Here is a 288,358-nt window from a genome sequence, read left to right as displayed (position 1 = left end):
AATCTAAAATAATAATTTCAGTACAGTATTCAAAATAATCTGTACGATTTGTGAGCGTACAGTATTAAAACCTCACCAGGTATTGTCTAAATTTTAACTCTCTTCAGGAGGTAATAAATAGAAAAATATATTTTTTTGAAAAAAAAATACGGAGAAAAATGTTGTAAGGATTCTTTATTGTATACAATAAATCACGAGGGCCAATTAATGGCTATAAAGCTAGTAGTAGATATTTATGCGAGTGTTTACAGACTAGTTTATGTTCAGTAAAGCGGAAATATATTAATTACCTTCTCAGATACAGAATGTAAACATTTTGCTAACAAATATTATCTTCTGGATTATTTTGTTATGTTCTAAACTTTAAAATATTTGGTAACAGTGATATGTAAGAGAGTACAGTTAAATACAATTTGTGGGGCAGGAAGGGTATATCGAAAATATTTACTATAGTAATTAGTACGGGATGAGAAAAAAACTTTAAAAATAACTTAATTTTTGCTTAGCTAATATAAGTTTGGCAAGAGCCTGCCATGTAATGACTTGAAATATTTAAATATAAATTTTGTGTTAAATTTTGTGTTATTTCAGGAGGAGCCGCCAGCCATCACTGGACCGACATATCTGGACCTTGCGAATGGATACGAAAACCAGTTACCAAGTCCATGCAACTCACAGCATAGCAGTTTTGAGGAACAAGCAACTGTACCTTTGACTCCAAATCAAAATATCAGTTTTAACTCCCGGGAAAATGTAAGCTTGAGTGTTTTAATAAGGTTGAAATCTACAGAACTAAAAAATTAAATTTGCGCATTTATGTTGTTTTCAATTTGTTTTAATTAAGTTCTTACTGTATATATTAAATTTAGTAGATACTATTGTCAATTATTTGAATTGACCGTCTCTTCTAGTATATTAGGCCGCACTTATTATTTCGTAAGTTTTCTAATATTTATTGACAGGTTTGCTTTGTGGGAACGGAATAATTTTTTCCAGGATTTCAGCTTTTGCAATAGTACAATTTACCAAGTTGATTAATGTTTCTACATATATAAGTAGTTTTGGAACAAATGTAAAGGCTACGTTGACATGCGATCATTTGCAAACTATGGAACATAAAAATACTGTACTTACTGGAAAACGTAATGTTAATTTAACGCGTAAAATCTGGACAGTGTTTGGTACAAATATAACATTTACGAATTTAATGGTGCGAAATATCTGTAAGTCACTTTCTTAACCAAAAATACTATATTCTCGCAAATTTGTTGCTATTGTAAAAACACTTTTTCATACGTTAATGGTTAATACATTTTGATGAGTTGTAAACAAATTTTTGTTTCAGACTTCACTCTATAAACTCCTTAACGAATCTGCCGATGGTAAAGTTTTACTAAACTCATTTGGAGAGAGTGGTTTGCTTGATAGTGCATCCCGCTGCAAGCTCTGCAACCTCATAATTCGGCATGAACTGAAGGACGACCCTTCCATCTTGATACCTGCAAAACGCATGACGAAGTGGGCTCATGAGATAAGTGTTGTGTTTGAGAAAGAGCATTTCACGACGTATTACATTCCATACATTACTTACAGTCCTGGGGTCAAGAGGCTAGCTTCAGGAAAATTGCAAGACTGCTACCACAATCGCAAACGTGATTACAGAAAAGCAGGCCTCATCAATGCAGCCAAACGCAGCCATGAATCATCACCATCCGTAACTGCTCCACATTCGCTGCGCATTGAAGACACTTTCCAAAATTTGCAAGGTAATTATTAATATTTTTACTTTCGATAAATTACTGCTAATTCAACTTATATTAACTAACTACACATAAAAATATATCATAAATAAAACCAATACTGGTATAGAATTGATAATTTTATTTCTTAGCACATAGGTTCACTCTATAATTATTACTTGGCAAGGGACTTTATATACTATATTCAAGGTATAGTGGATTAAGCGTTTGTGAATAAGCGTAAATCTTGATCCGCCAAATCACGTGTTAACATCTTTATATGTCATTATGAGGTTTTGTGTCCAGTTGGCAAGTTTTATTTACATTGGATATTTTGACAAAACGCACGAAGAAAATTGTTGTACGGCAGTGTTACTAAGTCGAGAAATAAATATTAACTACGAGGAAGGTATGCAGGTCCCCACGCACTACATAAAAATACTAGAGTGTAATTATTAATTTGTAGGTGTACAGTTGTAAATAAGCTTAATGCAGTTTATTTTAGCTGGTCTCTGCTTGTGCTCTAGTTAACACAAATTTATCGTAATAAAATAAACGCATATAGGGAATAAATATTTGTCTATCCTTGCTAAGCGCTTTCGGCGATCCTGCAGAGTTGTGTTGCTGCATTCGGACAAGACTATAAATACAAGTATGTGCTCTGCTGTGTACTGTGGTTGTAGGTAATTTTGTTATTTCCGACCACGGCGGCAACATTTTCACAGTTGAACAAAAAAGTGAATGGCATGACGATTGCAATCTTTCAAAAGCGTGTTCAACATAATTATGTTGAGGCTAGTTGGCCTACTCCTTATTAATATTGTACGTTACGGTATTTGCTCTCGTAAAACTGACGGGAAAGATCACAATAATTGGTTAGCAAGAAATAAAATGCTTTACTATACCTATTTAAACTTTAATCATTATTTGATAAAACAGAAGTACATAATACATTTTATTGTAACGTGAGCCAAACGGTGTTAACACTAACGCCATCACTTGAAAGATAATAGCACAGCAAAAATATACGTAGCAAAAAAAAGTAGTTGGGTAAAAAACTTTGCGGCACTCTAAAAGTATTATGTGAGGCACAGTTTGCCTTGTGTATAGTTTGATGATGGCTGTGGCTGGTAAATTCTGTGAGGCGTAGTATTAAATTCTGTATTGGTTAATCCCCGATGGCAGTCAGCCGAAAAGGTAAATTTCGCAGTACGGCCTACCAATATAAAAAAACTTTCTGAAAATTCCAGAAGTTTCATTAACTATGTAAAATCTTATGAATATTTCTATAAAATACACTGTAACAATATATTGGAAATTAATTGTTGCCTCAACAATATGTGTGGGGTATAAATCCAATCCAGCAATAAATTAGACATTCATATTTGCCTCTATTATAAATTCTGAAATTTTTTCGAAATATTCGCCGCCAGTTTTTTTAAAACAACAAACCCGATCCAGCCCATTTTTGAAAAAGAGTGAAATATGTACCCAAAGAGTGTGTAGGTATACCAAATTTCAAAACATTCAGGAAGCTGCTAATTGGTGTACTGAGATTCACCTCTGCTGGACTTGCTTAGGAGTATCGGAAAACGTGATAGTTTGTTAAGTCTCATGAAGAAAGAAAACAACAATAAATAACATATGGACATTGCATAAAACTTTTTTATTTGAGACGCCTAACATAATAAAATAATTTAACTGAAATTTTCGATTTTCAGTCTCGCCGAAATTGAATTCAATCTAAGTCCAGTGTTCTTTCTGTTAATATTTCCTACATAAAAAATTAATAGAGCAAGGAACTAAATTTTTTTTTCAAAATATTAGATTTATGTGATGCATAAAAAAGGACAGGTATCATGTTTTCTAAGTCTCAAGTTAAATATAGTTCCCCAACCTATATGTACTTAATATGATACTTTTATAAAGGGCTTGATTTATAAAAATATATCCTGAAATTAATTACATTAGAATAGATAGAAATATTTTTTCAAAAATATGTTTAATACATTAAACCATAATTTTTTTTTGGAAATAATTTCTGCCCATAATAAGTGTATACTTGCATAGACACTCAGAATGGAATGTTCTCTTAACCTTTATTTATCCTAAATTGAGCCTAATAGAGCGCGTCTTATTATTTACGGCTTATTTGATTGATATGATGTAGGCCTATGTTGGTTCTCACGAATAATTCAGAGGACAGAAAATTTGTGTTGTGCTATTATTGTGATCCACCAAAGTTTCATGTTATTCTTTGCTGACTAGTATTGATAAGTTGAATGCAATTGATTTATAATAAAATAGTTACGCAATTCCAATTCCATGCAGACATTTTTTGGAGTGCTGTACTTGCTGATCTTTCTGCTTTATCGAGGCGTAGAAAATTCATTTAAATGACTTGAAAATGTGGAATTGTGGTCCATTCTGAAGAACCCCTAAGCCACTTCGTCCTTTCGCTCAATATGACGTGATTTCGTGACTTAAAAAATGTAGATCAATGAAAAGACGGTGGAGGGGGGTGGACATTGAAGCCACTGTGTAATATAATATAAATATATTTTAAATAAATATAAAATTCTAAGTATCGTCAATCTATAGTACCTCTCTAAAGACATTTTATTACTCAAATAATATGTGAAACCATTAGACCTACTAATGTCTCAGTGGCCATTTAATTTATTTTAATTTCAGTACTTCGACTATAGTTAATAGGGGAGCGAACTCAACTTCTTGGTTTTCATGTACAAATCTGACTGATTTTGTAAACAAGGACTTGCAAATATTTTTATAACAGATGTTTTTTAGTCTACATTTAGCAGGCATATAATAACCGTTATGAATAAAATTTGTCTTGTTGGTTAAAACATTTGTGCATAATAAAACAGATTAGTGATTTTCTTGTATTTACCATGTTTAGAAAACAGCGTTATTACTGATTGAATATTTTCTTATAAGTAATGAGTTGATGAAACTTAAAGAAATATTCTATAATGATATAATTTTCAGTTACGCCTTTAAATGTGCTAAAATCACATAAACAGGTTTTGACAAGCAGAATTACTCGACTAGAATTCGTGGACAAAACGCACTTAGCCAAATTTAATCATCTTTTCCTTCAAAGTATCAATATCAGGTATTTCTTGTACTATGAAGTCAGTGATTGAGAACATGGTGTCTGTCAAAGAGAATAACTAACTTTTTTTCATCAGACTCTTATCAGTTGTTATCCATCTAGTCTGTTCTGTGGGTATAGAAGAAACAGTGTTCAGATGTTTAAATTGATTGGATTTTAAATAGTTTCAGCTACTATTATGTGAGTAGTATGGCGAGTCAAATCAGTGTGTTCCAATTTTGATTCCACCGTTATACTAAACTATTCTTTTGAGTAAGTTTTTAACGACATGTCTTACTTTCTTCTAGGCAGCCCGGATTATTTCGCAAAAAAAAACCTATATCGACACTATATTATGTGGAAAACAGAATTTTAATTACAGTTTAATACATTTTATTTATGAACCAGTAGTATGAGTGATAGCATGAAAATAAAATTCTATCTCTGTTATGCATTACTTTATATTCATTGCCTACCGGAAGGTTTATTACTAGACAATTATACATTATATATATGAAATTATGGGCAGGAATTAATCAAAAGACTGATTTCAAAGTGTTGTGTTTAGTGAAAATGGATGGTTTTCCATCACACAAAAAAAAACTTGCCTGTAAATAATTTTCTTTAATTTGATTTAAAACAATATTTCTAGCAAGAGAGTATGATTAATATATAGGTAAGTCTGAATATTTATCAAAGAATATAACTACTTTTAACTGTTTAATTATAGCCTATATGCCTACAGAAACCTCTAAAATAAATTTTATTCAAAAATTCCCGCCGTGTGTATATTCTAACTCAACATTATTCAAGAACCGTGTTACCGAAAAATGCAGGCAGCTGACGAGTTCAACCACAGAAAGGCAAGGACTAATTACCTACTTTCACGAATGTGTTTCATACCTGCTAGCGACGCGACGTTTGGCAACGTGGCAGCCCACCCCCCTACCCATCACGGGACTTTGGACCGGGAATGCCCAAGTGTAATAGAAAGAGAGGTCCCACGCAGGACAAAGACAGAGATATGAGCGACACCCTGCTACCTGAACAGAACTACTAGCGCAAACATGCGGAAGTCGCCAACAGTAGAGCGAACCCCGCACTGTTAAGTTCAAACTAACTCTTTTAGAAAACTGAAATAAAAATTCAATAATGGAAAAACTGGTTTATAACATCCTTAATATTATTTAACATGACTAACTCAGAAAATAAAGTTCATAAATAAAAATAATATTCGTGATTTGCTCGAGAAATTTACTCAGTGATGTAAATATTTAATCAACTGAATTCACACTTAATACTTGAAGAGTAGGTACGATAATTTATACAGCAGCTACAAATTGCGCCGGCCTAGAGCAGAGCTCTGAATCTCATACCAATGGGTTGATGTAGGATATAATTGATCTCCCGAAAACTAATGTTTAGCTTGAAAATTTGTCAACATAAATATCAAATAATACGTTACACACACAGTACAGTTTAAACATCCTTATTATTTGTCGTCGGAAACGGAAGAATTGGGAGAGTTTATGAGAAATGTAAGTGGCGTCACCACTCATCTGTAGTAATGAAGTTTGGCGAAGCACATACTCATTCAAAACAAATGTTATGCCGGAAGTAAGGGACTCTTCTTGTGCATTCCCTACTTTCATGTCTAGCAACCTTCAAAACAATGGCTTTTATAAATATCCTAAAGTTAGGATGAGGCCGCTTATCGTCGGCCATAATACGGCTCGGAAAATTCACGTACCGATGTCATTTGAACCTTCCATCATTCTCTCTCCTTTCTCCTTCTCGGCTAAGAGAAAAACGTAAAAATGAAAACCTACTGCAATAGTTTGGAGATAAAGAGATTATAATAATAAAAATTCAATTCAATAATTAGCAATATTGACACCAAGATTACAATTAACAAATAAGTTGGTAAAGATAAAGTAGCCTATAATTTAAACGAATAAAATGGATGGGGTGCTTTCAGTATTTAACTGACATAAAGAAAAGAAGAAAATGACGTCATAAAATACCATGAAGTAATACAAGAACATTAAATGACCATAAATATTGTCGTTTAAATAACAACAACAAAATAACAAGAGCATTACTTCTAAATTCAAATATTAAACAAAATATTGAAATCTGTACTCGTTACAGCACAGATCTTTATTTCAGTTTTTACTGTTTCAGTACTTGTTGTAAGAACGACCTTCGTCCTTATGAAAACACGGTTTTACTTTATACACATTATTTGCCAATTATTTTCAAAATATTACATTCCTTGCATGACATTTAGCAATGTTGGGAATCATGAATGATGTGATGAAAAGTTTAGCATTTTTGTAGTGCTTCCTTGGAAATGTGCTCTTATAAGATAATTGCGATTGATATACAATTGGACAAGAGTGTTGTGAATTATAGAAAGCACGTGCAGAATTTAAATTGATAAATAGGTTTTTTTTTAATAATGCATTTACATCATCTGCCAATAAAAATTATATTTTCAGTTGGTAAATATAAGTATATAAGATAAGATAAGTAGCAGTAAAAGTTAAATGTTCCTCGTAATTATGTATGTTTTAAACAAATAACTATAATGACTTTTTTTTCAGCTGGCAGTGCTTTCGCAGACCAAGTACAGGACAGTTTGACATGGCTGTTCAATTCATCGGATCCTTGGGAGTCAGTAGTAAGACACTGGGAACAGACTGCACCTGTGCGCCTAAAGGAATTGTTACAGAACATGTCTGAAGCAACAGTTGCATCTTACATAAATAAATATCCGGCCCTGAAGAAACCTATGGGATACATACTTGTAAGTGTCGTTTGTTATGTTAATCTAACATATTTATAATTAAGAATTTAAGAGGGTGGGAAAAAAAATGTTAACCATTGTTTACAAATTGACAATTTAGAGCCCAGGTTATTGAATAAAATTTTTTTTAACAAAAAACCAAAACCTACGTCAAACATATGCTCTTAGAAAAAAACGCAAATAAATTAATTCAATTTAGTAATTAATATAATTTTATTGTTAATTTTGGAGTCGGTGTCAGCCAACAAACATGTAACGTAGTATTGTATGTATAACATCTAATTTATTTAAATTTTATGCTGACTGCAACTAAGCATTATTTTATCAACAGAAAGACAGCTGCCCTGCGGCACTGAACAGCCGGGGTGGGAGGGTAGAAACTTGAGGGCAGACACGTGAGGGAAGACGTCGTTGACAGCTAGCTATGTCCAATATCATAATTTTCGATGCACTTGTATCCTGTAATTTTCCTTTAACTATATTAGAATGGGGTTTTGTGATGCTTAGAATCACCCTGAGGTATTTAGATTTGTACTACATGAAACATGTTTTTATCTGTCAAATAGATTTTCGAAGTGTCGCTTTTGTATTCAGGTTTAATGTGTAGCTTTATAGGCAGTTTTATTCATTTGTAAATATGTTTAGTTAGGTATTCCTACATTATTAAATTAATTTAACTGTAAATATATTTTGTCAAAGATTGGCTGCCATCGACTCCAAAAATAACAATACTGTTTCATTATTAAGTAAAGTAAAATAAAAAAGTAATGTTATTTTTCACTTTTAAGTGCATTTCTTACAAGAGTAGAATTTTTAACTCGGTTTTGTTTTTTGTTAAAAATATTTTATTTCTTGCTTTTTAGTGAATCTTACATTCCGTATGTAACTGGTTTATCGAAGACGAATAGGGGAAGACATACTAAACACGCTGTCTCTAAATCGTTCTGACCGCCCTTCATTCCAGGCACTGCTCCATATCAAACCCATGTTGCCCTTACTGGTTCTCAAGTGCTAAGCTGTTAAGATCAGTTCAAATAACGTGATTGTCCCGTCGCTATCTTCCAACTACAGCTAATATTTGTGCACACAATATCACAGTGATTGCTTTCGAAAGGTATTACACGGGATACGAAACGCGAAACCCCTCACCGTGCAGGCTTATATAGGCCCTAACATTCACCAATGTTTCAGGGCAGTTCGTGACAATTCTTTCGTGTATACAGGCCCATGACCAAAAAGCTTTATCTATGAACACGCTGGCAAAAATTAACGAATTTTTAGTTAATTCTCCACATTGATGCTCATTTTACTGGAGCCTGTAAAATGTTACTGTACTGCTTTTTACATCCTTAAATTTAGAATCTCTATAATACAGAATTTGATTTTCATAAATTTGTGTATGCTTCTTTCCTATCAATAAATCATCTCGATATCTCAACAGGTTTAAGAGATACGAATTATTAATTGGAAGGTCATTTCTTTTTAACGGTCTTCAAGGTCGAATCTAAAAAATTCTAAAATCACTTTTCAGATATTGATCTCGATATGTCAACTCGTTAAGGAGATACAGGAGGATTAATTGGAAAGAAAATTAACTTTGCAGCATAGTGAGTTATTAGGGATAGTTTGAAAACTCATTTCACATTTTTTAATGCCCTTATTTTTCGAATTTCATAACATCTGTTCTAACTGGGTGTCTACAGGTTAAGGGGAAGCTGCCCTCGAAATGTAATGGTTCTAGGTCCAGCGGTTTGGCTGTGCGTAGTTCTGCGAGTGGATCACTTTAATTTGTTTCCGCCTAATAATAAAATTGTGCACACATGGAAACTTTAGGCTAACAGTATTGACGTGAATATAAACATAATCTTCATATATGAATTTTTTTTTTCAGCTCCAGAAGGATTTCGAGGTTTTGTATCCAAGTGCTGTGGATAAGCTGTACGAAACCTTGCCCATTTACAAAGGAAAGATCCTTGATCTTTTGCAAAAGAAACTTAAAATCACAAAAGAAATCTCTACAAAGAACTTTTTGAAAGAAACACTCAAAGCGGCACACGTAAGTGAAGAGGCGTCAAACATTGCTGCCTTTCTTGCCCTACCATTTCTGTTGTCAACCGTAACCAACAGGCCGAAGAAGGTGAAAACAACATGGCGGCCATCAAAACTTGAAGTAAGGGATGGATTTATCACTCATGTGAAGAGCGAGGCGGAACTTCAAGAAACAATCACAAGGCGGAAAGATAAGGTGTCTAGGCTTGGAGTCACATTCCAACCTTTAGTCGTGATAGTAGGGCCTACTGTGCACGAAATAAGTAGCTTCTACGTTGTAATCGATACAGTTTATTTCAAACTGCACGGCATATTGGCTGCTGTCGATTGTTGTTTTAAGTCATTTCAAGCTCTTTGCGCTCTCTACCCAGTTGAATCCTCTGTTGTCTGGCATTTCATTCAGAAAGCATTTTACAATATCACGACCTCGTGGGATCACAGATTTAGCAGTGTCAGTGCCCTTATGTCTGACATAGGTATAAATCATCAGATCTAATAAGCTTCGTCAAATTAAATTGGTGAAAAAAATATCTGGATTCTCTTGTAATTTGTAAAATCATAATTAATATTTTTACAAACAGTTGCAATACAGAATTTTATTGTCTTGCTTTACAGCCTATTGCTAGCTACATTTCCGTATTGGGCCCATTGTAAATTTGACGTTTATATCTTTCATAACGTAACGATTGATATTCGCTTATATTACTTCATCATGCCTACATGTTTTCTATGTAAAGGTCAGTTTCCTGTTGTAAAAACAATGCTTAAGCATATGGAATTAGTACACAACTTGAAGAGTTTGGATCATTATCGTTGTATTGAAAATGGTTGTGATAGGTCCTTCCACTTATTGAACTCATATCGTAAACACTTATTGAGACATTCAAACTTCAAGAAGAAAAGGGTGGAACCTACTAACAAAAAGTCAGGATTATTTTTTTTAAACGAAAGCATTACTTCAGACACCACACCTGGTACATACTCCACTTCAACTGGTGTAGCGCACAATAGCAACGATCCCTCATCCAACAGTGTGACACCTAGTACATCTTTTGTGTGTAATGAAACACCTATTGTCAGTACAATTGCTGTGCCTCACACTTGTAACAAATCATCTTCTGAAAGTGTAACAGCCTCGTTACAAAAATGTACTGCTTCATTTTTAGCCTCTTTGCATGCAAACCCGTTTATACATAGAAATGTAGTCCAGTTTGTGGTGGAGGGCATGGATATATTTTTGAATGAAAGTCTAGCAGTTTGTGTTCAGAATAAGGCTGAACAATTGGTTGTAAATGGGCAGTTATCTGAGGAATCAACAAGTGCTTTGATGACTGAATTGATTTCCATGGTTCAGACACATTTAAAAGATTTCATGACTGAATATAAAAGACTGAAGTATTATGCTGCTCAAGGTACATATATCTCACCACTTGAAATTGTTATAGGAGAAAGGCTTGACAGTGTAAGGAAAAATAATGTCATGAATCTTGTGCCTACCACATGCACCGAACAATTCATTCAGTTGAGGTTTGTACTGCAGAAATTTTTCTCATTGAAGGATGTTCTCGCCGAAACGTTGAGTAATGTGACTTCTCTATTACATGGAGAAAAAGGTGTTCTCCAAAACTTCATCCAAGGTTCTACTTGGAGAGCGAAATTGCAGGAGCATGCAAATCACACTGTTCTTCCTTTGTGTCTCTTTTATGATGATTTTGAAGTAGGCAACCCATTGGGCAGTCATTCAGGAATACACAAACTGGGGGCAGTCTATGTTTCCGTTCCTTGTATCCCACCAGACCGTGTTTCGGCACTGCAAAAAATCTTCCTCGCTCTTATTTTCCATTCAGCAGACAGAGTCAAGTTTGGCAATGCAGTTGTTTTCAAACCACTCATTGAAGAGTTAATATTTCTAAAAGAAACAGGGGTGACTATTGACGTACCTGGGTTCAAAGGTAATTTGAGGTTTGACCTAGGCATTATAATAGGTGACAACCTAGGTATACACTCCATTACTGGATTCGTGGAGAGTTTTTCAGCCAATTACGCATGCCGAATATGTAAAGGAAATAAGGAATTTCTTAAGACGCAGTGCCTTGAAAATCCTTCACTTCTTAGGTCGAAAGATCAATATGAATATGATTTGTTGTCTTCAAATTGTTGTGAAAATGGAATTAAAGAACGCTGTGTGTGGCTTGACATTCATGGATTTAGTCTGTTTGATCAGGTGGGCGTGGACATAATGCATGATATACTTGAGGGATGTGCGAAATATGTAATGAGCTTTTTGATTTGTTATTACATCAAGGATTTACAGGCTTTCTCACTTCAGATTTTGAATGATAGAATATTAGGTTTCGACTATGGTCCAGATAGTGGCAGTAAGCCTTGTACTTTATCGTGGGACCACTTGAATCGTTCTTCTCCAAATATCCGACTCTCTGCTTCAGAAATGCTAACTTTGGTTAGGTATTTTGGTGTCCTAATCGGAGATTTCATTCCAAGAGGAGAACCAGTATGGATCTTGTACATTCGCATGAGACAAGTCCTTGATATTTTACTATCCCCAGTTCTGCTTCTTAATAACTGTAAGCAGCTACAAGTTCTAGTTTCTGAGTTTAATGAGCTTTACATGAAATACAGTGGCGAAGACTTGAAGCCAAAGTTTCATTTCTTAACACATTATCATTCAATGATTGAAAAATTTGGCCCAGTTGTTCATTTGTGGTCAATGCTCTATGAAGCCAAGCATAGAGTTCTAAAAATAGCAGCACGTTCATCAACCAACAGGCGAAATGTTTGCAAATCTCTTGCAGTGAAACATCAACTTCAGTTGAATAACATTTTCCAGAAAGGTCAGTTAACAAGTACTGTAGAAATAGGCCCCTCAAGAAAACTGAATTCTTTGGCGGCCAATAAAATTAAAGCGAAATGTAATATTTCAGGAAGTAAGGATTTAAAGAAAATTTTATGGGTAAAAGTCAAAGGTGTAGTCTACAGGGCCAAAGACACAGTTACTGTCAGTATTTTAGACGGTGAGTTCCCAGAGTTTGGACGTATAAAGAGAATTTTTTTAAGTGAAAAAAATATTATATTTGAATGTATGGTGCATTCAACGATTTCGTTTGACCAACACTTATTTTGCTATGAAGTGAAACTGACTGATAAAATGAAGTATTTTACTTACGATTCACTAGTGTCACCTATAAAAAATTCCTTTAATATCAATTCTATAGGGCAGTACCTTGTAATTGTTCGCAGACCTCTTTAACAGTACTCTGCAAACCCGGTATAAGCATTGGAATTATAGTTTCCTGAAGATGTAGACGTTTCAAGGTTTTGAACAATTTGCATGTTTGTTAAACGTAAATTTAAATGATTTAAGATTTACCTAGACTGCTGTGTCAGATAATGTTTTGTCTGAGAGTTAATAAGCAGTTTTGTAAATGTATTTAAGGAATTCAGTAGAAGCATTACCTTGCAAACAGGGTGTGAGTTTTTTTTTGCTGTTTTATTGTAATGGTTTTTATGCTTCAAAGTTTGCTTCTATGCAACATAATTCTATGTAGTTAAAAAAACAATTGTTTACAGTACTTTATTTGATAAACACTTGGTATGTTGTTAAAAGAATACCGTATCTCAGAACACTAACATTATCATCGTTTTCTAATTACAGAATATGTCTCAAGTTGATTTGTTACTGAAAATTAAATTTCTCTATGTAGTTTGTTTACTTTACATTTTTTAATCTTTGTTACAAGTGAAGTAATTTTTTCCTTTTGTATGTTGTGATTTTTTATAAATATTGGACTAATGTAATAAACATTCCACCTGTTTTGTTAGTACTTGCAACATTTGGTTTGAATGGATAACTATAAACATTTGCCAACAATATCGTATCAAGTTGGAGACATCTTCAAAAAACTTTTTTTGTACGTACTACAGTATCACATTCTCTTGAATAAGGAAAATTTTTGAGAAAATTTGTGGATTACATTTTTGTCAAAATCATCTTTTACAATGTTGAAAACAGTGCACGAAATTTGAAAGAGAAATTTTTATTTAGAATAAAATTTATTAACTTTAGTTGTAATGATTTTATTATTCCTTATCTGGTGCATGTTTGTCAGCAAAAAATCAAAAGACTCTTTTCCATGACGTGTAATTACGTAGTGTGTGTAGTTTTTGTCTGCATATTAACTGTTAAATGTAGAAAGGCGATATGTACATTTAAGGAAAAGTAGGTAATAAGTTAAACTGTTGCTATGGCTGTTGAAGTTTTCGAGAGTATGTCGCGAAAAGTATGAACGTAGATTGGTGAAATTTGTGTTATACAACAGCGAATCCCATGCTGCAACTTAGCCGCATAGGTTCTATGCATCTGTATTTGCACGTTTTTATTTTAATTTTAAATGTAATACAAATTATATTTAAGTTACCTTTTATTTCGGTGGTCATTCACATTTTTATTCTCACTTGAGTTATAACATATAAAAAGTTGTTTTTACTCTGTTAATGAAGAAGAGCATTCTAACACTTTCAAACATTGCAATGGATTAAGTGACAAGCTGTGTAACATAGAGGATTCAAAATTATCTTCCTAGCAAACTTTTTTAATATATATGTGAAACATTCGTTTCAAGGTTTTGAACAGTTTGCATGTTTGTTAAACGTATTTTTAAATGCTGTTAAAGTTTACCTAGACTGCTGTTTCAGATAATGTTCTGACTGAGAGTTAATAAGCAGTTTTGTAAATGAATTTAAGGATATCAGTAGAAGCATTACCTTGCAAACAGGGTGCGAGTTTTTTTTTTTTTTGCTGTTTTATTGGAATGGTTTTTATGCTTCAAAGTTTGCTTCTATGCAACATAATTCTCTGTAGTTAAAAAACAATTGTTTACAGTACTTTATTTGATAAACACTTAGTATGTTGTTAAAAGAATAACTCAAAACACTAACATTATCATCGTTTTCTAATTACAGAATATGTCTCAAGTTGATTTGTTACTGAAAATTAAATTTTTCTATTTAGTTTACTTTACATTCTTTAATCTTTGTTACAAGTAATTTTTCCATTTGTATGTTGTGATTTTTTATAAATATTGGACTAATGTAATAAACATTCCACTTGTTTTGTGAGTACTTGCAACATTTGGTTTGTTTTGTGAGTACTTGCAACATTTGGTTTGAATGGATAACTATAAACATTTGCCAACAACATTGTGTACATACTACAGTATCACATTCTCTTGAATAAGGAAAATTTTTGAGATAATTTGTGGATTACATTTTTGTCAAAATCATGTTTTACAATGTTGAAAACAATGCAAGAAATTTGAAAGAGAAATTTTTATTTAGAATAAAATTTATTAACTTTAGTTGTTGGTTGTAATGATTTTTTATTATTCCTATCTGGTGCATGTTTGTCAGCAAAAATTCAAAAGACTCTTTTCCGTGACGTGTAATTACGTAGTGTGTGTAGTTTTTGTCTGCATATTAACTGTTAAATGTAGAAAGGCGATATGTACAGTTAAGGAAAAGTAGGTAATAAGTTAAACTGTTGCTATGGCTTTTGAAGTTTTCGAGAGTATGTCGCGAAAAGTATGAACGTAGATTGGCGAAATTTGTGTTATACAACAGCGAATCCATGCTGCAACTTAGCCGCATAGGTTCTATGCATCTGTATTTGCACGTTTTTATTTTAATTTTAAATGTAATACAAATTATATGAGTTACCTTTTTTTCGGTGGTCATCCATATTTTTATTCCCACTTGAGTTATAAAATATAACAAGTTGTTTGCACTCTGTTAATGAAGAAGAGCATTCTAACACTTTCAAACATTGCAATGGGTTAAGAGTGACAAGCTGTGTAACATAGATGATTCAAAATTATTTTCCTAGCAAACTTTCGCGGAAAATTATTTATTCTTAATATGTATGTGAATCATTCGTTATTATTTCTAGTAGAACAAGAAAATTATATAAAACGTAATATTTTATGTATATTTAAAAATTAATTACGAAATTATTTTTTGCCTATCAAGATATTCATTTGAATAATATTGAAAATGTGAATTTCTTGTAGTTTGTATAATTGCTCTGAAAATCAAATTTAATGTCCACAGAATAATTCAAAGCCCGGCTTTTTTTGCATTAAAAACCGTTTCCAGAATATTTTTTGTATTTTAAATTTCAGAAGTCCATGTTATTTTTCAAGTAATTAACATAGTTCTAAAAGGGCATCAACATAAGTACATACAACTGTTTTAAATACATAGTTTGTTCAGTACCATTTTATGTTTGGGTAATAGAACTTTCGTAGCCTGTGCAATATAATATATGGTAAACAAAAAATTGTTTCCACATACAATTACTGGTGCCAGAAATATAGCTTTATAATCTTAACGATCTGTTCTGTTACCCCTACTAAGTTGAAGGATGCGCAAAGCGGTTATATGTAGTGTTCGAAACAATTTGTCTTGTTATTTTTACTTAACCATATGGTAGCGCCGAAATATAGTTTAGTAATCATATAAATCTATTGTGATTCTTTTATTAATTTGTAGGGTAGAATATTCAATAACACACAATGTTTGAACATTTCATTCTTTATTCATCGCCATCTTATTTGATGACTTCATATATATAATGATAGCTCTTGTATTGTCTTAAGTTTCTAATATTAACCATTATGATAACTCGAAAAATTAAATAAATCGTTTTTTATAATTCATCTGTGCAAAATCAAGAATGCTCTTAGTCGCCTCGGGTGTAATGAGCCAAAATGGTGTTGCGGGAGCCACCATAATGCCAAAAAAGAGGTATAGGGGAATGTTTCTAACACCACAAAGCGTTACTATTACGGTACAGATAACAGTACGTCCAAGGTACAATAAAAACTAAATTTCATTGCATGGAGCTATCAAACTGCTGAGAAATAGAAACATAACAAATAAAATAATTGAGGCCCCCATACATATAGGTGACGCAAAAAAATTATAAAATCTTATTTCACGACCCTACAATTTGGAGGCAACACGAGGGATTGTTAGGATTACTAAACTGTATTGCTGGTGCAACCATACAGTTCAGTGAATGAAACTGAACAGATTGTTATAAATACAGTATAGTATTGCTGGTAACACCTTACAACCTAGTAGAGGTAACAGAACAGATTGTTAGGATTACTAAACTGTATTGCTGGCGCCACCATACAGTTCAGTGAAGAAAACAGATCAGATTGTTATGATTACAGTATAGTATTGCTGGGAGCACCCTACAATCTAGTAGAGGTAACAGAACAGATTTTTAGGATTACCAAACTTTATTGCTGGTGCCACCCTAAAGTTCAGTGAAGAAAACAGAACAGATTATTATGAGTACAGTATAGTATTGCTGGGAGCATCCTACAATCTAGTAGAGGTAACAGAACAGATTGTTAGGATTACTAAACTGTATTGCTGGTGCCACCATACAGTTCAGTGAAGAAAACAGAACAGATTATTATGAGTACAGTATGGTATTGCTGGGAGCACCCTACAATCTAGTAGAGGTAACAGAACAGATTGTTAGGATTACTAAACTGTATTGCTGGCGCCACCATACAGTTCAGTGAAGAAAACAGAACAGATTGTTATAAGTACAGTATAGTATTGCTGGGAGCACCCTACAATCTAGTAGAGGTAACAGAACAGATTGTTAGGATTACTAAACTGTATTGCTGGTGCCACCAAATAGTTCGGTAAAGACAACAGACCATATTGTTATGTACACTAAAAGGTAATGCTGGGAGCACCTTACAACCTAGTAGAGGTAACAAAACAGACTGTAGGGAATACCATACTCGTTTGTGATAGTAACAGTCCATTATGTAAAATGTAATGACGTCACTGATTTGTGACGAATTCGCCCCTTACAAACATGTAGGATAGACACAACTGAACAAATGGTTGTCCCTATTTTAACAGTCTATATGGTAATGGCAACAGAAATTTTGGTTCCCACAACAGTATTTTTCTTTCAGTGTAAGCGCATAGGCGACTACAACCCCGACACAAATCGTAAACTAAAACGTCCAAAAATGGCAACTAAATAAAAATTTCAATAGCCACAGAAACTCCGTGCTCCTCTTACACATTGTAGCGCGGTTCGTGCTTTTATATTTTATTACTACCATTAATTAATCTATTCTCTATTCGTAAAAATCAATTAATCGCACCTCAACTTCACTGTCTGCCTTAGCGCCACCTACATCATAATTTAATCGTAATTATCGTGAATATCATCCATCTTTCGGCAAACTCTATAATCGCCACTTGGCAATACCTACAGTCTTCCAAATTTTTATAGCCACCAACGGGGCAGGGTATGTTTTACTCTGCCTCCCCCTCCTTCCCTGGTAGGCAGGACAGGAGGGGGAAACCAAAGGGTAATGGAAGGGGGACTGAACCTGTGGCACTCAGTCCTTCTCTCCGCACTGTTAGCTAGGAATCAGCAAATCACAAGTACCAATGACGAGGGGGGAGGGGAGGGGCTATCTCTCTCATTCCTCCCATCTTATTATGACGACCATCTGGGAGGACAAGAGCCCCGCAAAGGGCTTGTACCTCCCCCGCGCTGAGGGGCTGCGCCCCAGTGATGACATGCGGCGGTCACCTCTAGCTCGTGGACATATGACTGGCAGTCGACCCGGGGAAGGTTGTTAATTCCTTAAGGGTCATCTCGAGCCTAGCCTGTTAAGGTCAGCGGCGAGCCAGTCATTCAGCGAATAGGGACACATTTTAATATTTTACTGCACACAACACAGGAGTTTCAGTGGAGTTCCGTCACTCCGACGACCAGGCCTCGGGGCCAGCCCTTGAGGGGGTAGGGGTCATGCCCGAGCAGGACATGCCCACCATTTCCATTCCGTAAAATTTACCACCCGGCGCAGCCCTAGTTCAATACAACGGCGGCAGTTTCCAGGTCACTGTGCCTGAACAGACCGTTCAAACTGATTCCTCTCAGGACATAACGAACATGGAAACCATTGACCAGACAACCATACAGACTGAACAGCCGCCTACCGGAACAGTTACCGTTTCACAAGCAGCATACTCCACAACATACTTGGAATGGCTGCGCAGTATGGAGCGCAAGAAAAACGAACTTGAACAGAGAGAGGAGGAAAGAGGAGAGAACGAATGGAAAGAACGACAGAGACAGAGGAAAGTTCCGCTCGCAGCCAGGACTCGTACCATCGCGGTTTCGAACCGATTCGCGGCGCTAGCTGAGAGCGCCGGCTCCCCGCCCGCGGCAGGGACCACCCACACACTTATCGCTGACGCCGCAGACGCCGCGTCAGCACCACTTATCGCGCCCACCCAGGGCGCGCACAGACACGGCGAGACGACCGCCTCTCCCAGCATGCCGCGCGCCAACAAATCAAGAAAGCATTCACTGAGGCTTATTATTCCAGATCAAAGTCTTTACAACCAGCTCGTGGCACACAGAGCCTACTGAGATACAATCGCCCGTGTAAGGAACAAGACTTGAACCCCTTTGTAGCACCCTAACACAGACCATGCCAGATCTTAGCAACAAGCACGCTTTCGATGTTACTGAAGTGATTTACACTTGGGCTCTTCAGGCATCCCACACGCCTCACTCCTTCAGCTCCTGATTACACAAAAAAATACACATTGTTTCAGAAGTACATATTTATTAGCACAGTTAGTTACACTATATATATATATATATATATATATATATATATATATATATATATATATATATATATATATATAAAATGTGATAGTTAAAAGGCTCTGCTTTGCAAATGGCTGGCATGATGACCAAACCACTATTGCCAGAAAAGTGATGGGAGAAAGAGAGCAGCGACACATCTGCATTTAAGAGGTTAAAACATATGTTTTAAAATATTAAAAACATCTGTTCTCTATGCTAATTTACATATTGTTTTCTTTTAAATTTTCTGTTGGTAATAAAAAAATCCTTCAATATGAGCAGAGCAAACTTCCATCTACCAGTAATGTGTTCATTGCTTATCGCTTGTGCGTTGCACCACTCTAGGGGAGCACACACGGATTCCTGTCACCTAACCACTGTTACAACAAAAGTAACAACAATAAATATATACAACAGGGATTCAAATCTAAACCCTTCATAATGCAAGTCTAGTGTCTTACTATTGCACCTCTATGCTCCATCGTGGGGTGTGAAAAAGAAATAAAGGGAGACATGGTGCACTCTAGGTATTAAGTACAGGTAAGGTTTTGAGTCCATAGTTCTGTACCAGTTTTGATCAAAAAATAATTATCATGCAGAGGTTTTGGGATCAAAAGCATGACCTTTATCACAAAATGTGTCTAGTCTTGTTGTTGTCTCTGTAAATGTTATAAAAATGTTGTTTATTGTTAGTAATGTTGTTTATGTGTGTATTTTGGTGGAGGTATCATCTCTTGATGTAATGTCATTATATACCTATTCTTTATTGTATTGTGCCTATTTCAAAGGCTTAATGCTGTTAATAGGCATGGCAAAATGTAATAAAAAAAATTTGTTACAATTTTTCTGGAATCACAATAATGAGTACACAGCGCAAAGTAGGCTATATGATGCAACAAAATATTTTGTTATTATCAGCTTGCTATTTTTACCAGAGCGAGAAACAAAAATCAACAACTTTTTTTTTTAAATTATACATGCACTACACACACAAAATCAATTTTTTTTACAAGATAAGTTTAAATAACATAATTAACTTTAAAATAACAGATAAAATTCTATAGGTAGACAGGTGTGGCCTTCACTTACACTCTTGGAAGAAATATGAGAAAATTTGGAAAGTGCAAAAGTAAAAAGGTGGAAATTTAAACTTTAAAAGAGAGAGAACGGTAATATTCTTACGTTAGGGATTTTCTGTAAATATAATAATAAAATTGCGAAAATGATTTTTTGGAACATTAAATGAGTTTCTCTACTTACCCTGACAAAAGCTTTTCTAAATTAATACTGGTTTCTGAGAAATTACTGTTTACAGGTTGGTATGGGTAGCTTATGCAGCGACACGGCCACCGCAATTTCACTTTAGTGTAGCAACTTAATAAACGTTTTACACCAGTTCATTATGATGCACATAATATAAGAATTAGAGAATTGTTGAGCTAAAATTAAATTCCTTCAAAAAATATTGACATTGATTAGGTTAAGTTATATATAAATACTGTGAAATTATGTGTACAGTTGGTTAGGTCAGAATAACTACATCTTAAATTGTTAAATCCAAACTAATCATTAAAATTATTTTCCAGTATGTATTTTAATGTAGCTATACTAACATAATCAACCATTCTCACAATATCACAAATTTGTAATATTTACACCTAAAATGCACAAACGTGGTCTCAGAATGGACTGATGTGAAGAATGTTACATTTGCTCATACAGTTTTCCTAAACACACACACAGCCCCACCAGGAAAGCCAAAAATGGAGGTGGCCACGTCAATGCATAGCTATTGCAATGTAAGCTGTAAACAGTGATTTCTCAGAAACCAATAAGAATTTATCAACATTGTTTTCAGAGTCAAACAAAGAACACCTGTAGTACTGAAAAAAAAATCATTATTTTATTTACAGAGAAGATGCGACGTATGAATATTACCGAGCTAACCAAAATGTTTAGTCCTTTTACTTTTTTTTTTTAAAGAAAAGCATGTAGCTTCACACATTTGCAGTAGGTATAATAAAAAAAACTGTAACGATTTTTCAGTCTATTATTTGTTTTAATACCATGAACTTCATAACCACTTTTCTTCTTAATAAATGAATATACCTATATTGAAGGTTAGTTTTGGGAAATTATTTTCAAGGTTGTAAGAACTCATTTTAATGAATCCTACAGTAAAACCGACTTTCATAGGCTTCACATTCATAAAAGCCACACTTACACATTAAAACAAATGGTAACTTTTACTACCTTACTGTAATGTAACAATCTTTAAAACGTTAGTCCAATGTGACTGCATGAAAATATCAACATATTTATATTTCTCTCTTCACCTAGTAAACCAAATTTTATGCATTTTTATAACTACTTGTTATTAAAAAAACAATATTTTTATCTATGCTACAAACATATGGCAATTATTACCTTAACTTGCAAACCAATTGCTACAAACTGACATTCCACGTTCTCGTCCATTTGCAACCAAGGAGTCTGGCGGACGAAGAAACAAAAACGGGGGAAAAAAACATTTAAACATATATTTTCTTGAAGAACTAATATTATAAGTGAAAAATGGTTCTTAAACTTTATTTTTGTGAAAACCACATACACGATAAAATTACGTATAAATTAATTAAAAACTTGCCAGTATATGCACTCCTTGCCATTTTTAATCTGTTTAATGCCATCTTGACTTATCATCATTTTCCGTAGATTTGGAAAACTGCGAAAATTATCACATTACCTAAACCTGGAAAACCTCCTACAATTCCTGCCAACAGAAGGCCAATTTCTCTCCTTAGTTCCATTAGTAAACTATTCGAGAAATTACTACTATCAAGACTACAAACCCATTCTGTAGTACAAAATATTATCCCAGACACACAATTTGGCTTTCGCTCAGCACATTCAACTGTTCACGCACTCACAAAATTCACTACAGAAACCATGGCTGCCATGCAGAAAAAAGAATTCACAATAGCAGTATTCCTAGATGTCGCAAAAGCATTCGACAAAGTCTGGATACCTGGTCTGATACAAAAATTAATATCTTTCAACTTTCCTGACTGCTACATCAAACTACTAACCAGCTATTTCCAGGATAGAAAATTCTATGTTACAATTGACAAAGGCCATTCTTCCACTCGATCCATCACAGCTGAAGTACCTCAAGGCTCTGCCATTTCTCCTTTCCTTTACAATATTTAAACTGCTGACATCCCAATTACTCATTCAAACATCCAAATGTATGCGGACGACACCGTTATCTTTACCCACGATAAAAGTTTACCGTATGCAATCCTACGCACACAACTTCAATTAAACGATCTTGAAAAATGGTTCAATAAATGGAAAATTAAAACTAATCCCGCAAAATCACAGGCTTTAAATTTTACCACCCGCCGGCTTAATCCACCACGTAATATAACTCAAAATACGAAATAATTCCCTACTCAGAAACTGCCACATACTTAGGATTAACTATCGACAGAGAGCTCAGATGGAATACACATATAAATAAACTCAGGGGGTCGGCAATGGGAAAACCAAGCCAACTCTACCCACTACTTAAAAGCAGTAACTTACCCCGACACCTAAAAATACTAATTTATATTTCTACTGTCCGCTCAGCCTTCATGTACGGCAACGAAGTCTGGGGTAATGTGTCCACCTATCACATAAATATTCTCCAAGTCATTCAAAATAAGTACCTCCGCATAATTGGAAACGCCCCTCCCAGGACAAGGACAGTAGAACTTCATGAACGACTAAAAATTCCCTTAATCAAAAACTACCTTGTTTTTTGAAAAAACAATAAATTTTTCCATAAACTTCCACTTCATAACAACCCGGTTATTAAACGCATAGGTGATTATAACCCAGACATAAATAGACGTCTAAACGCCCTAAAATGGCCACAGATATACATTAATTAAGCAAAAATAAGTACAGACGCGGCCACTCTCGCACCGCGTGTCTCTTTGCGCCACAGCTCTCAAGTAAATTCTATTCTCGGTCCCAGACTGTCAAGAAAATTCCCGGCCAGAGCCGGCCCAGCCAATCAGACCGGAGCACCGACTCCGCTCCCGCACAGCTAGATTTATTCATACAAAATTCAAACTTAAACATAAATTCAAGACTACAAAACACATCAAGGCAGAAAACAAATAATATTCCAAATAATTACTAAATGTATTAAATTCTTAATTCAACCATCCCCATCATGATCAGGCTGTGTATTGGCTAGAGCCAATAACCAAACCTAACAACTCGAAGCACCGCCTTCGTTTACTCAAGACAGAATTAATGCAGCCGTGCTTCTACGGCCGATTAACGAAACTTAAGGCACTTCATGCACCCATTTTTGGCTTAACTGTAGTAAAATTAAGACTTTTCTGAACATACAGACCCACTATTTTCCAAATTTTATTACCAAGACAGGGAATGAGGCAGGTGGGGGACGCCTGCCTACACTCTCTCCCTTAGTGAGCGGGGAGGGGGGTAAATCAAAAGGGTACCAAGGAGGGGAGTGGCAACACTCCTCTCCTTCGAGAGGACGGCTGGGTTTGTGCTGCGCAAACACTGAAAGACCACTGAAAGACGAGAGGTGGAGCGGGTTTACCCTCTCTAACCTCACGCACTTGTATGACGACCAAAAGGGAGGACAAGAGCCCCTTAAAAGGCTTGTACCTCCCCCGCGCTGAGGGGCTTTGCCCCAGTGATGAAAAGCGGCGGCCACACACACCAGAGATTCAACGCGACCTCGGAGCTGTTCGGATCGTCGGAGTGCGGCCCTGCCTACTTCTTCGCTTCGCACCGCTTCGCTAGCTCGTGGACACAAGGGTGGCAGCCGACCTGCGAGTTAACTTTTGAAAACTCGACAGGTCATCTCGAGACTAGCCCGCTTGGGTCAGCGGCGAGCCCCCTCACAGCGATTAGGGATTCATTTTTGTTAGACCACACACTCTTAAAGCATCAGACAGACATTCCAGGAACCTCCCCCCCCCCTCGCCATGCGGCCGGCTGGGGAAGGGGCCAGTGGCATGCAGGAGCAGGAAATCCCGGCCCTGTCAATCCCGGACAACCTTCCGCCTGGCGCAGCCCTAATTTCATACGAGGGAGGTACCTTTCAGGTACAGGTACCTGACCACACAGTTTTAGACACCGAACCCCCCCAGGAACCCACGAACATGGACACGACCAACTCTGTTTCCCCTACCGACTCCGCACCTGTCATGGTCCCCGCGAGCGACATGGCAAAGTTCAGGGCCTGGCTGCATGCCCAGGAAAAGGAAAAGAACGCGATGGAGCAGCGAGAGGAGAAGCAGGAACGCGCAGCAGAATGGACCACACAGAGAAAACGGCAGCGGACAACAGCCCCAGCAGTCAGGCCACCTGAAATAACGGTTTCAAATCGCTTCGCCACGCTCACAGAGGCAGACGCTTCCCAACCCGCGGCAGGGCCCTCCAGCGCCCCCTCTCCGCCCGCTCCCGCTCCGGCCAATCAGGGCGCAGCCGCCCCCTCCACCCGCACCAAGCGTGCCACAGGTCCGCGCAAACACGCGCTCAGGCTGGTCATTACAGACCAGTGATGCCAACTTGGGGGTTTTCCCCCCAAATTTAGGGGAAAACAAGATGTCCAGGGTTTTTTTTAGGGGGTACATTTATTTAGGGGTATTTTTTAGGGGGTACTTTAATCAAGAATTTTTTTCTCTGCAAACACATTTTTTGCTCAATTATCATCGGTTGCCTTGAAAATATGTTTAAACTAATGCCGTACTTCGTGTCTTGTACTAAGCAAGATGTAGGTAGCGCTGGTGGCTGAATTTACCAATAAAAACTTACTGCTCAAGTCAAGAGAACATTTTTTTTTTACTCTCACCACGCTTTTGCTATTCACTGTTTGACTTCACGTTGACAAGTTGAGGTTGTGTCTTGTGTCCGTTTATCTATTTGCGAATTCTATTGAGGTGCAAAGTATGTCATTTAAGTTTTTCTGTGGTCTAAAGAAATAACAAAAAATATGAATAATAATTAATTATTCGTGTTCGAATCTTTTTCAGAATAACAAAAGAAAAGAACAAAAAATATCAACAAAAATATACAAAATGTTGGGAGACCGATCCCGAGCTTCAAGGTTAGTAAACATGTATTCCTTTTATCAAAATTTAATTCGTAAATATGTGAAATTGTAGATATTGAGTGTTGTTTTTCAAAATTATTATTCTCTATTTGGGCAAAAAATAAAAAAATGTAAACACGTATAATTTATATTCAAAGTAAAAATGGAAAAGTGTCAAATTTGTTCCTTCTGACCGTATCATCAAATCATTTAACGTCAATATGTACGATTTCAAAAATATCAGCAACAGCAAAACGCAGCGCGATATCCAGGCCGATGCCTTCGACGAAATATTAGAAGCTTATCCCAATGACATTTAATAATTTTGTGTTAGAAGGAAAAAAGGAGACATTGAAGCAATTCGTTTTTTATTTTAATTCTGTCTCGTTTAATTTGATTAACATATATCAATCATTGATTAACATATATAAATATGTAAAATGTACTCACATAAATACAACAGCTTTTTTTTACTACTTCAACGTATCTTTAATTCATATTTGAAATTACCTCTCAAACCAAGTGTACAACAAAAACTTAGTGGTTTTTGATCGACATTTAGGGGTATTTGAAGTTGGTCCTAGGGGGAACATTTTGTAGGAGTTAGCATCACTGTTACAGACCAGTCCCTGTACAGCCAGCTTATCGCTCGCCCCAGGGGCCGCGCAGATTTCTCTCATGCGCGAGGGCCTGCAGATTGCGTGCGAGCACATACAAGCATACCAATCACTTAAGCAGTACCTAGATTCAGTGCCCATACCATACTACACTTTCTGCACATCCTCTGAGTTACCTCAGAAAGTTGTTGTCCGCATGCCGCGCGCCACACCAATAGACTCAATCGGGGAAGACCTGGAGGCACGTGGGTACACCATCTTGGCTGTATACCAGTTTCAGAAGAAATGCGCGGACCCTGCCGATCCCATCAACACCTGGGAGGAGCCACTACCACTCTTTAGGGTCACGGCCGCTAAAAACTACACCCTCCCTCACCACACCTCACTCACCACAATCAACATGACTCGTGTTGAAGTGACGCTCTACCGAAAACGTGTCGGGGACGTTGCGCAGTGTCAGAACTGCTGGAGGTACCAGCACACTCGCAACTTCTGCCATCATCCACCCCCCCACTCCCAAACTCCTACTGCAACTCCAAGCTCCCTCGGCGACTGTGCTGGCATCCAATCCGCCATGTCCGACCTCCGGGACCTCATGAACTTCCTGCGTGATGCCAACTTCGCCGCCTTCATGGCACACATGAAGCCCTACATGCTCCTTGCCAACACAGCCACCGATCCTTCAATGAAAACCCTCCTGCTGGTGCAGGCCCTGACAACTTTCACCGGGGCCGTTTAATGGTAACACACCCTCCTGCCCCGAACCCAGGTACCCTCTCCATCCTTTACTGGAATGCCAATGGTATAATTACACAACTATACGAACTTGAGAGAGTTCTAGAGGAGTACGGAGTGGAAGTAGCCTTAATTAATGAAACATTTTTAAAACCTACAAAACGATGCAATATTAAAAATTACATAACTTACCGCACAGATAGAGTGTCTTTCGTAGGGGGAACTTTAATTCTAGTCCACAACCGACTTCAACACCACATAAATAAAACTTCAGTAACCAGCCACATAGAAAATACGTCAATAAATGTTCGCACAAATACCGGCCACATAACTTTAGTCGCAGCCTACAGCCCGCCAAATAAACCTCTGCTAAATGAAGATCTCAACGAAATAATAAACCAACCGCACCCATTCCTTATAGCTGGAGATCTGAATGCCAAACACAAACAGTGGAACAGTAAAATCAATAATCGCAAAGGAGCAGTATTAAGCGACCACTCACTGAAAAATAAATACTTAGTCTGCGCACCGTTCACTCCCACTCACTTCCCCGGGGCCGTCAGCCATCAACCTGGCGTGAAAGATATAATACTAACATTCCTAATATAAATATTAACCTAACAGCCCTGCCGGAACTAGATTCAGACCACTTGCCTGTACACTGCGTCCTAGAAACAAATGCTCTTAAACACCCAAATCCAGTACTTTGCAGAACCCCGGTCATCAACTGGGACAATTTTAAAATAGAAATAGAGGAAATATTCGAAAATAATAATCTAGTAATAACATCCAAAGAACAAATCGACCCCGCGGCAGAAATAATTCAAAACACATTTTTAAACACTGTTAAAAAACACACCACGTTTTTAAATAGCCGCGAATTTCTAAAGCATGCATTTCCGGATGCCGACCTTTTACTAATTGACAAAAGACAAGCCCGTCATAAATATCAAAAGTTTCGAACACTTGAAAATAAAAATAAATATTACGCACTTAAAAGTCAACTAAAACACAAGCTCCAACAACTAAAAATACATAACTGGGAAAACTTTGTAGCGGAACTCTCAGACCATATGAACAAATTTTGGAAAATAGCTAAACTATTAAGAAACACCACTAAAAACACAAACTCCAACCCAGTTCAATCCCCGACGGGTGCACTTCTTTACGATCCAATAGACAAGTCTAATGCAATAGCTGATTGCTACGAACAACAGTTTACACCAAATAATGACATAGGGGATCCGATTTTTACACAGGAGCTCTTAGAAAATGTAAATAATTTTAATCAAACTCCTTCCACTTCCATTCTCGATCCAATCACTTTCCCAGAACTAATCAGCACTATCAAACACGTAAAACAAAACAAAGCCCCGGGAGAAGATAAAATTACATACCAACTAATCAAAAATCTGCCATTTAATGCATTATGCGCAATAACAGACCTTTTCAATGCTATACTCTCGTATCAGCACTTCCCCAGCTCCTGGAAAACAGCCAAAATCATCACACTACCAAAACCAGGCAAAAATCCGAAACTACCAGAAAACAGACGTCCAATTTCACTGCTCAGCTCAAGTAAAATTTTTGAAAAACTTCTTTTAACCAGACTCCAAACACATGCGGCTGTACACAAAATAATCCCGGACACGCAATTTGGTTTTCGCTCAGCTCACTCCACAGTTCACGCCCTTACGAAATTTACTACTGAAACCATGGCTGCCATGCAGAAAAGAGAATTCACCATTGCTGTATTTCTGGATGTCGCAAAAGCCTTTGACAAAGTCTGGATCCCGGGGCTTCTACAAAAACTATAATTTTTCAATTTCCCGGACTGCTATATTCACTTATTATACAGTTACCTTCAAGACCGAAAATTTTATGTAACAATTGACAAAGGCCAGTCTTCCATCCGGCCAATCACAGCAGGTGCACCGCAGGGCTCGGCAATCTCGCCATTCCTGTACAACATGTACACGGCAGACATCCCAGTCACTCACTCCACCATCCAAATGTATGCCGATGACACAATAATATTCACTCACGACCCGAGCCTTCCCTATGCTGTTCTCCGCACTCATAGATCACAAACTTAGATGGACTAATCACATACACAAAGTGCGGGGGGCAGCAATGGCCAAACTTTCCCAACTATACCCTCTCCTAAAGAGCACTAAACTCCCACGACACCTAAAACTACTCCTCTACGTTTCTATTGTCCGGTCCACGTTTATGTACGGAAATGAAGTCTGGGGAAATGTTACAAACTATCAAAAACAAATACTGCAAGTAATTCAAAACAAATTTCTTAGAATAATCAGCGATGCGCCCCCACTCACACGGACAATAGACTTACACAGCCAACTTAAAATTCCTCTCATAAAAGATTACTTACACTTCCATAATAATAAATTCTATAAGAAACTCGCACTTCATGCTAACCCAGAAATTAAATGCATAGGCGATTACAACCCCGACATAAATCACATTTTAAAACGCCCCAAAATGACACCTAAATAAACAGCATAGCCACAAAAACTCTGTGCTCTTACATATTGTAGCGCGGATCATATAATTAATTCTAAAATTCAATAATTAATTCACTAATATTACCTACCGTTAAATTCAACTTAATTACGTAATGCAGCTTCACTGTCAGCCCTTGGCACCACCTACATCATAAATTTAGAAGTAAATTCGTGAATCTCACCAAACTATCGGCAAAAATTAATACATGCCAATAGGCCAGACCTACAGTTTTCAAAATTATAATAGCCACCAACGGGGCAGGGGATGTTTTTACTCTGCCTCCCCCTCCTTCCCCGGTAGGCAGGATAGGAGGGGGAAACCAAAGGGAATGGAAGGGGGACTGAAATTGTGGCTCTCAGTCCTCCTCTCCACACATTCAGCTGGGAATCAGCACGCACAATTACTAAAAACGAGGGGGGAGGGGAGGGGCTATCCCTCTCAATCCCTCCATCCGATAATGACGACCACTTGGGAGGACAAGAACCCTGACAGGCTTGTACCTCCCCCGCGCTGAGGGGCTGCGCCCCAGTGATGAACAACCGGCAACACCACACACACCCAATCTTTACCACACACTGGTTGGAGTAGGACGTCCTACTCTTAGCCTAGCCTGGTTTCCTACATAGGGAGATCAGGTCATTGGCCAGTGTGAAGATGTTAGGTCGGGTAGGAAGGCTGCGATAGTGCGGACTATAACTGCGACGCGCGACTCCGCGGACAGGGCTACCACGGTGGTAGCAAAGCAGGATGCCAACCCACTGCGATGGGAGGAGAGGAGGAGGAGCGAATGGACTGTGGCGCGGCCGTGAAACGTACCCACGAAGGCAGCGAGCCGGAAAGCAGCAATGCTAAGAAACTTTCAGGGGCGCAGGACCCCAACACACACGACTTCAGTGGCGAAAGCGAGGACGACGAGGGCTTCACCATTCAGAAGCGCCGAGTCCGCAAACCGAACGATGCAGGTGCGAAAATCGAACAACTTCAAGGGCACGAAGCCCCGCGATACAAGCGAGTCCCGTTTGTCATCAAAAATCCACAAGTAATCGGCAGTATCGGTCCTGTGTTCGCGCATCTCGGTATTAAAAACCGTTTAACATTATCAAAGAAGCACGAGGTCAAAGTCACGTTTGACACTAAGGCCGATGAGGACAAAGGCGTAGCTTGGCTCAGAGCCAATAACATCCCTCACCACACCTACTTCCAGCCCAGCGAGCGCGGAGAGAAGGTAGTGATAAAAAATTTGAGTCGATTCACTCCAGTGGAGACAATCAAATCAGAACTTCGGGCCTTAGAATTCGAAGTTACATTCATCAAGCAATTAAGCTTTAAATTCACCGACAGAAACACGGGTCACGAATCATACGAACCTTCATCATCATTCATCGTCATTCATTGTCACCGTCGCCCCGAGTGCGCAGGACATTTATGCGATCAAAACTTTGTACTACACGAGTGGTATCAAAGTAGAAAAGTACAGAAATCGTCCGGAAGACATCCCACTCTGTAGGCGATGTGGTGACTTTGGCCACACAACAGGGAATTGTAGACAGGTCCGCGGGTCCGCATCCTCGCGACGAGTGCACAGTCCCCGAGGAGGCGCCAAAGGTGTGCACAAACTGCAACGCAACAGGGCATACCGCGGCCAGGAAACAGTTCCCAGACTACTTGAAACGCGTAGAGGCTAGGAAACAAATTTTAGCCGAGCAGGCCGCGCAGAAAGCAGCCCGTGTTGCGCCGCGAGCGCCCGCGCCAGAGGCGACACTCGAGCACTTCCCCCCCCCCCCCCCCGACCAAGCGACGTACCGCACAGGTGGCCGGGCAGGTAGATGCACGCGCTGATGACGTCACGTCTGCCGGGGCGCAGGGCAGCCAACCTACCAGACAGGTAGCTGGTGCGCACACCGAGGCGACCTTCGCTTCCACTGTCGCTGGGCCCAGTGCACAGCGCCGCACTGCCACGGAAATCGTTCAGGCGCGAGTAGAAAAGAGTGCACAACGAACAGCAGCACAAACAGGCGCGAGTAGAAAAGAGTGCACAACGAACAGCAGCACAAACAGAAGCGAACGAAACCAGTACCTTGACAGGCCTTGGGGAACTCGCAGAAATTCTCCGCCTATGCGACTACTGGAACCTTGTTCAGGCCCTGTAGCCTTATTACACTCGCATCCGCGCCGCGCAGACAACAAAACAGCGTCAGACCATTTTGCTGGAGGCCCTTGCGAAAGTGCTTCAGTAAATGGCTGTAGACATGGGGAGAACACTGCAAATCCTTAATTTTAATGCAAATGGCGTTCGTGCAAAATCCTACGAGATAGAACAATGTCTTTTCGAATACAGGATAGATGTGGCATTAACTACTTTCGGCCCAGCGGGGCTCTAATTATAACTCAGCGACAACTCGACCACAGGCCCAAGTTCCTTATATCTTCCAAATCTTTCCTTCCCCCACCTCCTCCACTAGTCCTTGCTAGTTGTTTTCCCCAAATCTCTTTTAAAAATAAATCTACAGTCATCATCGCAGTGTTAACGAACAATTCAGGCAATACACTAATTTTCCCTGCATGTCATGATCAAACAAAGGTTAACAACACTACATAAGATTCGTGATTACAGTAGCAATAGCAATGATAAACCTTTAAAATCATGCAGATGCAAAATACTGAACAATTCATGAATACAATAATTCGCTAGATTCATGCAAGAGCGATATCAAGAGCAATTAATACTGCCCACACACGTCGGAGACGGCGTACTACCTGCTACCCTATTATTTTCATGTTACCTCGTTCAAACCTGAAATAAGAAGAACGTCAAACAGTCGTTGCAACTACCAGGGAGACCAAACGCTCGAGCGCATGCGCAGAGAGAAGACTGGAGTAGGGGAAAAGGAGGGGAGGCAGCTCAGACCACCAGGGAGGGGACAATAAGGAGAGGAGGAAGGAGGGAAGATTCTTGTTTGTCGACGTCACTCAAATGTCTTCTTGCTGCCGGCACAATGCCATCAATTCTGGAGTCCAGGCCGCTGTGCCAATGCGGAAAAGAAAACCAGTAGATCCTGTAGAACTGCCCGAGCACATCACACAGCTCATAGCTCAGAAAAACAGAGCCCGCCGCCACTGGCAGCGTAACAGGCACTGTCAGGCCTCCTAAAGGACAGTAAACAGTCTACAGAAGGAGATAACCCATGAAATCTCTCCACAGAGCCACAACCTTGGATGCTCGCATAAAAGAGCTGGCCACGGCAGACAATTCACTATGGAAAACATCAAAGATCCTCATGAGAAAACCCGCCCCCCATCACCCCACTTGAATGTGCGGATGGCTCCACAGCCTTCACACCACAGGAAAAAGTGTGATGCCATTGCTCTCAGCCTCAGCGAAGCATTCAGGCCCAACGAGGCGCGCATCCCACAGGAAGAGGTGACATCCACAGAGAGGCGTGCAGCCATCATCTGTGCAGCCGCCATCACTTCACCACCCCCCCCCCCCCCCCACAATAAACGGACCTGGAAGTGAGAAAAATCGTTGCTAAAATGAAACCGAACAAAGCCATAGGGGCTGATGGGATCCACAATATTGTCCTCCGCCATCTACAAGCCCCAGCCCTGTCAGCTGTCACAAATTGTATAAATGGAATTCTACGAACAGAAACATGGTCAACTGCATGGAAAGATGCCAAGGTAATTGTATTACCGAAACCTGGTAAGAATCCAAAAGATCCAAAGAGTTATCGCCAGATCAGCCTCCTCAGCACACTCTCTAAAGTGGCTGAGGGAGTTATACAAGCGCGGCTGCGAACCCACACGGATGCCAACTCAGTTCTCCCGGACTTCCAATTCGGTTTTCGTGCCAGCCACTCCACGACTCACCAACTGGTTAGAATAACAGAGCATATAACCAAAAGTTTCGAGTGAAAACACTACACAGCTGCAGCTTTCTTAGATATTGAGAAGGCCTTTGATCGGGTGTGGCACCAGGGTCTTCTCTGCAAGATGCACACCATCAAGCTGCCCAACTGCTACACTAAGACCATCGCATCCTACATCTCAGGAGCCACTTCACCTTATCACCCCATTCAAGCTGGGGTACCACAGGGAAGCTTGTTGGGCCCCCTGCTGTTCAATGTTTATCTGCATGACTTGCCAGCCCAGGGCCGCGCCAACCTGGCCTGTTATGCAGATGACACGATGATATTCGCCAGCTCCCACAACTGTCGCCTTGCAGTTAAGAAAGTCCAAGCCACACTCGACTCAATACAAACATGGTTTTCCACATGGCGCACAGCAGTAAATGTGGGAAAATCGGAGGCAGTCATCTTCGCCCGACGGATTGTCCCACCTGACCTGCCACAACTTCACTTGTATGAACCACCTATTGCATACAAGAATGGTGTAAAGTACCTCGGGGTGTACCTCGACAGAAAGTTAACGTGGAAACAGCACATCAATACCAAGTGTGCAACGGTGAACTCCCGAATGGCGCAGCTTTACCCAATGCTAAACCTGTCAACACAAAATGGCAAAATATTGTATAAAGCCTGTCTGAGACCAATTATGACGTATGCTGCTCCAGCCTGGGTATATGCAGCTCCCACACACCTCAAGGGGCTCCAGGTGGTCCAAAACATTACAGACAGTAAAAACCACTGAACTCCACCCTCACTCGCGACTTAGAGAATGGCTTGACACAAGCAACAACGAAATCTATGATTTTGTTGCTGTGACAATGTTGATGGTAAGAAACAAACATATTTCAATTACAGAATATTGGTCAACATATTCACTGATGCATGCTCCAATATTTTCACAAATAATGTCACGAGACAGATATTTGTTATTGTTGAGCATGCTTCATTTCTCTGATAACGAACAGCCTTTAGAAAATGACAAACTAAAAAAAATAAGGCCTGTGGTTGATCTATTGAAGAAATGTTTCGCTGAAAATCTCGTGCCATTTCAAAACTTATGCATTGATGAAAGACTTGTGTTCTTCAAGGGCCGCTTGTCATTCAAGCAGTACATAAAAACCAAACGCCATCGTTTTGGTATAAAAATTTTTGTTTTGTGTGATGTTGAGACTGGTTACATTCTAGATTTCATTATTTACTGTGGAGCTCAAACAAATGTAGTTGATCCACATAATTTTCGCATATCGGGAGCTATTGTAAATGAACTCATGTCGCCATATCTCAATAAAGGCCACTTACTCTTTGTTGACAATTGGTACACAAGTCTGCTATTATTTGATTTTTTGCATGTAAACAAAACAAATGCATGCGGCACTGTACGTAAAAACAGAAAAGGAATGCCAGATCTGTCCAAAAAACTGTCCAAGGGGGAAACTGTAGCCAAACACACAGACAGCACTAAAGTGGCATGACAGGCGTGATGTCTACATGCTTACAACAATGCATGATGACAGTATGGCAGCAGCTGGAAAAGCTCATCACAAGACAGGCAAACAAATTGTAAAGCCGTCTTGTGTGAATGATTACAATGTGAATATGGGAGCAGTGGATAAAACTGATATGTTACTCAGTTCATTAGCATGTGTGAAAAAAACTGTAAGTGGTACAAGAAAGTTTTTTTTCATTAAGTCAACATGATTCTCCTGAATGCACATGCTTTGAACATGACAAAAACTGGAAAACATTTTCAATTAGCTGATTTTCAGTTGCGTGTGGTACAGCAATTGTGGGAAAAATATCAAGAGACAAAAACATCTCCACAGAGCCACAGACTACCTTCCAGTTCTGACACACCATTGCGCCTCACACAGAGACATTTTCAATCCCTTGTTCCAGCTACAGAGAAGAAGAAAAATCCTACGAGGCACTGTCATGTCTGCAGCAAAACTAAAAGAAAAGACAAGAAGATATGAGAATCTCGTTACATGTGTGATTTGTGCGGAGTGGCACTTTGTGTTGTGCCATGTTTCAGTGATTATCATACTCTGAAAATCTATTGATTTGTAAAAACAAATAATAAATTTTAGGATAGTGTAAATAAAATGCAAACTTGTTTTAAGAAGAAGAGAATATTAAAAAACAGAACAGAAATATAGCAACTGACTAATGTAATTTAAATTTTTTTAAATTCTTGTTATTTTCAAATTTTTGCTCTAAATACTCCAGCACTGAGGGGTTTGCAAAACCATCCAAGTATATACCAGCTAAAGGGTTAATTGGGCAACATTATTATAGATGTAAAATCTTCAAGAAAACCCCAATAGGGGATTGGAACTTGAAGACGAACAGAGTATGAAATATAATTATAGCCATATGGAATGGATTAGTTGTATCTTTAACATTGTACGAGTTTTATGGTATAAATACCACAGTTCTAGGACAAATCCCTGTTTAAATTGTAAAAGGATATACGATAATGTCATACAACAAGCAAAAATTATCGCATGGAAAATTACCAGCGAGCATTAAGAAAACATCCAACCTCAATGACCTACTTAGGGAACTCAGACTTTGAATTTGTCTTTTACTTTATTACTCTTTATTTTAAATTCATAATAATAATGCTTTTCAAATCCTTCAAATTTATTTCAAATCTCCAAGTAATTACAAAACAAAACATTTCAAGTGAAAGTAACTTCAGTAAAACAAAAAACCAAAAGGGCTTAACTACAAAGTACCAAGAGGACAACAAAAATTTGCAGATAAATAGTAAAAACTTTTAGAAACATTTAAGCCGCAGGAAACTTTTAAGAACAATAATAAAATAAAAAGATATAAGCATACGAAATTAATAAAATTCAAAAGGACTTAAGTACAAAAAAATTTTGAAATCACTTTGGAAAGCTTATAACATTTTCCCCCTGCTCCCCAAACATTTTTTCAACCATTTTTTGTTAAATTCAATACTTAAAGACATATATCAAAAATAAAAAGGCATTTGTAGAAAAATTTTTCGAAATCAAGTGAAATTTAGAATACCCATAAAAGACCATATTCTAACATATAAGCCCCCAAGAAAAATAAAATACTCAAAATTTCAGGAATTAGGCCTAAATACATAGAAATGAAAAAATAGAAAACAACAACAAAAATACAAGAAGAATCAAGAACGACCCACCCACGACAAACGACAAAGGAAGAAATAGAAGAGGACAGACATTTCACACAAGTAAAGGACAGCGATATAAGAAGAAAACAAACATTAAATATAAGAATAATTCCTGACCGAGACCGAGCACGAGTAGGGAGCAGACCTACCATTTAGTTAATCAGTAGAAGTAGGTAAGTGTAGTACGTGTGAGTGAAAGAGTGAGTGAGAACATGTCAGAAACCCCATCCCCGTTTTCAAGGACATTCAAAACTCAGAGAACCCAACCAGAAACAAAACCTTCATCAGCAACTCAAAAAAATTCCAGATTCCTGGTACCAGCCCCCAACACCGGAAACAACAGAAGAATTCAGAAAAAGGAGAGAGGAGAAAATGGAAATACAAGAAAAAAACAAACACAAAAGATTTGAAGAAGACAGCAAGGAAGAAACACAAGAATCTCTAGATAAAAGACCCAAACCACAACAGGAAACCTCATTCACAGACTCCATTTCGAGAATCAATAAATTTGCCAAGCAGATCAAATCCTTGGAGAAAACAATCAGGGACTCCAAATTAATAATTTTGACAAAGAATCTTGTTTCTTAAGTCTTTGAGGGACTCCAGGAAATAGACCGATACCAATAATTCCATCTTGTGAGCACAGATTCAGGAAAAACTGTTACTTTACCGCTATTCATTACATACTTCTCCGATAAAAAAGACAAGTCGTGGTTTTTTTCTTTTCGTCGTGTTCAAAAATGCTTTTTTTTTACGCTTGATGTTGCCTTGTTCAGAAGAGTTAGTGTGACCTGTAAAATGTTGCCAACTAGATGCATCTTATGGGCCCAGCACTGAAGATGAACAGCATGCTCTAGCAAGCCAGAAAGATTCCCTCCCTTGTCAGTGGTTTCATCGCAAAGTATACAGATGTCCTTATCTTTAAACTCTTCCATGAGGTCACTTTCTATTTTTTTTCGCTAACTTAGGCACGTACGATCGGCGAAGCGAATTTGCGGAAGAAATATCCCCTCCTCCTTTAACATTTTCATTCATCCATTTTCGCAGCTCTTTGTTGTCCAATTTCTCAAGTGTTATATTTACTGAGATAAACGCCTGTGTAATTTTCATGACGAACTTTTCTCTATCTTCTCTCATTTTTTTTGGCAACAGTAGTCACTTCTTCCATCGTGGCTAAACGTTTGCTGCTGGCACCAGCTGCACTTCCTAACCTAACTTTAACGTGGTGTTTACCGTTGACATGTTTTCCAACAGTGTTGCGCGCGCCTTTCGTGGTCAACTCTACAATTGCACCCCTTTCAAAATAAAATCTTGTTAAGAGCAACCCTCACATTTAAATTCTGTTGCTCGGGACTCGGCAGTAGGCTTTAATTTCGGCATTGTTTTGGAGCTGCTACGTAAAGTGTCTAAATGAGAAAGGACTGCCAGTATTTACGCGTAGCCAACGTTACTAAGACAAAAATGTAATAAAAATACCAGTATCTATAAGAAGTGCTGGTAAAATAAAATGACAATGAAATTGTGTTACGTTTTGAAGAAACTAAACGTATATTACCTCGCGTGAAATTAGTTGGAAATGGACTTAATATTAAACTTTTTTAAATTAGTTTTAAGTCGCGTTTATGGAGTTGTGTGTTCTTGTATGTTGGTGATTCTGCTAAAACAAAGCGAACGTTAAAACGGAATAATATTTATGTTGTTACCTCAGTGAACATGATATTTAACCATTTATCAATGTTAAAAATGCGAAGAAATTAGTGCATTCATAAAAATAAAAGAATGTGCGTAGTCGTGGTCGTGGTCGTGTGCGAGCGCGCGTGTGCGTATAGAATTTTACGTCAAAACATGTTCACCGATATAGCTGATTTACTATGTATAAAGTTATGTTTTCATGAATGCTTAGTTCGCAGTATCAAACTACAGTAATTAGGGTGAACTGGGGTAAATAGGAACAGGGGTAATTAGGAACACTTGTTATAGCTGTAAAACAAAATGGTGGATAATGTTCATAAAAGTATTGTTTTTTAGGATGACTCTATCCATCTCTATGTTAAAAAATGTTATAGTCCTGGTCTGTTTTGTTTTAGATCCAAAGAGGTTTTAATAATGATATAAAAAAAATGAAGAATTTAAAGTTGTAGTCCTGAAAGAAGAATATTCATAGCAAGGTCAGTATACATATTTATTGAAATGTAATTTGAATACATTCAAAATAATACATATTTTATGAAAAAAATATAACAAAAATAAATAAAATTGCTAATTGAAGATAATTAAACTTGAGTGTTCCTAATTACCCCACAATAGTCATAGCTTGGGGTAATCAGGAACAAAATTTTGGGGAAAAATAGGAACACAAAAATGCCTTTTTAATTCATGAATAACATGTTTTTTTTAGAAACAATTTAATAGCACTATGTATAATCTGATGTGTTTGATGTCTCAGGCATGCCTAGCGCTCTTCTGTATTTTCGCCGATTTCATGTTTAGTGTGGAAAACTGACACGGCAGCACTGCAAAGGGTCTGTGCGAGAGACATGGAGAAGGAAAACAAAACTTTGATCAATTTCGAGGCAGCCATATTTGGTATAGGTTTTACACGTGTTATTTGCATTTTAAATGAATAACAGTTTTATGTAATGTGAATTATATAAATAACCTCAAAATATGCCAAGCCAAAATTTGTGTTGCGTACCTGGATGTTAATTTATTCCCGGGACAGTTAGACATTGGTTTCCTATTTTTGAAGAGGGCCAGTTTAACGAGTGGGTGAAAAGAATTTCTAACCCAAAATTTGTAGGTCCAAGCAATGATGTAATTCACAAGCGTTATTTAGTTTGTGATAAACATTTCAACGATTCTTGTCGAAGTCTGGAAACAAAAAGGCTGAACAGACTCTCTCTTCCAACCTTATATTTACCAGGTAATTATTTTTAGTATTTAGGTACTTAGTAAAATTTATGTATTTTTTTCCCTTGCTTTACTGCACTTACATTATTAATAATTCAATGTAATTTAAATCTGAACTGATTTATTAGGCATAGTTTTGTGTCAAAGGTTTTTTAATTTTTCACAGTTTAAAACTATAAAACTACTTACAGGAGTACTAATTGTAGGCACATTTGTTATTTATTTGGTTAGAACATTCGTTTAGTATCATCAATTAGGTTATTGATAATGTTAAAGTATTACAGTACACTCCCTATTTAACGCGGTTGTCGGGGGACATAACTTTTACCCGCGTTGTTGCATAACCGCGATGTTTCGATGTGACCAAGGTCAAAAGGCATAAAACACCGCCTGTGTTCTAATAGGTCGGCAAGCACGCACAGTATAGACGGCCCCTTTGTGCGGACTTTGCATCCGCAGTTTTCACTAAACGCGGGTGAAAAAATAAAAATAATAAATTTTAAAGATAAATATTAAATGTTGAATTTTATTTTTTATTTTTCCGCATGCCGCACACAGTTTGTCGCACGGCCTACGAGCGCGCCACACGCCGCCATACACACGTGCGGCACACAAGCTGCTGCCAGTCTCGTGCTTCGTCTAAGTGTCCGTAACAAAGTAAGTGCAGTGTGTGCGGTTGCACACGATTCTGTGGTCAAAGTCTTCTAAATAGAAAGGCCATAGTAATACTTCAAACCGAATATGAATCTCAAAGTACCGAGTTTGATTGACAAAATTAAAATTCTAGATTTACGTACTTACAGATAGCGTGTCTTTTGCAGAAGTATGCAGCAGATACGTGAAAAACGATTCTAGCATTCGTACAATATAAAATAAAGAATCGTCTATCGTGTAAAGTGGTTAAACTTTGTTATCCATGCTTACAGTAAATTATAAATGGTCACATGTGGGATACAAAAATTGCGCCAAAATAATTTTAGCGCAATCAGTGGCGCCGTATTAAAAAGTCTGTTAAACGTTGTCTTTACTTATTCCATCAAACGCTGTGTCGAGTTGCTGAGTGTGTGTGGCTCGGATCGGCAAGTGTTATATTCCCCAGCCTCTGGTTAAAGGTCGGGAGGCCGCTACACATAAACATTTCCGGGGCTTGTTTACTACCTCACGGCAAAAGTGGTACAGTATGGTTCACGTAAGTATTGGACCACTGGGAATTCCTTGGCAAAGATTAAAAATACGCTAGCTGATTTACTTTACTATTTAATGTTAAAACATTATACCAAAGTAAAAATATGAACGTGTATAATACAACGAATAATATTACGTCTGTAGGTTCAAGTTGTAACAAAACATTTATATGTCTCCGCTTGTCAACACACGTGACCACGAGAAGTGTGCAGACGGAAATGAGTGAACTACTCAAGGTCACCATACTTCCCCCCTTTCGGCTTAATCGCCCCTCTCATCACTGGCGCTTATATTCCACTCCTCCCGTCTACCCGGGTGTCTTGGTCGCATATTCTCGACTCGCCTCTCCCCTCCCAGCGCTGGCCGTCAACTAAACCTATCCAAAATCAATCCCAGCCGAGTCACTCTGGATAATGTCGCTGGACGGTGGGCTTTATCGGGTCCCCTTTCCGATGCTTTATTTGTGGGTTAAAAAAAAATGTTAAGAACTAGTGTTTCAGAAAATAACACTGGGCTGGATTGGACCATAATTTGAAAACACTACAAGATAGAGGAATAATGTACGGAGATATCTTGTTTAGAATTTCACTGCGGACATTTTCTACGCCTAGGATTTTTTCTTCCCGATGCTTAGTTTGTGAGTGACAAAGCAAAATTATCCTAATCGGCTGTCAACCATTTATTCCATTATTATTACAGTAGAAACTTGTTAATCCGTGACGATTTAAAAGTGCAGAAAAAAAAGAGAAGTAAAAATTTGTCAGCGCTTAAAATTAACGTCACGCGGGCCGGCGGCCGGCAAACACTGCAAGCCTTCGCATGGGCCGCCAAACTCTGCAACGCTGTTTGTACCGACCCTTTGTGTCGTCCCCCTTTCAGCAGTCACATTTGTCACTCTTTTAACTTGAGGGGGATGTCCTGACTTCTGCTTCCCGTCTCCCTTTGTTTGTTTCCACCCGCCAACGCACCAACGCACGGCAGGCACCTGGCGAGTGACGTGTCTGGCTGGCATTCGGCTGGACGAAGTGGGATGTATGGGGGGGGGGGGGGGGGGTTTTAGCACGATCTTATCTTTCTCTCTTCGGCTGTTGTAAATGACAGTGAACTAATGGCTAGGCAGTGCCGTATTTTTTTAAGCCGAGACTAATTCGAAGACGGTCCTTACCTTTAACGGATTATCTGGGTTTATTACTTTTTTTTACAGGATTTTAACTATCCGGGCATCGGCGGGTCCCAATTAACACGAATAATGGAGAGTTTACTATTTTTTATCCATCTGCTGCCAAGGCGCAGGAAGCCTCGGTAGACGTTACGTCACATGACCTTGGCCTTAACCCAGTTGCACGCCGGTGTCTGAGAAGCTTGACAAGACCTTCCGGGCTTTTAATCGCTAGCCCGTGAAATTCGGTAATCCGTGATTATCTCGGTCCCGACCATCACGAATTAACGAGGTTCTACTGTGTTATTAGTATTATTATTAATTTCTGATTGGGGGACATGGTTTGACCCGCGATATACCCGATTCCGCGATCTATCGGGGCGCGGTATACCGGGAGTTTACTGTATTTTATTTTGTTGCTAGGTTTTTGTGAAGAACATGTTTCTGAAAGTCAGGATGAAGAAAGTGCTGTACCAGATTTTAGCAACAAAGAATTTTCACAGAATATTAGTACACCACCACCACATGATGGCAATACCGTGTCAGGTATGTTGAATAAAGTAGTTTGTATTTAATAAATACTTTTATTAATGAAAGTCATTTGACTAATGGTATTGTAACCATGGTTTGTTTTATAGGCTTTTAAGAAAGATCTGTAGGGAAACATGATGATGGAACCGTAACAAATTTGTCTATTGAGAAAGTGTTACCGTATTGTGTACTCAAAAACAAGTTACTACAGTTTCATGTCAATTAATTTGTGCAAATTATAACCAGTTCAGCCAACATAATTATGTTCTAGGCTATACTTAACGCAGGAAAAAAACATTGAAACAAAGTACCTATTTTGCTACTGTAGGGTGCTACATTGAATTAAAATAAACCCAAAATAGTATTTTTCAAGTTTCTGATATTGTTTCTGATATTCTGTAAAAGGGGTTATGTAATATTCCAAGTAGTTCACCAGTATCTTACTGTTTTTACAGTTAGTTTAGTTAATTACATTTAAAACCATGTAAAATTGTGAGGATGGTTGGTTAAATTAGGTTTGCTACATTTAACGTATATTAAGAAAAGCGTAAATGGCTGATAAAGGTAACTGAATTTAAAGTAATGTTGCTGCTTTTCTGTACTTGAAATAAAATTCTGCAGAAAAAGATTTGGTCAAAGATTAAAGAGCTTTCTCTATTTACCCTGAAAACAGCAATTCAATTTCCTCTGGTTTGTAAGAAATACTGTTTATAGTTTACATTAGGTAACACAACTGCCAGACTTGCTTTAGTTCAGATACTTCATGCTGTAGCTCTCAGTGCACAAGTTCATGTGTATTTTGTACCAAAATTGTTAAATGCAGTGGAGGATCAATTGCAATTAAAAATATATGAGTCCCTACTTTGCATCTAAACCCAAGTGTCAACCCTTCCTTGTTACGTGCAATAGCACATAACCTTAAATGGTTTGATACTTGTATGCACAATAGAGACTCACATACATTTAATAAATCTTTATTTACCATGCAGTGCATAAAAAAAATTCAAATAAAAAATACATACGTGGAGAACCATAGAATCGACAACACAATTTTAAAAAAACAGTTGCTTCATCAAAGCGCAGGCTTTTTAAAGTAACCTATAAACTGTATTTTCTCATAAACTAGTAGGAATTGGTAAACACAAATTACAAGGTAAAACAAGGAATGTATATAGTAGTGATAACAATTTAGATGAATCTGAAGATAGCTAATTTGTGAGCTTAACCTACACATCAGGTCACCTTTTGTTATTGGTCACTGGTATCATTTCATTCCATATAACAAATGATAATAGAATGCAACCACTTAAAATTTTATACGCATGCATCACTATACAATTTACCCAAAACACTTAGCACTTTTTTGATAACCACTAAATTATGTTGCAACCTCAAAAACCAAATATGTCAATATCATACTCTAATAAAATAAATAACCTAACTCTTTTCATGCAAATGTGAACTCAGCTCTATTTTTTCAGGATGCTAACACATGCACTTATCCTATTGGGAAGGTACATACTATTTATATTATTTATGTATACATGCTGCACTAGCATTGACCTGATGTGAGGATAAAAATAACTGGGGGAAAACTATGTCAAGTTTAGGCATCCCTATTGGACCTGAATAAGAGTTGGATGCTCCAGCTATGTGACCAAATGTGCTCTGTTCCTAAATCTATATATATTTCTTTAGTTTTGGGAGAGGTACATAAGTGAATGTCCCAGTGATAAGATGCCTAGTGTATTAATTTGAACTAATTTTTTCTTTCCCAATTATAGCAATTTGTTTTAAATGTTTTTTTCAGGAAAGTCTAACCATAAATTGTAATTTCATATTTCAGAGGAAAGAAGAAGGAAATATTTGCTGCAACAGTTGAATGTCCATCGTGCCAATCACCTGAGACCAAAAGCAGGACATTTATATGGTAAAGCCAAATATTACAAAACAAGGACTGCTGTGCTGTCAAAAAAGTTTTTGTCTTTTAAGAAGGGGCTCTTAGCAGCTGAACATTACAGCAACTGTTTATCATCAGGGAAAAAACAGTATTCGCATTCACCAAGAAGTGCCCTACTTGCAAAAGTGTTCTGATAGCTCAGGAGGAGAGTTTGCAACATGATTTTGTAATAGCGCAGAGATATTCTCCTAAAGCTTTGTGCCTTCCTAACACACAATTTGTGTCAATGTGTTATGAAATTACAGATGCAATAAGAAGTGTTTTACCCCTAAATAGCCATAAAATTGGAGTTGCCAAAATGATGTATAAAGACATTGACAAAACAATTCGATTTCTCATATTTAACTTTTAAAAAACATGATGTAAAAAGTGTTGTTACCAAACTTATCAGGATGATGATCTTCACTAGGGTGATAAATGTTAACAACATTTTGAAAGGAAATGTAGCTTTACCAAATGCTTGTGATGATCCAATCAAAATTAAAGCAAAGAAATATTATCAAAAGCATCGCACTGTTAACCAGCAAGTTGTATGTACATTGAAATACTTTTTCTATGTACTTTACTTTCAGTATTGTAGCTATTTAAGTTATATTTTTACTGTATAAGATATGGTTAATTTTCAATATAACTACTGCAACTAATGTTAGTGAATGAGCTTTTTTTTGCACATCTGTGTTTCATTATTTCTCTTTCTACAGTGTTACAATTTGTGTTACATACTAACCTTATTATATGTAAGATAGCAATGGATTCTATTAATTTTGCAATTAAAAGTGTATTCATAAAACAGTATTTGCATTTTATCAAAATAATTGCCTATAACCTTTTTAAATGCCAGTGCAAGTATAAACTGAGTATCATATACATTTGCAGTAATGATTTGTGTGCATTTAATGAGGTAGGGTGCGGAGGGGTAATAATTGGACACTGTCCGAGAGGGGTAAAAACTGGACACCCAAAAAAATAATACTTAAGAAAAAATGAAGTTTTAAAAATTTACCAAATCTGTCAATACATTTTGTAATGAGGTGGCATAGAGCACTCATTTTTTTCTGCCATTTTCCAACCGTAAAATTAATGTTTGAACCCCTTGAATTTTACACTAAATAACTTTTGCCTTTAATTTTGTAACTTTTATGGTCATGGCTAAACCGCTTGTTATAAAAACATGTAAATTATCCACGGCCTAGTTTAAATGTTATTTTAGGTACTCCAGTAAGTTAATTGCCATACCTAAATTAAAAATATCATTTTCAACATGCTAATTAAAACTTAAATAAGTGGGGTAAAAATTGGACAAATGAAGAATAATGTAGTTTTTTTTCTGTTTAAGTTGGTTACATGTTCTATGCACCCTGTTGTGTAAATAAGTAGATTTTCAGGTTATGTAGGCCTTATGTTGACTCATGTTTGTTTCAGGTTAGGCTATGCAGTAGGGCTATCTTAAGGCTAGGCCTATGCAACTTATTCCAAAGTTAAGAGTGTCAAAATTCTTACAAAATGCCAAGACAATACATCCCCAAGAACAAACGTTATACAGAAGAAGATGTAAGGAAGGCAATATAAGAATACAAAGAAAATAAAACATCATTAAGAGAGGTGGCAGCAAAATATAAGCTCAAGAAGTCATTTCTACATAATAGGATAACAAAATTGGCTTTAAAACAGAGAGGTCGAAAAACAGCTTTAACTTTAGAAGATGAGAAGGAGTTGGCAAACCATCTGCGGGACTTGGCCAAATGGGGTTTTGCTCTAACCTCAAAAGAGATTAAAGAAGTCGTGAGAGATTATGTTGAAAAAAGTTGTATTGTGACACCCTTTAATAAAACTACGAAGCTACCTGGGAAAGACTGGTTGTGCAATTTCATGAGACGGAACAACCTAAGTTTTCGGAAGTTGGAGCAGTTGGAGGCTACAAGAAGAAATGCAACATCTGATCCATTTATTGTTTTTGGATTTTATTCTTTGCTACAAGAAGAATTGGAAAGGCTTAATATTAAGGATAAGCCAGATCACATCTGGAACTTAGATGAGACATATCTGCCATCTGACCCTGCAAGAGTAGTCTGTGTGACAGGAAAGGGGCAGAAAGCACACCGCAACATTTCTGGTAGTGGAATGGACAATACCAGTGTGTTGGCATGCTGCTCTGCGGATGGTAGGTTGCTCCCACCATTATTTATATTTGAAGGACAAAATCTGTGGTCCACGTGGAAAGGTACAGCAGACCTTTAAGGTACTATGTATGCTGTTTCGGAGAAAGGCTACATGACTTCAGCTGTTTTCAGAAGTTTTTTTGTGAAATTCTGTGAAGTTGTACAACAACGACCGCTATTGGTAATTTTAGATGGTCACGTTTCACATTTGGACTTTGAGGTTTTGCATATTGCCAGGCAACAGAATGTAGTGATTTTGAAACTACTGCCACACACGACTGAAACTTTGCAACCACTTGACAAAGCCTGTTTCAAACCATTAAAGGATAAATGGAATAGTGCACTGTATGAATGGCAACGTTTAAACCAGAGGAAAATAACCCGTTCAGAATTATCAGATATGGTTTGTGGCATATGGCATTCCAGCATTACACCACAGTGTGTTCGAAACAGCTTCATGTCAACGGGTATCTGTCCTATTGATAAGACCAAATACCCTATAGAGAGACTTGATCCGAGTAAAATAGATAAATTTCTGAACTGTACAAACATCAATCATAATGAGTATAAATTTCTGAAACAATCTTCAAGTAGTGTAGGCCTACTCACTACAGGCAGTGCAGCTGGTACCAGTAGCAGGAGAGTTTCGACAAGTACACAAACTGCGGACAGCTTACCAGGAGCAAACTACATAAATCAAAGTGCTGCAAAAACAACTAGCTTCAATGATCTACCTGAAATGAGCAATAGTCTTCCACCAGTAACAACTGCAGATACACTAGGCCTAGTCCATTTGGAACCCAGTATTTAAAGTCCTGGATCTGCAGAGAGACTACCTGAAGCTAGTACTGCAAGTCAGCCATCAAGTTCTACAAGAGCAGAGAGCTTGCCTGAAGAGAGAACTTCAAGTCTGCCATCAAGTTCTGCAAGAGCGGAGAGCTTACCTGAAGAGAGAATTGCAAGTCGGCCATCAAGTTCTGAAAGAACAGACGGTGAAGAGAGAACTGTAAATCGGCCATCATGTTCTTCAAGAATACAGAGCTTACCAGAAGCCAGTAGCATTAATTCATCAAGCTCACAAATTAAAACTACATTTGAGGCATTGCTTCTAGAAAAGGTAAAAAAAAAGCAATCTACCTACACAAAAACGCAAACGTGTAGATCCTAACAGCTGTGAGGTTACAACAGAGGAATTCAAGGAGTTAATTTCCATTTCTGCTCAAAAACCTAGGCCTACATCTAAAAGGCCTAGGCCTAAAGTTTTAAAACAGAAAGATCAGCAAAAGAAGTCTTCCAAAAAAAAAGAGTGCAGACTTACTCAGTGATTCAGAATCAGAACAAGACTGGGTCTGTAGTGGAGACAGCGAAGATGATGTGGATTTGATAGAAGATGACAAAAATGAAGTGTGTGATTTGTCTCCTCCTGAAGACATAAGGTGTGGGGATTTTTTACTTGTGTCATTCCGTGCTGGGAAGAGAAACTGTACATGTTATCGTTATGTCTGCGTGGTACAAAATGTATTCCACGATGACAAGGAAGTGCAAGTTATGAGCTTGAAGAGTAACTGCTCGGATAAACATATTTTCACAATGGTTGAAAACGACGAGTTTGCTGTACAGTATGCAGACATACTTGGTAAACTACCTATCCCCATGATAAAAACGGTTCGTGACATGGTAAAATATGTATTCCCTTCAAATGTTGATGTATATGAAAAGTAAGCCTAGGTGGCTGTGAACAACTTCTAGTTTTTAATGGGGTCTAGAAGTCCATATTTCTGTATTTTATTTTGCTTTTGACTGTTAGGTCTAACTTATTTGTTATTTTTAAAGTATTTCAGTTTCTCTGTGTTTCATTATATTTTTACATTTTAAGGGTGTTATTAAATTGTGTATTTCAAGTGACTTTTTCTACAGCTTGTACATTTTCACACTATCAATCAATGGCTTAAAAAATTTTTCTCACCATATTCAGTGATATTGAAGGCATAAAATACAACATAAATGTTTTTCAAAATTAGTTGATTTATGACAGTATACTTAAGATCCGTTAAAATTTTATTATAAATGAACCAAAAGGGTTACAATTTTGAAATGAAGTGCACTGTACAGGAAATTGTCTGCTCTGTCCAAATATTGCCCTCCCAAATGTGTCGTACCCATAGTGTATAAGTTATAAGCTGTCCAATATTTACCCCTCTCTTGTTCAGTTTTTACCCCATTTGGAGCGGAAAAAATGGACACTGATTTTATTTATTTTTTCATAATTGGATACAATATTTTAAAAAACAAGTATTTGTCCATTAATATAAAGCTATTTGTAACATAGTCGTATTTTTTTCAGATCATAAAAATATTAATTTAAGGAAAATAAATGAAAAGTTTTATTTTTGTCCAATTATTACCCCTCCGCACCCTACATAAATAAATTTTATGCAAATTTATTGTCTGCCAGATGATTTAAGTTCAGACAATTTTATGTGATCAGTAGCTGAACTGAGTATGGAAAGATTTTGTGGCTTTTGCCTTACAATTATGATCACTAAGGATATTATACACATATTATGTTTGTTTTGTATTAATAATAATGTATAGTATAGTTTTATCAAAGAAATGGTAACATTTTGTGCCATGCCATTTCACATTAATTACAGCTACATGCAAAAATATAAAATTTACATTTTTATAAAATATATTATGATCACAAAAGAAGTAAATGCTTTTTGATATATGGGTCATTCCATGTCAAATCACCCAGACCATGTCACCCACCAACACGGATTTCCACATAATTTTGTGTACTTGTTGCCTCGATGAAGTTATGAAGCCATATGAATTCTTTCTTCATTGGTCCTTATAGTTTTTTTTTAACAGAAGGTCAAAGTTATATGCATTTGCTTGAATGTGTCACTCTTGATACTCCTTTTCAGGAGTGCAGCACATTGCTAAAAAATAATATTTCAGCATGTATACTTGTTTAATGAATGAAATTATTCGTGTAAGTGAAACAAGGTTTACAGATTCCAAGAAAAATTGCCTGAAAGCATTTTTATGTTTTCTTATTGCTTAAAAAAATTATTTAAAATGAAAAGAGCATGTTTTTACAGCATAACACATGAAATTGCAGATGAGAAAATTTAGCAAGAGGCAATAAAGAAAACTCATCTGTATTGGTTTTACATTAATCCTGTAACTACATTTTATGATATAACGAAAGAAAAACAGTGGGGTTTTGAAGGTTTATGTATGTAAGTGCATGTATAATAACCCCATCTTTTGTTTTCACTTTGGTAACCACATGGCTACCTATATCACCTTCTTGCACTGAAGGTCCAGTCATGTCAGCATTACACAAGTGTGTAGTCATCACTGGGCTTATCTGCAGAGGCAGCTGCAGTAACCTTGGCTGATGTAGCAGGATAGCCAGTCGGTGAAGCAGAGTTGGAAGGTTCTTCAGTGCTTTCTGGTATAAGGTTAATAAACAAGCATGTGGAACTAACTACAAACTTTTGTTCAGTTATTCTTTTAATTTTTTCATTGTGTTGTTATTGGGATCGCACAACAACTTTATGATTTGGTTTTTTGACCAGTGACATTATGTTAAAGTGTTGTGAAGTTGATGAAGCAGTAATGGAACTTCAGCAGTCAGGAATTAGTGAACCATGTAGTGTTGGTAAGGAGACTGGAACAGAGTGTCATAAAACAAGTTATACCCATTTGAAGAGGTTGAACAACATTGAAACACTAAGTGATACTGACAAAGAACTTTTATCCTGTAGGAGTGGCATAAAAAGTGATAGGTTAGCGAGTGTCTGTGAGCACCATAGGATTTTTTATACAAAAAAAATATGAACTGTATCAAACTACATGTTGTGATCCACTTAAAAAACATAAGAAAACCATTTACAAATCACTACGATGTGTAAATAAAGACATTTCAAGGGAAATATATGACAAATTAAATTTGAAAATACCACAAGGACAGAAGATTTGTTCATCTTGCAGAAAATGCATACAAGCACTTCCTATTAATACAACAGACCAGGAATCATCAGAAATATCTTATACAGCCAGTGTATGAAGTATAGGTGATATTGATGAATCATCAAGCAAGGAAGCTGCTTCAAAGACCATCAGTACTACATTTGATGAACTAGGAATATCCCCTTTAAAGTTACATGCTGTACCAGCACACAGCAAGCTAGTTTATGGGAAAAGGAAATTGAAATCGGCATGTGACAGCTTAAGAAGTAAAGTGTGCAAAGTACTTGGCCAGGGCTTTCCCACTGAGAAAAATGACAATGAACAGATTTCAAAGGACATCAAACAGAAAGCAGAAGATCTAGATACACTCTTATCTTTAATTAAGGAAAAAGTAAGAATGACACAGAATACACCAGAAAAGATTAGACTTTTAACTTTAGTTCCAATTTCTTGGAGCAGACAAAGGATCATGGAATATTTGAAGTCAGTGAGTATGCTGTTAGGCAGTCAAAACATCTTCTTAAGGAAAAAGGAATTTTATCTACTCCACAATCTAAGAGAGGGAAATCCTTAAGCTTAGAAACTGTTGAACGGGTGCGCAATTTTTATGAAAATGATGACTATTCTAGAATAATGCCTGGAAAGAAGGATGTAGTTAAGTGTTGCTAGGAATGTCCACAAGCAAAAAGTCTTATTCTTTCTAATTACGAGAATTGTATGCTGCTTTCATATTCCAATTTCCAGAATCTGCTGTTCTGTATGCTAAGACCTAAGTGGTGTGTTTTGCCAGGATCATCAGGAACCCATGTTGTATGTGTATGTAGCATACACCAGAATGTGAAACTTCTTCATGCAGTTGGTGAAATCAATGAATCCTATCATGACCTTATAACTTACCTAGTTTGTTCCAAGGAAAACAGAGATTGCATGGTGCGTCACTGCTCTCATTGCCCACCAAGTGAGAATTCTTCAAGAAAAACTGAATTATTATCCTTCAGATGAGATAGAATATAGTCAGTGGGTAAGTACTGATCGAACAGAACTCATACGGTGTACTGCAAGTTTTGAAGACTATTTGAACAAATTGATTTAAAAGCTAGAAAAACTTATTCCACACTCATATATTGCACAAGCCCAATCCAACTACTTTAAAGAAACTAAAGTTAATTTGAAGTCAGACACAGCAGTTTTTCTTCTAGATTTCAGTGAGAATTTCTCATATGTTATCCAAGATGATGCACAAGGTTATCACTGGACAAGTGGTGCTTGTACTCTACATACTGTAGTCATTCATGTCCGCTTGCCTGGCTCAGTGGATTTGTCTGTTTGTAATCTGTGTGTGTTGTCTGATGATCTGGATCACGATGTGGCCTTTGTACATGCAACACAAAAAGAAATTGCCAAGCTAATTTGTGAAAAAATTTTGTTTGTGCGAAAGGTGTGTTACTTCAGTGACGGCTGTGCTGGCCAATATAAAAACTGCAAAAACTTTAAAAATTTGTGCTATCATGCTAATGATTTTTCCCTCGAAGCATATTGGTCATTTTTTGCTACCAGCCATGGGAAGTCCCCATGTGATGGCATTGGTGGCACAGTGAAACGCTTAGTTACTAAAGAGAGCCTTGGAAGATGTCTTGATAACCAGATAACAACAGTAGATGAAGTATTCAAATTCTGTACATCGGGCATTGAACATATTCATTTCAGGCTTGTCAAAAAGGAGCTGATTCAACAGGAGCGACATGAGTTGTCAGGACGGTTTACGAAAGTAAAGACAATCCCTGGAACACGCGGATTTCATCAGTTTATACCACTGTCGCAAGATGTTGTAGCAACAAAACGCATAAGTTTTGATGAAAACTACACCTCTGTGTTCTATTTCAGAGAAAGCAATCGTACGCTTGTCACCATGTCACAGCTTTCTGTAAACTCATTTATTTCATGTATATATGACTCTCACTGGTTCTTTGAAACAATTGAAAATCTAAATCATGAAGAAGATGTGGTAGTTAAATTCTTACATCCGCATGGACCAGCAAGGTCATTCCAATGGCCTTCCGTTGCCAGAGAAGACAGGTGTGATGTTCCACTGTATAATATCCTAAGTGTTGTTAGTGTACCAGTCACAAAAGGAAGTGGTAGAATGTGGTACTTCCCAGAAAAAGAGGTAGAGTTTGCTGATATTCTGTTCAACAAACATTTTGGCTCATAACACTAACTGTATACAGTATATTGGTAGTTTTGGACTAATATTCATTTATTATGAATTGATATGAAAGGGGAAAATATTTGTATTTATATACCTGCAACAAGGGAAATTGGTTGATGTGAGATAGAAGTTTTCATCCTGCATCCTGACTTAAGGAACATCAACCACCAGAAATACTGCATAAGGTAATTATGCTCCATCACTTACTTGAAGGATAAGGCCGTTGGTTTAAAGCATAACCAGGTTTCAGATTATGTATGTGTGTGGGTACACACACATGTGTAGCAAATGGAAAATCAACCCAAATACTGCAAACATATTAAAAAGCAACTTGCAATGAATTGTGATAGTACATATGTTTGAGTTAAAATATCTTAAAAAGGTATGAATACACTGATAATTAATAATAATCACTGACACTATCACCAGTTCATAAATATATGCAGTGTTATTCTTTAGTAGCAGCTACAAAAAAATAAGAAAATATTTGTAATGAGTGTTGTGGTCGGTTTCCAATTAATGTCTTATATAAATCTGTATAAATTTTATATCAAAGCCTTCAAAACCCCACTGTTTTTCTTTCGTTATATCATAAAATGTAGTTACAGGATTAATGTAAAACCAAAACAGATGATTTTTCTTTATTGCCTCTTGCTAAATTTTCTCATCTGCAATTTCATGTGTTATGCTGTAAAAACATGCTCTTTTCATTTTAAATAATTTTTTTAAGCAATAAGAAAACATAAAAATGCTTTCAGGCAATTTTTCTTGGAATCTGTAAACCTTGTTTCACTTACACGAATAATTTCATACATTAAACAAGTATACATGCTGAAATATTATTTTTTAGCAATGTGCTGCACTCCTGAAAAGGAGTATCAAGAGTGACACATTCAAGCAGATGCATATAACTTTGACCTTCTGTTAAAAAAAACTATAAGGACCAATGAAGAAAGAATTCATATGGCTTCATAACTTCGAGGCAACAAGTACACAAAATTATGTGAAAATCCGTGTTGGTGGGTGACATGGAATGACCCTGTTATTAGTGATTCTTACAACCTAAAGTGTGACCTTTATTTTAAAATAAATATGTTTTAGTTCAGATGTGATGGCAATATACTATATTTAGCAATTTGTATGCCAGTTATCTGTATTATGGACAGTTATTTATAAGTCTAGGCCTATACTGAAAACTACTAGCTTTATGTTTTGTGTTTATTATTTTATTTTCTGATTCAGTTACAATAGAACACTGTATTATAGTAAATTATGCACAATGCTGAAAATTTCTGCATTATGCTGTGAAGCGGATGGCTTCATCGCCGATTCCAATGATAGCGCTCCTTCCCCTCCTTTCCCCTTCCTCTCCGAATGCTTTTCCCCTACATCCCCTCCTTTTCACCTCTCCTCCCCCTCCGGCCGCGACACCAGCGCTCCTCGTGTCATGGTTTCGGAGGCCTATATAAGCGCCGCGCAGCTTAATACATTCGCTGACCTCCTCTCTCTCTTGAGAAGGGAATCAGTCCGTCGGCACGCGTGGATTAGCTTATGGTCAGCACTCGGCGAAGCTATGCTTCTCTGCTTATTGAACATTTACGTCTGCATTTAACAGTTACATCATTATGACGCTATGTTATCCGTCGAGAGACTTAAATACTGTAGGTGTCGTGTGACGATAGTTCGGGCCTTATTGTACAATTCTACCGCCGAGTGGCTGACATATTAAGGCTAGGTTACATCTAGTTTCAGTCTTGTGCGCCGTCGGAGGTGCTTTCCTCCCGGCTCTATTACACTAGCTCAGTTCCAGTTTATCGCATGGCTCCTGCCTGGTAGTTTAGGGTGTTACATTTTGGGTTAGGTGACCGGTGGTCCTACTATCTTGTTTCACGCGTGGCCGACGTTTAGTTCTACTTATGTATTTTTATAGGGACGCGTCTCGTAAATGTTTTATTGTGTTAAAGTTATTTATCTGAGGTCATATATAAGTCTAGGCCCGTCACGAGTTAGTAGGGCTAAGTTAAATGTCCGTTTGAGATATCATCATGGTAGAAATCGGTATTAAATATAATATCTAAGTATGTTATCATATTGCGGGAGTGCGAATTGTACATTTTTGATTTAAGTACGCCTCTATATCCTTGCGATTCATTACTGTGCAAGAATCTTATTCACCAAAAGTATAGTAATTGATCTGAGCCTTAATTGCTCCCACTTCTAGGAAATTTGTAAAACCAAAGATATAAATATGTATATTAATTGTTGTAACTAAGAACAAGTTTAATAAAATAATCCTGGTTTATATAACTTTTGTTCCTTGATGTCGGTGCAGTTCCCCTTAAATTATACAACGACTTCCTGCTGTGTTGGGTTAGGTGTATTAACTCGTGTTGTGTGTGCGAGTTCATTATAGTCAAACTGTGGCGTGCCGCAGTTTGGCTTCAGCTGTAATCCATTCAGTCAGAAAGGCCATAACAATCACAAAAAGAACCTACAAAATGTTAATGAGCGTATGATAAAAAAATTACCTTCTTTAGTGCTGACTCAAAAGGTCTGTGACAAATGCAGAAAAAAGTTATCAAAAATTGTAACTAGGCCTCAACCAGAATTAGATATAGAATCCCAGAGCTCTCAAAGTTCTGAAGACTCAACAGAGAACGTTACAGCTGATGTTTTTGTAGACAATTTGAACAACTCTTTGAAAATATTGGGTGAGACACCTATTAGAAAAAGCATTTAGCTGAAAAGAACTATTCAAAAACTAAAATTGAAAAATTATCCTCTGCAGTAAAAAGAGAACTTAATGTATTGCCAGAAAAGAAAGAAGCCAACACATCTGAAATTATTCTTCAGTTAAAAGAAAAATTCAAAAATTGTTCTTCCAGAAGTGAGAAAATAACAGTGTTAACAGTTTTACCTAAAAGTTGGCCAGTAGCAAAAATTCAGGAAGAGTTTTCATGTTCAAACTATATGGTCAGGAAAGTTAAAGAGCTAGTTAAAGAGCTAGTTAAATAGAATGGAATTTTGTCATCACCCAACCCAAAACCTGGAAAAGTCCTTGATAAAACAACTGTTGAATTGGTGAAAAACTTTTATTGCTCTGATACTTTGTTGCAACAGTAATGGATGGGGAAAAAAAACAAGTACAAAAAAGATTAGTATTAACTACTAACCTAAAAGAAATGTATGCAAAGTTTAAAGATCAGTTCACGGATGTTCAAATAGGTTTCTCAAAATTTGCTGAACTAAGGCCTAAAAACTGTTTGTTAGCAGGTGGAAGTGGCACGCACTGTGTTTGTGTCTGTACAACACATCAGGATTTCAAACTTATGCTGGATGGTTGCAGAATATCCAAATTAACCGGAGAAGTAACATACAAGCATTGTATTGCTAGAGTTATGTGCAATCCCCCTTTGCCTTGCTGCTACTTCAATGAGTCAGAATTCTGTTCTGTGTCTGGACTTTTAAGAGAGTTTTTTGAAACAACACTAGACTAGTTAGATTTCAGTTAAGCCCAAGCAGAGATTTTTTGACTTACATTTTTGTCAAAAAAATGATTTTTCGAGAATTTTTAGACTTAAACTTAATGAAGGATTCAAAATAACATGCCTGTATTTTTAACCTGTTAAGCTAGTAAGTTATTAGTAAGTGCAGAAAAAAAATTGAACCGTTATTTAAAATCCTTCAACAAAAAAAAATTTGTAACATTTATAAATTACTTAAAATTTACATTTTCAGAGCTCAAAAAATACATGTGGGACAGGTTAAAAAAAATGTGAAAATACTACAATACCAAGTCCTTACAGTGTACTTTAAAACAAAATATAATTTATGTTGTTATTCCCAAGGGTTTGGTTGCCATGAGCTTTTGAATTAGAAGGGTATGATTCACCTTGAGGGGCGGTATGTGAAGAAGAATCCAAGGATGTTCATTTAATCACCTGGTTGGCATGCACTGTCATTAGTCATCCACTAATCTACCAGTGATGTGTGGCTGGCTGGTGAATCATCTTGTTGGAATGCGCTGTTATGAGTCATCCAATATATAGCAACAATACTGTTATGACATAAGCCCAGCTCCCCAGCTCAGTTGAGGCTGTGATGAGGAGCATATAGGATATGTGTGTTTCAGTTTCTATACCATTTTAATTTTGATTTATCCTTTTAGCTTCAGTTTTAACAAAATATAATGAATGTAAATTTAGGTTTAGTTTAGTTTAGGGTGAGAATTTTGCATTACACAATTGTAATAGTATTTACAGATTGAATTACAATGGAATGTTCTTGTTCTATTGGTATTCAAACAGAAAGTGTATGTCATAAACTGTCTTACTCTAGGTCTTCTGTATTGCATAATATATCTGAGTTTACTGAAGAACAGAAAACTTTATTTTTATTAAGTAAGTGTAATGATATCAAAACTGTGTTTACTTTTCATAAAGCTGAATTTCTGGACAGATACTTTCACATTTACGGCAAGTCTTGTTCAGACCCTAACACTGTACACTCGAAAATTGTTAAAAAATCACTGCGGGAAATATCAATAAAACTTTCAGACTGCAATCCTGAATTAAATTTAATCCCAGGCAAAGCATTGTGCACAAAATGCTTACATCAAATTCAAAGGCCAAAAAAGACATACTTGTCAATTGTGAAGATGAATATTCAGATGTTTACGAACCAGAAAATGTACTTGTTGAGTCTGTTAATGAAGCTTGTTCAGCACTTGGTAATTCTCCTGTCAAGATACAGAAGTTGTCGAATGAAGCTCGACCATCACAAGTAAAGAAGAAAGTTAATGAAATAGCTACCTGTGTTACAGAAAAGCTAAGTACATCTTTTAACTTGAAAAGCTTTAATGACAATGAAAATATGTTAATGACGGCAAATGCTGTATTGAGTATAAACAATTGATTCACAAGCTTAAAGGCAAAATATTGACTGCAAATTCCACTCAAGAAAAGGTCAGTATTTTGAGTTTGCTTCCTAGCAGCTGTAGCATTGCTAAAGTTCAGGGTGAGTTTGATGTCAGTCAATATCTGGTCCGTCTGTCAAGAAGATTGACTGAATAGGATGATATTTTACCACAAATAGCGAAGAAACAGGGTAAAAATAAACTTGATGAAGTTTCAATAAAAATTGCTCAAGATTTCTATGAAAATGATGAGTGCAGCAGGATGATGCCAGGTAAAAATGATTGTGTGTCTGTTAGGGGACCTGACGGTGTTAAAGTTAGCATTCAAAAAAGGTTAATCTTATGTAACCTAAAGGAACTTTATGCATGTTTTAAAGAAAAAAAAACCACTCATGAAACTAGGGTTTTCTAAGTTTGCAGAACTAAGACCCAAATTCTGTTTGTGTATCATACATCAAAATGTAAAACTGATGCTTGCAGCTGTGAAAGTCAACATGGACTACAAACATATCCTGTCGTGTATGGTCTGCAATACTGATAATGAACTGTGCATGCTGTCAAAATGTAGTGAATGTCCAGGAAGTAATAAGCTGTGTGCAGTACTTCAAGGATGGGATGATTTTGAAAAAATGGAAACAGAATTGAAATTCAATTTATGGGTTTCAACAGACCGTTGTGAGCTATCATCTTGTGTTCTTCCATTTGAAGAGTACTTGGATAAGCTAGTCGAAAGGTTTGAGCAACTTCGAGGTCACCATTTTATTGCAAAGAAACAAACAGAATTTTTGGATAAGCTAGTCGAAAGGTTTGAGCAACTTCGAGGTCACCATTTTATAGCAAAGAAACAAACTGAATTCTTGAACATGAAGAAGACTGCTCTGCTGGAGGAAGAATGCATACTAATGGGGGATTTTTCTGAAAAATTTTCTTTTATTGTACAAGATGAGGTACAATCATACCATTGGTCTAGTAATCAGGCCACCATACATCCCTTTGTGATGTACTTCAAAGTAGATGGAGAGTTAAGGAACCGTTGCTTTTGCATTATCAGTGATTCATTGGAACACACCACCACCACCACCTTCCTTTCAAAAATTAGTTCTGGTCAGTCTAAAATATTTCCTCCCTCAAATGAAAAAAATTACTTACTTTTCTGATGGTTCGGCGGCACAGTACAAAAACAAGAAGAACTTAATTAATCTGTGTAAATATGAAGAAGATTTTGGTGTTCAAGCAGAATGGTATTTTTTTGCCACATGCCATGGCAAAGGACCATGTGATGGAATTGGTGGGACAGTTAAAAGAATAGTGAGAAAGGCAAGTCTTCAGAGGACTGTAGAAAACCATATCATCTCTCCTCTAGATATGTTCAAGTTTTGTGTGGACAATATAAAGAACATAATTTTCTGTTCTGCTCAAATAAAGATGTTGAAGAGGTTGAACAACAACTGCAGACAAGGTTCCAACTCGCCATTCCAATACCTCAAACTAGATCATTACATAGTTTTATTCCAGTCAGCCAAAGTGTTCTTCACGTTCGTGTAACATCCCTTTCAATGCAATACAGAACTGTTTCAGTCACTAAGGAAGCTGAAGTTACAAATCATACAAAACTACATCCAAAACTGAGGGATTACGTGTGCTATGTGTATGATACAGAGTGGTGGTTAGGTGAAGTGAAGGTTCACGATACTGAAGACGAATATAGGATTCACTTTTTCCATCCTTGATGCCCTAGCACCTCTTTCAAGAAGTCAGCTTGTGACAACAACACATGGGTCCAGAAAAAGAACATTCTCAGCATTCTCTCCCCCAGAGACTTGTCCATGGCAGCCACTGGCAGATGTCACAACATCTCACCACAGATGAATGAACACCTGTCAAATCTTCTGAATGAATATAAGGCAATACAATAAATGTAAGTGAAATCTGTAAGTAATTCATATTCAAGCAATAATTTATATATAAAGACCTAAATGTAGCTCAATTACATAAATAATCAATGTTATTGTCCTCGTGTATAGTTAGAGATGTAACTCGTGTTATACAGATTTTCAAAAGCTCATGGTAACTAAACCCTTGGGAATAACAACATTAATTATTTTTTGATTTAAAGTAGACATTAAGGACTTGGTATTGTAGTATTTTCACATTTTTTTTAATCTGTCCCACATGTATTTTTTGAGCTCTGAAAATGTAAATTTTAAGAAATTTATAAATGTTACAAATTTTTTTTATGTTGAAGGATTTTAAATAACAGCTCAATTTTTTTTCTGCACTTACTAATAACTTACTAGCTTAACAGGTAAAAATACGGGCATGTTATTTTGAATCCTTCATTAAGTTTTTTAAGTATAAAAATCCACAAAAAAGGACTTTTTTGACAAAAATGTAAGTCAAAAAATTTCTGCTTGGGCTTAACTGAAATCTAACTTTGACTATATTAAAAAAAACATACTTTTCTTTAAGCTTTCAAATGAGCCATAATAAACATTGTTCCTAATTCAAATAAAATTTCTGCAGATTTTAGAAAATAACTGTGAAATGTCATTTTTTACTGGTCCATGCTGCAAACAGTAAGCCATGTAAGAAAAAGTATTTTTTTAAATATTATAAAAATTAATTTTGAGTCTAGAATATTGAAGCTTATGTCCTACCAAGTTTCATCAAAATGTAAAATGACGTGGCAAATTTTTTTTGTATTATTTGTTGATTTCGCATGGAATTACCCTATTATGAACTTTCATGGACATAAGACAAATATTAGACAATGTTTAAATCTAGGATTCTTCATTTATTGTAAGAGTAGAGAAGTTACATAAACAAAATGGAGAGACCAACATCCAACACAAAGGTAGATATGTTTTGTTGCAATCCACTGAATAAACCAGAACATTACTATCACAAGAAAAATTTGGTGAGTAGCCATCTGTTTCAAAAATTCAATTCAAAGGTTAAAATTGGTGATAAAATTTGTGACGATTGTCGCAAATTGTTGTCCAAAACCGAGAATGAATTGGAGCCAACTGAACCTCCCTCAGACGATTCAGATGATGACCGATCCCAGGAGATGTGTATTTATACTCCTGAAAGAGAGGAAGCTCTGTCTTATTTGAACCAAAGCCTGATTGTTATAAGTGAATTGCCTATAAAAACCAATGATTAGGAGAAAAGCGCTATCCAGAAGAAAAACTGAAACGAGCAAGTGAAGCTTTCAGGTCTAAAGTACTGCAGACCAGTGCAACTTCAGTCTGTGATGAAACCAGTGGCGTAACTATAGGGTGGCAGGACTGGCAAAGTGCCACGGGCCCCCCGACCCATGAGGGCCCCGGCCCAAAAGACTGCAAGCGCAGAAATAAATATTTAACATTGCACCTGAGTTATATTATATTTTATTTTACTTAAAAAAATATCATTTTTTAAAGCTTAAAATCCTTAAGGACCATAATACAAATTCAAATTAATCATTAAGAATTTCAACACATCCTAAACAAAAATGTGTTGATCAATTTTGGAACGCATCCATTGGTATCTACATTTTTTGTCCCGGTACGTTGGCAGCGCAGGTGAGCATTGACATTCTTTTGAGCCATAAATTGTCATACTCTCCTGGCTCAACTTTAGGCTTAGTATAATATAAATAAATATTTTAAGTATTTTTTCTGTAGCCTGTTACAGCTTATCAAAATTTTATCCCAGTATTGTTCTCTCCTACTTAATTTTGTCTCCGACCGTTTCATCCACGGGCTCCCACACTACTCAAGTCCTGATTAAGCATCGTCTCATGTCTCCCCGCTCCTCGGCACGTACGCGAGTGAAATTTCGCACCCCTTCAGTGCTCTGCGCACGTCCTGCCACACGCTACCTTTGCTTCCGTCAGCCCTTTTAGGCACACCCGTAGCTCAAGCTACAGTTGACCGAAGCAACTTTGGTCAGGTTCGCTGGCACAGGTTACAGTCGGTCCCGACACGCCTCGGGAGTCCTGTAGGCGGCCTTTCCCACTACGCAGCACTACCCCCCCTTCTCTTTTCCCCTCTATCCATTCCAGATCCTTCCATCTGGACAAACTCACTCCCTCCCTCCTGGTCACTATAATAGACCCCAGGGCGGCGAGTAGACAGCTTGCGCCATCTTCCGACGGCACGGCGAACTAAATTACCTTCTCTTAGGCATCGGAGAGAGCGCTCTGGCAGCCGCGACCATACTTAATCTAAGTTCCTTTCCTCCCCGACAGAGCTCGCACCAAGAGGGCTCCATATGGTACTACCTTTCGCTAGTCCCCCCCGCGGGATACCTTGCGTACCGAGTCAGTTCCTGTTGTCCCCAACAGAGCACTCTGCTTTGCACTTCTGAGGCCCCTTTAAGTTAGTCAATGAGCCCTCTTCATATCTTTTTCTTGGAGGGCGGAGCAAGTACTCCGCCGGGGTTATTCTAGCCAATCAGAGGCCACTTCTCCCACTCCCTAAGACTCCAGGCACCTCGCTCGAACTTAACCTTATGTCACCCGGGAGATTCTTCCTTCGGCGGTCACCGCGATAGCATCTCGTGCCGGAGCTGCATCGCCCGCGCCGTTTACGTATTCACCGCCGCAATCTAATTAACAGATGTGATCTCTCAAGTTCGGGAGTGTTCCCTAACATTTTTTTTTATTCTTCTGGTTGGCTTTTGCCATTAGTAGCCAAGTAGTAATTTCGCATTATGTTTCGCGACGGTTCATCGCGACTTCGGGGAGTGACTTCACTTAACTTCACTTCAGATCGTGGGGTTCAAGACTTGAGTCAAGAAATGTTTCAAGACTCGAGTGAAGTTTCCTTTCAAGACTTAGTCTGCCAAATTTACGCTGATCCTTCGGAGATTGAAGCCCAGAACCTCCTAATTATGCTCCGCCAGTGAACAGTCAGCTATGCAACATTTTGAAGATGTACTCCAGCACCAATCAGAGCAATTAATGTTTTTTTTATAACTATCAATTGTATTAATGTTAAAACTATTATGGTTATTTTCGTAGTCTCATTTATGAAATGTATCATAAAATTGTAACTAATGACTTCAAATGGCCCGGGCCAATTCCAATAATGGTAATTTTGTAATTTCAAAGAACATCAAAATAATATAATGCAGATCTTAACGAACAATAAAAAGGGTAAATTTTAAACAAACATATTTGTTTTTCACTTCAAATACGATCCTCCTTCCTATTTCCCTTTGTGAGAACTAACTAATATTTTTGGTTGCTCCCTTGTGTCCTCTGAGTATACAGTTGTTACTGTTTTGCCCACTTGATGCAGCTTCCAGTATTTTCAAAACCATAGATAAAGTTACTTTAACTACACAAGGGGCACACTTTGTATGACTGTCTTGACAATTGATCATTTGTATCTTTGATTTTTCAGATTTGTTGTTTTATTAAACCTGCAAATTGGACCTTACTAAAAGTATACCAGAATTACCAGGGGCAGCACCCGACACCAGTTTCTATCCAGATCCAGAACAACCACAACAAGGTACTAGCAAAAATCAAAGTCAATCACATTTTAGTGTGACCAATATTGTATCTTCGCCATATGTTACTGATAAGAGTCATTTTAAAGAACTAACCGATCAAGAGAAAAGATTTGTGATTGAAAATGGGCAAAGTAAACCTAAGGGCCCTTTTTTAAAAGATAGTGACAATAGATCTTTTCTAGAAAAACATTACTATATTGTTTCCAAGTCTGGCGTGAAACTTGAATGTACATGGCTATCATATTCTATAATACTTCAGAAGGTGTATTGTGAACCGTGTTGGTTATTTGCAAATCGTGCATCTAAAAAAATACAAAATGTTTGGATGGAAGGCTATGACTGGAAACATATTGTCGACGCCATAGAAAGACACAAGACATCGAAAATTCATCTGTATTCTTGTCTTACGTATTAACAGTGGCGGCTACACGGAACACTTGATGAAGAGCAAGAGTCGATGATCAAAAAAGAAAAATCATTTTGGCGCCAAGTACTTTCTAGACTCCTCCATGTTATTCTGACACTTTCAAAGTGTAATTTAGCATTTCGTCGCCATAGAGAAAATGCAGATAGCAATGAACCAAGCTCCCGAGGAAACTTTTTGAGTTTTTTTGAGTTATTAGGAAAATACAACCCAATTTTAGAAGAATTGTTAAATAAACCAAAGGGCCAAATAAAATACTTAAGTCCAAAAATACAGATGAGCTAATTTCAGTCCTGGTTCTAAAAGTAGAAAATGCACTCATAAACGAAATAAACGCCGCACCATTCTACTCTATCAGATTCAATACAACTCAGGATATTTCAAAAATTGATCAAATGTGTGAACTTTACCATTATTGCATGATCGAGAAAGATGATAATTGAATCCCAAAAGCACTTGTCATTAAGTAGACATTTTTTAGGATTCCATGAAGTTAAGGATCAAACTGCCTTAGAAATGTCCAAGCAAATTATTAAATCCATAAATGACAAAAATATTCCTCTAAATAAGTGTCCAGGACAAGGATATGATGGTGCTAACACAATGAAAGGGACTTACGGTGGAGTTCAAAAACTCATAAAAGATGTCGAGCCAAATGCCGTATACGTTCACTGTGCTGCTCATAACTTACATCTAGTACTCAATGATGCAGTAAGATAGGTTATTGATATGCAGAATTTTTTTGATACAGTTCAACAAATTTATAATTTTTTTGGGCATAGTATCAAAGATGGAATATTTTATCAAGTTTAATATCTAATGAAGAAAAGGAGTCTTCAACTTCAATAACATTAAAAACATTAAACCCTACTAGATGGGCTGGACGTTATGATGCTTTTTCGCTTTAAAGTTCAGTTTGTTGAAGTCCAAAAAGCACTAACGAAAACAATTCTATTAAATTGCAAATCAGATGAAAGAAATGAAGCTGTTTCACTCAAAAAGAAGATCGATAACTACAATTTTATTATGTTATTGGTTTTCCAATGCAAAATACTACAAACTACCAATGCAGCTTCTAAAACACTTCAGTTTAAAGCAACTGATCTTTCAAATGCCTTAAAACGTTTGAAAATTTGTCTAGAAGAATTGGAAAGATATCGACATGAATTTTTTAATTTGAAAATGGAAGCAAATAGTGTAGCAGAAAAATGGTGCATTACCCCTGAATTTTCTAAAACTCGTCAGAGTAAGGTAAAACATCATTTCAACGAACTTTGCAAAGATGAGTGTCTCCAAGATCCGGAAAGTTTGTTCAGAGTGAACAATTTTTATCGAGTATTAGATATCATTATTGAACAACTCAAATCACGGTTTCTTCGATGAATGAAATTGTTTCCAATTTCAGTGTTTGCAGCTTCGACTTTGCAAATTTTAAATGACACTGATTTATTAAAAAAAAGCTCTAGAATTTGCTGATCTATATAAAAAAGACATATCTGAATCATTTGCCAGGGAAATTCTCAGTTTTCGGTCCACTTTCAGAGACGAAATCATGGTTGCTACAGAAATAGAATCTTAGAATTCCCTGACTTTCCCCTGTTTTCCAGAAATTTAAGAGAAACATTCCCTGACTTTCTTATGAAGTACATACCATAAATATTAACGTGCATATGATTAAATGTAATATAAAAATTTCAACATGAGGTAAAATAAGGTTTTTTTATTGTGTTATTTTGACGGCAGAATTGCGAAGGAATGAGTTTTTTTCCTTCGACATGGCTGGTGAGAGCTCTTCGGCCAATATTGCTGAGTTGAATACTTTTGTAGCACAAAAAGCAGTACGCAGAATTTATGTTTTTAGAAGAGGGTTTGATATGCTGAAACAGTGACTCCTTGAGCCAATTCTCCTTAAAAGTAGTTTTCTTCGACATCTCTAAGCTAAAAAAAAAAGTACATAATATTTTCAGGTTAGGTTAAAAAATTATTGTTTATGAATTCTTAAAAAAATATTACTACACAAATACAAAAACTATTACAAATTCACACCTAGCAATATAACGGGCCTACTAAGAGAATTACAATAGCAGCATTACAACATGCAATAGGGCCTACTCTTACATTCTTACAATGTTAACTAACGATTCTGGGGAAAAACATGTTCAGTTATGCATATTTTTTTATACACAATGTAAGTGTCACGCAACAAAACTCACGAATTATAACGGTTGAAAAAAATATAATTTAAAAAAATAGTTAGAAAAAATGCAAAAACATAACCGCACACAAAAGCCACGTGTTTTCATATCAGCTTGGTAGTTTTCAAAATGAGAATTGGTATTGCTTCTTTATCAAAATGCACTTTATTTTCTTATGATCGCATCAAAAACTAACTTCACCTGAAACAGCGCCTTTAAATTCACGTAATAAGCTTTGTACTCATCTTATTCCACGTGAAAATAGCCTTCAAAAGATAAACGACGCCATGCCCGTTCTGTAGTTCACTTAATGGAACGGAACAAAACACAAAGTCTCAAGGGCAATTAAAATTAAAAAGGATCAACAATGAAGGCCAGGATCGCTAGTGAACAAACGAGTGCCTGGATTGGCCAGAAGTTATGGTGGGTGGTTGTATCAGCCTATTGCAACAGACAATCGTAGACCAAGTAAAAAAAAAGTTACAGTTGCCGTGCGCCTTAAGCAGCAGCCTTTTAGCGGAGTCGTTCGGTAGCGGTACGAGCGCATGAAAACAAAGCTTTGTTTGAATTATAAGCAACTTTAAAATTTCCAGAATTCGTAGAATTTTCCCTGACATTTCCCGGAATTCCCTGACCATTTTAATTTCCCTGACATTTCCCGGTTTGCTAGTCCTGTAGCAACCATGGAAATAGAAAAGTCTTCGTGTATTACAGACCTTGCTGATTTATTAATAATCAAGAATCATTTTATGTCCTGCAGCTTTCCTGAAGTATTCACTGCTTTAATGTTATTTCTTACAATTCCTGTGACTACAGCTAGATCTGAAAGATCATTTTCAAAACTAAAATTAATAAAAACCTATTTAAGAAACTCTATGAGACAAGATAAGTAATGAAGTATCGAATCATAAGAATCGCAGTAAACAGGTGTCCCGAGTCGGTAGCCAATGACCAGGTGATTGTAAATAACTTGAATGTTGGTCACACTTATATTTTTTTAACCCTCATCATCCAAGCTATCAGCTGAGTGATTCAGCTGACCTTTCCTGCCATTTTTATTGTCCAATATCGATACTTGGGTTTTGAGGTTTGAGTAAACATATTTTGAAGGTCTGGAAACTTTATTTTCCAAAGTAGGTTCCAGTGCATTGATTGATCCGGACTTATGTTAAATAGGTAAGCCATATATTTTATGTTAATGTCTGATTATTGTTATTTTTATATTAAAAGCTAATAAATAATATTTAATTTTTTTAACATTTCATGTCTGAGCTGGGGTGAAGTGATACATGTATCAGTTCACCCCGTCAACTTAAAATTTATTAAAATGTCATTGAATTTATATTTTCAGAGCCAAATAAGATGCCTAGATATTACAAAAGGCCTCCAGGCACAAAGCCAATGAAAATTATTAGAATAGATGACTTAAACAAAGCAGTTAACGAGGTCCAGAATGGGAATCTTACATACCGAGAAGCGTCCGAAAAGTATGGAATAGACAAAATGAAGATATATAGAAAATGTAAGAATTTGCATCAAAAACCACAGGGTAGTCAAACAACATTAAGTCAGCTGGAAGAAGAGAGTCTGAAAGGTAGGCTTAAGTATTGCACTTTATCATACCACCGGTATGATAGTTACCTAGCCCTCTTATTTCCTTATGTAATTACTATTATGTTGGTAAATTTGTTTTAACCAGTCCTTTTTTTTTCAGACCACACCATCCAACTCGGTGAGTGAGGATTTCCTTTAACGTATCTGGACATCCGGTTGGTTGTGAAAGGTTACTTGGACAGGCAAAGTCGCAGTGTTGAAAAATTCAAGAACAACCTGCCAGGTGAAGATTGGGTTTTGTCATTTTTAAAGAGACATAAGAAACAATTATTGAATATTAAAAGAGCTAGGGCGGCAGTTTCAGCAGAATCTATAAATCAATATTTTGAAAATATAGAGGTAACTCTTAGTGGCGCTCAGCCTTGCAGTATCGTCAATTACGATGAAACTAACGTAACAGACGATCCAGGCAACAAAAAAATTTCTTGTAGAAGAGGCCAGAAGCACCCTGAAAAGGTCAATGACTTTACAAAATCTGCAACAAATTTAATGTTCTCATGCAGTAGAGATGGGCAGTTATTACGTTATTACACATATATGTTTTATATAAAGCTAAGAATTTGTACGATTCATGGCGTACAGGAGGGCCAAAGGGAACACGTTATGGGTGCACAAAGAGTGGTTGGTTTGACCAAAAACATTTTGAAGATTGGTATTTTTCTATAGCTCTTCCTTTTTTAGAAAAACAACCAGAACCACGGATTCTTATTGGGGACAATCTATCAAGTCATTACATCTTGCTGTGAAAATAACATTACCTTCACAATGCTCCCAAAACATTTAACTCACCTAGCTCAGCCACTTGATGTGGCAGTTTACAGACCACTCAAATGTAAATGGCGGTCACTCTTACAAGAGTGGAGAAAACCAGGAAACAGAGGCTCGCGAAGTAAAATTCATTTCCCTCCAATGTTGAAAATGCTTATTGAAGGACTGGGAGATAAATGCGAAGAAAATATAAAGAGTGGATTTAGGAAAAAAGGAATTGTTCCGGTGAACAGCCAGGAAATTTTGAACCAATTGCCCAATAAAGGGGTCAATGCAAATCCTGTAGAAGAGAGCATGAATGACAGTGTGTTAGTCTTATTGAATTACGATATGGTAAACAGAAACCAAGACCAAGAACTTGTCGAAAAGACAGACTGCAAGTTGAAGCAGGAAAAAGTGTCCAGAATGTTGGTGAGGATGAATCGACATCAGGGAGGTCTGAAATTTCATCCAGTGACAGTGACCAAAGTAGTAATGAAAATGAAGAAGATCCTGATGCCAGCCATGTCTTTACTTCCAAGGAGGGAAATAAAGAAATGGAAACAGAACCAGAAGTTCAATGTAATTACCAGACCTTGATCTTGGGTGATTTTGTGGTTGTGCAACTGAAGGACCAAATTACAAGAAAGGAGAAACTCTGCAGCACAAGTGACTAATATAGTGGAAAATAGTGATGGAAGTTCAAGGACAGTAGAAGTGAGTTTCTTGAAATCTTACAGGTGCCACAAAGATATTTTCATATGGCCTGAAATCAAGGAATGTAGTGTAGTCTACCCCCATGAAGTGCTGCGTCGTCTTCCACAGCCTGTTGTTCTCTGTTATGGACGTCTTCAATTTTCTAAAGATGTTATTTTGAATTATATCAAGTGAATTTTTAGCGTATATTAACATCCTATTTAGGCAAATGAAATAAGATTGTTAATTTTGTAAATAAGTTATGTCTTAAAATCCATTCGTGTTACTGTGCATAAATTTATGATGAAATAATTCGATAATTTATGTACAAACAATTTTACTTATACATAAATTACATTTTTTTTAAACTCAAAATGTGACTCAGTTCACCCCAACAGCCTTACAAATTGATACGCATTTAATTTTATACCTTGTATCAGTTCACCCACATTGCAGGGGTGAACTGATACATGCAGTTTTTATTTAAAAAAACTTAAAATGGGAAATAAAATTTAAAAATTAATTACATGACTTATTACTTCAAGGAGTCACCTGAAATATTACGTAGTACTAAATCACTAAGAAATAAAATTACGTGCTACATTGCATTCAAATTTTGAAACTGTATCAGTTGACCCCATTTTACGTAACTACTTTAGCGGTTTATTAAAATTAAACTAAGAACATGACGAATTTATTTAATAGGGTCCCATCAAAAGAATTTGCCACAGGCCCCAAATTATATAGTTAGGCCTCTGGATGAAACACCTGCCCCCGGTGATGAAATGCTCAACCAGTTGAAAGAAAAGTTTCCGTGTTCCACAGACAAATGTGTATGAATGAAAATATTAACAACATTGCCTTTAAGCTGGACAGTACAGAAAATTCAAGATGAATTTGGTGTTGCTAATTACACAGCTTGTAATGCAAAACAACTTCAAGCAGAGAAAGGAATTATGTCATGCCCTGATCCTAAACCTGGAAAAACATTAAAGCCAGAAATTGTGACAAAGGTGCAGTATTTTTATGCTAGTGAAGAAGTTACTTGTATCATGCCAGGAAAGAAAGATTTTGTCTCAGTTAAAAAAAATGGAAAACGTGAACATGTCCAAAAACAACTCATTCTTTGCAATTTACGAGAACTTTTTGTACTTTTTAAGGAGAAATACCCAGACATTTAAATTGGATTCTCTAAATTTTGTGACCTTAGGCCAAAACACTGTGTTTTGGCAGGTGGAAATGGTACACACAGTGTTTGCATGTGTACAATACATCAAAATGTTAGTTGAAGTTGGCACAGTGTAAATTCCCAGAACTGACCGACCGTGAAAAACCAATAACAGTGGGTTCTGATTGATAAGAACACCAGCTTGGAGACTTACTAAACCATGTGACGAATTTATAACTGATCTTCTGTAATCCCTTCCAAAACTCCTTAAGCACTCTTTTATAGCAAAGCAGCAATCATTCCTTAATCACATCAAGGAAACAATACTAAAAGAGAGTGAGTTTTTAGTACTCTTGTGATTTCAGTGAAAACTACTCTTTATCTGACAAGATGCTGCTCAGAGATATCACTGGAATAATGCACAAGCCACAATACATCCATTCTCTATCTACTCACGGAGCATTATGGGCAGTGAGTTGCAGCACACCAGTTTTGTAGTCATTTACGATTGTACTATTCATGACACTGTTGCTGTTCATTGTTTCCAACGGTTACTATTAGAAATCATCAAGTCACACATTACTCCATCTCCATCAAATATATACTACTTTTCTGATGGATGCGCAGCACAATATAAGAACCGGCTTAATTTCATGAACCTGTGTTTTCATGATGACTTTGGTGTCAAAGCAGAGTGGCATTTCTTTGCAACCTCTCATGGGAAAAGTTCATGTGATGGGATTGGTGGCACTGTTAAAATACTAGCGGCAAGGGCTAGTCTTAGTCTTATTTACAATGAGCAAATTATGACCCCCAGGCAGCTTTATGAGTGGGCTAGGGACAACATCAATGCTGCACAACAGAGCAGCACAAGAGTGAGGCAATTTTCTTGAAAGCCCGAAAGCTATCAGCCCGGATTATTGAAGGCACCTTAAAACTACACAGCTTCATCCCTGTGAGAAAGAGTAAAGTGTCCGCTAAACAGTATTTGTTTTCAAAATCATCTAGGGAAGTAGAAATTACAACTGGATGCGATGATGGAACTAAACTTTACTGAAATAGTTGGTTTCGTGACGTGCCAATATGGTGACTTCTGGTGGTTAGCATGTGTCCTCGATTCCTTTGAAGATGAGCAAGAAATCAAAGTAAGTTTTCTTCACCCACATGGTCCAGCTCCACCAAATTACACATACCCTTCGACACCTGACATTCTTCAAGTCCATCGGAGAGACATTCTCACAGTAGTTGACCCTTTAACTGCAACTGGACGAGTTTACAGAGTCAGAAAAAGAAAATGCAAACAAAAAACTTTTGGCTGTAATGCATTTGGGATTTAGGTACATCAAGGTATGTACTTCAATGTACTTCAAATCTTTCATTTTTTTATCTGCAATTTATTTTATGATGGGAATTGGATTGAGTTGAAAATATATAGCATACTAGATAATGCCCGGCATGCGTTGCAATGCCTCAATCAATTTTTTTTTGTAATTTTTTAAACGTATACTAAGCATCTCTCTTTATCTCTCTAATTCTCTATTTATCTATGTATATCTCTATAACTCTCTCTATCTTTTTATTTCTATCTCTATCTCTCTATATATCTTTCTAGCGGACCCGGCAGACATTGTCCTGCCCAAATGTACTTTTTGTGAGATATGGATATGGCGGTAAGTATTTCTACGCTGGACATTTTGTATCTTCTCATTATACATACCCCTCCTCTTGGGCACGCCACTGCCGTTACCAAAAACCTTTCCCATGGTTACGCAGAAGGCAACAACAATGCAAAAGCCCGTTGCCATGGAGGCTAATTATCAACAATGCTTAGTTTTTTTGCTTTTAAAGCGTGTATTTTTAGTTTTTCTTAACTCAGAATCGAGATAAAATATCCAATTGTGAATCTAAACCATCCTCGAATCCCCGTGAACTCACACACAAAATTTCATCAAAATCGCGTACAGACAGACAGAAAAAGTACTGTTTTATTATAGTAAGATAGATAGATAATTCTTACATGTTCGCATCCATGCAGTATATGAAAAATCAGCATGCATAGCCCCACACCTATAACTATACGTATCTGTTGCCCACGACTTTTTCCGCATGGAATTTTGTATTATCTTGCACCATTTAGAAATTTAAACATTATAACATAACAGTTGATACAGTTGTAGTAGTTTTCTTATGTTCACAAATGATAATTTTTCTCACCTCTATTTCAGTCTTAGCAATAAAAATATGTTACTACCTAAATTTTGAGTAAATATGTTTCTACTTTCAAATGTAATGACGGGAAGACACTTCATAAAATGTCTTTGTAAACCACATTTACTGTTTTTTCCGTCTTGAGCTAGAATGTAAAGATTGTCTGCATTACTGACCCGCGAGCAAGCTACATACATTTCAGAGAGAGAGAAGAGAGTGAGAGAAAGACACCTATTGAATGTCTATCTAACTAATTTTTTTATGAGAGCATATTTTCATTAAATAATTCATGAAATCATTCAACGATAAAAGCTGTTTATTTAATTAAGCGGACGGGTTCGCTCCAAGGAGAAAATTGACGCGGCGAGACCTCGTGGACATAGAGAAATGACACACACTCACTATTTGTGTGGCTATGAAACATGATTTTTTTCTGCAATTTAAATTGTAATATACAAAAAGGGTATTGAAAATTGAAACAAATATGGCGACACTATAAACTGTCAGGATCTTTATTTTTTTCTTACTCTCTACTTAGTTCCTTACAATAGCAAAACTTAATGGCTTCTAATAATGCGTTGCAATTTTTGCTTTTAAAGCGTGTTTTTTTAGTTTTTATTAACTCAGAATCGAGATAAAATATCCAATTGTGAATCTAAACCATCCTCAATATTTGTGTGGCTATGAAACATGATATTTTTTTTTTCAGCAATTTAAATTGTAATATACAAAAAGGGTATTGAAAATTGAAACAAATATGGCGACGCTATAAACTGTCAGGATCTTTATTTTTTTCTTACTCTACTTAGTTCCTTACAATAGCAAAACTTAATGGCTTCTAATAATGTGTTGCAATTATTGCTTTTAAAGCGTGTTTTTTTTTAGTTTCTCTTAACTCAGAATCGAGATAAACTATCCAATTGTGAATCTAAACCATTCTCGAATCCCCGTGAACTCACACACAAAATTTTATCAAAATCGGTCCAGCCGTCTAGGAGGAGTTCAGTGACATACACACGCACACAATAAATATATATATAAAGATGTATTAATTTAAAATAATGTGTTTATATGATCCCCATGAAACCCCATCATGAAACTCTCAGAATCCTGTAGCACTGCAGTATACATGCCTTTTCTAGTAATAAAATGGTTACTAAGAACGGGTTAGGTTGCCATTATATTTTATTCTAAATTTATAATTATTTAATAATCATGTTTCTTCTGTCATCTTTTCAACTTTGTTTTGCTACTTATATTTACCTAATATTATGCGTAATGAGTTTTTTCTATTATTTATTTAAATTTGAATATTGTATTATAATTATATATTACATTTTTATTAGAATGCAGATGTTGCATAATGATTATAAAACAAGGGACTGTGTCTGAGGTGATGTGTAGAAAGAGAGAGGCATAAGAGTCCTGTGAGTGCGAGTGAGATAGAAACAGTGATTCCCCAGTAAGAGAGAGACAGAAACGATATCTCGTCACTGCGTGGGAACTGAGTGATAACTGCTGTCTCACGGTGTTGGAGAAAGAAGGAAAAAGTGAATCCCCTGTTTCTATGTATGAAAATGGTTTCAGTGTATATGTTCTGTGGTCTGATTGGCTTGTGATTTGTAGTGTGAATGAAGCGTGTGTGTGATTGGTCGGTGAGGTCAAGTGACTGCCCTCCCTGCGTGAAGGACAAAGTGCCATGATTTCACCAGTCGACTGTCGATCACTGCACAACGAGGGCGCGTTCGGTGGCTTCTCACTAAATATGTAGTAATTGTGGAATAGAAAATTTAACGTCTGTAGTTCAGGCCAGGCAGAAGATAGTAATTTAATCATCGGTTGTTTTTGGAACTCTTTGAACATTTTTAATTAGAAATTGCGGTTACTGACGGCGTTTGGCTCGTGGCGACTGTGTTTCGCCAAGTGCGGCCAGGTTTGAGGCCACACTGATTTCATGTACATACAGTAAGATGTTACTGAAGGACTTAAGCTACGTTTGATTTAGTTAATTCTCATCGCCCGAGCTGCGAGAAATTCTCAACAGGCGGATATACGTGTTGAATGAGTGAGCAATACATTGAAAGTGATTAGATGCGGTTGTTTCGTCTTTCGGACAATAAAACTCTGGAACGAAAAAGGAAGAAAATCTTTTTATTTCATTAAACGAACTGTAATATTTGGCAGCCCAAATACGGCGGGCACGGATTTTTACACGACCCTGAGATTGAGACGGACATTTCGGTCGTGAATAAAAAATATAAACATTCTTAAAACAGTTCGTGACTACGATAACCTCAAAGAACATAAATTTACGACAAATATTGAAGAGTTTATAAGAAAATGGCGGAGAAGTGTATCCAGAACTGTCGGCGTAGCTAGCGACGAAGGGAGAGGTCTACACGGCGGGAATAGAAGGGCTGCACCATCAAGTGAAAAATCGGGGTACGACATAGAACCAAAGGCAATACATCGTGGGACTTCCAGGACCTCATTGCCAGACATCAGGATCTCTTCGCAGGACATCGTGGGATGGATCGCTGAAAATAGCAAGTGGAAAAATGGAACTAAATTAATTGTGTTCATTTTTTTCTTTTGTTTTGAGCATTCAACTAATATTTGTGTTAAAATTTTTGTACTTTGTATATTTCATTATGGATAACGATAGTAACAGTAATGAAACAGGGAACGTCCTGCAGAACATGGTCAAATTATTGAACAAACTGTAAATAATAGCCCAATTGAGAATATGGAGGGAGGGGTTAGACATTTTGCAGAAATTAATGGAAATGATGCAGGTAATGTCACAAGAAATTGAACAAAACAGTCAGGAAATGAAACAGGGACAACAGGAACTTTCACAGATGCAACATAACATCACACAAAAAATTGAAAATGGTCAAAGGGAAATTAGGCAGGAAATTTCACAGATGAAATCCTTAAACAGGTACGACAGGAGTTAGGGAATACAGAGGCTAAACTTGATAAGGTACAAACCGATGTAAACAAAGAAATTCACACTTGTTAACAAAGGGATGAGAGCTGTGAATCACAAGTGGAAAAGAAACTAACTAATGTAGAAATTTGTGAAAATGAATTAATGGTGTCAAAAGAAAATGTTGAATTTATTGGGCATGATGTACATGAACACATAAACATTGGGAATAAATTTGAAATGTTTTGAGATGATGTGAACAGGGAAATTTTGGATAATGTGGAGAAAAAATTTGTTACAATAACAGGTAATGCACATGGGATCAGAATTTTGCGTAAACAGATGGAAAAAGTAGAGACTGAAATGAAAGCCTTCACAGAAAAACTTAAGGATGAGTTTGTCGAGGAGGTAATCAGTGAATTGAGTTCTGCAGATTGCAGAGAAGTGATAAAAGGACATATTTTTCGAAACTTAAACAGCAATGTGCCAAAATGTGTTTTGTGTGTACCAATTAGTTTACGAACTGAACTTTGCACACTGATGCATGTGAAATCGGGAAACTATGGAGAGAAAAAAACTGTGAAACATGTTCAGAGGTTTTGTGTGTGGAAACATGTGTACAGAACTGTCACCAAAATTGTAAACAGTTGTGTGTTATGGGCACAGACAGAAGAAAGGCATGGTAAATGTACAGGGGTGATGCAACCTCAGGAAACAGTGTCTGTCGACTTGTTTGGCCCACAGCCTAGATGGAGGGGTGGAGTTAAATATAGTTTTATCGTGATCAATGTTTTTTTAATTTAACACATTTTTGCAATTTTTTAATGTTTTTCAGAATTTTTTCTCCTTTCAATTGTGTACTTTTTAATAATGTTTTGTATTTTTTAAGATTTGTTATAGTAGAATATAGAAATGTATACCTACATAAGATTTATGACAGCAACTTTTTAAGATAAATAATAGGGTTTTTAAAGATTAAAAAAAGTTGTACACATACATTTATAAGATAAATAACTATATGTCAATGTGAATGTTTTTCTGTTTTGAAAAAATAACTATGATAATATATCTATAAATTCTTTTGAGCAGACAGTTACTAAATTTTATTTAAAGAAATGCTTTACATTGTGAGAGTTTCATTGCACTTGAATAATGTTTTGTTTGTTTAATGCTGTGTCATGGGAAGAGATTAACTGAAATTTTTTTATGAGTAATGTATTCATTAAAAAAAATAGATACAAAATTTTAAACGGTTAAATGTTTTAAATTTAAGTGCCACACATTTGTAATGGTAAATGTTTGTTTTGGATTGAATGACAGAGTGACAACATCCTATATTAAATGTATGAAATGTAATTCTAAACGTTAATGAATAAAAGTCGTCGAGTTTTGAAGCTGCAGAAGCAGTTGTGTGTTCATGATGGCCAGAGTTTAGGTGATTTTTTGTATTGCCCTAAATAAGCAGCAAATGTTTTTTTGTGTAATGTGGTTTGTGAGGCAGCTGGGGGGCCAGGAAGTTAATTTTAAATATGTTTCCCGCATGGTGTCCAATGTTTTTTTTGGAAGGGTGCGTCCCTTCTCCTTGGTCGCTCCCACCCCTCATCAATGTTAATTTTTTGTGCTGCTGCTGCTGAAAAGGGAGATATGGTTTGAAACCTAAGGAAGGGCATTTGTTCATGTAATTTGTTTTTGAAGAAGAGAAGCATACGACTGGATCTTAATGAAGTGTTTATGCCATGACTGTAGAATTGTCAACTTCTTGTTTGTGGAAAGTTAAGTGAGGTATGTAAACCTTAAAGTTTGATATATAATGACAAGTGCTGTGTATATTTGGGTATAGCTTTGTATAATTTTTTGTTTTAAATTTCGTAAATAGGTTAGCCGAGCTGACTAGCAGCTAAAAGGGTCATAGTTGGGTGCCCCTTACCTTTTGGCTAGCTCAGGAGCTAGGAATGATGGAGAAGGAAGTTGGTATAACTTTGTGTAATTTTTGTGTTTTTTGGTAATAGGTTAGCCGAGCTGACTAGCAGCTAAAAGAGTTTTAGTTCGACTAGCTCAGGAACCAGGATTGATTAAACTGTGTGTAGGATGTAAAAGGAAAAGGAGGTAAAAATATTTGATGATGATATTTTGTTGTATTAGAATATAAGGTTAAGTACAAAGAAGAAACATGAGTTATGTCACCTAATGAAAATATAACACATACATATGGATTCAAGTTTGTTTATATTATTTATGAAACTGGTAAATTTAAATTTATACTTTAAAAAGTAAAGTTAAATATAATAAATATGGTTAGCAAGGTTTGGTATTGAGAAATGTTAAAAGCTTTACACATAACATATTATGAATTTTGTAAAATATAGAATCCCTTCTCCTTTGCCGACCCCACCACTCATGTGTCGTCGATATTATTGTTTACGGCATTCCGAACCAGGTAAGTGTTGAAGAGAATAAATAACACATGTAATGTATCAAGGTAGCAGAGAATTTGGCACTTCAGTTTTTTTTCAAGTAGCATTAGCAGGATCTTAAGGCACAGAAAAATATATAGTTAACATTCATATTGCTTATAGTTGGTTTCAAGAATTTTTTGCCCCAAATAATTGACATGATAAGGGTTTTACAAATGTAAGAAAACTTGTGTTATGCATTATAGATCAGAGTGGATATGTTGCAGAATTTAACTGTAAAATGTCCAAAGGTGTACCATTATCAGCAATGTTTGGCTATTATGTTTTCGAGGCAGCTGGGAAGCAGGGTTTAAATGTAATTTGTATCAGACAACAGGTCTATTTGGTTTTTAAGAGCAGAGAGCCCCTTTCCCCTTCGCCGCTCCCACCCCTCTGTTGAAATGTTTCTTCTGTTTATTATGTTTTGCTTATGAAATGGTAGAAAAGCCAGGATTTAAGGAATTCCACTGTAAATTATGAACATTGTTATATTCTACACACACATACGCAAGAGGTTATCAAACTTTTACAGCTTATTGTTGATACTGAATGAGATGCATTGCCTACTGTTGGAACTGTGTAAAGAATAATGCTTTCAGTTTAAAGAATGTTGTTCCAAGATAAATTTATGTAAACAATTAGACTCTTTTGGTACTTTTTGATTTAATTCTATAAATTTAATCAAAAAGTAGGGGGGTTATGTAGCATTGCAGTATACATGCCTTTTCTACTGATGAAATTGTTACTAAGAATGTGTTAGGTTGCCAGTAGCCTATATTTATTCTAAATTTATAATTATTTAATAATCATGTTTCTTCTGTCATCCTTTCAACTTTGTTTTGCTACTTATATTTACCTAATATTATGTGTAATGAGTTTTTTCTATTATTTACTTAAATTTGAATATTGTATTATAATTATATATTACATTTTTATTAGAATGCAGATGTTGCATAATGATTCTAAAACAAGGGACTGTGTCTGAGGTGATGTGTAGAAAGAGAGAGGCATAAGAGGCCTGTGTGTGCAAGTGAGAAAGAAACAGTGATTCCCCAGTAAGAGAGAAACAGAAACGATATCTCGTCACTGCCTGGAAACTGAGTGATAACTGCTGTCTCACGGTGTTGGAGAAAGAAGGAAAAAGTGAATCCCCTGTTTCTATGTATGAAAATGGTTTCAGTGTATATGTTCTGTGGTCTGATTGGCTTGTGATTTGTAGTGTGAATGAAGCGTGTGTGTGATTGGTCGGTGAGGTCAAGTGACTGCCCTCCCTGTGTGGACACAGTGCCATGATTTCACCAGTCGACTGTCGATCACTGCACAACGAGGGCGCGTTCGGTGGCTTCTCACTAAATATGTAGTAATTGTGGAATAGAAAATTTAACGTCTGTAGTGCAAGCCAGGTCGAAGATAGTAATTTAATCATTGGTTGTTTTTTGGAACTCTTTGAACATTTTTAATTAGAAATTGCGGTTACTGACGGCGTTTGACTCGTGGCGACTTTGTTTCGCCAAGTGCGGCCAGGTTTGAGGCCACACTGATTTCATGTACTTACAGTAAGATGTTACTGAAGGACTTAAGCTACGTTTGATTTAGTTAATTCTCATCGCCCGAGCTGCGAGAAATTCTCGACAGGCGGATATACGTGTTAAATGAGTGAGCAAAACATTGAAATGTGATTTGATGCTGTTTTTTTGTATTTCGGACAATAAAACTTTCTCCGATTGGACTCTACAGGCTGGGGCCTTGGTTTCAGACTGCAGGCTAGACTTCTTAGACCCGTCATTGTTGGATTTAACTGCCTCGTAGGCCCGACAGTGTTTGTCAAGGAATGCTATGAAGTCTTTAAGAGTCGGAAACTCAGAACCCAAATTCATTTCCCACTGTGTCTGAAGAGATGTATCCAACCGTTTACAAACAAGAGGTAGATGAATGAGATCCCATTTGTCCACCAGATTAAGATTGCGAAGCGCAGATAGGTTTTCATTGAGGACTTTTAACAACTGACGCAAGGAGATGTGAGAATCAACAGATGCCGAAGGTGCCTGTAATAGTGCATCAGCATGCACACTGACAAGAAGCCGTTTGTTCTCGTACCAATCCACCAGTAATTTCCAAGCAATGTCGAAATTTCCCTCAGACATCGGCAACAACTGAATCATCCCGAGTGGCTCACCGTGGAGGGCAGATTTCAAATATGCCAACTTTGCAACCAGACTCAATTAGTCGTTGCCTTGTACAAGCGTAGTAAACAGAGTAGAAAAATTAGGCCAATGACGTGGATCTCCTTCAAAAGTCGTAAGACTGATCTTCAGCAACATCACGCGAGACTTCAATTTAGAATGAGTACCTACAAGATGTTATCGCTTCCTTATGTTCCTCATTTTGGGCATCTAATGTAGCCATTACAAAAAAATATTGCACCTCAAACTCCGTCAAACGAGCGGCATGAGAATCTAGGTCAATTCCAGTACCTGATGAATCGGTTGCTGCCATTTCTACTGTACGTAGTCTGCATCAAAATGTTCGGGCACCTTAGGAAGATCACGGCTAGTAGCGACAAACAAGTTTTACTTTGTAGGATCGGTGCCAATAGCCTACGCGAGATCGTAAGCGCGTGAGGCGGTGTTCAGCGATACGAAGACGTAGAAGGGCCGATTGTAATTCCGACATGACAAATAAAGGGATGAGAACAAAGACAAACCAAAACCAACGATAAAACAAAACCAACGATAAAACAAAACCAACGACAAAACAAACGAACTCACAACCACCAACAACGGCGCACTTTGAGGTTATGCAGCAACAAAGAAAACAAAAACGTGTCCACACAAACTACCATGGTAAAACACACCGGAACGAATATCCGTCCCGGAGGACCAAAAAATGTTTGTTCACCAACAATATGGCGCTCATTATTCCAAACAAACCACCAATGATTTCACAATTTTATTCGGATTGCACAGCAACGACATGACACGTTTTTCCTACCATTAGGTACCAACAACCAATAAAGAACTGACTGTAGAAACACGTCACTTCCGGGCATTACTCCTACGGAAAGGGATGTCCTTATTTATTCTGTGGAAAGACCATGTTAAATGCGTGTCGCAATAAGCAGACTGCTATGGAGCGACCGCAGCGATACCATGTGTGTCGTGGCAAAACCTGAACTAACGAGCGTGCGGCGAATGATCATATGGAGCCCTTTTTTTTAGCTGTCACGTGTAGGGATGCAAACGATACATCGATGTTAGCATCGACGAAAAAGTCCAAAAACATCGACATCGTTCATCATTAAAATTGCCCTAGTTTTTTTATAATATTTTGTCTATAATTTCATGAAAATTTATTGAATATATAAAAACATTACGATACGACATTTAGTTTTTAAGATACAATTTATTTAACTGTCTATACTTACTATAAAAACCTACATTTTTAAGTAAGTATCACAAATGTTGTAAATACTGAACTATTTGGTTGATTTCAGTATCAATTTTTTTCCAGTACTTTAAAGATGTGTAAAATCATTTGGAAAAAATAAATACTGTTAAAAAAATTTGTTTGAATAAGAATTTTCTTTTCAATTTATAAAAATATAGGGAAAAGGCAGCGAGACTTTATGGACAATTCATAGCTTGTTGTACATACAAGCTATTGGTATCTACCGATACGGTCTCGCTAGCTCTAATGAGAAAATTAATGTAACATTTTAAACCTGCACTTACACTTCATGCTTTTCCCCTATTTTTTTCAATTAAAAATAAATTGTGTAAAAAAATAGTTATTTTTAAAATGATTTTAGACTTCTTAAAATACTGGGAAAAAAATGATAAGGATACCAACCAAAATGGTTTAGCATTTGCAATATGTATTTATACTTAAAAATGTAAGTTTTGTAAGTATAGAAAATTAAAAAAAAAGTTTCTTGAAAACTAGATGACGTATCGCAATGGTTTTTTGGATAGATAGATCTCTCATGATCTTTAATATTTACAATATATTTATGAAATGATAACTAAAAACATAAAAAACAAGGCTGTCCGGGCACACACACGGTGCGGAGAGCTTCAGGAAAAACGTGATTTGAAAACTACTCAAGATATCCAAGTGGGGTCTGTTTACGAAAAGCATTTGAGTGTTCGCTGAATGCCGAAAGGTACTTTTGAATTCTGATTAAGTTTTTAAACTGTGTTTTTAGTAGAGTGAAAATTGGCTTAAATGTTTTTTTTTCGGAGTAATTTTTAGGCATAAAACAACCGATACAGAATCTTGAAACCACTTAAGGGCAGTGCAGTACACCTTTTTCTTCATTTCTCCGCTATATAATGTTACGGTCACCGCTCAACTTTCACAGTTATCCTGTGACGACGAGACGAATGCGCGCCAGTTCAGAGCCTTGCGCTTAGAGGCTATACCGCGCTGGAAGCACCAGCTAGCGTCGCGCTTATCATTCCGCCTCACTAACACACATAAACCCCGAACAGACGGCCAGTTTTACATACATTTGAATTACGGACATGCCCTTCTAATGTTTACCTTTATTTCTGCTAAAGTTGTGAAGCTGTAGTCATTTAAATTTGTCCACAACTCTTTGAAGTTTACTGAGAGCTGGTCAAGTAGTTCATGCGGATTTTTAAGTTTTTGGTAGCAGACTTTGCTTTTAATACATGTTTTTGTTCTGCATGAGACACGACTGTAAATGGGTTGTGGATATTGTGGTCAGGAACCTGTAGTAGGTATGGTTTTTGGCTACATACTATAGTTTAAATCATTTTGGCATGTTTTTCCGGATATTTAAAAACATCGGTTAAAACATCGATGTATCGGTTGTCAGAACGATGTTTTTTGACATCGATGCTTTTTTCGTTTGAACATCGATGTTCGTGATATCGATGTTTTTCAGAGCGATGTTGCATCCCTAGTCACGTGCTTGTTTTTTCCGCCATACAGAAAATTAACGATTTGTTTGTAAACAAAGATGCAGAGAAGCAATACTTTATTCACAAAGGATATTTCTTTATATTATTTTCTAAACTAGATTGGTCAATTACTTTGATATTGCCTTATAAAACACTTGTAATTAATCTTCTCGGCAAATAATTATGTACTAAATCTAAACAGGCGTAACTCGGACCTATTGCATCTCTGCATGTTTATTTCTAAAAATTACACTCGTTAAATACTTAACCTTCTTTAAGCTTTCAATTGCAAAGAAAGGCTAATATTCTTGTTTAGGTGCCTGATATTATCTAGTTTGTACCATATGAAACCCCGACATCTGTCATGTTAACCATAATAAATATATTGCCAGAATGGAATCACTTTCGTGAGCATTTTGTTTGGTTTAAGTTACCATGCGCATGTCTAAAACGTACCTATATTTTAAAAACATACAGGCCTCTAACCCAGGTGTGAATACATTTAATTACACTTTTGACACATAGGTCAGGAATGTTCTGTTATGAAATGAATCTAGTTATCATGTTTGTTACTAAAGTTTTTTTCTCCTGTAGGCCTGACTAAATCCTTCTTTGTTACCATTAAAACCAATTTTATCACAACTGGGTTTACAGTTTCAAGCCAAAATTGCATTTTGTAATAGATTCTCACTTATAAAATGGGCCTTAAATGTTGGCCAGCGCATACAGCTGGCTTCGCAATGAGGTGGGAGGGAGAGTTTCACCACAAACTATGTGGCATTCCTACAGACCATGACATCTTTCTGCACACTGCAAGCCCGACCAAACCCCTGCTTGGCAGATCCTCACAAGGCAGCAGTAGCTAGGTAGGTAAACTATCTTTCAGGCAGAGAAGCAGTATAGCCATACAGACTAAACATATTGAGAAGCAAGAACATGTTTATACTTTACAAACTACTCAGTGAAATTGCGCTGTTGCACTGCATTGCCAATCGCCACTTTTCAGAATATTTTTTTAAAGAATAAGAAGCATGTTGAAGGTTGGGATGTAATGTAGACTAACATTGACCCATAATCAACACTGTTAATATTTGTAGAACTATTCAGGTTGCCGTCACCCGACCTATGTGAATGGCCCGGGGGGTACCTGACGGGCGATACGGGCATCGCGGTGCTCTTGTTGTCCGGAGGGGCGCCAGGCTAGCGGGCTGCTAGGCTGTTGGTGTTGGGTCGTGGGTACTCTGCCCCCGCATGCCCCGCCAGGTACACGGCTTGAATCTACCCTGAATGGCTCTCCCTTGATTGTGAAGGCCGCTCGGCCGTGTGGAGGACGGGAGACTCCGGAAAATTAGTATACACGAGTTGGTGAGAATTACCTTTAATCTAGTCCCGCTACACAACACTCTCACCAACACTTGGCGACGTCTAGCCGTTACACAATTAACACAGAAAAAACATAACACTACGCGACACTAATGGTTACCGCGGCAGTCTCGCGGGACGCGGGTCGATGCTCGCTGGAGACGGCCAGCGCCGAACATTAACAGGTGCTCTATGAGCGGGCTCCTAAATTCGGCGAAATACTTACGTGAGTGATACGATCTGCAGCGCGGTATCACGATGAAGACGGTCGGGATAGGCCTGGTTCCGTAAAATACGCGCCGAGTCAACGAGGGCAGCTTATGAATTAATAAGAGGTTTAAATTTAAATATTTAGTGCAGAATAAAATGATCACAGAAAGAAAACTTGGATGCTGCCCACGGACACACGTCTGTTCCCGGCGCGGAGTGGTTTGAGACTGCCGGACATGGCCGCCTCGCAAGGAAGTGAAACTTTCTCTTCTTTGTGAGTCGGCGTCAAAAAACTTATATTAACTTAATTTGCTCTATTATAAGCTAAAAACACTCCAGGTGCTCAATTAAAAGGTAGCACCTGGTAATTGTGTGCTTAAGGCTTAACAACTGTTTTATAGTAGTATTTAATTATTTTAATTGTGGCATCAAGTTGACGACTGTAAATTTATCAACATATTGTCTCACTGTGAGCCGTTTTAGTTGGATTTCTTCTAATCTGACACGATCATAGTCACGGGCATTTTAATTAAGGCCAGTGGCTGCGGTGACTGTTAATGAGGTTTGTTGTCTATTAAGGTCATGCCCGGGGCGCTCGCCTGACTCAATCCGGCTGGGTAAGGGGCGCGCTCCGAAAACGGGATACGGTACTGGCGGTGCGGAGCACGGGTTTAAAGGCCATAGTCGGTACGACGTCAAATCCCCCCACCCACCCAGTGGAAGCCCGTCACCGCCCCGTGTTCCCGCTCCCGCGGTAAGACGATCTACTAGCTCAGCCGGCACCCTTCGACACGCGATCCCATAGCGCGTGGCGCCTTAGCGTCGGCGGCGCGTGTGGTGCTGGCGCAGGCGGACGCCGCCTCGGTCGCTGCCTGGGCAGCTGGGCCGGAAGGCGGCGCCGCGGCGCACGGAGTGTCGGCGCAAGCGGTCGCCGCCTCGGTCGCTGCGTGGGCAGCTGGGTCGGGATGCGGCGCCGCGGCGCATGAGGTGCTGGCACAGGCGGATGCCGCCTCGTTCGCTGCGTGGGCAGCTGGGCCGGGAGGCGGCTTCGCGGCGCGTGATGTGTGGGGCGGCGTGACAAGACTGCCCAGGACGTACTCGGCCAGGTGGGCTGGGGGCCGGCGCTCCCGTCGGCGGCGCTCTTGCGGGCTACTTTTCTCGGGGCTCGTCGGGCCTTGCCGTCCGTAGGGCTGGCGTTCCCGCTCGGGTATCAGCGCCAGGCTGGGTGAGCTCCGCCCCGGGGTGGTGTTCCGGACGAACTCCTGCAGCCTCGCTGGTCTGCGTCGTGTCCAACGGGGACGTCGAGCCCCTTCCTCGCGCGGTAGTGTGACGGTGAGGCGGAAAGTTGCGTCGGCAAGGGAGGCCGCGTGCCCCCAACCACCTCTGGTCGGGCTCGGGGGCGATTCCTCTTCGTCCTCGTCTGGGTCGGATATGATGGGTTCGGGGTCAGGGGTCGCTCTGGCGGGGTCTTCGGAGTCGTCCCACGCGACTTCTGTCACCCAGCACCTGGCGTGGCGGGGCCGGCCCCTTCTCCGCCGGCGCGGCGTGGTGTGAGTCTCCGTAGGTGCCTCATGCCGAGGGGGCGGCTCGCTCTCGGGGGCCTCCCCTCGTGGCACGGTTTCTGTGGGACATGGTTCCTCTCCGGGGTTGTGGGGTGAGTCCGCGTCCAGTTCCCCGTCGGTGAGGTACTGGGGCTCGTCTGGAGCAGTGTACTTGGCTTCCTCTCGCTGTTGCTCCAGTCCTCCAGGAGGGAGTGCATCAAGGGTGATGTCTGGTCCATCTGCCATGTCCCCATGTTCGGGTTCGGTCGGGAGTGGTTCCCCGGGGGTCACTGCCACTCGCAGGTGGTCCCGGTGGATCTTCTGCACGCGGCGGCCGCCCAAGTCTACCATGTAGGACGTCGCCCCCAGGCGCCGCATCACGGTGTAGGGCCCCTCGGAGCGGGGAGCGAGTCCGGCGCAGTAATTGTGCGGCGCTGCCGACAGGGGGTACGCTCGGGCGTACACCCGATCACCGGCCCGCAGTTGTGCCGGGGGTCGCACTGTCTGGAGCGTGATTCCCTGACTGTAGCGGGCTTGTCTTGCGCGTGCCGGGTCGTGCTCCTGGGTTCGTCGCTCGTCGCGTTCCTCCGGTTGCTCTCCTGGGTGCGGTACGCCGTGTGTTGCCAGCTCGCCGGGCAGCGGCAGGTTACGCCCCTGGATTATCTCGGAGGGGGTCATCCCAGTGGCCGCGTTCACGTGCCGCCGAACGCAGAACAGTGCGTCGGCGACGTGGCGGTCCCACTGGGTGTAATCCTCCCCTAGGTGCAGCCGCAGTTGAGTTTTCAGATCCTGATTCCTGCGCTCGGTCGGATTGGCCCTGGGGTGGTATGAGGGTGTGGTGTGGTGGATGATGTTTGCCTCTTGGCACCACCCTCTCCACCGGGCCCCCAGGAACTGGCTGCCGTTGTCCGTCAAGACGGACTCCGGGTAGCCAAACCAAGTGAGGAACTCGCGCGTCAGGACTTCGATGATGGTGGCCGCCCGTGTGTTGCCGCAGGGGTAGGCTTCTGTCCAGGGGGTGAACATGTCGGTCACGACCACTAGGAAGTGCTTACCCCGCGGCGAGCGGGGGTACGGCCCCATCACGTCCAGCGCGAGCGTCTGGAACGGTGTTGACGGCTGGCGAGGCTGCTGTTGTTGTGTACCGTCTCCTCGGCGGGCCTTGCGGCGCCGGCAGGTCTCACACTCCCAGACGTAGACATGGACATCCTGGTTCACCCCCGGCCAGTGGTAGTACCGGCAGACGGCTCTCCGGGTCTGGTCCGAGCCCGGGTGTCCGGCGAGGTCATGATCGTGGTAGAATCGCAGTGTTGCCTCGCGCGCTTCGGGTGGGACGTAGGTCTTCCACTCGTCCTCTTACCCCGGCGGTCTGGTCATAACCCGGTCGCCCCGGAGCTGCCAGGCGGGGAGGTCTCCTCTGCGCGCTGTCTCGCGGCGCCGGTCGGCGTCCGGCGAGCGGCGCTGTGCCTTGAGGACGCGCTGCTCCAGGTCGGCCTCGGTACTGGGAGGGTCCTCGGTCCCTTCTACGCCGAGCGTGAGGCGGGTGCAGGTAGGGTATCCGTAGGCAGTCGTGCTGGTGTGGGATGGAGGCAGGATTTCGTCCCACTCCTCCTCGTCCAGCACCTCCCGTCTGCCGTCTGGCTCGCGCGAGAGCAGGTCGGGGAGCTGATTTTCCGCACCTGGCACGTGCTCGACCGTAAAGTCGAACGACTGTAGGAGCAGCGCCCAGCGAATCAGCTTCCCCTTCCTCCCCTGCATGGTGTGGAGCCAGGTGAGGCAGCGGTTGTCGGTGCGGAGGGTGAAATGCCTGCCCTCCAGGTGTGGACGGTATTTCTTCACGGCCCACACCACAGCCAAGCACTCCTGTTCGTTGCTGTGGTACCGCCTCTCCGCCGCGCCGAACTTCGCGCTGGCGTAGTCCACCACCTGCCATTCTCCGTGGTCGTTCACCTGGTACAGCACGGCTCCTGTTCCCAGGGCGCTTGCGTCCTTCTGGAGGACGAGTGGGCGCTCGGGGTCGATGCGGGCCAGTGTGGCACCGGGTGAACACGCTCTTGACGGCCTCGAATGCCGTCTGGGCGGGCGAGCCCCAGTGGTAGCGGACTTGGGGCGACAACAGGTCCGTCAGAGGCGCGATGACTTGTGAAAATTCGGAATATAGTTCCGGAGCCAGTTCAGCAGCCCGATGAAGCGCTGCAGATGCTTCCGGGTGCGTGGGACTTCTGCCATCGCGATCTGCTGGAAGTGACCTAGTTGGGGGCATTTCCCCTCCGCGTTGACCACGTGGCCCAAGAAGTCGACCTCGGCGGCTCCGAGATGGCATTTGGCTGGGTTGGCTGTCAGGTTGTTTGTGGCCAACCGCTCCATCACCAAGGCTAGATGGCGGCAGTGGTCCTCCCAGGTGTCTGAGTACACTAAGACGTCGTCGAGGTATGCTAGGGCGAACTGCCCGATGTAGCCCTCCAGCACACGGGTCATCATGCACTGGAAGGTGGACGGAGCGCACTTTAGGCCGAACGGCATGGCTCTGAACTGGAACCTCCGTCCGTCTGGCACCGTGAACGCCGTCTTCTCCCGATCCCCACGTCGTATGGGCACTTGCCAGTACCCGGACTTCAGGTCCAAGGTGCTGAAGACATGGGCCCTTCCCAAGCCGGCTACGGCGGCCTCGACGCTAATCTGGGGGGGGGGGGGCGGGGCGCTGACGGTCACGGCATTTAACAGCCGGAAGTCCACACAGAATCGGCTTGTCCCATCTTTCTTGTTGGCCAGCAAAATGCACGCATTGTACCAGCTGTGGGACGGCTCGATGACTCCGTCGTGCAGCATCTCATCCACCTGCTCCCAGATGATTCGCTGCTCGCGAAACCCGTAGCCGCGAGGCGGGTCGAACACTGGGTCATCAGTTAGGGTGGGGATGCAGTGTTCGGTGACGGTGGTCCGCCTCAAGGTTCCGTCCACGGCAAACACTTCGGGTCGGGCGGCGAGAACCTTGTTTACCTCAGCCTGGTAGGAGGGGGGGACGTCGTGGCGCACGTCCGCCAGGGTCAGCACCGCGTCCTGTCGGGGGGGCGTCTGTCCTAGTGCGTACACCACGTACCTCTCGGCTCTTCCCAGGTTGAGGCGGGGGGGTCCTAGCTCCAAGACCGCATCTTGCTGGACCAACCAGGGGAGTCCTAGCACCACCTCCTCACACAAGTCTTGCACGACTACTGCGGACACACTACTGTTTAATTCCTGCGTACTCACCACGATCTCAGCATGCCCCAGCATCCGCCCGGTGTGTGTGGTGGTAGCCAGGCGCAGCTCGCCGCTGCCCGGACGCAACGCGCCTGCGGGCACGAACGCGAGGCGTACAAACACGTCGCTTGCTCCCGTGTCGACGAGCGCGGCAGCTGGCCGGCCGTTCACCTCCACGGGGATGCGGAACAGGTTGTCCCGCGGGCGGCCCAGCTGTCCCAAGGTCGGGAGGGCGCGCAACCCGCCAGGCGCGTGGTTGATGGTCTGTGCGGGGGGAGGGGGCTCTAATCTCTGTCCCCCCGGGGGTCGTTTCCCGACTGGGTCTGGCTGGTGCGCTGTGGCGAGGATGTGGTACCACGTGCGTGCGGCGGTGTGACGGGTCGCGCCGCCCGGAATCCCCGCGGGCACTCGCTGTGCCAGTGACATTCGCCACGTGGGCATCCCAAGCGACACAGGGGGACTTGCTCCCGTGCTCCGGCATCCCGCGGTCGCTCCGCTCGCCAAGTTGGTGGCGCCTCGATGGCTCGTAGTCCTCGGTGTTGGTGTGAGGGTGAGTCCCGTAGTGCGGTGTTCCGCCGGGCTTCTGGTGGGCTGTCACCCCCTCGAGTGCTCGTGGTCGGGCCGCACTTGCAGGCTCTCTGGAATTTGCGTTCCGTCTCGCGTGCTTCCTGCACGTACTCCGCTACACCGCCGGTGTGGCAGCGACGCAGGAAGGGCTGCAGCTCGTCCCTCACTAAGCCCATGATGATGGGCAGTGCCCCGGACAGGGGCGTGCCGGGCGAGATGCGGCGAAACAATTGAAGTTTAGTGGCGATGAACGCCTCCACTGCCTCGCTGTCCTTCTGCCGAGCCCCATAGAATGAGGCAGAACACTCGACGAGGGGCGATCCTGTGTCGAACCGGTGTCGGAACGTGTCCGTGAACTCGCCCCATGGCATGGCAAACCGGCCCCACATGCTCCACCAGCTCCGAGCGGTCCCTCGCAGCTGCTCGCTGACCCGCTCGGCCCACTCCGATTGGTGCGTCCGGCACCCGGTCAGGCGCGCCTCGCACTGTGTAAGGAATTCTCCTGGGTCCTCGTGCGGGGCTCCGGCGAACTCTGGCAGAGTCGCTCTGCGGGGCGGCAGGGCTCGTGCCAGGTCCTCCAGGCCGGGCCACACGCACATGGCCTCGGTGATGTCCAGCGCGTGCGTCGCGTGGCCAGGGTGCGAGCTCCAGTCGCTGGCGTGGGTGGTTGGGGGGGCGGTGATGGCTGGGGTGGTACGGCTCGGTAGGGGTGTGTGGTCCACCGGTGGTGTTCGCGCCTGTAATTCCGTCTCCGTGCTGTGGTGCCACGGTTCTATGAGCGCTTCACGCCTTGATTGCCGGCAAGTTGTAATCCGGTGCGCATTTACATGTCTGTAGAGGGTTCGCTTTCCCCGTTACCAGGTCCCTGCCCTGTGGCCAGTGGCAGACTCGACAGGTGTTCATCTTGAGTCTGTCTGCCATTGCGTCGCGCGGCGCGTCGGTGTTGACAGTCGCTTCGTGCGCGCACGTGGCTCTGTTTACAAACAGACTCCCTATGAATGAAGATTGGTGAGGGGGGTTGGTGCGCGCGCTGATTCGGGCCGCTGGCCGAGAGGCGCCCGGACAGCCGCACAAAAGGGAGAGCCGAGACTGGCAACTGCGAAGAGGGGATGCGGATAGCCGTGTGTAGCGGCGGCCGAGAGCGCCCGGACAGCCTCACAAAGCGGGGAGCGCGAGGATGTGAAGGTAGATGAGGGGGGGGGTGCGGGCGAGGATTTTCGCTGAAGGCCCAAAGGGAAGGGGTGGGGGTAAAAGAGAAAGTTGGCGAGGGCCGGCTCGGGCGGTGACGCGCGCTTCCGGGTGGTCCCTTTGTCGCTGCCCTTCTGTGTGCCAAATTCCACTGCGCGCGTCCAAAATGGCCATCTTCTATCCCATTTGTCTGATTTTCGGCTGTAGTTATGCCCAACGCAAGGGCGCCATTTGCCGTCACCCGACCTATGTGAAAGGCCCGGCGGGTACCTGACCGGCACTACGGGCGTCGCGGTGCTCTTGTTGTCCGGAGGGGCGCCAGGCTAGCAGGCTGCTAGGCCGTTGGTGTTGGGTCGTGGGTACTCTGCCCCCGCGTGCCCCGCCAAGTACACGGCTTGAATCTACCCTGAATGGCTCTCCCTTGATTGTGAAGGCCGCTCGGCCGTGTGGAGGACGGGAGACTCCGGAAAATTAGTATACACGAGTTGGTGAGAATTACCTTTAATCTAGTCCCGCTACACAACACTCTCACCAACACTTGGCGACATCTAGCCGTTACACAATTAACACAGAAAAAACATAACACTACGCGACACTAATGGTTACCGCGGCAGTCTCGCGGGACGCAGGTCGATGCTCGCTGGAGACGGCCAGCACCGAACATTAATGGGTGCAGGGGGGGCTCTATGAGCGGGCTCCTAAATTCGGCGAAACACTTACGCGAGTGATACGATCTGCAGCGCGGTATCACGATGAAGACGGTCGGAATAGGCCCGGTTCCGTAAAATACGCGCCGAGTCGACGTGGGCAGCTTATGAATTAATAAGAGGTTTAAATTTAAATATTTAGTGCAGAATAAAATGATCACAGAAAGAAAACTTGGATGCTGCCCACGGACACACGTCTGTTCCCGGCGCGGAGTGGTTTGAGACTGCCGGACATGGCCGCCTCGCAAGGAAGTGAAACTTTCTCTTCTTTGTGAATCGGCGTCAAAAAACTTATATTAACTTAATTTGCTCTATTATAAGCTAAAAACACGTTCCAGGTGCTCAATTAAAAGGTAGCACCTGGTAATTGTGTGCTTAAGGCTTAACAACTGTTTTATAAAAGTATTTAATTATTTGAATTGTGGCATCAAGTTGGCGACTGTAAATTTATCAACATATTGTCTCACTGTGAGCTGTTTTAGTTGGATTTCTTCTAATCTGACACGATCATAGTCACGGGCATTTTAATTAAGGCCAGTGGCCGCGGTGACTGTTAATGAGGTTTGTTGTCTATTGAGGTCACGCCCGGGGCGCTCGCCTGACTCAATCCAGCTGGGCAAGGGGCGCGCTCCGAAAACGGGATACGGTACTGGCGGTGCGGAGCACGGGCTTAAAGGCCATGGTCGGTACGACGTCAAGGTTTTTAATCAGAATATATAAAACAAAAGCAGAATAATTAAATATAGCAGTTTTTGCCTAAGTCATGAGCATACATTTATCCAGACAGATCAATAATGCTGTGTACTCTGTTTTGCAAAAATCTGGCTTCTGGGAGCCCTAGTAGATCAAGCTGTCAAAACAACTGTCCAAAAGTTGGCAAAAACAGTTAACCATGATCACTCTGATGTTTGATATGAAACCTATTTCAATGAATGAATTAATGAATGTCTCATTTATGTGCCATACTTTCTGAAAAAAAGGAAAGGGGAAATTGAATTTGCTGTAAATAAAAAATGTAGGTACCTTCAGACATATTATACCAATATATTTAAATTTCATTCAAGATAAAAAATTAAAAGGTTCACTGTTCACAAGACACAAAACCTAAACCCATGTTTACTGGTGCCAATAAAATTTGCAAATATAGTTGTCTTGTTTTCCTATATTTACAAAATTAATGTTAAAATTATATTTCAACAATCAAAAACAACACTGTTACAACAAATTCATGCTGTATAATAGTGTAAATATGTACCAAGGTAATTTTTCCAGTTGTTAGGGTTTCACCCACTCACTTTTGTGGTGCTGTAGTGCCATAACTGTCACAGGGTATACTGAAAGCTCCAAAGTCAGGGTATGACCTACTTGGGCCAGATTATTTTCAAATGCAGAATATATTTCATGCAAAGGTAACCTGAATAGGCTATTTATATGTATTGACACCGTCCAACCGAAGGCCACCCTAAAGCCCGACCTGCAACCGCCAGTATTCAACCCCGCTAACGGCCCACCTGAGTCAGGCGAGTCACCAGCAACCAAGGTAGAACCCGCCCCCCCCCCCCCCTCAAATAAACAGACCGTCATTTCAACCAACCATGTTATAAAAACAAACACAGATTATTAAACAGTATTACGTATTAATTTAAAGTTGGTTGACTAAAGTGCGACGTAGGAGTGCCCGGGCACTCACGTGTGTAATACGTCGATACGTGTGTGAGCATTCCCCTGGCGGCCTTCTGCCTGAATTAGTCAATGAAACCATATGACATAATTATTCATCCCTCGTGTTACATTATTACCCCCACCAGAGCAATCCGGCAAGAGACGAACAGTCGCTGGTGTGACGTAAAATTTAAATGAAATAATTCCTAAACATAATAACTTCAATTTGTAGAAGGGACGAATGACCTTGGTTCAGCTTTAATAGTTAATGTAAGAATTTAACGTCATTAAATTCTCTTATTTAACATGTCGCATTGGAAACTATTGTAATGAGGACAACCCTGGCGTGAGGGCCACCGAGCCTCGGCCGGACGCCTTGACATGACGCCAGTACAGCGCGACTCGTGGACTGGGCGGACGTACGTCCCACAGAGAGACATCGTCCTTTGTCCACACCGAGTTCACTTCTGGTAAATATAGTCACTTCTTAAAACCTCTTTTTTACTAATCTCTCCGTGCGTACCCGGTCGAATTTTCGGTCCAGGACCTAATCCGGCCGCATAAATCTAAAACCTCCCTGCACCACACTTGGTCCGCGGGGTAAGTTCAGCATCCGGCACGGGCCGTCTCCCGAGGAACAGAACTTTAGTTAAAATCAGTCGCTCCGGCACTGATACCACCCGTAAGGGAACTTTGAACGAATTTAGCTGCGGTCCGCGCTACACTACCGTGGACGCGAACACCGCCTCGATACGTAGACTTACGGGATTGGCCGCCTCCAATCACCCTCACCCCTCGTGTGAGTAACCAGGCTCAGAAACGCCTAGTGCCACGCTAATAAGTAATAGTAAGTGACTTTGTACGGCGCCTTCAAACTGATCGTTTTCGTTTGTAAACTTGTGCAACGCACCTCCACGTAACATTCATAAACTTGTGCAACGCATCCCCACGTAACATTCATAAACCTGTGTAACGCACCCTCGTGTAACATTTCTTTTGTAAACTTGTGCCACATTTTATTAAGTAACTTTCAGACTTATTTGTGTGTAATTGTGTAGTTTTTTGTATTTTGTGACGTCACCTGTTGTACGACATGGCGTGTAACCAACGGCGTTACACCCAGACCACAGTCGCCTGAATAAATGACGCACGTCATTTATTGCCTCATTTCAGCATATGATTACTTAACCCTACGATTCCCAACCACCGCCGAGTAGGGAATTCCTTAAACCCACGCAACATCGCCGACGGTCCTAGTGGGCCACGCAGGGCAATCGACCCCACGACCCACCTACCGACTAGCACCAGAGCTAGTCTGGCGCCCATCCGGACACATTACATTCACAGCAGCAACTCCCGCTAGGAACCGCACCGGGACTCGAGCCCGAGACCCCGGACAACGGCAAATTGTTGTGACACATCCATGAAGTGTACAGAAGCTCAGTTACAAATGGTAAGTACGCTGCATAAAATAAAATATAAGTGATTTATGTCAGGCAAAATTATATCCCTAGTCAGGGAAAACAGGGAAATGTCAGGGAATTTTGTAATGATGTTTGAGTGGACACCCTGCCATCGCAAAGAAACAATCTGAATGCCAACTTGCGAATTGTATTAAATTTTTTAAACTTTACCTCAACAATAACCCCCAATAATGTAATGACGTCTGGGTAACACCAGCCAAATAGATGAATCAAAACCCCCGAAGCACTCACACTAAAACACTATCTTCCACAAACAATAACCCCCTAAAACTTGATGTCCAGCCATATAGATGATCCACAACCTCTCAAGGACTCACACTAGCACACATCCTTCCTCAAACCATAACCCCCATAACTTCATGATATCTGGGTAACACCAGCTATTAAGACTGTGCGAACGTTCGAAATTTCGAACTGGAACCGAACTTTAAAATAGTTCTGTTCAAATTCGTGTCAAAAAATGTTGGGTTTGGGTTTCTTTTTTATGACACTAGAGCTAGTTAGTTTCCACATTTTAAAAATACCCACAATCCACGTGTATGGTTTTATTATGTAAAATAGACACTCATACATACATGTGAAACACAGTAATTTTGGGCAACGAAAAAATAGCAGGGTATAAAAAATTTACTACGCACGCATGTTAACCTTTCCATTAGCTAAAGCCATTGCATGATTAAGTTAAGTCATCAAACATATGCAATAATACTAAAAATTCACTTGCAGAATAAACTTGTTTAAGTCTTAGAATGATTTTAATAAAAACGGAGTTCAATTTATATGTGTAAGCTACATTTTCTAAGCAAAGAGCACTAAAGACACACAAGTAGCAAAACTAGGATAGTGGGATGCCATATTGTTTACGTTGAGGCTATGTTCCAATGGTAGAACTTCTTTTCGCCGACACTTCAACTGGTCGATACCTATACTGGTTTTATCGCATAATTGTCGCACATTTTATAATAAAATTAAATTTTAAAAATAGAGATGCGATTTTTCTGCGAAAAAAAAATATCACGTAAAGTTATTCATAAAACAAAACCTATTCATGGAAAGTACGTTTATTTAAAAAGTAGAGTATACAAAAGCACGATAAACTATTTCAATAAAAAAGTTATGCAAAAAAAATTTTTTTTTTGGTTTACTTTAAATAGAAAAATGAAACCCGTGACCCGAATGTGAGTGGGAACTAACGATAACTATCGTTCCAGTACACACCACGAAAGAGTGCGGGCTATCGGGGCGACTGAATTGTTTCGACCTGGCGTAGTGACTATTCCGGATTCCCTAAGTAGAAGAACGGATTTTCATCGAACGGAATAGTGACTATTCCGTCTACGAAATAAATTCTGAAAGGTGGCCCGGATTTGTACCGACACGGAATAGTATATATTCCGCACGATCGTAGGAATGACGGAATTGTGTCGAAACGGCGTAGTGACTATTCTGTTTGTTATTAGCATCTACAAATAGCACACGGAAAAGTGTCGAAATATTTTAGGTGAAATTCCAGTGACTAACCTGTACGCCAGAACCATACCGATCCGGAATTCTGTCGAATCTGATATTTTAAAACTAGTTCATATAAAATGACGGTAGACTGCAGGCTTATCCTGTTTGAGCAATGCTGCCCCCTGGCAGTGAAGCTAAAAGCTATGAGTTTGACTTGAAGTTGAAATACTATCCACGGAGTTTCGCAAGGGTCGCAGAGATCATCAAAATCAACGTTTTCATAATAGGATTATAAATGCCATTAACAGAATCTTAGTATCAGGTTTATATCCACGTAATTTAAATACAAAAAAAGTCACATACCTATAGATGAAATAATAATTGGTTCATAAATAATAAATTGACAGTTAATGTTAAAAAAACCTGCTATACATGATAATATTAAAATATAATTATACATCAGCAAATCTGGATATAAATTTGAACTATTATTAAATCCAAAAAGTACGCTTACAGCAAAGAAATTGGGCTTAAATATTGACTGTACTTTATTTAAATCATGGTTCTATACATGTTGTATACAAAAATCTAAAATAGTCCCTGTACCCGTACTTATATTTTAAAACATATATATATATTTTTTAGTTAAATTCATATTTTTTTAAATTTTGAAATGCACTTTCATTGGTTGCCATTTGTAACGTTTCCGTGCATTGTGAAAGCAGCAGATGCGACAATGAAATGTCAGGGAGATCCTTCTCCGTTTACGTTTTCGATGTCTCAGTTTCCGTGCCATTGAAGAACGGGCCTGAGAGTGCATTTCAAGATTAATAAATAATAATAAAAAAGAATTATTATTTTTTAAAATCTAATTACGGGAAGAATTTGCAAATATATAAAATTAACGACAAATTAATAAAGAACACTAAAAATGTTAGTTTTTCAAACAAATGTTAACGTATTTAGAACATAAACAAACATGACTACCACCAAATCCAAATACTCGGCGTCTATTGGTCGCACGGAGCAACGTAAACGGAAGAGCTCAGCATTGCCACGCTAATCCGTGCGGGTCCGTCTCCATCTGCGTGCCATTGTGGAAACTCTGTTCCGTGAGATCCGTCTCCGTTTACGTGATCCGTCTCCGTTTCCGTGCCATTGTAGAACGGGCCTTAAAAAGAACCGTATCATTATGTTTTTTACAAATGACTTTCTGAATTATGAACATGACTTTTGTAGCCTTATTTTGGATGTCAGGTGCCACAGGAATGAAATTTATTAGAAAATGAGAATTGCAATCGTTAGAGTTAATACATTTTTCGCAGTTGGAGCTTTGTTTGCATTAACATTATTTCTTAAATCACGCCTTATTTGAGCCGTGAACCGGCTGGTGTAAGCAATTTAGCCTTGCGTACATCTTGGATACAACTGTTTCTTAGAACATGCTAGGATTCAAAAACTGTATTTGACACTTCATCGTCGCATTTAATAGCTCCCTTATATTTTCTGAAAGCAAGTACCTATCCCCTCGAGCCATCAATAACAAGATGCCGGTGTCATCTGTGCAGACGGAGGACGCACCACACGCCGGGTTTATAAGAATAACTAGACCACTTTGTTAAGCAAATCAGTTTGAAAAATTTTTGATATTTCTGTAGCTAGAAACTTAGGTGCGCGAATGGAAAAGCATGGTACACGTCACAGAGCCTAAAATTTTTCAGCCTAAAATTAGGCTGGATGTATTTTAGGCTGAGTGACTGTAGGCTGAGTGACTATAGGCTATGTTACTTTAGGCTGGATGTATTTTAGGCTGAATGACTTTAGGCTGTACGACTTTAGGCTGAGTGACTTTAGGCTGAACGATTTTAGGCTGTGTGACTGTAGGCTGAGTTATTTTAGGCTGAATGACTTTAGGCTGTACGACTTTAGGCTGAGTGACTTTAGGCTGAGCGATTTTATGCTGAATGACTTTAGGCAGAACGAAATTCTGATCTTGGCTGTTAACGTATGTGAGCGGTTGTATTTTTAGGCTGAACGATTTTAGGCTGAATAAATTTAGGCTGAGTGACGGTTCTGATACGCAATGGCATAAAAGTTTGTTTTGTGCGCTTCGCATCTCATGTAGTAACATATTTTATTCCTAGGTGGCAGCACTGATACGATATATCGTAGAGGACGGTAGTGTCAGATTTCACCTGAAGATGGTGCCATGAGCACTACATTTTCGACCTTTTCATTCAGCGGCAATAACAGCTAAAGCCACAGAAATTAAACTTAAATGTATAATGAATTGGCAAGGCGAACACAACAAATATGTTGCAAATACTAAAAAGAATAATAGTAGTAATAAGTTGAGAATTGCCATAGCATTATGAAAATGTAATAATAATATACAAAACATTTCACTTAATTGGTAAAGGTCGATTCTAAATGAATGTGTGCATTAATTACAAAAATAATCTATTACCTATTTTTAATAAATAAAAAAAACATTTTGGCAGGTCAGTTATTTGTAGACTCAGTGCTATTTTGTGCCAAAAAATTAAAACCATACTGAACGGCTTGAAATTGTGTTAACAGACACATTTAGAATAAATTGTGGACGTTATATCCACCACGCTACCATTTGACACTGGCGTCCTTTTCTTTCTTAATATGTTTTGTATGTGTACCTATAATTCAAAGTTTTGTAATTATTCTATGACATGTTTAACAAAATTTTTTCTTGAAGAATTGCACTAATAAGTTTTAGGGTTCGCATTGGTATATTGTAGGAAGATGTAACTTTCTTGCGACGCGATATGTGTGTCATATTACAATAATATTAAATTCTTTTGAATAATTGTGAAGTGTGTGCATTTTGCATGGTTTTTTGCAGTTCAAGTTCAACAATGTCATAAAATTTGTTATCTGTGAGATTTTTTGAGTACACGTCACTGAGCGTCAGCCTAAGAATACAACTTAAGACGGTACAATAATCACTGCAATACGAAATAATTAGCAACTAGACACATTTAATAATAAATTTAATAAGTCTTGTGGCAAGAAAATTCAATAACAATGTTCTTGTCACCATATCACATAATGTGAAAATAAAATAATGAAAGACTTTACGTCCAAGGAATGAACATTGGCTATCATAAACCACACATATAACAGACACAATTACCATTAAAATTGCATAGCTTTGTAGAGCTTTACAATAAATTCTTCACTAGGACTTTTACTTTTGTGAATAGTACTTGAATTATTCCCTGGGTAAATCAGTAAATAGATCAACTGAAATTCATTTCTCGGGACCTCTGGGCTAGTACATTTTAAGATATATTCGATTATACGTCAAGCACGAATTCAAGAATACCAGTAACGTTTGAGCGATGACGTGAATTAAACTCACATATTTTAGTACAAAATACACTTCCGAAAAGTATGGGTCGACAATTTGATTAAACGAATTTTCCATGACTCTGTCGTAGGCTTCTCTTGTGGTGACGCTTGATATCGTGCACTAAAGAAACTATTTAAAACTGAATTTTAAACCAATTAACACTGTATTTTTACCTCAAACTGTAGAAAACTTGTTTACTGCCAAAACTTTGCTGATAATAGAAGATTAAGGGCCGAATTTATAAACGACATTCGAATGACTGCCGGGCTGTCACCCACCCAGCGGCTTACCGGCGGCAATCCACCCTTTCCTAGTTATAAACATCTGCCATTTCACCGCCCGAAGAATGAGAGTTGGATGGCTCTTCACCTTGAAATGTGGCAACGTTGCTGTGAATTTTTGTGTTTTAAATACTTTCGAACCACACTTTTTCGATATTTTGGAAAACGCCTTCGAAAATCATTTGCATTTAGCTTGTTATTGTTTTTGACTGTGAGCTAGGTGGCTCGAAAGTCGGAAAATAGTTTTAAGGTTATAAAATGTAAATACTAGAGTATGTGTTAAACATACTGTCATTTTGAAGAAATAATGCTATTTACTTGAATATAAATAAGCGCGACGTGACGGAATACAAGAAACTTGAAGCAATTTGAATTAAGAAATTTAAACATGTAAAAAGGTTAGGGTGCATTAGGATTTGTCATATTTCTACAAATTGCTTTCGTCCTATTATATATGTCCTAAAAAAAATTTAATTCAACAACACATATACAATAAAATTGTAGTTTGGATAATAAAATATTATGGTACACAGTCAAATGACTTACTCAACTCACGCATATTTGCTTGGATAAAGTTGTAAGTGTTAAATGAATTTAAAACCATGTTGACTAGAGATCTAACAGCAGTTGTATCTTTACCTGTTCTAAAACAAAATTGATTTTCTGATCTTTAAGATGGGGAGGGAAAATAAAAAAACTACTACCCTGCGTTTTTTTTCCAGCAAAAACCGAGCATAGTGGCAATGTCAGTTCAGAGTGTATCAGAAAATATTATCCATAGGCCACTCACAGTACAAAGCTCTGTTAAGTCTGAACGTGCCATTAGCACAAACAACTACACAACTTAGGTCAACTACTCCATAAAGAATTGTAGTTCAACTTATGGTTGCATGTTGGAAATCTTGCACAGTAGACCTAAAATTAAAACAAAAAAAAACGTGCGTTCTATCATCTGTAGCACCAAAACTAAGCAATAATGTCAGTAGGTAGTGTACATAATAACCTAGTTACAGTAACGGGGTAGGATGGTTTAGGAGAGGATTGGATCCTCCCAATAAAGTGTGATTCATTAACCTTTCCTAATAATTCTTCTTGTACCATTTTTGTTTTGTCCTACTGAGCGAAAGTGGCATTTGGAAAATGATGGTTTTTATATTAGTCATGTATTTAATCACATGGTTGTTGTATTCGAGTTTTGCAAACACTACTGATTTGCAAAACACCACCAAGAAAAAATCACATCCATTGTACAATTACTTGCTCGTTACCACAATTATATTAATCGCAGTTTGACTGTCTCCAAGTTGGGTTAGCCACTCTATAATTGTACTCTGTAATTAAATCATCTGATCATGTGTTATACCTATCATATATGTATAACTTCTATGACTAGTCTGTATATAATTACTATTATTTCATGAATGAATTGTAGTTGCTATAGGTAATAGGACAACTATTATTATTATTTTTATACGGGCGCCACACTTTAATATTACTATATTACTCATAAATATTTCCACTGCTATAAGTGGTTTTTCAATTGCGGCTTATCGTCGGTCTAATTAGCAAACCTCGTAACTCCACTTTTTGTCAAAAATTGGTTTTTGGTACTACTATATACTCAGTTATGTGTTCTATTACCATTCCAAAAATCATAACAATAAACAATCCCTATGGGCTACAATCCTATTTTCAGAAAACCTCTTATCTCCAGCTGTCGATTTCCTGCATATTAGCATACCTCGTAACTCCATTTTGTTGGTTAACAAACACAGTGTTATTGTTGGACTGTCTATTAATTGTTTTTAAAATATTATTCTAATTGTTTTGATATTGTTTGTACGTATGGAGCAGGTACATTTTTTTATTATCTGACACTTTAACTATTGTCCATCGGTTATTTATGCATACAAAACACTTATTGCAATAAATTATACTTTTCAAACTTTTGTAATACAGGCCATAATATCAAATGTTTTTGGAGGTAATGTCTAAACTATTTTATACAATTTAGCTATCCATTCTTCATTTCAGAATGTCAAGAGCCAAGAATGATTTCGGCATGGATCTCATGAATATTCCTTGTAGAACATCATACATTCTTTACGATATTGGCACTTTCATTGTTTTCTTTTACTGTTTTCGATTTGAAAGCCAAAGATGGCTTCTGTTATCCGTGGAACGAGACTGAGGGGGGCCTTGGTTAAAATGAGTTTGCTACAATAATTTGCAACTTCATCTTGTCGCAACTACCTTTGAGGAACGATGCCGACAAATTGATACTGTATAGTGATGGTTGCTGCTATCAGAACAGAAATGTGACTCTCGCCAATGCACTCTTACAGATATCGGTGACAAAGTGTGTAACGATAAAGAAAAAGTTTATGGAGGTCGGACACACACAAATGGAGGCAGACTCCATGCACTCGAAGAAAAAAAATAAGCTGAAAAACAAGAAGATTAATGTTCCAGCTGACTACATTGCAACTTGCAGGGAAGCACATAGAAATCCACGTCCATATGAAGTTCATTATTTGACTCACAGGTTTTTTTTTAAATTTGATCATTCTCAAGTGTGTAGCTCTATCAGACCAGGCAGAATAACTGGGGATCCATGTGTTACCGACATCAGAGCCTTGAAGTACACTCCAGATGGGGTTATTTCCTACAAGTTGGGTTTCACAGAAGAGTGGAAGAACTTGCATATTCTCAAAAAGAACATTACTGATAAGCCATTTAATCGTTTGCCAGCACTGTACACTGAGAGGCTGAAGATAAAGAAAACAAAATATGACCATTTGCAGTCCCTAAAAACAACTATGGAGTCAGACTATCACTTATTTTATGATAGCCTTCCTTTTCAAAACTGAAGCATTGATTTTCTGAGGGGTAATTTTTTTTTTTACAATTTGTTGGAGTAATATTTATTGCCTCAGTTATCAGTATTTAAAAGCTAGTTTTATCTTGATGTTCTTTCAAACGAATTCATAGTCAATGTTGATTTTATGTACTATACAATATTGCTGTTGTGTATTGTATACTGTCCTTACTGTTCAATATCGGAAATAACCCTTGTATTGTTAGAGATACTTTTTTATAATACACGAATAAATTTGGTGCTATAACTATTCATCTCAAAATTGTTCTAATATCAATATTAAATTTACGCCAATAAGAAGGTTTATATCTTATCAAACCTCGTATCTCCATACTTAGTTTGAATTTATGATTGTAAAACCTCGTAACTCCATTAAAAAAAGGTTTAATAATTAAAAACTGACACAGAGTTTGTTGACAAACGTCAGGGGGTGTTTTAACGTTTATGTGATGAATTAAACACATATTTAGTACAAACAAAAAAGTTATTCAGTTTTTTGCTTCTCTTGTAAAATTTGTCTTCAGGGAGTTACGAGGTTTGCTAATTAGACCGACGTTATGCCCAATGTTACCCATTTCAAATGTTAATACAACTGAAAATTATCACTTTTATTTATTAAAATTATGAATAACTGTAAACACAATAACATTAAAGCTTAGTTTGACACACATAAGGTGATTAACACTGGGAAACAAGGTTGCTTACACATAACTCATATAAAATAAAATAAAATATAAGTTATCTACACAGTTATGTTGGGCACAACCGAAAGCAAAAGTTCATTTATGGTAAATAATAATACTTAAAGTGAATTAAAAATCAACTAACTCAGTTCCCTCGGATCCCACAAGAATCTTTAAGTCGAGACTACTTGGGTGAAAGTTAAGATAATTATGTTGTGCCATGACGAAAACCAGAGGCATTAACAGGAACAATCAGTTACTAGGCCGAAACAGTTAATATAAGGGGTTCGCGGAACACAAAACTTCAGGCCTAAATACATTAAACTTTCGTACCTTATATTTCCATAGATAAAGGTAGCCCCGGTAATTAAATATTACCGTAACATTCGCCCCGGCTCAGGGGCGCAACAGCTCACTTATTCAGTGAAATATCTGCTGAAAATATAGCTGAATTCCGCCTCGGAAATGCCCGACGCGGCCACACACACCAGCCACAAAAATGGCACAAAAAACTTTCCTCTTCATTATTCTCTCCAAAATTATATCGTCAAAATTCCAACAATGCCTAAATTTTCCATTTTAAAGGTCCACCGATCCATAGACCAATCACCTTCTCTTAATCACGTATCTTTTTCAAACATTAGAAAATTTTGTCAAAACATAGAGACATTGCTACTGCTCTGAGTAATAAACAAAACAAACTCTAGAGATTATTACAATTGAGAGACATATAAATTTGACATAAATAAAATTACGTGAATTAAAGTAAACAAACACTGAAAAATATAAATAAACAATTTAAACTAAAGTTTCAGTGTTCTGTGATACTTAGTATTATCACACTATGTTATATGGTTTTGTGAAAGTAGGATTAACATCTTCTTTTAAAGATTGTACTCTGATGTTAGGTTTTGTTTACAAATACCGATACACACATTTATACAAACTGTACGACTATTTAAATTTATCACGTAGCAGTAATCAAACGGGTCTGCCATGTCCCAAAAGTATCTTTTTCGTACCAGCAATTATTCCGTTTACTCGATTTGTTTGTATAAGCTGAAAACATTTTGCATATGCCACCTAAACTCATCAGATATGTTGCCATTTTCACAAATAGAGATGTCGGATGTCCGCTGGAGGACCGCTGGCAGAGCGCCAGACCTCATCCACCCTGGAGTGGAGGTCGGTTGTTCGCCGGCGGTCAACCGACCTCCGGAAGAGGACTATAATCTACGAAACCATCGATTGCGCTGGAGGGCAGTTGGTTTGGTTGTCATTCGAATGACGTTTATAATTACGGCCCTAAGTTTCTAAACTATTAATTAGGATGAATTGAGACATGACTACGCCTCAGTCACGTCTTCATCGGACAAGGTTCGAATCAGCAGCACGGAATTTTTGCTAACAAAGCCAAAATCTCATTTAAACTGTGCACCAAAGATATAAAAATATAGGTGACACTCAGTAAGGAAATATTTCACAAAGCAGTAATAATTCAACTGGCATAGTAATATGAGAATGTTCTAGCATAGAGAAAAACAAATAAAATATTAAATGAAATAAATAGCGTTATTTTAAAGAAATAAATCAATTAATAATTCTTAAAATAAACAAACAAAAATATGTTAATATTGGTCAGTGGGTAATTAGGCTATAAGTAAATAAACAAAATCTTAAACAGATAATTTTAACTAGACAAATATCAATATTACTAAACCGGATAAATAAACAACTTCTGTGAATTGATTCTTTCACAATAATTTAATTGAGTAGCATAAGTTTTAACACTACATATAGCACTTGAAGTGCATGATTATATGCCATTTGTGGTACATACAGAGATAGTCGAATAAGATAGTATCAAATCAAGATTTCCAAACTGACATGTTTTCCCCCGGAAAATTAACATATTATGGCAAATATGATGAACATATTAATCTTTTTTTAAGTGTTGGTTTATGAAACTATAGCGTTTGCACATTAAGTAGAGTACTAATCAGTTATGAAGAAGCTGTTCACGCAAAAATAAGAAATTTCATCTCCAAAGGTATGGGAGTTGGATGAAATATGTTTTCAATAACTGGTTCAATATTTTTGACGCGTTATCGATACGTGATTTAAACTTAAATTGGTCACTCCAAATAATGTCATAAGATCAGTTAGTTTTATGAGTTTTTTTTTCGAAATTCAACGTACTAGGAAGTGAAACTACTAGTCATTTTAATCTACGGTCTGAAGTTCGTACCGATTAAACGTGGGGCATTTAAAATCAAATTTTAAGATATTATTCCAAGGCAAAACATTATTACAAATTGCTACGAATATTTAACGCCAGCAAAGCCGTGGGTGGACGTGCACGCGTAGGTAGTATTCTAAAATAGGAACCGAATTTATCTAAGTTCCCATGCAGCAAACTACAGTTGTCCGTTTGCACGTTTACTGCTGGCAATGCTGGGTAGCTTCTGGCTATGATAAATAATGGCTCTGCTAGCTTGTTAGCTATGGCCGACTTTCTAAAATACAACACTCGAAATTTCATTCATGACCCATTGGTAGAACTCAGATCGCTGTGGCTGTGAGCTGCTGCATCGGTGATGGCCCACATGCTACGCATCATGTTATAAGTGGTCCATTTTTTTTTGTGTGTACTCATGAATATATGTTTACTTACCCTGCCTAATTTTTTCATTAGCTCTCCAATGTAGTAAAATCATTTTAACCGATTACACAGCTGCAGGCCTAAATCAGGTTCGTGTTGAACTTGAACTTGAGTTACGTGGCCAGCACACTCGTGTGAATATTGTTCATTGAACTTGTTCAAGGTTGCTTTAATTTAAATTTAGTGTACGTGCATATTACAAAGTTCTATCATCTCACATGATACTACCAAACATGTATGAAATGGGGAGGGTACCCGAGGGCAGGTATTGTACACCGAATGCAGATTTCTGTCTGGGAGCCCGGACGCAACTACGTGCCTTGAAGGATGATATTAAATTAGGCCGTACAGCGGAGAGTTGACGGAAACAGAAGATTCTCTAGAAAACTAGCCCGCCAACGGCAACGTCCACCACGGTTCCCACTTGCGAAAAATCGGGGGCTGACTCCACCGGAGATCGAACGTGAATCGCCTTTGTGGGTGTCAAGTGGTCTGACCACACTGACACTACTATCACCACTCACAAAATACTATTACGATGCTATGTATGAATGCAAAGTAAGATTATATTTATTTTAACTACAAAGCTATGTACAAAATGGGAATGCCCACAACTACATCTATAAACTAATCGCAAACTTTTTTTTTTAAATTATTCTTCACTGTTAGCATGCCTGCATATAAATTTCAGGACCGGAGGTTCGAATATTGGCACTGCTTTGAAAGTTTGAAACAGAAACAAATGGTAAGCACAACAAATATAAAAGTAATTCAAATAGAGGCAAATATGTTGCGGGCATAGTATAGCATTGTTAAAGTTACCAAGTTCGTTTGCAAACTTAACAGAATCAGATGGTAGGCACAACAAGTAGGAGAGTATTTTAAAATGAAGCAAACGTGTTGCGGGCATTATATAGTACTGTTAAGGTTACCCAGTTTGATTGTAAACTTTTAACAGAATCAGATGGTAGTCACAACAAGTAGGATAGTATTTTAAACCGAAGCAAGCTTGTTGCGGGTACGATATAGTATTGTTAAGGTTACCCAGCTAGTTTACAAACTTTTAACAAACTCAGATAGTTTCTAGAACCAAGTTATTGTAACTGTAACGGAAAGTGATTGGTGCTGCTTGCGAAACAGTTTGTTGGCTCAGCAGTAACATGTTTAGTAATTTTTACAATACTTCGAGACAGTATTTTTAATCATTTATACATTTGTAACAACAAAACTGTCTGTTCTGTCTACAGAGAATATAGTTCCTCCAACAGAAAACGCGTTACAAGATTTGGATTGTTCTTCAAACGATAGTTATTGTAATGAAGTAGGAAACAATCTGTTAATATTACTAAAGTCTTGTTGCAGGTACCATTTAAACGGATTACAGAACAGTTTTGTTGATATCTCAGTGACTATTTTTCTCAGTGGATATTTACAGACATTTTTACTGTGAGACAGTTTAGTGAAAAAAAACTTTCGGGTTCTATTTTATGTTTTTTCTCTCCTAACGGATTTTTAAATTATCTGTCTCATTTGCACCATAATAGTAGACATTTGTTTCAAGTATGCAGTTTCAATTGTATAATAGATGGTCTAGCCATTTAGACAAAATAATATAAATGCATATGAAGGAGAGCAAGTGTATAATACAAAAGTAAGTTCAATTCGCAGCTTTCGCTTCCTATTTTCAGAGACTAGGGATCAGTGACATCGTCGTACAGGTAAAGCGAACCATACGCTACTGAAGTCGTCTGCACGAGGTATTCCAGTGCACAGCAATTTTGGAGCTAAACAACTCGTTCCTATGCAGTTGCTTTGGTAAAATAGTACTGTGCTTCGTTGAAAGACGTTTTCGTAGTCTTTTTTCATTTACCTTTATCGCAAAAAATTTTTTTGTTATATGATAACTTATTAGAAGAAGGCTATACGTAAAATTACTCAAAAATATCGTGGGTATTTGCTGTTTTGGGTAACGCATAAACATTTCCACTTTGCTTATATTACGAATTGACCACAGTTAAGGAAGATGGTTTTGTGAATATTATATTTTATATTTCTAATATCGTAGTAGCATCTGTCTCTTACCTTCCCCCCGCAAATAACAAGGAAAAAATTATAATCACAGAAAGGTAGGTTATGAGCCTCATTACTGCTGTCAATCAATGCGTTTCGTACAACAGTGTGCACACAGCAGACGTGAATTATTAACAACTATAAAGTCAAAGTATTATAAATTACATTTTACAGCTACCGTTCATTATTCAATGGCTGTTATTGTTATAATGTTTGAAGTGCCGAATAGCATTAAAGTTTACAAGAAACGATTTTATTACTAGAAAATTAATTTTAATTTATAAAGTTTGATTAGCTACGCAGATATGAACGCAACGAGAAAACTTACAATGTAATATCTAATTAGGCCTTATGACGATACATTTCGCGAAAAGTCGCATTGTCATATTCCATCCAGCATTTTCCCCCAGATTCGACTCGAAGGTTACATTTGTAGGGTCATCACATTCAGCTTGTAAAGTTTCATGAACAGTAAAGTTGTAATCGTAATTTTGCCGAAACATTTATAACATAATGGCTATTGTATACATGATTACAATATATTTCGTGAAGCCCCATATTAAAATGTAATTCACAATTTCCCTTAGATTGGCCCTTAAATATTCCTGGGAAATACCTTGCCCTATACAAACATATAATTGGTTTCTATCGGCTCAGGAGACAAAAAAATTGTATTGTAATACTATATATTAGGATAGTCAATTGTGTGGTGATTACCTAGTATTTTCTTTGAGCTATTTTCTCAAAACGAGAGCTACGTATAAGCACACTGACATAATTGTTTGTTCAAAGTTTCTCTTCGGCAGTTACAAACAATAATTGTCTGTATGCAAGTTTGTTTTCCACGATAATAATAATAATTTGTTTTTAAGGGAGCCGCTTGGCATGAAGACAAATACTCATTGCAACGTAATTGAAAACACGTTTTGTTCGACAGAACTATTTCACGTGCCTACATTTTGTTTACCTACAAAAAGAAAACGCACTCAAGACGAGGGCAGAATGTAACTTTGAAGACGACACGCATGCTAGAAATATCATTTTGGAGCGCTGCAACATAGTCAAACAGGGCTTCTTCACACTGAAGTATATTTCATAAATACCAACCGGGCACAAGCAAAACTTAGATTGAAGTATGCGTTAAATTTTGCTACAAATTTTTCACCAATAACATTTTACGTTAACGACTGAATGTCCCATTACAAAATGTGTCGGTCATTCCGCATACACGCCAGTTGGGAGCATTGATAACACTCAAAAGTGCTAGTGCACTCGGTACTCATAGCCGGATCAACCTTATCGCCCCATCTATTGCGAGCCTCGGAGCCCCAGCCAGGCGGCTGCCTTTAAAGTGAACAGTATATAGGTCTAGTGGACGTTTAGTAATTTTAAATTCATGTTCCCCTTGCTTTCAGTAGCCCTACTTTTTCCATCCATCTATAATAAAATACATAAATGAAAACGTGAAAAAAAAATCAAACACAATGTTTAATTGAGTAGGTTTAAGAAAACTGTATTTAACTCATATTTCCATATTGAGGTTCATTAGTCAGGTAGTTGATAGCTTACATTTTCTATAGTTGATAGACGAGATAGAAATAATAATGTGCAATTTCGGTAGACATTAATGCACAATGTGCATCAATAACAACTTGTCATGCGATTGGTATGCAAAGCGAAACATTGTGCACGTTTCCCTAGGAATATTATGATTTCAGCGAAGCATTAAAAAGTAACTTAACCTTGTTTCTTCCAACTAAATATGGCGTACAAAAACCAAATGCAACAAATATCTGGTACCATTACCATTAAGAAGGTTTTGTTTACATCCAGTACTGTGGATGCTAGGCCACTCAAACGGATATAACATCAGCTTCAGCATAGTTTTTCCTTTGCTGGTCTCTCCCTTCCCCACAGTTAATCATATTTAAGTTTCCCGCACCCCTTCTCAAAACTAGTGGTACACGAGCTATTGCCTGTCTGTAGCATGAAACAGGCTGGGGAAATTCCAGTGTCACTAATGTGTTTCTAAATGCCTTATCTTTTCCGGTCCAAATCACCTGCTAATTTCCCCCCCCCCCCCCCACCATAGAACTTATACTGTCGTCTTCCTACCTGAAATTTTCAGATGAGTGAGACAACACGGCACCACTAGAGTGGCGGGTTGCATTTGATATATTTGGAATTTCAGGGGATACATTACTTCCGTTGGGGCTTACGATTTTGATACAGTAAGAGTCACATATTTTATTTTAGATGAATGTATATTCAGATAGGTATTTCGTAATATTGTATTATTATATGTTTTATACAAATTTTTTTGGTTCCAGAAAAAAGTGAAAATTTCTCATATTCTGGCTCAAGCACACGAATAACTTATTATTTTTAAAATTTTTAAAATATATCTCTTAATAGTATGCATAATGAACTTGTAAAATACCAAAAATGACTAAATTACATCGATCGGCTACTGAAATAATACCTACAAGAAATGTCATATATTTCAACTTTGAGTGCCTGTTATGAGAAAACTATAAGTTTTAGTGAAAATCGGTTTCGCAGAGAAACTTGTACGTATGAGGCCAATATAAAGACAAAATAATATGATATAAATGAATTTGGGCCTAACACCCTTAATAATCCTGACAACTAACCATTCGGAAAAGTATCCGCTGAGTCCGTGCAGTTGACTCATTTACTCGTCACTATATGGCAGATGTAAATCTTAGCTGTATGCGAGTAGATGCGGATGCTGATGACGTCCTCGCCAATACCATATTTCCCCCCTGACACGAACAAGCGCCACACAAAATTACATATTTCTCAATCTCGCTGGTAAAAATGCTCCAATGTGAGTGTTGCTGGAGACGGCCAGTGATTTTATCATAATTAAAACACATCCGCATTGACTGGCTGCGACGCCTGACGTAATGGCTAGCAGTCGTAATCAGGTGAACTGTATTAAGGCGGGTGGCCTGTGCGTTGGCTGAAAGCTTGTCCCAGATATCCTGGTTACCGCGGTCAGCTATTTAAACTTGAGATATTCTCACTATATTTGCGAACACAGTGCGTAGCTCTGTACCTAGGAAGCCCGGATAATGTGATGGCTTGTCTGGTATCGTATGAAGTATGCAAAAAGTGCTCTTTTTTTAAATATAAAAGTAAACCAATAATAAATTATATAAAATAAAGTGTATGACCTTTAGTAATTTGTTAATTTGTTAAGCTCACCGAATGTACTACTTCTTATACTCTAGAATATAGTTAAGGAAGGGATTTTGATCGTATTGAGCAGAACATACTTATAGTTTGTATTGCGATATATATTGTATGAATTACTTACAAATTATTTTAACAAATAAAGAAAAACATACAAATAATTACATTTTCCGAATATTCTTGTCCGTTTGAGTGTATTTGTTTCTGTTTTAATACCTCAGCAGTATAGCAAATGCATAGTTCGATATATATAGACTATATATTTGTATATATATATTTAATTAAAGGAAACAATAACCACAAAATAAGATTGTCGAATAAATATTGATCTCAAGTGATTTCACATAACATATTGTTCGTCTGGATCTGAAAAGCAGCCCATTAATATTACCTTTCCAAGTGGTTGATATAATTAGATGAAATCGGAAATCAGCGTACACTAAAAGTGCCAATAAATCTAGGCTTTTTTAGATGATTTCAACCAAATACTACTCGTATCACCAGAAATTCCCAAATGTTGTGACACTATAGTTACTTATTGCTGTCATGTGATTATTTCATACATGGACATAGTAAAAAAACAAACCCTTACTTTATTTAAATTACTTTAAACTTTCACTCGGATGATGCCAAGTTATCATTACATACGCCGGTCAGATACACATTGAAACTATCATCATTTAAAACACACACCGTGTTTGAATTATTATTTTTGTAGACTAGTACATTCATATTTAGAAGCGTTCAATTGGGAAGTCACAGGCCTATATCGTCATTTGTTCAGCGATGGTTGCGATGTAGTCATTAACTTAATTCTGAAATACACAAAAAATCGTACAGCATTTTTGCCGTACACGCCACCGTTTTCGAAAAAATTAATGCATTTTGTTCGCGTCGTGAATTGTCCATACTTTTGTAATTTAAATGATAGAAACAAGCTTTTTCGGTGTTTTAATATTCACATATTATTTAAAAGATATTTTCATTTCAAATTAAAAATTTTAACTATTATAAGTTTTTATTATTTTTTTTAAATGTTTTTGTATGTTTTGCGTGCTTTCCGGCATTCTGGAGCGTTCAATACTCCACAGCTTTGGTTCAAATAATGGAGATTTTGTGCTCCACAAGTCGTTCAAAATCGTTGCACTTGCCAACATCCATCGCAAAGCAGACATGAAAAAGGTTATGTAGGGTGATGTTCTGATTACAAACTAGCTGCAAAGTTATCTTTTTAATTAAGTTTTCATGAACAAACTGTTCTAAAAATGTGAAATCTGAAATTTAAAAATGGGCTATGTCTATAGAAATAATAACTGAACAATTACAATCGGCTTATGCATTTAAAAACATATGCATAATAAACAAACTTGACGAAGAACGGTTTATACAGTAAGTATTGCTTATTTGTTTATGAATACTTGAGAAATAAGTACTTATGTCTTATAGTGACTATGAAATCACAATAAGTTGTACTTCAACAAGTATTACTTCATGAAGTATTACTTTAAAGCATTCGAATAAGTAATACTTATTTATTGTACTGTGAAATGAAAACAACGCATTTCACTATGAATTCCGCCCTAACTGTCCTAGGCGCGAATCCCGGTTATTGAAATGCGTTGCAATCGGACATTGCAGTTCTTTCTTGAATCAGGTAAACAAAATTGCTTCCTCCCGCCACCCTCTCGTTTCTCGGAAAATCCACAGCTATGGCAAGCGTTAACCTTTCTTCCCCTTCCTTTTTTAACATTCCTCAGAGAGCGAAGCCAAGATTAGCCTTGACTTCTTTCTATCCATCCCCTGGCATCATTTCGCATTATTTGATGGCAAGAGTGCTATTTCCTTATTTCATGCTCTCGCATTCTGAATTGGGACAATGCGATATCTAAGCAATGTTAGTATGTATTTAAAACACATGATACGCGCAAAAAATGTATGCACAAATTAAAATAAATTACAACTGCAATGCTTTGTTGCATTGAAATATTGTGATGTCTCAGCACCATTTTTAACATATCCACCGTTTGCAATAACCACGTTCTACAAATATAAACAATATAGCGGATGGCAGAGAGTACGAGAGAGTGCAGCAAGTATATAGCATCGCTTTCTCTGGTACTCTCGCTCTTTCGCACTCTCTCAGCGCATTATCGAGACGGCCAGAGTGCTCTGTACGATGAATAAATGTCGTAGAAACCTGAGCATGACAGAGCACTCTAAACCAATTGAGACACGACCTGACACACGCCCTAATATATGCAATTTGCTTGCTCACTAAATAATTGACAAAATATCCGGTCATTATCAAGTTGTTATATAGTCATTAATATAATATTGTTTATCGTACTACCAAGCAATGTTATATTTATATGCACTTTTCATATTATCACATTTAGAAAACGCAGATTTTTTTTTACATGTATAACCCCCAGTCTTTTCGTTCTTACAGCTGCAGCTTTTTGTGAAAAAAAAAAAATTGTTAACATGTTTACCACGTGATTTCTCATACTATGCAGCCCTGCCATATTCAGTAATTTATTTGGTTTGTTGTTAGTTAACAAATTTCGGTTGAACGTAGCTGGAAGAATGTTAGCTCTACTATGTAAATAGCTAATACTGGCCGTGCATGCTACCCTTGATAGCAACCCAGAGGTATGCGAGTCAGGTACCGGCCTAGCGTGGTAGATAACCTGCAGAAAACGAAGAAACGTAATACATCAACGTAACAATTTATTTACAGTAGCCTATGTGACGAGAGGCCGCGGTTGGTTACAGGATACTGCGCTCATCTTCTGGCACGTTTTGTTGTTGACTGCCTTACATTAACGTTTTCTATATATCAATGATCAACGAATACTACACTAAAAAAGTCTTGATTTTGCTTTGCTTAGCTGTTATCACTATCAAACAACTGTACTCCATCCCATACTTTTACGTTTCCGAAATCTTGTAGAATTATATAGGCTGTAATATATATTAATCTTGTAGAAATTATATATATACATAAATAAAATTAATCCTTTACAGACAAATGCGTACTTAGATATGCTGTAAACATAAAAAAATACTACACGCATTGTCAGTGGCCTGCGCGTAGACGTGCGAGGCACTCAGTACGGATGTATAGCGTTTGTACGCCTGAAGGTCTCGAATATGCTAAATAATTCTAGCCGGTTGCTTTCAAAACAGTAAGAATATACTTTTGTTTCTCCCCTACCACTTCGTTTTCTCCATAAATAATGTTTAGTAGTACATTCTTGACCTGTTAGTGAAACGGTTTTCGGTTTTATATTTGTGTGATTTTACCAACGTCTGTATCATTTCGACGGCGCGACTTTAACAACATCTTAAATTTTTATTATAATTTTTAAAATTTATGTTTCTTTTAATAAACAATTATACATTAAATGTTGGCACATTGCATTTGCTTTCATCTATCAATAACGGTATCTTCTATTTTTACATAAATACTGCCAACAGTATACACATGAAGCCACCACCTACCGTGCTTTTATGAACACGATGGCATGGCACTTTCCATCAGAATTATAAATAATCAGACAGTTTTGTAGGAGCAGAAAATTTATAGTGTGTTAACTTGGTTTGACAAGCAATAACGATGTCACAAATCTATGCTTGTTCTGTACAAATGAAACGATATTCTATACTTCAAAAAGCTTAAAAAAATTGCCATAACTCTGACTTAATTTGCAGTTAAACAGAATTCTGTCAAAAAATCGTTTTATATTCACTATGATAGTAATAATGGGAGCAGAGATAAACATAACAGTTACAATAATATAATTGCACACAAACCATGTTCTAATGAGAAAAACAATATTTATTGATTTCGTTTAATATATTGATTTATTTTGCTGTTTGCTACAAAACACGTGGACAATAAGTTACATGAACGACAAAAGAGTTACCACGAATTCAATCGTATCCTGTATCTTAGCAACAATTACTCACTTTTTTAAATTGATACCTTCTGAATAACGATTTTTTTTTCTCTCGTGATGTATTTCAAGGCCATCTTTTTATTTACTTTGTATTTATATGCAAAGTGATGTGGTAATTTATCCAGTTCCTAGACAGTATCATTATATATACACACAGAATAAAAATTTAAATAGTCACATCATTTTCCTTGGGCTTTAAAATAACTAAAGGTTTACTAGGAATTCCCCCGGCCAAGCTGTTATGTAGAATTTCTGCTGTATTGACTAGCTGTCAAAGGGAGGAATGGCCGGGGACCCAGACGTTATTTCCGACTTTTACTGGCTTTAAGCATGGCAACATGATAGGTCGCGAAATAAGTTGTAGATCTCATCGCACCCTTGACATTGCCAACACGCCCCAGCGGATTTTTCCGAAGATGGCAGGTACCTAACGCCGTTAATGTTTCAAAAATGCCGAAAAACTAATAGCGTCACATACACATGCCATCACAAATAGGAAATAACAAGTATCCATCATACATTATTAATGGCAGGGATTCGGGAAGTTGCAAATCATTCGAAATACTAATCCCGGACTTCACAGCTCTATAACTGGCGTAATTGGTGCCATAACAAAATTTAAGTATGGTACACAAAGCATAGAGGTAATATACATGTGGATGATATCAAGACAACTTTTTATCAAAATGTTAACATAGTTGTGTCGTAGTAAAAAATATTTAACATAAAAAAAATTACGTAAATAGGATAATAATGAAAATCGAGAAATTTGTAAATTTTACATGTTGCATTACGTTCATAAAAATAAATATTTCAGAGCGTACGATCAAAGTCATGGTTTCGTTTAAGTAATGCTATTAATAGCGATATAAATACAACATATTTTTACAATAAAAACCCCAATATAAAGTGTCAAAAAATCCGCAATTATACAAATGAAAACTTACTCGAAAAACTGAGAAACAGATTTGTGATATGTAAGCGATTAATCAGTGCTTACAATAAGAAGTTTATATTAAATGCATTTGCAGGCAATACATTCTTTGTTCTACTGTTCATTTTTGATGTTCTTCATTAAGAGATTCTGTTAAGAGAAGAAAAACAAAGAAATTTCACTTCTATGCGGTCCATCGTTTGCCATATTAAAAAGGAACACAGTCTGTCGCCCAAGGTACTCACTTGCTATCATGTCGGAATTTTTATATGTAGGCTACGATAAGTATAATAGTAATGCCTAAAAGATAACAGTACGACAAATAATATTGTTTTAAAAATTTAGTGTACAGTCGTACTAAAATAGAACTATGGCCAATACCATAAAAACTCGTCCACGTACCAAAGTTTTCGTACAGTATATACGCTGTCATGCTCTTTACTTTGTTACCGAATTTGTGATAAACTTTAATATTTGTTAGTGTGTTACGATTATGTTTATAATTCCTTTATAATAAAATTTAATATTTACACGTTCTTTTATTGAGTCACCCCTATATTATTATGTATGTGTAAAAACGTGGAAAAATTTCACAAATAAATTGTGCAAAGCTTGTGTTCACAGTTCGATATTGACTACTTCCAACGTTATTATTTTAGGTTTAAGAAAATATAGCTGCTAAATACAAATGTTTAGTGATTTTTATATATGGTATATTATACTGAAGTGTCTCCTGTCATTTTTCTTCGGCTCGAATTTAATCCTATTTCATGCATGCAAACATATGAGCACATGCTGCTTATCATCATTCTGTGGGTTCCCCAATCCCTTACCAGATGTCAGACATTTTGCTTTGCATCTCGAGAGTTAGGTTTCGAGAATAGTTCCAACACTGCTTCCTAGATAGCACTACAATCACTGAGCGGTTGTAATAAAAAATAACGGTTTTACAGCAGTCTGATACTTAAAACATAAGACTTAAACATTTTAGGCTGAACAACTTTAGGCTGAACGACGTTAGGCTGAGTGACTTTAGGCTGAGTGACTTTAGGCTGAACGACTTTAGGCTGAGTGACTTTAGGCTGAGCGACTTTGTGCTGAATGATTTTAGGCTCTACGACTTTAGGCTGAATGATTTTAGGCTAAGTGACTTTAGGCTGAACGATTTTAGGCTGTGTGACTTTAGGCTGAAAGATTTTAGGCTGAATGACTTTAGGCTGAATGACTTTAGGCTGAATGACTTTAGGCTGAATGACTTTAGGCTGAGTGATTTTAGGCTTAATGACTTTAGGCTGTGTGACTTTAGGCTGAATAGTGTTTCAGAGAGGGTATTAGGCTGAAAGATTTTAGGCTAAGTGGTGGCAGTCCAATAAATTGTGGCGTGATAGACCCGGTGCAGGGAGATACCCATGGCACACAACTTTGTTAGAATTAGAGGTGATGATTAGGTCAAGCCACTAACTACCCAGATAGTAAAATAGACTTGAATCGAGCTTGAATCAAGCTTGCCATGAGTCATGACAAGCCTACAAGCTTGAATCAAGCTTGCCATGGCAAGTGTGTTAGCTTGAATCAAGCTTGATTCAAGCTAACTAGTTTACATTTGACAAGCTTGCAGCAGCAAGCCTGCCATGATAAGCTTGCAGCAAGCTTGCCATAATGTGATTGAATCAAGCTTGCAGCAGGCTTGCCGCGACAAGCTTGCAGCTGGTTGCCATGACAAGCTTGCAGCAGGCTTGCCTTGACAAAATTGCAGCTGGCTTATCGTGACAAGCTTGCAGCAAGCTTGCCGCGACAAGCTTGTAGCTGGTTTGCCATTACATTTTTGGTGCTGGTTTGCCATGACAAGCTTGCAGCTGGTTTGCCGTGACAAGCTTGCATTAGGTTTGCCATGACAAGCTTGCAGCTGGTTTGCCGTGACAAGCTTGCATTAGGTTTGCCATGACAAGCTTGCAGCTGGCTTGCCGCGACAAGCTTGCAGCAGGCTTGCCGCGACAAGCTTGCAGCAGGCTTGCCATGACAAGCTTGCAGCTGGTTTGCCATGACATGTTTGCTGCTGGTTTGCCATGAAAAGCTTGCAGCTGGTTTGCCGTGACAAGCTTGCAGCTGGTTTGCCATGACAAGCTTGCAGCAAACTTACCATGCCAAGCTGTCAGTGGCTTGCCACTAGATGTCATGAGATGCTTGCTATGCAGCAAGCTAGTAGTGAAGTGCTTGCAACAAGCTTATAAAAAGTGTGCTTTCATATGCTTGTAGTAAGTCTGATTGAAATTATTATACTATCAAATTGGTTTTGCTGCAAATTTGCATAAAATTTCAAGACTGCCATTAGTTGTCTGAAGAGTAAAATAAATTTTGTACAATCAGTGCAACACTGCTGCTGATACAGGCGGACGAATACGTAATGCTTATATTGTTCTGTCAATAATCATTATTGTACATCATTCTACAAAAAGCCAGCTACAAGTAGGTAGAGTTGACTATGCTTAATAAAATAACATACTGAAAGTTTACCGCTGTATACCTTGTGCGTATCACCGAAAATTTGCATTTAAGTCCTTGATGACAGCGACTTACATCAGTCCATTAAAATGTTACCCATTTGCACAGTTTTTAATTTAGACTGTCCATAAAATTACCAAAATAATCTTGAGACTCTAATGCAGCAATTAATGTTGTAAAAAGCATAAATTATTAATATTAAAGATATGATATTAAGCGATTAATTCATGACTTTTTTTTATCTTTGCCACCCAGATAAAAATACGATATACACCAATTTGAAGAGCCCAATGCGAAAAATGTCCAAATAAATGTTTATGGTTATACCTTTAGCTTTAAGACAGTATATTTATATAGAGTCTAACGTAATTAGTTGGCTCATTAAAGCGGCCCGAGCGTTGCAGTGTACTGCGGCCGCACTGATCTCTCACGGCCACCGCCGTTCCGGCGCGGCATTGCGACACACTGCGTACTGCGACACTCATTCAACTTGGTCTTACGTAGGGATTACTTTAAACATAGCTAATTCATATGATAGGGTGTATTTATGTTACATGTATTGAGATTATGCATTTTTTTCTTATATGAATTTTTTTGATACAATAAAATTAAAAATAAACGATTTCTGCTTGGAAATTGTAAATGAAAAACTCTAGAGGACCTCTGGTTTTATATATGCATGGATTTATTCTGTTACAACAATTTTATTATTAAAAATTATTTTTGTAGCAACTATTTTTTTATTTTTTTATTTCTGATATATCGTTTTATTTTCGATCAGAACAATGCAAAATTTTAATGTAGTCTGTATTCGAAAATATTAAAAATTATATATTTACTTCTTTAAAATCAGTTTGCTACATAAAATTTAATAAAACGTTACATCGTAAATGTACTCTGAGTTTTTTTTTTTTTTCAATTTTATAACATAATTCCTATAATAATAGGTATTACTTCTTTTTTTCAGAAAATAAATAAATCACGAGTTGTGTTGTAAAATGTATAGGTAGCATTACATATTTAGTTTTTTTTATAAGTTAATGTATTTGAGTGCTGCGCCTAGCTGACGTCGTTGGATTGCTAGTGGCAAAGAGCGGTGGTGGATGTTTTTGCAAGAGTTTGACCTTATTTTATGACCCTAGCTGTGAGAGGGTGTTCGTCCCAGAAATCCTAACGGTTAAGGAAACTAGTCATTCTCTGTCACGTTTCGGTTGGATTCGGATTTTGACCATCGAGTGCGACAGTTCACAGAGACTGTAATCTGTGGTCAGTCTGGATAGTGAATTACAGCATGATGTAAATTTGCAGGTTACCGAACATTTCACTATGGATGTGGATAATAGTAGTTTAACTAAGAGGAAATTGCTAACTGAGGAAGTTACTGAAGTTGATAGACAAGCTAAGGCTCATAAGATTGCAGATCCACAGCAACACAGTTCTCCTAATATCAGGTATGTTCATCGTTCAGAGTGTCGTTACCCCATTAACCATCCTGGCCCATATATTGTCCTGATAGAATCAATGCAACATAATATAGGTAACTTACACCCTTTGACCATTGGCAAAAAACTTCATCCTAACCCTTATATTGTCCAAATTCAGCGCTCGGGGCCTAACAGGCTGAAGATTACCTTCGCTACCCTACAGGCAGCGAACCAATTTGTTACCTCAGAGCAAGTCAAGTCACTTCAGGTTAAATGTCTTATTCCCCAAGGCCTAATCCAGCGGGAGGGATTGATCTATGGCATCCCTTTGGACGTGGCTGTTGACGATCTGCTAGAGGGTATCAAGTCCCCTCAACGCGTCATACATCTTGAGCGGTTGACTAAATATATAGCTCCAGATACCCGGGTGCCCATTAAACTGGTTAAAGTGACGTTTGAGGGACAAACTCTTCCCGATTATATTGCCATCTTTAAAGAGCGTTACATCGTCAAACCGCGTGTTCAGTCAGTCCTTCAATGCCATCGATGTCACCGCTTTGGTCACTCGCTCAAGTTATGTCGATCTAAGGCTCTATCCTGTGCAATTTGCTCTCAGGAGCACTCCTTGGATACATGTCCCCATAACGATTCTCCATTATGTGTCAACTGCCGGGGTAACCACCCCTCCACGGACAAGGTTAAGTGCCCTGCTTGGGAATTTGAGAGGGAAATAAAACGGGTAATGGCCTACAATAATCTCTCATATTCGGAAGCGAGACAGCAGGTACAGCGCGCTACTGGTCGGATATACCCATTACCTAAAGATCGTATGGATCCCCACCACTTGCCGAGACTCACCAGCTTCCCCCCTCTGACGCAGCCTTCACCTATCGGTCCACAACACATTCCCATTTCTGATCACTCTTACGCACAGGCTCTTCACTCCGACTCCCCGAATCCACCCCTTCGACCGGATGGGTACAGGGTTTGCTATAAAGCAGTGCCACCGATCACGAATGTAACAAGTCAGAATTCTTTCAATCTTCAACATTATTATTCTCAGTTTCGGCCCTACACGCCTGACATCACCAATGGTGTGGCACTGCCGGGGCCTCCCGACGGAGGACTGTCCTCTTCTCCCCCTATGATGCATACGCGTCATCCTTCACAGGATGCCCTTCAGGACACTTCCTCTTCTGACGTAGCTCCACCTCCACACTCCACACGATTAAGGCTTAACATGGAAAAACTTAAGTCATTGGTCGATACCATTGAAATTATGATAGCTACAGCTAAAAAGGAAACTGATTACGCCTTCGACAAAGAAAGCCTCATCGCGGCTTTTGTCCAGGTGCTCGTTTAACAATGCTTCTCAAACACCCCTTCTTGCTTCTTCAGTGGAATGCGCAATCTCTTTCGGCTAATAGGTTCCCCCTGCTCCATTTTCTCTCTACAGTCTCATGTGATGCAGTTCTTCTTACAGAAACTCTTTTAAATTCAGGACATCATGTTACTTTTCCCGGCTATAACTTCTACCTCTCGAAAAAGTTGGATAGGGGTACGGCCATTCTGGTCTCTCGAAGACATCCCAGCACGGAAATTAACGTGTCCTTCCCTCCCTCTATGCAACGCGTAGATGCTATCGCTATCAGGCTCCTCCTTGATGATGTTCCCCTCACCATTGTCTCGATTTATGTCCACCCCCGATCTTCTTATACATCTCAAAATTGGGAAGACTTTTTTCAACAATTCGATGGTGCTGTGTTCATTGGGGGTGATTTTAATGCCCATCATGTTTTCTGGGGCAACAAATCTAATGATGCAGCTGGGATCAATCTTCTTGACTATTTACATACGTCTCCTTATATTCTATTAAATGGTACACAACACACCTGGATGGGTCCTCCTACTGCGTCATCTACTGCAATCGATCTCTCTTTCATAACGTCTAATCTGGCTGGCAACTTTAAATGGGAGGTTCTTTCGGACAACTGGGGCAGTGACCACTTCCCTATTCTTATCACCACGTCACTCCCCACTACCCAATGGCACTCAGAATCACACTGGTATTATACTTTTCTTTCATCACGGGCCGATTGGACTTTGTTTTATTCGTGGCTGGAATCTCGGACCGCTGCTACGTTCTGCTCTTCCAATGATGACCTCCTTCACTTATACTCTAGCTTCTATAATAACCTCTTCCAAGCAGCTTGCGCATCTATGCCATTCCGGTTAAAGGGTCCTGTACATAAACAAAGTAAGGCTCCCTGGTGGGATGAACACTGTGCCAGTGCCAATCGGCAGCGCTTAAACGCCTTACGGACGTACAAAACACGGTCTACTTTGGACAACTTTATACTTCTTAAAAAATCCCAAGCATTTGCTAAGTTAACCTGGAAAAAACGTAAACAAGCTCACTGGCAATCTTACTGTGAATCTTTTTCACGTTCTACCTCTCTGAAAACGTTATGGCGACAATTCAATACTTTTAGACATAGTCTCACATCCACGGCCTGGGCATCTCTGCCTCCCCACTTACTCCATGACTTCATGTCACTGGTCGCTCCTCCTACAGTTTCTCCTCCGCCTTTCCTCGATGACGTTCCTCCGGTTCGCCCCACGTCAAAGGATAAGGACTGTACCTCGCTCCTACAAGACTTTTCTTTTTCAGAACTCTCTCAATGTGTCCAGACTACGCCTGATTCTGCACCCGGACCGGACTTGGTTACTTATAGTATGATCCGTCATCTTCCTGTAAATGCGCAGTCCTTCTTATTGCACATTTTTAACCTCATTCTACGGCTTGGCATTATTCCACCTAGCTGGCGCGAATTCTACATCCTTCCGATACTTAAACCAGGCAAGTCTCCTCTTGAGGCCACCTCCTATAGACCTATCGCTCTCCGTTCGTGCTTGGCTAAATTATTTGAGAAGTTACTCAAAAATAGGTTGGTGTGGTGGTTCGAGTATCATAACCTCCTTCGTCCAGAACAATTTGGCTTTCGTTCTGGTATGGGCACTGAAGATGCAATCTGCTCCCTTTACTCTCAAATTCGTTTAGCCTTTCAACGTAAAGAGATATTCTCTGCCATATTCATGGACATATCTGCGGCTTTTGATAATGTCCAACTTCCCATCCTGTACTCGAAACTATATGCATTAGGACTTCCTAGTCAAATTATCAGGATCCTTTCTGCCTTACTCTCTTCTCGTACTTATACACCGCGGATGGTACGACCTGCACCTTACACCCGCCAGGTGTCCCAGGGATTAGTGCAAGGAAGCTCTCTTAGCCCTCTTCTCTTCCTTCTCTATACTCAAGACCTTATATTTCACATTGGAACTTCGGCTAAATTAACTGCGTACGCCGATGATGTGGTGTTGTGGTATCGTGGTTCTACTATTCTTGACACTAGTACTACTCTTTCAGCTGCACTCACTAAGGCTCAACATTGGTTGGGAACGCATGGGTTCAGTCTGTCCCTATCGAAAACGAAGATAATTCACTTCACACGAAAACGGGTTACGACGCCTGCTCATGCTATTTCATTGGATGGTGTTCCCTTACCTATAGTCACGTGCATAAAATACCTTGGTGTTTTCTTAGATCAACGAATGCTCGGTATCGCTCACATTAATTATGTCATTGATAAATGCTCTCGTCGGTTACACCTCCTTAAGGCTCTAGCGGGGAAAACTTGGGGGGCTGATGTCCGTAGTCTTCGCTCATTTTACATTTCTACTATCCGACCGATCCTTCTCTACGGTAGCCAGGTATTAATGCATGCGTCCACTTCCCAGTTGCAAAGGTTGGAAACACTTCAGAATAATGCTATGCGAATCATCCTCGGTGCGTTTAAATCCACACCTATCATGTATATGTACATTGAACTAGGCCTTATTCCATTATCCTTATCTCGCCGTATGCTATATGCCCGCCATTGGGTTCACCTTCGTATCGTAAGGCTGCCAGGTTTACGACGGGCTATGGACGCCCTATATGACATTCCCACTCCAGTTCTTACTGCTGCTCGATCCATTGATCCCGGACTGTATTGTTATAAATACTGCTACTCGTTTGATGTTCTTACTTATGTCCCCTTGGTTCGTATTGAGGGTCATAAAAACAAACCCCCCGCGGTGCTTCGGCAAATATACTTGGAACTTCTTGCATCCTACCCCTCTGCCTCTCGCATATATACGGACGGCTCTAAACGTCAGGATGGTGTGGGTGCCGCATGGTTTGACTCCTCGCACGGTCGATCTGGACTTTACAGGCTTCCTGATTACACTTCCATCTACTATGCCGAAGCGCTTGCAATACTTATGGCCTTACAATATATTCTGTCGCACGTGGTTCCCATTCCCTTGATTGTTTCAGATTCTGCCAGCGTTCTCACGTCCCTCTGTTCTTCTCATCAGACCTCCGACTTGCTTCTCTTACGTATTAAATGCCTCTGCCTTCAAATTGAACCACATTCGGGCCCTGTTACGTTCCTTTGGGTTCCCAGCCATGTTGGCTTGGGGGGAAATGAAACTGTCGATAAGATGGCCAATTTAGCCATATCCACCGGTCACCTAGTACAACCAGCCTCGTACCAGCCTCTGCTCCCTCTCGTGAAGAGATACTTCAAGGAGATTATGTTCCAGGATTGGATTGCTTATGCCCACACGCATTCATCGCTCTACCCTTCTCTCCATCCCTCTACGGTTCCAGTTTACAAAACGCTTCCCCCATATGCTTCTCGCCGTCAGGCGGTCATGTCCTTCCGTCTTCGGTCCGAGCATCTTCTGACTCCAGAGCACCTCTGTCGACTGAACATGACACCCCATCCGACCTGCCCTTGTGGGGCTCCTGTCGCAGATGTTCAGCATCTTTTATTGGAATGTCCCCGTTTGAGTGCGAGAACGCACCTCCTACGTACTTTTCAAGAACTGGAATTGCCGTCCCCACTATCATACCCTAATATGGTATACACCTCCACCCACGCTGCATATTTGGCAATCATCGCTTACTTTTTGTCCAATGGCATCATTTTGTAACCCTGGGGTTGCTCTTGTAACTTCCTTGGTGGCTGGCCCTCCCTAACTCCTTGTTCCATGCTCCACGGCCTACTCCACCCTCGGTAGACGGGCCTCTACCAAGAAGATGTAGTTTATTCTCTAGTCTCCTCTTCTGATTAACATGCTCCCGACACTCTGAACTATGGCCGTGGGCTTCATGCTGTAGGCCACTATCCAAAAAAAAAAAAAAAAAATTCTCTGTCACGTACGGGTGTGCTACTCGCGCAATATAGTCAAATATCGTCAAATATCACAACTTTCCGGGACGCTCGGTCATTTCTCGGTTAGCTCGGGTTTCACCACAGTAAACGGAACAAAATCTTGTCTGTAGTGATTTCATATTCCTATTACCGTAGCAGTATGGCGTTTGAAGAAAAACCAAGTTTGCTGTATACTGAGAGCCTACTTAAAAAAGTATTTATGGAGTTATTAAATTATTTACGAAACACAATTTGTGGATCGTTTGGGAAATTATCATTTAGGACTTAAATGCTCGTTATTGGTGTGATCACAGGGGTTACATCGGTAAACTTTTTACATGTTACTAAGAAACGGTCATTCTACAACTGTACAAAGTTTCTTCTTTGGGATAATTTTCCATGTATTAAAAACCTTTGTTTCTTAACAGCGAAATTCGTCCCGACCCGAGCCATCTTCGACAACTTCGCAGTAGTACACACTACGCGGCTCGGATCGCTTCGGCGGTCAGACAAATTGTACCAGACTCTCAACAAATAAACTAATGTAAAGCTTAAGAACTTTGCAACTACTTTTATTTAATGTTTTCACATCGGGCTTTTCATGCGTATTTCCATTTGTGCCATTTTCTTGCATAACACCTCTCTCCTAATATTATTGAATTCATAGCATATTTAGTCAAACGTAGTGAAATGTTTTTAAATTTAATCAGTTGAGTTAGTTTTGGTTTGCTATTATGAAGGTCTACTATAGTAATTACGTTTAAGGAGTGCTATATTGTTAAATTGCCAATAAAGTATTATTTAGTACTTAATTACATGTTTTCGGTGTTACGCGCAAGGTTTGCGGAGGTAAACATTTCACGTGTTGCTAGAAAACGTGTATGTTACTACTGTTTCAAATTTCAGTTTGGAGCAAATTTTACAAAGATTAAAACTCTTCTATTTCGTGGGAGTGGAAGTGGCCCCAGCGCTTGCGGATGTGGCTCTGTCGCAGTGCGTAGACGACATTGATACGCTCGGAAGGCCTAGTGATCCAATAAATTAAGCTAGACCTTTAAGAGATATATCGCTGTTAAGCTTAAGAATTATACAACAACTTTTGTTCAAGAAATATTTTCGTAAAACCCTTTATTTTTAAGTGAATAATATTTTTATTTCCTTGACTGATGTAAAAAAACTTATTTCATTAATGAAACAATTTTTTTCTTACCTTTTATATTAACACTTAGAACTTTATTCATTATAAATGTGTGTAGTAGTGTTTAAAGATTATTTTCATAAAGCTATCAAGAGTCTACGGTAAAGAGTGCGTAAATGGAAAGCATTTTAATGAACTGCTGTCAGTCGCTGTCATCTAGGGCTTAACTGCAAATTTTCGGTGATACGCACAAGGTCTACAGCGGCAAACTTTCGGTATGTTATTAAGCATAGTCGACTCTACCACTGTGCTATCATATTATTTATCTTGTTTGGTATCCTTCCGCCCTGCGGTCAAATTAACGCTGTCAAGGGCCTAAAACTCATGCCCAAGCGTCTATTACGGGAAATGTGAACATATTAGAACTTTTAAAAATTATCTACACACCAATTCTTACGCAAACTTCACTGTACGCAGTCACATACACCTTTACCTGTAACTATTTTTAAATGGAGTTTAAATATAATATAATTAATGTCCATATGGTTTATATATACCTAATACTAGCTGCAGTACCCAACGTTTGCCAGGCTGAACCCAGGGTGATATATTGTCCGCGAGTAAGGCCGGGCTTCAACCAAATTCACTCCGGCCGCGGGATAGGCATTTACATGCAAAACAAATTATTGCGCGATTTCCACAATTTTTGTGATAATAGCGTCAAACAAAAACACTGTTGTAGATTTTGAAGACCTTTAACAGTGCTATGGCTTCAAAAGTTTTAATTTTTTATTTCAAGATGGTGATATCATGTGATATAATATTCAAAGTATCATAGTTGTCAGGCTATTAATTAAATCGCTTAAACAGCTGTACTGCACCCTTGACTGAGTTGAATTCTTTAAAAAAAAGTCAGCGGGACTGATACTCTATCTCTAAAAACAAAGACACAGCATGCAGGGGCGCAACAACTAAATTTACAAAGGGTGGGCAATATACCTTTTTATAAAGAATCATCTATCCCCCCTATTGAAGCAGGGGGGGGGGGGGGGGCGGGGGTCCTCCCCCGGGAAAATTTTTATTTGATGGTGGAAAATGGTGCTATTTAAGCAGTTTTATTATCTAAAAATTGATTACACAGCACTTTCTTGGCCCCATTTGCCCCCACTTCAAGATTTCAGAGGGGGAGGGGGAGGCAAAATACCCTTCCCCCCTGTTGTTGCGCCCCTGACAGCATGGTTATTTGTAATGGAAACATTGAGGCCGAGAGGCCCAGCCAACACCCTCTGGACACAAGGCCTGCTTTCAAGCGCGTGACGTCATCAAGAGTGGTCCCTCACTCCCCTCTACGGCGCGCCTGTTTCACAGCGTTTTAGCTGCTTTTCGCTGTTATTTTACTACTTTTATATTCTTATAATTCTGTCTTACTGTATGGACATCACATATAACATTAATTAAAAGTAATTGTGGATTAAAATTTAACTAGTTAAGTCATGCGATTTAAATCCGGAGTACAAAATCAGTAATTTCTCGAAGAGGAAATCTTCGACACACATAATCTTAGCTTGTCTAATATAGTATTAGACACATTTCATTAAAGCGTATTCGTCAATCATTTAAAATTTAATCGTATAATGTTATTAAAACTGATATTTTTAAGAATGAAAATGCGTGGCTAAGATAACCATTACAAAAACGTATCAGAGTGTTATAATACGGTTTTAAGAAATTGACTTAAAGTTTATAGACATAGTCATTTTTTTATTTATTACATTTTCTAATGTGCGCTTTTAAAATATACTTTGGATGTTTTGTAAAAACGTTTCTACTCACAGCAGTGCTAGTTTCGTTAATAAACATAGTTATAGACTGTTTTATCACGACAGCAGGCCACCGAAGCAAACTATATTTTCTTTATTTTAATGAATTTAAGGTTGCTTGTCAAGAAGCTAGTTCAGTTTGACTAAGCTCATCGAAACAAACGAACTCTGCTGAAATAATTAAAAAAAAATTCTGTCATTCCATTTACTATCCATAAACTGTTTTGGCTGTTAGTATGTTTATAAAGCAAAATAATTACCACTGGAATTATTTTAGAACGCACTTATAGTCTTACCTAACCCAGACGCCTCCCAAACAAATACGCTTAGTTTTAGTTAGGTTACGAAAAAAAGATCCAAATGGACTTTCAGTTTATGACTGAATATAGCTACATAACATAAAAACATACCTACACATAATAAACGATATTATAACAAGACGTAACTTTATTACATTTCATAATTGCTGAAGACAGTTTTGCTGTTACAGAACAAACTTTGAACATCATTCACAGTATATTGTTACAATACCAGCAGAGTATATAGTGATTAGTATATTTTAGCAGTAATTGGTTTTAATGGTTAAATGTAAACATCATCTTCATCCGACGATAAAAGGCTAAAATGACCATAAAAACAAGTGCCATTTGTAGTCATAATACGGTTTCAAGTGAATTTAGTCAACCAGAGAAAAAGTACTCTTCTCTCGTATGTAACTGATACTTACTTTGTAGTTTTTCAAGAAATTAAAATTTTATTTGTTATTATTGTTGAACGGGCAATTTTTTTTGTATAAAAATTAGGCAAAATTATTTCTTCCTGGGTTCCTAAAATAATCTTATGGGCACGAGGTGTAATGGAATACACAAATTGAGAATTTCAAGTTACAGGGAAATAATTAAAATGTATGTTTTCAAATTCCAGGTGGACAGACTGTTCAAAAAATGAAATAACAAAAATTTGAGTTTAATTGAACATGTGCTAACTCCTGTTGCAAAAAAATTATTTTTATTTCAGGGCTTTCTCGACTATGACTAGGTGCTGACAAATAAGAAGGGCAGTTGGGAAATATTTCTGGAACGGCATCATCACATAATCTTGGGTGTGCCAGTGGAGCTGTCAGATGTTTGCCAGTTCTAGAATCATAACAGCTTGTTTCCTTCAGTATGTAGTCTGACTAGAAATGCAACTCACACACCTTAAAATAAAGAAAATAATTATTTGAAACAATGCATTCATTTTAACAAGACCAGATGAGCAAATACAAATTTGGTTTATAGTGTATGATATTTTTCATTTATTGGTGTAGGTTTGACCTTTATTAAGATTTCAGGGTCAGTTAATTGCGTTTACATATAAAATATAGTTATTTAGCAATCTTTCTTATCCCACGTTTATTATGAAGTTTAACAGTAAACATTTTTCTGCCAATATAAAGAGGAAGTGTAAGTAATTTTCTGACGTTTGAATAGTGTTTTATAAGATTATTCAGTATTAAACCACGCAATTAAAATATACATCCGAGAAAACTATTAATCAGTTAGTATAAAATACTATACATTTTTATTTGATACCAAGCAGTGGTATCATTGACTATGCATGCTCGTTTATTTTACTGGCATTGTGGGGAAAGAGCAAGTTAAATTTGACAGTCTTAGCGATAGTTTTATGCATTTGAAACCACTTAAATCCAATGTTATTAAGAAATCAAAACAATTTCTGGGCATATAGTTTTAGTAATGAGAATTAATATTCGTTAATTTTGTTTCAAAATAATACGAAAAAATAATACTACGAAACTTTTAGTAATGTTTATAAAGCTATAACTAAAAATTATGTACCAACGTAATTAGTTCATGGTCTCACGAATAAATAGACATATTAATTTTGAACCAAAATGAGCTTTAGTTATCAGAGTTACCGAAAAAATGTAAATTTAAATGCAATTTATGTTAACCTGTATTAATTTGTAAAGTTAACAAACAAATAAAAAATCGTTTTCTCTTACACTATGCATCAGAATTCTCATGTTTATCTACAAAAAGGCCCATACAGAAGATATGACCATCTAACATTCTATACATGAAACAAAGATGTAATCGAATTAAAAATGTTTTTTTTTCCTCTAAATTCCTTAAATGATGATTTTTAAAATCAGGCATTTTTATTTTTTAAGAGAAAATTGCTCCTTGAAATGTTTTCAAGTATTTTTAAAGAATTCATAATTTAACATTCATGCATAACACATTTAAATATTACCTTCTCCAATATATATGGTAGTTTAAATATCAATAGCATTATAAATTTGAAAGTGGGTGTATATGTATGTATGTAAGTATACATGTTTATATATAGCGTGAGTATTAGTGACTTGTAAATTTAATGCTTCTTGCAGGAAATTTCAAATATAATTCTAATAGGCCTTTGCTTTACTGTATTATATTTATTTTTTCTCTTTGGTTATAAATGCTTTTGTTTTATAGTTCGTTACATTCGGTAACACAACAGCGATACGGCATGTTAACTGATCTCTCAGTTCCAAATCACATAAGAAACCCACATCCCGACACAACGACTATGCGGAATGTTAAGTGATAGCTCGGTTCGAATTACAGCAAAATCCGACATCGAGTAACAAAGCAGTGAACCAGCATGTGAACTGACCGCTCAGCACGAAATCTGTACAAAAACTGACCTCTGGGCTCTGGCAAGCTACAGAAGGGAAGGAACATGTGCGCGCGCTAGGCTCGACCCTTGCCGGCCGGGGCAGGCTAGGACCACTACTGCTGACGTCACACGCCTCCCTCCGTTTAGAAAGCAGGCCGAGGGTGTTGGCCCAGCACATGGTTGTAGACGAGGGGTGGCAGGGGGGAGAGGATGACGCGCGAGGTGGCGGAGACAGGCTGCCGTGTTGCCAGCTCCTTCCTGGAAGGTCACCCACCCCTCGCAACTGTGAGCCAGGGAGACGGACACGCCTTGCGCGCGGGGTAGTGACAGTTCTGCATTTACAACTTCAGTGGTTAGTGTTTAACTCTTTACAGGACAGCAAATAAAAACAAAAACTGATAGCATGATGGTCATGCATTAAAAATAATAAAAATTGTGCTTACGCAGTTCGTCTTCACAAATTAAATTTGTACATTACTTTAAATAGTTTTTTCTGTGGTTGTTTTTTCATATATAATTTAGGAGGATTTTATGTCACACTGTTATGCACACCGAGGCTTCTTCGAAACAATCCTGTCTAAACCAAGTGCTTATTAATTTTTTTTACTTCACATTTATTATGACAAGCGATCTCAAATTCCTATCTGAATATCTACACACACTTGATAAAATTTTATTTTAATAGCGGGTTTTAAAAATAACACAGAATAGTTTTTGCTATCTTTAGATTTAGGCTGCTCCTGAAAATTCAAATGTTTCTGAAGACGCACAAACAATTACATTTGTTTCAAACTTTGATATTTTTGGTAGAGCCGTGTAGATAAAAAAATCTAGCGACACTCACATTCTGTCAATTAGACTTTTTTTTAAGAAAAAGATTTGATGGCGTCGAGGTCCGTGGCTAGCTGCGCCCTCGGCTACCGATCATGATGGGAAGGGATGGGGAAAGGTGTGTGACGCCAGCGTCTCACCGAGGTCACTCATTCTCTCTTGTGTAGTATTAGTGTTCGGAACGCTCGACTACGTGTGACTTATTCAACAAAGTTTTATCAAGTCTTGGTACGCAGTGTGCGATTATGGGCAGCACAAAATTCCTCAAGAAACGGCCACAATAAATTGTCAAAGCGAAAGAAATCCGCAAAAAAGAAAATGCTTCTGGCACGTATGCTAAAAATAAACAAGGTACCTATGTACATTGAGTGTTATATTTATTATTATGCATACACGGATATGAGACATTTATGTGTGACCTACTGTAAAACTTTTAAAATAAGGTTGAAAACTGACTGTCCTGGAAATTCATTTTTAATATTATTAACAGTTGAAAAAAAAATATTTGCTCTAAACACATTTCAAACGGATTTAAGGTTTTCTTTTATGCTTAAAAATAATTTCTATATGCCTATATATTGAAAATTTATTAATGATACATTACACTTGTGTGCTAGTGACAATGTTAACCGTAAAAGTGCGGATGCATACGGGACAATTTTGATTTTTATATGCAGCTATAAATACCATTTTTATTAGGATGCAATTTTATGTCTATAAAATTTTTTGTAATCTTTACTGTCAATTTCACGTGCTGGCACTTATTTGCCAGCGACAATAGATTATAAAACAGAAACTGAGAAATCAATCCAGAAATATTTCTGTAAAATATTCTTTATGTTATTCCATTTTAAAATTTTACCATGTGTATATATTTTTTTAGACGTATACGTAAAACAAACTTTTTATTAAAAATTAACTTAATGTAAGAATCTATTTACATTAAAAGTAGTACTAAATTAGATTTTCTGAGTTTTGGTGACGACTTACATATGTTACATATGTATCATCACATCTAATAAATATTTGGAAGAGTTGTAACATGGTTTAACATTTTTTTTGTCTTGGGCCAAAGTTACCCTCAAAGGGCCAATGTTACCCCAACTGACAGTACCTACTTAACAAGCCCCCGTTTTCGACACTGGCAATGGAATACGGTCGTCGCAATGAGCATATTGCCATTCAGAGGTTTCAAGCACAAACCGGATTAGTTGTACAGAAATGTGATTTATTTTTGGATCTATAATAGGGATATTTGAGTGCTAGCCCCGACGGACTTGTGGTCGAAGAAAATGCGATTGTTGAAATCAAGTGTGTGTGCCTTTTGTAGTTGACCAAGGGCTCCAAGAATCTACAATAAGAAAAAGAAAGTTTTTTCTACGTGTGAATGACGATGGAAGTTTAATTCTTAAACGTTCACACCTTTATTTTTATCAGCTGCAAAGGACTTTAACAAAGCGCGAATATTGTTACTTCATAGTAATGTCTGGCGTTCGTCAGAATTTACACGTAGAAAGAGCAGAAAGAGATAAGCTCATGTGGAAAACAGAAATGTAGCCGAAACTGACTAGATTTTATCGTAGGTGTTTTCTGCCTGAGGTAGTGGTGCCAAATCAAAGCATAGGCAGAGCCATTAGAGAACCAGACTACATTTTGGAAGCTGAAAAAGCTTGGTAGAGAAACAACAATCAAGACGTTAAAAACTGAGCTGGAAACTGCAAGCGATAAATGAATGTAAATATAATTGAAGTAAGATATTTTTGTTCTTTGAAACTCTGGACGATTAGCCATAAAATGTTCTGTTGTGTTCAAATTTGTTCTAACATCAAAAACATTAAGTTAAACGAGAGAAAAAATTATTTTTGGAAGTAACTGTTCATGAGTTTTATATAAGGTTCTAATTTTATTTGAAGTTTATATTTTATGTTCTGTGGAGACATACCTTTTAAAATATTGTTTACAGTGAATTTCGAATAACTGTTATATGTAGTTGTTTATTTTGTGTATACTATGATGTAAAAAAAACAAACGAAAATTGATTTATTTAATGAAATGGATTTTCTAGTAATATACATGTCTTTTGGTCTCTATGTTGATGTAAACTGCGTTTCTACTATCAGTGATATGGTTTTTCTTTTCAATATTAGTATGTTTCTTATTTTTCAGCTTTTTTTCCATAGTGCTTTATAGAGTCTAGATTACATACAGACTACCAATTTTGAGATATATACAGGTAAATAACTATGCACTGGCAAAACGTCTGTCGGGATCTGAAAGTGATATAAATTATTTTGCACACTTGACATTCAAATTAAGAAGACAATTACTATCCACATCTTATTTCGAAAAATGTCCCATTCACCCTGTGTTCAGCCCGGGCAACGCCGGGTACTGCAGCTTGTCTATATATATATATATATATATATATATATATATATATATATATATATATATATATATATATATATATATATATATAAAATTATTTTTCATGCATTAAGCACAATTTTTACTCAATTGAAAATCTCTGTATGTATAAATAAATGCTGATATATCATTATTTCCTTGTTAATAGGAAACAAAAAGGAAATTTATATAGGCTATATATATATATATATATACATACATATATATTACTTCAGTTTATAAGTTTGCAAGTTAAGAACAAATATCCATGAACGATACGGGGCTCTTCGTTTGCCTATTGTACTTGCACTTGGCAATTGTTTTATAAACTTAAGTTTTAATACGTCAATGTATTAGGTCTTCATTTTTTACATTTCGTTAAATTGTCAATGTGTAGCAAGTATATGTATGTACATGGTGTTTTATTTCTTACGAAATATTTGTGTCTTGACTCATCTCGACTACTGTTAAATTATTCAGTATTTTACAAATTGTTTAATATTTCAAAAAAAGTCCTGCCCTATAACTCGAATCTATATATATATGTATGTATGTATGTGTATACATATATATATATAACATAATTCAAACATTTGGTCACAAGTGTAATATTCGCATACATTATGTGGAGAAGTTAAAATATTCTAAATAAAAAAAAATAGGTTTGCTCATAAAATTAAATGTTTGTTTCTAGGAAAACCCTCCAGAGTGTCGGGGCTTATGTTACGGTGTTACGGGACGTGTAAGTGCACGTAATCCTTGAACATGACATATGTGATAGAGTCCAGTTTAACTGACCATTGGTTGTAGGATTATAACTAAAAAAATATATTAAAAATACGTTATCAATTTAGTATCTGAATTCATCTCCAAAAAACCCTGCTCTATACGATGCCCAATGAAGATTCCTGCTGTCCCGGGCTTCTAGTGCTGAAACACTGCTGAGTGAGTGTGCCTCGCCGAAAGTCCGCCCCTAGTTAGGCACGCGGCTGTTCTCAGTGGGACACAGAGCTGGCAACACCGGATGAACACGTGATCCCGCCGGCGCACCCCTTTCAACCTTCAGACCACTCGCTGCCACTGTCATATCTCTGTCTGCGATCTCTCGCTCTCATCACCACCCCAGCACTACCTGGTGACCATGATTCACAACCGCGACCTTGAAGCTTGCCCTTAAAACGAAATGTATATTATAATGAGAGTGTGGTGGTCATAGAGAAATAACACACAATTGCTGTTTGTATGTCTATGAGCCTTTGTCCTATAAAAAAACTTTTCATTTGAAAAAACAAATATTTAGTTCATTAATTGAGATAAAAACTATCCTACCCCTCAAGTTGGACTAAGTTACGTATATGTGCAAAATTTCATTAAAATCGGTTAAGTAGTTTCGGAGATTAGCGTGGACGAACATCGTGACACGGGATTTTTATGTATAAAGATATATCAATAAAAATATACAGCATTTCAGCTAAGTTACCTATATATTTATATTCAAAATCATAACGACTAAAATTATGTTATTTAAAAAATTCTGCTGTCTGAATATGCTTACTCATATTAGCCTCAAGGGCAATAAAATATTTTATAGTTATTAAAAATCAAAATAACTATATAATTATGTAACTAAAGACCAGAATTTTCAAACAGCTTTCAATCGATCTTAAAAGTTATATTTTAAATGTAGTGCAATAAAATGTCTCACAGAAAACTCATTTATTAAATTAACAAGTTATTGTCATCTTATTTTTCTGAGACATTTGCCCAAAATTTACTTACGTTCGCATGTGGAGCCATAAATATAATTTAATTAAGTACTACAACCATTTTCTTATTGCTTACATGAAATAACCTTTGGCAGACCACGGCCATCGCTGTTTTCAAACCACGTTATTGCGCACTGCTTCACAAGAAAAAGTCGGCTAGAACTCTGCCACATTAACAAAGGCAGCGCGCTGGAAGTGTGACCCCACCCAATCAATATTTACAAGAACAATATAATATTCAGAAATAAACTTTTAAGTAGGTTTTTTTTTTTTACGAATGTGAACTGATTTATTTTTATTTATGGAAGGGCCACGGGGTGTTGCGCTTCGTCCCGGAAGCCATAGCCTGGCTTTAGCAGAGGTTTAAGGTGAATTTTTGAATTCGTAGGCATCGTCTGCAGTTTGAAGTGCATTTCGGTTTGGAATCGCTGTAGACAGATAATTTTAAATAAAAATTTTTATTCTTGGTAAAATATATATGCACCTATTTGAGATACCAGACGTTTGGGATACGTTACAATTGAACCTTAAATGTGCAACATTGCAGCTCGTAACCTATAATTCGTACTCAAATCAAAAACGAAGATATTTAACTTAAATATAAAAGATAAACTAGTTTTGAAATAATATCATCTAATCCAGGCCATCATAAAATGGCTTTACAGTTAAAATTATATATAATTATATTTATGAAAGAATGAAAGACAAGCGAACTTAATCAGAAACACATAAGAATAATCAATATCCAAAATTTAAAACAAAATATTTTTCCAAAAAATTGGTTGTCTGTAAAGTCGGCTTACGGACGATAGTTTAACGTGACAACGTCATAACAAAACATTGATGAAATGATTGCATACTTTTATGAATAAAATTGAATCATTTTTATTGAATTATCGCTATTTTGTATGGATACAAAGAAGGAGTGAAATGAAATCTACAATTTAATTGATAAATTTATAACAGAATAACACAGTTTGGAAGAAGTTAAATAGCAAACATGTATAAAAGTTATAGTTAAAATAATCTCTTCGCTAAAGTAATAAACATATTTGAATTAATGAGTGCAAATAAAAGTAAATTTATCAATTAAATTGTAGATTTCATTTCACTCCTTCTTTGTATCCGTACAAAATAGTGATAATTCAATAAAAATGATTCAATTTTATTTATAAAAGTATGCAATCACTTCATCAATGTTTTGTTATGACGTTGCCACGTTAAACTATCGTCCGTAAACCGACCTTTCAGACAACCAATTTTTTTTCTGAGATGGTGTATTTGTATTTGTTGTAGCTTAAGAATTTACGAAATTATTAGAGTTTTTTAAGAAATTTTTTTTGTAAATAACTTTAGATAAAGGCAGTTAACACACATAGAGCCTACCCCACACAAAACCATCAAATAGGCCTATACATCAGGAGAAACCTGAATGTTAGACACTGCAACTGAAACAAATGTTTTCATCATATTAACATAGTAGGCTATTTGTTTGTACTATTTTCGAGTCCCCCAAAATTGAGAAAATCTTCTCTCCCAACGATGATCTTTGTAAAAAAAAAAAAAAAAAAAAAAAAAAACTTGCTTTTTATATTAGACAGAAAATAAATAACTATAAACACACATATACCTAACTATAATTTTATCGTGTTGCAAAAATAATGTTTTGAATTGATAGTAATTAAGTAAGCATCAAACAAATAACAATAAAAATTTATCCTAAAAACCGACTTTCCGCCTTATTTTCAACTCATTAAAACATCAAGAAACGAACGAAAAAGATTAACAAAACTTGCTGCCTACTCTTGCAAATTAGTTTTAAAATCTGCGTTTTTCAACCAAAAAGTGTATATTGGCAACTTCAAAATTACACAATTATTTTAAAATCGTACTTAAAAAATTAATTAAATAAATGTGTGGCAATATCAAAATTGCATACATTTAAATATCTTTCTTAAAATTGTTTAAAAAGAAGTTGAATTATAAAATATTTATGCAATATAAGATGCAAGAGAATCGGCAAATTAATTTAAATTTTTTATATAAATCTATCAACATAAATTTCACATAAGTTAGCTAACTTTTGAATTCGTTAAAATTTCAGTAATGATGTGGTAACACGTTTTATAATTTTTTTTTTGCAGAATTCAAAAAAGCTGAACCTGCAATCAGCTTAATGTTACAATAATAGCATTACTGTATGAATTCTACTCAACTTGTTAGTAAATATAATACAATATATTTAATGAACCAGGGCTCACGCGTCTACCACTAAGTCAATTTTATAATTATCACATCACCATGTGCGGGACACTACAAATATGTACAACATATTATTATACAACATAATACATGCCGTACGTGATCTAGAACTCCTGTCGAGCTGTGTCAACCGATTATAATTCAAGTTTTTGGTCTGGTATTGTGGAACAGGAGATTGGCAGTTTTGATGTTTCAGAGACATTTATTTTTTTATATTTAAAAGTAAAAATTTATTCTGTATTGCACAGAAAATAAAGAAACATAGTCAGTGTATGAATTGACAACTTATGCACTTAAAAAGTACAGGCATAAAATAAATATTGTGTGCAAATAGAAATCGAGATACACAATAAATTATAAAATTATAAATGGAAAAGGGTATACTGGCGCACCCTGCTCAGTGATAATTCGCAATGAGCTTCAACAATTAGTTATGAGTAACTTGACAGATAGCGTTGCTAAACCACGCGAACACTGCACTCTAACGTCGTTATGTAGGTACTACTTGAAAAATTCATATTCGAATAAAATCCGGATCGGACCATGTTTGACCAAACTACATGAATTCCATCGAAAAAAATTCGAAACTTTTCCGCATACAACTAACCCGACTTCCACCATACCCGGAATCTTCACTACACGGAAATGTGTCGAACCGGAATAGTGACTATTCCGGGTCGGCACAAGTCCGTGCCAACTTGTGAGATTTAAATCTTGTATGGAATAGTGACTATTCCGATTCGATACAAATCCGTTTTTTGCCATTGCTTAGGCGGAATAGTCACTATTCTTTTCGACACAAATCCGCGTCCCCACTAGCCCATACATTTATTGGTCTATGTATCTTCATCTTCAACAAAATGAATGTTGGCCTACGTTTCCGTTGCAGCCATTAGCAATATTTTTTTTTAAGGGCCGATATTATGACCTCCGGCTAAATCCTCAGGTTAGCTAGCCTCCAGGTAAGGCTAGCCTCCGGTTAACGAACGAGGGGTGTATTATGACCCATACTTAGCCTGCGGTTGGATAACCGGAACCTGACGAAGCGTGTGGTGTAATAATGGGTGTGTTGGTAATGAAATAAAACAGAATTTGGTAACTTTTGTTGCAAGACAGTTATTTTTTCTGGTAAAATGTTTGTCAGCTGTTTGTTTGTATTGTGATTCGGAATGTTTACAGCTGCAGTAAAGAAATATGCCGCGAACTTTATCTTGCAACAGATATAATTAAATTAACCAAAAACTACTTTGACGTCAAACCTGCTTTGTATTAAACCATAAAATTACAATTTACGATTCAAAACCGTGTGTTTTCAACTTTACTCTTGTATTGAAACTCTTGATTTTGTTAGGTTATATATTAAGCCAAAACTAACGAAGTAATTCTATACCAACAAATAAATAGGGGATGACATTTTTGCTAGAGAACACTTATTTCTTTCATAAATTTATTTCATAATCAAATAATATAGACCCCGTTTCGGGAAAATACTTGTCGATTTTCATTTCACTGGTGTAGGTTTCATTTTTGTACTAATAGTTTCGTATCACGTATCCAAATTAATCCGATCCTGATGGAATTAGTTTGTGGTATAGGATGCTTGCTGTTTTAATTTAGTAGGTCGAGAGATCCTAGATATATTCACTGGGAAATTAATTATGATTGTAAAATGTATACGAAAAAAAATATATTTTTACAAGACCTGACATAATTTGTTTGCATCGTGATATGTTAGGTATTTTGTGTTGTGTACAGAATTTTTCAACATTCTAAATTAAAACAGCAAGTATAATGTAAAACAAGACCAACATATAAAGGGTCATGCCGATAGGATCAAGGGATAAACTTGGATACGGTAAACAGAATAATTCCAGTGCTGTTTTCGTTTTGCACTTGCGTGGCAGGTAGATAATAAGTACCTAATGGTTTGTAAGATAGGGAAGGGATAATTGGGTAACATTTATTTTCACATTCAATTGTATTCATTGAATTATAACCACGTCTGAAGTCGTATGAAATGCATTTCATTCCCGGCATATGTCCACTGTATAACGAACAAAAATTCACAGATACAACTTCCACGAAAACACACATTTTATAGGTACCTACCGGTAATAATAACCCTCGTTTTGCAATTTTAAAATTCACTTATATACACATATTCTTAAGTTTATATACATAGCATACGTTTATGTACTTCATGATCAATTAAAGTCAAATAATAATACACGACTCGACGAGAATAGAAAAGCGTGACTACACTTTCATGCCATGTAATTTTTAATAAAACTTTGACGAATGCGAAGCATTTTACATTTAGTAATAAATTATTCCATGGCATCCTGCAAATATTCAATAAAATTCCTCAAATAGTCATCATCACTAACAACAACTAACCTCGCCTGATACATCGCCATTTTATTTTCTGTTGCTTAGCCTCCGGTTAAGCAGCTAGCGGCCGGTTCATCCACCCGCTAGGTTAGCCGGGACTTTAACTGGAAGGTAGACGTTAACAGGGTGTCATAAAACCGAAATAAGAGCTAGCCTGCGGTTAAATTTTAGCCGGAACTTTAGCCAGAGGTCATAAAACCGGCCCTAAATATATTATATAGTTAAGTGGCCTACAGCTTTTGACAAAAGCCAAAAGGTCATTATATGCAGCTTGTATCTTCCATTTCCAGTCAGTTTCAAATATGAGAATATATAATTGACACCCATGCCTTACCCGGGACACGAACCCAGGACCCCTCGCACCGTAAGCCGGTGTGCATCCGACTACGCTACGGAGGTCAGCGAGCCATAAGCAAGTCTGGTACTCAGTATTCCAGAACAATATTTAGCAAATATTTTTTCTCAGAAGGTGACAAGTAATGTTGCAATAATGTGTTCTTTAGTGTTGACGATGACGACACAAGCCAGATGCGTAGTTAGTAATCATGGAGCCAGTGTGGCAACTTCGGACTAGCAGATTGAACATGAAATAGACATAAAATAGAAACACATGGGAAAATAAAAGTTACATGACAATATAATTGACACTTATAAATTCATAAATAGCTTCGTAAGCCGGGGTGTTCAAAGATGACAGTACACTTTCCCTGTTAAAGGGAAGATATATACCACATGCGATAAGCTGCAAGTACATTATATCTCGAGCTTGCAAATGGCATAGAAACAATATGTGATTTATATCATGCCTTACACATCCACGGTGACATGCTGGAGTATCAGAAAGGTTTTTTTTATACATATGTTGCTTAAAACGGCCGTGATTGAGGCAGAGACAAAGCATGGTTGTAATCAATCCTCTATATTTGATAACCTTATGATACCATACTTCTGTCTGTAGTTGGGGTTGAACCAATCGGTATGACTGGCCTGTCTTGAAAGCATCCCAATTCTTTGTCGACTGCTGTCGAAATTCCATCTAAAGAATATTAAGAAGATTGGCAAGAGTTAAATTGCCAACAGATTCACTAGAAACTGTAGTCATTTTAGCACATTTGTCTGCATGCTCATTTTCTTGTACTCCGTGTGGCTCGTAACCAGATTACTTCGAATTCATCACCAGTCTGGCACATACTATGTACAATATGTTTGGTCCACAGAACCAGATCGGTATTGACGCCACCCGTCGGTGCTCCTCTGGTCGCACAGGCCGTTATGCATCATCAAAACCTGCCCAGAAGCATGTGTGACGAACGCGCACGTACGTGCTGTGTAGTGCAGGGGTGATCAGTGCGTGAACACTACCAAGAAAGCGCTACTACCGGCCACATTAGCCACTCCGATGGGTGTGGCAAGTCGCTTCTGCCGAACTAGGCAAAATGGTTTTATGTATTTCTTTTCAGGGACAAACTAAAACTTGTAAAAGCATTCAATAACTTTTCGTAAAACTGGTAAATTGTTTTCCTGCGCTCTGCTCTTTTTAGCGGAAGGTAGCACCTCCCTCTGGCCCGGCTCTAGGGAGTCACCGTCAAGAGCTTACAGAGGCCGGCAGCCTCCACGCTATGCGGACTCAGCACTTTCGCACGCAAGCGGGCATGTAGTGGAGACGTCTGCCACATCGGTGCACAGTCAGTACGACGATATTTAGACTTTGAGTAAAGTGTTTATGTTTCATTTATGTACTTTAGTATTAGCTTCATAGGCTTTGTTCAACGTTGGAACGTCTGCCACGGCAGTATAGTGCCACACGTCACATGCACAGTCAGCACAAAAGTATCTACACCTTAAGTAAAGTGTCAGGGTGTCATGTCTGTGCTTAAGTATTAGCTGCGGGGACTTAGTTCCACATGGGGACATCCACCTTGTTACTCGTCGGAAGAGGCCTTTACTAGCAATGTTATCAGTGCCGCCACTGGAAGGGATCATGTTAGTGCAGACACATCTATCCGATAACAGAAATGGTCAGGGGTACGATAACACCGTTTACCTCGTGCTAGTGCTAATAAACCACTTTAAGTTTATCTGTGTATTCTTCTTTTTATTTAATATGGCATCTTGGGTAGCCTGAATAACACAGGGAGGCTTTCAGTCGGCACAACTTTGCCTCCGGTCGCATGGCCAAACCAAACCCCGGGACCCACTTATTTTCCTCACGGACTCACAATCTCTACAGGAAGCAGATGGAGCATTGTCAATATGATTTGTGGAAAGAAGTCAAAGAGGAGATTGCACTATGTGAAACAATATAGAGGCAGATGGGTACATTTCATCATAGAAGACACTGGTAGAGTGAGGTCGCTTATACAGCCGGGAGATTTTGAGGTCAGGAATATAGTATACACAACCAACTAGATGTCACAGTTTTGACCCATCTGTGTATATATGACGCCGACCGCCAATGCTCCTCTATGTCGCATTGACAGCTATGCCTCATCAACGTCTCACGAAAGCGTGAGCACCGAACACGCTTGGGCGTGCACTGGAGTGTAGGAAGTGCAACAGGGCGAACGCCACGTAATTAGTGCCATGTCGGCGGAGGAGACCGGCCGGGTGTGGCATATCCTTCCGCCGAACTACAAGAGTGTTTATATATTTTTGTCCACAGAAACATATTAGACATTATTTTCATTGTTTAACACTTTATATTTTCCAAAATTATGTTTCACCCTGTGACTTGTCCCGTACCTGGCCGGTTCAGTTTCCCGCGAAAATCACACATTTTCTGCGGGAGGTCTGGCGGGGAAAGGGGTCTCGCGCATTGAGGGCGGCAGCATCCTTCTGGAGCTCAAAGAGGCCGGCAGCCTCCGCACGTCACGGGACCAACATTTTCTTTATTTTCAGCGACATGTAGTTTACCATAATTAATCAATTCATTAAACCTTTTCCTTCAGTCCCGTGGTCGGCCTCGATTTACTGTGTGGTACGTAACTTAATTATTTAGTGCTCCAATACGAGCGCGCTACGTTGACGGCGTCCCCGCTACCTCTTACTATTTTGACGTGATTTTTGCTTGTGTTCGAGATCTCAGGGAGGGTTCGGCCTTGTGGCTAGAGGTAGGGGTTAACGCAGTAGGGCCCCCCGAGCATTTATGGCCACTCAGGATGCCTGAAGAAGAACACAAAGTTTCTGGAGAATAGTTGATGAATTTATTACGGCACAGCCCTATACATATTGCTGCCATAACAGTTTTCCCGACGCGTCTAGTCACACGCGCAGCTCACTTCCTCAGTGGCGGCTCACGATTTTAATTCGCGTGAGGGGTGGACTTGTACACGTGATGCGGCGGTTACAAAATACACTCTAAGATGACGAATTATACCTTGATGAACAATACACTTCACTACTACCTAACACTTAATAAATTGGGCTAGTGGCACGTAGGCCCGTGTTTCCGGCGACTCTACGTGATATCTAGATGTGTACCAGGGACTGATTCGTTAGTACATTTGATGGCACGATACCGTGCAGCGGTGGTAACTAAACTCTAACATGACAAATTATACTTTGACGAGCAAAAACTTCACTATTACATAACACTTATTATACTGGGCTAGTGGCACGTAGGCCCATGTCTCTGGCGACTCTACATGATACCTAGATGTGTCCCAGGGACTGATTCGTTAGTACGTTCGGTGGCACGTGTCGCCTTCTGGCTGCCCCGTGCGGGCCAAAACTAAGTAGCCGGTAAGCTAAGTTGGGGCGTGAATCGCCGACGTAAAGTCTCGTAGACTCCCCACAGTACTTGCGTATTACGTAGAACACTCATCTTGGAGCACTGATGTGAAATACCTCATGGTAGATTGAGGCCGGCCGCGGAACTGTACGTAAACGATTATGAAAATATTATACTATTGAAACTACATGTCAGTGAAAGCAAAGGTTGATGGTTCCGCGTTGCGCGCAGGCTGCCGGCCTGTCGAGCTCCTGAAGGACAATGCCGGTGTCGCCGCGCGCGACCCCCCCCCCCCACCCACCCCCCTACCATAAACCCCCAGCCTTCCCGCAGAAACGTTTGAATTTCCTGGGAAACTGAACCGGCCAGGTTCGAGACAAAGCGCACAGTGAAACATGATTTTGAAAGGAATGAAATATTAATTGATGAAAAATAATGTTTAATAAAAACCTGTGGAAAAATATACATAAATTAATTTGTTGTAGTGCGGCAGAGGGATATGCCACACCCGACCGGATCCTTCCGCCGGCGTAGCACTTGTTGCCTGGCGTTCGCCTTGTCGCACGAACTACACTTTGCTGCGCGCATGAGCGCGTTTGGTGCACACGCCTTTGAGAGACGTTGATGAGGCATAGCGGTCTATGCGACATAGTGGAGCATTGGCGGTCGGCATCAACGTCATATGTAAGTACTGTGTAAGGACTGGAAGATGGCCCGTCGGCGCCTCACGCGATTTCTTAGCCAGTCGGCTACTTAGTTTTAGCTCGCACAGGGCAGCCAGTAGGCGCTACGTAACCAACTTCCTAACGCATCAATATCTGGGACAGTTTTAGGACTCATGTAGCGTCACCGGAACAGTGGGCCTACACGTTCCTAGCCTAGCGTTATACGTAAATGTTATTGTGAATTGTGATCTTTCTTAGGGTTCTAGTCATGTTATGTGTAGAGTTCGTATATGTAATCATCGTGTCGTGTCAGAAATTAATGACCTTACCGGGTAATACTATCATGAGCCGCCACTAAGAGAGTGGCCGCGCGTGTGACGATTCGTTTCGGGACAACCGTTACGGCCAGGAGGGGTAGCACCATGTAAAGGGCTGTGCTGGGTTAAATTAACAAGTTATAACACAGTGTTTACTTGGTCTTAACAGGTGTCCCTAGTGGCCTAAACAGCTCGAGGGGCCCTGCTGTGTCGAACCTCTGCCTCCCGCCACAAGGCCGAACCTACCCCGAGATTCCAGACAGAACATAATACTACTAAATTCACACGGATGTAGCAGGGTTCGTGTCATATATATAAAATCTGGAGTAGCTTAAGTGTGTGAATTATGCAGACAAAGTACTTGTGTTGAGAGCAGATGATGCTTTGTTGTACGAAACAATCTATGAACACTGCACTAGAAGAATTATACTTCAAATGGAATAATAAAAGATGTAAGCATATCCTGAGTAGGAAGATGTTTGGTACTGCACAGTAACTTGGGTAATACTTCTATGCCCACATAATTGATTGTGGTGCGTAGTGGGCTCTTCTGGAAGGAAGATGCCTTAAACTAATGTCTATTTGATAGCAGCATCCGGTATAGATGATAAGGCTATATATTTGTTTTATCATATAGGGCTGATATAGGAGACGATTGTCTATGCATCTTTATAGGTTGACGTAGATCTAAGTGTCTACCCAGCTCTGACAGCACGTTATGCCATGCCAATGCCTTCTCCTGCCCTTTGTCGCGAGTGCGCCGAATAGTGTAGTGAGGTCCGGCTAGGGCAGGGGGGCGAGGGATATTTGCGCTCCAGAAGAAGCAACGGCGGAAGATGAACTGTCTTTGAAAAGAATGGACGCTGTATTTACAGCAGGACAAATATTGTAAATATTCTTTTTTAACCTTATTTTATTGTACATATTTAATTTTATTGTTGAAGTGTTTATGTTTTGTTTTTATCATTATTCCCTGGGGGACAACGTCACACCCGTCTGCGACACCTCAGGGTCGGCGCGGGACACAGGGAGGGGGAAGGATGAGCCGCCGCGATCCGCGCCAGAGCAGGGAGGGAGTCAGTCATCGCCAGGTGGACACGAGAAGCGATCGCGTGACGAGAGGAGTCGTGTCTCGAGATGGTCGCTGAGCATTGAGCCAACCAGCAGTAAGTGGATGTAGGCGTCGCGACGCGGGCATAGTGACAGCTTAGAGTCAGAACACGAGTCACAATTTGTTCATTATCATGCGGCGAGGACTAGGAGCACTTGCGTTGTACATAGTATCTTGTGGGGCATTTAGGTCTGTATATAATAGCTGACGCGAACCCTGCTACCTCTATGTGAATTTAAATGACTGAAGTATTGTTCGGAATCTCAGGGTAGGTTCGGCCTTGTGGCTAGAGGCAGTTGTTCGACACAGTAGTGCCCCCCGAGCTGTTTAGGCCACTCGGGACGCCTGAAAAGAACAAGAAAATACCGGCTGAAATCTGATTAATTTATTCCGGCACAGCTCTATACATAGTGCTGCCCGTCCTGGCCGTAACGGTTGTCCCGAATCGAATCGTCACATGCGCAACCACTCACTCAGTGGCGGCTCACGATTTTACTACCCAGTAAGGTCATTCACTTTGAACACAATGCGGTGATTAGAAATACAAACCCTAACATAACACACTAGAATCGTGAACAAGATTACACTTCACAACTATAATTACGTAGTACGCTGGGCTATGAACACGTAGGCCCGTAACTCCGGCGACGCTACATGAATCTTAGGACTGTCCCAGAAATTGACGCGTTAGTAAGATTGATTGTTACGTCTTGCCTACTGGCTGCCCCATGCGGGCTGAAACTAATTAGCCGATTGGCTAGGATATCACGTGAAGCGCCGACGTACCATCTCGTAGTTCGCACATAGTACTTACGTATAACATCGAACGCTCGTCTTGGAGCACTGAATAATTAGGTTACATACCACTTGGTAAGTCGAGGCCGACTACGGAACTGAAAGAGAAGGTTAACGGAATTATAAAAATATTGAAAACTACATATCGGTGAAAAATAAGAAATCATGGTCCCGTGTCGCGCGGAGGCTGCCGGCCTCTGTGAGCTCCGGAAGGATACTGCCGCCCTCAATGCGCGCGATCCCCATCCCCGCCAGCCCTCCCGCGGAAAAGTGTGATTTTCGCGGGAAACTGAACCGGCCAGGTTCGGGACAAGGCGCACGGTGAAACATAATTTTGAAAGAAATTAAATATTAAAAAATGAAAATAAAGTCTAATATTTTCCTGTGGAAAAATACATAAACATTTGTTGTAGTTCGGCGGAGGGATATGCCACACACGGCCGGATCCTTCCGCCGACGTGGCACTTGTTACATGGCGTTCGCCTTGTTGCACTTTCTACACTCCGGTGCGCACCCGAGCATGTTCGGTGCACACGCCTTCGGTAGACGTTGATGAGGCATAGTGGTCTATGCGACATATATGAGAATTGGCGGTCGGCATCATAGCTTGTAGCATAGTGTGTCAGTGTTGCGCCACATTTCCGGATGTCTCCGGACTAAATGACATAGTGCTAGAAGGCACCAGTAGCGCGAGTCTTGTCTTTTGTTTGCATGGGCGTATCGGATTGGAGTATCAGCATTTGTACATAGTGGTTTGCAATCTATCGTGCGTGTCGTGCAGCATCTCTAGACATTTCCGGGACACGCGATGTAGAGTCATTGGGACCAGAGGGGCATTGGGACATTTATCGTGCGCAGGGACCCCCAATGTATCACAGGCCTAAACACGTATATAATACAGTGCAGACTATCCTGAAAGTAATGCGGAGTATCCGTCCAGGAGAAGAACCGCCGTGTCGCAGTGCGTGAAACTAGACTGTCGCAGGTGGGGCTGGGACAGCACATGTACAGGGTCCTGTATTAATAAATCGGGTGTTCATCACAGACGTGGTAGATAATTATATGTCTTAGCTTGACCCTCTTTGGCCACACTGGCCGAACCCCACTCTACCTAGTACAACTGATCAACCGGGCGTCGAACATGAGGGAGGGCTAGCGAGACGACGACAAGGTTTCATAGACTACAGAGTAGTTAATCCTTGATCGTACATCTAGTTGTGCGACACAGTTTGTAGATTCATATCATATTCATGTTTAGTTGGTGGGCCTCGACCATCAAGATAGATAGTTCTTAGATCCTGACAGGTATCCCTTAACTTATTGTTTATATATAATAAATAAAATAAATAAATAACACCTGTTCCGTCCATCGCTTGTTGCTCAATCATGAACTTTTCCTATGAGTAAAAGGAATTGAATCAAAATCTGGTTGTATTAGCTCTTCGTTACACAGTTCACTCCAACGCTGTCGACCTTGGGCCCTATTACTGTTCTGTGCTTGGGTGTATCTAGTGCTGATTGTGGGCGAAAGCCGCTAACCATTAAATAAATAAATAAATAAATAAATAAATAAACAGAGAGATTTAGTTGCACGTGACCTCACGAAGAGAGCTAAAAGCAGCGTCAGTTTTTAACATTAAATTGCTTTGCTTTGTAGTGTATTATTTATCTAATTTTCAATGGTGGCAATATCACAAAGTAGATTATTAGTAAATAAAAGCAATTTTATAGTAATACAATCTGGATATTAAAATTTTTTGTTTATAGATAATAGTAAAATGAGCAGTGTCAAGAATTCCAATGTGGACTTTCGAATTCTCCCATTTAAGTTTTTAGAAAATCTGGAAAAGGAAAGAGGTATGTTTTGCGACGGGTATCTTTAATTCAACAAAATAGCTGATTCGCAGCTTTTGCTAACAAACAGAATAAATTGGAAATGTTTATTTTCCTCGACATTCTCTAATAGTGCAATTGGATACTTCAAATAGTTTGTCATTTTAAAGACTAGTTAGGCTAGAGTACGTTTTAAAAATACAGTTGGTTATATAAAAAAATAAATATCTTATGTGGGTAAAATCTTACGCAGCGGCTTTTCATTAAATAAAATTCGCGGCTTTTCCGCAAATTTAAATTAAAATTAAGAACATAGTATTTTGCAACACTAGAGACGTTCCTGTATTTATTCTGAAACCAGCATTAGTAAATTTCTACTAGTTTATGATAAATCACAGTTTTAATCTCACATTTCAACACCTGTCCATCACCACTGCCACCACCATTAATTTTTTACCCGTGTCGGTTTGTGTGTTTGTTTTAATGAACATTATTCAAATATTTTGGTTGGTCACTTAGGTGAGGTTAGCCACATTAAAAATACTTTCAAACATTCTGGATAGTTGGTTTGGTTAGTATAGCTACCTACATAAAAAAAAACTATGAAATATCTCTTATGGATGCTTAGGGAATTACCAATGTAAGATGTGGTTATCCTGATCCAACCAACTGTTCACGTGATTTTGCAGTACTTTTAATGTAGCTCTACTAACCCAACCAACTGTCCATAATATTTTAAAGTATTTTTGGTAAGTATGTAGAGTCGCGGTATATGCGAAAAAAAATGCTTAAAATCCGAAAATACTTTTATTCTATGCTCTTTCACTTCCTCTTTTCAATAAACCCGGCGGAGATAAGGAATTCCAAATACTTTAGGAGATATCGAATTTTTATTTTCCATCACAATACCGACCATTGTTGCTTGTTTACGTTTATGTTTTTTTTATTTTCGCGACGTAGGTAGAACGACTACATCATTTTCTACTAATGGCAAAGGAATTGTACCCGCCTCTAACGTAGGTGAATTTTTAACGTTTCAAATTTTAATGTTTTATTTGTTGCGCAAGTAATAAGTAAAAAAAAAAATTACGTGAGTTCCTACCGTTCATCCTTTGTCCCGGTTTGTTAGGTCAGGTCAGCTACAATTTAAATACTTTAAAACTAAACAACCATTAAAATTAATTTATATAATTTTTAATGTATGCTTAGTTTGAAAGTATTAATAATGTAACTGACCTGACCTAATTGACCATTTTAATTAATTAGGCAATCACGAACGGTAAATAAAGATGCACATAAAGTTCTGCCATTCCCGATTACACCTGAACAATTTACCTTCGGCCAACCTCGGGTTTATTTATTAATATTTATATTTCTCTGTTTATTTTAATGTAGCTATACTAACCTAACTAACCGTCCATAGTGTTTTAAAGTGTTTTAATGTAGCTAACCTAACATAACATAACTATAATAAAAGTATTTTCAGATTTTAATAGATACTCCTAAACAAGCAACAATGTAGTCGTTCATCTACGTCGGAAAAAAAAAATCATACTCGTCTCGTAAACAAGAAACAATGGTGGCCGCCTGAATTCACAGGTATTGTGATGCAAATTTAAAAATTCGATATCTCCTAAAGTATTTGGAATTTCTTATCTCCGCCGGTTTTAATGAAAAGAGGAAGTGAAAGAGCATTTAATAAAAGTAATTTCAGATTTTTAGAATTTTTTTTTTCGCAAATACCGCTACTCTACATGTTCAAAATTAAAAAAGTCCATATCTCCTAAAGTATTTGGAATTTCTTATCTCCGCCGGTTGATTTGAAAAGAGGAAGTGAAAGAGCATAGAATGAAAGTGTTTTCGGATTTTTGCATTTTTTTTCGCATATACCTACATATTTACTGTATTTTTAACATTGCTAACCTAAAGGAACAAGATTTACTTAACAGTATTTTTAATGTAACTTTACTTCCCAACCAACCATACACAATATTTTAAAGTATTTTTTATGTCGCTAATGTAATCTCAACCTATGAATTGTTTGTTTTTATGTGCTTTAATACACTACTTTAAATGAAATGTAAATAAACGTTAAATACTTTCTTAATTCAAAGTTATTTGGACAAACAACCAACAAACAGAAAATATAAACATTATTATTCTCCTAAAACTGCAATGTGCTGCTATATTAACTGCTTTTATTATAAAACAATAAAACAACAATTCGTTGACTAAAGAGCTCCAAAATAAATACAGAAACCTGTAGGGGTAAACAATAAATGGCAATAGCACCGTCCATGCACAGGTAATCTAAGTTGAAAGTGTGTTTACTCATAAACTATTATGTAGGTTTATTAACGCTGTTTCCAGGGTAAATGCAGGAACATCTCTAGTGTTAGAAAATGGTATTTTTGTAACTTTATTATTACTTTGCAGAAAAGACTGGCAATAAGATATTTACCTAGTAAACGTCTGAAAATTGAGTTTTATATTACTACAGACATTGCTCTATTTACATTTAAAACAGTGTTTGAAAATTCCAACTGGTTTCAAAGAAAGTACCATTCTTAGTTTATAAGGACGGTGGACTGATCAGTTGGAACTGATGGACCAACGAATTAATAAGACTGTGGGCGCGAGAGCACTCAGTTTTAACTAACGTGTGTGGGAACAGCATCTTACCAGTCAGTCCATCAGCTTATACCCTTCGGTTGCATTGCAATAAAAGTGCAACTGCAACATTCAAAGTTTCTTACATATTCTACGATTAAACGATACATCCAAAATCAACAGCAGCCACAAGACTGATTGTGTGTGAGGGAGGCTTCCGTTCTGTATGGACTGTTCAGTTCGAACTCAGCACCTGGACTGATCCAAACTGTCAGTTAAGGCTAAGCAGTCCAAACTGGGAGCTGAACTGATTGTGTGTGGAGCCTTTAGATTTACATCAGTTCATTCTAAGGCCTGAACACTTCGGAAGTTTGCAGCTCGCTCATGCAACTTACACTATAGCAATATAGGATAAAACGCGCTGTAAATATGTCAATATCATCTTTTCTATACTTCAGTGACTGAGAAATTAGAGAATTGTGGAGCTACATTATAAATACTTTGAAATTGTTTGAATGGCTCGTTAGGTTAGGTTAGGTTAGTTTAGCTACATTACAAATATTATAAAATAATGTAGCTATACCAACCTAACCAACCATCCAGTATTTTAATTAAACTTTTTTAAATATATTTAATCTAACCTAACCAACTACTCTCTCAATATCAAAAATTTGTAATATGTATTTACACCAAGCCTTACAAAGGTTATATATAAACTACTAACATTTTGTAATTTTTTAATTTTCAGAGTTGGGGTTGGGCTTTCCTTCAAAATTACCAGCATAAAATTTCTAAACAAATATACTGTAAATGGAACAAAAAAATTGGTTGTCTGTAAAGTCAGTTTACGGACGATAGTTTAACGTGACAACGTCATAACAAAACATTGATGAAATGATTTCATACTTTTATGAATAAAATTGAATCATTTTTATTTTAATTATAAAAGAATAAATACTTTAAATTATACTAGTAATCAGATTTTTAAAATGCAAGAATAATTAACCTTTATTGCTGAAATGTTGTTGTAATAAGCAATGAAAACCACAGATGAAAATTCGTCGAGAATATTTTACGTTTTAATGTCTTCCAGTGCTCAAAATGATATGCAATTGTGGCCCCGGGCACGAAATTTTATTTATAATTCATTAATAATAACGCCCCTCGTGATAAACAAAGGAAAATATGTATTAACGAGTGCCTGGTTGCCGCGGAAGCGGGTAGATAGCGCGATTAGTTTGGTTCGCGTCTGTCACCGTAGATGGCAGCACCGTAGGGGAATAATATTATTTTGTTTTTATAATACGATTTTATAACAAATACACATCCCAAATACACCAAACTTATTTATAATGTGTTACAATATTTTTTAAAACATTGTGCAAAAGATCCTGGGTGTAATTTGAATTACTATTTGTAACTGTAAAACACCATTGTTCGTACAAAAATGTATTTGAAAATTCAACATTACTTTTAAATAACCATACCGATTATGCTGAAAATCGGTGGACATAATATTAATAATTCAAACAACGAAAACATGATTGAAAAGTCAAATCAATGGTTGTTACAATCGAGTGGAAGAGAGATGCGGCGCAAGCGTACAATGAGCGTAACGGGACACATCGTAGTGGGACAATGTGCATAACGGGACACTTTTTCGTGCGTGCAGCCGGCGTTCATCGATTTATTAGACGTCACATCAAAAATAAAATCCTCGTGTTGATATTAGGAACTCGGAGAGAAAAAAACAGTTGTGTTTGGAGGTTGTGTTTGGTGGTAGTGGGGGGGAGGGGGAAATGAACATGTATGAACGCGGCCTTGGAATGAACTGTTGTGAATCTTAGTTTTCTAGTGTGGGTATGTGTGTGTATGTTTGGATTGGTATTTTTGTCATTAAAGGTACTATATTAGTAATGAAAATAGTTCATACTACATGCTATAGCACGTCACAAGTCATTGCTCCGCACCTCCATAGGTACCACTAAAAACATCCCTGTCTAAGGTTGATGCTTGGGTTTGGATGCACAATAGGGACTAAAGATTTTTTACATTTTTTACCTTCCAATGCATCACAAAATTCAAATACGAAATTTACATGCTATGTATGGAGAATCACAGGATCGGCAATGCAATTAAAGCAAAAAAAAAAAATATATGGTGACGGCCTCATAAATGTACAGATATTGTAATGTAACATATAAACAGTAATATCTCTGAAACCAGTGAGAATTTTTAATGTTGATTGTAGTGTCAAACAAGGAACATCTGTAGTACTGAAAAATACTATTTTCTGAATTTTATTGTTTTATTTAAACTAAAAGCCAAAACGTCAAAATTGTACCTTGATGTGGTTGAGCTTCGCTACGGCAATCTACAGACAGAATGCTCTTGCACCGCTTATTGTATATATCCCAATCCTCGTGGGGGTTTCTCTATTGCCACACCTCGAATGAAAAAAAATTAACTAAATGGAATTTTAAAAATCAACTAAAGATTATGTATTAGAACTAAGATAAATGGGAATAAATATGAACAAAAAATACCATCTTATATTCAGCAGTTTTCAAGGACTTTCAAATGCACTAGCAATACTGTGTCAGTATAATGGCAAAGATGATGACTGAAAGACTGGATGGTAATTTTCTACTGTAGGGACACTACTCTAAAAAAAAATGGCAAACACTCGAAAATTGATTTATTCACAGTTTCCTATTTTATTTATACTTATAATATTGAGGTACACTCAGATGTTTTCAAGAACTTCACATGTAATTAACAATTTTACGTTGGTTTGTGCGATATTACATTGCCATGGTTAAGTCCCGGTAAAGTTGACTAAACCTATTTCAGTCACATGTAAAAAAAAACTATATGTTCATGTTAAAGGATGGTGAAAAAATTATTGTAAATATTACTTAAATGCAGATATAATGAAGTAAATTTGTTTTGTGCTTTAATACCATACCTGAGACGTTTTAAACTAAAGATATCCCTGATCCCGGCCCAACTGATTTCTTTATACTAGCTACAACATGATCCTGTGGTTTTCCAGAGATCTTTGAGAATACATCATAGCCTAAGCTTTTTTTAAAAGACTGGTATGTTTAATGAAAGTACGTCAATGGCCGGGGCTTAAGACTATTTTCTGTTTTCCACCTTTATTGTGCTCCATTATTATTGTTTTGACATTATCTTATTAGGAAACTTGAGTAATAGCTAAAATGTATTATTTAAGTTCTAAAAAGAGAAATCTTTCATTATTTTGTAATTTGACTTATTTTAAAAAAATTACTTCTTGTGTGGGATTACATCTACTCATTTCTTATGCAAAAACCCTAATTTACTTTAGAAAAATGAATATCCTCACATTTAAATCCTTACACTGTCCATTCTATTTTAGATGAAGCCTGGGGTGAATTAACTCAACCATCCTATTTTTATGTCGGATATCTAGTTCAAATTTTTGCAAAACTTTCTGAAACAGTTTGTGTATGCTCAAAGCAATGCATACCAAATTTAAGAAACAGAAACACAAGGAAGAAGATGAAGTGTAAATCTTTAATATCAATTATGAAATCATACACATGCTAAGTGTAGGTTTGGAAATATAGAACTGTTAATGAGTTCAGTGAAGTATCACAAACATTTGCACTGTATTAAGTAATAAAACTCAATATGTACATGCATAAATAAAAATTGTGCATCCACAACCCAAATAAGATTTCATTAGCTCTTAGCATGAAACTGGCATTCTAATTGTCTACTACTGATCATCCATTCATCCATTTATCCATTTGAAATGCTTAGTGGTTGACTAATAATAAAATATTAAAAATTTTTAACAAATGTGTTACCTACATAGAAACTGGAAAATCTGAAAATTAAAAATTAACATTTTAAGAAAACTTGTTAAATTTAACATTAGAAATGGGTGCGTGTGCTTAAGTAAGCGCATTATAATTTATACGTACTTACTTGGCTTAGTATAAAACTAACTTTAATCTTGCATGCAAATAATTAATAGAAATAAAATTAAAGGACTAGAGTGCTATTATAAATACAGTTGATAAATTATAAATTCTATTAAATTAAAAAATTTAAATAAATACTTATTATTCAGTACCTATTAATGTAAACACACATATAAAATAAATTATTTAATTTAGTAAAATAATCAAGATACATTTTGATTAATAATGAAATCAATGAATATGCAAAATGTTCATTCTAATCTATTAATTTTAATTATTTATTAAATAATAATGCAAGTAATTTTTATTTCCAGAACATAACCTCACAAATACTCCCTTGAAAACTGCCAGGAGACTACGAAACCTTCACAGACACTCCCTGCCAGCGACAATAGAAACTTACTAACAACATGTCTTTATACATACGAGAACATAACCTCACTTTATCTATACATACCACTAAACTATATGATTTAAAAGCTCATAGATAATTTCTAATTGTATGTAGGCTTTTTTCTTCCTGTCAAATTTTTGTTGCATGCTGCACATGCATCGTCAAAATTCATTCTCAAAAATTTTTCATATCTCGTCTAAAGAAGTTTAACCCATCCTCACTTATATAACTACACTTGAAAAAGTTTATGAAGACAGTTTCTATCACTAATATTCTTGTTACTTTTATAAATATACTTGCAAATACACTTGAGACATTTTATCAATGAATATGCTAAATGTATATTCTAATCTATTAATTTTAATTATTTATTAAATACCACTATACAGGTGATTCCAACACTTCTTGGCCAAAAGCTCCAGCTAATCAGAAAGCTTGTCCCTACTCAGCCATGGATAGTATATCCATATGTCTACGATATATGAACGCAGGGGAACTACACAGAATCTGAATAGGCAACTGCGTACCATAAAGATGGCAACTACAATCTTGACCGAAACATTGAGGAGCAATTCTTCAACCTTAACCCATCTACAACCCATAATAGCCACAAAAGCCTGTGCACCCCATTATAAATGGTAAGTGCCATCTAAATCATAAGTGGTTTCATTTTATTTGCAGAGAAGTAGGTAGAGCTGGTCAGCTAGTAACATTTTATTTGGGTGCCGAAACGAGCATGTTTGGATGTCTGTAGATGCCGCGATAACGCGCGATGATGGGTGGACGAGGGATCTCATTGATTGGGTGTGCAACTACTTGGACCTGCTGTCGATCGAGGAGCACTACGAGGACCTCCGCTACCAGCTGGAGGACTCGAGACGGGACGTCGGCAGGCGAGACGGCAGGCGAGACGGCAAGCAGATGCCCCGGCTGACCAACTGCCAGTACGAGGACATGATGTCCGACTGCACCGGCAAAACCATTGTCAAGTTCTCCATCAAGAAAAATTGTTTTGGCTTCAGCCAAGGTATTAACCAAAGGAACACTGAATATCTTTTTAAAAATAATTGTTAACATAAAGACACTAAAATGTATGCATTTTGCAGTGTTTCTTTATTTTGCACATGTTCCTGAAGAGAGAGTCTGCCGTTCATTGTGGATTGATGGGCCGAGGCATGTTTATATATTTTAGTAAATCTTGTTCACCCACTCTCTAACATCCCAACAGAAACTATGTACATAGACGGGGGTAAGATAGTTTTGAAAACTAAGTTCATTTTTAAGCTAGTATGCCATAATTATAACTCTGTTAAGCTGTTAATAGCTAGTGTTCTAAAAAAAGTAACTGATTAAATGTTTGTGTGTGAATAATTAAAGTACTTGATTTTTATGAATATTGATGATGTTGACACTGTGGCATCCATCAATTTCATTTTGTTTTTCTCCTTTGAAAAGCTTCTTTATATGTTTCCACAATTCAATCTAATGGCAGGCTCAAATCACTAAAATACAGTTATAAAAACTGTAGAGAATATCAAAATAAATAATAATCAATGAATAAAATTTCTTTCATTTACAATATGTAGCTAAATTAGGCAAGTACTTAATTATCGAGAAGCGGCTATTATTACATTAACCTGTATGCAAAATCTCGATAAAATCCGTAGAAAACCAAACTCAGACTTTCCAGTTGGCCTATTTCTACTTTTTAGTGTGAGATTAGAATTATTTTTCTTTCTTTCTTTTTTCTTGCAAATTGGTCTTGCATTTCTTTTATTTACTTCGCTGCTTTTCTATATTAGTTTATAACTGATTCTACTTCATTACTTTTTCACTATTGAAGTTGTTTTCTACTACAAATTTTTTAAATTCTTGTATTAAAGTGTTTAAGATTTTCAATGCCTGTAAGATACATTATTTCAAGACTATGTCTTCTTAATAATAGTGTCCAATGTGTGGGGTCATCATTTATTTATTCACCAACATTAACTGAGGGGTAATTTTGTAGGTTCTTCAGCTCCAGGATGTTAAAAACTGTGGTTAGGAATGTTTATATAGTTGTATAGCAAAGTTTAGTCAAAAGTCAAGTCCAAACAATCCTTTCAGTTGTACTGGAGAATAATCATTTATTGCAAAAATATTTTTCATAATACTGTAATATCTTGGTTTTATTTTGGTCATAAGAAATACTTAGTCATGTCATGAGTATTTTAATAAAAATCCCAGTTGTTATGTAATGCACCGTCTGCATTCTGATTGATTCATTCAAGAGCTGTTCAGGCTCCTTCAAGCCGTGGGTTTAGATCCTGGTGGGGTCTTTCTGAGACCCCTCTTGCACTTGCAAAATTGAAAACTGTAACTGGGAAATGGAAATGATAAGTGTAATTTTTCCCCTCCCTGGGAATCCTACAGAATTTCACCTCTGCTTCCAGCAAACAGAGCTGATATCTTATTAGATTTGGCAGACAAGAAAAACAAGTATTGAATGCTAATCGTCAGTTATAATTTGTAGCTGAGATGGTAAACATTAAACGAAATTATACAAGTAATTGTCGAGAGGCGTCTATTATTACATGAACCTGTGTAGATAAAAACTGCGGACAGCAAGTGGTGGACCTGGAGGGTGACCAGTGCGTGCGTGCGTGCGTGCACAGGGGACCCGGTGGCGGTGTGGCAGGAGGACGGCCTCGGAGGAACGCCCATGCGCGGCATCGTCTGCTCTGTGGTCGGCAACTGCCTGCAGGTGTTCCTGAACAAGCCGTGCAGCTACCTGGACGACGACAACCCCTACACCATCGTCAAGGTGGACGACAACGCCACGCACCTCCGGATGAGACTGTGAGTATCCCTGCTCCAGAACTTGCCCATACGTGTTATCATAAGAATTGGAAATAATTTTGTTCCTGAATATTAATTTTTTTATTTACAGTCAAACCTCTATCTATCGTTTTTCAGGGGACCAACAAAAAAATTCAGTAGATGCGGACATTCAATAGATGTGGACTTCACTCTAAGAATTTTTTTAAAAAAATATTTCAACCTCAAAATTAGTGTCAGAAATATATCAGTTACTTGTCATTAAAAAAATAAAAATGGAAGTATTTTACTTAATTCAATTTACACTTGCAAAAAAAAAAACATACGCACAATAAATCTACATGGAAATTAAAGTATTTTTCAATATCCTGAAGTCTGAAATATGTTTACTCATGTCATCAAATGTAGAGCTGTACTGAAGGAAGCCGATTTTGCCAATATTTAGTTGAATCGGCATTTCTGCCGACTTCCGATACGCTTGTTAATTTTCGGCCGATATTACTGAAAAACGAGAGAGACTGCCATAACCTAAAAATCCATGCGTGCCCTTTTCACTTTTCGTAGTAGTACTGCATTCTTTCAGATCGCATTATTTCTTCGCAACATGTGCCAACCGTACATATAAAAATTTAACATCCTTTTTTTCAATAATGTTCTTTAATTTTAATATGTCATAAGTAAATACATTACCATCACGGTAAATATACATCTCGGTTGTTACGGTAACTGTAGTGCAAATGTGGTAGCTATCGTGCTTCTGTAGTAATTATGGTATCAACAAAGAATCTTGTTCTTTTTATGGTAATAATCTTAAGATAACAATTGGGTTTGTACTGTAGTTATGGTACGTCATCCATATTTCTTCGTACGTTGTTGTTCATTTGTCTTTTATTCATATTTACGTGCTCCATTACTTGGCTGCAGATTTAAGGTGATTTTTACTACTGTATACTATCGTTACTGTTTTTATGACGGTTTCTTTCTAAGGAATGGTTATTTCTGCATAATCTTTATGGTTAAACGATCATTTATTATAATTTATAGTGACGGGACCACATATTTTGTACGATCAATGCGGACAAAACGATAATTCGAACATCGGTACAAGCGGACTTTTTTAACCTTAGTTGTGTGGCAATTTTGCCGGGACCGTAGAAAGTATACGATAAACACGGACAATCGATACATGCGAGTTCGATAGATAGAGGTTTGACTGTATTTAAAATTGTAACATGCCCATCAACAGTTTGGGAACTTTTTAGGTGGGCACAACATACAAAAACATACAAAGGACATTGTAGTCCCCACAAGCATGCAAGTGCGAGACCCATGTAGGCACTAAATGCAGGTAGGCACCACCTGCAAGGAGAGGACGAAAACAGGTGGGCACTACCAGCAGGTAGCCTACTGACACCAACAGGCACCACATAACACCTGCAGGGACTACAGCACACAAGACAAACACAAAGAAAATACAATACAAATAAAGATAACAGTAAAACAGGCAAATAGATTGTAAGCATTGCATAGTTATTACTGTCACACTCACTTGAGAAATTAAGGAGAAATAATATAAAAAAATTCTTAAAACTGTTGAATTCAAAATATTGTGTTTTACTTAGTCCAATATTAAGTGTGTAACGATATTTGTCCAATTTCAAAGCTGTTAATATATGCGACTTACAATGAATGATTTTTCTTATATACATATATTAGTGCAGTTATGGATTTGAGGTAAATAATAATAAACTGAAATAAAACATATGTTTTAAAACTTGTGTTCTGTATTTCAATACTGCAAAATAATTATGTGAAATTTTTATGTATTCAAGCATCAGCAAGGGATAAATAAAATGTTAGATTACTTACTTATATGTATACTATTTAAATTCTTTGAACAGTCATTACTTACATTGAGAAGCTAATATAAAATTTTCGTTCATCATGAGAATAGGTATCAGCTTCAAATGTACACACGGTTTACGAGGTTAAACATACTCTGCGTAATTCGGGGATAGAGTGGACAAAGTTCTGGTTTTACAGGACACCTGGTGCTGTTCTTTGCCGGGTCAGGATACATGTCAACTCTCTGTGTAGGAAAAAATGTACAACTACGACTCTGTAGAATGTATGACAAAGGCTGGAATTATGCTCTCCTCTGTCAGGGTGGGCTGCAAATTGCTATAAAGGGTTGGTCTCACCCATGAATACATGTAAAAACTGCTCTGCTTGGACTGGAGACTTGAAATACGATGGCGGACATGGACTGACGTGGATGTGCTATGGAAGTGACTACAACTACCCAAGTCTATGTGAAGGTAACAAGACTTCCTCAACTTGTACTTCCAGCAAAGCTACCTAAACTCGCGATCGCCGCACAGCTTCATGTCCCTGAATCAGTGGGACTGGCTTTCACTCTGGAGACGTCATGAATGTGCAGAACCGAAGCTCAGAACCTTCCATTCTCCTTTTCTCTCCTCCTCCGCCGGACAACAAGCAACTATGCTAGAGGAATGATGTAAGAACCTCGGCTTCCTACTTGGCAAGCGGATAAAATACTGGAAGTCTGTGTCATAATGTGCACTGATGCAAAGCATACCAGGAAACTGAATATTTACCTTTAATATGATATACAGCAAATACAAAATAAATTCCAATATAAATACCAAATGAACTACTATGAATTAACTTTGGGTTGTCTGACATGAGCAAAACTAAATACCTATAACACACAATGAATATAGTTTAATATTTTTACAGATAAAATACACATATGGCGCTGAAACAATACCCTCTTTTATCGCATAATCGTCGCACCCATATTTTTGGTCGTCAAAATTTGGATTAAAAAAACTTGCGTAAATGTAGCATGATGATTTGGTCCCGCTATTAGATTCAGAGCGCTTTGTGTGGGTATTTTTTCAGTATAAAACAATGTATTTTAAAATAGAAATCTAATATTTATTCAGACATTACCTCTTACTTATTTAATAAACGGAAATACTTACAGTGGAACCTCATTATTACGAGTACGGGATACTACGAGACCTTCGTTGTTACGACAGTTTTGTAATGCACCGTCAGTTTGACTACGTAAATCATAGTAAATTAAACCGGTTATTACGAGTGCCTCCTTGTTGGCCCTTTCGTAAGTACGAGTGATTTGAATGGCATCTTCAAAAAAGGAAAAACACAGTCAGTTAAAAAAATAATGTTCACGCAGTAAATACAGACCGCTATGTGGCTACGCGGGCGGGCGCCAGACGGACTGGGTGAAAGGACTGGTGACAAACAACATGCGCTCTCTCTCTTTCCCTCCCACTCTTTCTCTTGACGGCACCACTTGCTTCCCATCCTAAGTCGACGGAGGGGTAAATCTAAAAATAGATCAGCCAACATCCTTCCTTTCTTCCTTCCTTTGCTCCCTTTTTTTTTTCACCGCTTCATATACCTTCCCTCCGTGATCTTGAATGGCACCGGTCTTTGTATCAAGCCATTTCATTCGCGATTAATTCAAAAACTGTTGTAGATACAAAAAATTCCATAGACACTTTCTATTCGTAATTTAATTTGCTACAACTTTTATTGGACACGTTTTTTCACTATAATGCACCGTTTTCAAGTAACTGTGTGAAATTAAGACTGTTTGGACTGTCCAGAATCTAACTTGACTTTTTTTTTTATATTCGGTTATTAGTCCATAAACGCATTGTAGAGTGCATGGAATATGCGAGAATTTTTGACTTGGGGACCTTGTTAGGAGTAGTTAGAAGGTAAACATACTAAAAGTCCCTGCCCCTGGGAGGTGAGCTAAAGGTCGGAGGGGGGTGGAAAGGGCCCTTTTTTGGTTTTTCGCTTATATCTCAGAAGCGGTGAACTGTAGGAACAAATTATCCAAACAACAATGAAAGATAATCAAATTTTCTATAAAATGTTTTCTGTACATATTTGTAGAATTCCCAACGGTTTTCGAGATATACGTTATTTAAAACTGATAATTTTCGATAAAATCATTTTTATCTCACTCTTTGAGTCAAACATTTGCTTCTAGTGCCTCCCCCGATCATTTCTCAGAAAAATTATTAGAAATGAATTTGTAGAGTGTTAAATTACCTTTAATTTGATATACAATTTTGCCAGTGAATCATTTTAACTGCTGTAATTTTGTATCTTGATAAATAACACCACTTCAACAATGGAAATATGGTAACTACAAATGAAACACAATTTTTTTTATAATTATAGTAGGGGTGTGCGGGATCCCGAGGCTTCGGGAAAAAAGTCGGGAAAATAGGCTTCCCGAAATGCCGGGCGGGAATTTTATTACTCCCGAATTTTCGGGAAATTGTTTAAAAATTTACAAATGTTTACTAATCATGTGAAAATGTTTTCTATCAATTCAAACTGTTTTTACAACAATATTTAATTATATTGTTTTTTGGCCTAGTGGCTGTTTAATCAGTCCTTTCTTTGGAAAACTGCATCAAGACCAAATTGTTAGTACTAATTCATCTCCTGAAGCTCTCGGTAATTCTACCCAATTACCTCCAAGTTCCTGCAGTACATCGTCACCTTTTATGCCAGCAACTTCTATGCCAGGGCCTGGAGGAGTGCTTCCTACTCACTTTCCAGTGAATGCCCAATCTTAATGAATGGGAAATTGCATATCAAAATGTTAGAGGACTTAGAACAAAATCAGTTGAATTCTTTGATAATCTTATTAATACTCAGTACGACATAATCTGTCCAACAGAAACTTGGTTCAACGAAAGATGTATCAATGCTCATTATTTCACCGATAATTATTCTATTTTTAGAACTGATAGGGATCCGCTACTCTCATCAATGGAACGTGGTGGTGGAGTGTTGATCGCAGTGAATAAACATAAATTCCCTTCTGTTCAGCTAATTCAATTATATGACTATCGTGGAGTAGAAGCCGTATGGATTAATATTAAAATTGCTTTTAATAAGTACTTAACATTGGGTAATATTTATCTTCCTCCAACTTCATCACCTAATCTATTCACATTGTATTTTGAAGCTCTTGAACAAAAACTCGTTAATTCTCATGATAATGTGATTATCTTAGGTGACTTCAATGTACCTGGGATAGATTGGAAAGGTAATCACTATTTCAATATTGCTCGTGCACATGTCAGATCCAAGGCTCAGTGCCTACTTGATTTCATATCTAATTTGGATTTAACTCAGCACAACCTAATACAATCTTCCAATAACCTTCTTTCTAATCTATCCCATTGTGTGGTTGAAAAAGCTGTTGAATCTCTGGTCAAAGAGGATATCTATCATCCTACCCTACTTATTAAACTATTTATTGAGGTGACCCCACACAATTTTGCTCCTGATTCTATTTTTAGAAACTACAAAGCTGGTGATTACTTAAGCCTATATAACTCTCTAAAAACCAACAATTGGGATGAATATTATAACACCTCTGATGTAGATGCTCTTGTAGATCAACTTACATCTTGTATCTGTGATAAAATCAATACTCACATTCCCTTATCCACACGTAAGGCCTCTAAACATCCTTATTGGTTCTCTGATGATTTAATTCATGCCTTAAAATCTAAAAAACACTTTCATAAACTCTACAAAGGAAACAATAATACTCAGTATTACCTTCTTTCCTCTAAATATAGAGCACTAGTTAAAAATCTTACTAAGCGTGATAAAACTAATTGGAATCGTAGTATCAATAATAAGGTTAAGAATAACCCTAAAAAATTCTGGAGATATGTCAATGTTATGAAAAATGGTTATAGTGAATCTCATTCTCTTAATGTCAATGGTGATATCTGTAATGATCCAGGTATTCTATCTAATGTCTTTGCTAGGTACTTTGCTAGTGTATATGTACCATCCACCAACCACCCTCGTATCATTGATCCTGATATTATTCACGATTCAACTCCGGTATCATTCTTATCAGAAAGCCAGGTCTTATGGGGAATTAAATCATTAAAACCAACTATGTCTACTGGTCCTGACGGTATACCAAATTTCATTATTAAAGGCTGCTCTTTTATTCTAATGCCTCTATTGTTGCATCTATTTAATACAAGTCTAAAATCACAAGTATTTCCCACTAAATGGAAAATAGCTAAGGTTATTCCCATACATAAAAAGGGTAGTAAACTCAGTGTATTTAATTATAGGCCTATATCATTATTAAATGGCTTTACTAAAATCTTTGAAAAAATAATATTTAAACATATTAACTTCTCAATAAACAACAGATTAGCTCCTAATCAGCATGGCTTTAGAAATAGTATGACAAATTCTACTAATCTTCTCTCATTTATTAATCCTATATACAATAAACTTACAACAAGGGGGCAGGTTGATGCATGTTATTTTGATCTGGCTAAAGCCTTTGATACTGTCAATCACTCCATTTTACTAGCTAAACTTTCTAACTTCGGTCTCTGTAATAATTATATAACCTGGTTTACTAGTTACCTTAAAGATAGATGTTTCTTTGTTTCACTTAATAAATACACTTCTACTTTATATCATGCTACTTCTGGTGTGCCTCAAGGGGGTACTTTATCTCCTTTATTATTCAATATTTATATCAATGATATTTTTAAAGTTCTTCATCATACTACTGGTTTTCTGTTTGCTGACGATCTTAAAATATCCAGAGAAATTTCCTCCTTAAATGACTGTCTGCTTCTTCAATCTGATATTACTGAAATTGATAATTGGTGTAAAATGAATTTAGTTTGACTTAACAAAGATAAAACAAAAATTATTTCTTTCACAAGGAAAATTCATCCAGTTAAATATGATTATTTTCTTGACAACTCAAAAATTTCCAAATCTCTTAGTATAAAAGATCTTGGTGTTATTCTTGACTCTAAACTATTCTTTCATCAACATGTTAATTCTTTAGTATCCTTTTCCCGTAGAACCTTATATTTAATAAATTATATAACTTACTATGCATCTAATTTTGAATCCATTCTTACTCTTTATTTGTCCTTAGTTAGAAGTAAACTCGAATATTGCTCAGTTATCTGGAACAGTATTAACACCACCGATAGTGACAAAATTGAATCCATACAAAATAAATTTTTCAAAATAATTAGTTCTAGACACCATCAATTACCCAAATTAGAATCTCTTTCAAATCGTCGCATCCATCTGGATGCCCTGTTTGTGTTTAAGTGCTATAGTTCAAAAATTAATTGCTTATACTTACTTGATAACTCTGGTATTCGAGTCCCGCAGTTCAAAAGCCGCCTTCGATCCCTATTATGTTCCTTACACAATAATAATGATTTAATTTACAGACTTATCTCTAATTCCAATAAATATGAAAATTTTATTAAAAACTTTAAATTTTAATTCTTTATGATTACCCTAATTTCTTGAGTAATTTTATAATCCTATTTATTCTTCCCATTCTAGATCATTAAGTTAAGTTTATCTCAGTTGCTGTTTAGTTTTGTTTTGTTTTGTTTTGTTTGTCATTGTGTCGTCTTTTATTATCCTGTGTATGTTGTATTTATTCGCTTGTATGTGTCGTCTTTTATTATCCTGTTTATGTTGTATTTATTCGCTTGTATGTGTTGTGTTTTTATTACTTGTTCTGTGCACACCTCCAAAGCTTCGGCTGTTGGTGTGCATGTCACAAATTTAATAAATAAATAAATAAATAAATAAATAAATTTTTTATGGATTCGTACATTTTTGAAGAGTTTCCGTACTATTTAAACGCAAAACATATTTTAAACGTATGCCGATCGTAGCAACAGCTGTGGTGTGCAGTGAATTATGATAATCGTTTACACATATCTTTTTGGAATATTAAAACGTACATGGAGTACCTTAAATATTGTATGCGTTCATAAATATATTTCTTCAAGGGTACAAATTTGCAAGATACGTGAATAGTCAGTTATATAACGTTATATTGCCGTCACCATTGAATTAGAGGTTGGTCGAAAAGTATCATCCTGATACTTTGTCACTGATACGCGCCTGTATCAGGAACGGCAAACAAGTACACTTGAAAAGTATTAAGTACTTAGTATCAGTTCAGAATTCGCCTGGAACAACACCACGGCCAATGTGCGCAGAACCCGATCGCAGATGACAGTCACTTGGGCGGAGCTTGTGAAAGGGGAGGGAGCAGGAATGACCAATAAGGGATAAAGAAGGGAAATAATGTAGGGGAGGAAGCGCAGGGGAAGGCGTTGAAGGAGAGGCGCAAAGCGAAATTGTTACGAGTCGTTTGGTTATTGTCCCACATCAAAGTACGCTCAGTGCGCAGTGCGTGTACAGTCTCGTTCAATAATAAAACTAATGAAATTTTAATATTAAAAAGTACATTAATACAAGATATAATATTTACATTTGTGCACCTAACAGCTATGAAAATGCAAATAAATTCTCAGTTGACACTAATAACAGATGTAATCAATATATGGACTTTTTTTTTCCGAAAACAATTAGTAACTAGTGTTTTCATACATTAAAAGATTACGATTTTATCAAAAATTAAAAATAAAAAAAAGATACGTATATTAGTGAGCATACTATATCAATGTTTACGTTTCAAATGTTTCTTCAGATTAGTCGATGATAATTTATAACTCAGTTTTTGTTTACACAAATTACAATTAGCAAACTCATTATTTTCCGTAAAAAAATTCCACACAAATGAAGTCTTTTTCCTGCACTTATCCATTCCTTATTTCACTATAAAGATACTAACTACAAAGCATGACAGCCTGCAACAATGTACATGGTGGTAATTAATACACGGCCAGGACGAACTGCAGTGAATGTTGAACTGATTGATACTGGCTGTATCAGGCGGGCATGAGAGTAACAGAGGTAGAGAATTACTGGGCGTGATAAATAATGTATCAGAGACACCGATACCTTTTTACGCTGGTGATGATGGCACGGAGGATGTGTACCCTGTAACGAGAATGCTGATACCTTATCGCTTCCTGGGACCGCTACTGCTCTGATACAAAAGTATCAGATACTTGTAACTAGGTACATTACTGTATCAGTATCAGGTTGGAACAGATACCGAAAATTGCTGTAACAACCCACCTCTACATTGAATACTTAACCTAAAACCACAGTGTGTCCTTAGACACAAACAAAACACATGCGCAATCCAACCTTTTCGCCAAAGATATAAGAATACTAGACTTGCGTGTCATAACGAAGCGTAACCGTTCTCATTACTTGATAGCAGTGGCGATGTAGAGAACTGTATTGGCACTTTGAAAAATATGAAATCACGTAGTTTTACACCACTGCTCACGAGTATCTAAACATCTATGATTTTGCTTTGGGAGAAAAAAATAGTTGTTTACTATTTAGTTTGGCGGGCTTTGTCGGCTGACGTTACGTTATTATGGCTTGTGCAAAGTATCTGTTCCTGTTTTCGATGCCGTTGTATATTAAAACAAACTAGCAGCCTACAAATAATGGAGGTTGCAACCGATCAGCTTGTTACTTGTAAACCTAGAAGTATTTGGAAGTATTTTGAACGTCTGACAGACAGTAAATCCCTGGCAAAGTGTGTCTCGTGTGAAAATTTTTTGAGATGCGAGCATGGTAGCACGTCATGATTACTAAGACATCTCAATAAACATCCCTCTATAAAAAAGAATTTTAGGATGCTAAAAAATATGAAGTCGCCGCTGAAAAAAAGGCAAGTGAAGCAGACAAAAGAAATAGCAGCAAAAATCAACTAACTTTGCAAGAAACGTTTAAATGGCTATCTTCTCATATTAGAATTAAAAATTTGCTTTTTTTTTTTAATTTTCCCGATCTCGTCCCGTTTCCCGCGGGAATAATTTATTTTTCCCGAAAATTTCCCGCAGTACAAAAACCTATTCCCGCACACCCCTAAATTATAGTTTTTATATTATTATTAATAATCATACAAAGAAAATATTTACATGGACTGATAGTAATTCAAAAAAATAGCATGACAGTCGCTGGTACTTCACGCCCGGGAAAGGGTTAACATTGTGAAAGTCCTACGAGAAACAAAGGCCGTGTGGAGAGGGGTGGAGTTTCCTACTCACGTCTCTTTATCATCTTCAGTTCACTTCAAACGTTCGTCAAGCGTTGTACAGAAAGTGTTTGTGTCTGTAACAGGGTGGCCACTCACCGGGAAAACCGGGAAAACCGGGATTTATCAGGGAAATCACGTTGATCAGGAATTATCAGGGAAATTTCAGGGAATTTTTTTAATAACCGGGAATTTTTTGTGTCATGTATATTTCCGCAGAGCTGCTAACCATTACGGATTTTTTGTAATTATTACGGATTTAACACAGAATTACGGAATTACGGAACATCGCTGGTTTATTACGGAAACGAGGCTTTGTGCTGCTAGGTAACAGAAAAAAATTCCGTTTCTGGTGTGCGTGTTTCGTGAACGCAGTTTGAATACATCACGTGGTTGCGCAGATAACGGAACTAATAAATGTGCGCATGTTCTGTCGAAATAAGTAGATTAATTCTTGTGTTTTGTAATAGAAATGGTACGGTATTACGTCCGTTGTACGATACAACTCGTACATATTCTCGGACTTTTCGTTTGTTAGCTACTTACATCACGATAATTTTTTTACGGTACTTTGGCTAACCTGTGTTGTGTTAATTACATTCTTGAAAGCCATTTTTTTCATCAAAGTGTTTTTGTTGTGTCTACAGACGTGAAACCATTTTATGTTGTTCGATAGTATTGTGTTCTTCAGTGCCGGTTGTAGAAATGAAGCGTGTGACAGAACAATGTGTATCTGGGGCCAAAAAAAATAACATTATTCAGAACGTTCGACCAAACTATTCAAAAGAATGGCCATGCTTTTCATCTTCAAATGTTTTGGTACGCCGCGCGTTTTGTAATGTATGCACGTGTGACTTTTCGATTGCACATGGTGGAAGGGATGACTGTAGACGGCATATTTAATCAAAGAAACATGCAGAACATTTTAAAGCCGTGACGAGCAATAAATCTATATCGTCGTTTTTCGCTACATCTGTAGAAACGAAAGTAACAAACGCAGAGTTATTGTTTACAAGTTTTCTGGTAGAACACAATTTACCGATAGCAGTAGCCGATCATTCGGGTAATTTGTATAGAGCTATGTTTCCGGACTCAAAAATTGCACAGAAATACAGCTGTGCGAGAACAAAAACATCTGCCTTAGTGGAGTATATGGCTGGTGAAACTAAAAGTGAAATTGTTGAATCTTTAGTAAGTGGACCATTTGCTTTAGTTACCGATGGGAGTACCTATTGTAATGCAATGAAGATTTATCCATTAGTTGTTTCATTTTGAAATCAAACACAAGGTAAAATTTGCACGGTACTGTTATCCCTTGTTGAGAGTACAGACAACACATGATATGGTATTTTCTCTGTGCTGAATAAGTAATTTGAACGTTTTGGAATTTCTTGGAAAAATTGTGTAGCGTTTGCATGTGACAATGCCAATACTATGATTGGCACAAACAAAGGTGTGGTAGCATTTGTTAAAGAAAAACATCCCGCTATTGTTGTGCAAGGCTGTTCATGTCACCTCATTTATCTAGCCGCTAAAAAAAGCCAGTGCACATTTAACAATTAGCATTGAGACATTTTTGGTTAATATTTTCTATTACTTGGAAAAAAGTTCAAAACGCCAGAATAATCTGAAAGTGTATCAAGAGGTATGTGGGGCAAAGTCACACAAGATCTTGAAAAATGTTAGCACACGTTGGCTCTCTCTCCTAGATTCAGTTGACAGAGTGCTGAAACAATGGGAGGCACTAAAGCTATTATTTTGTTGTGATCCTGAAAAGAAAGAGCCTTAAACTTCACAGTATGAAAATGTAAAATCTCTAATGCAGAATCCACTTACGAAACTTTACTGTTATTTTCTTAGCAGTTTACTTCCTGTTTTCAACCAAGTAAATTTATTTATCCAACAGGATGCTCCTGAGATACATGTATTGTGGAGAAAACATTTTGGTTTATTGACAATTTGCTTGTTTGCTTTATCATTATCATTATCATAAATGAAAACTGTAGTGTGCATTTGAAATTGCTAGAATTTGTAACAAGATATGCTAGTGTGTTTTTAATTAATTTTTATTTGTTATTTGTGAAGAGACATAAAACAAAACACAGACTGCAGGTCATTGAAAGGGATGCTATAATGTAAAATGACATATTTAAAATGTATTATGTTATTTAACGAACTTCCGTATGTATATAATGAAGATAATACAGCAGGGTGCTAAAATGTGAGTAATCTCTTTATATAATATTATATTATTTCATCAAAAGTATGTTTTTTTGTAATTGTAAATATCAGGGAAATTTTGAATTTTTAATCAGGGAAATCAGGGAAAAATCAGGGAATATTTTTGGTGACTGTGAGTGGCCACCATGTGTAATATGGGTATGTTTTACGTGTGTTTTTTTTGATATACGCAAATGTTGACAGTGTAGTGAGCACAATGGCTACTGGGTGTTTTGTGTGTGATGAAACAATCAATGAACCGGGTTATAGTGTTTACACAGTCACAAAAAATGATTATTATCACTCGTTAAAGTAAGTAGAGAAAGGGGAGATGGCAATAGCTCATTTTTAGAAAGTTTGGACACCCTTCTGATTCATACTAAATGTCGAAAAAATTACACAAGACCGCAATCAATCAAGGCTCATTTAAAGAGACAGTTACTTTCAACATCATCAGAACCACCTGAGCCTTCGACTTTGAGGTCCAAACAATTCAAATTCGATTTCAAAACAAAATGTTTCTTTTGTGCCGAAAGTGCTGAGGGTAAGCAAAAGAAGCCCAAGGAGAGACGTAGGAAGATATTTTCAGTCACTAATATCACAAAAGGATGCAACAAAACTGACATACAAGTAACGAGCATGGATGCTGCTCGAGCTAGACGTGATCAGTGGGGAGATGAAGTGATGAGTCGTCTTTCCTCCGTGAATGATTTAGTTGCAGAAGAGGCTGTGTATCATGATGAATGTCGGTTGGACTTTGTGAGGCCATTATACCAGAAACCCTCAACATCCACTTATGAAGACTATGTTTCACATGCAATGGAATAGGTTTAGAGACTTACTGGAGGGGGATAGTGACTGTCAATTCACTGTAAACGAAATTATGGGTGCTATTACTAGGAGGTAACCTGAGTGAAGAACTATCAAAACAGAACTGTTGGAGAGGTATAAAGATCGCATAATCGTGACCGCAGGATCCTACAGATTTAAAGTACCAGTAATTTGTTTTAGAGACATTGGGTACAAATTGCTTACCAACACTTGGTATGACAACAAGGAAAACAATGAGCAAGCAGAGCGACTCAGATTCGTCCGAAAAGCTACTGAGATAATAAGGCAAGACGGGTCGTTACCACAACGCCGAAATACCACAACGCCGAACGTACAATAACGCCGAATACCATAACGCCGAATTCCAAATTGACCACAACGCCGACAGCTAGAAAACTGCTCTGTACCACAACGCCGAATGACCACAACGCCGAAAAATTTTGCTCCGGGAGTGCCACATGAGCAAACTGAAAAGAACTAAATAAATTTATGTGTGTTTCTAAAAGTACCTTAACGCCGAAATACCACAACGCCGAATGCCATAACGCCGAATCGGTAATTGACAATAACGCCGAATTCAAAGTTGACGATAACGCCGAAATCCAAATTGACCATAACGCCGAATCCATACTTGACCACAACGCCGAATCCGTATTTGACCACAGCGCCGAATCCCAAGCGTGTTGCCTACCAGCCAGGAACCTAAACGCAGTATTTGGAAACTTATTTTCTTTATAACGAAAGCAGAAAAGTTTAGAATCTTATCTGTAGTTGTAAAGCGGCACAATTAATTAAAATAAATTATAATTGTCAGTTATTATATAAATTGTTAGCGATGATTAGTAGCCCCGGATACTTGGTGAACGCAATAGTGAATTATAAAATCATTCCTCTCGAGCTGTCTCCTCAGTTACTGCTTCGTTATCATTTCATGATAGCATTTAAACCCACTTCTATGTATCATTATTAGCCCGCATGCCTAAGTTTCATTGTGCACTGTGGAGGTACATATATACCTAACTGAAGTAGCTATTCAAACGCTTGGAAAACATTTAAGTCTTGCAAAATGATTACATAACATAATGATGCATTGTATTAAGGTGGTTTAGACGCAATCATATTAGTTTTATATTTGTACCAAACAATGTCCAACTTTTAAACATTGATTCCGGTTTTCAATGGTTTCCTGAAAGGCTAATGCTGAAATGGTGCGGTTGAGATATTCAGGGGTTTTAGGGTCTTGAAAATTACATTTCATAAATTCCTGACTTATCGCAGGGGTTTGTGAATTTTTTCATGTTAAGAATAAATCTTGTTCTAGCCGCAAATGCGTATTTAACTGCGGTATAAATGTGTTTAACAAAAAAAAAATACGCATAGTACACCTAATAATATTTTCTTGCACCATTCGTATTTATGTTACAGATTTTATGAAAGTATAATTAGTGAACATATTTGGCTGTTTTTTCATTCCCAGGGGCTTTATTTGGAGCCTAGCATAGATAGAAATTAGTGTGATGCAATAAATAATAAATCAAATATTATTTACTTGGCTACTATAAATTGTATGCACCTAATTATAAATTTATCTTATTAAAGCGTAGCGACGAATTTGTAAAATAGCATGTATGTAAACTGATAGAGCTAGAGTTAGGTCCCGTTCGTACGTTTACTGCGTTCAAGAAAGGTAATTGGTTTGTGCAGGAGCCCAAGAACTATACCGCGAGGATAAACGTTGCTTCCGAAGAGCCCGTTAGAATGCGTGGAGTGCGCTGCTGGGAGGTGCTTGGCGCGGCCAGTGGGCTAAGGAAGGCGCGCAGTTGTCACTAACTCGTTTGTTCTTTTCCAAGTGAACGAAGAGCGCCGGAAAGTCCAGAACACAAAACGTGACAACTTCGTAGCCGACAGTGTGAATATTTATGTAAACTAAATATATGTATGTTCAGTTCGAAAGCGTAGGTCAGATATTATATTGGGTTTGCCATAAATATACGTTGCCGTGATGCAGTAGGTACTGTGCGTATAGTGAAAAATCGTTACGTTTTTCTAGTAAGGCCTGTTCTACAATGCAACGGTAACGGAACAGACGGGACCGAAAACGAAAATGGATCGGATCGTTGTTCCGTTCCGTCCGTATTTTTCTCTTTCTACAATTACACAGACCCGTAAGAAAAACAGCCAGTAAATAGCAAGCGTGACGTCACATAAAACTAAGAGTATCAAATTAATTACTTTTTAAATCCTTGTATATGTACGGTAGTATATCCGGAAATATAGAAATAGCCATTTGGAAAGGAATTCCGAAATAATGGAAGGCATAACTCTCCTCGTCTTACGTTTAAACATTTCATTTTAAAGTTTTTCTCCATCTTGTCATATATATATATATATATATATATATATATATATATATATATATATATATATATATATATATATATATATATATATATATATATATATATATATATATAGAAAATATTTTACCATAAAAATCAGCAGTTAGTTAAAATTCGTCACGAAAAACACGCGAAGAATTCAAACACAACACTTGTTTCCATTTTGTTTCTGTCAAATAAAAAATTAAAATTTAACAAAAATAAATAAAAACAAATATCTTTTAGTTGTAAGTATGAAAACACAAACGTAGTTTGAGAACAGCAGTGAAAAAATAACGTGCTCCTATTGGTCAAACGGAGCAACATAAACGGAAGACCTCAGCATTGCTGAGCTGGTCCATGCGGATCCGTCTCCGTCGGCGTGCTATTGTAGAAGCTCGGTTCCGTGGGATCTTGCTAGTGTTTACCTGTCATTGTAGAATGGGCCTAAGATTTCTTAATAGTTATTTTACAACAATGGGGCGAAGGAAACAATTGTACTGTCCCAAGAAGAAAACGTTTGCTCAGAAGTCGAAACTTGAGAGTGCAGCTATCATGCATCGTGATCCTGTAAAAGCAATAACGCTAAAATTTATTTTTATTTTATGGCCGTACTTATATAAATAAAATCCTGCCAGTCAGTCAGAAGTGATAAAGGCAAAGAATGTGTTGCAAAAGCATTACAGTCGTACAATTAGTATATCTAACTATTATTTAACATATGTTAGAAAATTACGAATATGTTGTGGACATGTAGACATTTTATAGCTAGTTAGAAAATATTTAATAATAACATTTTAACAATGCAATATTTTTCAATGCATGTTATACTTATTGTACTTACATTAAATACTATTTCCTTTAGTTTATTGTAAAATGCTTATGACGTTATTTTGATTAGGCTTTTATAAAGTTACTTTAATTGGTGCATTTAATTCAGTTATAGTACTAACACCTGAAGAAGATTTGGTGGTTCTGCAATTGACAAGTCAGCCTCCATCCAAGGTAATCTGGGTTCGATTTGAATTTGATTTATAACAACTAACCTTAAGCTATATTTATCTTATTTGTCTATATTTAATTTGTTTTCAGGCAGTTTTAATAGGCCAGGCTATTGGTAAGCTGCTGTTTATTGGTGTCCGAAAACAAATACTGCTGTATAAGTGAGTGAGCAGCCAAGAGCGGATTTTGATTTTTTTGGGGGGGGGGGGGGGGGGCACGATTTGTACATAGTATACCTATGTATAACTGCATAAGTATTGTGCATATTTTACCCTTCTAGGAGTGAACTTGCACTCAAAAGGAGTTCGGTTTTCATCCCCGGTTCGATCATATTAATTTCGGTTTTCCATTATTTCTCTATATCACTCTAGGCACATAATGGGACGGTTCCTTAACAAAGGCCATGCTTGATGATTCCTCCCAGCAGTCTCTGTCTGATGTGTAAGGTGTGTGCGCAATCATCTCGTCGCAGAGACGTAAAACTGTAGGAAATATATAAATGCTATAGGGCAATAACTTTTTAGATTATAAATAGAGTGCGAAAATTACTCCTAATAAGCACAGCTTTAAATTTGAATTTAATAGAATAAATAACAGTGATTAGGCCTAAATTACAAAAAAGTTGAAGGTTCAAATGATGTGTGCTTTTAAAATTTGCAGTTAAATAGATAACAAATCAAATATTTGTCGGCAAAGGTATGAATGCATTTTGCTGTAATATTTCAAATTTGTATTACCTCTTGGAACAAAAAGTTTTAAAATAGCGTGAGAAAAACAATTAATTGTGCGACATGAAGTCAAGCAAAATCTGAACTTACAATACAGCATGAATCGTAATTTCGTTTCTGTAGGTGTTGAATATTTAACATACTTACATGTGGAAATAATACATGAACACGTATGGATAATTTTAACTTTTAATACAGTAATTCAAGTAATACAAGTAATACAAATTTACTTAAGTCTACGCACGAATTCCATTTTATTAAATCTAAACATTTCTGACTAAAACGTACGAAACATCCTCCTTTCTGCAATATGGGCAAGTTCTTCTGCCTAACAATTCCAGTTGCGTCTTGCAATTTCCGCAGACACCGTGATGTCCACAAGGCACAATTGTGAACACTTTATCGGCTATTTTGCAGACGAAGCAGGTTCCAGCTGGAACATCTGGAACCCCAATATAATGTTTAGTTACTTAACATATATCAGTATAACTAATATTTTAACCAAATGTTTTTGTACGTCTGTTTGTGAAAAAGTGCTAATAAATCGCTAAGTAACAGACTTTATTACTTAAAAAAAGCAGGTGGCATAGGAATTGATTGTGTTTTGGACTTTAATAAATATTATGTCTTGACCTACACAGTATAGTTATTAGGTTAAGTCGTCTTAAATTACTGGGAATTTACTAACTGTTGTTACAATAAAAGACAGTGGTCAATAAATCTAGCCAACGAATATCCTGGGCTTTCTAAACTAGCTCCTTTACTTATCAAACATAACGACCACATAGTATTTAGCGGTTTTAATTCATGTTGTTATTTATATAGTCCACATTATTTTATTTCTAACAAAATGTTTTTTTAAATAGTAAGAAAAATAATCAGCTGTATGTAAAATTTCACACAGTTGAAAAAAAATTATATATATATATATATATATATATATATATAAACTGCAGCGAAGTTGGCTCTTAATGGGTTTTAAACATTACACATCTGCAGTGATGAAGACAGATACAGATATAGATGCAGACACTAATACAGTAAGTAAATCCAGTCACAAAACAAACACAACATAAGCATAGAACAAACACAACATAAACATAGGACACTGATTTGCAACTAATTAATAACATGTGACTAGAAAACATTAAGAGGATATATTCTTAGGTTTAGACAATTGATTACTGTGATTCGTGATTAATCTATATATTATGTCGTTATAATTATACACAGTACAGCATGTTTGTTATATACGGAAATTGAATTGAGGAATTTTTAATCTGGATATTCTAGAAGGTAAAAACAATTAATTTTGGAGCTAAAACAATTATCAACAAAAAGAGAATCTAAATATGCTCTACGCACAGAAAGATGAGTTAATATAGGTGAAGGTAGGTTTTTAGAAGTAAGTAATTGGATTAATTTAGTTTGTATACTTTCTAATTTATTTATATCTGTAGACTTGATGCCACTCCAGATTATTGAACAATATTATAATTTGGATCTTATTAAAGAGAAATAGAGGGAGAGAATTTAATCTGAATTGGTAGCATAAAACGTTATAAATTTGATAAGAGCAAGAGTTCTACGTGAGGAAGTTTATAACGTCATCAGCAAAAAGTACTCCTGTAGAATTGGTGAGGCATTGGGTTAGGTCATTAATATATTAATTAAAAATAAGAGGTGATAATGTGCCCCCTTGAGGAACACCTAAAGAGATATTGAACAATGGAAAATTGTAGTTGTTTATGGTAACATAAAAACTCTTATTTATTAAATAATTAGAAAACCAATTAATGAAGTGTTGACTTAGGTCAAAATTATATAATTTATTAAGAAATATTGGATGGTTCACCCTTTTCAAAGGCCTTGGCTAAATCAAAATAACAGGCATCAACCTGTCCTCTATTAGTAATCTCTCTGTGTATAGGATTAAGAAACGTAAGTATATTAGTGGTGGTCGTTAACCCTTTTCTGAAACCATGTTGGTTACACGATAAAGAGTTATTTAATTGGAAGTTTAAAAATATAAAAATTACTTTTTCAAATATTTTAGAAAAACTATTAATAAAGATATTGGCCTGTAATTGTTAACATCCAGTTTAGAACATTTTTTATGAACAGGTATTACTTAAGCAGTTTTCCATTATTTCGGGAAGACAGAAAATTGTAAACTATAATTTAAAATATGTAACAGAAGAGGAACTAATAAGTGCGAGCAGCCTTTAATAATTATATTTGGAATGCCGTCCGGGCCATTAGATTTAAAGGATTTTAAAGTTTTGATACCCCAGTGTACTAAGCTTTCAGAAATTGAGGGGATAGGTATAGCGGTATAGGTATTAACTGTATATTATTTAACACAGGTTGATAATTACAAGTAGATGGTTCATAAACACTGGAAAAATAGTTAGCGTAACTATTGGCTAGTCATACTAATATTATAAATGCGAAAGAAACTCCGTTTGCTACCTTTTCACGACTAAACGGCTGAACGGATTATAATGAAATTTGGCAAGGAGATACATAGATTTTATCCAAGGGAAGGACATAGGCTATCTTTTATCTCAAAAATTGGTTGTCTGTAAAGTCGGTTTACGGACGATAGTTTAACGTGACAACGTCATAACAAAACATTGATGAAATGATTGCATAATTTTATGAAAAAAATTGAATCATTTAAATTGAATTATCACTATTTTGTATGGACACAAAGGAGGAGTGAAATGAAATCTACAATTTAATTGATAAATTTACTTTTATATGCACTCATTAATTCAAATATGTTTATTACTTTAACGAAGAGATTATTTTAACTATAACTTTTATACATGTTTGCTATTTAACTTCTTCCAAGCTGTGTTATTCTGTTAAGGATAGGACGATGATAGGAAAAGTAGGAAACGAATGGGAGTGTTTCAAGGATGATGTGACGGAAAATGGCTTACCCAACACCAAGATGCAGTCAAAAATAATATATTTGCGCCACGGACTCTGCAGCAATGCTAGGAGGTTCAGGTGAGCAAATAGCAATATAAAATGAGCGAAACGGGACACAGCGAAACGGGACAATGTGCGTAACGGGACACTTTTTCGTGCGTGCAGCTGGCGTTCATCGATTTATTAGACGTCACGTCAAAAATAATCTTGAAAGGGGCGAAAAAAAATATCTTAATCTGTCATTTCTCTATATCCGCCGTGCAATAACCGTGAAGCCATTACAATAGCCTACGTTCGTAATTCCTCAGTTTGTGAGTTATTATTGAATGGTTCAATGCATTGCAAGGTACTATTCAACAATATATTTTGTAATTTTTATCCTCTATGGCGATATATTCTGTGGCCTGCACCTCCACAGGTGCATTTTTATTTGTGGGGCTACCTCAAATAATACATTTATGCAGCGGACATTCCAAACGCAGACACACTTCAGAAAACGTGTATTGGAAGCCTGAAAAACCATTCATCATCATAGGAGTATTGAAATGGCGCGACAGTGCATAATCCGACATGTGCGAAGCAAGAGGATGTCATTTCGAACACTTTACTGTGAGTTTCTACATATGACATTTTAACCAATGCTAATGCATTGCCAATGTCTTAACAGATGTGTCATTATGTTTCGTCATTAATAACTCGCAAATCAAGGATTTTTTGGACCTATGTAAGGTAGCTTGGAGCCAGATTTCAGGTAAGGGAAGCTGCCAGTTGTGCGGGTTGTTATATATCCCTATTTTTTAAAAACTAAAACAAAACTTACAGTTTGTTATTTACTTGCATAAATGGCCTACAAAAGTTTTTGCACAATTATTAAAACGTTATAGTTTTAAAAATTTATAATGTGAAAAATCTTCTCCATATCTTGTATATGTTAGAGATATGTGGTATTTTAAGAAAGTAATACGTACCTTCTTCCTCATAAGCTGCTGTAGGTTCTGCGGCAGTTATACCCTGGTCGTCGTCCTCTGAAAATGACAAACAAAATAATGTTAGCATACAAGCACACACTTCGCTAAGAAGATGCTCAAGAGATATCAATGGTAAATTCTTTTAGTTTCGAGTAACAAATAAAGTTCGTTATTAAAATTTTTATCATGGGCGTGCTTGAAAATTAATAGGGGGTGGGTGTAAATAGGTAACACCCCTCCCTCCCCCAATTATGTAAGCAACAGCCTGTTCCTTCTTAAGTATTACATAACACACTCAAAATAAGAACAAAATTTCAAACAAGAAAATAATTTTCAAAAATATTTGTTTAATAAATTAACAACATGTAAAAAATATTTCTAAAGATATAGTTCTCCCACCCTCTTCAAATATTATCTGCTGATCGCGTAGATAAATTTGATTTAACGCCTCGTCGACAGCACGGTCACTGGATACGAGTAAAACACACACAATCCTACAGAAAAAATTTAATGACATGTACTTCAACCAATAAATAGCGTTTTAAAAAACTCTAAAATTGATTCTAGGTATTCCGCGGGAAATAATGGGAAACCTACGACAGTATTCAAACCAAATGCATGTACAACATATCATCTCTGCACCACCTTGGTAGGTGAAGAATGTTTTATGCATAATCGCAAGAGTTTAATAATTCTAAGTAGTCATAACTGCCGCGTGGACTTCACTTTCATTCCACAGGTAAAATAAGGTTATATTTTTTTACATTTTGAAATTAATTTAATAAATTATAATTACCTGTAGTCTGCATGTCCTGAGGGAAGTCATCGTCAAGAGAGTCCAGCAATGGCTCGTCTGTTTCTTCATAAAAAATGTCTTCTCCAAGTCTCTTTTTTACTAGAGTGTTTAAGCAACTACTGGTTTTACTCAGGAATTCTGAAATGGTTAACTGGCCAGAAACAAGTTTGTCTGTGCATTTAGTTATCTTCTTGTCTTGGAGGCGATATTTTCTTTTCTTTTCCCTCCTTATTTCTTCGCCATGCTGTGCAACAGCGATGTGCTCTCTAACAGCGTGGCTTGCGGAAGTGATGAGGGCATCTAAAATGTAAAATAACTTACATATTAAACTTGCAGTTTAAAAAATTATTATTAAATTGCAATGACGTGGAACGGTCATTCAATTTGGCGATTATTCCGATTTTTAATAATCTTATCAAGTAATACAAGATGAGTCCACATCAAAATAATGTATTATTGGAGATTACATTTTAATATACGCTATTATTTATAAATTTAATTGTAGGTTTGTACTTTATTTAAAATGTGTTTATAAAATAAATGAAACTCAATACAAATAATACAAAAAAAAATAACTTTGTCTTTCTAACGTCAAAAATTAACTGAATGAATAATGGAAAGAAAGCTAATAGATTTGCAAAATTCTTCATACCAGTGAATTGCCATATGTTTGGGTGTATCACTTTTACAATTTTTGAGAGAGACGCATGGAAGCTCTCCTGGTCATTGTTCGTTCTTCTTGTCTTGTTGAACACTGACACGCAGGAAGGGCCTACTCTCTCGTACCACTGTTTTCGATGATACCTGCAGGAAAAAAACATAAGCAAAAGGAAATCATAAGTAAAGATTTACTCCTACAATATATGTGAAGATTCATTTCATTAGTTTTAATGTGTATTACAGTGGTTACATATTTATGTTTCATTGCACCATTTAGTATGACGACAGACTTTTAAAATATGTTAATTAAGCTGTCGGTAACTTACCTCAACAACTGACTGAATTCCCTCAAAAGACCGCGTTGCTGAAGATATCTCTCGATAGCCTCGATTCCTTCTAAAATTTTGTTTTCTGGTAGCAAAGCTAGTGACATCAACATCTTGCATGCCATGTGCGCATCTGAATTGGTTTGCAAAAGTCTCTTCAATCCCAGCATAAGTGACTTCTTCAGAATAGCCTGAAATGCATTTTGTAATTAGATACAAACTAACAACTTCATAACTGAAAATACCCTACAATTGATATTGTTCTATCACTTTCCCAAATTTGTGTCTTTACAATTGTTGTGCATTCAAGAGACTAATTTATATTCTAGAATTTAAACTTTTAACCTATCCCGTAACTTACAGTGATTATTTACAAGTCTTAAAAACCTGGCTTAAAGATAAATATTTTGAATGCTCTCCATGAATTTTAAACAGTGTAAATGGTGATGAAATATTGTAATTTGTACTGCCAGCCTATCAGTTTTGACACGTTAAGTATACCTCCAATATTTAAACGTAAAGAGGGTTCAGTTCACTCGCTTCAGTTAAATACTGGTTGTAAATAAACATAAACTTGAACGCAATTTTTTTATTGCATACTTTAATAAATACTTCGGCGCAAAATATTTTTTACAAAAAATCAACTATTTTTTTATATAGCCTACACATTTTATCGTGAGAGAAAACCGAGAGTATTTACCACTGCTCGTAAACTGCGTCCAATATATAATTCTTATTTAATTTTGTACATGTCTGAGAATCATTAAATATTAATTTTTTGCATTTTGTATTTTAGTTTCGTTTCTCTCTATAAACGTTTTGCGAGACGTAGTATCACTGTGATAAAGTCTATCTATTGTCCTGCTTGAACTATTTTTTTTTTTTTTTTTGGAAATTGAAAGGGATACCAAGCAATTAATATGTTGTTACTTAAAGAAAATGGACGCAGAAATATTTTAATTAATAAAAAGGTATTACAATTATTACGGGTAGTAAGTTCTGAAACAATGCTTATTTTCATTTGGAAAATTTATAGTTACGATCCAGAGTCATTTTTTAAACAAAAAAAAATCTTTACAGAAAAAAGAATAGATTTAGTTAATTTAATTATGAAAATACACTACAGTATTTTCAAAATTGGTTATATGTTATAGTGTAATAAAAATTGTGCTTCGAAAGAAACCTTTTTACTTCTAGCGAGGAACCATTTACGAGTTAAAGTTATAAGCGTTGCAATGTTTATGCATATTGGAAGTGATATTAAAACCTTTATTACCAAATACAAAATTATTCTGTAGTTTATTTTACATTTTAGAAAAAAGTAATTCTGCACAAAAAAAATCCCTTCCAGAAAAAATACGCACATTATTGTAGTTTCAAAAAATGCCAACTTACTCGGGTTTGCCCGTGATCAGAATCACCTCTCTCGACCCTACAGGCCTACAGTTATAAAACATAGATAAATATAAAGAGAGAACATATTGAATATCCAAGTTCTATTCAGATTTTGACAATACAACATTCAAAGTTAAAATTATCACGTTACATTAAGATACTAATACACACAATAGGCCTATATGTGCAGTAAATATGTAAGTAAGAAATCAAAGATAAGTGGTTGTAATAAGCTGGTTTTATATCTGGACTAACACAACAGACTTTGATAATACTTTTCTGTATACATTTATCACTAATAACCTCAAAGTATTTTTTATCACAAACAATCTGCAAGAATCAATTCTCATGCCAATAAATATACTCATGCCAATAAATATAAATATAGGCCTACGTATTGTAGAGTTCTTACGTTGCAGTAATGAAACCAACAGCCGACTATAGAACTATCTGGAAATTCTGCCGACAATGCTCTTTTTAGAGCGATCTCGTAGTCCCCCATGATTACAGAAGGGTTCATTTCTGGTACGCTACTCTTAATGTATGCCGTCACTTCTCCATACGCCTTCAACGTACGTGTTTTCATAAGCGCAAAAGCGCATGGAAATGCCTGTGTACAGACAAAACAAATAATGTCACAAAAAAGTTACATAATCTCATACATTTATTACTGGAAGTCAAAGTCACAATACACGTAAGTGCTGTAAATAAAAAGTGTTCAGGCTTTTCTTTCCAGTTCTTTGTTAAACTTGATAAAAAAAGCTTTAAAACATATTAACAGGAGATATATTTAAAAACCTTATGTTTAACCCATAAATTTTAATAATAACAATATTAATAACAGTTATAATATCATATAGAGGTTGCTGCACGAACATTATGTAAACTATCCTGATACTTTATCTGAGACATGTGTGACCATATTTATTTATTTATTTATTTATTTAATTTTATTGTCTTGTTTTACATGGCGAAGATAAGGCGTGCCTTGTCTACACTCAACCACATACATTATTATATAGTAGGCAAGTTCAAGATGAAAATAAAACTATACCTAGCTTAGTAAAACGAAATAACTTACAAATAGAATAGGGAAAAATAACAAAATAAAAAATAAAACTAAATTAACAACACTACTAGCAAACATGAAATTATCATATTATATAAACATTGATTTAAAGAAGAGTATTTTAAAAATTTATCTAATGGTATCTAAACCTAGTTTTAACAGATACAAAAATATTATATAATGCTAATTTTTAAATTAAATAAACAAGACATAAACAATTCTAAAATTTACTACTAAATTTTCATAAAATAATTCATACACATTACACACATTCACGCATAATCAGAAGAATAAATACACAACTTCAACTTTAGGCCATGGCTGCTAGAAAAGAATTATATTTTTTAACCCAACTGTTGCCAATATAGTTAACCTGTTACGTAAGTTTGTCTCACATTGTGTTTGCTGTTTTACTTCAATTTTTTGGGACATATTATAGAATATTTTTGCTTATTAACTGAGTAATCGTTAAGCCCATAGCATGTCGATTTATTATCAAAAGTATTAGTTTTTTTCCTGTGAAAAAAAATTGTAAACGTTATTTGTTACGAAGTTACTTAGTGGTTTTACGATACCGGCATCCTGTTTGGATTAAAGAAAATATTTCGGTCTAGCAACAGAACAGAGAAAGAAATTCGAGTAGATATGGCGATGAGGAAAATGTAATATCAGTATTGCGTTAGCGACAAAAATAGTGTTACGCAAATGGTTTTTAAATATCGTAATACGGGTTAATTTGGGACAGATGGGGCGCAACTTGGACAAAGTTATATAAAGTAAAAACTTAAAAAAAAAATACTATGCCGAGATAATTGCTATTTTGTACTATATTTCGGTAGATAAATCATTACCTGTAATTTTTAGTCAGAAACAATTTCTTTGACACGAAAAAAATATTTCCTTAAGTATCTTTAATCACCCCCGTTTTACGGTGGGCCTACACCTTTTGTACATTTGACTCCCAGGACCAACAACAAAAATCTAATGCGTGTTTTAAAAAAGAGCGCCTAATATATACTCAATGGAGTGAAACATTTGTATAATAGAAATATGCCATTGAATTTTGAAATCTTAAACTACTAGGTACATGCACGAAGTTAAGGAAGAGAACAGTTTTAAACACCTCAACGAAATAGGCTAAAAAAGGTTTTTGTTACTATTAAGTTTATGCGTGTTACATATGCGAGTTATGTACCAATAGTATTTGAGTACAAAAAACTGTCCTCACAATCGGGAAATTTTAACAAATTCAGTGCAGTATCAGCGTTTACAACAACGTAAAAATGAACATGGATTTAGAATCTCAGTTCCATGAGGTCTAACAAATTACCAAATCAGCTGACACAGAAATTTTGACATGATGTGTAAAATTTATATATTACTCATATCATTCAAATTTTTAAACAGATAAACGCAATAGTACATACATGTAAATTTAATCCAAAATATTTTTGTAATCTTGCACTGCAATAATGTTTGCAGTTGAGGCTAATAAATTGTATCGAATATTCAAATTCTTGTTTATATTGCGGTATTACAATATGTAGTTAGGAAACTTGTTAAAGAATTTTCACGTTTCGCAAGTAGGAATAAAATGTTATCGACATTATGACTCAATGCAAATAGTTTTCTATCTACGTAGATGTATACTTACATGCCCATATGAAATCGCCATAATCGTCAGCAGCTGCATACACTTTGGCATTTTCGGTACAACCTGGAAGGTACCGTCAAAGTGGACTTCTTTAGCTTCTGCCAAAACTGGGACCATTCCATCAATAATAAAAACCACGGACTGCGTATCGGCCTCTCCTACGATTTGCCGAAAAAAAGGCTGGCCATCAACCATTCCAAATTTTTCTTTGAACCTTTCAGAGGAGAGGGTGGCAGCATATTCCTCAAGCGTCTGTGGAATATTAGGAAGGTTATTTTGCCTTTCGCGATACATTTTTCGTTTAACCTTTAAGAATGTTATTTGACCGGCCACGTCAGCTGGAGCCCTGCCAAAAAAAAAAAAATGTATTCAAATAAATATTGCGAAAGTTGACAAGAATATATTTCGAAAAAAATCAACAGCTACATCCAGCGAAAGTGTAAATTTTATAAATACAGTTCAATAATGTTCAATTTATTGTTACTTAGTTTACTTTAAACTGTTATAAAATAAAAATCCAGTACTTTTTAAAAATATGTAAGTTAACTAAAAGACAGATATTTATCTTACCTTGAACATTCTTCCTGATACACCACTTTGTAGTTTATGTTGGATGTAGATGCGCGGGAGATTATTCTGTCTTGCAGAAGCTGTACAGCGCATTTTGATGGGTCAGGCTGGTGGCAGTGGTTGCCCAAGTTAATATCGATAACGCTGTTTCTATCATCAAATCTCAATCTTGCAGTTGCCCTACACCCTACTGCCTCTTTTTCCACGCACTGTAGATACCTAGTTCCTTCTTTCAATTTGTTAACTCTGAAAAAGTATCCATTTTGCCCAGCACACGTATACCATACACTCCCTTTCCGCAAGCCTGGTACTTGTACCGCTTCCATCATATGCGTGGCACCCGAACAACAGCCGAAGTCCTACTAACCATCCCTCACCGCGGCAATTTTTCCCTTAGTTTAAAAACAGCACGTGTTATTGTGCGGTAGTTGTAAACAACATCAACCGGTGCAGCGTACTCTTCTGGGAATTCCTGAATTCCCCGTACAAGAGATATTACGAAAGTTGCTGCCGACCTTGCGATACAAGACAAATGGCTTCACAAAAGTTATTTTACAGACATACGTATTTGCTTTCGTCAAACCATATAAATTGAAACTATAGTTTGCGAAATTTCTGGGTCATAAACATACAAATAATTAAATTTTAATTCACATTTTTACTGCGGATAATTGTAAAGGCCTTAATTGATGTGGCTTGCCGTAAACCTTCTCTGTAAATTTCAACTACATAATAATAAAACAAATAAAGTCAAATTTGTCAAAACATTCGTTAAAAATAAAAAAATATTAAATCTGAATTTATTCAACTTCAGTAAATATTATACGAAAGCATAAAATTCTCTCTTACGTCAATCTTTATTTCTCCGTGCACTTTTTACAAGTTCTATTTATAGCAATTATAAAGGACGTATTGATTTGGTTTCCTAAGAAATTATTTTTTTTTTTAAATTTATGTATAATACCTATACAAATTCTAACTCGCAATAAAATGTAGAGAGATATGTCTACCTAATTGTTATTTAAGCATTCGTCTGTAGTCCGTTAGTGAAGTATTACAATAACAATCAAGACACTGTTTTTTTACGCCGTGGTAACATAGCATTGGGCACACAAGTATTCCATTATTCAAGATAACATACGGGCTCAAACGCCGGTCTAGGCCAAACCTTAGGTCCAACTAACATGAGCTGACTATAGACCTTTACCTTTTAAGAAATGAAGACCGTATTATGTTAACCAAAAATTACATTCAACTAGGTATTTAAAAATCGTCACTCCAACAAGGGATGTCACAAATATTCAAGGATTTTTAACACTGCACCAAATTATTGACCTTTTATGATTGATGTATTAGTTACTTAAGGCTAAACTTAAAATAATTAAAACTGATGGAGCACTGTATTTACAAAAATAAAAGGTGTTTTCTTTAAGAAGTTTAAATATTTGAAATTCCAATTATTGTAATAGCGATAAAACATTTTTTACGAGTACTACAGTTTCCTCGAGCTACGAAAGAGTTGGCCTACAGTATATCCACTTTGAAATGCAAAGTAAATTCTTGTTCGGGCGAGTAGTCTGATTTTCGTTACTGTCAAAACGTGTACATTGTTTCTATGTTTAAGAAAAGTTTACTGAATTGTTATTAGGGAAAATAAGCAGACACGTATAGGTACTTATTAACTGCATGGCCGCTGCTACCGAGTGGATTGTTTGTAAGTGGAAATCGTGCCGGACGATGTCACTAGTCGTCGGGTCTTCTCGGAGTTTTCCCCTTTGCCCCACCCTTTTAGGTAGGTGCTGTTCCATACTCACCGTAGCTGTTCATAGCCCTTAAAACTCACTTCACTTAGGAACTGTGTTTTCAGTTCTCTTGTACTACTGTATACTAAGAATGAAATGTTTCTACTTAAATAATATTTTAGGCATTTCAAAGGGATGATACTCGAAAAGGTCGACTTATACCTACGTAGGCCTGAATTGTGTCAGAAGTAAACAGTGTTTATAGTAGAAACTTTTAGTTAATAAGTATAGGACTTTCATTGTTTTAAGATACGGATTGGATCATAACTGTAGATAGTCAGTTGCCAAAATTCGTTATGGACAAACTAATATGGCAAGTGACCTAGTCGATGTTTAATTACTATTACACCTGTTATTATTTACTTATAAACTAACCTTCAAACTTACGTACTAAATGGACAAACATAAACATCCATGCCCAAGCTCGGATTCAAACCGGGGCCTCTCGCACCGCAGACCGGCGCGCTACCGACTGAGATACGGAGGCCGGCTTGTAATTTAAAAAATATGTGCGTTTCTGTAAAAAAAAAAAAAAAATTGCGAATGTGAATGGTGGCAGTGCAGTCACAGTTTCGTGAAACCATTTACGGGAGGTAATGCTGTCCACCCTGGATAGTCAAGGTCACTGTGCGCAATGAGCGTTTGGTAGTAGGAGTGTTGGGGGGGGGGGGGGGTGGTGGTGGAGGGTTAAACCAAATATTTTAGAATGACAATACAGAAAACTCGAGCCTTTTAACATGGTGAAATCTGACGTCACCCGACAGTAGCGACCCTGGTGGCTTTGCCTAAAGGAACGCCCGCGAAATTGGAATTCCCATGTATTACAATGGGAGATACCAGCACAGATTTACTCTCGTCTCTTGAAATCTTGTTGTCATTGTGAAATAAATTTACAGTCAATATATTTTTACTGAAACAGAGTATTCATATTTCAAAACAGTTACCCAATTTACAGAGCTATATTGATTTTTAAGACCATTAAATATAGTGTTACTGTAAACATAACATACAACCAAATGACCCAAATCAGACAGTTTTTAATAATGAAACATACTTAACTCTAGGTAAACCTGAAATTGTGTAAATCACATATTTTATTAATATTCCGTGAAAGTTGAAAAAAAAAAATTTTCCTTGAGGAACTGGTTAAAGTGAAAAAAAAAAAAAAAAACTTAAAAATTGAATATGACTTGTCCCGAACCAAAATTAGTATTTTTAATGTTGCTAATTGAAGTCAACCTAACACTTATAAAAATTTAGATTAATTTAATTTATTTAACATAACCAAACACTTATAACTAATTTACATTATTTTTATGTTGGAAAACAACAAAACTTTTGAAATCAATAATTTTGGTAAACTGCTTGAAATACTACAGTGACAACTAAGTCATTCAGCATAATGAGAGGAGCGCAAAAATACAAATTTGAGGATATTTAAAAATATACAATAAAAATTGGTTGTCTGTAAAGTCGGTTTACGAACGATAGTTTAACGTGACAACGTCATGACAAAACATTGATGAAATGATTGATCCAGAAGAAAATGAAATATCATATTCGGCCTGAGACTGAGCCGTAATAGGTTTTTGCAACCAAACCAGTTAGGCATTAAAAATATTATATTCTAAGAGGAAGAATTTTTTTATTTTTTTTCTATCTTTTTTATGATAAAATCTACCTCTGCATACTTTTATGAATAAAATTGAATCATTTTATTGAATTGTCACTATTTTGTATGGATACAAAGAAGGAGTGAAATGAAATCTACAATTTAATTGATAAATTTACTTTTATTTGCATTCATTAATTCAAATATATTTATTACTTTTGTAGTGTCACACGCGCCTGATTTATTTAGCGATACTAAACGCACGGCCACGAGGCCATATTGGAAACAATTGTTTCAGATGTTATATATATTTATAAAAATTTTGTTTTGTGTTATGGAAGTTTTAAAAACGCATGTAGTCCGCCATGTTTATTTCTTATAGTGGTAGGCGGGAAATTAAAACCGTACCGTTTGTGCTGAAAATCGGTGGACAATCGTTAAATTACATAATATTAATAATTCAAAAGACGAAAATATGATTGAAAAGTCAAATCGATGGTTGTTCCAATCGAGTGGAAGATATGCCACGCATGCGTACAATGAGCATAACAGGACACATCCGTAGTGGGACATCCGTAGTGGGACAATGTGCGTTACGGGACACTTTTTCGTGCGTGCAGCTGGCGTTCATCGATTTATTAGACGTTGTCACGTCAAAAATTTAAAAACAAAATTCTATTAAAAAATTGGTAAAAAAAATATTTTAAATAATTGAATGTTGGAATATGTATCATTATTTCCAATAAGGCACTATCATTTCTACACGCTTTATATTAGCTTCACCTGTATGTTTGTTTGTATGTTTGTTTGTTTGTATGTATGTTTGTAACTGACTCCTTTGGGTGCGATTTTGACCCATTTTAAACGGCCAGATTTCATTCAAACTTTGTAGATTTATCGAGGACCGATGAAAATACACTAATTTGATAAGATAATTCCATTAATCTATTTGCAAAATAAGATTTTTGTCAATTTATTGGTAAAATGAAACATAGATATATATGCAAAGAAAACCATTTCGCTCATGTGTGAACTTTTTTCTTTCAGTTTGTCTTTTGCGCGATATAAAAAAAGCCTACTAAATATTGTGACATTTAATTAAATGAACAGTAAGAGTGGGTTATGATTATTGTGAACAATATACTTTCTTGAAGAGAATATTATCTATATTTGTAAAAACACCATATGCATAACCTCAATAGCTACACCTGATAAGCAGATTTTTGAAATTCCACTCGAACACCAACCTGCAAATCTACACCAAGCAGTTACAAATACTCCAAACTATGCCAAGGTCAGTAAATCATTCAGTAAAAGACATCAAACACGGAAAATATGGATAAGTTTGACAGATGATATATCAAAAAACATATTTGGATAGAGAGCAAAACTTACAGTTTAAGGATTTTTACCTGGAAGAAATTGATGGAAAAAACAGTTTTATAAATAAACCAAACTAAAAAGTAGAAAATAAATAATAGTTTAAAAAACTAAAAAACACGCTTTATATAGAAAACCAAACTAAAAAATAGAAAATAATTTTAATAAAGAATAAGAATAGTGTACATTTTTTTATAAATATAAATTTATAATAATGTAAATAAGAAAATTATGTATTTAATTTTTAAAAAAAAGCGTGGGGTGCTTTTTAAGATATTATCGAAATGATAATCCTTGTACCCATATCTGTTAATAAAATATTTATAACTATTGACACCATGCACCCCACGCTTTTTTTTAAATGAAATACATTATTTTCTTATTTACATTATTAGGCCTATTAATTTATATTTATAAAAAAACACTATTCTTATTCAAATTTATTAAATTTTATTTTCTATTTTTTAGTTTGGTTTTCTATATAAAGCGTGTTTTTTAGTTTTTTAAACTATTATTTATTAAACAGTGGAAAAGGAATATTTGATGTAAACCATACACAAGTAAAAATGGCTATAGCAAATATTGTAGTTCCTATTAAGATATTTGGCTATAGTTTCAGCCTTCGGAAAACTAAATACATCGTAATTATTGCAACCAAACATTGCACAAATTTTTCCAGTCATTATAAAAAACTTAAACAGGAAAAAACAAGGAAAAAACATCCATTCAAAATTAGCAAAATAACATTGTCTCAAATGCGCTTACAACGTAGGTCCAGGCTAGGCCGCCAGAATGCCCTGCTGAATGTATCGCCAGTTTTTTTGACGACTTTCCTATATTGTCCTTCTAAAATATTTGGTTGAACCATCCTCACACTACCATAAACCTGTTTAGGGACTTAAGGGTTGGGGGGGGAGGGGGTGGTACACATTCCACATTGTAAACAAACAACGTCTACCATCAACTACTAAGTACTATAACTAGAGACACCTGTATTTCGCGATTTTTTTCATGTCAAGGTATTTTACAAAATACTGTAGCTTTTCTCCTGTGGTTATTGGCTTAGGTCGGTGAGAGGTGTCGTCCCGCTCTTGACGGGGCCAATGAGAATGTGGTCACCGTACTGCTGCACCCTCACAATTTGCCATGACTCTTAGAAGAAGCTACAGTGTTTTGTGAAATACCTTGACATGAAAAAAAATCGCGAAATACAGGTGTCCCTAACTATAACTACTATTATAAACGTTCATTTAGTAGTTTGTGAACGATGTGAGGGATATTATAGACTATAGATGATAGTAAACACAGATTTATGCAATTACTGAATGCTGGTTGTGATCTGCCATACCACTGGCGCTAAAATACTAAATTCTTCCACGCTTGATAACTTAAAAAAATTGATTTTCTTATTTGAATTATTATCACCTTGTAAACACCGCTCTTAAAGTGACAACAGATGGTAAATACCACTATGCAAGACTAATTTATATTCAAAGTCATCCACCACTGCCGCATCATAAGCTTGGAACAGTTCACCGACATCAGATTAGTCATCCCATGGCTGAGGGGATGACACTGACATTCCGCAAAATGTTTATTTAGATCTGTATGATTGTGGGTGTGAGTTTACATGAACGTAATACAATTGTAATTTTTTATATTAGTACTAAGTCTGCCACTTAGGAGTGTTTTGTGTATTTGCAACATTTATGTTATTGCATCGTTTGAGCATTGATTTTTAAATAACATATCAACAAAAAGAAAGTTTATTTCAAATGTGTCCAGTGTAAGGAACGTTAGCATGCCCTCTGCGCTTTTAAAGACGTTCATAAATGAGATTGAATCACTGGAAAATCAGGTGTAGGAGTAGCGATACACAAAAGCATAAAAGTGACTGCCTTAGACTTTCTCATGCCAGGTAGGCATGAATACTTATCAGCAGAAGTACGCCATAAGCACAGGGATATTGCCATTAGGGTTCTGTACAAGCCAAAAAATATATATGTATGTATATATGTACATACATATATATATTCCATATACAAATTAAACTGAAGACTGTTCACGGTAAATTTAACACTTCTGAGCATCTGGTTACTTATTTCTCTCGATCAATTTGTATCCTTTCACTACTTATTTATGCTAAATATTAATTTTTTTCTATTCAAGAGAGTCTGTTTTTTTTTTCAACCCAACAAAAATTATATGTCCGAAATCTCCACGAAATATAATATTGTTTGTTATTCAAATAGAAGTGATTTTCAAAGTGTCCACTTTACCGTGAACGGCCTACCTTGAAAATGAACTATGTAACATGTTAGAAAAATATGAAGATATAATCTTATTAGATGATTTCAACATAAATATGTTAAACCTTTCCGCGGTGAAACAGTTGTACGCAGGAGTCCTAAATATTGAGAAAACGATTTAAGGTGACCGCCTGATAGCGGGTATGTTTTTAATGTTCGAGGCGTGGGAAGGGCGGAAGAACCAAGAGCGATACAGTCACGCGCATCAAGGTCCTTACGCCTAGAATCCGCCAGGCGGTCTTCTGACATGCAGCAACATTGTCGAAGACTCCCCTCTAAGGCAATTCCAGTGGGGATCCTATCATTTTATGACGAAATATTGAATATGAAGGTTTGATGTACGTTCCTAAACCATTTTCAAGTCAGTGAAACTGTATTTTCAAACCTAAAATTGACGGTGAAAATAACCATTTTAGCCATTTTCAGCTTCCAAAAGAGGTTATTTATATAGAGGATTGTATAAGCTGGCAATGGTCTAGGAACACGTGTAACATATGTTAAGTGGTATTGGTAGCAAGTGTCGAGCACACACGCGGTACACTTGTGTGATACGTGAACTGCTGAAGCTCTGCACAGTATTTATAGCGGCCGGTCTAAACGACCACCTTAAATAACTTCACGTAACTGGATATAATAACCCAAAGATATCACATGAATACCAGAAGAACCTCGTACTTTACAAAAAATTTCGAAAACTCAGCAATTATGAAAAAAAGAAATGATATCGTTATGGGTATATTTCAGCGTGTTGCCTATCGCACGTAATTTCATTCTGAATAATTAAAACAGCTTGTTAAAAACAATATACATGTTACACGAGCATACAATCAGTAAAAACCAATATTAAATTATTTAATATTGGTTTTTACTGATTGTATGCTCGTGTAACATGCATATTTTGTCTTTAACAAGCTGTTTTGAGAAAAATATGCAAACTATGCTTACAACTAATGTATATAGAATTAACGTTATTTATAATAAACATCAAACTGTGAATTTTTCACACTTGAACGCCTTTAAGGGGCCCGCCTATTGCAAGGCCTTTAAGTAGTTTCATTTGTATCCAGCTAGTACATTTTCTGAAATAGCACCCTAAACACCCCATTTTTGGCTATTTAGACACGATCTAAAAGGTGTTTATATTGCGCATGCGCATGTTTTCATGAAAGGAGTGTGTGTTTTTTTCGTAGATAAACAGCATAAAGACACTTTACTAAATCTGTAAAAAATTACTCTGACATGCTACAATGCAGTTTAGGCACATGTAGGCGAGCTCCTTAGGGAAATGCCAGGTAGTTTTACAGTGGTTATAATTTTTTTAAATATAAATATAGTAGGCTTATTGGTATTAAAGAATATCTTAATTATTTCGACACTATTATACAATTATCTATAGCCTATCTACATTATTTTATAGCAATGAATCAAATATTTTTTAAATTTATGTACCTAAAGTATTGTAAATATTGTTATGAAAATAGTCTAAAATGGTATAATACTTGTTTTGCAGACAAGTGGTGCACTATTTGTAAAAAGCGTACATTTAAAAAAAAATACTTTATGTGTAAATTACGAACTACAAACTACTACACTTATTGAGACTTGTGTGAATGAGACACTTAATCGATATATCGCCCTTATCGTCGGTGCCTCCAACTCTGAGTCGCCCTTCACGCACAAGCAATTGAACGATCATGCAGTGTTTTCATTGTGCAGCGTGTACCTATGGGACTTCAAGCGGTAAACTTAACATTTTTGTTATAACTACGTAATTATGAATCGAATAATATATTAGTAACTCATCCGCACTGCAAGAGTGGGGGTTAGCTACAGCATTAGCCTCCCAGCAAGGCGATCCGGGTCCAATTTACTTCCAGATTTTCAACGAAAGTTGCCAATTTTTTTCGGAATCTCGTGTTTCTCCTGCCCATCATTCCCGGCGCTACTTCATATATAATTTATTTCCTCAAATCAACTATAACGAGCTGACATTTCAAAGGCCGCCTACTCTTCTTGAAACCCTCGTAAAAACGTCGCATTTTCGAAATAAAAAACATTCATATGACTTTGAATTGTAAAAAAAACAATTATTATTTCAAAAATATATTTCATTTCGATCAATGTTCCATTTGCCCTATAAAAAATAAGAAATTGTTATGTTTTAACTAGGGGAAAAATCAGTACTGATAAACATGTTGGCTGTATAATGTTTAGCTTCACAGTTGCAAAAGAGTGCGCTTATCTTACGAATACAGCATTTCAATGCCTGGCAGGTAGGCAACAAGTTATGGTTTCGGCGTTATGGTCATATTAGAATTTCGGCGTTATGGTAATATTGTGGTTTCGGCGTTATGGTCATATAATGGTTTCGGCGTTATGGTCATATAATGGTTTCGGCGTTATGGTCATATTTAAGATTCGTTGTTGTGGCATTCGGTGTTATGGTATTCTCTTTGGAATTCTCTTTCAGTATATTTAGTGACTTTCTTCTGAGTTTGTTTTTGTGGCAGTACTGCAATGACATTTTTCGGCGTTAATGTATTTCGGCGTTGTGGTCATTCGGCGTTGTGGTACACAGCAGTTTTCGGGTCGTCGGCGTTGTGGTCAATTTGGAATTCGGCGTTATGGTATTCGGCGTTATTGTACGTTCGGCGTTGTGGTATTTCGGCGTTGTGGTGCGTCCCCAGGCAAGACATTCAGAGTGAAGTGTACAATTATAACACTTACCCACCAAGAGATAACTTCTTGAAGGATGTAGATTCTCTCCCCCAATCCCTCCAAATGTTTCTTGAGGAGGTTATGTTGAAAAAAAAACAAAGAAAACTGAGGAATCAAGGAAAAAATATGTTGCTATTGGACATGCCATCACATTAGTTGTCAGACCTCGTACTTTCTTGTCACCAATACTGACAGGAATTTCCCTTCTGCTACACAGGAAATATGCCTCAAAGAACTTAATTGATCTTCTAGCAAGTCTGGGTTTCAGCTCATCATACTATGAAGCACAAAAATTAGAATTATCTGCGATTGCCCATGCTCAGCTAACCTACAAGCCAGCTGCATTCAACCAACTTGTTTTTGATAATCTGGATTTCAATGTTTGCACCATAGATGGGCTTAATACCTTCCATGCTATGGGTGGGATCAAATGTGTCCCTCCATCGAACCATATTGGAAAAGGTTCAGAAATACCAAGATTGAACACGATGCCTTTGTCTGCTGAAACTGGGAAACTTGGATTTATTCCACTAGAAACATACACCGCGATGAAAGGAGGTCTACAAAATGTGACTGTGGTGCCCATTGATATACCAGAAGAGCCACCACATCCTGCACCACATGACATCCTATGGTTGGTTGCCAAAAAGCAAGGTATTGCAGTTCCAGAATGGAAGGGGTACATGCATTGTATTACAAGAGGAAAACTAAGTGAAAAGACTCGAGTGACTAACCTTCCTTTTATAAATGCTCCTCCATTGGAATATGACACAGTTTTTACAGCACTGCACTATGCACACAAGTTGTGTGACGAAACCGATCAAAAACATATATTCGTAACTTTTGATCAACCCTTATATTGGAAAGCCAGGGATATTGTTGCAGCTGCCATGGATACATCACTCTCTGAGCTGTCAAGTTGTGTTGTACGTCTTGGCGGATTTCATCTGCTATTTTCATGATGGGAGCTGGTTTGAAAGAAGCTTTATCCACTATATATGCTCCATTATCAGTGGACAAAATGCTGAATGGGCACGCCTTTGCCAGAGCATTGCGGGGTCATTTTCTCATTGAAAATACCTTGTCAAACATTATATTAGACCAAGTCGAACTCTCGGAGGAAGAGCAGACATGCATCAGCACCCTTACATCAGATTTTCTCTCCGAGCCTCCCTCACTGAATTCTTTGAACCAAGACAAATTACTCGAATCAGTGGCTATCAAATTTGGAGAAGCGATGGACAGTATCAGAAGCAATGGACACACTGCGATGATATGGATCTAATACCTCAAAATGGTGAATTTGATAAAGGAGTTCATCCATACAGAGAGGGCTGGTGATTTCCTTGCTCACCTGAACTGTTGTACGAATGATACCCTATTTTCATGCTGCTGGACACTTTCCATATGCCAAGTCTTGCCACTTATATGTACAGGATATGGAAAGCCTCTCTACTCGATTGACACCAGAGGAGTATGATAAGTTCGTGAACAAAGGCTACTACACTATGAGAAGGAATGACCAGTTATGGTCAGGCATGTGGTCAGATATGACCATCGAGACAACCTTGATACGATCATTCTCAAGCAAAGGTGGCATGACCCATGGTAGAGGTATGACAGATAGTGCTCTCAGTAAATGGGTAATTGGGATGACTGCAACTCAAGACATATGTGCTTCACTCTAAGAATATTTAGGCCAGTCAACAAGTGGCAAAGTAAGCACTTTTTACCAGCAGACCTGAAAACTTGATATAAGGGTAATTCAAGGACGCTGAATCGAATGGTGCTAATTTTTTTGAAATGGTGTTTTGTTTTCATCAAGTGAACAGCACAAAGATTTTGGAGAGGCTTGCCAAAGTCGAGATGCAAGTGACATTGGAAAGTTTACGCAATGGTTTGATAACCACCCTCCTTTTCTAAGGCCAGAGAAAATCATGTCAATAGCAACAGGAGTCGTGGGAAATGATACAATATTATGTCATGATGCAGTTACAATGGGCAAACGAGCAATGGCAAAAATTGAAAACTTGTCATTCACAAATATTAAACTGTCACGGAAAGATCGTGCACTTCCTCTTTCCTCAATGAATTCGACAATCCAGATTGACAATGAAAAAGTTGTCGTGGATTCATTCTTGCTTTTTCAGCGAGTTTCCATCACCAAGAAATTGGACGAGGTTTTAAAGAATTATATGCAATATGAACTTGCTCCCTATCCCTTGGCATTCATCAATAAAAGTGGAATGAGGAAGTGCAGAAAGTCAGTGCTATACACACTGTTTAAGCAAATTGATAATGATGTTGATTTACCTACCTTTGAATTAGTTGTTGATGGGGGATTCCTGGTCCACAAAGTTGTTTGGCAAAAAGATACAACTGTATCAACCATTTGTGATGGTTACATTAGATTTCTGAAGACCCATTATTGTGGGAGAGGTTGTACAGTGGTTTTTGATGGGTACACTGACACATCAGACAGCACGAAATCAGCGGAACAGAGTCGACAATATCGACTCAGGAGATGTGTGGACATCAGTGTCAGTTTGGAAAGTGAAATCAAGGTCAAACAAGAGGATTTCCTTTCCAATTTTCATAATAAGAGTCAGCTGGTAAACCTACTGATAGTGAAGCTGAAGAAAAATAGGATAAATACACTTCAAGCTTCAGGTGATGCTGATGTTGATATTGTAATGAAAGCTATCAATAAATCGCAAAATTCCTCGGTAGCCATTATGGGAGATGACATCGACTTGGCTGTTCTCTTGGTAGCCATATCTCTAACTGAACGTGACATTCTCCTGGTAAAACCTGGAAGAGGAAAGGTTAAGACGAGTGTATATTCATCACAACAGTTACAGCAGGAGTTCAAAATTAAGGACAATACCCATCTGCTATTTTTACATGTATTCACAGGCTGTGATGCAACATCTGCAGCGTATCGCAAAAGTAAAGTGGGTTTTGTCAAAATGTACCAGAAGTCCAAGAACATACAACCGGCAGCTGAGGTATTTTCCAGCTGTACTTCTTCCCCTGACTCCATTGAGACAGCTGGGATCATGAGTATTCTCTCATGGTATGGCGCTCCAGCTACAGAAAAATCCCTCAACGAGTTTCACTACAAATCATTCATCAAAATAGTTGAAAACATGAAGTCTGATCTCTCAACTCTCCCTCCAAGTGAAGGAGCTGTTAAGCAGCATGCATTTCGGACATACCACCAAGTACAGCTGTGGTTAGGGGAGGAACCTAATGGTGGGGCACCGAGTTGGGGTTGGGAGAGGAGGAATGACCAACTAGTTCCGAAACTCTCAGAGTTGGATGCTGCCCCTGAAGAAATCTTGAAGATGATATTTTGCCGATGCACCAAAGGATGTGACAGTGGTAGATGTAGTTGTAGAAAAGCTTCGTTAAACTGCTCTGTGGCATGCCCAAATTGCATGGGAAATTGCAAAAACGGAGTCGCAATATTAATTCAGGAAGGCGATGATAACAATACTTTACCAATATCTTTGGACGATGTCTCCACTGCTGACGAAGATGAATGAGACTCGACCCTTCCGCCTGAAAAACCCAAGATTTTGTCTTGAATGCACTTTTGTTTTCATTTTTGAATGAATATATATTAGTAATAATATAGTAAAACCTATAATTATATTCTAAAAAAAGTTTTTGTTTCAATTGCTTATTTCCATTGTTGAAGTGTTGTTATTCATCAAGATAGAAAATTACAACAGTTAAAATGAAACAGTGGAAAAATTGTATATCAAATTAAAGGTAATTTAAAGCTCTACAAATTCTTTCTTAATAATTTTCTTGAGAAATGATTGGGGGAGGTACTAGAAGCAAATGTTTGACTAAAAGAGGGAGATAAAAATGATTTTATCAAAAATTATCAGTTTTAAATAACGTATATCTCAAAAACCGTTGGGAATTCGACAATTATGTACAGAAAACATTTTATAGGAAATTTTATTATCTTTCATTTTTGTTTGGATCATTTGTTTCTACAGTCCACCGCTTCTGAGATATAAGCGAAAAACCAAAAAAAGAGCCTCCCACCTTTAGCTCACCTCCCAGGGGCGGGGACTTTTAGTATGTTTACCTTCTAACTACTCCTAACAAAGTCCCCAAGTCAAAAATTCTCGCATATTCCATGCACTCTACACCCTTCTTTTGAACACTTATTGACTGGACTATATTACGAATATTTGTTGTTACGAGAATTTTTGCCGCCGTTGTCAGCTCTCCTAGTAACGAGGTTCCACTTAAGTTGTCTGATGTGTAAATTTTCTTTTAAAAACGTTTTTAAACTTTATAACCTTCATCTTTTCGTCTGCGTCGCCGCGGTGTACCGCTAACAAAAATGTAGCCAATGCTATGTTGCTTCCCGTATAGAGTGCGCACACGTAGCCGAATATTGATATCTCGCCGAGTTCATGCAACACACGCTCTCTGTCTGGTTATGTTGCTTCCCGTATAGAGTGCGCACACGTAGCTGAATATTGATATCTCGCCGAGTGCATACAACGCGCGCTCTCTGTCGAGTGCCGAGTTAACTACATCTGATGGCCCGCTCTCTTTCGTGGAGTGTGTACTTACTGCAGTGATAGTTAAGCGTTCGTTTGGCTTGCATTTGGATCACAGATTTTGGTTTTCTATTTAAAGTTGATAGGTTTTTTAGCATGACTGATTAATTTTAATTGTTTGGTGTACTCTTTTATACTTCACGTTTTAAATAAACGTACTTTCCATGTTTTGTTTTTATGAATAACTTTATCTAACTAAAAAAATTTTTCTGCATAATCGTCGCATCCCTACTTTTCAAGCTTGATTTTAGAATAAAAAGTGTGACGATTATGTGAGAAAACATGGTAGTTAAGTAAAACATGTAAACATATCCTAATGTTTACAATGAAACAAAACAAATAGGATCTATTAAAATAATAAGAATTTTAAATTGCAGTAAGTATTGGAACAGCAAGTTTAACGATTACTAAGAGGAAACCATTTCATACAAAAATTGTGGTTACAAAAAAATTAGTTATATATTTCTTACTAAGCAAAACTGAATGCAATTAATTTTTTAAGTAATAATTTATATTTAAGTAAAGATTGGCATGTTTGTCTGTGTTATTGAAGTTATTAATTAATCTGTATAAAATAACAATGAAATTGTTTGGACTATGAAGTAATGCTTGAGAACGACTACTAAATTGAGGTTCTCTGAGCCCAGAATTTTCAAGGAAATAATTACAGTTTTTTTTAGAAGTAAAGCAGTTACGGACAAATAGAGAGTCTAGTAACTTTCTGCGTTCAACTAAGGGAAGTAAAGGAGGTTTTGAGATATGATTTTGATTAATAATTTTGTGTAATTTAGATTGTGTGATTTGAGATAATCACTATCGGAGGATGTGGTTCCAGATCACAGATCCATATTCAAGTTTAGTTCTAACTATATTGTATACTATTGTTGTCAGGGGGTTTATACGTGGTAGGTCGAAATTATGTCCGCCGGTCACAAGTAGGCACCCCACAGGCCTCGACGTCTGAATTGGTGGCCATGTGGTTGCACGGATAAAATATTCACAAGTCGAGAAGAAGGGTTTTTATTCGTAGTGATTAATACAAGGCTGATTAACACTTATACTATAAGAAATTCATTACATAATAAGATGTGAAAAAAAAACGCTAGTGGCAATTCAATCGGTTTACTTGCTGACCAGGACACCTTGTGGCCGGGCCTTGAAGTTAAGTAACGTTGTTTTGTTTCAAATGTCCACCAACAACTTAAATAATCAACCACACACTCTACCACCCGGAGTAGGCTTCGAAGAAGTAATATGAGGTTTAAGAATATGTTAAGAATAGCGGATGTGAAAGAATTTGATAAGTACGAACGTTGAAGTCAATGAGGTGCGTTGATGGCGTCCTGCCCTGGGTGGCGATCAAAAGAGACTGAATGGGGCCAGGGTGTCATGGCAGCAGGAAGCGACTAGACCACCAATAGGTTGTTTAATAGTACTAATCTATCAAAAATAATTAGGCACTTAAATATTGATGTATTTTTTGTTTAAAAACCGAAAGTAGTTTGCTCCTGAAGGTTAATTCCATGATAGGCCGTGCGGGATGCTATGCCATCCTTATATCTACCTGGAAAAAAACCCTTGGTGACTGTAAAAATGAAAAGATAAAAGATTAACACTTACATTTAAATTACTTTATTACATGAGGGGATGTGACACAGAGGCGTGGCAGACTCATGCATACGTTGGTGGGAAGTTTGAAATGCTGGGCCATAGAGGGTGCTGGTGGGAGGAGAGGGGGTCTGAAGCAGGGCGGGCCACATCGGGTTTAGGGAGGGCGTAGCCCCAGTCGACGTCAGTATAATAAAGTGTAAATAAAGAGTCTAAATCAAAAGCATACATTACATATTGTTAAGTAATGTTGAGATTTAACTGGATATTGTTAGTACACAATTTATTATGTGAAAGCAATGTGAAAAAAATATTTAACCACATATTCCTTAAGTGATTATGCATCCTCAAAGATCAAATTTTAAAATATGTTTGAAACAAATGTCAATAACTTATTCTAATAAAAAAACTGTATTGCCTAAGGTTTTTAATAAAGATTATATTTTTAAAACACATTTGAATATATTTAAATTGATATAAATTAAATTTCTTGCCAAACTCCAGATGGCAAGCCGTGGGGTGTCACTTACCTGCGAAATAGGACTATCCCACTTATATACATGATACCTGTGTGTAGAGCTGATCTAAGTTAACTATTACGAAACATTAACACCAACATGCATTACTTTTCTGTTACAAAATTATCTGATAAAATATTAATATTTTTTTCCCCGATAAATTCTGATAATTTGCATGTTAACCCTCTGCACGGAACATCGTTTTTTTTTATCAGCTAAGCGAACACCGGTCTGTCAGACCAGTATATATATATTTTTTTTTCATACTTTAAAATATATATGAACTACGAGGTTTTTAAAGAAACATTAACAACTGAATGTATTTTATTGTGCAATTCATATATATATATATATATATATATATATATATATATATATATATATATATATATATATATATATATATGTATGTATGTATGTATGTATGTATGTATGTATGTGTGTGTGTGTGTGTGTATATATCACAATATTTTATGAAGTATGTCAGGAACATATTTATAAAATAAAATAAAATAAAAAAATCTTTTCTAATTATAAACATTGCAATATAAAACCAATTTAGATGACAAATTCATGTCACAAGTATACACAAAGTAAATGAATGTTTAAATTACATTACAAATGTGACACACATTTCTTGCATATTTTCATTGAGCATTCCAAGCAATTAGGAGTGTTGCACTGCACGCATTTCTAATTAGTCTTCCTCTCCCTCTAGTATGGGCAATAACGGCACCTTTTTATTTTTTCAAGACGATCCGTCCTTGATTGATTCAATGAAGAAGCATCGGCATCTTCAGGATGGATGGTTGTCAGGCAATTTTTTATTAGTGTTGTTAGACCAGATGGCAAGTTCTTAATGGTAAGCCATCGATGAAGATGGTTTGTTGTCAGTGACATGATTATAAAGTCAAAACGACGTAGGTTTGTGGTTTCGTAACATTTTTTTGTAGATGACGTAGCCATTGCTGCAGCTAATGAATATCAGATGATAAAAAATTGCCAGAGGCCATCTCCTGGTTTTTCGGTTGGCCGAATACACGCTGCACTTCAAATCCGTGTCGATTCCAGATTTGGTGCAATTATAAAATGAAATTATCTCCGGCTTGTTGCTCTTACTGTCGACATAATTGTTGTGATGCATTGATGACAGGAGAATGACAACCTTATGTTTTTTTTGGCACATACGATAAAAGTGTAAATTCTTTGGTAATTCTATATAATGATGATTCAACAGGCTGGCTCTTATTTGACTGAAATTCAGGTGGAATTTCTGGCATGTTTCTCTTTAGCGTCCCCAAGACTGTCAAAGTCGCATAGACGGCTTTACGATAAAGGGAACACGGGTCTTTGAGACCAGGTGAATAATACACATAAAGAGGAATAACGGTCTGTCAGACCGGGAAGAAACTTACCTTATAGGGAACACCGGTCCAGGAGACCCTGGAGGTTTCAGAAAAGCGTTAATGGGCGACCACAAGGATGAAATATCCGGACGCTAATAATGACTACCTGCTGTCCGAGGATGCTTTGAGACTCTCTTACAAGAAGGGCGAGGAGGGTAACACCCTGCACGCTCTACAGCCCAAATTCGAAACTATACCGGCCCCACAGGCCGGTGTTCCATGCAGAGGGTTAATTGATATCTGGATGAAAGTACCTCAAAAGTTTAAAATTTACACCTTCAATTCATTTCATAATGCATATTTAACTAGTGGTGGTAGTTCTGAGTCTTCTGAGTCTCTTGTTATATTATTTGTTTTATTCATTTTACCACATAATAAATAACCTGATTTCTCATCTTTAATTTGCATCAAATAATTCTTTTTGACTTATAAGAACACAATGCTCACTTCTCAAATGCAAGCTTGATTAGCATGCTCTAGACCGGCTTTTCCCAAACATTTTTGGGTCACGGCACCCTAACCATGTATTGATGAAATTAACAATACACACTTAATATTTTCACGCCAATTTTAAATTTATTTATTTTCTTCATATTTTTTAGTTTGGCTTATAAATAGGGATGGTTTGAATCCCAATTTCCTCAAATCCGAAACTAGGTGTGAAGGGTCAAAAATAAAAGCATGTAAAGTAAATGAAAAATATTAACTATGGTGTTGAAACATTCTACTGAAGATTCCAAAATCAATACATATGATAATTTTATTTACATGTTGAAAGTACAATATCTTGGGGAACTATAATAAGATAGATATGGAGAAAAAAAAATTGATCTAGTTAACTTCAGAGGTTATCAGTGTTGAATTTTTGATTTACTCTATTTTTTTTTCTATTCGAATTTCGAATCTTTCAAATACTAAGGACTTGATGGTATTGGAGGATTTAATTGGCCAGTCACTACTTATAAGTTTTTAGAGTACCATTAGTGTTCACTACTTTTGTGCCACAGACATGCACAATATTTTATGTTTAGTGCTGGTTGCCTACTTGTCAGACAATTAAAATTTAGTGTTTGACACTTGTGTGTACATTTTGCAAAATAAAACTTATCTGTGAGTGTGCTGGCAAGATGCCCAATTTAAAAAATATATATAATTTACTTATTAATTTATTTTGAACATCCATTACAGTTTAATGTTATAAACATACTTATGAATAAGTGGGGTAACACTAATTATATTAATGAAGGATAGATACCTAATATATAGACAACCATATTTTCACATATCCACAACTTGTTCTTAGCTGCTAGTAGTTAACAATATTTCTTTAAGAAGGTATTCTGAAAGTTGATAACCACCTCATTGGAATTATCGATGTTCATATACAAATTGTTAAAAATTTAATTTTTTTTAGGTAGATTGCAAATAAATACTACCTATTGTAGCCGTTACCATGGTGTGACTTTCAGAAAATTTTTACATGGTTTTTCGATTAATGGTCCATAGACCCCAAAACCATCATCATTTATATATTTTTTTGTGGATGCCTAACTCACAATTTTACCCAAATCACTTCCAAACTGATGCATCCGTTATTTTTAGCTTGCTCAGAGTTTTTTGTGAGTTTATTATTATGGTCTACTTTCATTTCAGTAGATTGTTTCATGTTTTCGAGTGGTTTACATTTAATATTTCACTGGTACATTACGGTAATGATTTTGTGAGGAATCTCTCTTTTTTCTTTCAGTAGAACAGCTTGTTACATCTTGTTTTAAATAGCATTGTTCTGTATTACAATTTTACCTTGGTAATCCCATTAAAATTTTATTGATGTTCAATAATTCAGCCAAAGGCTAATCAGGAATGGCCGTTGTGTGCAACGTGCTGGATAAAGGGACCCACCTACCTGGGCAAACTTACGGTGTTCAGAGCTTCAGGAAAACCTCACAGTTTTAGAACTGTTTGATTTAGAGGCAAGATTATAGTGTGAATAGCGATAAACCGAAATAATAGTGAAATTGAAGTCAATACACCGCCAAACATCGGAACGGAATGCAATACACCACACAAACCAAAATGCAAGGCAAAACACTAAATGCAGCGATTATCACATGAATGATGTCATTTTGTCTATTAAAATATAGAATTCTTTTCATTAAGTTTTACTTAATGCTTGTATTTAAAAACATAAAGTATGTACTTTTTATGTTTCTATGCAAACTTTTTTTTTTCAGCACAAAGAAAATACAGTAAATCCTGCAAAGAAACATCATAATAAAATGTATTAGTATAATTATTGTAGGCTCTTTATTCCATATTGATTCTTTGATTCATACTAATAGTTTTAAAGAAATAAGACTGACAAAACATAAGCTTCTAATTTAAAATATGTTGGTTTTACAAATGTATTAATTTTTAATGACACTAAAGACAAAACCACTGTTTATAATGACAAAAAATTTTTTTTTTATATCATCATAAAATCTTGGCTCTAGCTATCATTATTGGGGGGGGGGGGGGGGGGGGGGTTATTTTAGCATTAATAAATATGCTGAGAGCCTATTTGTGGCTCTGTTTCCATATTTTGTTTTTAAACTGTAATTTTAGAAGAGAGTGAGAATGACTAACACCATCTATTTTCAGAATAATATTTAGGCATGAAACTCCCCAAAGAGATTCTTGAAAGCACTTCACCTTTATCTTCATTTTTCCATCATATAACACTATAGTTACTGCTCATAGTTGTCCTCTACACCACGACCCTTGTGACCGTGGAGTGGGGGAAGAGGGGCCCGCCTGTCTGCAGGGTTGCAGCGAGTGTGGTTGTCTGTGTCAGTGCCATCCAGAACCTGGTGCAGCTGTACCAGCTGAAGCACCCAGTGGTGTTGGTGATGTTCGGTGGGATGGGGGTCACGCGTGCGCAGCTCACCGCGGCGGACGTCGTGTTCTTCAACGGTGAGCGGGGAGGAACAGATGTATCCGTAGTTACAAAGCTTTGTTGGTAATCTTTTTGCTTTGGCATGTTCCTTTGTTTTCGTACCAGTACATACATGTATCTATCATTTTTTTAAATGTGATTTTATTTGTTTTTGATAACATAGGAGATTTTCTCAACCATATAAATGTAGTGAACACAGAGTGGATGCAAGTTTAAAAATCCAGGAAAATTTAAGGGATACTTCAATATAATAAGAAATTTTTTTTGTTTAATATAAATGGTTAAAGAAAATTGGGAAATGTCAAAAAATGCAAAATATTTCTGGAATTTCTTCTAATGATTAATAAAGTAAATGGGATGTACGAGACTCTCTGATAAAGGTACACCCCCCCCCTCCTTTTCCCCCACAGTGTTGGATCATGTTTGTTCATAGATATAAGTTAAACATGGTCACTATCATTATGTTGTTGGCGCGTAAACTTTGCGGATGCTGAAGTTTTAATTGCCGTCTAGAATATCAAGACTTACATATTTGAAGTAGTAAAAATTTCTGTATTCTGTGGTATTCATGTTTACTGGTTGCAAAAATTTAAGTTTACATTACTAAAGAAGCTTTGATGTGTATATTATTAAATAAAATCACTCATATATTAACAGTTAATTGCCTTACAGTCTCTCGTGTAGTAACATGAAGCGCAATCGTTTCAAATATTGATAAGAATTTAAGTCTTAATTACACTGAAAAGCATGTATGCCATGTAACAGTGAAAATATAAAATAAAAGTTAATACATAATCACAACAATTTTTTTCATATAATTTGATTAGTGAATGACATTTATTCAGCACAAAGTTTATACTAAAATGTATAGACTAAATAAATACAAAAAAAAATGATAAAGTGAATTTCATTAACAAAAACCCTAATAATAAAAAATTCTCATTAATACAAAGTGTTTCACAGTCCTTAAAAATTACATATGAGTTATAGTGATACCTAAGTAATTTGTTAAATATAAAAGAATGATTATTATATAATACTGCAGTGGATCACTCTCCAGTAATAAATATAATAACGCCCAACTACAAAAGAAAAGCTTTATTTTCACCACCTTTTCACAGTTCCTTCCAATTCACCGTTACAAGCCTCTCTCTCCCTCCAAAGACAAAGTTACACATCCTTCCGCGATCAATATTTGCACTTACTTCAACTAAACATACACTTCAAAGTAACATAAGCTTAACAAAAAAAAATACAAGATTTAAAACCACAAATTCATTTACTTTATCATTATGTAACAGCTTCTGGCAACCTATAAAGAAATAGTTCTGGCACAATATGGCGGCAGCCTACGGCAATTTTCTCCCAAATAAAGTGAAACGTCACTTGGCCAATCACAGCTAACTAGGTTAACACTTTTAAACACCTCTTGGCGCCAGCTGGGCGACCCTTCTTTACTCATTCTTCCCAAATTGTGGCTTAATCTTGAATTTATAATTACCTCTGCCAGAAGTCACCAAAGGAAAAAAAAGGACTTATAGAAAAAAACATCTAAGGAATGCAAAGACAAATATTGCAAAATCAAACATAACCCAAGAATGAATATTTTTTATATTCTCAAAACCCCCATGTTACAAGAATCAATGTTGAGGGTAGGTCAGGGCCTAACCTCCTTACAACCCCCCAAATTAAATGGAGTTTGAGTAAACAAAATTTAACTTTTGCCTGAGGTATGTGCAAGCCGGCAACCAATTCTCCCTTAGTTACTTTCTTGTGGTCTTTACACCAATTATTTCACAAAACACGATAGCCAGTTAGAAGTATTCAGTTTTACTTAGTTATTCTCTCTGACACGATAAATAATAAGTGTCACAGAATCCCAGTAGACAAAATTATAGACTTGTAATTAACAAACAAAACAAAAAGATACCCTTAGCACAAATCTGCTTGTACACAACCATCAATAAAATAAAACCACATTGGCTCTTACCAAAAACCCCATTATGAGAGTCCCAAAATGTCTCAACAGATTTCCTGCTTAAAGCCAACATGTTATGCAGGTTATCCCGTTACCTCACTAACCACACAAGAAACATCAAATCAAACTTACTCACAATATAACATGAAACAACTCTCGAAACCCCAATCAACTTGAAAATGGTGCCACATGATTGTATTTATGTTTCACTAATGTACGGCTTTAACAAATATTGGTTGAAGCTACCTCGAACACCCCCGCCACCAGTCAAGTGTCCAATCTCCCAGACATTTTTTCCTAATTCCCTAGTGATCCTGAACGACCCTTCATATAGCAGTCCCAGTTTTTTCGTCTCTTTTAACATAAAATCACTTCTCCCCCCAACTCTGAGCAGTACCAAATCCCCTACCTTGAAGTTACTGCTTATAACTCTCTGTTGTACTCCTCTCCTCAATGCTGCATGCTTAAGTTTCAGTTTAACTTCCTCAATCCTGTCACTAGTCTGATCCTCCTCCCCACTAGGAAACTTAAATTTTAGGGCTAAATTGTCCCTCTGAATTTTACCACTGATAGGTTCATGCGGTGAAAAACCTGTAATGCTGTGAATGTTTTCATTAAAAAACCTATTTAATAATGGTACAGCTTCAGCCCACTTGCTGTGCTGCTCATGGCAATAGGTGCGTAGCAATCTCCCTATTTCCCTCATAACACGCTCAATCGGATTCCCCTGCGGATGCCTGACAGAGCTATAGATCACATCAACGCCCTTCCAGGCTAACTCCCAGCGCCAAACATCCGCAGTGAACTGGGTACCGTGGTCACTCAGTATTCTCTTAGGTAAACCCATTCTTTCAAAATATTATTGAGTAATTTGTCAACACATGCCGCTGCCGTGGCTTTCTTTAAAAGATAGCAAAGCACAAACTTGGTGAAAACATTTAATACCGTGAAAATGTACTGGACACCTCCCCTTGACTTGGGCAGTGGGCCATATAGGTCCACAGCTAAAAGATCATCCGGTCCTGATGGAACAATCGGTTCCCATTTACCTTCCCAATTACGATTCGGGTATTTTGCCTTTTGGCAAATGTTGCAACTACTGATTATTTTCCTAATTGTCTTTTCCATGTAAGACCAATAGTAGCTGTTACTTGCTAACCAAAATACCTTTTTATTCCCAAAATGTCCAGTGGATCGGTGAAGATGCCATACTAATTGGTTGACCAATATCTTAGGTATACATAGTCTCCATTTTCCCGAAGCATCCTTCCTATAGAGTACTTTCCCCGTTATACAGTACCACAAAAGCAGCTTCTGGATTTGTGGTTGGTTGACATCTTTATTTTCATCTTCTAATACCCCTATGATCATGCCCCAGACTTCATCTTCTATTTGGGCCTCCCCTAACTTGGTGAATTTCCTAAATAGTTCATCATCCTTTTCCACATTAATAATGGCCATAATGGGTCCTGCTCAGGATTTCTCCTCCATAACTAACTCCCCTTGCTCTATTATCGTCCTGCTTAGTAAATCTGCATCCACATTCTCCTTGCCCGAGATGTAAACAATCTCCATGTCATACTCCTGCAGAGCTAGGCACCACCTAGTCAGACGGCTCCCCATCAGTTTGCATAATTGCAAGGAAGCTATTGAGTGATGATCGGACTGCACTATGATTTTACTGCCTAACACTAGATTTCTCAATTTCTCGAGGCTCCACACTACTGCCAAACATTCCCGTTCTGTAACAGTATAGGACCTTTCAGCTGCATTCAAACTCCTACTCAGCATGGCTATCAGGTGTTCTTCCCCTCCTCCCCTAGCTGGAAGCACTTTGCACCCAGTCCATAGCTGGAGGCATCTGAACTGATGTAGAATTCCTTGGTGAAATCAGGGTGCCGGATTACACAATTGTCCACGAAAAGGGTTTTGCCCTGTGGAAACTACTCTCACATAGGTCATTCCAATCCCAGACGCCACCCTTTCCAGTAATAAATTTAATAACGCCCAACTACAAAAGAAAAGCTTTATTTTCACCACCTTTTCACAGCTCCTTCCAATTCACCGTTACAAGCCTCTCTCTCTCCAAAGACAAAGTTACACATCCTTCCGCGATCAATATTTGCACTTACTTCAACTAAACATACACTTCAAAGTAACATAAGCTTAACAAAAAAAAATACAAGATTTAAAACCACAAATTCATTTACTTTATCATTATGTAACAGCTTACAATAACTTCTGGCAACCTATAAAGAAATAGTTCTGGCACAATATGGCGGCAGCCTACGGCAATTTTCTCCCAAATAAAGTGAAATGTCACTTGGCCAATCACAGCTAACTAGGTTAACACTTTTAAACACCTCTTGGCGCCAGCTGGGCGACCCTTCTTTACTCATTCTTCCCAAATTGTGGCTTAATCTTGAATTTATAATTACCTCTGCCAGAAGTCACCAAAGGAAAAAAAGGACTTATAGAAAAAAACATCTAAGGAATGCAAAGACAAATATTGCAAAATCAAACATAACACAAGAATAAATATTTTTTATATTCTCAAAACCCCCATGTTACAAGAATCAATGTTGCGGGTAGGTCAGGGCCTAACCACCTTACAATACCAAGTTATTATTCCAAGGGTGAACAGTTTCTTTTAGGTAATGTTGTTTAATACAAATTTCTGAGAATAATTTAATGAATAAGTATAAAGTTACATTTATAACAATACTGATGCCATATCTTTGGCTCATTGTAGGTTAGCGAAAAATGCTTGGAAACTTTATTCTTTGAAAATTTATTAGCAATCAAGAATTATATAGAAATTATATAGAAATTTTATTCTCTGAAAATGATGGTAGTATGTCGTTTTGTAAGTAATTTGTAACCTTTGCTTTAATCTTTGGTCTTAATTTTAAGTGTAATACAACAGAAAATATTTTTTTAAGCCTCGGGTTTAGCATACTAAAATCCTAAGATTTTATTTGACAATCCCAAAAAAAAAGTACATTATATGTGGTATAAAATTGTGGCAAGTTTTAAATTGATTGGAATTTGATTTAGAAATTGTTTAAATTTTGTGATTTAATTTTATAATAGTTTGGTTAATACAAACCTCATTTTTGCAAAATGACAAAATAATGGCCCCTTTATATTTGTATTATTGAGGTTTGACTGTACGTAGTTTATTTTTGTATCTCTTAATAACTTATTTTTACATTATGTGTGTATTGTTTCGAGTTATTCCGTCCTCGACATACTGTACTTGGTACAAATTATGTTACTTCAGAAATGCATTATGCATTATAATCAAAATTATTAAAAGTATTAAAAACATTTTATGTTGTACAAATTGAAATGTTCACTATTTTTTTGAATAAACTAAATTTCTAAAAATAAAAACAGTGAATCTGAAACCGCATGTTTTATAAAAAAAAATCTAAAAATAAAACCATATGACATTATCTCTAGATTGAAACGGCTGAATAATGTAGTTTGTGTCCATATTGCGCTAATGCACATAGAAGGCCAGAATGTTAACCCTCTTTCCAATCTTGGCTTCTTGGTTTACGTTCCCTCGCATGATCTGACTATGTACTACATTGAGTGATAAACAGGTTTAGCTGCTGTGCTTGCTATGTTAAACCACTGGTGTGCTGTTGCCAGATCACCTGACAGATGAACAGAAGGAGGCGGTGGCGTTTGCCCTCTCGGCCAATCAGCTGGCGGTGATCCACGGGCCGCCAGGCACTGGCAAGACCACCGTGCTCGTGGAATATGTCCTGCAAATGGTGAAGATGGGCAAGAAGGTACTTCTACCTGCTCATCTTCATGCTGATAAACTCTTTTATTAGGTGTAGCAATGTTTACTCACACTGGGAGTTCCGTACGATAATGCAAAATCCATCAATCGGTTCTCTAATACTTGCAAAACTTTTGGAATATTGTGAATACATTTACAACAAATCTTCCCTTGTATCCAGCACTTTTATTTACGTCAATTTATTTGGTTTTTGAGTTGCAACATATTTTTGTCAGATATTAAAGCAGCAAGTAAGGTACTACCATATGTCATATGGTAGTAAATTGATTGTGACTATCAATTTGTATTCCAACATCAAAACCAGTTATGTTCTAAATGCAGCTTGATTGGTTTCAACCATTTGTTTATACTGATTATATATTTTTTTAAATTTGTGAAATGCCCACAGAAAGTTGGGAACCAAAATGGTGGGCACGATTGTAAAAAAAATCACAAATACAGGAAAATATAAAGACTGCACGTGGTCAGGCAGCACAAACAAGTCGGCACTAGCGAGTGAGCACCCCTGCAAGGAAGACAACCATGCAAGCCGGCACCTCCGCACACAAGGACAAGGACAATACTTGGTTACATTAAACTAGTTACTTAGAACTGATAACATCAACAGTATAAAAAATACTAATGGGGGAATAGCAGGTAAACTTAGGTATTTTGTAACAGAAAGGCATAATTTCTGGTGTACAGAAATTTCTTATTTATTTGCATTAACATCTCTAAAACTGATGTCTGCGACTACATTATTGTGTTTAGTCTAGTCACAAAAAAAAAACCTATTCTCCATTTTAAGTTTATAAACGGAAAATAACTTCTTTTTTTTAACTCTTATTTTTAGCTTGTTTTCATTGGTTTCTTACCAACCTGTTGGTTGATCACCATCAAAATAAATTAAATGTCGATATTTGTAGACCTCAAAGAATTGGCTTATAATCTAAGTTGTGTGCGATCATCTTGGTTTATGTGTGGCAATGCAGTTGAAGCGTGTCTCGCAGTTAGTTACCTGCAGCTCAGACAGCCTCGCGTGTGGAGCGGGAGAGAAGCGAGATGAGCCAGCGAGAGGCTGCTGACGGTCAGGTCATCTCTACTAGAAACGGAAAGAAAGAGACAAACGTGTAACACAGAAGCGCACTGTGCCATGATGCCGTTCGAGTGGACCTGCCTTCTAGGTGGTACTGGATTGGTTTTAAACGTCAGCAAGTACTTATAGTACTATTTACAGTTTCTATTATTTTACATAATCAGGCGTGTCAATTAATACGATTACCTAATAATCTCATAAATACGAATTTACTAGCAGAGATGTGTTTGGTCAGTTTTAATTGCTGTTACTTCCCTTTTTAATGTAATTTCTTGGGAATCAAATGAGCTATTGTATGGTCCTGTGGCGGTGTGCACGAGCCACAAAGCGGGCTGCTCGCTTGCAGGTGCTGGTGTGCGCGCACACCAACGTCGCGGTGGACAACCTGCTGAGCGCGCTGGCGCTGCAGGGGCGCGCGAGCGTGGTGCGGCTGGGACACCCGGCGCGCACCGGCCTGCAGGCCTGCCTGCTGGACACGGCGCTCTCCTCCAGCGAGGAGCTGCGCTCGCTGCGCGTGGGCCTGCGCCGCCTGGAGGCCCGGTCCGCGCGCCAGGGCCGCGCCGACGACGACCTGCTGCTGGACATCAAGCACTACCGCAGCTACCTGCTGGAGCGCGAGCAGCTGGTGACGCGCGACATCCTGCGCGGGCGCGACGTGGTGGCCTGCACGCTGCTGTCCGCTGGCGACGCCTCCGTGCTCAAGTACCTGGAGGAGGACCACTTCGGCGCCGTGGTCGTGGACGAGAGCTCCCAGGTGCCCACTCTGATAACCAGTCTTTTATATACACAGATATCACACATTTTTTCATTAAAAAATTTACTTACTGTGTCAGATATAATTCTTTTGAATTATACTAAATACTCTAGGAGTCCCTGACCCAGAAAAGATGGGAATTACAGGAAAAAAAGGACTTACTCATGCACAGTTAAGTGGAGGAATGTGCAGGGAAACACCTGATGTGTATATAGGAAATTTTTACTTTGCCTGAAGTTCACATTGTAAGAAACAATGCTTTGGAAAATTAGTGCTGTTACCAATTTATGCATCAGCAAAGCCTGCTCTACCATGTCACATGGCTGTTGTGGTAGTTTCTTATGTCTAGACTTAGGCATGCAGGGCCAGACATTTGCTGGTAGTAGTAACAGTAACAGGAAAAGTTTTTGTACTGAACCCAAAGCGTGTTCATTTAGCTTGTAAACATTCCTCAATAGTCAACTATATCCACATGCTCACATTTGCTGTAAGAGTAAAGATTTGTTTTTGAAGATGCCTCTTGCTATTTAAAAGCTTTTGGATAGTCTTACTGTTATTAATGCACACATTTTTATTATAAAATCGTGCCTTTTTTTTGTTTATTTGTTAGACTTGGTAGCCAATCAGGGCATGTTTTTAATGGTGATTTTTGGAATTGATTTTGGTTTCTTTGAATATATACACACAATGAACACCATTACATAAGTTCCACAGAGTTTCCACATGAAACAGCATAGTGGTTTCTCGGCTCTTATTACAAAACACTTTGGAGGTAGGGACACGAGGCTAAAACGTTCTTCCAGAAAAATCATACTTAGTCAAATCCCAGGCACGCTTTGTGTCCACGGTGCCACCAAATGAAATAAAGTCCTTGGGACGACTGTTGATAAAACATTGCGACAGTGTTGTGGGGTCACAGGTGAAAATCAAATAAAACGGTAAACTGGCATAAAAAGCAGCAGCAGACAAGTTCTAGTAAATCCAGTCGCAGTAGTAAGATGGAAGTGAGTGCGCAGGCGATGGAGGCGGCCAGCTGGGTGGCACTGCCGCGAGCGCGCAGGGCCGTGCTGGCGGGCGACCACATGCAGCTGCCCCCCACCGTGCAGTCGCCCGGCCCCTGCCCCCTGGAGCGGAGCCTGATGGAGCGCGCCGCGGAGCGCCTGGGCGACGCCTGCCTGCGCATGCTGCGCGTGCAGCACCGCATGAACGCCCTCGTCATGCGCTGGGTCAGCGACTGCATGTACCAGGGCCAGGTGTCTGCGCACCCCGCCGTCGCTGGCCAGCTGCTGTGCCACCTGGAGGGGGTCCACGCCACCGAGGACACCGGTCAGTCGCGCCCATTAGGTTATGCACAATCCACATAAATAAAATATCCTCAATATGTAATTTTTATATGAAACTGTTAAGGCTAAGATCCTTAGTTTTGCAGCCTCCAAGAAAATTATTTCTCCCATGAATATCGTAGTAGATAAAAAATACATACTAGACAGAATTGTAAATAAAACTTTGAATTTTGTAAATATGACGATAAAATTTTTCTCAAAAAATGCTTTCTTATATAATTTTAATTTTGAAATTTTTAAAACTAAATATTAGGTATATATTTAAACGGTACACGGCTGTTACTTTGCACACAACTTAAAGGAGTTACAATGATCAATTCTGTCTATTAATTTTTTTAATACAACATACAGAATTTAAATAATCTGAGTATTAAATACTGTGATTTAACTGTCACTTGCCGCTGATGAAAGGAACGAGTTCAACAGTTTGCCGCTAGAGCTCCGATTAGTTCTGAGTTTACCCACTAGATGGCTCTAATATCGCAGGAGTTCAGGCGGGAATATTATCGCTTCGAAACGGTCAAAACACAACACTAGTATCAGCAATAGTAATGAATGAAATGAAAACCGTCTCACGTTGTCGACAATTTCTATAGATATATTTGTCAGCTTTTCAGTGATATAAATTATTATTAATATGCTTCACTTGTGACAAATTTATTCATAGAGAATTTTTTATTTAAAATCATCTAACTACAATTACTGAATTGTTTTAGTAGATAGAGATTTATTATAATAGTTCGGCGTCTTAAAAAAAACTTATTTTGGAAATACTAAAGTGCTAAATATGATTATAATATCTAACCTGTTTCGTTTACGGGCATCTACGTGAACGTCGCACATTACATTTTATTTAGGGATGGGGTGACCGAATCCAATATCCGCCGAATCCGCCGAATCCTAGGGATTCGAAGATTCGGCGGATCTGATATAGGATTCGTCAAAGGATTCGGTTTTTTACTATTTACGGAAAAAAATACAGTAAAACTCGCTTACGAGGTTCTGCATGGTAGGTTTTTCCGTATAAAGCGTTTAAATTGCCCGAGGTCTCATTATTTACGCCATTAAATGTGTGATATAAAGTCCGTTAAAATTTTTTCTGAAACTTCCTGTCTCAAATAATGGTGCACGTAAATATGAAGAAAAGACAAATGAACAACAACATAAGAAGAAATATGGATGATGTACCATAACTACAGTACAAACCCAATAGTTATTTTAAGATAATTACCATAATAAGAACTAAAGATTCTTTGTAGAATACCATAATCACTTCAGAAGCATGATAGCTACCATATTTGCACTATAGTTACCTTAACAACCGAGATGTATATTTACCGTGATAGTAATGTATTATTTATTTATGACATATTAAATTAAAGAACATTGTTAAAAAAAAAAAAAGGATGTTAAACTTTGATATGTACGGTTGGCACATGTTGCTAAGAAATAATGCGATGTGAAAGAATGCAATACTACTACCAAAAGTGAAAATGGTACTCGTGGATTTTTAGGTTATGGCAGTCTCTTTCGTTTTTCAGTAATATCGGCCAAAATTTAACAAGCGTACTGTATCGGAAGTCGGCAGAAATGCCGATTCAACTAAATATTGGCAAAATCGGCTTCTTCAATACAGCTCTACATTTAATGACATGAGTAAACATATTTCAGACTTCAGGATATTGAAAAAGACTTTAATTTCCATGTAGGTTTATGTGTGTATGTTTTTTTTGCAAGTGTAATTTGAATGAAGTAAAATGTTTTTATTTAATTACTTTCAATTGATTAAACTTTAATGACCAGTTACAGATATTTATGACACTAATTTTGAGGTTAAGCAATTTTACGAAAGCATTCCAGCCAAGCAGGTTGCCAGCGAGAGACGCTTTTCTTCTGCTGGAAACACTATCTCCAATCGTAGAGCTAATTTAACTCCTGAACGTGCAGAACAAATTATTGTTCTGCATGATAGATTAAAGAACAGAATTTAATAAGACTCTGTGAAAATCTCTCTCAGAATTATTGTGCTGAAAAGTGGAAATTCTGAAACAATGTGAATGTACTTTTCAAACAACATGATTTTTGGTGCTAAGTTTGTTGAAGCTCAGTAAGGACTCCAGAAAAATTGGCAAGGATGAAATTTTCCCAAAGATATGTTACATTTACACAAACATATACTGGGTTATGTTAGTTGGATGATATCAGTTACTAATGAACCAATGGAAACAGGTAAGATTCAATGGAAAAAAATGTTATTTTTTTCTAGCAGTCCAAAATGTAAACACACACTGTAAATAGTTACCCAAAATTAATAAGCCCACTTCATTTTAATACTTTATTCAAACATTATACTAAGTTTAAGATAAAAATAATTTCCCAAAAGTGTAACTGTACCACAAAAGCTCGAGCTCGGCTCAAAGTAAAATTCTTAGGCTCGCAGACCTCTAGCTTATTTATAGAAAAAAATCCTAACGGCTAATCTGTACGAAAACTGAAATTTCTCAAAAAAAAATTTTTGTCTTTATATACACTTAGGCTATACCAGAAATGTACCAAACTACATGTGATAAAGTCAAGGGACTTTTTAGTGCAAGCAGAATACATCTCACTTAACATCAGATATGTGGACATCATCTGTTAAAAGATTCGGGTTTGGGTTCGAGATTCGGCAATTCCAGTCGAGGATTTGAGTTAGGATTCGGATTCGAGGAAATCAGGATTCGCCCCATCCCTAATTTTATTACAACATTATTTCACATACCTTTTATCTTAGTGACTTCATTATGTATTTTGATATGACTCTTTACCTTAACACATGAATGAATCCTGCAATCACGGTGTATTACAATAATAGCAAAATGGTTTCATATAATAATATAACTTCCAAAATCAATTTTAATTATTAAATTATTATTTATATTTCTATTCAAGAATCACACATTCAAGACAAATAAATAATGTTTAAGATTTTATTAGAATATTTCAATTATTGTAAAAAAAATTTATTTGCAAAATGACAATGACTTTCTATAAATTTATTTATTATATTTCTTTAGTTATATTTATTTAATTATGTTTCTTTAATTATATTTGTACCTCGACTTTAGCTCTGGTAGAATGGGCTATACCTCTGGGTGTAATGTTACATAAATGAGTTATGATCAAAATATTAATTGTTAGTATTGCAACTTTATAGAGATGTTTAAAAAAAATAGTAACTGAAGGACCAGCCGCCTATGGCAACTTCCTCCCGTAATGATTTAGTTATGTATATAACGATACAAAAATAAGGGCCAATCTCTCGATGCTGTCGTTGAACAATGGTTAACTAAAGGTCGTTTGAAATTACTTTTGATTTTTAACAATAGATTTTTCACTACCCAAGCATTTATTGTATCACTAACCTTGAGCAGTTAAACATTTTCGTTAGTTACACAATTTCAAGGCAGTGGCGATTCTTTTTTTTTTCTTCTTCTGGGGTCATGTAAAATTATGTTTGTAAACAAATATTGGCCAGAAAGAATTATATATTTTTCAATTTAACTTCCGCTACATTATTTGCAACTATAAATGATCAAAGAAACACTAGTTCCAAGTGCGCGCACACACGCACGCATATGTATACATGTAATTACTTTTGAACAAGTGAAATAAGGAGTGTTAGAAAATAAACATTCAGGTAATTTTCCAAAATACAATTTTAAAGACCTTTATATTGTGTTCTTACATTTGCAGTTAGATTTATTTAAATTATTTGGCAAATATTACAATCTAAAAACTTTTTTAAGTATGTCTAGTAATTTTTTTAGGTAATTTTATTTGTGTTACAAGAAACCGAAGACCTTGCTGAAGTGAAATTATTATGTATATAAAATGTGTTTAAATGGGTGTGTTATACTAAGATGAAATTGATCTAGAATTATATGAAATAAAATTCTATTGTTTTACCAGCCTTTGAGCTTTCTAGCTTACGTGAAATTGTTATAATTAAACTTTATTGCCTAAATTTTGAATTGCTCGAATATGCAAAAAGTAATTCACTCGCTCACACACTGGCCTATAAAGGGGCGTAGCCAGGGGGGGGGGGGGGGGGGGTAGGGGTTCAACCCCCCCCCCCCCCCCCTTAGCACCAAATCTTTAATTTTTTCTTATTCATCACTCAAACAAATTTCATATTAAAATTAATAAAAAATTTTACCATTACAATATTTAAAATTAAGTACCGACCGAAAACTGCTAAAATAGCACTATTTTACACCTTAAAATCCAAATTTTCCCGGGGGAGGACCCCGAACCCCCCCCCCCCCCCTTTTTTAATACGGGGGGGGGGGGGAGCATGCTTCTTAACACCCCCATACACAAATCCTGGCTACGCCACTGGGCCTATACAAATTCCAACCCACTACCAAAAGGGCTGGAAACTTGAAATTTGGGTCGCAGCCTCAATGAGGAAATTCAGAAAAGTACCGATTTTTATTTTCTAATTACTAAAAAAATAAAATTAAGAAATAGGCACGCATGATTGATGACATTAGCAATAGTAAGTTATTAGCTGATATTGAATACAATTTTTTTCGTGACTACAAACAATAAGGTTCTCTGCTTGGCGAGTGATTAAATTATACTAATGTCAAAAAAATGTTATCGGGAAAAAATAAATGAAGTTATTTTATACCACTGATTCACTACCCATAAAATCAAACTGCAAAGTCTTTGCAACTGGTATCTCACACAAGAAATATAAAACATATTCGTGCTTCATTTTGTATAAAAATAAAACACATATATAATATCGGGAGACAGCCTTGAAAATCGTGCCTATCACCAACATGACCAATCAGACTCATAGTCATATTTACGATGGCAAGACAGCTAGCAAACCAGTTCAGTTTATATGCAGCTTAACTGAAAAATTTATTCAATATTTTCGGGGTAGTTTTACGCTCAAAATTAATACAAAACCAAATCAGCAATCCTTGTATGATCAATTATAATACTACAAAAAATCTTCCATTTCCTTCGAATTGTATTGAGCACTAAAATATTGATTTACTTTTGGCCCAGGTTTTATTTGACGATACTCTGTAGAGTTTCGCTTGTTTGCATTGTTTATTTATCAGGTTTAATTCATGGCCAAATTAATTGAAGTGTAACACAAATTATTTATATATGTGTGTCTGGTTAGGAATCAGTATGATGTACTAGAAAAAATATGTCCTATCAGTGTAATGAATGGTTGTACCCTTACAAGCGTGGAATATTTATGAAACATTTTAATTTTACTTCTTTGGTATTTAAAGCCGCAGACTTGTATTTTATTTATTTCATTTAGACAACAACATGCGTCCGTGTTTTCTACATGGCACGCTCTGTGATATTTTGAATGTTATAGTAATTTTGGCTTTTTAAAATCAGCGATTTATGTGCAGTAGACTAATTTGTAATTTTTTATAATTTCTTTTCACATTTTTAATGATCCATTTGCTAATAGTATATACACTTCTCCATTAATTATAATAAACACATATTCCATTATTGGAATTCTTTCAGAATGGGTATCACAAGACTACAAAAACTATTCTCCTGCATAAGAAAGGTGATAATACCAGTAAAGAAAATTATCGTCAGCGAGCAATTACGTCTTATATCTAGGGACACCTGTATTTCGCGAATACATTTCGTGTCAAGGTATTTTACAAAACACTGTAGATTTTTCTTGTAATTATTGGCTGTGGTCAGTGAAGGCTGTTTTCCCGCACTTGACGGGGCCAATGAGGACGTAGTTACCGTACTGCTGCACGCCCGCAATTCGCCAAACCTCTAAGAAAAAAGCTACAGTTATGTGTGAAATAGCCTGACACGAGATGTATTCGCGAAATACAGGTGTCCTTAATTATATCGAAAAATATTTGAACATTGTATGATAATTTTAAGTATGAAAAGTTCAAAATACTTTCAAATTTTATACATGGTTTTATATCAACTCTAAGCAGTAAAACATATAATGCTTATTTTATACAAAATATATCTATACACGGCAACTGATTATGAACCACTTGAGTTTTTTTATAAAGCATCTAAGCCCTTGACTGTATAAATATATTGTTGGATAAATTAACTAAACTAGGAATACTATAAAATGCACAAAAAAAAGAGTTTGATCTCAATGGCATAAAGCATAATCTATCTATTTAGCACAGCCTGAATAATTCATTCCCTATTGTCAAGACTAAAATTAAAAAAAAACCGCGAAAGAAGCAGTATAAAATAACTATCTCATTATCTTTGCGGGTAACTCAAACATCATACAAACAATACGAAATATTATTAAACGTAAGAAAGCATATTTTAAACACTGTAAATAACTTAGATTTTAAATCAAAGGATAATAATCAGTCTGTAAAATTTAGTTTTAACGATGAGTTGGAAACAGAACATCAAACATACATCATAGCTCATAGGTGTTACTGCCAACAGAGAACTATCACAAACAATACAATTCCTTTCTGCGCAACCTGCAAGCTCCGGTACCTTCTGTATAAAAAATATATATATATGTAAAACTTTTCTGGAAGTCGTACCATGGTAACGACTGAAATATGAAGTCTTACTTCTAAATCTACTTATCTAGAGAACAAATTGTATTACATTATTTTCATAAAATTAACACCTTTATACGAACAGAAGTTTGCTCTTTTATTAATTTTTTTAGTTACGTGATAATTTTTTTGAGTTATAAAGGAATCCAACCTGAACAGTAAAAAAGAAAGGCTTTTAATGAACAAACCAACTAAGTCATTATAGATAACTGTTCAAACCATTTAAGATTCATCCTGTTACATAAATTTTTATATTTATATACATCTAATGTATAAACAAATCTGAAAAAAAGGCAATGAATTCAGATTGACTTCATTATCGAAATAGAATAAAACACAAAATAAACTTGCAGAGAACCACCAAATATATTGCGTAAGTGTTTCTGCAATGGAGTTAAACTTTAGAATTGCCTTTATTATTTCAAAAAAATAATTTAAAACTCCAAGCAAATGTAAGAACACGTCTTCTAGATATAATGGAAGATTATAATGCCGTGTCCGAATTCGCCTGAAGAATATACTTGTAGATACTTTGGAAGTGACTTCGCAAGGCTGTCAGAAATGGACGTGAAGTATGCTATGCAATACACAAGTAAATGAATCTGTGTAATTCTCGCGTACTTCTAGTTGAAAATACGTCTTCATTTGAAAAACATTTGGTCATATTTTATATATCATTTAAATAATTTAAGAGGTCGTAAAATAAATATCATTTATTTTGTATTTTACTGGTATCAATAAATTAATTGACAAAATTAATTTATGGATGTTTAAAACGAAGTTTTAACAAACACATGTACATATTTAGCCTACCGATCGTTACTACAAAACAAAAGTACAATAATAATGTAAGATGCCGTAAATTCACGTGACAGCGATGAAGTGTTAAAAGAAAGGACTAATTTCACATGCGTTTAAAAATAAAATCTAAACATCCTTTTCGGCTGGCTAAACATTGAACATATCCGGATTCGTCAAAGGCAAGTGAAGTACGCAAGGTTGTAAACATGTAACTGCATTACTTTCTGATTAATTTTAATAAAATCATGCATACCTCCAAAAAATGTTCAGTTAAAATTAGTATTGTATTGGTGTTTGTATTAAAATATAATGTATACCGGGTATATTTTTATTGTGTTTTAAGATTTGTTGACTTTTGTACCTCATGTACTTTTGGTGAAAAGGTAATTATGTAGGTATTATTTATTATCAGGGCCCAAAGCATAACTTTATGTTCGTTGGCCGAAAATGAATTGTAGTTATACTTGTATATCTAAGAAAAATATTTGTATTTTGCATGAATGTAAGTATTTTATTATGTAAATTTTTATTACTTACAAATATTTTGTACTCATAATATCTAGTTTCCATTTGTCTTAAGACATAATCAAATTATACACTCAGCAAAAAATATTTATTGGTTCGCAATTTTTCATTGTTACAATATTTTAAAATGTAAATTTGCTATTCAGCAATATCAACTTTTAAAACGTGAGTAAAAATTATCATTAAATTATATCAATGGCATATTTATTGCATTAGTATTCCTTGCTCCTAATCACTTACTCTGGTTGATTACCTTCTGTATAACCTCAGTCAGTGATCGTAATTTATGTACACCTTTTCCCCACTAAGACGATTCAGGTGCAGATTCTGGAGCAGTGTTTTTTTATGTACGGATGTGTCAATAAATCCGTCAGTTTGTGGGTGATGTTGGGGGGGGGGGGGGGGAGGAATTACTACTCTTAAAATATCACTTTATCTGTATGCTTGATAAAATATCCTTTGTTTAGCTCCCTCCGAAATATTCTTATACAACCTATGACGTGTAATTATTATTATTAGTTACAACTGATGTTTATTTCGAGCCTCTTTGACTTCCAGTTAATACATAAAAGACGAACTACCAGTGATGCTTGACGTCACCAGTAGGGATAGCATGAAGGAGCTCCTCATTTCGCCAGACGCGACTGGCATACACAAGTATTTATATTGCAATAATAAATTACTAAATGATAGCTTATTTTTCGCAAATATGATTATGTTTTTTACAAGAAGTACGAATGCCAGGACATTTACTAATAACATCGTTTTTAAACATCACATATAAAAAAAGGAAGTGTAATCAAAAGCCACAAGCTGCAGGTCAGTTAAAAACGCAAACCAAACCTTTTTCTAGCTCTAGCCTCATGTATACATACTTAAAAACATAATACATTGAAAACACTAAAATTAATGCAATAACCTGCAATATTTTTAAGACAGATATTCAGCTACAAAAAATTCTCCGATAGTATAAAAAGTTCGCCTGTATATATAGTTGCACAGAAAAATACAGACCTAATGAGATATCAAATATAGCAAATAATACCGCTTTGCAACATAACGTCATGCTATTAGATGGTCAACGTTCAACTGTTTGTGTAATACACATACGCAAATGTGTAAAGAAATAAAATTTGTTGGAGCGCAAAACCTTTGTAGTACACAGTAAAAAATTATTATTTTTTTTACGGGGGCAGGAAAACTACATTACTGGCCAACTTATTTGAATGTAGTGGTTAGCTGTTAACGAGCGTTCTTGCAAAAGAAACCAGAGAGGCAAAGGGATTGGAAATCTAATGCTCGCCGAGGCAGAGTACACCCTTCTCCCACCCCCCTCTCCATGACCGGTCGTAAATATGACACCCCGCTGGGCGATAAGAATTCTGAGAACAGCATCCTCTTTCCCACCCCCCTCCAGTTTTCCGCACGTCGCTACATCGTTCAACCGTACTGCTAGTGCACTCTGTTGAGGACGTAGATAACTACGCGTGTCTTTGCCCGCTCGCGAGAAACTCAGGATCTTAGCCTTAAAGATTTGCTTAAAAACAGAAGGAATTTGGCCAAAAATTAACTCTGTTTTCAGGGTGGCCACTCAACGGGAAAACCGGGATTTATCAGGGAAATCACGTTGATCGGGAATTATCAGGGAAATGTCAGGGAATTTTTTTAATAACCGGGAATTTTTGTGTCATGTATTTTTCCGCAGAGCTGCCAACCATTACAGATTTTCCGTAATTATTACGGGTTTAACACCGAATTGCGGAATTACGGAACATCGCTGGTTTATTACGGAAACGAGGCTTTGTGGTGCATGGTAATGGAAAAAAAAATTCTGTTTCTGATGTGCGTGTTTCGTGAACGCAGTTCGAATACATCACGTGATTGCGCAGATAACGGAACTAATAAATGTGCGCATGTACTGTCGAAATAAGTAGATTTATTCTTGTGTTTTGTAATATAAATGGTATGGTATTACGTCCGTTGTACGATACTAGTACATATTCTCGGACTTATCGTTTGTTAGCTACTTACATCACGATAATTGTTGTACGGTACTTTGGCTAACCTGTGTTGTTTTAATTACTTTCTTGAAAGCCATTTTTTTCATCAATATGTTTTTGTCGTGTCTACAGACGTGAAACCATTTTATGTTGTTCGATAGTGTTGTGTTCTTCAGTACCGGTTGTAGAAATGAAGCGTGTGACAGAACAATGTGTATCTGGGGCAAAAAAAAAGAGAACGTTATTCTTTAGAACTTTTGACCAAACTATTCAAAAGAATGGCCATGCTTGTCATTTTAAAATGTTTCGGAACGCCACGCGTTTTGTAATGTATGCACGTGTGACTTTTCGACTGCACATGGTGGAAGGGATGACTGTAGACGGCATATTGAATCAAAGAAACATGCAGAACATTTTAAAGCAGTGGCGAGCAGTAAATCTATATCGTCGTTTTTCGCTACATCTGAAAAATGAAAGTAACAAACGCAGAGTTATTGTTTACAAGTTTTCTGGTAGAACACAATTTACCGATAGCAGTAGCCGATCATTTGGGTAATTAGTATAGAGCTATGTTTCCGGACTAAAAAATTACACAGAAATACAGCTGTGCGAGAACAAAAACATCTGCCTTAGTGGAGTATATGGCTGGTGAAACTAAAAGTGAAATTGTTGATTCTTTAGTAAGTGGACCATTTGCTATAGCTACCGATGGGAGTACTGATTGTAATGCACTGAAGATTTGTCCATTAGTTGTTTCATTTTGAAATCAAACACAAGGTAAAATTTGCACGGCACTGTTATCCCTTGTTGAGAGTACAGACAACACATGATATGGTATTTTCTCTGTGCTGAATAAGGAATTTGATCATTTTGGAATTTCTTGGAAAAATTGTGTAGCGTTTGCATGTGACAATGCCAATACTATGATTGGCACAAAAAAAGGTGTGGTGGCATTTGTTAAAGAAAAACATCCCGCTATTGTTGTGCAAGGCTGCTCATGTCACCTCATTTATCTAGCTGCTAAAAAAAGCCAGTGCATAGCTAACAATTAGCATTGAGACATTTTTGGTTAATATTTTCTATTACTTGGAAAAAAGTTCAAAATGCCAGAATCATCTGAAAGTGTATCAAGAGGTATGTGGGGCAAAGTCACACAAAATCTTGAAATATGTTAGCACACGTTGGCTCTCTCTCCTAGATTCAGTTGACAGAGTGCTGAAACAATGGGAGGCACTAAAGCTATTATTTTGTAGTGATCCTGAAAAGAAAGAGCCTTAAACTTCACAGTATGAAAATGTAAAATCTCTAATGCAGGACCCACTTACGAAACTTTACTGTTATTTTCTTAGCAGTTCACTTCCTGTTTTCAACCAAGTAAATTTATTTCTCCAACAGGATGCTCCTGTGATACATGTATTGAGGAAAAAACATTTTTGTTTATTGACAATTTGCTTGTTTGCTTTATCATTATCATAATCATTTATCATTATCATAAATGAAAACTGTAGTGTGCATTTGAAATTGCTGCAATTTGTAACAAGATATGCTAGTGTGTATTTAATTAATTTTTATTTTTTATTTGTGAAGAGACATAAAACAAAACACAGACTGCAGGTCATTGAAAGGGATGCTATAATGTAAAGTGACATATTTAAAATGTATTATGTTATTTAACGAACTTCCGTATGTATATAATGAAGAAAATACAGCAGGGTGCTAAAATGTGAGTAATCTCTTTCTATAATATTATATTATTTCATCAAAGGTATGTTTTTTTTTTTGTAATTGTAAATATCAGGGAAATTTTGAATTTTTATCAGGGAAATCAGGGAAAAATCAGGGAATATTTTTGGTGACTGTGAGTGGCCACCATGATTTTGATCAGTACCGTATTTACCCACATAAGAGTTGCCCCTTCATATTGGTCGCACCCTTAATTTTGGGCAAAAAAAAATTCTAACATTTTCACAGTAATGGTCGCCCTAGAATATGAGTCGCGCCATAAAACTGTTTCCAGTAGAATACAAGTGAAGTCTTTATGGTTCGTGTCTCAGCTTATTGCCACGTAAGAAACTGCACTGATGTCCTTCGTCTTTCCCCTCTTCAACCTTTAAGGCTCTTCCTCCCCCCTCCCCCTTCATCTGAGCACTATCTAACGAAAAATACAAAGGAAAGGAATGCTATATTTTATACTCATGTTTACCTTCCCACCTTCTCGCTCGAAGATAAAAAAAACAGCAGGCTATTTCCTTATCAATTTTTTTTGTCAGTTTCCTCAATAAAAACATGCGTGCAGCAGTTTTGTCATGAATGAAATGTTGCCGTAGAAACTAGAAAGCGTAGGAAATCTCATGCAAAAATACACAGTTGCATTACAAAAAAAACCTGTCCGGATAGACGTGATAATACGGTGCCAGTTCATAATGGCGAGAGAGGGGAACCATAAACACTGCTGTGTGGCCACATGCACTCCTTTACCCTCTTTCTCTCTGTCTCTCCCTCTTGCCCGGCGCCCGCCAGGCGGCAGACAGCCATGTCACATGCCAATGGCTGGATGGCTGCATGACAGGCGGCAGATGTAGTTTAACGGCACAGTTCATGATGCTCTACACCCGCTGCTGAGATAGTTTAATTACATAAACAATTTATATTTACTCGTGACATATTTATTAAAAACCAACACAGGCTAGGTTTTTAAGCATCTAGTCAATCACAACAGTACAACGTTAATTTTGTTCTACCCAAAATGCAAATTTTCGCATATGGATCACAGTACATTTTATTAAACAAAAAGTCAGCATAAAATCTGCGACTATACATAATAAGCAAACAGGTTAAAAAATACTTTAAGTGGCTTATGCACCATAAAGCAAGCAAATCATCAGAAAAGCATGAACCAGAGTAAATTATGATCATAAAACACACCACAACAATGCAAATACTTCTTAAAAAAAAGATAAATAGCTGTTTTTAAATTATACCAGAAAACCTAGCTAAGATTTTTATATGAACCGACAACATATTAAATCTTTAATAAAATTTGTTTGGAAAGTGGGGAGGGCAAGTAACCTAGGTCTTTAAGACGTTTTCTGTAATTAGTTGTTATAAAGTACCTAAAGGTTTTTAGGTTTTTACAACACACTAGTCTTTAAAAACAGGTTAATTCGTAGTACACACACATTTATCATTGACGCATGGGAAGCTGAGCGATTGTCTGCTTCAGGTAATCATCGTAATAAACAAATATAGCCAATCTGTTGAGCGTCAGTGTAAGAAGTGGACGCATATGATGGATCATGGTTTTAAGAGCTGAGTGAAGAAAAAATGTTATCTTAAATATTGTTATCACTGGGTTGGCATAAATAGCGGAAATAACATAGAGAGGGTCACAGTAACTAGAAACACATTTCTTCGTTACTAAGCCATTAACAATAAGAGTGATATACATTGAAGAATACGTCAATACTTCAGTGAAAAACGTTTTTCAGTGTATACTGGCTGCTAATCGGTGATGACACTGTAACAAATAAACGTAACGTTACTGATCCTGCCTTCTCAAAACTATACATTGGAGGATTTCCAACTGAGTAATTAACAATTTACCAATTATAGTGAATCATAATATTGATCTGGCTTAGACTACCATAAAGGGGATATATTAAAAGATAAACATAAACAATACAAGGCATTTATATATATCTTAATTAGCAGGTCCACATCTATACATTTTGAGCAAAAATAAAATACAAATATAAATGCCTAATCAACAATATACAGTGAAACCTCTATTTAACAAATCTCAAGGGACCAAAATTTGTTGTGTTTGTTGTAAAGGGATTTGTTAAATGGAGGTTTCACACAATATATTTCTAGTCATCATAAAGCTTCACATAAATGGCTAGAACTGTCTTTCTGACTTTAATACGATATGAGGAATTAAACATGAAAAAGTACATAGAATACACTTGTTTAATGGCCAACCATTTGATGCTTGGAAATTATCAATTCCCATCCCCAGTGCTTCCTGGCGTGCCTTTTCTTGTAAAATCGGCCTAGAGACGTTGATGTTAGATGCCCTAGCCTCCATTAGCCAGTCAAAAAGTATCTTGTCCAAATCATCATTTTTACATACTTATACACGTTTTCGATTTGTTCCTACCAGTGAAGCGTTGTTTTTGATCTGTTCCCGGTTGGATAATATGGTCGCAAGTGTAGACGCCGGGATGTCGAAACGTTTAGCTATATCACTTTTTTTCCCACCTTCATCAACTACATTTAAAATTTCTAATGTTATTTTAACTTCAATCTGTCGCCGCTTTTTAGGATAAGAATTCATTTTACAGTAGTACCGTGTTGATTTCCGTAACTACGTATGGAAATAAATAAACAACAGTGAAAACTGAAAAAATGGAAATTGAACTCCACCTAGATAAAAGTATTTGCGTGTGCACATATTTAATCATAGAAACGCAAAATATACTAGTTGTTCGTCTTGCCAGAGCGATGGTACGAGAGGTTTCCGCCACTAGCGCTAAATGTACCCGCCATTTTGAACAGTGTGGCATGTATTCACGACGTGTGTTATCCATGATGCTTTGTTTATTTATTGTCTTCCGCGATGGTGCATATTATTTTACGGTTATACGCACATATTTTTTAAGCAGTGAATGTAAAAAAATTAGTGGATGTCATGTAGGAGATGTTTATTTTTGCGTGTTTTTCAAAAGCGGCAGTTCGTTGTAAAGGGAATTTCACTATTTCGTAACAAATAAAATTCGGTATTTAGAGGTTAAAACAGCATTGATCTTATGGCGGTTCGGCGGGACCAAAATTTTATTTCGTTGCATGGGGTTTTTCGTTAAATAGAATATTCGTTAATGGAGATTTTACTGTAATACTTATAGGCGTTATAATCATTTAACACTGAAAACCACCCTGCTAGACAATCTCTTGGTACCAAGTATCAGTTGTGGTCCGCAAACAGTTTTGCACAGCACTCATTTCTGCTCCTGGAGTAAAGAATAGAACAGGCACACCACCTTTTGTGTGTTTAAAGTATTTCTCACTTCACCGAAGACTGCAAACGTGAACTCCACTCACGTTAGTATGTGCACTGTCTCTGTAAAATTACTTGTGTCATACGTAGCTTATTGTAAACACACTATACGCGCTTACAAAACACTACGACATTCATTTTCATTAATGTGCCATCATACTGACTCTATTTCAGTATAGTGTTTTTTCATTACGTAAGTGTATCACACATTACGTAACCTACGTAAGGACTGGTAACCACGTACTGACATTTAAGTCTATTAAATCCCAATCTGCTGAAGCTGCCTACCTTTACTGCCTACTACCAACCAGCTCAACGATTCTTGCATCAACACCACCAGCCACTATGTCCATAAACATGGCAACAACATGCAACATCCCCAGAAAAATTGGTTGTAAATCTTATAATTTTTATCTAAAACTTATGTTTGAAACCATTTTTTACATTACAAACCATTATTACAAGGGGTTGAATAAACCTGGGGTTGGAATGAAAAAATGACTAAAACTTCCCTACCTGGTCCACTATTGAATCAATTATTTTTTGTTTATCTGTCTAAATATCAACTAAAAATATTCTTAAAATAAATTTTGTTTACCCAACCATTACTGCAATGAGTGAAAATAACAAGTTTTGAAAGAAAAAAAATCATTACTTTTTTAAAATAGATATACTATTATATCCATTATAATTTATTGTATAAATCCTAAACTTCATCTAAAACTTTGGGTGAAACAGTTTTTGATTAAACAAATTATTATCATAAAAAGATGCAGTGAAATTTAAAAAATTTAAAACTTTCTTACTATATATTTCGTTTGAATTTATTTTAAACTATCTTATCCTAAACCTTGGTGCAAACTGCAAATACAATTTTTATATGACCACGCTTTTGTGCAAGAGATGAAAAATAGTGTTTGAAGGTAAAAAAAAAATAGATATTTCCTTAGTTGGCATATCATATGAAATTCGTTCTAAGCTATTCAATATGTTGTAAACTATTGAATGCTGGATACATTGATTTTAAAATAATATTTTCGCTGCATGAAAAATTAGTTCCACTTGCCAAATTGCAGTTTATTCGTATGACATTCACAGGCAGAATGTTTACTACTCACGTAAATATTTAATTGATCATTTTGTAACAATTGAGAACATAAATATATTATGTACATTAATTTCTTAAAATGTTACAGAAGTTTATAGAAGGTTCCAAAATATTTCCAGAATAAATAGGTACTTTGAAATCTACCTATCCTGTAGGCTGTGTGTGCCAAAAGGGATCTTACTTATGTCGTAATTGCTGCGGTGGTATCAAAGTTCAGTATGAATAATTGTAAAAGTTAAGTAAACCCACGAGCCTCTGCGAGCGCTTGCGTGTCGGTTGGTGGAAACGGTGGACTGGAGGAGGGTGTTCCTGAAGAAGGATGAGCTAGCCCAGGCAGGTAGTGGGTTCGTGGTGACAGTTTTGGCATTTTCCCCTTTTTACTTTGCAACTGGAGGAAGGGTTGGACATTTACATACAAACTTGCATCTCGCAGTGTAGCTGGTCACACAAGTTAGTAAAATAGGGGAGTGGGGTTGGTCATCCTGCGGTTAAGAACGACTTGCTGGTCTCGGCCATGCATGCAACACTGGTAGCGTAGGGTGACTGTACCTTCAGAAACCTCCCGGCACACTTGGACTCGGGCGGAACGAGAGTCGTGCTGTTGTCACTGCAACGTGAGCCAACTGGAAAGGGAGGTGGGGAGCAATGTCCTGTGTCACTTTGATCGGCCTGCCTGTAGATGGATGGTGACATGACCGCCTGGAGTGTCATGTCCAAAATGGCATTTGGAGGGTTTATGTGCCCTTGCATACACAATGGGTCTAGTGGAGACTGTGTGAGTGAGTTCTCAAACAGCAACCTGTCGCTAGGGTGACGATGGAAATGCCTCGTGTTCTGCCTTGGTGGAGGTGGAGTACAGAGGTGACTGGATGACGGATGGTAAGTTGGAGTGACTGACGTGCTGGGGGTGACTCGGAAAGGGTGTCAGCTAGCATAGGAAGGGTGCGCGGAGACCACGTGGAGATGAATGTCCTTAGGGTCGTCGTTTCCTGGCACACACCTCGACTGCATCGTGGCCACTGTGATTGGGTGCTTAGGCGATCCTGGTTCTATTCTCGGTAGATTTCTTGCAATTTGAAAATGTAGCTTTGTGTCAGTTTTTTTTACCACCCATTAATTTCGCCTTAGCTCTGTTTCCTTCTCATTGCTTCTCATTGTGTCTAATGTCCGTGTGTTTCAGAGACGCCGCTGCTGCTGGTGGACACGGCGGGCTGCCGCCTGGCAGAAGAGGACGTGCTGTCATCGCGGCAGAACCCGGGCGAAGCGCGCATCGTCCGGGAGGTGGTGGATCGCCTCCTGGCCGCCGGCGTTCCGCAGGAGGCGGTGGGCATCATCACCCCCTACAGCCAGCAGGTGCCGTCCTGTTATCCTTCCACCACTGTCAGTTCTTTGAAAACCTTTTTAACTGCACATCATGAGTCCAGGGTATCGGGAGACGATTCGGAAATGGCCTATATCAAGTAAGAGACGTACACAAGTATGAAAATTTGTGGGTCAATTCAATTTGAATTTAGTAATAATATATCAAGTCGAGACTTTCGTAGTTTTTAGTTAAGTAATTAAAAATCAAATTGAACTCAAATAGTTGCAAAAGTTTTGCTTTGAGGTGTAGTAAATGTTCTGTACAGTCAAACCTCATTAATTCGAATCTGCTTAGTACGAAATTCCCGTTTATGCGTAGTACTTTCACAGTCCCAGAAAATAAAGTATGCTTTCCTATGTTATTAAGTACTTTTAATACGAAATACGGTTAATATGAATTACGAAGTTTTTTGATCCCTCAAATAGCTGTTAACGTGTATAAGTAAACGGTTAATACGAATTTCACTGCCGAAGTCTAAAGTAAATCACGTCTTCATAACCATCATGTAAACAAACGCTTCTCCAAAGATAGATGTATGTATCCTACAGCGCAAAATGGTCGAAAAACAAGATGAAAAGTTCAACTCTAGTGGTGATGTTAGTAACTAAACTAGAATAGATGCCATGTTGTAAATGGAAAACGAAAAGGAAAGTACTCTATACCTTATTAATATTAGTCGTCGGAAGTGTACATACGTAGAAGTTTAAACAATCTATGGAAAAAAGTTCTGATATTTTCCATTGTTTACACACGTGTCTTAACCTCAATTTAGGAGTGTGAGTTGTTTTGTAATATGAGTGTGAAACGTAAACGCAACGACTTTACATTGCAAGTTAAAGTTAAAATTATCAAAGAAGTAGACAATGGAAAGAGAACGAAAACTGAAATTGCGAGAGAATTTAACATCGTTGTCGACAATACTAAAAAATTGCGAAAAGATTGAATCGGCTTATGCGTGTTCGTGCAGATTATCAACAAGAAAAAGAATGCGAGGCCCAAAACATCAAGAAATAAAAGCTACCTTGTTGCAGTGGTTTGAAGAAATGAGTGCAGCAAACATGCCAATTTCTGGACCTATGATTCAGAAGAAGGCAGAGGTTAGGATTTTCAGACTTCAAGTTCAGCAATGGTTGGCTACAACGGTTTAAGGATCGCAACAATCTTGTTGGCAAAAAAATGTGTGGGGAGTCGGCAGCAGTAGATACGACCAAAGTTAAAGATTGGATACAGACTGCTCAACCAATACTTGATCAGTACGATCAAGATGATATTTTCAACATGGATGAGACATGTGTTTTCTATAACTTGTTGCCAAACAAGACTTTGGCTGTAAAGGATGAAAAGTGCCATGGAGGGAAACACAGCAAAGAACATATAACTGTTTTGCTGTGCTGTAACCAAAGTGGCAAAATTAAACTTTCCCCTTGTTGTTGGAAAATTTCCAAAAACCAAGATGTTTTAAGAATATCAGCAATCTCCAATGTGATTATGAAGCCAACTCAGCTGCTTGGGTAACCATCTCAATTTTACATAAATAGTTAATCAAACTCGAAAAACGAATGGCTTGTAAAAACAGGAAAATTTTACTGCTGTTAGACAGGTGTGCCGCTCACTCTTCTGCAGGACTTGAGCTGTCCCACGTGACATTGATGTACCTCCCAGCCAACACAACAAGTTTCCTGCAACCTTTGGATCAGGGTATTATCAAAAACGTTAAGAAAAACTACAGGACTCGTCTCACTTCGTAATAGATTCGTCAGATTGAGTTAAAAAATGAGGCAAACTTGAAGTGGAATGTTTTGCATGCTATGAAAAATTTTGTAATGGCATGGGATGCAGTTACACCTGTCACCATTTCGAATTGCTTCAGGAAAGCTGGTATTGGTGCCAGTGAAGTTCAGGCTCAGGAAGAAGAAAGAGAGGATTTCAGTGTGGAAGATTGGGGCCTTCTTGAGAATCATCTTCAATTTCAGGAGCCATTTAGTGAGTTTGTGCAAGTTGATGACAATGTGGCAACAAGTGCAGCACCAGTGGATGATGAGCTGATGTGTCTCGACAAGGCTCAGTCTTGTGCTGTGCAGGAAAGTGTTGGAGAAATTGAAGGTGAGGACAATGGATGAAGTGTGTTCATCCTTACCAAGTAGAAAGGATGCCAACAGTGCTTTAGCCACATTGGAAAATGTTCCCTCAAATGTTGATGATGTTGGCACTGAAACACTTCTGGCCTTTGATAAGCTTTTTAATGTGGTAAACAATGCCTAAAAGAAAAAAATAGTGCAAACCAGAATTGATGCTTTTTTTAAACCAAATGTTTGAATAGAAAATGTGTCATGAATGCAAATTTATTGAATTGATGTAAGTTTTTGGACATACGCCATTGCTAAGAACTTTTTCTGTTGAAGAGAAACTAAAAAATAAAAAAAATAAATAAATAAAATTACCCAAAAAAGACAAAAAAAACACAAAAATAAGCAAAAAATTGCTGTTGTCAACCAGGATATAAACACCGCAAAATATTCCGTAACAGGAATGTGGTCAAAAAACAAAGAAAAACAAAGAAAAATGTACTAAGAGAACGAAAAAAAACTCACAAATGATGACGACACAGAAATATTAAAACCAAAAAAATTCAGCACAACGGTTAAAACGAAACAAAAACACGAAAAGACGAAACAAACACAATAGTTTTCCAAAACAGAATAGAACGATAAAAAACCCCCCACAAATGATGACAACACAAAAATATTGAACCCAAAATAATTCAGCACAACAGTTGAAACGAGACAAAAACACGACAAAACGAAAAGACGAAACGAACACAATAGTTTTACCAAAACAGAAACAAGCGACGTTTCGGGAACTGCTATCTGCTCCCGTCCTCGGGCAGAGACGCACATGTAACGGAAACATAAGTGCGACTGAGTAGGGGCTGCCGCCGCCGCCGATCCATCATATTGCCATCCGGGTCAGTTAGTGTGTGCGAGACCAGAAACCGAAGTTTCTATAACTCGCTTAGTGCATTGTAAATCAGGTGCACCCCACACTTTTGTAAAATCACTTGGATCAACGGGCGGGGCGTGTGTCTTGTTGGATAAGTTTGGCACACGGGCCTGTGTGTGCGCTAGTAGGTTGTGTAATGCTAGAAAAGTTACGTGTACCTGTCATCGGCGGGGGAGAGAAGCTCTCCACCAGTTAGAACGGCTAACTGGCGTGATGTAGTGTCGTGTTGGTGTGCAATAGAGGCTTGTCTGTGTGCTGTAATTGCAAGTGAACTAGTTAAACTCGGGTGTGGCGTGTACTGTAAAGCTGTGCGAGCCGCTCCTACGAACCCCTGGGAACACAGAACATGCATGGGTAGTTAGCCCATATGTGCATGTAATAGGTAGTCCTGGCCGACACTCGCACAGGCATATCATCTTGTGGTCGTGTTGGTGAACGAGAAAAGAAAATACATAGGTTAGAACACTTCTGGCCGCCTTAGGGACCGAACTATTGCGTTCCAATATAGTTCGGTCAAAGTTAGGCTAAACCAGTATTGCTGTAGCTAGCCCCCAGGCTGTTGTCTTCTACACCTCAAAATAGAAAGTGAAATTAGAAAATGAAGGTGGTCCTATTCTATTATTGTTCGAGCAGAGCGATGCCCTCGTCCAATTTTATTATTATTATTATGTTAATAATATTTTATTATGATTTTATTATTAAATATATATATTTTTATTTTATTATTATTATTATTTTTATTTTTTTAATTAAATCTAAATATAAAACTACTATACAAGCCCCCAGAGCCCTGCCCTGACAGGCATGCATGCCTCTCGGCCCGGATCCCCAGCGAGGGCTGGGGCAGCTCCCTCTACCAGTTCACCTGCATGATTCTGCCTTGACAAGGTGCTACGACGTGTGTGTGGCTTGTCGCGCGTGTTGTAGTGGTGTGACTGTAAAATGTTACGTACCCTGGGGAAAGGAAAAAATTAATTAGGTGATGGTAGATATACGGAACTAGCTTTGTTAATTCAAAATCCCATGCCTTTCCGAAACGCGGCCGGCACTGGAGGTGAAGCCTGCCAGGCGGATCGCGCCCTTCAGACATAGGGAGTCAGCCCTAACATCACAGGCAGTGAACCCGAGGGGGCCGCACATACCTGCGTGCTTTGTACCATTTTGAATCGAAAGAAGTGGGCTTAATGATGCTGAAGTTATTTTGTAGCTTGTATTTATTTATTTATTAATTTTTTAATTGTTATTATTATATATAGAAATTATAATTGTTTCACAATTGAAAATCCCATGACCTTCCGAAACGCGGCCGGCACTGGAGGTGAAGCTTGCCAGGCGGATCGCGCCCTTCAGACATAGGGAGTCAGCCCTAACACAGCAGGGAGGGAACTCCCGGGAGCCGCTATACCTGCACCTGCGTGCTTAGGACCATTTTGAATTGTATAGGCAGTGTAAACTTTAAACTTTAAGCTGTAGGCTTCGCGCGGTGTGAACACGCCCGGAGCTGGAGTGAGACTGCCCTGGGGACAGACGGAAAAATAGGTTTGTTTGGCGACCCTTGGTGGCCCGGCCAATCAGCGCGCTCCTTGGCCCGTGATTGGTCGGTCCCTCGCAGTCCGCCTCGCGAGGTGTTCGGACTATTATTTTACGTGAAATAAAAGCTATTGAAGACCTTTTAATAACTAAATCGATGTCGCTTTCGTTTTGCGATAATTATTGTTTTAATTTAATCGAGGTTTTTTATGGTTTCGTTGCTCGGACGGGTCGTAATTCGCTATTGATTTATCAGTGCGTTTTCGTGCTGTGGTAAATCTAGGTATATTTTATTATTATTCTTTGATATTATTTCGCGGATGTACGGAATTTTAAGTGCGTTATGAATAGTTTCGTTACTCGTAAATCTATTGCAATCTAAAATGACCCTTAGGAAATTATTCTGTTTAACTTGTAGCCGATTTATATGGTGATTTGCAGCATAGCCCCAGACCTCGCATCCATATAGCAACTGTGGGCGTACAATTTGAGTGTAAAGTTGGAGTTTTTTCCTGCGTGGTAAATTAGGTGCTTTTAACATTGGGTACAGGCTTCTTAAAGATCCTGTTGCAATGTTAGTTGCTCGAGCGATGTGTTTTCCCCATAGTAGTGTTCTGTCTATCGTGAGTCCTAGATATTTTGCCTGTGTAACATTAGGAATGGGTTGATGAAAAATTTCTAGCTCCCTGTCTGGTCTGCCTCTACGTTTTGAAATTACAAACGTGGTTGATTTTGCTGCATTTATTTTTATTCGCCACCGAGTGTAGAATTGCTCAAGTGCTGTCAGCTGTCGTTGGACGCATACCATGGCATATTTTTAGTTTCCGGATTGTTTAATTATGGCTGTATCGTCCGCATACATCTGTACGTAGGCGTTTGCGTGCAGTATGTCGGCTGTGTAAATATTATACAAGAAAGGAGAGAGAGGGGAGCCCTGCGGCACCCCAGCTGTAAGTTCGCGAGTAGTCGATTTAGCCCCGTCCAGAGCAACATAAAAATTACAACGCCATAAATAGTGGGACTTTTGAATAAGGCCCGGAATCCAGACTTTGTCGAAAGATTTTTCTGCATCGAGCATTGTCATTACAGTATAAGCTTTAGATATGTTATTAAATCCGTCGGTAGCAGCTTCTACGATTTTTATTAAGGGGTGGATTTTTGAATGACCTTTCCTGAAACCAAATTGAATGTCTGGAATCACGTTGTGTTCCTCTGCGTATACTTGAAGTCGCGAGAGTAATGCTTTTTCAAAAATTTTACTCATGCTGTTTAAAGGGCTTATGGGTCGCCTGTTTTCTGGAATGGTTGGGTTTTTCCCTGGTTTAGGTATTGTGATTATTTTTGCTAGTTTCCAGGAGTCGGGGTAAGTTTTATGTGTTAGTATAGCGTTGAATATCGCCAGTAAATATTCAAGTGCCTCTAGAGGGAGTTTTTTTAGTGTTTCGTAATTTATTGCGTCCGTGCCGCCTGATTTGTTGTTCGGACTGGCTTTAATTAGCTTTAAAAGTTCCCTTAATGTTATTGGTTCAGGGACAGATTGCGTGCCTGTTTGTAGAAAGTTATTTACCGCTTGTGTTGTTAGGGTGAACTGTCTGTCATTTACGTCTGTGTTCGGGGAGAATTGTTTTTCTAGTAGGTCTGCAACTGCGTTGGCCTTGTATTCTGCGATGTATTTAGCCCCGGTGGCTGTTATAATAGCTGGAGTTGAAATAAATTTTTTGTTACCGCGGAGCCTGCGAGATAGTTTCCACATTTCCTACGGGTTTGTGGCTACTTCGTTTATTAAGTTTCCGAATTAATTTATTTTTTCCTGTTTTAATTTACGCTGTACGAGATTATTTAGTCTGTTGTATTCGTTTCTGGCTTCTGGTGTGCGGAGTCTATGTGCTCTGTTTCTGGCTTGCCGCCTAAGAGAAATGTGATAATCCAGATCGGGGTAGTGTGTTCTAGTGAATTGCCTTTTTGTTTCAAAGCGGGAGTGTTTTTTTATGGCATTTTTTACTGTGTCTGAGAAAAGTTTTACGTGAGGATTTATTTCGTCAGGTGAACTTATTTCAGGGGGGCTGATTTAGTGTGTCTATAAGTTCTTCCTTAAACCCGTCCCAATCTGTAATCTTTAGGTTATTATTAAAGAGTTGTATGTTGGATGTAGCATTAAAAGTTATTTGTGTTTGCACCGGTAAGTGATCGGAGTTTAGTTCATCTAAGGTTTCTGTATTTATCTGAGCGTTTGGTATGTTTGTTAGGGCTATGTCTAAAATTTCTGGGGTGCCACCACTTACTGGATAGCATGTCGAAGAGTCAGGCGCAAGAATGATGTAGTTTCCTGCTACCGCGTGGCCGTGTAGAATGTTCCCGTTGGCGTTTGTTTGGGTGCAGCCCCAGTCAGTGTATTTGCTGTTTAAGTCCCCTGCTATAAAAAATTGATCTTCGACTTCCATTAATTTATTGAGGTCCTGTGGTGTGAGTGGGTCTTGTGGCGTCTTGTATACCGCAGACATGCAAACATGTGAATTATTATTACGGACGTTTATGCTGGTGGCCTCAATGTGTTGTAGTCCATTTATAATTATCGGGTGGTGGTGAATTCCGTGTTTTATTAGTATGGCTATACCGCCGCCGCGGAGTGCGGGGCGGTCTGTTCTGTATATTGTGTAACCGCATATGTACGCTCGCATGTGTGGTTTTAGAAAAGTTTCAGAGATGAAAGCGACATCGATTCCGTATACAAAAAGTAACTGTTCCAGTTCATAGATTTTATTTTTGAGGCCATGTGCATTAAATATTAGAACCTGTAAAGACTTCCCCGGGTTCTGTGCCATTTTAAGGTGTAGCGAGATTCATGAGTGCAGACAATAATATAAACTGTTTTTCTTGTAGAGATGTCGCCGCTCGGATTTTGTCGAAGTGTGGTTTCAGTTGTGCGATGAGCTGTGTAAAGTTACAGAGTTTAAGAATTTCCGCCAGCTCGAACATGTCACTAAAGGTGTTACCTTCAATTCTGTTTTGTGCTGGGGTGTGTGTGTTTGGTGCGGGCCCAGCCAGCGTTTCCGAGAAAGTCTTCCGGGTGTGCGCGAGCTCTGTTGTGGTCTGCGGGTGCTGCTGTGGCTTGCTTGTTGTTTGTGCGCGTGGTTGCATGTGCACGGGGCGAGAGGGGGGGAAATCCGCCTGACTTAGAGTGGGTGACGCCTGTCTGGGTGTCTGTGGTGCGCTGGCTTGTCTCTGTTCCCTGCTTGCCACGATTTTCAGGAACACGGGGCACTGCTTCAATGCTGCGGTGTGGCCCTGAGTGTTGCAGTTAAAGCAGAACTTGTCTGCATGGTCGTCCCTCTTGCAGTCCCCCCTCGTATGTTTTTCCCCGCACCTAACGCATTTTGGTGGGTTATTGCAGCGGGCCTGTGTGTGGTCGAATTGACCACAGCGTTTGCATTGTGCGACGTCTTGAGGGCGAGATTTGTATTTCTGCACCACTACAGATGTATAGTACAGGGTTTGATTGACGTGATGTTCTCCGCGGGGGCCGCAAGTGTCACGCAGAAAGTTCTGGATCGGATTCGTTTCGGTGTTCCTGTGGCGTCGGGCCGGCTGATTTCGAAATTACGCACATCGATTACTGTGAAACCCTTATCTGTTAGTTCCTGTTTGATCTCGGCTTCTTCTACTGCGGGGTACAAACCCTTAATTACTACTTTGGTGTTTCGCTAATCTGGATGTGCGAACGTGTGATGGTAGATGTAGCTGTCTTTCAGGAATTATAGGGCTTTTCCGTACCCTTCCCTGTTTTCAAAACTGAGCCGGAGCTCCCGTCTGCGCGTAATGGTGTTTTTGAACGGGACTCTGTGCTGGTTAAGAAACATCGCGATTTCTTTTAGTTTGTGTGTTTCTTTTACCATGATAGGCACGCCTTTGTACCTATTCGGAGTGTCGCAGTGTTGTGAATTTGATTGTTGTGACGGATATGTGTTTTCCGGCTGTGGGTTTGCCAGGGGGGCGTACCTGTTTGCCGTACTGACCGTGGCTGTGATTTTGCTGTCTGCGCTCTTGTCGTAGTGCGCACTCTCGTTGTTGTTGAGTGAGACTTTCCTGCTCCCCCTCCCCCTGTCGAGTGAGCTGCATCGCAGAGCTCGCTTCCCTCCTGCCTGTTTGAAATCGTGGTCGTCGTCGTCCGCTCGGTCGCGTTTGAGTTTTGCACTCTGTGTCTCCATTGGTGTTTGTGTCGCGTGTCCCTTGTTCTGTGCGCCCGCCATCTCCCTGTCACGGTTCGCGGGCTATCCGACCCGCCGGTCTCCTAAAACCTAAGAGCAGTGGTGGCTGACAAACACTGATATGAACAGCGAAGCTAGGCCTTAGAGAGGCTGTCCTCTCTGCACCACTGTCTGGTGCGAAGTGCGTGAGTAGGGGCTGGCCGCCGATCCATCATATTGCCATCCGGGGCAGTTAGTGTGTGCGAGACCAGAAACCGAAGTTTCTATAACTCGCTTAGTGCATTGTAAATCAGGTGCACCCCACACTTTTGTAGAATCACTTGGATCAACGGGCGGGGCGCGTGTCTTGTTGGATAAGTTTGGCACACAGGCCTGTGTGTGCGCTGGTATGTTGTGTAATGCTAGAAAAGTTACGTGTACCTAATTCGGCGGGGAAGAGAAGCTACCCACCAGCTAGATCGGCTAACTGGCGTGATGTAGTGTCGTGTTTGTGTGCAATAGAGGCTTGTCGGTGTGCTGTAATTTCAAGTGACCTAGTTAAATTCGGGTGTGGCGTGTAGTGTAAAGCTGTGCAAGCCGCTCCTACGAACCCCTGGGAACACAGAAACATGCTAGGGTAGTTAGCCCATTATTGCATGTAACAACAGGTAGTTCAGGCCGTCACTCGCACAGGCATATCATCGTGTGGTCGTGTTGGTGATACGGTAAAAGAAATTACATAGATTAGTAAACCACTGGCCGCCTGAAGGACCGAACTATTGCGTTCCAATATAGTTCGGTCAAAGTTAGGCTAAACCAGTATTGCTGTAGCTAGCCCCCAGGCTGTCGTCTTCTAAACCTGAAAAATAGAAAGTGAAATTAATAAATGAAGGTCGTCCTATTCTATTATTGTTCGAGCAGAGCAATGCCCTCGTCCAGTTTTTTTTAAATTTTTTTTTTAAATTTTTTTTTATTTTTAAAAAAAAATTTATTTGTTTATTTTTATATAGATATATTTTTTTTTTTTAATTTTTTATTTATTTTTTAATTTTAGTTTAAATCTATACTTAAAGCTACTGTACATGCCCCCAGAGCCCTGCCCTGACAGGCATGCATGCCTCTCGGCCCGGATCCCCAGCGAGGGCTGGGGCAGCTCCCTCTACCAGTTCACCTGCATGATTCTGCCTTGACAAGGTGCTACGACATGTGTGTGGATTGTCGCGCGTGTTGTAGTGGTGTGACTAAAATGTTACGTACCCCGGGGAAGGGAAAATAAATATTTATTAGGTGATGATAGATTTACGGAACTAGCTTTGTTAATTCAAAATCCCATGCCTTCCGAAACGCGGCCGGCACTGGAGGTGAAGCCTGCCAGGCGGGTCTCGCCCTTCAGGCATAGGGAGTAAGCCCTAACAACACTGGCAGTGAACCCTACGTGGGTCAAAACCTCAAAACCTACACCTGCATGCTTCGGACCATTTTGAATTAGCTAAGAGAGAGATTTGCAGAGAAGTTAAGAGAATTAATTGGCTATTATTAAGTGGTGAGCTAGGAGTGTATTTTATTATTATGATTCAAAATCCCATGCCTTCCGAAACACGGCCGGCACTGGAGGTGAGGCCTACCAGGCGGGTCGCGCCCTTCAGGCATAGGGAGTCAGCCCTAACAACACAGGCAGTTAACCCGAGGGGATTGTACATCCACCTGCGTACTTCGGACCATTTTGAATTGTGTAGGCCGTGTAAACTTTAAACTGTAGGCTACGCGCGGTGTGAACACGCCCGGAGCTGGAGTGCGACTGCCTTGGGGTCGGGCGAAGAAACAGTTTTGTTTGGAGGCCCCCAGCGCCCCGACCAATCAGAGAGCTTCTAGGCCCGTGATTGGCCGGGGCCCCGCAGGCCCCCGCACGAGGTGTTCGGAGTGCTATTTTATCTAATTTTAAAGTTATTGAAAACTTTTTAAAAAATGAATCCATGTCGCTTTCGTTTTTAATACTTATCGTTTTAATTTAAACGAGGTTTTTTATGTTTACGTTGCTCGGACGGGTCGTAATTCGCTATTGATTTATCAGTGCGTTTTCGTGCTGTGGTAAATCTAGATACATTTTATTATTATTCTTTGATATTATTTCGCGGATGTACGGAATTTTAAGTGCGTTGTGAATAGTTTCATTACTCGTAAATCTATTGCAATCTAAAATGGCCCTTAGGAAATTATTCTGTTTAACTTGTAGCCGACTTATATGGTGATTTGCAGCATAGCCCCAGACCTCGCATCCATATAGCAACTGCGGGCGTACAATTTGAGTGTAAAGTTGGAGTTTTTTCCTGCGTGGTAAATTAGGTGCTTTTAACATTGGGTACAGGCTTCTCAAGGATCCTGTTGCAATGTTTGTTGCTCGAGCGATGTGTTTTCCCCATAGTAGTGTTCTGTCTAGCGTGAGTCCTAGATATTTTGCCTGTGAAACATTAGGAATAGGTTGGTGAAAAATTTCTAGCTCCCTGTCTGGTCTGCCTCTACGTTTTGAAATTACATGCGTGGTTGATTTAGCTGCATTAATCTTAATTCGCCACCGAGTGTAGAATTGCTCAAGTGCTGTCAGCTGTCGTTGGACGCATACCATGGCATATTTTAAGTTTCCGGATTGTTTAATTATGGCTGTATCGTCCGCATACATCTGTACGTAGGCGTTTTCGTGCGGTATGTCGGCTGTGTAAATATTATAGAAGAAAGGCACCCCAGCTGTAAGTTCGCGAGTAGTCGATTTAGCCCCGTCCAGAGCAACATAAAAGTTACGACGCCATAAATAGTGGGCCACCAGGTAAATATATGTGTCTGGGAAATTAAAGTTTATGAATTTTTGAATAAGGCTCGGAATCCAGACTTTGTCGAAAGCTTTTTCTGCGTTGAGCATCGTCATCACAGTGTAAGCTTTAATGTGTTATTAAATCCGTCGGTAGTAGCTTCTACGATTTTTATTAAGGGGTGGATTGTTGAATGACCTTTCCTGAAACCAAATTGAATATCTGGAATCACGTTGTGTTCCTCTGCGTGTGCTTGAAGGCGCGAGAGTAATGTTTTTTCAAAAATTTTACTCATGCTGTTTAAAAGGCTTATGGGTCGCCTGTTTTCTGGAATGGCTGATTTTTTCCCTGGTTTAGGTATTGTGATTATTTTTGCTAGTTTCCAGGAGTCGGGGTAAGTTTTATGTGTTAGTATAGCGTTGAAGTAGGGGCTGGAAAAATGAGGGTATTTATCAGAGAAAGGACTACATCTTGCTCGGCCAATGGCAGACGAGCTGTCTCCCCATTGGCTGTGCACCATGGAGTTAAAGCGGATTGGTTATGGTAGGTTGAATATTGGCTATTGCAGCACAAAACAATAGCCAATACTCAACCTACCATAATCAATCCGCTTTAACTCCATGGTGCACAGCCAATGGGGAGACAGCTCGTCTGCCATTGGCCGAGCAAGATGTAGCCCTTTCTCTGATAAATACCCTCATTTTTCCAGCCCCTACTCAGTCGCACTTGTGTTTCTGTTACATGTTTGTCTCTGCCTGAGGACGGGAGCAGATAGCAGTTCCCGAAACGTCGCTTGTTTCTGTTTTGGTAAAACTATTGTGTTCGTTTCGTCTTTTCGTTTTGTCGTGTTTTTGTCTCGTTTCAACTGTTGTGCTGAATTATTTTGGGTTCAATATTTTTGTGTTGTCATCATTTGTGGGTTTTTTTTTTCGTTTTCTTAGTACATTTTTTTTTGTTTTTATTTGTTTGTTGACCATGTTCCTGTTACGGAATATTTTGTGGTGTTTATATCCTTGTTGACAACAGCAATTTTTTGCTTATTTTTTTCTTATTTTTTGTCTTTTTTTAATTAATTAATTTATTTATTTTTTAGTTTTTCTTCAACAGAAAAAGTTCTTAGCAATGGCGTATGTCCAAAAACTTACATCAAGTCATGCACTCCCATTGCACAAATCTTTCAAAGATAACAAGTTTATTGAAGTTTGTATTATGATTTATTCTGTTAGTGTTGCATTGTGTTTGTTTTCTTCAGTGTTTACAAATTGTTATGCATGTAGTGAAGCCAGCTTATACTACCAACAGTGTATATAATTTTCTTTATGGTTGTAAATATAGGCATTTAAAGTTCAATAATTTTTTTTTGTCATGATATCCCAATAGTTTGGTTAATACAAACCCTCGTTATTACATAGTGCTAAAATTATGGTCCCTTCAGGTTTGTAATAATGAGGTTTGACTGTAATTTTAAGCGTTAAAATAAATAATGCATGTAGAACTTGCCAAAACAGATATTTCCAATTAATTTGACTCTATGATAAAAATTAAATATGATATTTTTACTTTAGTAATGTTTTCACTTTTAAATGACTAATTAAATATAAATAAATGGGCATTAATTGTAAAATTACAGAAAATAAAAGTGTAAACTACGAGAGAGCTTAAAGCAGAATTCGTGTCCCAGTAATAAAACCTGAGCAGAACTTGAACAGGATGACTAGACCATAAGAGAAAAATTATAATGGCTTTTAAATTATTGTTCCTGTTTTGTGCAAAAAAATGTATGTACAATCGGACAGTTTGAAGGTTATGAACCATCTGTACAAAATACGGGATCTTTGAAAATGATTGCATGAATTGTGAAGTGTCATTGTAAAATAAGTATGTCATGCATATGCGCATGTGGTATCTTAAACTGTTTAGAAAATAATAAAATTTTAAATTAGCTAGTACTTTTCGATATTCGTGCCACTTTAGCTCTGGGTGATGTTTAGATTATAAACAAACCAGTAGTTTATAGTAATTAATAATGTTATTTAATTTCAAAATTTGTAAATATTTATTTGTGAAGTATTGCCACAACTTGTGTTTTGGGAAATCTTCTTCTTTTTCTTTTCATTATACTTCATAGTAACTTTTAACAACGATATCTTTTGATTTAAAACATATTTATTTGCCTACTTCCTCTATTCTTGCTTTTGAATTACAAGTTAGATAGAGAATTTTTATTAGGAAGGATGAATTCGAACGGCGAGCATGAAAGAAGAAAATGATAAGCAGAAAAATTGACTGAGACTTCGAGAAATGTACGAATCTACAATTTATATAAAACTTAAAGTTCATCGCTGCCAATATTCGACCAGAACTACATAATCGTCGTCGAAAGTATTAAAGAACTACATAGTCTTCATCGAAGATAGAACAGAACTACATAGTCGTCGTTAAAGATAGTCAAGAACTACATATGCGTCATCGAGAATAGTAAATCCCTGCATCATTATCAAGAATGTGAACAACTGCCCTTCGTCGTCATCAAGAATCGCCGATTTGGAGACCCATCATCAGGACGATCGAGAGCCGCTGTTCCTGGAGACCCATCATCAGGACGATCGAGAGCCGCTGTTCCTGGAGACCCATCATCAGGACGATCGAGAGCCGCTGTTCCTGGAGAGTCATCATCAGGACGATCGAGAGTCGCTGTTCCTGTGGAGTCATCATCAGGAAGATCGAGAGCTAGGACAGCACTACGTCCGTACGAATGTAGTTACTGAGATCCGCAGTTCACGGTATAGTTGAAATACCATATCTTAAGGTGGTATTGTCCTTAACTTGCGGCATATTCTGAGGTAATTATGAACTATGAGAAAATTTTACATCTTTACAACTCCACAAGCTTATAATTAATAGCAGTACATAACTCGACAGCCGTGTACCAATCTTATGTATGATTCGTCTACTTACACCCATATAACCCGAGAAACGAATCGAAGAGTCCTGATTGAGCTAAAATAATTTTAAAACACTACTACATTTGAATATTGCAATATAAATATTGAATTTTATCCGGAGGTGCCCTATTACACAGGTTGTGCAATATTAATCTTAAACTATTCTACTGAATATAGCTATTCTTGTAAAAATTCCAATTAGCATGTTGTACTGTGAAAACAATATCATTTCCAGCAATATAACTATTCATATTACAACAGTGAATCGTTTGCGTTATCATTGAAATTGAATTAAAACTTAAGATTAATAATAAGTACAATTTTGTGTTTATAAATAACCCAGTGGATCACCTTAACTTAACATGTTAATGATTGTTGTTGATTCAACACCAATAATCATAAACCTATACTCAGAGATCAAATATGTTCTTTAGAGTTTCTCAAATTTGGTATTAACCAAATTACTTTCTTTGTTGGTCTGCCAATGACCGGGCTAGTCAGATTGAAATAGGCGATCACAAGATGGTTTTCAATCTCCTGCCATTACTTCTGAATCGTGTCTGCAGTTACAGTTGCAATTGCTGCAGCGACCCTCTTTTTAAAGTGCTTAATGTTCGTTCCCAGTAAACGCAATGTGTTTAATGTACAGTAAAAGTCCGTTATAACTTAAATTTATAACGGCGCCAAAAGTTTATGTAATAGCGAATTTTCGTTATAGCCAACAAAAAAAAAAAATCTTATTTTTGTAGCATTTTTAAAATATATTATTTTCTGGATTGTTATTACTATGGAAATTCACAACAAAAGTAAAGGAAATATACATAAAACTTACTAAAATAACATTTTTAAGCTATATCAGCACTTGCCGACTGCGAAATATGAGACCGCGTGGCCGTGATAAGGCCGTCACGCACATTGTGGCTAAGCGCACAGCTGTTTGTTTACATGGAGACGGGCAGGCGGGGTCACGCAAGGTCATGCTGGCCGCTTCCTGTCACTTTGACTGCAGCTGGTTTGCTGGAGACATGTGCGCTAAGCTGATGATATCGGGTGCATATTTGCGAGTTTTGAATACTTACTAACAATATGTTAACTCAAAGATGTAGTGAAATTTATTTTAAAATTTGTCACATCATTATTCACATTGACACCTATGAAAAATGTCAAACACAAAAATTTTTTTTTAAAAATCTCTTATTACATTGGACAACCATACAAATTATATAAAATAATTTTTTCGACAATTGGTCAGTAACACATAAATAATCACTCGTACAGACCCTTGGAAAATAACACAAAATTAAAAATCACTTTTTAAAAAAATGAATAAATTTTAGTTTGCATTGATTTCACTAGACTTTGGGACAAAATAAACGACTGGACCTCTAGGAAGTTCATCAAATCTTTCGTCGAAATATTTGTATGCTGATAAAAACGACTGATTGTGTCAAGTGTCTCCATCATTGACGTTTTTGACGGAACAGATACGTCACTTGGTTCATCGTCATTATTGTCATCATCTTCAGACGCCGCTTCATTTTGATTAGAAGAGACGAGCTCGACAAGTTCCATCTTCGTCAACTCCCCGCACACGTCAACATTATCATCAGCCGTGGCAAATTCGTGGAACGTGCATGGCACATGCAGTTGTTCAGCAACGGTAGACCAAACACCGGGCTCATTTGCTGAACCATCCGGCAATGCAGAATGCATGTAGAAGCATCAGTTTCACATTTACGGAAACCTGCATGCCTGAAAAACGCAGCAATCACTGCCGGCGTGATCTTCTCCCACGAAACTGCCATAGCCTGAGTAGCTTCCAATACGTTCCACTTGCAGACAGTTTTCCCAGCAGCAAGTTTCCTCATCACTGCGTTCACAAGCATCTTGCGAAATTCCCGTTTCAATAAATTAAACACACCCTGATCCAGGGGTTGAAAGATGCTAGTACAGTTAGCTGGCAAGAACACAAACTCCAAATTTTTCAGCTGAATGTCTGGATGTGCCGGACAACGATTGATAAACAAAATAACTTTACGATTTTTCATCCCCATTCTGGCGTCAAAGCTGTGAAGCCACTGCGTGAAGAGCTGCGACGTCATCCATGCTTTTTTGTTTGCTTCGTAAACACATGGAATGTTGCGTGCACCTTAAAAGCCCTGGGATTCTTTGACTTTCCAATAACAAAGGGCTTTAACTTGTCACTTCCGTCCATTTTTGCGCACAAAAGTATTGTCAGTCGTTCCTTGCTTCGTTTTCCCCCCTTGCAAGGATCATTCCTTACTGCCAAAGTCTTGTCAGGCAGTAAATTATAAAAAAGCCCAGACTCGTTTACGTTATAAACCTCGGAGGGTTTGTACCTATCCAGTATCGATGCAAGAATAGGTTGCCAGTTGTTGACTGCTTCTTTGTTGACACTTTCCGACTCCCCAGAAATTTTGTGCAGTGTTATTCCTCTTATTGCCTTAAATCTGTTCAGCCAACCATCACTGCATTTTAAGTTTTCGTCAATGTTCAGTTTTAAGGCTAGTTGCACAGCTTTAGCCTTTAACATAGCACCGGCAACCGGAATACCTCGTGCGGGATTTTGGTAAAACAATGTAAACAAGCCTTCCTCAAGATCAATATGTTTTGCAGCATGTAATTTTTTTTTTTACCTAGTGCGCAATCTTTTAAAGCTGCCGACTGGATGTTTTCCTTATTTTTCAAGATAGTGAATAAAGTAGATGGAATCAAACCGTAGCGTCTACCAATTTCACTTTTGCTGACGGACGGATTTTCACTCTTGTAAAATTTTCAATTTAGTAGATAGTTCGAGAGATTTTCTTTTTTTATCCATGTCTGAAGCTAAGTACGTAGTTAAACGTGTCGCGTATAACTAGACGTAAACAACAATGCCCGTAGTGCCGTACACTGAAACTACACCGTACGCAACACTTACGATGCAAGTGTGAGACGAGTTATGCTCATTTACGGGCTACAGTCAGCGTGATTCTAAATAAGTAATGCTCGCAGCGGGGCCCTGTCTCAGTGGGTTAACGACACTTGCTTTCGTCGCCGCGAGGCAAGCTATGCTCACTGTGGGGCCCCACCTTGTGCGGTGTTGCCAAGACGGCCACATCATGCGCGTTGTTTCATTTGCCGGACGTGTGGAATTGTGCAAAGCTGTTTCTCATTTATTAAGGAAATTGTAGATGTTTTCTCATTGTTTTAGAGCAAAATTACAGGTGTGTAAGCTATCGCTATAGCGAAAATGAGCCCACGCTGCATTCGTTATTTCCGAAATTTTTATCCTACGCAGCATATGTAAAACTGACGGCGCCGATGGCAATTATCGTTAGAGCGGACTTTACGTTATAGACCGTATTCGCTACAACTGACTTTCACTGTATCTCGGTAGAAAGTAGTAAAGTTTTGTGAGATTGTGTGACAGAGAGGCTTAAAATCCACAAGCGTAGGGAGTGGTAATGCAACAGCAAGACTAGCATGAGGGGGCGCGTGGCAGGATTTTGGCCATTTACAGAAAGCTCAGATTGTGTTGGGGTATGCTAAATTTAAATTAATTGTAGTAGGCAACAAAAGTTGTGATGTTAGCATCCACAAGAAAAATCTCCTGATGTCAAAGCTTTCAGTTGGTTGCTGAATCAGTTCAGAAAAACTGTGAAGAGTGGTTCACTGCATCAATTGCAACTATTACTGTAGACACGATTGAGAAGACGTTTCAGAAGATTAAATATCGTCTGGGCATCACCAGAGCTGAAATGGCCCACATATTGATATGTACTAAGCTAATTCTAAAACTTAATTCTTCTCTGAACATTATAAAAGACAAAACATTTATTTTCGTTTAAATAAATATTTAGCAAAAACTCTTTCAAATCCTAGCAATAAGTCTCAATAATTTTGTATATTGCACCTCTGTATTTAATGCAATATTTAGGGTCACGATAAAAGGTTAAATTGGATAAAGCCAAAGTAACACCGAAAAATATATCAATACATACATTATATAACACCAAAATGCAAGTTAATATATCATAAATTTAATTAAAACTCAACTCATGTTAGGTAACATAATCTTAATATATTAAATTAAATGAATTGAATTATTTAACATATAGTTAGTACCAAAATATGTGTATTAAATAGCTTGGAAAAAAGATTGCTTTTTTTGTCGGTAGTGCAACTATTTTAAGTAACTAATTTTTACAGTACAACATTGGAACATTTTATTGATGCACATATACTTGCTGATTTATTTTTATTGTTCACAGTAGTTAGATATGCTTATTGCATCATGTATCAAAATGACATTGTTTTGGTGAAGTAAGTATCAAGAAAAAAGTAAGTTTCGTATTTGTTGGAAATTGTGCTATCTGTATGAATAAAGAGAGTTCATATAAAATAAAAGCAATAACACCAAAATCTTTTGTTTTAAAAATGAAAAATGGCCTAAATGTTGTCTGTAGCAGTATTGCATTGCACCTGACTGGAGTAGGCACAGGTGTAACTCCATGGAGACGTGCTGCGTGGGCATGGTTGCTACAGGACTAGAAAACCGGGAAAACCGGGAAATGTCAGGGAATTCCGGGAAATGTCAGGGAAAATTCTACGAATTCTGGAAATTTTAAAGTTGCTTATAATTCAAACAAAGCTTTGTTTTGATGCGCTCGTACCGCTACCGAACGACTCCGCTAAAAGGCTGCTGCTTAAGGCGTACGGCAACTGCAACTTTTTTTTTTACTTGGTCTACGATTGTCCGTTGCAAAAGGCTGTTACAACCACCCACCATAACTTCTGGCCAATCCAGGCACTCGTTTGTTCACTAGCGAACCTGGCCTTCATTTATTCGTGTTTTGATCCTTTTTAATTTGCCCTTGAGACTTTGTGTTTTGTTCCGTTCCATGCAGTGATCTACGGAACGGACATGGCGTAGTTTATCTTTTGAAGGCTATTTTCACGTGGAATAAGATGAGTACAAAGCTTATTACGTGAATTTAAAGGCGTTGTTTCAGGTGAAGTTAGTTTTTGATGCGATCATAAGAAAATAAAGTGCATTTTGATAAAGAAGCAATACCAATTCTCATTTTGAAAACTACCAAGCTGATACGAAAACACGTGGATTTTGTGTGTGGTTATGTTTTTGCATTTTTTCTAACTATTTTTTTTAATTACTTTTTTTTTCAACCGTTATAATCCGTGAGTTCTGTTGCGTGACACTTACATTGTGTATAAAAAAATATGCATAACTGAACATGTTTTTCCCCAGAATCGTTAGTTAACATTGTAAGAATGTAAGAGTATTGCATGTTGTAATGCTGCTATTGTAATTCTCTAAGTAGGCCCGTTATATTGCTAGGTGTGAATTTGTAATAGTTTTTGTATTTGTGTAGTAATATTTTTTTAAGAATTCATAAACAATAATTTTATAACCTAACCTGAAAATATTAATATGTACTATTTTTTTAGCTTAGAGATGTCGAATAAAACTACATTTAAGTAGAATTGGCTCAAGGAGTCACAGTTTCAGCATATCAAACCCTCCGCTAAAAACATAAATTCTGCGTACTGCACTTTGTTCTACAAAAGTATTCAACTCAGCAATATGGGCTGAAGAGCTCTCACCAGCCATGTCGAAGGAAAAAAAAAACACATTCGCAATTCTGCCGTCAAAATAAAACGATAAAAAATCCTTATTTTACCTCATGTTGAAATTTTTATATTACATTTAATCATATGCACGTTAATATTTTTTATGGTATGTACTTAGTGTTGTGAGTTGGGTAAATACCCGGTGGGTAGGGTATTTATAAATGGGTATTTACCTAGGTACTTACCCCTGCCTCTGGTAAATACCCAAAATGAGGGTTTTTAAACTAAAATCACTTTTTGAGTGTATAATCATATGGCATATTCATTATTTTATTGCTGTAACTTTATGCTCATCTGTTACTAAATTAACCTTATAAAACCATTTAGTAGGTAATCATAAATAAAGTGAAAAAATACACTCAAATTTTTAATGAAATATAGCAGCATGTATTTCAATATTTTAGATTATAATTTTCACAAAATTTACTAGATATTCTAAATCTAAAACATAAATTTTTTTCTTAAGGGAAATTTTTTTTTCATTTGTTTTTAGAATATGGCTACACTGAACCACTGTAGATTAGCAGCCATGTTGTTCATTGAGTTACATGATGCAGTGAAGGAAGTTAAACATACATAACCTCACTACTTCTTGTGTTCAATTTACGATGTTTTCATTTTAATTTTCATTGTTAAAGAGTTTCTCAATATGGGGAAAAAGAAAGGGCCAACTTGGAATTTTTTTAAAAGGAGTGGAATGTAAATACTGTTATAAAACATACAAACATTCTAATGTTAATAAAATGACAAATCATATAAAAAAGTGTTTCAAGTGTCCTGAAGATATGAAGAAAATTATATATTGCAGCAATATTGTAAAACCTTTTCAAACAGTGATGTGTACATCCAAAATAAAGCAGTGAAAATGTATTGCAAAGTCATGATCATAACCATGATGTGTCACTGACAGTCGATACCAAGATCAAGTTTAAGTAATAAAAACTCTACATTTTCGTCACCAGATGAAAGTAATACTAGGTGCTTAGCACAAATTCAAAATTCACATCTTCACGAGAAGGGTTTGGCATATCATAATTTATGGACCACATGGAAGAGTATTATTAAAAATATTAGTCGAGGAATATTTTTAACTTTTAGTCCATTTTACACAGGTGAAGAGTGAAGAACAAATAAACATGCAATTAATTTCTCAGCTATTCTTAGGAAATTTTGAAAATACACGTTTACTTTTTATTTTGATATTGTGTAAGTTAAATAACATGTAGGTTAATTAATGTGAGATTTAAGTAAGGACTGGAAAGTAATAACAGATGGATTAAACTAAAACTACAAAAAGATAAATTAAAAACAGAAACTTAAAAAACAAAAAAAATGTAAATATGATTAGTTATGTAATATTGTGTGATTTTGTGTTGAATGCATGATGTTAATGAAAGTATGCTACAACTTCGAAAGGTGATTCCTTCTTCCAAAAACAAGGTAGTCAAGTCTTAGAGTTACACTACGCCATTTTTTTGCGTAGTACTATTCTCTAGGGAAAATTTGTAGTTAAAAAATTTAAAATGGTTAATATTGACAAGGTATGGAAAATGATGTGGAGTAAAATTACAATATTTTGATAAATCTTTAGTGTGTTGAATTATTCAACCTTCGGGGGGGAAAAAACATTAAAATAAAACTCTCCCCTTCATGATAATAGGTCAGCTCAGGTTACCCTATTCGCTATTCCCCAAAATAAAAATTTAGTTGTCTGGTTTTTCTAAATATTTCACACTGTTGCTTTTCCCCCCGTAAGAATTGTGCTTGGAAAAAATGGTGGTGTATAAAACTATTCCATGTTTTTGATAAGGAATCACCTGCTAAAGTTTGCAACATACTTTCATTAACATCGTGCATGTAACATATTACTTTGTGAAATTATTAAAACTTGACAAAATTAAAATTATCATTGATTTTATGAAAATACCCAGGTATTTATGAAATTTGGGTATTTACCTGGGTAAGTACCCAAGGTATTTACCCTTAATTATATATACCTGGGTATTTTACATCTCTATATGTACTTCATAAGAAAGTCAGGGAATTTTTCTCTTAAATTTCTGGAAAACAGGGAAAAGTCAGGGAATTCTAAGATTCTATTTCTGTAGCAACCATGGTGGGACGGCAGGTGAAGCTCATCAAGCAGGAGCTGGGCGACGTGCCGGGACTGGAGGTGCGCTCCGTGGACGGCTACCAGGGCCGCGAGAAGGAGGCCATCGTGCTGTCCATGGTGCGCTCCAACCTGGACGGGGACCTGGGCTTCACCGCGGACAAGCGCCGCCTCAACGTGGCGGTGAGCCGCGCCCGCCGCCTCTTGTGCGTGGTGGCCGACACTCGCACCCTGGGGACGTGCGAGCTGTACCAGTCCCTCTTCACGCACATGCGACGCCACGGCGTCGTGCACAGCGCCCACCGCTACAGCTGTGGTGAGGGGCACACCACCATCCATTGTAGCGGACATTCAAATATATCTAATCCTGCTCACATTATTAGTGGTGTTTTAAGTTGGTAATTAATTTTTTTTAAACTATATTAAGGAACCATCCTATCAATGCTGTGACTGTGTGTTGCAGTGATCCCGCCCCATGGTGCGAGCGGGGGTAACAAGAGCGCTGGGAAGAAGAGTGTGCCGGGAGCGAGTAAGAAGGACTTGGGACCGGATATGGAAGAGAATAAGTGCTTGAGTGTGCTGCGAGAGTTTGTGGAGGATGAGTCACGGAGCGTGCACCGGTTCCCTTGCAAGCTGACGTCGTATGTCCGCATGCGCCTGCACTCTGAGAGCGAGAAGCTGGGCCTGAAACACTACAGCGAGGGTGTGGGCGACCAACGGCAACTGGTGGTGGAGAAGGTAGCCGGCAGTGCGGCTGCTGCATCGTTGGGCAAGGGCAATAGTCAGGGTGAGAGCAACAGTCAGGGCAAGCACAACACTCAGGGCAAGAGTAACACTAAGGGCAAGAGCAACAGTCTGGGCAAGGGCAACAGTCTGGATGAGGGTGAGGGCAACAGTCTGGATGAGGGTGAGGACAACAGTCAGGGCGAGGGCAACAGTCTGGGCAAGAGCAACAGTCTGGGCAAGGGCAACAGTCTGGGCAAGGGCAACAGTCTGGATGAGGGTGAGGACAACAGTCAGGGCGAGGGCAACAGTCTGGGCAAGTGCAACAGTCTGGGCAAGAGCAACAGTCTGGGCAAGGGCAACAGTCTGGGCAAGGGCAACAGTCTGGATGAGGGTGAGGACAACAGTCAGGGCGAGGGCAACAGTCTGGGCAAGAGCAACAGTCTGGGCAAGGGCAACAGTCTGGATGAGGGTGAGGACAACAGTCTGGATGAGGGTGAGGGCAACAGTCTGGGCAAGGGCAACAGTCTGGATGAGGGTGAGGACAACAGTCTGGATGAGGGTGAGGGCAACAGTCTGGATGAGGGCGAGGACAACAGTCAGGGCGAGGGCAACAGTCTGGGCAAGAGCAACAGTCTGGGCAAGAGCAACAGTCTAGGCAAGAGCAACAGTCTGGGCAAGGGCAACAGTCTGGATGAGGGTGAGGACAACAGTCTGGATGAGGGTGAGGGCAACAGTCTGGGCAAGGGCAACAGTCTGGATGAGGGCGAGGACAACAGTCAGGGCGAGGGCAACAGTCTGGGCAAGAGCAACAGTCTGAGCAAGGGCAACAGTCTGGATGAGGGTGAGGGCAACAGTCTGGGCAAGGGCAACAGTCGGGGCAAGAGAAACAGTCAGCACAAGGGCAACACACTGGGCAAGGGCAACACTCTGGATAAGAGCAACACTCTGGCCAAGGGTAACAGTCAGGGCGAGGGAAGCAGTCTGGCCAAGAGTAATAGTCTGGAGGAGGGTTTGGGCAATGGTCTGGTCCCTTCTCCTCAGGTCAAACTTTCGAATTTGGATCATGATGGTTATGTTTCACATGACGAAGACATTCTCTGTGTGAAATATGATGTACTGGATGATGTAGATGTGTCCTGTAAAGTCGGCTCTAGTGAGGATATGCCACAGTGTAATTTACTCATTGATTCATCGAAACCTAAGAGTGATAGTACTGTAGGGATTGGGGCAGCTCAGTTACGGACTATGGATTCCAACACTTCTGCCGACGAACCGACCGTCAAAAATCCGCAGAGCCCCAAGAAGCGACGCCGTGGGAGCAAAAAGACAGATGCAGCCTCCAAGCAGTCGGTGGAGGATGGAAACGGGAGGATGGAAAGGAGGGTGGAAGAGACGGATGATGCAGTCCTGCACAGGTTTCAGCAGGACAAGAGAACTTGTGGCCAGGCTGGCTGCGGGAAGGGCACGGAGCTGTTCGGGCAGTTGTGCCAACACTGCCGCAGGATGTACTGCCTGTCGCACTGCGTGCCAGAGGTGCACGGCTGCGCGGAGGCAGCGCATGCACATGCCCGCTCCGCCTTCCTGCACCCGGCACCGCGCCCCGCCGACCCCATCAAGCACGGCTTTGCGGAGCGCAAGCTCAAGGCCAAGCTGGGGGACATGGCACACAAGCGAAAGTCAAAGAAAAAGTGAAATAACTAAATTCACTTCAATACTCCTTACCTGCTGATGCTGTTTGACTGGTTGCTGCTATGCAGTGCATTTTACTCAAACATTTGTAACTGAACATCGTTATCAACCTTAAAGATGTAATTTTAAATCATGTTTTTTCTATGTAATTTCTTAAGTATGTACTGGCATAAGCATTATGGCATAGTGCCAGCATCTTGTTTTTTTAAATTTTTTTTATAGGCCCTGAATAGATTTTAGAAAACTAATACATACGGAATGTTTACAGTAAGCTACGTAATTTTTGCCTTTTATAGAATATATATGGTATCTGCAAAAGTTGGATTTTTGTTTTTTCCAAAAAATTTAATATCAGATTTCCTGAACCCGAAAATTTTTTTCATCTTACCTACCCTCATTGAGCTGTACAACTGAAAGTTCTTATCTTGGTAAGTGAAAACATTTGGCTGAATGTAGCAGCTGTTTGGCTTACGTAATTGGCAACTGGAATGCTGATAAAATTTAATTATTACCTTAGCTAATAAATAATGCTAAAATTTATTTATTTTTGCAGAATAAAATGCTCAAGTAAGTTCTTCATCTATACAGTAAACAAATTTTCAAATGTGATATTTTACATTTGTACTGTCATAGAGGCAAAGCTAATGGCAGTTTTACTTCCTGGTTGTAGAACGCTCCAAAAATGAGAGCTCTTGTATTCCCAGACAGGTGGCAAGGAATTACGTATTACCAGTAATTCTTTCTTGACATGGGTCGGTTGTTTGAAATTAAGTTATGGAGACAAAGTTTTTTGTCTCATAGCTTCTTCTATGAACTGTGTTCTAATTTTCTAACTTATGCTTGCATTCACAGTAGCTCGATTCAGAAGTACTGGCACTATTGTAAATTAAAAAAAGGCAAATTCTAAAAGTAATTCACTGTTTACTTGCCTTTTCTATCACAAGTTTACATTATATTTGATGAACGTGGATATGTTAACTATTCAGGGCTTGCAAGTAGTTTGTGTGTGTGTGGCATAGAACTAAGGTTTTCCTTGCTTCTCATAAATATTAACAAGTCTAAAGAGAAGCGGTCACCTTCCCTCAAAAAGAATGGATACCTTCCCTCAGAGTACCTTTCCTTGGACTAACTCTTAGCTTAACACCTATGTGAGCAAACAAATTAATGAACTCATTAATTATCAACAAAAGCAGAGCTAAATTTTTAAGGTGGACTCATAGCATTTTGTAGCAATTCAAAAAGAAAATGCAGATTAAAACTCTTTAGTAATACCATTAAACAATAAACAATGAGTTTGAGTTTATTACACAAGAGCATACTAATATTACTCTCAATCACAACCATTTTTTACCAAAAGAAGATACTAAACATTTCATTAAATAGACAATAAATAGTTAACTTGTAAAGCCAGTGCTCACAGGCCCTAAAATATTTTGAATAATAAATATTATATGGTACCACCATTTTAAATTTACTGCAGGTACAATAAATATTTATTACAATCATAACCTTGGTACATTATTATTAATAAAATTTCCAAAAAATCAAAACTTTATTTAGATACATTAAACTACCCATATTATTTTTTGGGGGTTAGCATGCGACTAGCTTAATAAAAATACAAAATTTTACTAGTCTCAGTCTTAGTTAAGTAGTCTTTAAAAGTTTGGGCCTTCAAATAATTTTTTCTGCTATTTAAGTACATATATGTTGCTGGCACTCTCCGATATGTTTTTCCATGTTGTAAACATCTCTGAGAAAAGTTATTAAAAGTTACCCTAAAGCCCTAATTAAAAAAAAAAAGAAGTAAGTTCAGTATCTGTAAAATCTTGGTCTGCCAGAACACATTTTAAGGTTACGGGGTACACTTGAATATGCTGATTATAGCTGGTGCAGGTCTCTCGTTCAAAGCCCTTACAATTTTAAAGGCATATTTAGCAAATATGTTACAGACTAAACTGGCCCATTACCAAAAGGTGTAATCTGGAAATGCCATCAAAACTTAAGGTACATTTCCAATCACCCAGTACACTGCCGATGATTAGTAATATTCGCAAAATCTTCCATTGCGAATATCAACAACGCAGCATTATCACTGGGCATTCACCATAGCCACATCGTACTTAAAGTAGAACTTCATTACGTTTAACAAAATTCAACTTTGTTCCGGGCCTAACCAACATACATACTCATATAAAACATTTTTACAAGCAGTATGACATGACCACATTCTCTCTCATGTGCCGCCCAAATGCAAAAGCCACAGCTGTCTCACTCAGACACTCCATCTCTGCGACTCAGCTGGCTGCCTGCGAGATAAACCACTTCGTCTATTTCGTCTTTGTTTTATCGCACACACACCGCATGCCTTTTAACATCTTGCGATTACACACTTATTTGATTTTAAATGTATACTAGCTTATCACAATTATCATCTAATATAAACATAACTTAAAATTTAAATAATTACATAAAAATAAATCTAAAAATAAAAATTTTACCTCAGAATCCAAATTTTTGTGGCTACGCACAAGCATATGTCACACAAAAAATGGCAGAAAAGGGGAAAAAAAAAAAAAATTCTGAGTTATCAGAGTACCTGGTAATTCTACCCTAGTGATGTTGACTGCAATGTTGACCGAAACATTGGTGATATATTCGCCTTGGATGCAGCTACAAACCAGAAACCAATGTAATTGTTAAAAATAGTGAGTTTTCCGGGAAAAAAATCTAAATGGTATTTTAGAGTCCTTCTGATGTTAATAGATTATATTACAAAGGGTATTATTTCAATTCAGGCTAGTTTTTGAAAGAAAAAAAAACTGATTTTGGGAGGGCAATTGAATTCTATGGAAATGGTAGGGTAAAAATCATTAAAAACTAGAAACAACAGATATGAAAATGACAAAAAATATGTTCTAATTTGTTTACTCTCAAAACCACAAAATATTTCTTGACTTTAATCATTCACAGCTATGAGTTTTTCTGAAACCGTGGGGGTGAAAGGTCTTAAATTTTGTATGAGATTGTATATTTTAATGTAATAACAATGTGGTGAATATAACTGAACTGAATTAGCCAGTCTTCTGGCTAAACCAATAAATTATGAACATTATTTTGCAAGATTGAAAATATTTTAAAACCATCTTACATAATATTAATCAAATTGTCTTAACTGTCCTTCCACTTAATTATGATTCCTAGTCATTCCAATCTAGCTATTAACTAAATGTATTTATGAGCAAATCATAGGCTTCCATTGTTTTATTGGTTTGCAAAAATGCAAAGCTTCACATCAGATGCGAAGCTTTGCATCACAACCAAAGATTCAAATAAAACAAACAGAAAATTTCCTGGCGAAGTCAGATCAAATATAAAAAAGAGCTTTGATTGATTCGCTTAGTTGAAGCTTCTCACAGGCCTACCACTATATCCCAGGAGTGTAACAGCAATCATGACAGTGGATGGGGACATGGCGATCCAGCTCCAAATATGTGAAATGCGTTCTGTTTGCTGAAAGAGTGATGGTGTCAATTTATATGGCAGCAAAAGGAATTGACTTCCTTGTAAAGGAAGAATATCGGAGAATATTATGCATCACTTTTGGACCGATAAAAGGTGATGATAGCAGAGAAACGCCTTGAAATGGCAAAAGCAAAAAGTGTTTCATCAGACAGAGCGCCATGTTGCTCAGAAAAAATTGGTCGAGCTATGATTTTAACTGCTTCTGCATCCTGCCTACTCACCAGATCTAGCCCCCTTGGACTACCATTTATTTTCGAAACTCAACTTGGCAGGTCTGAAATTTCTTTCAAATGAAATGTTCATACAGGAAGTAATTGAGTATTTTGTAAGCCTCAAAGAAACTCATTCCCATGAAGAAATCGCGAAGCTGGTGAAACATTGGGGCAAGGGCATTGAACAAGGGTACTGTTTCGAAAAATAAAGTACGTTAAGAAACTCAAATTGTTTTCCTTGATATTAAACCAAGTAATTAATCAAACTACCCTTGTGTTTAATAAATACATGTAATAGCATTAAAGAACACACAATAGTTGTCACATTAACAAAAACAATTTTTTTTTATGAAATTTGGGCTTATTTTTAAAATTATAAAATTGGTACACTTGATTATTATACCCTCCTTATTCACACTACACAAATGATTCTCACGTAGAATACATATATCAAATTTAGTGTGGTGCTAATAGTACATTAACATTAACAAACATAATTAATGTAATTCTCAGGTAAAAGTTTTGTAATATCATAATGCCCCATTTACAGGATATTGAAGCTTAGTATGTTTTTAAAGTTTCTATTAATTTTTTATTAAAGCTAATTTTTACAATAATTACCTAAGAAAAATTCTGCAACTTTGACCTTGGCTTGATATTCAAGGACTTAATATTTAGTGTAATGTTATGGTAAAAAGAACCATAACCATTTTTTTATTATTTTTATTAGTGGCTGGTTAGGCATAGGTAAATGCAGCAAATAATCTGCTGTGCATGTACAGAATCTTCACTACACTTAATAAACTTATGAATAATGAATATTTTAAAGTGTTAGTATTAAAAATTGAATCCTATAATAAGCTATTTGTTATTGGAAAATTTGTATCTTCACAAATACCTTATTATTACCGAATTCACCTTGGCTCTTCTCGAGCCAAAAACTTACTCTCTCGTCCATCTCTAGTGGTTTTGTGTTGAAAGCTTTTCAAATGTTGATAAATATAAATAAATTTCAACATTATTTGCACTGTATGATAGCAGATGAATGCTTTTATGTGATAAATGTACTGTGCTGGACAATAATGATTGTAAATATATATACACTATTTAAGTTGTTGGTTTAAGATTATTTAATATTGTGTAATTATTTACATTGTACAGTCAATTATTTTTGAGTTTAAAAAAAAATTATAGAATATTTAAAAAACACTTTTCTTTTAGTTTATTATATTTTACAACATATTATTTATAGTTTGTTGTGATTAATAATTTTTTATATGAATTTTTATTATGTTCACAAAGTTTTTCAGTTATGTATTTATGTAATATGTATTTAATTTAATGTAAAAAAAGGCTCAATTAAAATGTGTTTATTTTAAATTTAAGAAGTATGTGGTAGTTATTAAACCATGGTTCTTGACTCACTCTAGTCTGGGTGTATACAAACTTATGCAAGATCTAACTCCTCAAGAAAGTACAAGTAAAAGGTGTTTTATGTCTCTTTGTATACATATTTACATGAGGGAAGGCAGTCTCTGAGATCACGCTTAGATCCACCTGGGTAATAACTCTCAAAACATTTATCAGGGAAAATCTGTGGCATTGCAAAGGGCCACACTCCGACATCTTTTTGTAATATGTAATTTTGTGAATATAATAGGCAGGAAAACATCTTGTGCAGGAATGTCTTAAGCATGATTTATTGTATATTTTATTTTGAAGTTTATTGGTTTGCTACATTGGTTGAATTTCCGTAAGTAGACTTTTTAAAACCCACTAGACAAATTCATCAACTTTAGGTTCCTTTTATTGTTAAGTGGACACTAGGGTGTCCCTTAAATTTGGAATTTCATATTTTTTGATGCATATCCCCTAAATTTTTTTTTTTTTTCCCTAGCCTAACTAATAACTAAGTGTATTTGGGAGGGGTCTGGGAAGGGAAGACTCTAAGTGCATCTCAGGCCGAAGCCTATTCGCTGTTAGCATGCAGGTTATGAACATGCAGGAGAGGAAGCATGCATCATGTGCTAGGAGGGGATTGGCCAGCCATGGCAACATTTTAGTCATGACTAACTCCCCTCACTAGATAAGTTGGGCCCAGGTAAAACCTGCGTAGACACACTGAAAACCCTGGGCACTGACATGCGGGATGCAAATTTCATGCATTAATTACAAGCAGGTTGGTTATAGGAAACAGAAGGATGGTTCTGGAAGAAGAGTTGGACAGAGTAGAAAGACTACTATGCAATTGGGCGGGAGCTTGGACGTTTTGTCCGCATTTGAATACATTTAAAAAAAAGTAGTTACACTCAACGCCGCCAGGTTCGCCTACATCACTTGTCTCTCGTATTTCTTACGAGTTGCCTATATTGTCCCTATTAAAATATTTTTTCTGTAACTACGTGTTTTATTTGACACTTCTTGCGTAATTTTTGTATTATAACTACGCTGTTACTGTTTTCATAAATATGTCAGTTGAATCACGGAGTGATAAAAAAGTATTTTTCTTACTGGACTGCTCAGCCATCAAATAAATGGTGCAAAATTACAGACTAATTCATAAGTACTCGCTGTCTTGTTTTATAATAATCGCGAATTCAAGCTGATCTTGTTATTAGGTAGTGCATTATATTTTGGGAAAAAGCAGGAATTCCCACAAAGGGTTTTCCTAACTGCATGGAGAAACTCGTTTTATATCATGTTATGGAGAGACCTGCTAAAAACTAGTAAGAAAATTCAGGAAACTTTTAAGAACCGTGAAAATAATTTTAAAAAATATCTGGACAACTTATTTGATATTGCACATGCTGATGCCTTTGAATAGAGGAAGACAGCATTTGTGAAGAAACAGAGATATTTGGTCAACCAAGTTGCTTGGATAGCGTAGAAAAAAAGTTGCCGGACAAAGAAGAGAAATCTAGGGAAAGACAATTACATGAAGAGGAAAGAAATATAAGACAAAGAGAGTTATTGGCTGTTGCATCTACTACTTCTGCACGTAACTTGGAACATCCACAAGATTCAGATGATGAAGAGATTCTAGGGTCTGAAGTCAACTTTCCAGAGGTTCTCTGCCCTGAAACAAGTTTCCTGGTAAAGTTATTGAGACATCGATAAGGTTTCTGAAACCCTTAGGTTACCGACAAAACATTTTTCTTTTCATCTCCCTCATCTTCCTTTTACTCTTCATCACCATTGATTTCTTCTGTATCTATCAGGTTTTCATTAGCCACTTCAGTCTCTTCATCTTCCTTTCTTGATGTTCTTGGGCTTTCTTTTACCACATCGGATAGTGAGATATTTGGATGTGTGGCAAGGTATAGATCACTGAAGCTGTTCACTTCTTCAGCCACCGAGTCACAATCCCACTTGTAGAAATCACACAACTCTTTGATGTCTTCAGATTTAACATTATCTTTCTCTGCATTAAGAACTCCTGTGTGAGAAAAGTGGCTCATTTGCATAACCATTTTTAAGGAATGATCGGAAAATCTATCCTCGAGCTGACGATGCAGAGAATTTAAGAGCTTAAAATACATTTCATTTTAAGTCTACGATTTAGGTCTATTTTGGGCTCGTCAACTCCAATCTCGTCAATTGCCCTCTTCCTAAACCTTATTCTTCCAGTACTGGTACAAGTGGATGAATGTCATATTTTTTAGCAAAATCTTACGATTTAAAAAAAAAAAAAAATGTGTTTCTAATATGCGTGTTGTCTTGAGAGTACTTAAGGCACCCGCCTACCTGGGAGCGCATTCCGAACTGTCACTCGCTATCGAAGCAGCCTTCGCGGGCGACAGCGGTCGGTGCTGGAACTAGGCTGCAGCCGCGTTCCCTCGGCGGGAGTGCCATTCATTTTCCCCCTTCCAAGAATTGTCACAACCGTAATAGGGTGTTTCCAAACCTCCAATACTTCTGCTCTTATGGCGGAAAGAAAGATAACTGATACCGCGTGCAATTCTCTCTTTCAATCCATCCCTCTCCCCACCCCCCATTCTTGTTGTTCCGACGCTACGTCCGTCGCATACAATGCAGTGACCTAATAATTTTATTTCTGCATAGTTTGTAGAAAGGTCCAGCGCGTGCCCTTATATTAGTGCCACATACATCGCGTGAATAGTTAGTAAGATACAGAAGCCTGAAAAACCCATTTTTGGCCATGTTCAGGGATAATAAAATATTGTTATTTATGTACAGTTCATTTTGAAAATATATTTTAGTTCTTGTCTAAAGTTTGAGTTCTTTTCATACCGAATCCGATTTCTAAAATTTTCTGTAGTACTCTGTTTAAACATGTATTTTAAACACTATGTAACACTGTTCACTTGCTAGGTAGGCGAGCGCCTTAAGAGTGAGCGATAGTAAAATTTTTTTCTGCAGATTGGAATGAAATTTTGTCAAAAGTTTTATTTAGCTACTGTTGTTGTCTGTACGTAGTCTCGAAATTTTTCATAACATTTTAATTGAGATATTAAACATTAAGTTTTAATAATTTAAAGCAGTTTTATACAGAATTTTAAAAAGTCTCGTGTCTGACGCGTTGACTATATATGCATGTAACCTTCTTGTTTACTAAAATAAAATTTCGTGTTAATAGGTGCATAAATTCTATCATAAAATAATTAAATTATAAATATCTGCATAATGCAGAAGTGCAGTCTTTTATGAAATCGCCTCTTACACGTTACTAACATATTGTAGAGAGATGGGATGAAGCCCTTATAGAGTCAAAGCACCATGGATATTTTTTAAGGCTAAAATACGTCAGAGCTATATCTGGGAAAGCCAAACGAAGATCAGTTAATATTACCAATTTTTCACACGTAGCGAGTGCAGACGTCTGTGAAACTATTTCCACATAAGTTCGTATTCGACGAATCAAAATGTAAGTTAAACTATTATACAGTAGAAAGAATACTGCATCGTTTGATACCTAACATATGTCTGTGCACTGCCTGGAAACTCTAATCGAAGGTTAGTTAAAAGTCCAATTTCGCGTTGTTTTTCGAATTTTACACGCAGCCGTTTAAAAATAATACGCGCTGAAGAGCCCTGAACAGTGCTGCTATGGATTGAGCAGCGGGAACTTCCCTGAACCAGGTACTACACAAGACTACCCACCAGTCTTGGGTACTACCTGCTTGTAGTGGGGTCTGGCGAGACCGCGCTAAGCCGCTTATCTCTCTTCAAGATCAGGAAAGGGGGCAGTGCCTTGTTACCTGCCTCTTTCTGACCACTGAACCATGGAAGTGCAGAGTGTATCAGTGCTGTCGTTCAAGTTCCTTGTGCCAGCTGAAAGAAACTTGCATCAACAGCTTCTATGTTCAAAGAGATAATTAGTAATCATATTGAATTATTTATAATTAATTTTTATTAACGTTACCTTATTTTTCCCTGTTCACTTACAATTTTGTTTATCTCACACGTCTGCCTCCCTACTCTCAGTACGCCTTCATGGCCAGTGACAGTAAACCTTGTTATCATTAAAGCCCGTTTTGTAATGACACGGAACGTAATCAAACGGAAACGCATCTCGTAAACGCAAGACGACCATTTACGGTACTCCGTCAGCTCGTTCTACAGAGTACGGATTTCACAGAAAAATAACAAAACTTGCGCCAATAAGCGTAAAAAATACTGACGTCAGCAACATCATTGTAAACAAGATCAAACGTGAAATTTTAAACATGCATCGGTTTTTATGTTTAGTTTACGTTGAATTGTGCATGATGACTTCTGTTTGATGCATTTAACTAGTCAAACGGCTTATAATTAGAGACGTCTGAATTTCGCGAATAGATTTCGTGACTGGTTGTATTGCATATCACTGCATCTCATATTCACGTAACTGATTAGGTGCTTGTTACTCTCGCGCGTTTGGGCACTTAAATATGTATATGTCAAATATCGTACCACACGTACGGTAATGTATGATTAATCACTTACTGTAATTTTTACATCTCGGAATGCATTTATACACAACACATTCGGCTTCGTTTTGATAAAACTTAAACAATTAGCTTGTCTGTATTTCACGGTAAATTTATCAATGTACTGAAATGTCACTTTTGGTTTTAAATAAATAAGTTTTATATATCACACTGTATAAAAACATAAAATTGTCTGAATCAGCACATAACAAACAAGGTAAACAACCTAGATTTCATAAAATCATTTCTACATCCACCGGTTTTAAAGTCACGATGTATGTAGACTAACCGACATGCCGAAGGCATTACTTGTTGGAATTTCGCGATAATCTAGCTCTAAAACTAAATATTTCCATTCGTTAAAAGTGTGCCGCAAATATGCTTCTGTTTGTTTATTGACATTTTTTTTTTTTCACTTGAGCCATTATCATTACCCAGCCTTTTTTCGCCGTTCAAAACTGGTATTCCCGAAAGAGAGGTGTACACCAAACTAGACTTTTTTGATATTCCAGACAGAAAAAATTACGTCTTAAATAATAAAGCGGAAATAACTAGCAAATACATAAATATCGTATGGGGAAGGTACCTAAGGGTAGGGTATCGTACTCCGAGTGCAGACTTGTTATTGGGCGCCTGTAGACATCTGCGTGCCCTAAGGGATGAAAGCAATGAAGCCCTGCAATGGCGAAGCGCTTGAATGAGTGGGGCGGTGGAAACGGGAGATCCCCGAGAAACCCTGCCAACCACGAAATCGGAACGATTCCTACGTGCGAAATTCCGGGCTTCTGCCCCGCTGGGATCGAACCCAGATCGCTTTGGTGGGAGGCGAGGGGTCTGACCCATCGACCACCGCGGACCCTAATATTCAAAAACAAGAATAAAATGGACATGTACATGGTATACGTAGTGATAAAATAGTGCATTGCTATTAGCTGCATGGAAGAACGTATGCACAAGAGTTCGGCATTGCCCATTTCTCCATCTCTCTTACGCTTGCGGATGCGAATATGTGTACACTTACGTGTGAATGTAGAACGCACTTAAAGGGTCTTACGTTTCCCTTTTCGTGATACGTATACGTTTGCGTGTCACGGTCAAACGGGCCTAATCATTACTTGCATAGCTGTTTCATAAATAAGTAGGTATATACTTAAACTCCCTTGCCCAGAAAACTGCTCGTAACTAAATAGGCACTTCGTTAACGATGCTAAGACTTTGCTGCAACTATTTTAGTATACAACTTGTATTTTAGTTAAATTTATTAACATTTCTGAATGCGTACTGCTGTATTTTCGTAAAATAAAAATAAATATGGACAAAACAACGAAAACATCACACACAAAATGTTTAACCTAAAAAAAACTAGAGAGCACAAGAATTCCGTGAAAGGAACTTATTAAAAATAATGTATTAAACACAGACGAACACAGTGGATATACAGTGAGACAGATTGGATGCAAGCAGACAGAAAAGCTGGACAACGCAGCAAACACATAAAGACAACGATGAAAATAATAAATTCTGTGAACAATACAACGACGACAGCACTAACGAACACAGAAGTTTTTCAATAACATCAGGCACAAACAGTCTGTTTGTGCCTGATGGCGGGAACAGATGTCAGTTCCCGAAACGTCGTAACTACTGTCATTGAAAAACTTCTGTGTTTGTTAGTGCTGTCGTGGTGTTGTCCATAGTATTAGTCTGAATGCTCGGTTCGCCCACGCTTTGTTATAATAAGTCCTATAGCATCGATCATACAATTTCGTATTCCTGTAGCTGTCTCGCCAGATGCGCAAAACTGGCATGAGTTTTCAAGAAATGATATAACCACAGAACATTTTTGAAAAGCAGCATAATTATAAATCGGCCCCTTTGCATTACCGTTATTATATTGAGGAAAATACATTTCGTGGGAACAGATTTTTTTTTGCGGCAACCAATAAATAGTTTGTGACTAAACGAATGTAGCACTAATAAACAGTTCAGTGACTGAGTAAATATTATCAATGTTACATATTATCAACAGCGTACCAAGCTGCTAAGTTGGTTTATATTGTACTATTAGCCCCACCTCGAAGCTTAGTCGTGTCCCGATTAACCATTTCGTGTTATTGTGATTGTGTTTTGATGCAGTGTTCAGGGCCGCCAGAGGGGGGGGGGGGGGGGGCAAAAGGGGCAAATGCCCAGGGGCCCGGTAGCCTTAGGGGCCCGGGCGCCCGGCTGGGAAGTGGAAAATAAATGGCTGGAAAAACATTTTTCCCCTGCTATTAAAACATCTTGTACTATATGTGTGTGTGTATATATATATATATATATACACATATATGTGTGTGTGTGTGTGTGTGTGTGTGTGTGTGTGTGTGTTTTATGTGTTCCTGTGTAACATTCAGTTCACACCAAAATGGGAACGCCAGGTACGAGCACAATAGGTTTGCTTGGTCCAGTACACCCCCTCCTCTTGGGGTCAATGCCATTTAGACTCCCCCTTCTGAAGTAAAGAATGCGGTGATGGGCCCTGGCTGGAGGGGGTTTCATGGAGATATCTAATGAAATGAAACATCTCAAATCAATCAATGTTTCAAATATTGGTCCAAACCAGTTGAAACAAATCAAGCTTTTAAACACACTATGGAGATTAAAATTGGATAGTTTATTTCAAAACGTGTGTATCGCTGTTCGAGTGTTCTGCACAATTCCCGTGACAGTTGCCGAAGCGAAAGGTCCTTCAGCAAAATGAAGGAAATAAAAAATGTACATCGCTCATCCATGTCTCAGGAAAGGATTAGTGGGCTCACCTTGCTTGCCTTAGAGTCTGATCTCGCTCGGTCATTGAACTACGACGATGTAATTAACGATTTTGCTTTGAAAAAGGCACGGAAAACAGATTTGTTGTGATTACTTCTGAACTATTTAATTGTTTGTAAATCAATATTATTGAGTAGCATAATCCTTTTAAATGCATTATATGTTTAAAATTTTAAATAATATACTACAGTGTATGATTATTCTGAATGTAGTGTTTCGATATGAAGTAATGACTGTTCTGTCGTAAAACATTTTGCAGTGTTATTAAATTTAGACAATTTTATATAGTATATAACATTTTAATTGTGTTTTAGTAGGATGTAAAATATATATAATTGTTATTTAAAATGCACGTCATTTATGATTTTACATCGAACTAAGGGTATTAAATTAATTTGTATAAATTATCAATATGTATTACAAATTTTTCAATGTAATGAACGTGGTTCAATGTGTTTCATATTTTCGAAATAATAAAAATTTTTATTACTTAAATTTTTTAATAATATTTATATTTAGAATAAATTATTAAACTTACGTATTTTAAACACTCATATGATAATGCAATTTCTGATTACCATTTAAGATTATTTTAGCAGAATATACATCAAAATTAAATATTATTTGTATATTGATGGGATTAACAATGTAAAAGTGCACTGAAATAATACATGCAAATGCTCTCTTTTTTTTTTTGCGTAACTAGGAAATCGTTATGTATGTTCAAATGAAGGATGCAATTTTATGATACCATATATATTTATGGTATAAGTAGTACGTAGTAGTGGTATGGAAAAAAAAAGGAAGGGGGCCTACTACCCCAGCTGTCCAGGGGCCTACAAATTCTCTCAGCGGCCCTGGCAGTGTTTACCATTTCCTTGCCTTGAACTTATACTTGCAATATTGCACTTATTCACTGTCACAATAAAATAATTCACCTCCCTTCAATAAGTTGACAAAATTAGATTTAAATACATATGCAGAACTCACAGTCTACTGGACCAATCACTTGCAGCACTGACTGCAACGGATGCTTTCATAGTTCTGTCTGGCCGTTCATTAATATGATAACGGTAGTGTGCAAATTAAAACAGACCGAGATGTCTGACTGAATTTAAATCTGCACAGTACTGTATTGTAAATTAAAACTTTTCTGAAACAAGCATTTGAAAGCATCATGGAGAATTACGTAACGGAAGTTAAAGACAAAAGTTCTTAAAATGCTTATTTACCAATTTTATTTCAGTTCAAAAAAGCTAGTGTTCCACTAGTTCTTATATTTTTTAATTTTTGTGACATGATAAAGTTATATTATTACAATGCTGTTTACGTAATGTATTGAAGTGACTCAACTTAAAGATTAAAGCAGTGTTAATGTTGTTAATCTTGCTACTCTTTCGCCATAAATTATAATCTCCATCATCAGGGTAACAGCCATGGTACAAAGAGTGGGAAGGTTTACCGTGTAGGTCAGTGGTGAGGGCATATAGTTGAATAAGTAACAATCTAGAGCCACTACGCTGCCAGGAACATGGCAGATTAGATTTTGTCCATTATCACTCCTCGTTAATATGCCGCACTGTGCGTTCTATAATGGACGTAAAGTTTTTATCATTTCTGAAAGACGTTGGGTTTGCGAAGACAATATATAAATGTGTGTAAGAGAAGAGACACTGTTAACGTGATCACAGGTTATCACATATTGTGATCGTTGGAACGTTATCAACAGCACTCATAAAAATTAGAGTTGAATTCATTGTTTAATAACTTGCGTAAGTGGTAGTATTTCTTTGGTTTATTCATGTTAGTTCTACACCTTTGCATTACAATATCAAGGGAATGTTCGTAATTATATATATATAAGTATGTGTGTATATATATATACACACACACACACACACCTAAACTCATACCGTTACAAGCTTTTGGCTTCAAATGGTATATAGTCTATCCCATGAACGAGTGTAGGCCTACTTCTTTACATCTCGTAAAAGTAATTTTAAAAACTAAACGTAGTACCTATTTTATATTCGCAAATATATGATATAACTTGCCACAGGGACGATTAAAGGTGAAACGATGTAAACAGCAAAAGTAACAAAGTAATTTGAAAATAATGATGTCTAAGTGGATGAATAAATAAAAATTTTATGAGTAGGGTACTCGAGTCTCATACCCCGAGGGCAGACTTGTAACTGGGCGCCCGTTGTCATCTGCATGCCCTGAAGGATGCAGAAGCGACGGAATGAGAAGGGCGGGGGAAACGGGAGATCCCCGGCAACGTCAGAATGCAAAAAATCTTGGATCGCCTTTCGAAGAAATATTGCCTGTTTTGCATCATGTCGCTAAAATAATGACGTAGTCCTCTTAACAACTATATTTCCATTTTTGCCTTCATTATTTTACCTTATGCCTAAACAATTAATATTGAGCGAATAAACTCCAACTGGTTCAAACACAACTTCCAAATATGCATTCGAAATATTTAAAGGTACACATTTTCGTACAAGAAAGTTCGAAGTGTGTACTGACCACGTTTTGGTTGGATGCTAGGTTCACCATAGGCTCATTCACGCAATTTAACTACCACATCATTAATTATACGTTTTGTTACAAATTATTTGTATTATTTGTGTTAATACAATATCATAATTTACCACGTATATTTACAATTGGGAGATTTTTGCTAGCAGACTGACTATTGAAATGATGATGTTTTGTTTTCGATTTGCTCTGCAACTAAAACACTAGAAAAAATCAAATGGAATTGACAACAAAAATGCATTTATTTACACACCGATTTTTGGTATGTTACTTTACTACTTTAATTAAGGATGATAAGCTGAGGTCCCAACGAGACCTTTGCGTTTTTTTATCTTTCTTTATCATGTCCTTATTATAACACAGAAATTGAATTCAGTTTATGAAATTTTATGCCCAGAAACTTTTTTTAACGTATTTCGTTTACAACAAGACTACAGACTATGTCAAACTATGTCAATATATTACAATTGATAACTGGCACGATGGTGTACTCTGAAAAATTACGATTTTAAATGAAAACAATGGCTAAACCTAACATGGTAATTTTCCATTTAAAACAATACGACGAGAACATTTAAATATTGTCAGCATACTTGTTATGTTACTTAACAAATATATCATATTTAATTTATGTAATTTTGTGATAAATCCATGCAAAACTAATGATAACAATACATTTGGTTCTACAATATGTGATCCAACGAGTTACATCTTTGCTTAACATGTTTCTTCGCCAATTTCATGCCAACCACACATAAGAAAAATTCAGTTTGGTGTTTACAAACAGATTCAGTTAAAATGTCTTTCTTGCGTATTTACTTTTACAATACAAACTTACAACTATGTACTGAAAATACTTTCCTCCCCTTCTTTTTTCAAATGCACATTTGTCGATGTTTTAAGATTTAATGGAAAACGAAACAAACGTAAACTTTTAATAATTTATTTTGAGTAATATTATTATTTAAAATAGGATTCAAACAATGCTCCCCCAAAACTGTTTACGCATAATTTGCAGAGCTAGACGAATAAACAATTTTACCTTTAGAATGAATTTTTATATTTTATGTAGTACGTATTACTTTTAATCCTAATTCTATACGCAACTTTTCACGAAATTTTTATTCACAGCATATTTATTACTACTGACACGATCTACACTGATTGTTATTAGGTAAATTTCAAGTAAATGCTACCTTTTGTAGCCGAACCCACGGTGTGAATTATGGGAAATTTTTATATAGTTTTTCGTTTCATGGTCCATAGACCTCAAATACAATTTGTGGATACGATAACTGCCGCAATTTTTTACCAATCACTTCTAAACTGATAAATAAGTTCTGACAGTGGAAATTTTCGATCAAGTTCGTTAATAGACAATATCTGACCAAAGTGGTAGAATTGGGGAAGGTTTTCCTAAAACCAGAAAAATCGCTATAACTCCCATAATATGAGAAATATCATATTCGTTTGAACGTATTAAAATTTGAATTTTGGTCTTAGCTATTTTTTATACGACCAACCATAACTGCAGGGGGTTGATAAAACAAGGGTTTGAGGACAATAAAAAAATCATAGCTCCCAATGTAGGCACAACTTCGGATCTATGAATTTTTGTATTATTGTTATAATTTTTATCTCAAACGTTTGTCTAAAACATTTTTGGATTAGAGAAACGTTTCCTGAAAGGGGTCAAAAAATAAGGGCGAATTATTAAAAATAATTCATAAAGCGCCCTTAGTAGAAACACTACCAAATCCGTTCAAATGTTTTGTTAATCTTTTAATTTTGATCTAAAAATTTAGTCTAAAATATTTTTTGATTAGACGAACTGTTTTAAAGGGGTTATATAAATATGGGTTAGTTATAAAAAACCATTACTCCCTTAGAAGAAACACTATCAAATCAGTTCAAATTTTTTGTAAAACTTATAATTTTGTTCTAAAATTATTTTTTACGAGACGAGCCAATATTGCAAGGGGTTAAAAAAACAAGAGTTGGAGAAGGAAAAAAAATCATAGCAAGGGCACAACTTTGGATCCGTACGATTTTTGTATTAATTTAATAATTCTAATCTTAAACTTATGTGTAGAAAAAATTTTGATTACACAAAAATTGCTGCAAGGGACTGAAAAAAGAGTGGTATAATTAAAAAAAATTACAGTTCCCTTCTTAGGCATACCATAAAATCCGTTCAAACTGTGCTTAAATCTTATAATATTCATCCAAAACATTTTGTCTAAGAACATTCTTGATAATACAAACCATTGCTGCAAGGGGTTTTGAAAACTTTGGTATGGAATATGAGAATAATTAAAAGCTCTTTATCATGTACTCTATGGAATTAATTTTTGTTTTTGTTTACATTTTTAGTGTTGCAAATATTTTTCTAAATTTTATGTTACAAACCATTACTGCGTGGGGTGGGAATAAAAACGATAGAAATATAAAAATGTTATTACTTTTTTAACAAATATTTTTATAAAACTTTAGAAACTTTTCCTAAAACGTCAAGCTGAAATAATTGTTGATAAAAAGAACAATAAAAACCGAAGTTGGGATTATAAAAAGCAATACCTAACCTTAATAAGTATCAATTTAATCGAATTTTATTTTTATTACCTTTTTTTAATATTACCTTAAACCTTTGTCCAAAGGATATTTGTGTACGACTACGTATTAGTGGCAAGGATGAAAAGTAGTGTTTGAAGGTTGAAAACAATTACATAACTACTTAGTAGGTACAATATTAAATTCGTTTAGACATTAAATGCTGAATGTATTGAGTTGTGAAAAAACATTAAAAATAGTTTCGCTGTCTGGAATGCAAGAAAATGTTTAGTCGGACATTTTTTAATATTGGGTAAAATATCTATAATAGGATGTTATGTACATTAAGTTTTTAAAATGTTCCAGGAGTTTGTAAAAATCTTCAAATCACTTTCACTTTGAAATCTACGTACGCCTGTAGGCTTTGTTGAAATAGATTGTTTATATCTATTTACAGATGCACACGAGATAGTTACATAAATGAATCATCCAGTGTCAACAAGTTACCAATTCCAAATTAATATGTTTCAAAAGGTATCTAATATCAATACAAACTTTTAATATATTATCTTCGAAATATATCTTTTGACTTTTTTTAAATAGATGTTTCCTAATGCATTATGATAAACACAATAAAAACAAATTTAATTGGAAAATTAGTAAATTCACTTTGAAAAAGTTAATGCATAAAGTGGCTAACTTACATTCTGCACTTAAAGATTCAAATGTTGTTAGGTGTTTTACATTACCTGGAAGACATATATTAATATTATACAAATTGAAACCAAATAACAAAATTTGCTTCTTCGTTTTGCTGATGACGTGCCTTATAACATGTATATTTTCTTTGAAATTCTATCCAAATCGGCTGCAACAAAAGACCTAACTATAAAATGTGTTCAGCAATATTTTTGTTTTAAATTACAGCATTTTAAAACAGATTTTGAAACTTATACAATTTTTATTTCTATAAATTTAGCAATATTATGCACGCAGAAAAAATTCTCTTTTCTTTATTTAAAATACTTCGCAATGAAAAATCAGATACATCAAGTCACGGTTAGCTTTTCTAAGGCCTCGTAGGTTTATTATATATATTTAAATGAAATTATTTACATTAAGAAGATTAACGGATATTATTGTTGGCAAAACAGTTCACAATTATACTGAAAAATTTGGACGTCGTTTGACTAAATGGTTTTTGATTTATGGCGAGTTGAGTTTGACAGATCAGAAATAGCGGACGCGCAAACACACTCCTTGAGCCTTACACAGCCCAGCTACGTCGCAGGACGAGTTCGCTTCCCCCTCCCCAACCTTTCCTGTTTTGTTCTTCATAACGGCCCAACCCTGCCCCAACCGCTCCAGCTAGACACAGTGGCGGCAGCTAATCCTGCTTGATTGACAGCAGCTACCCAGCTACGACAGTGCCCTCTATGAAAAGATTCTGTAACTGTTTGCAAGTCTATTTCGTGGCCTCCGTGGCTCCTCCACGATTTTGTCATTTCCTCCTTCCGCCTCCGACCAGTCGCTTACTCTTAAGCAAAGGCAGTCGTTAGAAATCAGTGGCGAGGCGTGAGATTTACATGAGGGGAAGCAATAACTACGTTCACACCAAAACATGAAGTGGTTGGGGGGGGGGGGGGGGGGGGGGTCAGGGGGCCCTCCGCCGGGAAAATATGGATTTCAAGGTACAAAATGGTTCTATTTAAGTACCCACATAACACACTGATAGTGAAGTGGTCATCTTTGCGTATCTACTAAAAGGTCATAACATTGTTTGTCTTTCAAATTTTGAAATAAATATATTATTTCTTTAAAGAGTATTTTTCAATCATTTAAATTACTTTTAATATTTAATTTAAGTTTTATGTTAGTTTGATACTATTAAACTATACACTAAAATATAATTTTAGTTGCAAACTGACTTCAAAATTCCGTGTTTGATTGTTTATTTATTGTGTCGTCGTTTTATGCTCGGTCAACATTTTGGAATTTCACTTGGTTTTATCGTCGGATTTTCTTGAAAATATGGAGGTAAGAATATTTTGAGGATATTATCTCGTAATGTGAATGTTTATGCTTTCGTTCTCTCCGCCCGCCAATTCTCCCGCATGTAATATAGAATTAAAGCTTGGCTTACTGTTAAACTAATTAATGAATTACGGTAGTCGGGACGAGCATTTTTGAGATAACCTAAGCTAACCCAATCTAGGAACCAAACCCTATTTAACCTAACGTAAACTAAAACCCGGTGCACACGGAACAATATTTTGTACATTTTTTTTTTGTACTTTAGGTACCTATATCGGCTCGTAACCTAACCAAACCAATTAAAATCTAATAAACAATCTATAGGTTTATTAGATTTTAATTGGTTTGGTTAGGTTACTAGCCGATATAGGTACCTACTGGCTACTGGGAATGTTACAAGATTTCGCGGCACATGATACTGGCTGCTTTGCTAGTTCTGTACAGAGTAATTCCACCAAATATAATTTAAACCATATAAATATACTTTAATATAATAAAAACTTTTTTTTTAAAATTTTCTTACTTTCTCAAAAATGGACATTAGGCCTCTTCTTTTCATCCACGTTTTTGAAAACATTTGATTTGAGTTACTGTAGTGTGTCTATATAGATAGTCTGTACAAATGACAGTAAATATGCATGAAATCGGCTCCAGCTTCAAAAGGCTTAAAATATATATTCAGGAAATAGATCCGCATCAGCTTAGTAAGCTGTAAAATTTCAAGTTCCGAACTCACCTGGAAGTATTTTTAAAGAAAGGTTGAAACTTTCAAGGAATAAGCAGTAAAACTTGTGTTTCCAAATGTAAACAATTAACGTATGAAGTTTTGTACGATGGATGGAGCTGTAGAAACATGTGTGCTCATGGGTGTGACGTGTGACATTCAATATCCGAAATTTTTTACCTGTATTATCAACACCTCCCTAGGTTGTTTTAATACACATTTTGCATGCTGGTTTGGTTAGGTTAGGTATCTACAACTTATTTTAAATGCAGTCGTACTTAACCAAATAATACTAAATACTAGCAGGTATGATGTATATATTAAACTAACCTAAGGTGGGTGGTTTGTAATAGTGGTGAAATAAAAGTAATTTCTAATTTTGTAATTTCCCGTTTAGGGTTGGAGTATTATTCCAATTGTTCGGTCGTAAGTTTCCACCCTGCAATTTTTTACTTATAATTAATAGTGCTACTTAACGATTTAACCCCTTTATCTATGTCGGAACTTACAATTACTGCGTGTAGGCTAATATGCGTGGAAACGTAAATACTGCTTATTTTTAGTGATTTTCAAACTTAAAAAAATATACTGCCAGATGAGTTTGCAACTTGAAATTTTTACAGCTTTCTACCTCCTGAATATATTTTTAAGCCGTTTTTGAAGCTGGAGCAGATTTCATGCATATTTATGCAAATGGCCATGTCCATGTACCTGCTGCAAATGGTTTTTTTGTTATGCTTCAAAAAATATTTCTTAGGAAAATCTTATTCAGGATGTTCAGGAACACATATTTAGGCAATCAAACCAACCCACATGCAAATTAACATGATATTGCATTGCACAGATAGTAATTACTGAATATATGTGCTTAACTGTATTTCATTAACATATGGCGATTTTCACTGGATATGTGTGTGAATGTAAAGTTGAACATTTGGTAAAAAGGGCAGTATTCAAAATTTGCATACTCTCCCGTAGGATTTAAGAATAGATTTTCCTAAGAATACAATACTTGTTTTTTCACAAAACATTAATAACTTGTATTCAATTCCATTGTTGCTTGTATTTATTTACTTTTTTCCCTCTAGAATGGATGAGAATCCCAGGAAAAGGTGCAAAGCTATTTCATCCATATCTAAGAGACATTTGTGAAGAATAGTAAATCACACAACAAACAATTAAAGTTTGTATTCAGAATTTCATGATCTGAGTAATACAAGTACTGCATTAGACTCAGAAAATAATGTACCATGTTTGAGAACAGCACCTGAAATTCAAGTTCATAATAAAGTGGAAGTCAGAGGAAATAATAAAATTTGCAGTTCATTGAAGAATGTGAGGTTGCCTATTCCATCAGGAGTAAGTGGAAATGTCAGTAGTGATGTGCAGTCAAACTTTGATTCAGATACTGACATATAAAGTATCTGTGAAAGTATTGCTGAAAACCATTCAAAGGAACAGTCTTCTGGTTCAGATTTAAGGAAGGATTTACCTTTTATGGCTGTTGATCACAACATACTACACAAAGCATTGTCTTCTTTATTAAAAATAATTAACAAACACACATCAGGTTGTGAAATTCCTAAAGATGCTCGTACACTGTTGCTTACTCCTAGAACTATATCATTATCAGAAATCAAATGCTTCCAGGTGAATATCTTCATTTTGGCTTAGAAAAAGCTTGCAAAAGAATTCTACAAGAACATGATGTGCGGCTAGATGTTTTAAAGGACAGTTTAGAGTTATTGGTAAATACTGATGGATTGCCATTAGCAAAATTTTCTACCAGTTGCTTATGGCCTATTCTGTGTTCATTGTCTGCAATCAGCGATGTGTTTATTGTCGGTGTATACATGGGTATGAAAAACAATCATCTACTGTTTTTCTGCAGCAGTTTGTCAATGAAGCTATTTCTGTATTCAAGCATGGTATTGATTTTAATAAGCATGATAAATATTTTAAGTGTTAAATGTACAACTGTAATGCTATTACCTGTGAAACTAATTATATTTGTATGAATTGTGTTATGAAAAATTATGTGTCAAATTATGCCAAAGTGACGTGTATAGTTCCAAAACAGAGCTATGCTCTCCGGAACATTGTAAAAATAAATAAATAAAAATAAAATAGAAAACTTTGCATGCACTTGTATGTGATGCACCTGCGAAAGCTTTGTTGTGCATAAACATGTTCAAATTAAATAGCACAAATGTGTATTAAAAATATATAGCCTATATATATATATATATTTTAAATATGCCATGCAGATAGCTCGAGATTGAGACGTCTCATCTGAAAATTTTTGGTTCAGACATTGGTATCTGTCGATTCAAACCTTCTGCAAATGTGGGTAATCTCACCAATATGATTATGAAAAACACTTTTTACATAAAACATATAATATTGTACTACCATAATTTTTTATTTATTTATTTGTTCAATTTCCGACTCATTATAAACAGATACTGCGCTACACAGATACTATGGTCTGAACTTAGGTACTTGTGTGTAGTAATCCATCAATGATAGTGACGATTTTCGCGAAAATGATGTTGCGGAATTTCAGTTGAATATCCAAATCCTTGGGTACGTCCGGATCCTGGGTGGTTTCCATGATATGTTTTTTTTTCTAGGACAACAACGTCTCTTGTTTGGGTTCTGTGTGCTTGGGTTTGCGTGTAAATTAATTTTATGTCAGTCATGATTTATTGTAACTTTCTAAATAATTTTTTTTTGCAGAATGATGTGTGTTTTCTTTTGTTTTTCTGTGGAAGACAATTTGTTGCAATGGCATGTATCCACAATAACTAGCATTCTTGGAGTTAAATGCCTTTGTCAACTTTTTCAGGTACAGTTTCTTGGTGGTATTGGTGGACAGGGCATTTTTTCATGTGTCAACGCAGTGCTCAGGAGATTGATGACAAATTCTGCCGCATCCCAATACAGCTGGAGTGGGTTCAAAGGAAAGAAAACATTTATAAATTTAAGGCTGTCGCAAGTTGTGCTACGTAAGTGTTTTGTTAAAGATAAGACTATTTACATTAATGTTTTTTGAAAAAGTATTGCACCATCTTTGTGTGCAACAATTCAATAGTAAATTTTACAAGGTATTCTTAAAAATATTGTACTTAAACTAAATTATTAATTTTTGAAAGTTATCAGTAACTTAACAGCTTCTTATAAAATTGTTATAAAATAATTTTTCCCATGTTTTGTATGTTTTACAATATTGTTGACTGTGAGCCAAGGCCTTATGTTGGAGTAAATACGGTATTTAAACATTTCTGCAGTATAGTGGGTAGATGGCAACAAGAAGTTGATACGCATAAAAACGTTTGCCAACATGAAAAAGAAAATTACAGCACTATAATTTAAAAATGGTATAATAACAATTATTACATTTTTTTGCAACACTGCAATGCAAAATATTTTCCTTTTTTTTTTTTTTTTTTTTTTTGTGGAGGTGGTGGCATTGTATGTATCTGTGTCTGTTCCAATGACATTTGATGGTACCACTTCTTTTGCTATGCAAAATTTACTGAATGCAACAATAATTGTGGTTTTATTATTTTTTTCCAGATGTTGTACGGTTACATGTGCCAGGGGCTACTGAAACTGAAGTGTCAGAGCAGATACAAGCTTGGTTGAAGCATGCCAAAACAAGACTTGTCAGAACATCACAGTAATATTATATTTATATCCCATATATTATCATCATCATCAGCGCCACCTGAAAATGGTAAAACTGGCCAATGTGGGTGTGAAAATAAGCAAAAACATTGCAAAAAATCGGTGTAAAAGCTGAATAAGCTATCGCTATAGCAAAGATGAGCCCACGGTGCATTCATTATTTACTAACTTTTTCCTACACAATCTATGGGATAATGGTGGTGCCGATGATAATTATCGTTATAGCGTATTTCATGTTATAGACCGTACTCGCTACGACAGACTTTTATTGTATGTGTTTCCAAGTTCTATTATTTACTTACCACGACAATAAATTGACATTTTATGATTATAGTGCTTCTGCTTGGATAGTATAACATTGGTTCCACGTTAAAGCAGTGCACTGGGATTACGCAGGGAATGTGGGAAATGTACAGGAAATTAAAAGGACACCTTTGCTGGACACCCTGAATGTAGCTTACAAAGCATATGGAATGAATAACTTACTTTTCAGCTGCACTTGTACTAGAAATGGCCATTTTACTCTGCAACAGCACAAGCTATCACAAAATATTCTTGTCACAGTAGGGAGTTCCAGGGCCACCAAGTAAGTGCTCCACGATGAATTCCGTAGATAATTAAAACTTTACAGTTAGTTATTTTGGTGGCCATTTTTAAATACAAAATAATTGCAATCCAGGGGACAATCAGAATCCCTTGCATAGTGTACAAAATAAAGCTTTTGTGAAACTTTTCTGTCCGTCTGTAAGATCTAGTGAATGACTGAAAGGAAGTATCTAGATTAGAGTTATACTCAAAATAGGACTGGCGTTGTTACTGTAGGAAGCATGGAACTGTTTTATACTGAGGAGAAATAATATTGACATAGATGACCGAAAAAATAATTTAAAGTAGGCATCTGCGAGAACTCAAATTTTTGAGCCAAGTCACGCTTGAATTAAAAACTGCAGCTTGAAATATCCAAGGCTAAAAAAAAAACTGAACTTATGAGTTTTTATTTGTACCATAATAAGCACAACTGTTTAGTAATGCTGCATTTTATTTATTGTAAATTTTGTATAAAAATAAGCTCCATTCAAAACTCGTGAGCTTTCTGGAAAACTTGCTCGAACTCAGCTTCAGTTCAAAAACCTGTACTTGCAGATCCCTAATTTAAAGTAAAATATTATCTTGTGTCTAATCCTTCATGGTATCGGCACATAGTATCGCCAGAATTGGCCCATAAGAATCTGTAGTAATGGAATTGATAAAAAGTTGTATCAGTCCAGCCCTACTGTTTTGTTACAGTAGAACCTCGTTTTTACTTATTTCAAGGGACCAAGAAAAAAATAAGTAAAAATCGGGAGAAACATAAAAGGAGGGAAGTGTTTGAAAAATTTTTTTATTCTTACTATGGTGGAAACAAGCAAATACACACAACACCAAATAAAAGAGAAGATTACGTTTTTACTATAACAATTATCTCACATGGTGAAAACAATAAATCCACCCAAACTTGCAGCAATTCACAATTAATGTTTATTTAAAGTTGAAGATTAAAATTTTGGTTATTGAAGAAAGGATGTGAATGTTGAGCATTTTAAAACGTCCACTATTAATGGTGAGATTTTATCACACAATTCTTATTTCTGACTTTGTGTATAATCGCTTGTTAATATTGATTTAATTTCAGAAATTTTGTAGTAAACATTTGTTCTAAAATAACACGGCTATAGAACATATAAGGTTAAAAAAACGTTGGGCGCCACTTGACACGGGAGGGGGGGGGGGGGGGGTCGATCGGTCGGCTTTACGGTGGATAGTTAGTGGGCGCCACCACGTGGTACGGCACGTGGACCCGGTGAGACTCCTAACTCAGGGCGTGACGTCGCCCATGTGAGACGTGATATCCCCTCTTGAAAGTATCTAGCACTAAATCCTGCCCGCTCTCAGCGTCGGGCACGCTTATCCCTACGAAGTGGGCTCTCAGGCGTCCCACACGCCGTCACTCTCCACGTGGTCACACAGATTGAAAATAAAGGAATAATACGTGAAATTCACACACCTGATTTATTCCGCTAATTCCGCTCACACAAGTACACGGTTCAAACTATACAAAACGCCCGCGGCACGAATCGGTTTATAGGTGATGAGCCACCACGTGGTCCCATATTCAATTACGTAGTAAAAGATAAAAGACCGAGACTGGCCGTAAATTAATTAATAAAGCAGTCCCCCGACCGAGAGCTGCTCCGAGGAATAAAAGAAAGCGATTGAGATGAAATTAAAGTTAACAGAATTACTTGGCAGAGAAAACAAGCGGTGAGGTCCCCGGAGTGCTGATGCGTCTGCTCTCGGTCGTTGATGGCGGAAGACTGCGCTGAGGTCATGGCTCGCTCGACTAACATGGCGTCCTCCCGCCGAAACAATTGCCGTATATAGATATTAGCGAATTCGTGCAACGGGAAACTAAATCAGCTTGACAAGAATGCATTGAAAATTATGTAACAATTTTTGAATGAATTGAAATGATTGTACAAATTATAATTATTAAGATTTAAATTTAATTATTGTCTGGCTTCGGGTTTCCTCGGGAATGTCCGGAAACGCTATGATATTTTAATACATTAGTTAAAAAATAAAAGTACATAAAACCCTCCCGGCCGATCTGCCGTCACGTTGCACTTAGGGAAAATAAAAACAAACAACACAATTACATATACTTATGATTTTAGAGGTGCGGCACACTGGCTCGACAGCGCCCTCTTTCCGGGCGAGCACACGCACGCACACGTACGCACGGGTAGGCGGGAGGTTTGAATGGAGGGTGGATGGTGTTTGGGCGGTGGCATATCGGACTTACAGGGGGCCGTAGGCCCGGACGATGTCAGATGTGATGTTTGGAAATTCAGTGCTGCCAATCGTCTTTCTGCAATATTTCTTATGTGGTAAACCGAAAATTGCCGAACATGCATGAAGTCGCCATATTTACAAGACTTTTATATGTTGCTTTTAAAGTTATGTTAGTGGTACCACCGTAGTACAATATTTATTTAATTAAAAACTCCACTATACAACTTAATTTTTAAGCATTATTCATTAAAGTTCAAAAGGGAGAGATAAAATATCAACTTAATTTTCACGTTCACGTCACCAAAGATTTGTTTACAATGGGTAAAGAACCTGCCATGACCTCAAAACATGCAATCACGTATAATAAGTAAAGTTTACTCTATTCGCTTTCAACTTTTATTGTTCCATCACAACTTTCTAACGATTTTGTATTAAATACAGCACTGTTACAACGTAAATTGAAGGAAACACTTTCGTTTAACACGGGAAAATAATGCATTAATACTGTAGGGAAAATGACGGTGCAAGAGAAAAATTACATTAATCACGGGAATTCGTTGATCCCGGGTTCGTACAAATGAGGTTCTATTGTACTTTATCAATTGTTCAGGCTAGCCACAGGGATAGTTACATCCAGCATATCAAATAAGAGAGCATATTTTTTGAAAAGTTTTTGGAACTGTTTCACTTTGTGTACTGAAGGAAATGTGATGGGCCGCTCTGTCTCTAGTAATGATCATAACAATGCAAGCTGCTAACAGCTAGGGTTTTCTTTTCAAAAGTTGGATTTCAAAAAGTCTTTCCAGTGGTGAACGGACTATACTTTTAATAAAGCAAAAAATCCACTGTAAGCAAGTACATATTATGTTTAACGCTGCAGTGTTTTGCAACAATAAGGAATAAATAACTTTTTAACTGTGAATAAGTGTGTATCATCTTTGAATATATATACTGTATAGAAGTCGCCAGCCCAGGTTAAAATTTCTAATACGGTTTTGAGGTAGTTGGTTAATTCACCGCCGCAAGCGCCACCATCTCTAGGGCATCGACTTGTGGTGGTCCCTAGCGGACAAGTGCCGAACTCTTCAAACACCCCTTCCCCCTCCCGTAGAACGACCTCGAGCTGCAGTGAATGATGGATGAGGGGTGCGGGGAATGACAGCGGGCGACAGTGCTGCATTCTAACGTGTACACAACAACTAAGATGATACAGGGCGTTACGGCAGCGCACTGCAGCGGTGAAGTTCCCAAGCTGCTCATTTTACGCTCTTGAAAAACGTAGAGTAAATCCTATCCACTCGAGACTTCTATACAGTATATATATTCAAAGGTATCATTTGCTCACTACAAAAGAGTGGTTGGCTTTTCCTACCACTGTCTTATTTATTTTAAATGTCATAAAATAATTATTTAAAATGTTTGGTAATTAACAGATGGAATTATGGTAATTCAGAGACTAAACATGTTTTTATTTCCAATCTTCCACCATTTCATATACGCATTTTGGTGTTATGAAATGTTCACTACAAATGTTGACCCAACACAAACCGTGATGGATTTCCCTTTAATTTGTTTATTTATATAGGCATAACATGGGTGTTGTCTATACACTACATTTTTTATATGTATATAGCCTTTGCATTACTAAGAATGGTATTTTCTTTTTTCAGGAAGTTGCCAGTTTCTGACCAGTGTTGAAAAAAGAAGCATAAGAACTTAAGTGAACTACTTTGTAATGAATTTTACCAGGACATGAATTATTGTGCCAAATGAATGTTTAAAAATACCTTGCATATAATATTTTGATACTCTACTTTGAAAACTATAAAATACTATGTAGAAATATTGCAGAATTAAACTTTTACTTACACTTATTAAAAGGTTTTGTTTTTTAACTGCCTTCATGCAACACTAATGTCTTGATTCAAAGCTACTAAGCCTAACCAAAATACTTACCAGACCAGTCTCCAGCTGCGAACGAGTCTCCTCAAAACTCGGTCCAATCTTCAGCGTGACCGACTCTGGCTTTTGTGATCTCGACTTGAAGGTCCTCCGGAGTCAACACAGACACATTGTTAACTTCGAGGATAATGTTGCGAACATGGTGCAAACCTTGTCTGTCGATTATGCCTCAATATATCGAGGGTCAAACGTTGACCTCTTACTACAAATAAAAAAACTTAATTTTGTGGAAGTAAAAAAAAGTTTATTTTAATGTTTTCTGTGTGACTCATGTAAAATATTTTTACTGTAATAATAGTGAAGCTATTAAAAGATAATTCTGTCATGTACTACTATTTAATTTTTCAGTATATATTTTATTTCTACCAACAGAGTTTAATTTTTAATAACTTGTGTGTATTATCTACATTATCTATTACTTACTTAGATAAAGAGAATTAATTCATTGTACAGTAGCATCCTGATTTGATGAGATGCCATGGTTTTCTAAAATCTTTCCGCTAAATCAGTGTTTCATTAAATCCAACTTCACCATTGACCTCCAAATGTCCTTTGGTACGACATGATTCATGTTTTTCTATACCAAGTTTTTAAATTGCGTATGTAAAACTTATATCACCCTACTTTCAGATCTGTCAGAAAAGTGAAGTTACTGTGTTTAATTGCATAATGTCCACACATTTATTTTTAAATACTTGAAATGGATTTTTTTTAATTTACATAAAGTCTCCACACCAGATTAAAGTAACAAGATATTAGTTCCGTGCTGAGAACGTCACCATCCTGGTTGTTTCGTTTATTGATCACTGTTGCCAAATCTATGGCGAGTTATCGTACAACGCAATAGTATTAAGCGAGATTCACGCATTTGTTAATTACGGTAAGAAGACACAAGATTTTTGTTGCTTGTACCAGAGTTCTTGCTACTTTGTACAAGAAATATATCTGTAAGGTATAGCAATGCTTGTATTCCGCCATCTTTGCCATCATCTTATTTACCGCTGGCTCTACCAAACATTGTGTCGCCGTAAACATAGGGAGGGAGGCTCGCCAGCGCAGCGCCAGCTAATGCAGACATTAGACATGTGCCGCGTGTCGTCAGTGGCCGCCTTGGCCGTCACAATCATAGCACCACTTACACTTCTTTCTGTCCAGACAGTAAAATGTGTGATATCTGACGGACGAGACAGTCATTGGTGTCAACGACTGCAGTGTAAGCATGGTCCAACTCCGGTTGGTTACCGGTGTGGGTGATCAAAAATAATATTGTAACGTTTTTACGCAATGTTTTCTCATCACAGCAAGGTAAAACCAAATAAACTAATTATGATAAAAGAAAATTTTTTATTCTACATAAAAACATGATGTAAAATTTTGAGAATAATTTTCGGA

The 288,358-nt window shown here is 37.2% G+C and overlaps 1 protein-coding gene and 1 long non-coding RNA gene across 2 annotated transcripts; both read left to right on the top strand.

The window, feature by feature from the left end:
• Positions 1-148,477: 148,477 nt before the first annotated feature.
• On the top strand, positions 148,478-263,662 carry LOC134535787 (DNA-binding protein SMUBP-2-like). Its single transcript, XM_063375056.1, has 10 exons — positions 148,478-148,833; positions 156,542-156,814; positions 158,442-158,625; positions 206,995-207,113; positions 212,735-212,877; positions 214,313-214,720; positions 215,737-216,046; positions 233,333-233,505; positions 255,759-256,056; positions 256,204-263,662. The coding sequence occupies exons 1-10, from the start codon at positions 148,755-148,757 to the stop codon at positions 258,156-258,158; spliced, it is 3,942 nt and encodes a 1,313-aa protein (XP_063231126.1). The 5' UTR covers positions 148,478-148,754; the 3' UTR covers positions 258,159-263,662.
• A 14,043-nt stretch (positions 263,663-277,705) lies between these two features.
• On the top strand, positions 277,706-287,125 carry LOC134535632 (uncharacterized). Its single transcript, XR_010075667.1, has 4 exons — positions 277,706-277,761; positions 281,331-281,490; positions 282,062-282,164; positions 286,675-287,125. It is a non-coding gene; the product is annotated as an uncharacterized LOC134535632 (long non-coding RNA).
• The last annotated feature ends 1,233 nt before the right edge of the window (positions 287,126-288,358 follow it).

Source organism: Bacillus rossius, chromosome 10 (genome assembly GCF_032445375.1).
Source record: "Bacillus rossius redtenbacheri isolate Brsri chromosome 10, Brsri_v3, whole genome shotgun sequence".
Classification (NCBI taxonomy): Eukaryota; Metazoa; Arthropoda; class Insecta; order Phasmatodea; family Bacillidae; genus Bacillus; species Bacillus rossius.
This window is presented reverse-complemented; position numbering and strand designations above follow the sequence as displayed.

Coding starts and splice junctions, on each gene's coding strand:
- LOC134535787 (XM_063375056.1), top strand. CDS start 148,755: ATGAGCAGTGTCAAGAATTCCAATGTGGACTTTCGAATTCTCCCATTT. Junction 156,815..158,441: donor TTGTTTTGGCTTCAGCCAAG/GTATTAACCAAA, acceptor GTGCGTGCACAG/GGGACCCGGTGGCGGTGTGG. Junction 207,114..212,734: donor GGACGTCGTGTTCTTCAACG/GTGAGCGGGGAG, acceptor TGCTGTTGCCAG/ATCACCTGACAGATGAACAG.